The sequence below is a fragment of the Bufo bufo genome, chromosome 6 (genome assembly GCF_905171765.1).
Source record: "Bufo bufo chromosome 6, aBufBuf1.1, whole genome shotgun sequence".
Lineage (NCBI taxonomy): Eukaryota > Metazoa > Chordata > Amphibia > Anura > Bufonidae > Bufo > Bufo bufo.
Genome location: NC_053394.1, coordinates 79036122 through 79324479, shown reverse-complemented (window position 1 = coordinate 79324479; position 288358 = coordinate 79036122). Strand labels below are relative to the sequence as shown.

Below are 288358 nucleotides of genomic sequence, written 5' to 3'. Positions count from 1 at the left end.
GGGCAGCTGTAACCAACACCTCCAATCTCATCTCATTGATTTGACTCCAGTTGGCTGACACCTCACTCCAATTAGCACTTGAAGATGCCGTTAGTCTAGGGGTTCACATACTTTTTCCACCTGCACTGTGAATGTTTACATGGTGTTATCAATAAAAACAAGGTAACATTTAATTCTTTGTGTGTTATTAGTTTAAGCAGACTGTGATTGTCTATTGTTGTGACTTAGATGAAGATCATCACATTTATGACCAATTTTTGCAGAAATCCATATCATTCCAAAGGGTTCACATACTTTTTCTTGCAACTGTATGTTCAGCTGACATTAGCACATTACTAATGTCAGCCAGCTTAATACCCATTTTTCAGGTGACAGAAACCCCTTAACAGAATACGTGTATGCCAGTAAAATTTTTCATTAAATTGTGCTGGAATTGCTCATAATATCACACTTACTGTAAGGTGCAGCCTCCAAAAGATGACGTTTTTGTAATACAGCTGAATTCATCCAAATTCATTTGCCCTGGAATAATGGTCTATTCTCAGGATAGGTCATCAATTTCAGATCGGCAGAGATCCGATTCCAGGCACCCCAGCCGAAGAGGGCTGCGGCGTTCGTGTCAGAGCTGCTTCCTCTTCGCTGTTTAACTGCATACTATCTAGATCATAGCAGTGGCACAGTGTAACTACAATTGCTTGTTCCATTCACTTGATGGCGTGCAGTTAGACAATGAAGAGATAGCAGCACTTGCGCAAGCGCAGTGGCTTCTGCATGCAGCTGATCGATGAGGGTGCCTGGAGTTGGACTCCCCCGATCTGATATTGATCACCTATCCTGAGAATAGGTTATCAATACACTAGCACTGCACAAACCCTTTAATATAATAGCATGCAATAATTATACAGTCCTGATCAAAAGTTTAAGACCACTTGAAAAATGGCAAAAAATCATATTTAGCATGGCGGGATCTTAACAAGGTTCCAAGTAGAGCTTCAACATGCAACAAGAAGAAATGGGAGTGAGACAAAACATTTTTTGAGCATTCAATTTAATGAAAACAACGAATAAACTGAAACAGGATGTTTTTCAGCTGATCAAAAGTTTAGGACCACACCTCCAAAAAAAAACTAAACCCCCCCAAAACAGAAATCCAACTTCCAAACATGAACTCAGTAATGAGTAGCTCCACCGTTATTGTTTATCATTTCAAAAATTAGTTTCGGCATGCTTGATGCAAGCGTTTCCATGAGGTGAGTGGGAAAATTTCTCCAAGTGGTCAAGACGGCCGCACGAAGGCCATCTACTGTCTGGAACTGTTGCCCATTTTTGTAGACTTACCTTGCCATCTATCCCCAAAGGTTCTCAATTGGATTTAGATCAGGGGAACACACAGGATGGGCCAAAAGAGTGGTGTTATTCTCCTGGAAGAAGTCCCTTGTCCTGCAGGCATTGTGTACTGTAGCGTTGTCCTGTTGAAAAACCCAGTCGTTACCACACAGACGAGGGCCCTCAGTCATGAGGAATGCTCTCTGCAACATCTGGACATAGTCAGCGGCCGTTTGACGCCCCTGTACTTCCTGAAGCTCCATTGTTCCACTGAAGGAAAAAGCACCCCAGACCATTATGGCGCCCCCTCCACTGTGGCGCGTAGAAAACATCTCAGGTGGGATCTGCTTGTCATGCCAGTAACGTTGGAAACCTTAAGGACCATCAAGGGTAAATTTTTTTCTCATCAGAGAATAAAACTTTCTTCCACCTTTGAATGTCCCATGTTTGGTGCTCTCTTGCAAAGTCCAAACGAGCAGTTCTGTGGCATTCAAGGAGACGAGGTCTTTGAAGACGTTTTTTGTTTTTGAAGCCCTTCAGTCTCAGATGCCGTCTGATGGTTATGGGGCTGCAGTCAGCACCAGTAAGGGCCTTAATTTGGGTCGAGGATCGTCCACTGTCTTGACGGACAGCCAATTGTATCCTCCGGCTCAGTGCTGATGAAATTTTTTTGGGTCTTCCACTTGACTTTTTTGTTCCATAACCCTCAGGATCATTTAAGAAATTCCAAATGACTGTCTTACTGCGTCCCACCTTAGCAACGATGGCGCGCTGTGAGAGACCCTGCTTATGCAGTTCAACAACCCAACCACGTTTTTTTCGTTTGCCATCACAACGTTTGTTTACCTGACAGAGAATGACAATGAATCCACATCTTTGCACAGATTTGGCCTTTTAAAGGCATGTGGTCCTAAAATTTGGATCAGCTGAAAAACAGCCTGTTTCAGTTTAATCGTTATTTTCAATAAATTGAATGCTCAAAAAATGTTTTGTTTCACTCTCATTACTTCTTGTTGCATGTTGAAGCTCGACTTGGAACCTTGTTAAGATCCAACAATGTAAAATATGATTTTTTGCCATTTTTCAAGTGGTCTTAAACTAAAAATACCACCCCTGCAGAAACTAAATACTGCCACTTCTGCTGTGGTATTCAACTGTATCACCGTCCTGCAGATGGAGATACAGTTGAATTTAGGAGGGGACCTGTGGCCACAGACCACTTAACTGGTGCTCCTAGTATTAATTAATTATGAGAGCATCAGATCATTAAGTACCTGGCCAGAGGATATGAGGAGGGCTTGTGCAGCCCCCCGGGCATTGACACATCAGGAAATTTCCCTGTAGGGTCTATGGCTAGTCCACCCCAGGCCGCTGACTTCTATTAACTCACTGAGCACAGCACCCTACATAATAGAGCAGCCTAGGCCATGTGAACGATGAACATGTCGTCACTCGGCCTAGTGAAAGAAGCGAGAAGGCTGAAGCTCTACTGCAAGCGCCAGTGACTTATCAAACTGCTAATTAGCGGGGATCCCAAGTTTCAGACCTCCATGATCAGATACGGATGACCTAACTGATGAGGATAGGTCATCAGTATAGAAGTCTCAGAAAACATCTTTAACATGCTTCAAAGTCACTTAATGCCTAATTATCAAAATATGCTGAACCTTTTAGGGTGCACCAGATTTGTTGCAAATATTCCCGCACTGTTCCTGCTGCCTGTGAGCATGTCCTACTAGCTTCAATAATAAGGCCAGTATTTCTGATTTAGCATTTCTAGCTATGGACCACCATAATGTGTGATTACACAGTAGGCTTTATTCCATCATACAGACCTAGATGACAGAATTGTTTTTCCCTGGCAGTACCATTTAACTTTACTATATCTTTGTAACGGTCGCGTACATACACACACACACACACACAGGGGGAGGGAAGTGACCACTGCGCTCTACCCTCACCCCTGGCCCTGCCTACTTGCCTCGCAAGTCCTAATTACAGGGGACAACTGGACGGCAGTCCCTAACTTGGAATAAGTGCAGGGAGGACAGACCAGACATACAACAGAATGTGAATGGACAGAGACAAATACCAGGAGAGCAACGAAGTACAAATGGAGCAAGCAGAGGATCGTCGGGAGAAGCCGGGGTCAGAAATACTAGGAGAGTCGCGAAGTACCAAAGGAGTCAGCAGAGGATTGTCAGGAGGAAGCCGGGGTCAGAATACTAGGAGAGCAGCAAAGTACACAAGGAGCAGGCAGAGGATCGTCGGATATCAGCAGGAGATAAGTACACCAGGTCAGACACAATTGCAGGTGGAACCTAAATAACAGCCAACCTATGGCCAGCAGGCTGCCTGTTAAATACTGACCAGCAGGGGTCATGTGACGTGGCCAGCGTCACATGACTCACTCTGCTGCATACAGCTGAGCACCGAGTGCCTAGCTCGGTGCTCGGACTTACTCTGGTTGCTGGGGGAACCGAGGACGCTGGCCACGCTGAGGAGATGTGCGCAGCTGGGTCCGTACCGCCCCCTATCACCTAGGCGCTGTAAAGAGTGAGCGCATCGTCGGCGCCCCGTGACAGTACCCCTCCCCTTATGCGGGGCCACTGGACCCAAGACTTCAGGCGACAGCTTCTCAGGATGTTCTACATGAAATTTTCTAACCAGTCTAGGGGCATGAACCTCCCTAGCTGGTATCCAAAACCTTTCCTCGGGTCCTTAGCCCTTCCAGTGCACCAGGTACTGTAAAGAATTACGCACTCTCCTGACAGCCACAATCTTAGACACCACATACTCCTCAGAATCATTAACAAGAACCGGAGGAGGCGCGGCTTGCGATGGTACAACAGGTTCAATATATTTTTTAAATAGAGATTTGTGAAACATATCATGAATGTGGAACGACTTGGGCAGTTCCAACCTAAACGATACCGGGTTAATCACCTCCGTAATCTTATACAGCCCTATAAAACAAGGAGCAAATTTTCTAGAAGCTACTTTGAGCGACAGATTCTTGGAGGACAACCACACCTTATCCCCAACCTGAAAGTTCACCCCCTTAGAACGTCTCCTATTGGCCTTGATTTTCGGAGTATTCTGAGCCTTTTCTAGGTTCGATTGAACCCGAGCCCAAACTGTGCACAGTTCAGAGGAGACCTTATCTGCCTCAGGGTTAGACGAGGAGACGGATGACACAGAATGAAAACGAGGATGGAAACCATAGTTACAAAAGAAAGGGGAGACACCAGCAGAAGAATTAACATGGTTATTTAGAGCAAATTCAGCCAACGGAAGGTATTTAACCCATAATTGCTGGTCATCAGAAACATATGACCTGAGAAATTGTTCCAAAGACTGATTGAGGCGTTCAGTCTGCCCATTACTCTCAGGGTGATAGGCGAACGAAAAAGACAATGAAATCTGGCATTTCTGACAGAATTCCCTCCAAAACTTGGACACAAACTAAACACCCCTGTCAGATACAATATTCTCCGGAATATCATGTAAACGTACAATCTGCTTCACAAATATAGACGCCAGGGTCTTAGCATTCGGGAGTTTAGACAGGGGAATAAAATGAGCCATTTTGCTAAACCTTTCAACCACTACCCAAACCACAGTCTTACCCTCCGCAGGCGGCATGTCAGTGATAAAGTCCATCGAGATATGAGACTAGGGTCTTCTGGGAATGGGTAGGGGTCGCAAGTCACCAGCAGGGCGAGTCCTAGGGGTCTTAGACCTAGCACAAACCTCACAGGCCGACACATAGGACTTGACATCCCTAGTTAGAGTGGGCCACCAATATGATCTAGAAACCAGCTCCTTAGTGCCCTCAATACCAGGATGTCCACACAAAACAGAATCATGACACTCACCCAACAGTAGGAGACAAAACTGTACGGGGACAAACAACTTATCTGTTGGAGTGGGTTCCTGGGCCAGATGTTGTTCAGCCTTAATGAGAGTCGTGATATCCTGGGACAAGGCTGCTAAGAAGATATTAGCTGGTAGAATGGGTTCAGGTGGTGCATCCGTAGGCTGAAACGCACACAGAAGCTCCGAGACAATGCGTCAGCCTTCACGTTTATACTTCCTGGCCTGAAAGTGATGGAGAAATTAAAACATGTAAAAAGCAATGCCCATCTGGCTTGACGGGGATTTAACCTCTTAGCAGACTCGAGAAACATTAGGTTCTTACGATCAGTGACAACAGTGACACAATGTTTTGCCCCTTCAAGAAAATGCGTCCCCTCCTCAAACGCCCATTTAATGGCCAGCAATTCACGGGTCCCTATGTCATAGTTTCTCTCGGTGGGGGAAAATTTTCTGGAAAAGAAAGCGCAAGCCCTCAGGTTAGTAAGACTAGAGGGACCTTGTGAGAGGACCGCCCCTGCCCCGTCCTCGGACACATCCACCTCCACAATAAAAGGTCTCTACTGATCTGGCTGGATCAGAATGGGAGCGCTACTGAATGCCTTCTTTAGGGTTTCAAATGAAGTTAAGGCCTCAGTAGACCAATCTTCCAAATCCGGCCCTCTTTTAGTGAGGTCAGTCAATGGTCTAGCAATTACCGAAAAATTATTTATGAATTTACTGTAGTAATTAGCAAACCATAGGAAACGTTGTAAGGCCTTTAAGGATGATGGTCTTACCCATCCCTTAATCGCTAGTACCTTGCTAGGATCCATTTTGAAGGCGTGAGGAGTCATAACGTGACCGAGAAATAGTATATCCTGCACCCCAAAGACACATTTCTCTTGTTCAGCAGATAACTGATTCTTCCTCAAAACCTCCAACACTTGTCTAACATGAAACACATGAGATTCGAAATCAGGGGGAAAAATCTAAATGTCGTCAAGGTAGACAATGACAAATTTACCCAAGAACTCCCTGAGAATATCGTTCATGAAGTTTTGGAACACAGCTGGGGCATTGCTGAGTCCAAAATGGATAACCAGATATTCAAAGTGTCCAGCCGGAGTATTGAACGCTGTCTTCCATTCGTCTCCCTGCTTGATTCGGATTAAGTTATATGCCCCTTTCAGATCAATCTTAGAAAACCAGGCCGCCCCTAGTACCTGGTTAAACAAATCAGGAATCAATCGGAGGGAGTATCTTTTTCGGATAGTAATCTTATTTAATTTCCGGTAATCGATACAAGGTCTGAGACCACCGTCCTTCTTCTTAACAACGAAAAACCCCGCCCCCATCGGAGAGACAGAGGGTCTAATGTGCCCCTTAATGAGACTCTATCTAATATAATCCTCCATGGCCTTGCATTCGGGCTTAGAAAGATTATAAATGCGCCCTTTAGGAAACCTGGCACCCTCTACTAATACTGTGGCGCAATCATAAGGTCTATGGGGTGGTAGAGCCTCCGGGGTCGATGATGAGAACACATCTATATATTCCTTAATGACTGCAGGTAATATATCGGATTCTACTGAGACCCCAACCTGTACCACAGACAAGCATGAATCACACTTAGGTCCCCATCTCACCAACTCCCCTCTGGTCCAATCAATAGTGGAGTTCTGTAATTGGAGCCAAGACATCCCCAGTACCACCTCAACCGGTACATTCTACAAGGGAGCATTTCTCAGAGTGACACACCCCACAGTTAAAGAAATCTCAGAGGTACACAATCTCACCGTACCACCCACCAGGGGAGTGGAGTCGATAGCTATGATGTGGATAGGCGTAGGTAGAACAAAAATTGGAATACCCAGTCTTATTGCATACTCACGATCAATAAAGCTGGCCGCTGAGCCAGAGTCAATAAAGGCCTTACCCGACCACTTGTTTACACCCAGAGATATCGTTATGGGTACCAAAAGATTACTTTTCGGAATATCAGGGTGTACCTGGTCTTTAGGTTGCCTTGTCTTGGGAGATTTGACGGAGAGGATCTTCTTAGGGCACCGGTTAATCCAATGGTCAGGATCTCCGCAGCAAAAACAAACTTCACGTCTGCGGAGCTGATCCCCCCCGGGTCATGCCGACCTGCATGGGTTCTTCGGGAGAGACCTCAGCTCCGTTCCTGGGACAGACCTCAGGCTGGACCACCACCTGAGAAGAGAACCGTCGTTCCTGTTCTTTCTCTCTAACCCATCGGTCGAGTCGAACAGCTAGGGTCATTGTCTCCTCTAGAGTTTCCGGAAGCTGATAACTCACTAGAGGGTCTTTCAGGTTATCGGACAGACCTGACCTGAACTGACTCTTAAGGGCTGGTTCATTCCAACCTGAGGGAACACACCACCTTCTAAATTGGGTGCAATACTCCTCCGCGGGTTGATCGCCCTGAACCAGTGCCTTAAGAGCAGTCTCGGCTACCAGGGCCCTGTCCGGTTCATCATACAGGGTACCCAGGGCCTGAAAAAAAAACTTTATAGAAATTAAACAACTGGCGTCAGCCGGTAAAGAGAACGCCCACTCCTGGGGATCACCCTGTAATCGGGAAATGACAATGCCCACACGTTGACTCTCAGAGCCGGAGGACAAGGGGAGCAATCTGAAATAAAGTTTACAATTCTCCTTAAAAGAATGAAACTTCCTCCGGTCTCCAGAGAAGGGTTCAGGAAGCTTAATCTGTGGCTCCATATGCGGACTGGAGGCGTGAGGAGTGGAAGAGCCCTGTCCTAACTCAAGGGAATGGATTTTCTCCCCTAACTCCTGCACCATCTGCGTCAGGTTAGAAACGTGCTCTGTCAGGGTCACCAGAGGATTCATGATACAGTGGTTTGGTAGGGCCTGTTATTCTTTAACGGTCGCGTACACACACACACAGGGGGGAGGGAAGTGACCACTGCGCTCTACCCTCTCCCCCGGCACTCCCTACTTGCCTCACAAGTCCTAATGACAGGGGACAACTGGACGGCAGTGCCTAACTTGGAATAAGTGCAGGAAGGACCGACGCGCGAGGAGTGGAAGAGCCTTGTCCTAACTCAAGGGAATGGAGTTTCTCACCTAGCTCCTGCACCATCTGCGTCAGGTTAGAAACGTGCTCTGTCAGGGTCACCAGAGGATTCATGATACAGTGGTTTGGTAGGGCCTGTTATTCTTTAACGGTCGCGTACACACACACACACACACACAGGGGGGAGGGAAGTGACCACTGCGCTCTACCCTCACCCCCGGGACTCCCTACTTGCCTCACAAGTCCTAATGACAGGGGACAACTGGACGGCAGTCCCTAACTTGGAATAAGTGCAGGAAGGACAGACCAGACATACAACAGAACGTGAACGGACCGAGTCAAATACCAGGAGAGCAACAAAGTACAAATGGAGCAAGCAGAGGATCGTCAGGAGAAGCCGGGGTCAGAAATACCAGGAGAGTCGCGAAGTACCAAAGGAGTCAGCAGAGGATCATCAGGAGGAAGCCGGGGTCAGAATACTAGGAGAGCAGCAAAGTACACAAGGAGCAGGCAGAGGATCGTCGGATATCAGCAGGAAGTAAGTACGCCAGGTCAGACACAATTGCAGGTGGAACCTAAATAACAGGCAGCCTATGGCCAGCAGGCTGCCTGTTAAATACTGACTAGCCAGGGTCATGTGACGAGTGCCTAGCTCGGTGTTCAGACTTACTCTGGTTGCTGGGGGAACCCAGGACGCCGGCCGCGCTGAGGAGACGTGCGCGGCCGGGTCCGTCCCGCCCCCTATCACCTAGGAGACGAGGACGCTGCGCGCGTCCTCGCTCCTGCACAGAGGTAGGACGCTGTCGGCGCTGTGGAGAGTGAGCGCATCGTCCGCGACCCGTGCCAATCTTCATATACACTACCAATCATAATGCACAGCTTTGTACATTCTAAACTTAATATATACTTTACTGGCTGCTGCCATATCTGACAGGACAGATGGCACAGCATCTGTTAAATCATACCACTTCCTTACAGTTTACAAACTGTGAATTGTAGAAGCTTACTACAGTGTATTACTACAGCAGCTCATCCCATGTGACAATCAAGCACATGTGTCTCCCAAGAGTGCACTGTAGTCAGTTTTTGCCAATCCCTTCCTCCCCTACATACAGATTAGTTCCTCAGACACAGCCCAGCCCAGTGATTCTACTATGGTATGCAATGCCCCCCCCCCCCCCCCCTCCCCAATACACTGTCTACAGAGAGATATAGATATATATTTATTTGAACTAAAAAATAGGGAAGAATGAACAAAAGTTGTCTGGGCTGTTTCAAATGCTTCACAAAAGGATCAGGGGCAACTATTTAGCATGTTGATCCACCACTGAATGCAGAAGTTAAATACAATTTTGGCCAAAGGAGATACAACAGGGGGCGCTACTAGGGAAGAAAGTTGAAAGTACATAAAAAAAATTATTTTTATTGCAATAATACTATATTTGTAATGCCCTGTTCAATGCACAGTAATCTTTTTCATGGAATAATCCCTTTAAATGAGTTTTCTAGGGATATGTTGGTACACAGCAGATATTTAGCAACTATTTGTGGGACTGATCCATTCATATGAATGGAGTTTGTAAAGTTCATTTATCCCCTTTCAGATTTATGGAATAGATTTTCACTTGCAGAAAATTGTGCATCAAATCTGTGTGATCATACCCTAATACAGCACAATATCAAGGTGACCTACTTTATGCTATGCCATCTTGAGGGCATACTCTCTTTGGTAAAGAATGGAGCGAGGAATATTAAAGCGGACCTTAAAGGGATTCTCCAGGAATGCTATCGATATAACCTTCAGCAACCCATCCTAGAATAGGACTAGGATGAGTTACCTCCACTTCTACAGCTGCTAAGGCGGGTGAGGGGGGTACTGTGTGTCTCTTAACACTAACGAGATGTGCCATCAGGCTGCTCAACCTGACTGCATATCTCATGTACGATCGCTCCATGACTACTGTTCTACTATTGTAGAACAGGAAAGCAGCTCTACAATTGACAGTAATGATGTGATCCTGTGTCTGGGATGCCCAACCTGCGGCCCTCTACCTGTTGGACAGCCTACAGCTATTAGGGAATGCTGGGAGTGGTAGTTTTGCAACAGCTGGAGGGCCGCAGATTAAGCATCCCTCCTCTGTGTAATATGCTGTTATGGCTGAGCAGCCAAAATGAAACGGCAAGTGGTTTAACAGTGACTTTCCTGGTGACAGGCTCCCTTTATTGTAGTGAGGAGGACTAAGCTGCAATACCAGACACAGCCCATGGACCAAGATTAGTGCTGTTTGTGGAAAAAGAAGACACATTTTTCTAATCCTAGACAACCTATTTCATCAGGTTATAATGAAAAGTTTATGAATACTTCAAACAGATATTCTTTATATGCCCAGTATTTTATCTGTGCTGTGCTGTATGTCTGCATCTCAGGAAAGATTTATCTGTGTCAGCACTCTTAACTTTTCCCTTTAGGGATCTACAGCGAAACACAAACAAAGCTTAGCGAGAATCAGAGCATTAACTTGAGCAAATACAAATTAAGCAAACTCTAATTATCTTCTATGCTGACTTCACAGAATAAGTGTTTCTTAGAATGCGAGCAAGAACTGTACTAAGAAGCTGCTTGAGGAGATGAAAGGGATTATCATTATAACCCACTTACTGTACTTCCACAATTGCTAACTTGTGACTTCAATCATTTCCCAATAGCAGCGCCCACTCTGTTGTCTGCGAAAAGAACCTATAAAGTTTGCAGATAGGTTTCAAGATAGGGAAAGCTTGTCTCTGAGATAAATGAGTTAAAACATGTATAAAGTACTTTAATTTATGTGTTCCAGAAGTGAAGACAAGTTACTGTTCCCATCACAAAGGAGGAGATGATCGCAAGTGTAAAAGAAATGAAAGAAATCAAGTTCTAGCTGAAAGGTGAAATCTAATTGGTTATGGCTACTATGGACAACTGCTTTATGCATGTCCACACGATGGACGGATTGAAAAATCTGATGAACAATCCAAATTTGATTTCCTAGGCTGACAGTTCAAGTTCTGCAGTGGATTTGCAGTTTGTCTGCAGGGGATCCACACATTGATTAGTCCCATTCAATAAAGCTAATCCGCATATAAATTCCCATAGTTTCTGCAATGGAAGACAATCCAATAAGTGCAACGTCACTTACTTTTTCTTCAACGCAGATCTAAAACCTGTGCCATTTGAGCCATTTTCCAATTCAAAGCAACGGGACATGCCCTTACACTAGTTTTAATATTTCTCTGCAGAAGACTTTGTTGATCCTGAAACCAGGTCACCTAATTGCCAAAATAAAAAGGAGTCACAAAGATTAACTCTATTGTAAGCCCACTCTGAATAGAGAAGACACGCTGATCTTTTCCCTAATCCTCTGAGTCCAAAGGCCCTGCAAGAGTCAGGGACAATTGGCATCCTCTCACCCCTGCTGCCCAAACATTCCCTGAAGGTTTGGCTCCTCCAGAAGGCCACAAAGCCCTAGTCCACCAAGAGGGACACCCATATGATCCCACATCCCGAAAAATCTTGTACAAAATGCACACACAATGAAAACATTACAAATAAAAAAAGGAGCTCATCTAGTCTGACATAATGGCAGGCAGAATAAAAATATCTGGTAAGACTGGTGTCTTACTGGTGTGGTTATATCCTTCACTCCCATAGACTATAATAGAGAGACTGCTGCGTGGCTTCTACTGCACAATGGTGGTCACAGGAATAGTGTTCTCCAGAAAAATGGGGTTCCTAGAAGTAAGATTCACACCTTTCAGACAATTATTTTAACTGGAATAAAAAAAAACTCTTGAGCTAGTGAGCAGGTATCTAAAACCCACAAGCATTTTTGGTGGCATTGCACCAAAGCATTTTTGGTGGCAGCTTTTGGTGCAGGTTTTTGGGCCAAAGCCAGGAATGGATCTAATGAGAAGGAAAGGGTATAAAAGAAAAGACTATAGTCCTGATTTATCAAGACTGCCATGTGCACAGGCCTCGTCGTCATTAATTAAATGCCTCCTCCGGCAGTCCGTGCGCCAGAATAAAAATCTACTCCAGCTCGTGGCTGGTGTCGATTTTAGTCATCATTTACGCTGGTTTCTGACATAAATGATGATGAATGTGGGGGGGTCTATGGATAAATATATCAAATGAACCACCCTGTCCGATAGACACCATAAAAAAAAAAAACTGTGTAAAAAAAAAAAAGCTATTTTTCTCATCTTACATCACTAAAAGTGCAACACCAAGCGATCAAAAAGGCGTATGCCACCAAATATAGTACCAATCAAACCATCATCTCATCCTGCAAAAATGATACTCTACCTAAGAGAATCGCCCAAAAAATAAAAAAAACTATGGCTCTCAGACTATGGTGACACTAAAACATGATTTATATTTTTTGTTTCAAAAATGATATTAGTGTATAAAACTTAAATAAAAAAAGTATACATATTAGGTATCACCGCGTCCGTAACAACCTTTTCTATAAAAATATCACATAATTTAACCCCTCAGGTGAACACTGCAAAAAAAATTAAATAAAAACTTACATGACAAAATATTTAATAGCAAGCGATCAAAAAGTCATATGCACCCCAAAATTGTACCAATCAAACCGTCATCTCATACTGAAAAAAATGAGACCCTACATAAGACATTCTCACAAAAAAAAAATATATGGCGGTCAGAATATGGAGACACAAAAAATATTTTTTTTCAAAAATGCTTTATTATGTAAAACTGAAATAAACAACCAAAAAAAGTTGTCATATTTGGTATTGTCGCGTCCGTAACAACCTGCTATATAAAAATAGCTCATGATCTAACCTGTCAGATGAATGTTGGAAATAACAAAAAATAAAAACAGTGGCAAAAAAGCAATTTTTTTGTTACCGTGCCTCACAAAAAGTGTAATATAGAGCAACCAAAAATCATCTGTACCCTAAAATAGTACCAACAAAACTGCCACCTTATCCCGTAGTTTCCATGGGGTAACTTTTTTGTAGTTTCTACTCTAGGGGTGCATCAGGGGGTCTTCAAATGTGACATGGCAAGTTAAAATTATCCCAGTGAAATCTGCCTTCTAAAAATCATATGGTAATCCTTTCCTTCTGCGCCCTGCCGTGTGGCCATACAGCAGTTTTTGACCATATATAGGGTATTTGTGTAAACTACAGAATCAGGGCAATAAATATTGAGTTTTGTTTGGCTGTTAACCTTTGCTTTGTTAGCGGAAAAAAAATGATTAAAATGGAAAATCTGCCAAAAATTCTGAAATGTCATATCCATTTTCAATTAATTCTTGTGGAACACCTAAAGGGTTAACAAAGTTTGTAAAATCAGTTTTGAATACCTTGAGGGGTGTAGTTTCTAAAATGGGGTCATTTTTGGGTGCTTTCTATTATGTAAGCCTCACAAAGTGACTTCAGACCTGAACTGGTCCTTAAAAAGTGGGTTTTGGAAATTTTCTGAAAAATTTAAATATTTGCTTCTAAACTTCTAAGCCTTCTAACGTCCCCAAAAAATAAAATGGCATTCACAAAATGATGCAAACATGAAGTAGACATATCAGGAATGTAAAGTAATAACAATTTTAGGAGGTATCACAATCTGTTATAAAAGCAGAGAAATTGAAATTTGGAAAGTTGCGAATTTTTAAAATTTTTGGGTAAATTTGGTCTTTTTTTATTAATAAAAATAAAATATTTTGATTCAAATTTACCACTGTCATGAAGTACAATATCTGATGAGAAAACAATCTCAGAATGGCTTGGATAAGTAAAAGCATTTTAAGGTTATCACTAGGGTTGAGCGAACCCGAACTGTAAAGTTCGGGTTCGTACCGAACTTTAGGATTTTTGGACTCCGGACCCGAACATTTCAGTAAAAGTTCGGGTTCGAGTTCAGTGTTCGGCGCATTCTTGGCGCTTTTTGAAAGGCTGCAGAGCAGCCAATCAACAAGCGGTTAACTGTCTGACCTTAGAAGCCATCACAGCCATGCCTACTAATGGCATGGCTGTGATTGGCCAGTGTAGCATGTGACCCAGCCTCTATATAAGCTGGAGTCATGCAGCGCTTCACGTCACTCTGCTGTGCTTAGTGTAGGGAGAGGATGCTGCTGGTGATTTCAGGGAGAGAATAGGACTGAATCTTTGCTCAAAACTAAATCTAACTCAGCGATCTACATACATTGGGCCAGATTTATCATTACTCTGACAGCTCACTCCACTTTCACATATGGCTAAAGTCAATTTTAGCAAAGTCAGATTTATGATCGACCCTTTAAGACTGTAATAAATGTGGTTTGACGGTAGCAGTTTATCCGTCAGTAAGCAGCTTTACAAAAGTCGCACATCTTTACGAAAAAGTCGCACGTTTTTATGAAAAAGTCGCATGTTCTATTAAAAAGTCTCATAAGATAAGCATGGTCCCCACTGGAGTGAAATTGCGACTTTTTTGCGACTTTTTTGTGACTTTTTAAATAGTCCCAATAGTAAATCTGTCTAGAGATTCATTTACATAAGAAAACACGCCCACTTTCAGAAAACTGGCGAGCATAGTGCAGAGCAGAAAAAAGTCGCAAATTTGTGCGCAGTTTTAGCCTTTGGGACTTTTTTTGGGACTTTTTCACTCCATTATTCTGACCTGAGCTAATGATAAATCTGGCCCATTGTGTTTTGTGGATGCAGGGCACCATTTTTTTATCCTGCCCTGAGCCCAGTGACCGAAAAAAAATAACTAGCACTAGCGCTGCATCTGAGCTTTTGGGACATTGAAAATCCCAATTTTTTGGGCAATTTACAACATCTGGTGCATTTGCAGGCTTAGTCAGCGTGCAATTTAAGCTAGAAATACAGCCATCATTTTCTGGGCTTTGAAAAACACACTTTTTGTGCCAAAAACCACTATTTTCCAGATTTGCAAGTGTTAAATTCAAGTTTAATATATACAGCTTTTCATATTCTGTTACCAAAAAAACACATTTTTGGCAATATACAACATCTGGATTAGTCAGTGTGCAATTTAAGCTAGAAATACAGCCATCATTTTCTGGGTGTTTAAAAACACACTTTTTTGCCAAAAAACACTATTTTCCTGATCTGCAAGTGTTAAATTCAAGTTTAATATATACAGCTTTCATATCCTGTTAAAAACACTTTTTTGGCAATATACAACATCTGGATTAGTCAGTGTGCAATTTAAGCTAGAAAAACAGCCATCATTTTCTGGGTTTTTAAAAACACACTTTTTTGCCAAAAAACACTATTTTCCTGATCTGCAAGTGTTAAATTTAAGTTTAATATATACAGCTTTCATATTCTGTTACCAAAAAAACACTTTTTTGACAATCTACAACATCTGGATTAGTCAGTGTGCAATTTAAGCTAGAAATACAGCCATCATTTTCTGGGTTTTTAAAAACACACTTTTTTGCCAAAAAAACACTATATTCCTGATCTGCAAGTGTTAAATTCAAGTTTAACCTCTTTAGGACACAGAGCGTACAGGTGTCCTGGTACTTAAAGACACAGGGCGTACCTGTATGCCCTGTGTATTTCCGATCACCGCCGCGTGGTGGGCGGTGATCAGAACAAGGTGCCTGCTCAAATCATTGAGCAGGCACCTCGGCTAAATGTGCGGGGGGTCCCGTGACCCCCCATGTCGGCGATTCAGACCTGCAGTTTGCGGCTTTTCACGTTGCGGGCGGCGGCGGTTCCATTGGGTCCCCATGGGGCTGTAGGGGGGACCCGATGGCATGGAAGGCAGCACGATGCCACACAGTATTACTCATACAGCCAATGCATTCCAATACAGAAGTATTGGAATGCATTGTAAAGGATTAGACCCCCCAAAGTTGAAACCCCAAAGTAAGACAAAAAATAAAGTGAAAAAAATAAAGTTGAAAAAATAAAGTTTTAAGTAAAAATAAACAAAAACGTCATTTTCCCCAAATAAAGTTAAATAAAATTGGTAAAAAATAGGGGGGAAAAAAGGAGAAATATTAGGTATCTCCACGTCAGTATCGACCGGCTCTATAAACATATCACATGACCTAACAACCCCTCAGATGAACACCATAAAAAATAAAAACTGTGCTAAATAAACCATTTTTTTGTCACCTTACATCACAAAAAGTACAACAGCAAGCGATCAAAAAGGCGTTTGACCACCAAAATAGTACCAATCTAACCGACACCTCATCCCACAAAAAATGAGCCCCTACCTGAGACAATCGCCCAAAAAATAAAAAAACTATGGCTCAGAATATAGAGATCACAGAAAAAATGCACCAAACGGATATGCCACTGACTATACTGGCTAGTCATAAATGCAGATATTAAAAGCTGAGACTTTCGCCAATATATTCCTGTCAGGAAAATATCGGAGCCCATCATTGCACCGCGTCACGGTCACTCAGCATGGGAAAGGGTCCTACCACTACGCTACCTATGGTGTGAACACGGTCTGAAGGCGATGTAATCCAGCTCGCAGCCAGGCTTCCACACAAACGCCTAGCAGGACAACTAGTGCAATGTGAACAAAGCCAAGACTGCAAGCCACACCCATATCAGACCCTGTGATGGAGGTCACCAGGTGCAAAAGAGTGTTTGAATGGCAGGTAACGGCACATACACTACATATAGAACAAGACAAAAACACAGAAATATAGTGGCAATACTGGAGGAGCGGCTCAACCCCTAACACTGTAGCGTGTTTTACATTGGGGGAGCAGCCCCACCGCATGTGGACCGCAGCAAACGACTATCCCCAGCAAAAAATGCATACGGTGGAGGATGTCGGCGCGGTCCACATGCACCACAAGAGCATCCTACACAAAACGGAGCATTGTGCGGATGTAAATACAATCATATAAATCACAGAAAAAATGCACCAAACGGATATGCCACTGACTATACTGGCTAGTCATAAATGCAGATATTAAAAGCTGAGACTTTCGCCAATATATTCCTGTCAGGAAAATATCGGAGCCCATCCTCCAGTATTGCCACTATATTTCTGTGTTTTTGTCTTGTTCTATATGTAGTGTATGTGCCGTTACCTGGCATTCAAACACTCTTTTGCACCTGGTGACCTCCATCACAGGGTCTTATATGGGCGTGGCTTGCAGTCTTGGCTTTGTTCACATTGCACTAGTTGTCCTGCTAGGCGTTTGTGTGGAAGCCTGGCTGCGAGCTGGATTTCATCGCCTTCAGACCGTGTTCACACCATAGGTAGCGTAGTGGTAGGACCCTTTGCCATGCTGAGTGACCGTGACGTGGTGCAATGATGGGCTCCGATATTTTCCTGACAGGAATATATTGGCGAAAGTCTCAGCTTTTAATATCTGCATTTATGACTAGCCAGTATAGTCAGTGGCATATCCGTTTGGTGCATTTTTTCTGTGATTTATATGATTGTATTTACATCTGCACAATGCTCCGTTTTGTGTAGGATGCTCTTGTGGTGCATGTGGACCGCGCCGACATCCTCCACCGTATGCATTTTTTGCTGGGGATAGTCGTTTGCGGTGGGGCTGCTCCCCCAATGTAAAACACGCTACAGTGTTAGGGGTTGAGCCGCTCCTCCAGTATTGCCACTATATTTCTGTGTTTTTGTCAGAATATAGAGACACTAAAAGATCATTTTTTTTGTTTTAAAAAAGCTGTTATTGTGTAAAACTTACATAAATAAAAATAAAGTATACATATTAGGTATCGCCGCATCCGTATCGACCGGCTCTATAATAATAAAACATGATCTAACCCGTCAGATGAACACCGTAAAAAAGAAAAGCAAAACTGTGCTAAATAAACAATTTTTTGTAACCTTACATCACAAAAAGTGTAATAGCAAGCGATCAAAAAGTCATATGCACCCCAAAATAGTGCCAATCAAACCGAAATCTCATCCTGCAAAAAATGAGACCCTACCTAAGATAATCGCTCAAAAACGGAAAAAACTATGGCTCTCAGACTATGGAGATACTAAAACATGATTGTTTTTGTTTCAAAAATGAAATCATTGTGTAAAACTTACATAAATAAAAAAATTGTATACATATTAGGAATCGCCGCGTCCGTGACAACCTGCTCTATAAAAATACCACATGATCTAACCTGTCAGATGAATGTTGTAAATAACAAAAAAAAAAAAAAAACGGTGCCAAAACAGCTATTTCTTGTTACTTGCCTCACGAAAAGTGTAATATAGAGCAACCAAAAATCATATGTACCCTAAACTGGTACCAACAAAACTTCCACCCTATCCTGTAGTTTCTAAGATGGGGTCACTTCTTTGGAGTTTCTACTCTAGGGGTGCATCAGGGGGGCTTCAAATGGGACATGGTGTCAAAAAACCAGTCTAGCAAAATCTGCCTTCCAAAAACCGTATGGCATTCCTTTACTTCTGCGCCCTGCCGTGTGCCCGTACAGCAGTTTACGACCACATATGGGGTGTTTCTGTAAACTACAGAATCAGGGCCATAAATATTGACTTTTGTTTGGCTGTTAACCCTTGCTTTGTAACTGAAAAAAAAAATATTAAAATGAAAAATCTGCCAAAAAAGTGAAATTTTGAAAGTGGATCTCTATTTTCCATTAATTCTTGTGGAACACCTAAAGGGTTAACAACATTTGTAAAATCAGTTTTGAATACCTTGAGGGGTGTAGTTTCTTAGATGGGGTCACTTTATGGAGTTTCTACTCTAGGGGTGCATCAGGGGGGCTTCAAATGGGACATGGTGTCAAAAAAAACAGTCCAGCAAAATCTGCCTTCCAAAAACTGTATGGCATTCCTTTACTTCTGCGCCATGCCGTGTGCCCGTACAGCAGTTTACGACCACATATGGGATGTTTCTGTAAACTACAGAATCAGGGCCATAAATATTGAGTTTTGTTTGGCTGTTAACCCTTGCTTTGTAACTGGAAAAAAAATATTAAAATGAAAAATCTGCCAAAAAAGTGAAATTTTGAAATTGGATCTCTATTTTCCATTAATTCTTGTGGAACACCTAAAGGGTTAACATCGTTTGTAAAATCAGTTTTGAATACCTTGAGGGGTGTAGTTTCTTAGATGTGGTCACTTTATGGAGTTTCTACTCTAGGGGTGCATCAGGGGGGCTCCAAATGGGATATGGTGTAAAAAAAAACAGTCCAGCAAAATCTGCCTTCCAAAAACCGTATGGCATTCCTTTCCTTCTGCGCCCTGCCGTGTGCCCGTACAGCAGTTTACAACCACATATGGGGTGTTTCTGTAAACTACAGAATCAGGGCCATAAATATTGAGTTTTGTTTGGCTGTTAACCCTTGCTTTGTAACTGGAAAAAAATATTAAAATTAAAAATCTGCCAAAAAAGTAAATTTTGAAATTGTATCTCTATTTTCCATTTATTCTTGTGGAACACCTAAAGGGTTAACGACGTTTGTAAAATCAGTTTTGAATACAGGTGCATCAGGGGGGCTTCAAATGGGACATGGTGTCAAAAAAAACAGTCCAGCAAAATCTGCCTTCCAAAAACCATATGGCATTCCTTTACATACAGGGGTTTGATTCAGGTATTTGAAATACAGCTATTTTGTGCAAACAGATCTTTAATTGAGGCCTAGTCTGGTTCAGGCCATGTGAGATACACCCTTTACATACAGGGGTTTGATTCAGGTATTTGAAATACAGCCATTTTGGGCAAACAAATCTTTAATTGAGGTCTAGTCTGGTTCAGGCCGTGTGAGATACACCCTTTACATACTGTCGTTCTATTCTACAATTAATTAACCCCTTCACGACCGCAATCTGTATATATACGTGATAGCTGCACATGCCCCGTGCAGCTACCACGTGTATAGACGTCAAGCCAGCTCTTTAATCCAAGCGCTGCAAAGCGCTTTGATTAAAGCTTCTGCCCCTGCCCTGCTGCTGTCACGGACAGCATACAGTGCAGTAATGCCGACAAGGGACCAATCAGACAATCGATCCGATTGGTTAGTCTGTGCAGACTAACCAATCGGATCGCGGCAGTAAAAAAATGCTGGTTTTAGGCTCTGATCTGCGCTCTGCAGATCAGAGCCTGAAATCAGGTAGTGTTCCTCATGTGCCCCCCCGATCTGTGCCCCCCAGATCTGTGCCCTTCTCCTGCCTCCTGCGCTCATCTCCTGCCCTGATGCGATCCGCCCCCTCCCCGCCCCATACATTAGTCCTGCGACCTGCCCCAGTCTCCCTCAATAAATGTTGGCGGCCGAATTCTACCCCCCCCCCCTTTCCAGTGCTGCCCCCGGTCCCCCTGCTCTGTGTGATGGCTGCGGCTCCATTCCTGAGCCGCCGCCATCAGCAGAGAGTGTCAGCTCTATGCTGACACTCTGCTGTAACCTGCAACCCCATAGATGCCGTGGCATCCATGGGGTTAATAGAGGGAGGGGGCTCCCTCTCTCCACCATCGGGGCTGCCGCGCTGCGCCCGATGGTTGCCATGGCAACCAAACACTTTCCAAAAGCGTCTGCTGTTGCCACCTACAGGGCATCTGATTGTATTATACTTTGCAATGCAAGAGCATTGCAAAGTATAGTACAACCATCAGCCCCACTAGATCTTCAAGATCCAAGAGGGACTTGCTAAAAAAAATGTGAAAATAATAAAAGTAAAAAAAATAAATAAAATAAAAATGTAAAATTAAAAAAATAAATTGCCTTTTCCTATAAAAAATGAAAAGAAAAAAAAAACACATATTAGGTATCACCGCGTCCGTACCGACCGTCTCTATATCACATGATAGACCCCGTCTGATAAACACCATAAAAAAATTAAAATGTGTAAAAGCCATTTTTGTCACCTTACATCACAAAAAGTGCAACAGCAAGCGATCAAAAAGGCTTATGAAACCCCAAAATAGTACCAATCAAACCGTCACCTCATCTAGCAAAAAATAATACCCTATTTAAGACAATCTCCCAAAAAATAAAAAAGCTATGGCTCTTAGACTATGGAGACACTAAAACATCATTTTTTTGGTTTCAGAAACGCTATTTTTGTGTAAAACTTAAATAAATAAAAAAATATATACATATTAGGTATTGCCACGTCCGTAACGATCTGCTCTATAAAACTGTCACATGACCCAACCCCTCAGATAAACGCTGTAAAAATAAATAAATAAAAACTGTTCCAAAACAGCCAATTTTTTGGTCACCTTGCCCCATAAAGTGTAATAATGAATGATCAAAAAATCCTATGTACCCAAAAATTTTACCAATAAAAACCTCAACTCTTTCTTCAAAAAACGAGCCCCTGCACAAGACGATCGGCAGAAAAATAAAAAACATATGGCGTTCAGAAAATGGACACACAAAAACATAATTTATTTTTCAAAAATTTTTCATTATGTAAAACTGAAACAAACCAACACAGAAAGTAGACATATTTGATATCATTGCATCTGTTACAACCTGCTCTATAAAAATAGCACATGATCTACCGTCAGATGAATCTTGTAAAAAAAAAAAAAAAACAGTGCCAAAATTTTTCGTTTACCTTGCCTCACAAAAAACTCAATATAGAGCAATTAAAAATCATATGTACCACAAAATAGTACCAATAAAACTGCCACCTTATCCCCTAGTTTCCAAAATACGGTCACTTTTTGGGAGTTTCTACTGTATGGGTGCATCAGGGGGGCTTTAAATGGGACAAGGCATCTAAAACCAGTCCAGCAAAATCTGCCTTCCAAAAACCATACAGCGTTCCTTTCCTTCTGCGCCCTGCCGTGCACCCTTACATCAGTTTACGACCACATATGGGGTGTTTCTGTAAACCGCAGAATCAGGGTAATAAATATTGAGTAATGTTTGGCTGTTAACCCTCAATGTGTTAAAGAAAAATTTTTTATAAAATGGAAAATCTGCCAAAAAAGTGAAATTTAGAAATTTCATCTCCATTTTCCTTTAATTCTTGTGGAACACCTAAAGGGTAAACAAAGTTTGTAAAATCAGTTTTAAGTTACTTGAGGGGTATAGTTTCTACAATGGGGTCATTTATGGGGGGTTTCCACTTTGTAAGCCCCACAAAGTGACTTTAGACCTGAACTGGTCCATAAAAAGTGAGTTTTGGAAATTTTCTTAAAAATTTTAAGAACTGCTTCTAAACTTCTAAGCCTTCTAACGTCCTAAAAAAATAAAATGACATTTCCAAAATGATGCCAACATAAAGTAGACATATGGGAAATGTTAAGTAATAAATATTTTATTAGGTATGACTTTCTGTTTTAGAAGCAGAGAAATGTAAATTTAGAAAATTGTGAATTTTTCAAAATTTTTGGTAAATTTGGGATTTTTTCATAAATAAAGGTGAAATATATTGACTCAAATTTTTGACTATTATGAAGTACAATATGTCACGAGAAAACAGAATCTCAGAATGGCTTGGATAAATAAAAGTGTTCCAAAGCTATTACAACATAAAGTGACGCATGTCAGATTTGTAAATTTTGACCTGGACACTGGGGCATCAATGACCCTTGGTCATGAAAGGGTTAAACACCCATTTAGGGCAAGATCCTAAATTCGAGAAATATGAGCGTCAAATAAGGGACGTGGCCCAGGTCGTGGTACTGCTGGTGGAGCTCCTATTGCAGGGAGAGGACGTGGTCGATCTGTGCCAGCTACACGCACAAGGGTAAAACCCTTCCTCAGGTGCGAGTAGGTGACAGAACCTGCAGCGGTATTTGGTCCAGTGGATCCAGTTCCTTAACATTGTCTCCTGCTGAAAGACCACAGTTGGCACCTGCAGCCGATGTCCATCAGACTTTCACCTCACCCACTTGCAAATCAGCCAAGCAGTCTGAGCCCCAAGTCATGCAGCAGTCTCTTCTGCTTTTTGATGACTCTGTTAGCAGGGTTTCCCAGGGACATCCACCTAGCCCTGCCCCAGAAGTGGAAGAGATTGAGTGCACCGATGCCCAACCACTTATCTTTCAAGATGAGTACATGGGAGGACCATCGCAGCATGTCTCGGATGATGACGAAACACAGGTACCAACTGCTGGGGCTTTCGAGAGTGTGCAGACCGACAAGGAAGGCAGGGGTTAAGACTGGGTGGAAGATGATGTGGAGGACGATGCGGTCCTCGACCCCACATGGAATCAAGGTTATGCGAGTGACCTATGTAACTCGGAGGAAGAGGCAGTGGTCGCACAGAGCCACCAGCACAGCAGAACAGGGAGCAGGGTGCAAAAGCGGAGCGGCCGTCCTCTAGACAGTACACCTGCTACTATCCAGCGCAGCAAGGGACCGAGCACACCAAAGCCAGCTCCAAGGAGTTCCCTGGCGTGGCAGTTCTTCAGACAATGTGCTGACGACAAGACACGAGTGGTTTGCACGCTGTGCAATCAGAGCCTGAAGCGAGGCATAAACGTTCTCAACCTGAGCACAACCTGCATGACCAGGCATTTAAGTGCAAAGCACGAGCTGCAGTAGAGTAGACACCTCAAAAACCAAGAAAGGTATCTGGCTCCTCCTGCTTCCTCTTCTGCTGCAGTCTCGGCCTCTTCATCCACCTCTGGAGTGACAGTGCCACCTGCCACCCCGCAAACAGAGGATCTGCCAGCAACACCAACACCTGGGTCACCAAGCATCTCCACAATGTCCCACGGAAGCGTTCAGCTCTCCATCTCCCAAACGCTGGAGAGGAAGAGGAAGTACCCCCCTACCCACCCGCGATCCGTAGCCCTGAATGCCAGTATTTCAAAATTACTGGCCTTTGAAATGCTGTCATTCCGTCTGGTGGAGACGGGTAGTTTTAAAGGCCTTATGGCGGTGGCTGTCCCACAGTACTTCGTGCCCAGCCGCCACTACTTTTCCAGGAGAGCCATCCCTTCCCTGCACAACCAAGTAGGGGACAAAATCAGGTGTGCACTCCGCAACGTCTGTGGCAAGGTACACCTCACTACTGATACGTGGACTAGTAAGCACGGTCAGGGACGTTTTATCTCCATAACAGCACACTGGGTAAATGCAGTGGCGGCTGGGCCTGAGGCGGATAGCAGTTTGTCGCATGTCCTTCCACCACCGAGGATTGCAGAGTGCTTCAGTTTGCCTCATGTTGCTTTCTCCTCCTACTCTGCTTCCTCATCCTCTACCAGCTCCTCATCTGGTCAGCGTAACACCTTCACCACCAACTTCAGCACAGCCAGGGGTAAACGACAGCAGGCAGTTTTAAAACTTATCTGTTTGGGGGACAAACCCCACACCGCTCAGGAGCTGTGGACAGGTCTTGAACAACAGACCGATGAGTGGTTTGTGCCAGTAAGCCTCAAGCCCTGCCTGGTGGTGTGCGATAATGGGCAAAATCTTGTAGCAGCTCTGGGACTACACATGACGCACATCCCTTCCCTGGCGCATGTGCTGAATTTGGTGGTGCAGAGATTCCTTAAAAATTACCCCGATATGTCAGAGCTGCTGCATAAAGCTTTTCGGCGTTCTCACCCTGCTGCTGCTCGCCTGTCAGCGCTGCAGCATAAATTCGGCCTTCCCGCTCACCGCCTCATATGCGACGTGCCCACAAGGTGGCATTCCACCTTGCACATGCTGGCCAGACTGTGCGAGCAGCAGCAGGCGATAGTGGAGTTTCAGCTGCAGCACGCACGGGTGAGTCGCTCGGCGGAACAGCACCACTTCACCACCAATGACCTGTGCTCCTTGTTGCGCTGTTTCGAGTACTCCACCAACATGGCCAGTGCCGATAACACCGTTCTCAGCGTTACTCTCCCACTTCTATGCCTCCTTGAAAAAACGCTCCTGGCGATGATGGAAGAGGATGTGGCACAGGAGGAGGAGGGATCATTTCGTAGGGTTTCCGGCCAGTCATTCCCAAGTGGCTCCAAGGGTGGGTTCCTGCACCCACAAACGCCAGGTACACAATTGTCCAGCCAGTGCACAGTTCTGGAGGATGACGAGGTGGAAGATGAGGAGGAGGAGATGGAACCATGTTCACAGCAGGGTGGCACCCAGACCAGCTCATGGCCATCACTGGTGCGTGGCTGGGGGGATACAGAGGACACAGACGATACACCTTCCACAGAGGACAGCTTTTCGTTGCCTCTGGGCAGCCTGGCACACATGAGTGATTACATGCTGCAGTGTCTCCGCAACGACCGCCGAGTTGTCCACATTCTAACTTGTGCTAATTAGTGGGTGGCCACGCTGCTGGATTCCCGTTACAAGGACAACGTACTGTCCTTAATTCCCTCACTGGAGCGTGATCGTAAGATGCGCGAGTACAAGCGCTTGCTGGTAGACGCGCTGCTGGTGGCATTCCCACCTGACAGCGGGGGCACAGTGGAAGCACAAGGCGAAGGCAGAGGACGAGGAAGAGGTCGCCAACGCAGCTGGGGCACCGCCTGCACCTCAGAAGGCAGGGTTAGCATGGCCGAAATGTGGAAAAGCTTTGTCAGCACGCCAGTACAACCAGCACCACCAGCTGATATGGAACATCTTAGCAGGAGGCAGCATTTCACCTACATGGTGGAGCAGTATGTGTGCACACGCCTACACGTACTGAATGACGGGTCTGCCCCCTTCAACTTCTGGGTCTCCAAATTAGGCACATGGCCTGAGCTTGCCTTTACGCCTTGGAGGTGCTGGCCTGCCCTGCAGCCAGTGTATTATCTGAACGTGTGTTTAGCATGGCAGGGGGCGTCATCACAGACAAGCGCAGCCGCCTGTCCACAGCCAATGTTGACAAGCTCACGTTCATTAAAATGAACCAGGCATGGATCCCTCAGGACTTGTCCGTACCTTGTTCAGAATAGACATGTATACCGGCACTAACCAGCCATTGGTATACTGCAGCGCTATTGCTCATTCTTGTATTTTTGATATTTCCCACTCTTTTAGAGTGTACCCTAATTTTAAAAAATAAAATAAAACCAAAAACCTGTGTTGGCTACCTCGTCCTCCTCCACCGCCGCTTCCACCTACACCGCTATGTCTACCGCCTCCTCAAACTCTTACTCAATATGGAACTCCACCTCATAAATCAATTTTTTTTTTTATTATTTGTACGTATTTTATTTTATATCATTTCACTACTTTGTCATTTACATTTTCGGGTGAAATTCACCAATTTTTGGGTGTATAGTACCACTGCTATACCTAGTAGACGGGTTAAAAAAAATTATAAATTGTCATTTACATTTTCGGGTGAAATTCACCAATTTCTGGGTGTATAGTACCACTGCTATACCTAGTAGACAGGTAAAAAAATAAAAAATAATTGTCATTTACATTTTCTGTTGAAATTTACAAATTTTTGGGTGTGAAGTACCACTGCTATGCCTAGTAGACAGGTTAAACAATAAAAAAATTTGTCTGTTACATTTTCTGTTGTGATGTACCACTGCTATACCTATTAGGAAAAAAAATTCAATAATTTGTCTTACATTTTCGGGTGAAATTCACCAATTTTTGGGTGTGAAGTACCACTGCTATACCTAGTAGACAGGTTAAACAATAAAAAAATTTGTCTGTTACATTTTCGGGTGAAATTCAACAATTTTTGGGTGTGAAGTACCATTGCTATACCTAGTAGAGCGGTAAAAAAAAATTAAAGAAAATTGGCAGTTACATTTTCTGGTGAAATTCAGAAATTTTTTGGTGTGATGTACCACTGCTATACCTATTAGACAGGTAAAAAAAAAAAAAAAAACATTTGTCAGTTACATTTTAGGGTCAAATTCACTAATTTTTGGGTGTAATATACCCCTCCTCTACCTAGTTGACAGCTTAATAAATTTCAATAATTTTCATTTTACATTTTCGGGTGACAATAAACCATTTTTTTCTGTCATAGACCCCTGCTCTACCAAATAGACAGGTTAATAAATTTCTGTAATTTTTCTGTTACATTCTTAGGTTGACATTATACAATTTTAGACATGAATAAACCCCTGCTCTGCATAGGTGACAGGGAATAACATTTCTGAAATGCTTCTTTAATTGATGCGCGCCACCTCCTTTGATTTAATGCTTAAACTTAAACAAGTTGTACCACATTTGCACCTCAATAGCTTTTCCCACATTTCCGCTTGACTCTTTTGGCCCACATTTGGGCTTCTGTAATTTGTACAACATTTGCGCCTTAATAGCTTTTACCACATTTCCCCTTGACTCTTTTGGCCCACATTTGGGCTTCTGTAATTTGTCCCACATTTGCGCCTCAATAGCTTTTACCACATTTCTGCTCGATCCCAATTTATTTAAATAAATTTATCTCCCTTAAATTTGGTCTCTTTTTCTCACGCTCCCTCTCCGGCGTGGAACCTTGATTCGCCGATAACCGTGATCAACATGGTAGGCTCAGAAAAGAACATCGAAAGTTGATAGAGAAGATATCCAAATGGATGGTGGATGTCACTGGGGCACCTCTACATAGGTGACAGGAACATAAATTTTAAAAAATCGTCAATTACATTGTCAGGTGACATTTTTCAAATCCCCTGCTCTGCATAGTTGACAGGGAATAAAATTTAAGAAATTCTTCATTAATTGATGCGCGCCACATCCTTTCATTCAGTGCTTAAACTTTAAAAAGCTGTCCCACTTTTACGCTTTAATACTTTGTCCCATATTTCCGCTCTATAATTTTAAATCTGAAAAAATTAATCCTCCCTTGGATGTAGTCTCTCTTTCTCACGCTCCCTCTCCGGCCTGGAACCCTGATTCCCCGCCACCCGTGATCACCATGGTAAGTGCATAAAAGAACATCGAAAGTTGATAGAGCAGATATCAAATTGGATCGTGAACATCACAGGGACGTGGGGCAGTAAGTGTGCACACGCCTACACGAACTGACTGACAGGGGTCAGCCCCTGCAACTTCTGGGTCTCCAAATTGGGCACATGGCCTGAGCTTGCCCTTTACCCCTTGGAGGTGCTGGCCTGCCCTGCAGCCAGTGTATTGTCTGAACGTGTGTTTAGCATGACTGGAGGGTTATATTTCCCAATGTTTTGGGGTGGACCCTAATTTCAAAAAATAAAAAATAATTTTAAACCAAAAAGCAGTGTAGGCTACCTCCTCCTCCTCCTCCTCCACCGCCACTTCCACCTACACCGCCACATCCACCGCCTCCTCAACCTCCTACTCCATATGGACCTCGTCCTCCTAGATCAAGATTATTATTTTTTATTTTTACGTCTTTTATGTTATTTAAAGTCATTTCCCTATCCACATTTGTTTGCAGAGCACTTGCCATGCTCTTAACCACATTTTTATGACATTTGCAACCCTCTAGCCCTTTCCATGATATTTTTACAGCCATTTTAGTGCTAAAAAGTTCGGGTCCCCATTGACTTCAATGGGGTTCGGGGTCAAGTTCGGGTCCCGAACTCGAACTTTTTTCTGAAGTTCGGCCGAACCCGTCGAACCCGAACATCCAGGTGTTCACTCAACTCTAGTTATCACCACATAAAGTGACACATGTCAGATTTGCAAAAATCTGTCTGGTCCTTAGGCCTCTTTCACACGGGCATCGCGTGTTTAAGGCCCGGATAGGATGCGGGTGCGTTGCGGGAAAATGCACGATTTTGCAGAGCGAGTGCAAAACGTTTTAATGCGTTTTGCACGCTCGTGAGAAAAATCGGCATGTTTGGTACCCAGACCCGAACCCGGACTTCTTCACAGAAGTTCGGGTTTGGGATCGGTGTTGTGTAAATTTTATTATTTTCCCTTATAACATGGTTATAAGGGAAAATAATAGCATTCTTAATACAGAATGGAGGGATGGAGGGGTTAAAAAATAATAAAAAAATATTTAACTCACCTCATCCACTTGTTCGCTTTGCCTGGATCGTCTTCTGTCTTCTTCTTTGATGACCTGGGAGGAAAAGGACCTTTGGTGATGTCACTGCGCTCATCACATGGTTCATCACATGATCCATCACCATGGTGAGTTAAATTATATATATATATTTTTATATATATTTTTTTAACCCCTCCATCCCTATTTTACTAAGCATTCTGTATTAAGAATGCTATTATTATTATTATTATTATTACCCCTGTATTATGTCCCTGATAGGATAGAACTCCTTAGTTATGTTACCCCTGTATAATGCACCCTGATACCCCTTAGTTATTTTATATAACTAAGGGATATCAGGGTACATTACACAGGGGTAATATAACTGAGGGGTATCAGGGTACATTATACAAGGGTAATATAACTGAGGGGTATCAGGGTACATTATACAAGGGTAATATAACTGAGGAGGGCTATCATGGGACATTACCCCTGTATAATGTAAGCTATATTACCACCGTATAATGCCTGATAGGCCTCCTGAGTTTTATATTACCCCTGTATAATAATCTACACTGATACCCCTTAGTTATATGACCTCGCCGGGATCATATAACTAAGGGGTACATAATTATACAAGGGTAATATAAGTTACTCAGGAGGCCTATCAGGCATTATACGGTGGTAATATAAGTTATATTACCCCCTGTATAATGTACCCTGATACCCCTTGGTTATATTACCCCCTGTATAATGTACCCTGATTACCCTCAGTTATATAACTGAGGGGTATCAGGGGACATTATGGGTAATATTATAACTAAGGGGTATCAGGGTACATTATACAAGGGTAATATAACTGAGGAGGACTCAGTGCTATCAGGGGAGTGGGGACATTATACAGGGGTCCTTAGTTATATTACCCCTGTATAATGTACCAATTATACCCTAAGTTATAGGGGTAACCGTATCATCAGGGACAGGTTGAGGAGGGGCTGGGCGCAAACCAAGCAGGAGGGAGGGCAGGCCATGAGGCGAGGTACTAGGTAGTGGGGGTATAAGGGTACATACTTTTTTTTAAAACTTTTTAGCAGGAGCAGAGAGAACTCAGAACATGAAGGCAAGGCAAGGCACTCACTGGTAGGCGGCAGCAATTTGCAAAGTCCGTTCGCGCGGGCGGGCAGGCACGCAGCAGCGCAGCTTTACGTGTTGACGACCGTGACGTCAACTCGTCTCTGCGGCTGCCACACTCCCAGCCTGCACCCGCCCTGCACAAGTCCGCTGGGTCCGAACGCCGCCCCCACCACGGCACCACCCCATCTGTCATGTGACTCTCAGACGACGGACTGACTGTATGTATCTATCTGTGTGTTCTCTTCTCTGTCAGTGGTGTTTACTTTAACTTTAATCACTGACACTGAGTCAGTAGTGCGGGCGGGCGGGCGGCCGGCGCAGCAGCAGCGCAGCAGCAGCGATTAGCGAATCAGCGGGGGGGCACCCGGGGGGCAAGGAATGACCTGCAACTGCCCCCCCTTGCCCCCCTGTAGCGACGCCACTGCCGCACATGTGCACAGCCCCATAGAAATGAATGGGTCCGGATTCAGTGCGGGTGCAATGCGTTCACCTCACGCATTGCACCCGCGCGGAAAACTCGCCCGTGTGAAAGAGGCCTTAAGGTGGAAAATGGCCCGGTCCTTAAGGGGTTAATGCCAAATCCATGGCATAGGGTGTTTGGCTCAAAAAAATAAAAAATTGCATGTGTGATTGCAGTGAGCAAAGTAGAAAACACACCAGAGCTAGCAGTAAATAAGAATAAGGAAAGATCTAACTGCGAGGTGCTAGTGTTACAGAGCCAAATTTACTATACTGGAGTCTAATTTAATAGCTAGCATTCCACTATGGTGCCAGTCCTAGTGTCTGACCTGCCAGCCCTCTGGTAACTTTGGTCCAATCAGCAGTTTAAATCAATACCTGGAAGACATATTCCACCGGGATATCCAGTGTATTTATGAAGAATCTGTTAAATAGCGACACAATGTCAGGGAAAAAAAAGGTCAGTTCAGGAGGTGAAGGATGTCATCACTGCAGTGATTTACTTCTAACAGACATCAGCTCAGTGACTGGATCCAGTTTCATTGCAGAGGAAATTTTTACTCTGGCTCAGTCCGTGCAGATCTATTGCTGATAATTTAATGATGATGATTTTTACTTCTGTTCCTCTGATTCTTAGGCTACTTTCACACTAGCGTTTTTCTTTTCCGGCATAGAGTTCCGTCACAGGGGCTCTATACCGGAAAAGAACTGATCAGGCATATCCCCATGCATTCTGAATAGAGAGTAATCCGTTCAGGATGCATCAGGATGTCTTCAGTTCAGTCGTTTTGACTGATCAGGCAAAAGATAAAACCGTAGCATGCTACGGTTTTATCTCCGGCGAAAAAAACTGAAGACATGCCTGAATTTTTTCCCATAGGAATGTATTAGTGCCGGATCCGGCATTCAAAATACCGGAATGCCGGATCCGTCCTTCCGGCCTGCGCATGCGCAGACCGGTAAAAATTTGAAAAAAGATACAAGACGGATCCGTCTGTTCGCATGACAAGCTGAGAGACGGATCCGTCCTTGCAATGCATTTGTGAGACGGATCCACATCCGTCTCACAAATGGTTTCAGTCAGCAGCAGATCGGCGGATCCGGCGGGAAGTTCCGTCGATGGAACTGCCCGCCGGATCACACTGCCGCAAGTGTAAAAGTAGCCTTAGGAAAAAATCTATTATTAATAAAAACCAATTCTGCTTTTTAGAAAGAAGGTTGTGCAATCATTAGCTTTGATAGCATAAACACCAATCAGCCATAATATCAATAAAATGTAACAGCGGCACCTGCCATGGATAACAAATGAATAGTCAGTTCTTGTGATTTGTCGATGTGTTGGAAGCAAAGAGAATGGGCAAAGGTCTGACCAGCTTAAGGGGTTCTCCTATTCATTTTAAAGGATCTGAGATGCCATACTAGGTACAAATCCATGGACAGCAGTGAGGCTGTTTTTAGAATAAAGTAACCATGCTTTTATAATCCTGGACAACCCCTTTAACGAGGGCCAAATTGTGATGGTGAGATGACAGATCATCTTCAAACAGCAGGTTTAAGGGGTATTCCTGGTATGCAGTGGTTAGTAGCACCAAAAGGGATTTAAGAAAAGACAACCGGTGAATCAGTGACAGCATTTGAGATTTTTCCCTTTTCATGCATTTCTAAAACTTTCTAAAATTCAGTTTTCACTTTCTCATTACAAGGTATTGATGGGGGGGAAACTTAGCCGCTTCATTACAAGGACATTTTCCACAATTAGAATAAGGCAAGATGGCACTCACCATAAAAAGTCTTCTTTTATTTATTCTACAGTGTGCAAAAGCAGGACCACAGGAAAGAAACAGGAGAGCAGGCAGCCTACAGCTGTTTCCCATCGCTTTCTCAAGGCCTCATGGGAGCGGATACATGCTCCGTTTAATGTATGTATACAACACATATATAATATAAACAATAACATACATATAGTAATTTTATTCTAAAAACTGAGATACAGTAGATCATTCTGATCATTGAGATTACTAATGAGCAGTGGCGTGCCCAGGGGGGGAGCGGGGGAAGGGGATCCGCCCCGGGTACCAGCTGAGCCGGCTCTCAGGGGGGTGCCAGAACAGAAGCAATACATCAATACAAATAGAAGCGCTTATTGCTTTTCCCTTTATAAGATGCAGTGCATCTTATAAAGGGAACACTAGTCTGCAGGAGGAGAGGGAGAGAAGCGCTGTGAGCGCTGTCCAGTACTTACTCCTCCTCCTGCTCGCTCTTCTTAAGGCCGGCTCTGCTGTGTCCTGGCTGCCTGCAGCGTCAGGACGTACAGAGCTCACTCTGACCTGACCCTGCAGGAGGTCAGGTGACTGCAGCGCAAGCCCTGAGAAGAGAAGACAGCCAGGACAGGGAGAGTGGAGACAGGAGAGCTCAGAGGTAAGTGACTTTATTATTTTACAGTCTGATCTGAGGTCTGATATAGAGGTCTAATGGGGGGTCTGGAGAGGTCTAATGGGGGTCTGGAGTGGTCTATGGGGGGTTTGGAGTGGTCTGATGGGGGAGTCTGGAGGCCTGACTGGGGGGATCAGGAGGTCTGACTGGGGGGTCTGGAGGTCTGACCGGGGGTCTAGAGGTCAAATGGGGGTCTGATTGGGGGTCTCCAGACCCCCTTTTCACAGTAGTCATGCCCACATTGTGCCCTCTCACAGTAATAATACTACTGTGAGGGGGTACAATTTTTTTAAAGTATTGGTGGGGGGGGGGGGGGGGGGTGCCAGAGAAAGGACCCTCCACGGGTGCCAAACACCCTAAGCACACCAATGCTAATGAGTAAAGTTTTGAAAAATTGGATTCAGCAGCTTCGCCGAACTTCGTCCAGAAATTTGTCACAAATCGTTTTTCATTTTATGGAGCAGACTTAATGATAAGAAACGGCGATTGCGGCTCCCCCCTGTCATATGGCATCTGAGACCCACATTCAGGTGCTCAGGGGGTTAATCTGGGATTAAAAAAATAATAATTATACTCACCTTATCCACTTGCTCGTGGATAGGCTGTCCACTCTCATATTGATTGAAGAAAACCTGCCAAAGGATTGATGACATCACCAAGCATGTCGAGCGTGGATCACATGGTGACGTCTTCACGCTCGCTGCAGGTTCTATGGAGAGTTTCCTTCAATCAAGATAGAGCCGATGGCCTCTTCGCAATCAAGTGGATGAGGTGAGTATAATTTTTTTATTTTTAGTCACCATTTTAGGAAAAATCTTTTTATTACCACGAAGCGCGAAAAAATTTGATTTTGCAGCTAATCCAATTTTTTCTAAACTTCGTATGGAATTTCACTTCGTATGCTTCAATTCGCTCAACACCTAGAGGTCCCAGAGCATCTGCTTCAATAATCCAATTTGCCTCAAACCTCAAAGGCTATGTACAACTTTTTGGGGCTTTTTTTTATTGCATTGTACTCATTTTGAGCTAAAAACAATAAAAAAAATATGGTGCCTTTTTTCTGTAGAGAGCTGACATGCTTTAGTAGCACACTTTGGATTTTCTGTCTTTTCCGTCAGACCAGGAGCAGACAGACTCCTTATCTCTGCTCTCTGACCTTTTAAACACTCATTATAGCTATGAATGTGGCTTAAGTAAGTCTTTATGACTAGAGTTGAGCGAACCCGAACTGCAAAGTTCAGGTTCGTACCGAACTTTGCGAGTTCGGGTGCCCAGACCCGAACCCGGACTTTTTCACTGAAGTTCGGGTTCGGTGTTCGGGTGTCACTGCCAGTTCTGTGAGAAGATCTGACAGACGTTCTTCTCTACCTTTTGTATGACCTTCTTTGTTTTGGTTTCACTTTGTCAGCTCCTTTCCTTCTGCCAGGTGTCACTTATTTAGACTAATCGTCTTCCTTTATATTCCCTCCCATACTGCCTCACTTTGCGGTTTATACTACTTCCTGGGTGAAGTGTTCACTGCTGGAGGCTGCTGCTGCTGTTTGCTCAGATAAGTCTTTTCCTTTATTGTGTTTCCTTGCTGGCTTGATTCTAGGTGACCCTGACTCCGTCCGTAATCAGTGCAGGGAGCCGGTGGTCGTGTCCCCTCACTATTATAAGGTTTTCAGGTGTCACACAGTCTTAGGTACGTGGGCATGCAATCGTCTACCATTGAGAAGCTTGCATGTGCGTAGCAGTCAGGGAGAGCTCTTAGGGTTTTAAAGGGCTCACCTATATGCTCCTTAGTTTGGGATCAAGCCAGTCGGTCATTTATTTTTAAGTTCCAGCTATCTACAACTTCACCCGTGACATCGGGTGATTTTTATTATTTTCCGTTATAACATGGTTATAACGGAAAATAATAGAATTCTTAAAACAGAACGCTAAATAAAATGTCTACTAAAGGGTTAAAAAAAATCAAGGCAAGATGGATGGAGGGAGACTAGTACTTATTCTAGTTTCTTTTTTTTCTTCACATTCCTACTGGCCTATCAGGCTAAGTGCTTTGGTAATGTTTTTGTATCATGTATGTTACCATGATGGTAACACTTTGAGATGTAATATGCACATTTTGTGTTTCTTCTTTCCCTTGCATTTGCATATGTCATTGTCTTCCCTCTGAGAAAATAATAAAGAAATTTGAAAAAAAAAAAAGATTTAGGGACCCACTTCTGGCACGAAGTGGGACAGTTCACCGGCACAAAGTAAAAGTGAAAGTACCAGTCACACAGCTAGAAAAAAGTTAACCCTTTGTGGCTGAACAGTTCAATATTTTTAATAAAGGCCAACTGAAAAAATTATTTTTGGCCAAAAATTTGTAACATGCAATCATTAAACAAAATGCTGTACATCGCCTCTAAAAGGGCTCCATGTCTTTCCTTGCCATTTAACCCCCCTGGAACGATGTGTAAACATGGTGCCCGCTCGCACGTGCTGCGGGCGCCATGGCCAGCAGAACTCTGCTGTTTCAAACAGCAGAGATCTGCCGCTAATTACCGTGACCGGCAATAATGCCGATAGTGGTATTAAATGCTTTGGATGCCGTGACCAAGTGAGGTCACGGCATCTAAATGCACAAAAACCAGGAAGCTTGCGCTTCCGGGCTTCCTACCGTGCCCCGTCTGGCCAATTGAAGCATCGGTACTTGCACTGAGTTATGGCTCAAGGGAAATAGGGAAGAAAAATTAAAATGCAAAAACGAAAAAACATCCGGTATCCTAAGGGTTAAGAGTGAAAAGATAAGCTGAAAACCTGCAAAAGTCAAACAATTTATATCGCTGTTATGGAACTATTTTACAGGATTAATCAGACAAGTATTTCCTTTACCTGTTTTTATAGTATTTATGCTCCCTAAATCTACAAAATAATGGCTAAATAGTTTTTCATATGAAAAAAATGTTACATGGGCAAAAGATTACAAAATCTGACCAAAATATTTTTTTTACAAAATTGTAATTTATCCCGATCCTATCTACTGGCTTGTGTAAATGACTCAGATATAATATCTTCTGTATACCCTCTTTCCGTAAGGTGTCCAGCAAGATCTAATGATTGTTTTATAAAACACATCGTATTCACTATTACTGTATTATCCAGAAGCGGTCATTAGCATTCTGACTATTAGACGCACTGCCACTTTTCCTTCACTTTTGGCGGGATAAATGCGGGATAAAATATGGTATTTTGCCTTAACCTAAGAAACTGATCATATGGTAATGACCTTTTAATGTAATCAGAATGATAACTTTCACTATGAAGGAGCGAGCTAGTTGCGGTAGATTTGCCCATAAGAACAAAACCAAATTAGCAAAAGTTGGTGTCATTGATGTGCCCATCGCCGTACCAGTGCACTGGGCATACTAGTGGTCACCAAATCTAAATGTATTTGTTCTGTCTTCATACACGTTCACACAGTGTGCAGTCTAACTTGTTTATTGGTCAACAGGATTGTGAATTGGTAAAACTACAAGAATACAAATGGCTTTTGCAAGTAAAACATATAGAATAGCATGTACAGTAATACATTGACGGAGAAAGCAGATGTCCAAAATGGCTGACTATACATAGATTGCATGGCTAGCTAACAGAAATAACTCGCTGAGTGACACTTATACCTAGCTAAACAGCTCTGCATAACATAATGTCCCTGAAACAAAGGTGGATCTCATTTACCAGATATACTTGCACAAAGATGGTGGAGTTTAAGAAGGAGAACTGCATTGAACAGCTCTGCTGATGTCCTGTAGTCTGTATGTAGACTGAATACTGGGGCTTCTCCTTCCCAGAATTCCTTGCACTACCCACAATGCCTAGCACCTTCTACAAAGCAATAATCTTTATTAACAAGAAAACAATGTGCAATACATTTTTACCACCGCTAGATGGTGCTGTTACCTAACTAATAACTACAGGAATACAGAAATTGCAGCAGAATGAATTAGAAATGAAATAGACGTGAACTGAAATGAATCTCCCTCTGCCACTACTAGGTCTCTCGGGTGAAAACAACAAAACAAGCTCCGTTGCTGGTCTGAGGAATAGTTTGCACTCGCCAAGCTTCCAGATTTTGACCTCGGCTTTGCACACGTTCCCATCCTTGCTTGGAAATGTGTTGGTGATGAGGCCGTGGCCACTTATTCTGGTGTGATTGGCTGTCTTTCATGAACAAGACATCATCAGGTCTGATGTTTGGTTTGTTAGTTTGCCACTTCCTTCTAGACTGCAAGGTAGAGATATACTGCTTCCTCCCCTGTCCCAGAAGGCATTAGAAAGACTTTGTACCTGCCTCCATTGTCGTCTATAGAGGTCCTTGTCATTAAATTCTCCGAGAGGAGCATTCGGGGTGCTGGTCTTCTGTGTGAGTAACATGGCAGGAGTGAGGATAGTCAAATCTTCAGGGTCACTTGAAAGGGTAGTCAACAGTCTTACGTTCATGATGGCTCAGACTTCTGCCAAGAATGTGGTCAAGCTTTCGTGTGTGAGTCTAGTACTCCCTATTTGCAAGAAGATGAAATCCAAGATTTTCCTTGCTATCCCTATCATCCTTTCCCAGACGCCACCCATGTGAGAAAAATTAGGTGGATTAAAAGTCCAGGTGCATCCTTGCTCACTCAGGCATCTTTCCCGTTGGTTGTGTCCAAGTTGGTAGGAATTTAAAGTTCTTTAACTGCTCCAACAAAATTTGTGCCTCTGTCCGAACAAATATGCTTCACGGGCCCTCTAATGACAATAAACCGTCGAAGTGCGTTTATGAAACTTGAAGTGTCCATGGATTCAATCACTTCTATATGGACAGCTCTGCTGGACATACAAGTAAACATGACCGCCCAGCGTTTTGCATTAGCATGAATACCTCTAGTCTGCCGTGTAGCCACTGACCAAGAACCGAATACATCTAGACCAACGTTGGTGAATGGAGGATCTGTACTGTCTCTCAGTTGGGAGACTGGCCATTTTTTGGATTTTGGGACATGCCACGAAGTTTGCGACAGGTAACGCAGTTGAAGATGAGCTTGCTCACAAACCTCTTTGCTTCCACAATCTATAGTCTGGCAGCTCATAGATTCCCTTCCGTAAACAATCAGCCCTGGTGTTTCACTTAAACGCGGTGATGTCACACGAGTAGGGTTGTGACGTGGTGATGTCCAGGAATTATTACAGGATGTTTCTCCATGAATTCCACTTTGGCTTCTTGAAGACGGCCTCCTATTCTTATCAACTCATCTTGGTCAATGATGGGATCAAGCTTCTTCAAAGATCTGTCCTTAGAAACTGTTTGGCCTCTGCTGAGGGAGTCTATCTCTTTAGCATAACATTCATGTTGTATAGTGCGAATTATTTCGTTTTTGGACTTTTCCAGATTAGCAGTGGTAAAGGAGTGTGTTTGCAATGATGCCAACCTTTGCAGGGATTCTGTCTCACAGGTAATATAGATTTGTAAGATTGAGCTATATGAACTAGACAGGCTATGGCACGGACGAGCGACATCCAGGTGGAGAACCTGCCGAAGCGATGGGATTTGAGTTGGTGGTCGGTAGTCACTGTACGTAGAGTAGATACTTCAGTTCGGATTTCTTCATCTGTATCTGGGTCTACCAATTCGAATGTGTCGGATCCGATGTTGCAAGTCCTTGAACGGTACAGGAATGCAGGACCTGTAAACCATGTTGTGTCCTTAAGGTGGCTTGGCGCGACGGATCTAGTCGTGTGGTCTGCAGGATTCTGCTGTGTAGGCACATAGTGCAACTGTTGAGGACAAGTAGATTTCCTGATCCTTAGCACCCGATTGCAAACATAGACATAAAAGCATCTGCTGGGGGGCGTGGCTTGCTCATGGCGGAGTAGGACGCATGGAAGTGTAGCTCTCCCGCCATCTCCACATTTCTGGCTATTCTAACGTAGTCACCTGCTATTTGGAAGTTCCTGATGGGTCGTAAAACAAATAAAGGGCCACAGGAGCCCGCTCAGCAGCCCGAAGGTTGCGGTATCCAGAAGTTCTTCGGCTCGCAGTCGATCGTTACGGGGCCGGCAGAGACGCCCAAGATGGCGACCGGGAGAAGTCTCCCAGCAGCTGCTGGAGGCATGAGCCCGCCTTCTTCAGAAAGGGAACCCAGGAGTCCGGCATCAAGTACTGCGGATGGGGATTGGGATCTCCGTTCGTACTTACAAGCGCTGCCCACGAAGGAGGACCTGGCGCAGTCAGTGCAGAGGCTGGAGCGGACTTACCGATCTGAAATGGAGACCCTTAAGGGGGAAATATAACACCTGGGCACCAGAGTGGAGGCCTCGGAGAAGACGCAGGAGGCCTTCCACGACCAGCTGAAGGACCAGCATAAGGTACTGTTGGCCCATTCCCAGCAGATCACTCACCTGCTGTCCCATGTGGACGACCTTGAGAACCGCCATCGTAGGAATAACCTGCGGATCCGGGGGGTGGCAGAGTCGGTCCCCATGTCTGAGCTGGAAGCGACGGTATAAACCTTTTTTGGTTCTCTGCTAGGAGACTCTCTACCGATGCCGGTGGAATTGGATCGCCTGCACAGAGCCTTAGGCACTAAATCGAATGATGCATCCAGGCCGAGAGATATAGTGTGCAGGGTGCACTTCTTTAAGATAAAAGAAGATATTTTGAGAGCGGCCAGACAGGCGAATTCTCTTGAACTAGGGGGGTCTGCAGTTCAGATTCTGCCGGACCTTTCCAGCTGTACTCTCCAACTCCGGAGGGCGGTGAGGCCCTTACTCACCTTATTGAAGGATAAGGAGATCTTATATAGATGGGGATATCCGTTCCAGCTACACGCCAGGAAGGATGGCAGATCGGCGGTGTTCAGAGATCCGGAGGACCTCCCCAAGTTCTTAGAGACCTTCTTGCTCCCTCATGTTTTACTGCCGGAGTGGCCGATAGTCCCGGGGACGGCGCCATTGCCCCAGAGGGAAAGGTGGTCTGAAGTCTCTCCAAGAACCTCCAAACAGAGGAAGTCACCTTGAATGCGGACTCACTAGTTTAGGGGTCGCATAAGTGTTTTAAGGGCCGTTTAAACGGTCGCCGAGGGGAGTACCAGTGAGTGCCTCATATAAATGTGGTTACAGCCGCTAGGCTGTCATGTTATGTTCTCTCATGATTAGTTATTTAATGTTTGGGGTCTAGTGGGGAACAAATGTTTTATTTATATAGGGGTAAGCTGTGTCCCTATTATGTTCCCGGCAAGGGGGTCGTAGGGCCGAAAGGGTTAATTATTGTACGTTTGAAGCAGGATGTATTTTATATGTTTGCTATCTGAATAGCACATTCTAGAGTTCATTTTTCATATCTCATGTGGGGATGGTGGGGAGGAGCCTTCTTTGTCAGACAGGGCTCTTCTCCCTAAGTTCTGTGGGTAGTGGACAGGAGCTATGGTCCACCGCCTAGTGTTACTTATATGTAATTTTGCTGCCTTGTATTACAAGGTCTTATTTGTTTTATGTGTCTGGTGTGTGTCTTTCCTATTGTGTCCTGTTTTACCTTGGGTAGTGTTCTTACACTATAATTCTGGGTATCCGTATTTTTACTTGTTGATTTTTTACACAGCAGTATGTCATCCATTAAGGTCTGCTCTTATAATGTGAATGGCCTGAATGAACCGGTGAAGAGGAACCAGGTATTGTACAACCTCCACAAACAGAGAGTGGGAATAGCCTTCTTACAAGAGACCCACTTCAGAACAAGTCATGTCCCCACCTGTAGGAATAGATACTTCCCTATATGGGCTCACAGTACCTATGCTGATTCTAAGTCCAGAGGGGTGGCTATAGCCATTCACAAAGATGTCCCATGCATCATACTGGATTCTCACCAGGATGGCCAAGGCAGCTACCTATTCTTAAAAGTTAATATTGGTCCTAGATTGTTGGTTCTTGCTAATATTTATTGTCCCAACACAGGTCAGAAGGGTTTTGCGGATGCGGCCTTTGCGGCGTTGGAGGACTTTGCGGATGGTGTGTCGATTATCCTGGGAGGGGACATTAATCTCCCTCTGGATGTTAAATTGGACACGTCATCAGGTGGGTCCTCAATCTCCCCTGGGGTGGCCCATGGCTTCCAGAGACACCTACATTCGCTTCGTTTAGTAGATGTATGGCGGATTCTACATCCTATGGTGAAAGACTTCACGTTCTTTTCCATTGCTCATAACTCATACCACCGCCTAGATTATGTTTTCATTTCACACGATCTGTTCGACAGCGGGGATAGAACCTGTCCTCTTTTCTGATCATTCGCTGACGTGGGTTGCTCTGGGCTTGGGGGATTCTACCCGTACAAAGGGCTCTTGGAAGTTGAATGATAATGTGTTAAAGGATAGTGTATGTGTGGCTGACATTAAAGCGGCTATAGCGTAATTTATGGAAGTTCATAAGGAAGATCCCTCTAGTTCTACAATTAAGTGGGAGTCTCTTAAATGTGTGCTTAGGGGTAGCTTGATTTCTCATGCCTCCAGGTTAAAGAAGATGCGCTCAGCGCAGATTGTCGAGTTACTACAAAAACTGACCGAGTTAGAATGACGCCATAAGAACAGCCTTGATTTGAGGGGATGTCAGGAGCGCCTTGCGGAAACTCATTGAAATATTTAGTGGCTCGGGACAAACTTAAGCGTTTGTTTTACAGTATGGGGGACAAAAGCGGTAGGCTTCTGGCGAGGTTAATGCGTCCACGGAAGGCCTCTGGTTATATTCCATCTATAAACTGCAGAGTAGGAGGGAAGGTACATGCTACCGGAGACATATTGAAGGAGTTTGAGGCCTACTATGAGAAGCTGTATAACTTGAAAGGTAAATACACGGCTCCTGAACTTAAAGTTCAGAAGATCAGACAGTATCTGTCAGGGATGAAAGGGCCTAAATTGTCGATTGAGGTCAGAGATAACTTAGAAGGGGAAGTGTCTGAACAGGAGATAAGGGGGGTTGTGAAACAGCTAGTAGTGGGTAAGTGTCCAGGCCCAGATGGGTTCACACCACGTTTTTACAAAAGATTTATGGACGAGGCTTCAGGGCCTTTGAAGGATATGTGTAACTCTATTGTTCGTGGCGCTATGTTCCCAGCGCAGGCCTTGACGGCACACATCTGTGTTCTCCCTAAACCAGGGAAGGACCCTTCGGTTTGTAGCAACTATCGACCAATTTATTTAATTAACATTAATGTTAAGATTTACGCTAAAATCCTGGCGAACAGACTGAAGGTCCATATTCCTTCCCTGGTTTACGTGGATCAAGTGGGATTTGTACCTGGTAGGGAATCGAGAGATAACACTATTAGATCCCTAGCTCATATTGCGAGAGCTGTGGCCACTAAAATGCCTCTATGCCTCCTCTCAGTAGACGCGGAAAAGGCTTTTGACCGTGTCGATTGGGATTTCTTGAGAGAGACCTTACAGGCATTTGGTCTGGGTCCTAATATGTTGCATAGAATAATGTCTCTTTACAACAAGCCAGGAGCCCAGGTGAGAGTGAATGGCGTACTATCTTCCCCTTTTGAGATCCACAACGGGACCCGCCCGGGGTGTCCACTATCCCCTTTGCTTTATATTCTGGTCATGGAGTTTCTTGCAAGGGCGCTTAGAGCTAATGCGTCCATACGAGGTCTATATTTTGGATCCTCAGAGTCTAAAATCGCCATTTACGCAGATGATCTATTGATATATTGCTCAGACCCGATGGTTAGCTTACCGAATATTACTAAAGAGTTTTCTTTATTTGGGGATTTAAGTAACTTCAAAGTGAACTTCCATAAATCCGAGATTTTGAATGTCTCGGTCCCACGCACCACTGTGCAATCCTTGAAACAGGCTTTTCCATTCCAATGGAAGACGGATTACATATCATATCTAGGGGTGTATGTCCCAGCCCGTTTTGAGGACCTATATCAGTTGAATTTTGCCACACTATTGTCGGAAATTAGGAAGGATCTTTCCGCGTCGAAACATTTGCCCTTGTCGTGGTTTGGAAGGATACACGTGTTTAAAATGAATGTGCTACCTAGGATTTTGTACCTTCTTAGGTCCATTCCCATTCCACTGCATCGTGTGTTCTTCAAATACATGAGCTCTATGTTTCTTGATTTCATATGGGCAGGGGCTTCGCCTAGATTGGGGATCAAGTTTCTCATGAGATCTAAGGACAGGGGTGGGGCGGGAGTCCCTGATATTGCCTCCTACCATAGAGCGGCAATCCTCACGTATATATTAGATTGGTTCCATAGTGGGACTACTAAGAGATGGGTCGGTTTTGAGAGGAATGAGGTTGGGGCAATGCATCAGAATCTCCTGTGGGTTCCTAAATCTTCACGCAGTAGTAAGCTCCTGTATCTCACGTTAGGAGTCCTTCAGGTGTGGGACAGGTGCGCTGTTTCATCGGGGTGTACGTCCTCCCCGGGCCCTATGACGCCCATCTTTGATAACCCCAGTTTCCCATTGGGAATGGAGAGGGGGGAGATTTTGGGTTTACAAAGGGTGGAAAATATTAGAGTGCATCAGATGGTCACGAAGTCCTCAATACGTCCGTTAGACTCTTTCCCGGGACGAAGCGAGAGGGGTGCGTGGATAACGTATAATGGGGTTAGGAATTTCCTTTTATCCTTGGGCCCGATAGCTTCTCTATCTAGAGATCTAACACCCTTTGAGGCGGTGTGCATGCAATCCTCCCCGCCTACTCATTTGGTGTCTCTGGTGTATGGGCTGCTCCAGGAGAGTAGTGGCCCTCTTTCTTCCTTGCCTTATGTTCGGGCGTGGGAGAAAGAATTAGGCAAGGAATTTTCTGCGGATCAATGGGTTAAGGCATTCACGCTGTCTCATAAGTCCTCCATATGCTGCGGGGTGCAAGATTTTTTTTTTAAGATCCTTTCAAGATGGTTGTCTTGCATTCCTTTTACCCGGATTGTTCAAACATTTGTTAAAGATGTGGGGTGGGGGGGGGGGGGGGGGGGGGGGTTGGTACAATGTCCCATATCTGGTGGCAGTGCTCGAAAATAGTTCCTTTCGGGTCTGCAATAAATGAGTTTTATAAAAAAGTGACAGGGGCTGCGTCCAGATGGACTCTGGAAGAGGCTCTGTTGTCAATGATACCTGCTTCCATTCAGTCAGTTAAATGGGGATTTTTTTGTACAGGCGGCGCGTTTGGTGGTGCCGAGGCACTAGAAGTCTCAGGATGTCCCAAGAGTTGGGGAATGGTTAGAGTCGTTTAAAAAAATCCGCAAGATGGAAGAACTCATTGCTGAAGATGAAGGGGCTGATCAGAAATACTTGAAATTATGGACGCCATGGCTTCTTTTTAAGGGGTCTCAGGCGTTTCAGGATTGGTTGGAGCAGGCCAGTATATCTCCAGCTACTTTAGGTTGAATGTGTGTGGTAGCATGTGAGGATACCTCTTTTGTCTGTCCTCCCCCATATGTGTCTTATCTCTGTTTGTCTTCCCCCTGTCTGTCTAGTCCTGTTTTGTTTGCACAGGCTTTCTGAGATAATTTACCTGTATTGATGGTCACTATTATGAGCTGGTCTTAACAGTCATGTTAGGTAGCCATGCTGTTGATATTTCGATGTGCATTCTACATTGTATTTGTACGTGATGTTTCATATATTTATGTGTTCATTCTCAATAAAATGATTGAACAACATAAAAGCGTCTGGTTTCATTGCAAATATATCCTAGGAATACCTTGCTGTCCGTGTAAAGCTCGACTTCCTCGATTTTCAGGTTCATTCCAGAAGTTATACGTTCAGCCAACTCCACTGCAAGCACAGCAGCGCAGAGTTCCAGTCTGGGTATCATGTGTTCGCGGAGTGGCGAGAATTTAGTCCGGCTCATGACAAATCCTATATGGCATTGTTCTTTGACGTCAATGGTCTTTAGGTATGCTATAGCTGCAATTGCCTTGACTAAAGCATCGCAGAAGCTGTATAGTCTTTGCATCTTGACTTCCGTAGATGGCACAGAAGCATATGGTCGCGCCCCGCTACAGTGCCTATTTTGCCAGAGAGAAATAAAAAGCGGCCCTCAGGGTCTGCTACTATAGAAGGTTCAGAAAAAGGACCATTTTTGTGGATCCCAATGCTTACCCCTCTGGATGAACTGGTGTGGCATGAGTGGAACCATTTAGTATACCCAGAGCGAGATAAGTTGGGGGCATGACCCTCCCGAAAATGAGTTTCCTGAAGCATCACTATGTCAGCCTTCTCTCTCCTTAGTATTTGAAATACGCGGCTGCGCTTAATGGGATTGTGGCATCCATTAACATTAAACGAGGCCACATTAATCTTTAAAGCCGCCATATTAAGAAACAATAAGAAGAGCGCCTATACCAAAGCCGTATTACCTTGATTAAGAAACAACCAAAAGTAAGGAAAAAGGAAAGGAACATATTCGTGCCAGGGGTTGAGTAAAGAAGGAAGAGAAAGAAGGAAGCCAAAAGAGAGAGAGAGGGAGATGATCGGGGAACGGGGGGGGGAGGAAAAGGGGGAGAAGGGGAGAGAGAGAGAGGAAGGGGGAGATGGGGAGGGAGGGGGAAATAGGGAGGGAAGGGGGAGGGGGGGGAGTAAGGTGAATAAGAACATATAAGAATAAGAGAAATAATAAAAATAGTGACAGCCAGTCAATATAATAAAACTACTGAAATAAAGAACTAATATGCTGAGGAGATGACAACTCCTTTCCCATCAGAATAGATGGGATAATCACCAAGCCGGTGTATGAGCAATACCCAGTGGCCCCTTAAGATGGTCAGTCGTTTGAGTCCATCCGGGATGTTCTGAGCTTCTTGGGTCTGGGATTCCCCACGGTGGACCATGGTGATGGAAGAGGAGGAGGATCGCCAACAGGGGGAACAGGTAGCCACGACGGGATATTCAGAGGGGGTATCTGTAGAACCTCCCAGAGCTCCTGCAGGTCTTCAGGGTCACGAACCGAAAGGCGTTTGTTGCCAGCAGAGATTAGAATACCAAAGGGAAATAGCCATCGGTAGGGGATCTTGGCTGAGCGTAGGGCATCCGTGAGAGGCCTCAGTAGGCGCCTTTTCTGGAGGGTGGAGTGGGCCACATCTTGATAAAGGTGAACTATGGTGTCCGCAATTTTCACTACCTCCAGGCTTTTGGCTTTGCTCAAGATGGCTTCAGTGCCGCGGTAACTCAGGAGGCCACAAATGATATCCCGCAGATTCTCAGAAGGAGCAGGCTTAGGGCGGAGGGCTCTGTGTACCCTCTCCATCACCACAGACTTGGCGCGCTCAGTGCCCAACAGGTAGGTGAACAAGGTCTGCATGGCTGCAAACATATTCTCATTTTCCGAAGCTTCAGGCAGGCCCCGAATCCTAATGTTCTTACGGCGGCTTCGGTTTTCCTGATCTTCTAAGGATAACAGGGCGGAGTTGATGGTCGCCATGTGCGAATCCAAACTTTGAGCCGTGGAGGCCGCATATGAATGGAGCACATTCAAGGGCCTCAACCTTGTTGCCAATGTGGGGGATGTCGTTTTTGATGGAGGATAAATCCTCTGCAATCGGGGCCAGCGCTTTTTTCAGGGCCTTATCAAGATAGTCCCTGGATAGCGGAATAGGGTCGCTCTCCCTCTGGGAGAATTGAAAATCCTCCTCTGCAGGTGAGAGGCTCTCGCTGGAGCTGACGTCGGGCTTGCGAGGAGCGGATTTCCCGCTGGGCGCCATCTTATCCCGCCGGGTGTGTGGCTGCGCCTCCCATTTATGGACGAATTTCTCCATCCTGGGTCCTGCAGAGTGGGTCGGAGGATCCCTGGCAGTGTCACCAACCACAGGTTTCGGCTGGATCTTAACCATGGCACGGAGAAAGAGTGCTTTAGGCGCTTAGGCAGCTTGTTGGTGGGAGCGCTTTACTCAAGCAGCCGCCATGTAGCGCGGACAGGCTCCGCCCCCAGCAGACTCACTTCTAAGCCACTTTACCACGAGATCTAACTCTTCACTATAGGAAAGATCTAAGTCTCTTATGGCGTTTTGGAAGGAGGCTCACCATGCCCTGTAGTTCTCGGTGCGATCAGTGACCAGCTCCCGTTTAGCAAAGAACTTAGCAAAGTCCATAGTGGCCTGGTTAGCGCCAATACTACCCGGTGTGTTGTTGTTATGCTGCATGTGTGGTGTATCACCATACCTTTTAGGGGTTTCTGGCTTAGGGAAGTCTGTATAATACCGTTATGATACGAAGGGTATCCCTTTAAGTCAAAGCGAAAGTTGTATCTTCTGTTCCGTAGGGCGGTAGTTATGGTCAGCATTGCTCTGTCGCATACCTTCCTGCTTGAGGCACTGTGGTTCAAAGTAGGATTTTTGACACTCTGTATAAGCTGGCTGATATTCTGGTTCATAGTCATCTTCTGTCTTGAGATGCTGATGGACGTAATCTGAGACACGCAGAGTTGGATCTTGTTCATCTAGGTCTGGCCCAAGTACTTGGCTGTGTTTCTCAGATTCAGGGAATTCCAAGGCATCTAGGTACTCTACTTTGGCCACTGTGGCTGCTGCTTCTTTCTCTTCGGCGAGTTTTTCCAGTGACGCTTGCAAGCAGAAATAACTCGCTGAGTGACACTTATACCTAGCTAAACAGCTCTGCATAACATAATGTCCCGAAACAAAGGTGGATCTCACTCATCAGATATATTTGCACAAAGATGGTGTGGAGTTTAAGAAGGAGAACTGCATGGAACAGCTCTTTTGATGTCCTGTATTCTGTATGTAGACTGAATACTGGGGCTTCTCCTTCCCAGAATTCCTTGCACTACCCACAATGCCTAGCACCTCCCACAAAGCAATAATCTTTATTAACAAGAAAACAAGGTGCAATACATTTTTACCACAGCTAGATGATGCTTTTACCTACTAATAACTACATGAGTACAGAAATTGCAGCAGAATGAATTAGAAATGAAATAGACGTGAACTGAAATGAATCTCCCTCTGCTGGAGGCAGAATAGTATTGTTTGACAAAACAAACTCCAAAGACTCTAATAATAAAGATGGCATAACCTTCAATAGGGGTCTCAAGAACCAGTCCAAATATTGTGACAGGGTATGTACTCTTTTAATTATTCATGTAAAAGAGGTCCATAACGGTGATATAAATTTTTGACTTTTGCAGGTTTGCAGCGTATCTTTTCACCCTTAAATGACAAGGATCAGGGACAGAATGGGAATTTAAAGTGGCCCTGGAAAAAGACTAAAAGTGGCCCCATGTTGTAGGCGGATCCAGACTAACAGAAGTCGGGGCAACAAAAGTAGACAGGGACAACAGAAGTAGGCAGGGGCCAGCAGTACCTTAGTGCAGCACCATATATCACCCTAGCAAAACCATATACCACAGTGCAGCATAAGATACTGCCCCAGCAGAACCAAATACCACAGTGCAGCACAAAATACTGCCCTAGCAGAACCATATACCACAGTGCAGCATAAAATCTGCCCCAGCAGAACCAAATACCACAGTGCAGCACAAAATACTGCCCCAGCAGAACCAAATACCACAGTGCAGCACAAAATACTGCCCCAGCAGAAATACGACAGTGCACCATAAAATACTACCCCAGCAGAACCATATACCACAGTACAGCATAAAATACTGCCCCAGCAAAATCATATACCACAGTGCAGCACAAAATACTGCTTCAGCATAACCAAATACAACAGTGCAGCATAAAATACCACTTCAGAAGAATTAACCCCTTAAGGACTCAGCCCTATTTCTGTATGGATATGTAGAGAGAATCTCTAAATCGCACATCCTCATACCTATGCTTCTGATATACAACTGTTTTCAATTATCAGCATTTCTTATGATAAAACATGGCTATACAGCGATGCTATCAATCATTTGCTGTGCACTATATAGAGGCAATTAGTATACAGTTTGATCAAAGCGCATAGGCCCACTTACCGCGACAAGGATGCCTCTTGTTTAAGTGGGAACCTACTCTAACCATGGCGCAGAGCCGTGCGGCGACCGACACGCCTCCACACCGCTCCAGCAGGCAATGGGATCCAGCAGCCGCACAGCGACCCCACTGTACAGTGAGGCCACATGGGCCCCGGGTCCCATCACTCCACCAGCACGGCACAGAAGCAGAGACGGCCGCCGTCCAGCGCCGCATGTGAACTGGTGCAAATGGCTCACCTGTTCACAGCCTCTCAGGAACTCCAACTGAGATGTGGTAGGAATATATAAACCCTTTGCAGACTTCTGCTAATTAAAAAGCACCTGAGCCACATGGGGAGGAGTGCTGATTCAGGGGAGGGGGGAAAAAGAAGTTTATAGCATAGCAAACTCAGCCCTATTTCACCTAAGTTAACACCTGAGCGTTTTACAGCGCGTTCCTACGCGCTGTAAAACGCTCAACAGGCAAAAACCAATGTTTCCCTATGGGCATGGTTCTCACCTGAGCGTTTTACAGCACGTACGAGGAGCTTCTTTGGGGCGTATTGTAACACCTCTGTTTTCCATTGTACGCCTCTGTGGTCAATAGCAAGATACAAAATTCCAAAATACAAAACGCCCCAAAATACGCCTCAAAAACTCCCAATAAAAACGCCTATAAACAGCGCTTATCGAATACGCTCAGGTGTGAACCCATAAAGACCCAGCAATTTTTTGCAAATCTGTGTCACTTTAAGTGGTGATAACTTTAAAACGCTTTGACTTATCCAGGCCATTCTGAGATAGTTTTTTTTGTCACATATTGTACTTCATGACACTGGTAAAATTAAGTAAAAAAAAAAATTTAAAAAATTATTAAAAAAAAGCCAAATTTACCAAAAATTTTTTAAAAATTGCAAATTTCCAAGTTTCAATTTCTCTACTTCTCTAATACATAGTAATACCTCCAAAAATAGTTATTACTTTAGATTCCCCTCATTTTGGGAATGATATTTTATTTTTTGGGGATCTTACAAGGCTTAGAAGTTTAAATTTTTTGAGAAATTTTCAAAAACCCAATTTTTAGGGACCAGTTCAGGTCTGAAGTCACTTTGCGAGGCTTACATAATAGAAACCACCCAAAAATGACCCCATTCTAGAAACTACACCGCTCAAGGTATTCAAAACTGATTTTACAAACGTTGTTAACCCTTTAGGTGTTCCACAAGAATAAATGGAAAATAGAGATACAATTTCAAAATTTCACTTTTTTGGCAGATTTTCCATTTTAATAATTTTTTTCCAGTTACAACGCAAGGGTTAACAGCCAAACCAAACTCAATATTTATGGCCCAGATTCTGTAGTTTACAGAAACACCCCATATGTGGTCGTAAACCGCTGCACGGGCACACGGCAGGGTGCAGAAGGAAAGGAATGCCATACGGTTTTTGGAAGGCAGGTTTTGCTGGACTGGTTTTTTTGACACCATGTCCCATTTGAAGCCCCCTGATGGACCCCTAGAGTAGAAACTCCATAAAAGTGACCACATCTAAGAAACTACACCCCTAAAGGTATTTAAAACTGATTTTACAAACTTTGGTAACCCTTTAGGTGCTCCACAAGAATTAATGGAAAATAGAGATACAATTTCAAAATTTCACATTTTTGGCAGATTTTCCATTTTAATAATTTTTTTCCAGTTACAAATCAAGGGTTAACAGCCAAACCAAACTCAATATTTATGGCCCAGATTCTGTAGTTTACATAAAAAACACCCCATATGTGGTCGTAAACCGCTGTATGGGTACACGGCAGGGCGCAGAAGGAAAGGAATGCCATATGGTTTTTGGAAGGCAGATTTTGCTGGACTGGATTTTTTGACACCATGTCCCATTTGAAGCCCCCCTGATGCACTCCTAGAGTAAACACTCCAAAAAGTGGCCCCATTTTAGAAACTACGGGATAGGGTGGCAGTATTGTTGGTACTAGTTTAGGGTACATATGATTTTTGGTTGCTCTATATTACGCTTTTTGTGAGGCAAAATAACAAGAAATAGCTGTTTTGGCACCGTTTTTATTTTTTGTTAATTACAACATTCATCTGACAGGTTAGATCATGTGATATTTTTATAGACCAGGTTGTCGCGGATGCGGCGATACCTAATATGTATACTTTTTTTTATTTATGTAAGTTTTACACAATGATTTCATTTTTGAAGCAAAAAAAATCATGTTTTAGTGTTTCCATAGTCTGAGAGCCATAATTTTTTCAGTTTTTGGGCGATTACCTTGGGTAGGGTATGATTTTTGCAGGATGAGATGACGGTTTTATTGGAACTATTTTGGGGTGCGTGTGACTTTTTGATCGCTTGCTATTACACTTTTTGTGATGTAAGGTGACAAAAAATTGTTTATTTAGCACAGTTTTTATTTTTTACGGTGTTCATCTGAGGGGTTAGGTCATGTGATATTTTTATAGAGACGGCCGATATGAACGCGGCGATACCAAATATGTATACTTTTTTTATTTATGTAAGTTTTACACAATAACAGCTTTTTTAAAACAAAAAAAATTATGTTTTAGTGTCTCCATATTCTGAGCCATATTTTTTTTAATTTTTTGGGCGATTGTCTCAGGTAGGGTCAAATTTTTTGCGGGATAAGGTGACGGTAAGATTGGTACTATTTTGGTGGGCAAACGCCTTTTTGATCGCTTGCTGTTGTACTTTTTGTGATGTAAGGTGACAAAAAAATGGTTTATTTAGCACAGTTTTTATTTTTTATTTTTTATGGTGTTCATCTGAGGGGTTAGGTCATGTGTTATTTTTATAGAGCCGGTCGATACGGATGCGGCCATACCTAATATGTATACTTTTTTTTTACTTTATTTGGGGAAAATTACGTTTTTTTGTTTATTTTTACTTGAAACTTTTTGGGGGAAAACTTTATTTTTTAAACTATTTTTTCACTTTATTTTTTGTCCCACTTTGGGACTTGAACTTTTGGGGGTCTAATCCTTTACAATGCAATACTTCTGTATTGGAATGCATTGGCTGTATGAGTAATACTGTGTGTATTACTCATACAGCTTCCGGCCTGTGGGATCCAGGGGGCTGGATCTCACAGGCTCGTCACCAGAAGGCAGCGCGATGCCTTCCTTAGGCATCACGCTGCCTTCCATGCCATCGGGTCCCCCCTACAGCCGCATGGGGACCCGATGGCACGCCCAATCACCGCCGCAACCACAGGTAAAAGCCGCAAACCGCAGGTCTGAATTGACCTCCGGTTTGCGGTGATCGCCGACACGGGGGGGTCAGGGGACCCTCTCGAGCATTTAGCCAAGGTGCCTGCTCAATGATTTGAGCAGGCACCGGGTTCCGATCACCGCCCGCCGGGCGGCGGTGTTCGGAACAACACATGACGTACCGGTACGTCATGGGTCCTTAACCACCTCCGGACCGCTGTACGCACAGACGCGTCCTGGAGGTGGTTGTTTCATTCCGAGTGGACGCGCCGGCGCGTCCTCTCGCGAGACGCGAGATTTCGGTCACAGCCGGCCCGCGCATGCGCATCGCGGGCCGGCAAAAGTTCGAGGAGAATTGCATCAGCAACCTGCCAGCCAATGGTCGTCGCTGGCAGGTTGCTGATTTTTAAAAAATCGAATCACAAGCCAGATAACAAATCATATTAGTAAATATGATCTGTTATATGGCTTATCTGCTCCTGTGCTGGTCCTTTTCGTCGGTTGGATCCAGCATAGGAGCAGACTGAACTGTGAGTACACCAAACACTACACCTTAGCCCCAGATCACCCCCCTGCACCCCAATTAACCCTTTGATCACCCCTTTGATCGCCCCTGTCAATCACTAGTGAAAGGAAAAAAAGTGATCAGTGTAAACTGTCACTTTTTTTTTTTCACTGGTATTGACTGATAGGTTTTAGGGATAGTTTAGGCCCCTTAGTTAGGTAGTTAGCGTCAGTTAGCGCCCACCCCACCGCACCGCAGTCACTTTTATTCGCTGATTAGCGTATCGCTAATCAGCATTTGTACTTTTATAGTATCTGTAAGTGATCAAAACTGATCACGGTCAGATCTATAATAGTATTAGTGTCACTTTAGTTCGCCCTCCACCCAAAACGCAGTGTTTGCCCGATCAGGCCTGATCGGTCGCCCACACGTGCGTTCACCCACACCCGCCCCACCGCAGTGACAAAAAATAATTATTTTTTGATCACTGCACATTCACTTTACACGCACTGCGGCGATAAAAAAAATCAGTTTTGATATTTTTTATCAACCGCAGCGGCCTCCGGTACTTCGCTAGCCTCCCCTTTGTAAGACAGGTTTGCTTTTTTTCCTGGGTAGTCTCAGGGAATACCCCTAAATTTAGTAGTCCAAAATGTCAAACAGGGGGTATTCTTCTGAAGAGGCCTACAGGATTCTGACCCAGTCGGATGAGGAGTGGGAACCCTCATCTGACGAATCTAGCGGGTCAGAATATGAACCTGTGGAAAGCAGTGGCTCTCTGACCCAAAGTTCGGACGAGGAGGTGGAGGTCCCTGGCAGCACCAGGCGTACCCGGCCCCGTGTCGCTAGACCACAGGTTACGCAGGATCCGCTTCAAGAGCAGCAGAGTGGGGCTGTCGCTGCCGGATCACGTGGTGAGGCATACACCAGCAGCGCAGCCCTTCCTGGACCTAGTACCAGCACTGCCGTACAACATGGTGAAGTAGCGAGCACCAGAAGGGCAGTTGAAGCTGGTACGGTGGCACGTGCAGTAGTTACCCCGTTGCAGCCACCGCGCAGACAGGCCCGTAGACCCCCTAGAGTCCCTGAGGTGCTGGCAAACCCTGATTGGCAGTCACCAACTTCAGCCGCACCTGTAGTTCCCCCTTTCATCGCCCAGTCTGGAGTTCGGGTTGAGACGGCTCAAATCGGTTCGGCCCTGGGATTTTTTGAGCTGTTCTTGACTGCGGAGCTCTTGGACTTAGTCGTGGCAGAGACCAACCAGTATGCCACACAATTTATAACCGCAAACCCGGAAAGCTATTATGCCCAGCCTTTCCGGTGGAAACCAGTCCAAGTTTCCGAACTTAAAATTTTTCTGGGCCTTCTCCTCAACATGGGCCTGACAAAAAAACATGAATTGCGGTCATATTGGTCCACGAACCCAATTCATCACATGCCCATGTTCTCTGCTGCTATGTCCAGGACACGATTTGAGACCATCCTGCGTTTTCTGCATTTTAGCGACAACACCACCTCCCGTCCCAGAGGCCACCCAGCTTTTGACCGGCTCCACAAAATTCGGCCCCTCATAGACCATTTCAACCAGAAATTTGCAGATTTGTATACCCCTGAGCAAAACATCTGCGTAGACGAGTCCCTAATACATTTTACCGGGCGCCTTGGCTTCAAACAATACATCCCAAGCAAGCGTGCCCGGTATGGGGTCAAATTGTATAAGCTCTGTGAAAGGGCCACAGGCTATACCCACAAATTTCGGATCTATGAGGGAAAAGATCAGACCCTGGAGCCGGTCAGTTGCCCTGACTACCTGGGGAGCAGTGGGAAGACAGTCTGGGACTTGGTGTCACCCTTATTCGGCAAGGGGTACCATCTTTATGTGGACAATTTTTACACAAGTGTGGCCCTCTTTAGGCATTTGTTTCTAGAACGGATTTGCGCCTGTGGCACCGCGCGAACTAGTCGCGTGGGCTTCCCCCAACGGCTTGTAACCACCCGTCTTGCAAGGGGGAGAGGGCTGCCTTGTGTAACGAAGAACTTCTCGCGGTGAAATGGAGAGACAAGCGTGACGTTTACATGCTCTCCTCCATTCACGCAGACACGACAATCCAAATTGAAAGGGCAACCCGTGTCATTGAAAAGCCCCTCTCAGTCCACGACTATAATGCGCTCATGGGAGGGGTGGACTTCAATGACCAGATGTTGGCTCCCTATTTAGTTTCCCGCAGAACCAGACGCTGGTATAAGAAGGTGTCTGTATATTTAATTCAATTGGCGCTGTACAATAGTTTTGCTCTCTACAGTAAGGCTGGGAGAACAGGATCCTTCCTCAAATTCCAGGAAGAGATCATCGCGAACCTCCTTTACCCAGGAGGTTCCGTGGCCCCATCCACCAGTGTAGTTAGCCATCTACACGAGCGACATTTCCCCAGTGTCGTTGCTGGTACCTCAACCCAACCGCCACCCCGAAAAAAATGTCGTGTCTGTAGCAGGAGTGGAATAAGGCGTGACACCCGCTATTTCTGTCCTGACTGCCCTGACCACCCTGCCCTATGCTTAGGTGAGTGTTTCCGGAAGTACCACACACAGGTACACCTAGCATTGGGATTGCATCTCACAGGACAGGCACACAGGGCTATTAGGGCCCTTTCTCTCACAGCTGCTGCAAACGTCTCCTTTCACCTGGGATAAAGTGCATAACGTACTTCGCCACATCTTTGGGCGATTTGCGCTTTGCACATTGTCCCATGGGGAAGGAGAGGTTTGTTCTATAAAGGTAAAAAAAACTAAACAAAAAAAAAATTACCGGTAAGTAAAAAAGTTTAAAAAGTTTAAAAAAAAGTTAATATGTTCTGTTCTAAAGTTAATAAAGTTATTGCTTTGCGGCCTGGTTTTTTCTTTTTTGTTTTGTTTTTTTTACCTTCCAGGTGGACCAACCGATCGACTAGCTGCAGCACTGATGTGCATTCGGACAGAAGCATTGCGCTGCTGTCAGATTACACGCAAGTCGGTGTATGCGGCGCTGCAAGACGAGATTTCTCCTCTTCAGTAAAAGATATGTTTGCCGAGGCATATGAGCTGAGGAGGTGGCGGTGTTCATATACTTTGGCAAACACTTTGTATATATAAAAAAAAAAATCCCGGCAATGATTTATTCATCCACATCGATTGATGTGAATGGAGAAATCGGGTTTGCCAGGGCATACGAGCTGAAGTGGGTATGGATGTTGGGCGGAGCTCCTATGTCCTGGCAGACGCCTTTCCCCTCCTTTTTCTTTTTTTGGCAGAGATTTTTTCATCCACATTGATCGATGCGAATGAAGAAATCTGTGGCGTTCATTTTTTTCTTTCAGCCCAGAGGCTGAACGGAAAAAAAAAATCTCATTACCTGTATGCTCAATATAAGGAGAATAGCAGAAACTCCTAATGCTGGGCATACATGTAATGATTGCGGAGACCCTCAAATGCCAGGGCAGTACAAACACCCCACAAATGACCCCATTTTGGAAAGAAGACACCCCAAGGTATTCGCTGAGGGGCATATTGAGTCCATGAAAGATTGAAATTTTTGTCCCAAGTTAGCGGAAAGGGAGACTTTGTGAGAACAAAATCAAAAAAATCAATTTCCGCTAACTTGTGCCAAAATTTTTTTTTTTCTATGAACTCGCCATGCCCCTCATTGAATACCTTGGGGTGTCTTCTTTCCAAAATGGGGTCACATGTGGGGTATTTATACTGCCCTGGCATTTTAGGGGCCCCAAAGTGTGAGAAGAAGTCTGGTATCCAAATGTCTAAAAATGCCCTCCTAAAAGGAATTTGGGCACCTTTGCCCACCTAGGCTGCAAAAAAGTGTCACACATCTGGTATCTCTGTATTCAGGAGAAGTTGAGGAATGTGTTTTGGGGTGTCTTTTTACATATACCCATGCTGGGTGAGATAAATATCTTGGTCAAATGCCAACTTTGTATAAAAAAATGGGAAAAGTTGTCTTTTGCCAAGATATTTCTCTCACCCAGCATGGGTATATGTAAAATGACACCACAAAACACATTCCCAACCTTCTCCTGAGTACGGAGATACCAGATGTGTGACACTTTTTTGCAGCCTAGGTGGGCAAAGGGGCCCACATTCCAAAGAGCACCTTTCGGATTTCACAGGTCATTTACCTACTTACAACACATTAGGGCCCCTGGAAAATGCCAGGGCAGTATAACTACCCCACAAGTGACCCCATTTTGGAAAGAAGACACCCCAAGGTATTCCGTGAGGGGCATGGCAAGTTCCTAGAATTTTTTATTTTTTGTCACAAGTTAGTGGAAAATGATGATTTTTTTTTTTTTTTTTTTTCATACAAAGTCTCATATTCCACTAACTTGTGACAAAAAATAAAAACTTCCATGAACTCACTATGCCCATCAGCGAATACCTTGGGGTCTCTTCTTTCCAAAATGGGGTCACTTGTGGGGTAGTTATACTGCCCTGGCATTCTAGGGGCCCAAATGTGTGGTAAGGAGTTTGAAATCAAATTCTGTAAAAAATGACCTGTGAAATCCGAAAGGTGCTCTTTGGAATATGGGCCCCTTTGCCCACCTAGGCTGCAAAAAAGTGTCACACATCTGGTATCTCCGTACTCAGGAGAAGGTGGGGAATGTGTTTTGGGGTGTCATTTTACATATATCCATGCTGGGTGAGAGAAATATCTTGGCAAAAGACAACTTTTCCAATTTTTTTATACAAAGTTGGCATTTGACCAAGATATTTATCTCACCCAGCATGGGTATATGTAAAAAGACACCCCAAAACACATTCCTCAACTTCTCCTGAATACAGAGATACCAGATGTGTGACACTTTTTTGCAGCCTAGGTGGGCAAAGGGGCCCATATTCCAAAGAGCACCTTTAGGATTTCACAGGTCATTTTTTACTGAATTTGATTTCAAACTCCTTACCACACATTTGGGCCCCTAGAATGCCAGGGCAGTATAACTACCCCACAAGTGACCCCATTTTGGAAAGAAGAGACCCCAAGGTATTCGCTGATGGGCATAGTGAGTTCATGGAAGTTTTTATTTTTTGTCACAAGTTAGTGGAATATGAGACTTTGTATGAAAAAAAAAAAAAAATCATCATTTTCCACTAACTTGTGACAAAAAATAAAAAATTCTAGGAACTCGCCATGCCCCTCACGGAATACCTTGGGGTGTCTTCTTTCCAAAATGGGGTCACTTGTGGGGTAGTTATACTGCCCTGGCATTCTAGGGGCCCAAATGTGTGGTAAGGAGTTTGAAATCAAATTCAGTAAAAAATGACCTGTGAAATCCTAAAGGTGCTCTTTGGAATATGGGCCCCTTTGCCCACCTAGGCTGCAAAAAAGTGTCACACATCTGGTATCTCCGTACTCAGGAGAAGGTGGGGAATGTGTTTTGGGGTGTCATTTTACATATACCCATGCTGGGTGAGAGAAATATCTTGGCAAAAGACAACTTTTCCCATTTTTTTATACAAAGTTGGCATTTGACCAAGATATTTATCTCACCCAGCATGGGTATATGTAAAAAGACACCCCAAAACACATTCCTCAACTTCTCCTGAATACAGAGATACCAGATGTGTGACACTTTTTTGCAGCCTAGGTGGGCAAAGGGGCCCATATTCCAAAGAGCACCTTTCGGATTTCACAGGTCATTTTTTACAGAATTTGATTTCAAACTCCTTACCACACATTTGGGCCCCTAGAATGCCAGGGCAGTATAACTACCCCACAAGTGACCCCCATTTGGAAAGAAGACACCCCAAGGTATTCCGTGAGGGGCATGGCGAGTTCCTAGAATTTTTTATTTTTTGTCACAAGTTAGTGGAAAATGATGATTTTTATTTTTTTTTCATACAAAGTCTCATATTCCACTAACTTGTGACAAAAAATAAAAACTTCCATGAACTCACTATGCCCATCAGCGAATACCTTGGGGTCTCTTCTTTCCAAAATGGGGTCACTTGTGGGGTAGTTATACTGCCCTGGCATTCTAGGGGCCCAAATGTGTGGTAAGGAGTTTGAAATCAAATTCAGTAAAAAATGACCTGTGAAATCCAAAAGGTGCTCTTTGGAATATGGGCCCCTTTGCCCACCTAGGCTGCAAAAAAGTGTCACAGATCTGGTATCTCTGTATTCAGGAGAAGTTGAGGAATGTGTTTTGGGGTGTCTTTTTACATATACCCATGCTGGGTGAGATAAATATCTTGGTCAAATGCCAACTTTGTATAAAAAAATGGGAAAAGTTGTCTTTTGCCAAGATATTTCTCTCACCCAGCGTGGGTATATGTAAAATGACACCCCAAAACACATTCCCCACCTTCTCCTGAGTACGGAGATACCAGATGTGTGACACTTTTTTGCAGCCTAGGTGGGCAAAGGGGCCCATATTCCAAAGAGCACCTTTCGGATTTCACAGGTCATTTTTTACAGAATTTGATTTCAAACTCCTTACCACACATTTGGGCCCCTAGAATGCCAGGGCAGTATAACTACCCCACAAGTGACCCCATTTTGGAAAGAAGAGACCCCAAGGTATTTCGTGATGGGCATAGTGAGTTCATGGAAGTTTTTATTTTTTGTCACAAGTTAGTGGAATATGAGACTTTGTATGAAAAAAAAAAAAAAAAAAAAAAATCATCATTTTCCACTAACTTGTGACAAAAAATAAAAAATTCTATGAACTCACTATGCCCATCAGCGAATACCTTAGGGTGTGTACTTTCCGAAATGGGTCATTTGTGGGGTGTTTGTACTGTCTGGGCATTGTAGAACCTCAGGAAACATGACAGGTGCTCAGAAAGTCAGAGCTGCTTCAAAAAGCGGAAATTCACATTTTTGTACCATAGTTTGTAAACGCTATAACTTTTACCCAAACCATTTTTTTTTTACCCAAACATTTTTTTTTTATCAAAGACATGTAGAACAATAAATTTAGAGCAAAATTTATATATGGATGTCGTTTTTTTTGCAAAATTTTACAACTGAAAGTGAAAAATGTCATTTTTTTGCAAAAAAATCGTTAAATTTCGATTAATAACAAAAAAAGTTAAAATGTCAGCAGCAATGAAATACCACCAAATGAAAGCTCTATTAGTGAGAAGAAAAGGAGGTAAAATTCATTTGGGTGGTAAGTTGCATGACCGAGCAATAAACGGTGAAAGTAGTGTAGGTCAGAAGTGTAAAAAGTGGCCTGGTCTTTCAGGGTGTTTAAGCACTGGGGGCTGAGGTGGTTAAGGACTCGGTAACCATGCCGTACCGGTACGTCCTAAGTCCTTAAGGGGTTAAATACCACAGTGCAGCACAAAATACTGCCACCCACACCACAGTATTCATTAATTAATGCTGAGCACATCAGCTCATAATGTATCTTATCAGTGGCCATGAGGAGGGCTCGAGCGGCCTCCTGGGCATCGGCCCATCGGGACATTTCCCTGTAAAGTCTATGGCAGTCTGCCCCTGACAAGGATAGACATGGAGCCCTTTTAAGGTGTGAGGCAAATTGGATTATTAAAGCACATGCTCTGGGACCTCTAGGTCTCAATGATCGGAATGATCTATCTTCGTTTTTAAAATAAAATGACTATATGTATGTTATTGTTTATAAATATGTGTTGTATACATATATTTATTCACGCTGTTGTCATTATGGGAGACAAGCTGATAAAAGGGAGCATGCGTCAGCTCCCATGAGGCCTTGTGAAAGAGTCTACTGACATGAAACAGTTGTAGGCCGCCTGCTTTCCTGTTTCTTTCCTCTCGTTCCACTTTTGCACACTGTGGAATAAATAAAAGAAGACTTTTTATGGTGAGTGCAATGTTGCCTTGTTCTAATTGTGGATCTATTGATGGACTTATCTTTATACAACTGAGCACCATCATGTACCCTCTTCCTAACTGCCTCCGTGGTGGACAATGCCGACTTTGAATCTCGTTATATTTTGGATTGACCAGGAAATTTTCAGTTTTTGCATTTTCATTTTTTATTCTCTGGCTTTCTGGAGCCATAACTTTTTTATTTTTCCATTCACATAGCTACATGCAGGCTGTTTTTTTGAAGGATGAGTTATACTTTCTAATGGCACCATTTAACATTGTATAAAATGGGGTAGAATTGAAGAAAAGTGCAATTCTGCCACAGTTTTATGGGTTTCATTTTTACGGCGTTAACAGGTCAGTTTTAACACACAGTTATCTTCATTCTCCATATCAGTACGATTACAACGATACCACATTTAATACTTAAAAAAAATAAAAACTTTAATATCAAAATATTAAATTTGTTTATTTGCACCACCATATTCTGCAGGCCTCTATAAGAACTACAGCTGTAATATTCTCTGATTCTTCAGAGAGTCAAAGGCTTTTACAGAGAAGGAACGGCTTCCCCTGTCTCTGTCAGGGAAGTCGCTCCAGCCCTTGGAGCACAGCACTCCTTGGAAAAGCTTCCTCAGATGCCACAGTCACAACTGACACAAGCGACACATCACCACTGAAGCCAGTTATTGGCTGCAGCAGAGCAGATGCTCATGCCTATTCCGGGGACGAATTAAACAAGCCATGGACCATAAGATGGACACACAGGAGCAAATATGAATCTTTCCATAGCGGAGGCAGGCTGCGGGCCCCTGTGAAAAGTTACTTATTCCTGGACAACACCTTTAACCCCTTAGTGACCACCCATACGTGTTTTTACGGCGGTCACTAAGGGGCCTTGGGCTGGAGCGCCGCCTTTTTACGGCGGCACTTCAGCCCAAGTTAGCGATAAAATCAATTGCTGTAGCTCCGTGCCCGCAGCTACCGGAGGTATCTGAGGGCTCTAGGCAGTGATCAGAGACCGTGACAAGCGGTCTCTGATCACGTGATCGCCGTGATACACTTTATCACGGCGAACACAGAAAATGCCGGCAGCTGAGCTGCCCGCACTAAACTTTCTCCCTCCTCTCATGTAAGAGAGGAGGGAGAAAGTCTCCGGTGCAGCGATCGGGTCCCCCAGCGCTTCTGGCCCTAAGCTGGGTCCTGATCCTCACCCCCCACCCCCCCTTACCCCCAAGAAAGATGATGGCGGCGGCCCAGCGCATGAAAGCCGGCCGCTCACCGCCGCTCACAGTAAGGTCTCTCCTCAGGAGAGGAGAGAGAAGTTCAAATTATGCCCCGATCGGGTCCCCCAGCACCCCGATCGGGGCAATATGGCCCCCAGATATGTTTAAATAAAGTTATTAGGGCGCCCACCCCCCCCCCCCCACATCTAATTAAAATTTTTAAAAAATGGCGCAGACATGCGCACTGGTTACTGTGCTGAAGATCTGCCTTCAGCACAGTAACCATCAGGGACCAATAATAATGTGCCCTGTAGGAAAAATATGTCTTTAAATTACTGTATTTTTCATCCTATAAGACGCACCGGCCCATAAGACGCACCTAGGTTTTTAAGGAGGAAAATAAGAAAAAAAAAATTTTGAACCAAAAGGTGTGCTTTTGGTGGGTTTTGAACTAATGGTGGTCTGTGGATGACACTATTATGGGGGATCTGTGGATGATGCACTGTTATGGGGGTCTGTGGATGACGCACTGTTATGGGGGTCTGTGGATGGCGCACTGTTATGGGGGTCTGTGGATGGCGCACTGTTATGGGGGATCTGTGGGTGACACTGTTATGGGGGATCTGTGGGTGACACTTATTGGGGTCTCTGGATGGCACTGTTATGGGGATCTGTGAATGACACTGTTATGGGGGGGGAATCTGTGGATGACACATATATAGCATCTTATGCTATGTGTCATCAACAGATCCCCTCCATAACAGTGTCCCTCTAGTGTGAATGACCCCCAATACAGGGGGTGGGGGTCGCATCTGATTTTATAATGACAGCTGGGCCCATGCAGTGACTGTATTCTACTACACGGGCCCCGCTCACTGTATATAATCGTATCTGTAATTGTTAATTGTTATGTATATAAATCGGGTAATCAGCGCCTGTATACTTACAAGCGCTCGGTAGCAGAGAGAAGGGAGGAGGCAGGCCGGGAGGACGGGCGCTGGCAGCGTGAGTCACTACGTCATGCGCTTGTGCCGCCTGCTTCATTCATAAAGTATACAGGCGCTGATTACCCGATTATATACATAACAATTAACAATTACAGATACGATTATATACAGTGAGAGGGGCCCGTGTAGTAGAATACAGTCACTGCACGAGGCCCGCTGTCATTATAAAAGCAGATGCCGGCCCCCAGCCCCTCCTCCTGGCATCGCGGCGCGGAGTATCATTGAAAATTCGGCAAAATGCAGCATTCGCCCCATAAGACGCACTGCTATTTCCCCCCCACTTTTGGGGGGGGGGGAAAGTGCATCTTATAGTGCAAAAAATACGGTAATACTTCTTAGCATTAATTTCTTTAAAAAACTAGTGGGTCAAAAAACTCATTACACCCATAGATAAATACGTTAAGGGGCCTAGTTTTTAAAATGGATTCACTTTTGGGGGGTTCTATTATTCTGACACTTATAAGCCTCTGCAAACTTGGCTTGTTGCAGGAAGAAATATGTACTTCAAAAATTTTAAAATTTATGTTAAAATGTTAAGTCTCCTAAATAAAATAAAAAAAGTTAAAATGTTTGTGCAGCCAAAATAAAGTAAAGATGTGGAAATATATTTCTGATAAAAATATTGAATAGTATTTATGTATGTATGTGAAATATTGCAGTTGAAAATAGGAAAATGTGCCAATTTTTTACAAATTTTCACTTTTTTAATAAAGATACACATATTTTATCGGTAGAATTTTACCTCCTAAGTAAAATATATGACGAGAAAACAATGTCAGAATTACTTCGATGTGCAAAACCGTTACAAAGTTATTCTAAGCTAAATTTTGGCTTGGTCATTAAGGCCCAAACAGGCTTGGTCACTAAGGGGTTAATATTGTCTTCCAGTGCAGGCCGGAATTGGGGCTGCAAGCCTGGATGCATGCCTGGCATGACCGGGGCTTGGAGGGAGCTTATTCCTGGGATAGTAAGGGTTAAGGAAGGGGAATGGCGAAGGGAGGGGTTAGGGGTGCGGTTTAAGGCTTAAGAGGGTTAGCAAGGGCGGGAAAAGGGGCCATTTTGTAGGGACAGCAGTGTGGCAGCAGCCCAGGTCTGAGCTGCTGCAGTACCTATTTTTTGCGGTCGATCCTGTCCCACGATGTCTGAGGTGGAAGCGCTCCTGGTGCAGCTCTGTGTGGCAGCGGAGAGCAGGGGAGCGGGATGGCTGCAGGCTACTGTCCAGGGCCTGCTCCCGGGGTCCGGGGAGACTGCTGCTTTGGTTCTTCCCTCCAGCTGGCCACGGAGGACTAGGCCTCCGATGCGCCTTAGTCCAGATGTGACCCCGAGGGTCCGGCGCCGGTTAAGGAGCCCCTCTGAGGACCCTCCAGCACGTACCGCGGTGAGTAACAGGGCTTCCAGGCGGTCGTGTGCTGGGAGGAATCCTCTAGTGCGGCGGGGCCCTGGGAGGGGGGTGCGGGACCCCCCCTCCCCTGATGCAGGCAACGTTGGATCCGGAACTGGTGCGGCGGGGGGGCCAGGCCCTGGTTCCCTTGCCCGGCGTGGGAGTGCGGTGCAGGCAGCATCGGCAAGACGGCGGGGTCATGTGGGCGGCCCTGTGCTGGTTTCCTTACCTGAGCAGCGTGGCGCTGGCTCTGTGTCGGCTCTTGATGAAGGAAGACGGGCAACATCTAGTGACGGGGCTGTGGAATTGCAGGCCTCTGGAGATTCAAATGAGACGTGGGGGCCATCTGGTGGTGGGACTTCGGTACTGCGGGCCTTAGTGTCTGCAGGTGCTTCAAGAGCTTCATCAAGTGGCGCGTCTGCGGATTTGCAGGCTGCCGAATCGGTGGACGCGGGAAGAAGTGTGGGAGACGACGAGCATCGGTGGACGACCAGAAGGATGAACGTCGCCAGTCAAGTTTCGGTGCCTCACGTTCCGGCTGGTGGATTCACAGCGTCCACGCAGCTAGGTGAGATGTGCGGGGATTCCTCTTTAGTGATTGCTAATAGCGGGGGGGCCCCGGGGGTTGTAGGGGGCTCTGGGGTGTCCGTTGCAGGGGGGCTAGGGGAATTGTTGTCAGGGTTGCGGGATTTGGTGGCGGGATTGGCAGGTGTGGGGCTGGTAGGGAGGTCGCCGTTGGCAGCATGGGGGGTGCAACGCTCGGGTTGACGGGGACGAGTGCGGCTGGCGGTTTTGGTGGGGCAGGCGTTGGAGAGGTCGGTGCGGGGGCTGGGGGCATGCTTTGGGCGACACTGCAAGGGGGGGCAGATAAGGACGGGAGAAGGGAGGCGGATGGTGCCAAGGAGAAGGATGGGGAGGAGCCGCGTTTGGACGACGCGGCAAAAGGGGAGGTTTACGTGTGTTTTGAGGGCCCCCTGGGGGCGCAATTGAAGCACGAGGTTAGAAAAAATTTTTGGAAAAGGGAGTACGTGGATATATTTTCGCTGCTTCCCCTGGAACGTTTTAATTTAGACAGGGATAGGCGGGATGATAAGAAGAAGGAGGAGGAGTATAAGCGGCGTTCACGTTTGATTCCGCTGACCTTCTCGCATGGCCGCTCTTTCGGGTTCAGAAAGGTTATATAACCTAGATTTGGGCAACTTTGCTCCGGGAATAAGATTAATAGGAAAATCATATTCCCGGTGTGGGGGTAAACCCTGGCAACCAAGCTCAGAAAATACATCAGAAAAATCAGAAATGAACAGCTTTAGTGGTCAAGACAGAAAGAGATGTATTAAGACAGTTGTCCGTGCAATAATCACTCCAATCAAGAATCTGTCTCGCTTGCCAGTCAATGGTAGGATTATGTTTGTTCAACCATGGTAAACCCAGAACCAACGGAGCAGGCAGACTCTCCAGTACAAAACACGAAATGGGTTCCTGATGAAAATCACCCACTCTTAAACGGATGTCCTGCACCATCTGTGACAAGCTTCTCTGAGAAACTGGTGCGGAGTCTATTGCAAACACCAAAATATTTTTCTCTAATGCACTTGTCATCAATCCATGCAAACGGACGAACTGACCATGAACTAGGTTAACCCCTGCCCGACTGTAAATAAACACCTCAATTCCTGCTGTTTTGGACTCTAGCGCCACCTCGGCAGACAGGAGAAATCGGGTACTACCAGTACATGACAAAAGTAAGTTCTCTGACTCCCCACCCAAACCACCAAGAGTAAGATGGGAATTAAACGTCTTTTTTTGTTTTTGCCTTGACGTTGAACGTAAGGACAAACATTACCAAAATGCCCCCCTTTTCCACAGAAAAAACATACTCCCTTCTTATAACTAACACTCTAGCTCCCCCTAACTGCATTGGTTCTTCACCAGGCATAAACTCAGGCGTCTCTCCACCCAAGGTGTCAGAGGAAGCCGCCACGTTATATGATAGTTCGTCCTGAGAGTGAGGGTCCTTAGAGCTCTCTCTCAGGCATCTATCCATATGTACAGCAAGGGACATAGCTGCTTCCAATGACTCAGGATTTTCGTGAAAAGCCAACGTGTCCTTTAGCCTCTCAGATAATCCCTGACAGAATTGACTACGGAGAGCTAGATCATTCCACTCCATATCCATAGCCCATCTCCTAAATTCAGAACAGTAGATCTCTGCAGAACGTTCTCCCTGCCGTAAACTACGTAACTTGGTCTCGGCCAGGGAGATCCGATCCGGATCATTGTAGATAAGACCTGGCGCTCTGAAAAACTCATCTACCGACCGGTCGGTAGAGAAAAAGGCCAAGACTGAGCGTCCCCTTTAAGCAATGACATGATAATAGACACTCTTTGACTCTCATCCCCAGATGAGAGCGGACATAACTTAAAGTACAATTTACACGATTCTCTGAACTGAATGAAATTATCGCTTCCCCCCCAAAAATCTGTCCGGAGGTGCAACCTTAGGTTCAGGACAGGCCTGGTAACTACTACCGTGCCTGTGATCTCTGGATCTGCGTGCAGAGGTGAGCTACCTCTATAGACAGACCCTGCAATTGTCCAGCCAATGCAGCGATTGGATCCATAGCCTCTGTCACGACGGGGAGTCGGGGAAACCCCCCCCCCCCACCGTGCGGTATCAAAGGGTAAAGGGGATCAGCCTGGCCAAAAGGAGTAATAAGGGAGCAGGTCACCTCGTACCGCGTCCCTAATCCTCTTCCTGACTCCTCACTGTATGAGCGGACCCCGATGGTAGGACGACTCATACTCAGGATTCCTAGAAACCCTAAGTCGCCCTGGTAATCCCTCACTGAGGAGCAGGGGAGAGACAACCTGTTCATCCCAGTCATGGAGGAACAGATGTCTCTATCTGAGGCCAGGCTGCAAGGAGAGGGGAACACATACAGCTATAGAGATGGCAGGTAAGCGAGACTAGTAACACACTTACCTGCCACAGACACACTAACTGGAACCCGTGCACAAGTGCTGGTGTCCACACCAACATTAAAAGGACACAGCACACACCACAACCACTCAGGAACCCAGGACATCCATAGCTGCAATAAACGTGAGACACCATAAAAACATCTATGACCACAAGGGTGGCCCTCACTGGACAGATGGAATATAAAGACCAGGAGCATAGCTCCAACACACACCATGGCTGGAGTACCCCTCAGCTTCAGGCATCCAGCAGAGACTAAATAGCCCAAGCAGCCACACCCACACACACATAAACCCAGTGTTAGGCTGGGTTCACACGAGCGGATGCCGTGCGTGGCATCCGCTCCGTGAATGACAGCCAAGACCCGATGCAGACTGCAGAGGCACGGAGCATTAACATGACTGATAATGCTCCGTGCCTCTCTGTGACCTCTTTACTACGAAATCACAGGGAGATAAAGTTGTCACTGTGATTTCGTAGTAAAGAGGTCACAGAGAGGCACGGAGCATTATCAGTCATGTTAATGCTCCGTGCCTCTGCAGTCTGCATCGGGTCTTGGCTGTCATTCACGGAGCGGATGCCACGCACGGCATCCGCTCGTGTGAACCCAGCCTTAACAAAACACAATGAAAGGAGTTAACCCTTTCAAAACCAGACAAGGGAAGGAAGCCACTTAAAGGGGAAGTGCACACACAAGCATAGAAAGCTACACGTTGCCGCAGGCAACAACATGCGTGGCAACCATGTCACGGCAATCACCCAGAGGGCCGAGACACTGCCACCGCATGTACACACAGCAACACGTTGCCGCGGGCAACCGCAAGTGTAGCAACAGTGTGACAGCACACACCATAGGCTGACAGCCTCACTGACACAAACAAAATTGAGGGTTTTTGGCGGTTGATAATGTAACGGCACGGTGTGGGTAGATAAATCGACACCGACCACAAAAGGGAAGGGAAAAGTTACTAGGCCTGGAAACTAGGGAAAGGGTAAAGGTCACCACCTAGTGAATCCCTAAACCAAGCCCTGATTACTATAAATATGAAGAGACCTTGATGGTAGAAATGTTCATATGCTGGAACCTAGGGCCCCATCTGACCCTAAAGGGCCCTGGAAAAAGTGTCAGGACAAGAGATGACCTGTTCCTTCCCAGCTGAAGGAGCAGGAGACTCCCTCAGGCCTAATACCAAAAGGTAGGTGAAAACCACGAACAAGAAATAGGGAAAGACACTTAACTCCAAAGTATGCAGATGAGCAGGAACTCACAGGAGAACCAGACACCAGCTCTTCACAACCAGAAAGGAGCTTTCAACCGCATAGCATGATGGGTGAGGCCAGACTAAATAGAGGAGTAGGAATGACCACTTAAGCTACACCTGAGACCAGAGTTGTGGTCATACCCAGCAACACAGAAACAAGTGAAACCAGAGAGGCTGTCAGATCACATCACGTGCAGCCAGTCTCCTAGATCTTCTGACCCCTGTCACAGAAAAGACCGTGACAGTAGGTTTCTGAATGTGCAAAAGGTTGGAATGTGATCAGAATAAGACATCTTTATAGTAAAAGAAGACTGTGGTCAGAAAGAGGGGAGGGTGATATGTTAGATGAGACACTGAGAAGAGGCGGAAGACTAGATCAAGCTTATTTCGGTCTTTGTGTGTGGCAGAGGAAGTAAGTTGTAAAAGAGAGGATGTTATAGAAGGAAAGTGAGAGGCTGATGATGAGATTGAATCATCAAAATCATCCATAAGAGTTGGTAATTCACACAATAGAAAATGAGGAAGCCAAGCAACAAAGGGAGCCAAGAACTTGTGGCTTGAGTCAGCAGAACATTCAGTGGGAATGTGGGAGAGGGTATAGGGGGATTGACCTGAAATGTGCACTATGGGGAAAGTAATATGCCTACTACTCCACTGTGCCTATTTTCAGGGATAGGGTATGCAAAAAGTGTAGTACACCATAACATAAAGCAGCAGGGGACACTGTGTCAGAATGTTGTAACCAAGTTTCTTTGAGAGCTAGCAAGTTGAGAGAAGTCATGGATGATAGGAAGTTTGTTGCACCCCGACCGAGAGTTCCAGAGAGCACAGTTCACAGAGACAGGTGCAGACATACAGTGAATGTTCATCAGATTTCCAGAGTTTCTCATTGTGGAAAGTGAGAAGCTAAGATTAACAGAAGGTGGACCAGGGTTTGCTGAGATGTAATCTGTAGTTAGTAGCAGGAGAATAGAAAGATAAAGAGATGGTTAAGTGATTTGTGAGCATGTTTTTGTGATGTACCATGGAGAAAGATGGGTCAAGTAGATGTAAAAAAGTAAAAATTGTATGTGTGCTGTACATGGGTGAAGGAAGAAGAGATGGATTGATGTGGATAAAAGGAATAAAGGGTCAAAGTTGTGGATGAGTGTGACGGTAAACAGCAGCCACAATGAAGACAGAAGCAGTGAACAGGGTAAGACAATACTGCAACATACTTTGAGCTGTGAACAACTTTGTGTAGCTCACATGGCATCCCCGTCTTCTGCCCTGTCTAAAGGTCCAATTACACCTACAGATAATCGCTAAGATCATCACTAACAAGTGTTCGTATGAACGCTCGTTAGCGATGGGATAGGGTATGCAAAAAGTGTAGTACACCATAACATAGAGCAGCAGGGGACACTGTGTCAGAATGTTGTAACCAAGTTTCTTTGAGAGCTAGCAAGTTGAGAGAAGTCATGGATGATAGGAAGTTTGTTGCACCGCGACCGAGAGTTCCAGAGAGCACAGTTCACAGAGACAGGTGAAGACATACAGTGAATGTTCATCAGATTTCCAGAGTTTCTCATTGTGGAAAGTGAGAAGCTAAGATTAACAGAAGGTGGACCAGGGTTTGCTGAGATGTAATCTGTAGTTAGTAGCAGGAGAATAGAAAGATAAAGCAGATGGTTAAGTGATTTGTGAGCATATTTTTGTGATGTACCATGGAGAAAGATGGGTCAAGTAGATGTAAAAAAGTAAAAATTGTATGTGTGCTGTACATGGGTGAAGGAAGAAGAGATGGATTGATGTGGATAAAAGGAATAAAGGGTCAAAGTTGTGGATGAGTGTGACGGTAAACAGCAGCCACAATGAAGACAGAAGCAGTGAACAGGGTAAGACAATACTGCAACATACTTTGAGCTGTGAACAACTTTGTGTAGCTCACATGGCACCCCCGTCTTCTGCCCTGTCTAAAGGTCCAATTACACCTACAGATAATCGCTAAGATCATCACTAACAAGTGTTCGTATGAACGCTCGTTAGCGATGGTTTGGCAGTGTAATACTGCTGCCAATTACCCGATAAACGAGCTCGTTCATCGGGTAATCTGAGTCTTTTAAAAATTATTGTTTGCAGGCTACAGATCGTGCCATGTAATCACGATCTGCTGCCAGTAAATAGTGTTTCAGTATAGGAACGAGTGATGGCATTAGTGTTCGCTCGTCCCCATACGGAGGATGGGATGGCTGCATGTAATAGCAGCAGTCTCCTCCACTAGCGAGCAGGCAATTATCAGAAAGGAACACTTCCCTCCCAACAATTGCCTACAGAATCTGTAGGTGCAATAGGGTCCTTACTGCAGATGGCTCCTTGACAAAGATGGTAATTTGACTCGTACCTACTCCTGCATGAGTGCCTACCCTTTACACTATGTCTACATTTATAGTAAAGTGTGTGCTTAGATCTAGGGGTTTAGCTAATTAAACCATTAATCAATTATTAATATGAGGGAAAATGCAGAGGTAAACAAGTCTGCAGGCTTGGATGGAACCTAAAAATTCACTAAGGATCACAGGATTTGCAAATGTTATGGATATCCAAAGAGTTATATCCAATGGAAAGAGAACCATCTCACTAGTGTCACCTCTTGGAAGTGGCTCCCTATGAGTTACAATCTGACTTTTTAACAAGCTTTGGGCCATGACAAAGGAAAATAGCTAAGCAAGATGTCCATCTGTAAACTGTTTTGAGGTGCTTGCCCCTCATCAGTATGGAGTAGGATTCTGGCTGGCTAAGTGTGATGCCTTGGATGCCGCTTAGGTAATGTGCTAGGTATCCTTAAAAAGACCAGCTGTGTATGGAGACTTGCAGGCTATGCTTCATGGCAAAATAATATGCAAAGCGTTATCTCCCAAGGAAAAAGAACCATGATAAACATATAACTTATACATCTAATTCTCTGCTATTTCTGATCTCAGTTGTACACAAGGGAGGTGTTATCAGTCATTGATGACATTCCCTATGTAAGTGTGTACACATACTGTACATAGCTTTCACTCACTGATAACTGTAAATGGAGGTGGAAAATGTTAAATGTATACATGACAAGTTTTACAGAATATTTTCCCATCATTTTCAAATAAATTTTCTCAGCTCCACCTGCTTGTGGTGATAGGCCTTTCAGCTGGGTTCAGGTGGAAGGAAAATTCCATAAGTTGTGGTAAGTTAAATTTTTTCTTGGGAGTCGCAGCACATTTGAAAGGTCCCACAGTACTACAGTAATTTCCCTCTTACCTAATAGTAATACTCACCTCTCCACAGCCCTGATCCCCCCAATGACTCCTTTCTTTGTGTTTTGGCAATGCAATTTTGTGATCCTCAGAAAAATGTGGTTATTTGAAGTGGACACATCTAGTTGAAATCACACTTCAGCTATACAAAGTTTTTTTGTGCATTTTACCGCCAATTTGTACTTCTAATATGCTACGACCTAATTCCACTCTTGCCTTGTCCTTTGCCTTGGCATCAACTTCAGCTCATTCTTACTCGGGCTATCTTCCCAGTAATAATGCCTAGCTATCCCTTGCAGCACACTTAACTCTAATTAGTGACCAATCTGGGGGCAACACACTAAGGATTCTACCAGGAAAGTTCATAGCTCTGTGAAGGGAGTTAGGAGTGAGGTACATGAGGGTTGATTAGACTCTATTCCCTGGTTAATCAGTACAAAACCAGCATAAAGGTTCCACTATCTTGGTGAGCTTTATAACATTAACAGTGTCTTTAGGACTTATGTTCTCACCTCCGGCATGCTCCAAGAATGTGCCATATTGATCTGACAGCTCCTATGTGGAAAGCAGAAGTGGTATGTGACCGACTCTGCTGGCACCCTTCAAAAGAGTCAACAGAGTCATCCAGCAGCATATGTTTACCATTCCTTTGCGAGGTACAGTATATATTCTGTTGATATTGTGTCTTGTTGTCAGGTGTGAATTGTGGTACGTTTTTCCTAACCATCAACGGTCCTGCGCAGAAGACCAGTTACTGATATTGTAATGGGGTTGGCCGCCTTGTGCTGACAGCCAGCTCCTTTGTAAACACAACAAACCTGCCCCCAACATGGCTGATGATGTATGGACAGATGAATAGACCCGTCTATCAGTGGCCTCCATCAAGTATCACTGTGCACGGCATTGTGTACTTACCAACTACCCAGACACTGAAGAGTATTATGCAAGGGAGGCTGGTGATCAGTTACTTGCCCCTCCATCAGCGGTGATTTTGTGGACAGAATCATGATTACACAGGATCCTGCTATTAGCACAAGGGGTCCAGTGCTGCACAGATAGGGCTGTAGTAGTAAGTTAGAATGCTGCATTTTTAAACAATGGCATACAGTGGCCAACCTCTTTAATACATTTTAGATAGATAGATAGAGTAGATATATATTACTGTGCCTTTAAATGTGGTTGACACATATATTATCTTTATGTACGGGTGGGTTAAACGGATGCCTCAGACTGATGTCATAGAGGACCATTGTAAAAAAATATGTGTACGTTTTTTTTTACCAGACTCTCCAGGATACAAGAATGTGGTGTGCTGCGTTTTTGTACAATTTTTCTTCTAACTTGTACGTCAAACGGAGGCATAAAACATGATGTGAACCCAACCTAAGGTGTTTCCATGGTGTCTCAAAGTACTACTGTTATTTAGCCATTCCCTTTCCAATATGGTGCTGGGGAGATATGACCCCCAATTAAACAGTATGCATGGGCGTATTTCGCAGTTTGTATTATTACAATAATTTTTGATTTTTATTTCTGCCATGTGATCTGTGACTGATAGATAATGCACATGTTTATGGGTGCTTACGGATGTGGCATATGTTTTTATAGCTTTTTTTCCCCATAATAATAGATTGTATACGTGGGAAAAGTTAATTTTTAACTATTCTGTAAAACTATATAGGTGTCACGGTCAGCATTGACTGCAGCATCTAAGGGGTTAAACAGCTAATTAACTCTGAGTACAGCATTCTAGCCTGAAAAACAGTCCTCACTAAAACACACTATATCATTGATCCACCAGGTTGTCTGATAATTTCCTGCATTAATGTACTTACTTGCAACCTGTTGCAATACATACAGTAGGTATCCAACTTCAGAAATACTGTATGTTTTGGATCTTCCATCCTATCCACCAGTCTGTTATGTGCACTACAATCTATTCCCTGGTTGGACTTTATATTCTGACATTCCACATACCAAAGGTCTTGCATCTGTAGCTACTTATCTGTAACAGGATCCCTCCATACTGTCATGCCAGAAAATATTTATTTAGTTTTAGTAAATGGGTTCTCCAGGAATTAAGAAAATGAAAATACTTAAATATTACTTTATAATAAATATATTCTCAAATACCTTTCATTATTTATAATGGCTCGTTTTGTCTGGTGAGCAATCATTAGGAGAAATAAAATGGCCGCCGTCCCATTTGTTCAACACTGTCCTAATCACACAGGAGAACAAGTTACTTCACATCACTGAGATAAAGATCTGCCTCCTCCTCCTCTCTACTTGTCAGAGATTATGATCCTGAATACAGATGATAAGAACATTAGCTGAATCTCTGGGGAATTTAGTTCATGAGGACAAATGAAGTACAGAGAGGATGGACAGGACAGACTGTGGTAATGTGTTGCTGTGGTAATGGTGACTGTATACAAGTGCTGCTGCCCATTAGCCACAACTCACCCTCCTCTCATGTCTCCTCATCATCTCCATTCCCACAGAGATTCACCTATATTCAGGATCATGATTCCTGACAAGCAGAGCAGAGAGGATGAGGCAGCACTATAGCTCAGTGTTGTGAAGTAACTTATCCTCCTGTGTGATTAGGACAGGTTTTGTTTGTACTAATGGGATGGCGGCCATTTTATTTCCCCTGATGATTGCTCCCTAGACAAAAGGAGCCATTATAACTTATGAAAGGTATTTGTGAATATATTTATTATAAAATAATATTTAAGTATTTACATTTTCTTAATACCCGGAGAACCCTTTTAAGGTATGAATATATCCTTCAGCATAATGTCCCAAAAAGCTAAAGTGGCACAAATTTGGCACATCTAGGGTTTCTACCTTTTTTTTCTGACTAGCAAGACAAGAGGGTCGGGCTTCGCTGAAAGGGGGTGAAGCTTCACTGGAAGGGGCAGGGCTAAGATGTACCATTTTGCACCAAAATTGCACCACAATTCTGGAGTAAACATCTGTCACGAGGGTGTCAAGAACCACGCCTGACTCCGTTATACCCGGGGTCAGGAAGTCGCAGCGGTTGGCTGCGCGCTCTATGTAAGATAGGGCTGTTTCCTTATGGTAGCTTTCTGGGTTTGCTTTGCAACCCTTTTTGGCTCACTCAGGGATCCGTAGCTCCTTCTCCTCAGCTGTTCCTTGTCCAGCACTCCCAACCTCCTTATATTCCCCTCTCTCACTTCTCTGGTTGCCAGATATAGAGCTTCCTGCCTGGACTTCTATACTGACCCTCTGGAGCTGTGTTGCTGTGTTCTCTGGTTGTTGGTCCAGAACGTTACCCTCCGGATCCCTGTTGGACCTTTGGGGTCTGCTGTGGTCGCCCACCTGGGTGTATGTGTTTGTCTGTATTGTCTGTCCTCTCCCTGGTGTTTCCCTCTTAGTGTCAGTGGTGCGGACTAGCGATCCCACCGGCCCGTTCACTATCTAGGGCTCATTTTAGGGAAAGCCAGGGTTTAGGCAGGTGAGTCAGGGGTCACCACCTTTCCCTCTCCCTTGGGCAGGGCTTTCCCTTTTCCCTCCCTGTGCGTGACGCCGGTCATTACATTATATCTGGCCCTTTTTTTGTGTAGGTAAAAAAAAATAAAAAATAAAAATAATAATAATATTTTTACCTACTTAGAATCCAGTATGGATCCAATTGCTGCTCTGTCCAAACAATTTCATGGCCTGTCTTTGGAGGTCGCAGGATTGAAGGCGTCGGTCCTCCAGCAACAGCAGCAATTACAACTGACCGCAAGCCCAGCGGTTGCTACTGGTAACCAGGTTGTTGCAGAACCCAAGGTCCCTCTCCCTGACAGATTTTCTGGGGGAGGGGACAAGTTTTTGACATTCCGTGAGGCCTGTAAATTATATTTTAAACTGCGCCCTTACTCCTCTGGTAATGAAGAACAGCGGGTGGGGGTTGTTATTTCCCTGCTGCAGGGGGACCCGCAGTCCTGGGCGTTCTCTTTACCCGCTGATTCCCAGGCTCTTCGGTCAGTGGATGAGTTTTTCAGGGCCTTGGGTCTCATATATGATGACCCTGACCGAGTCGCACTGGCTGAATCAAGATTACGGAGACTCCTACAAGGAGAGCGGCCGGTAGAGGAGTACTGCTCTGACTTCCGTAGGTGGGCTACGGATACCCAATGGAACGACCCGGCTCTCAGGAGTCAGTTCTGCTCTGGGTTATCCGAAAGGGTTAAAGATGCGCTTGCATTATATGAGACCCCCTTTTCCCTTGATGCGGTTATGTCCCTTTTTATCCGAATAGATAGACGCCTTAGGGACAGGTTGAAAAAACCGGAGCAATTGGTAACCCCTCCCAAGCAGCAGTTAGTCTGTACGGACTTAGACGAGCCTATGCAGCTAGGAGGAACTACTCGTCAGGTCCGTCCTCCTGAGGCTCGCCGTAGGCGTGGGGTTTGTTTTTTTTGTGGGAGAGGGGCCATTAATGTCTGTCCTTCTTTCCTCAGAAACAAAAGACCGTCGGAAAACTACTAATCCCAGGCTGTGTGGAGGATGTCAGCCGGGGGATATATGTTTCCTCCATACGTACAACGCAATTTGTGTTGCCAGCGGTTATTGTTTTTGGTGTTAAGACGGAGACTACTTCTTTCTTTCTAGACAGTGGAGCAGGGGTAAATTTGATAGATGCCCATTTTGCCCGCACTATGGGTTTGTCTCTCTGTACGCTACAGAGACCTATTCCCATATTCGCTATTGATTCTGCTCCTCTGTCTCAGAGAAACCTCACCCACATTGTTCATAATTTACACCTTCGGGTAGGGGACCACCATAACGAGATGCTTTCATTTTATGTTCTGGAGGGGCTTCCCACTCCGGTAGTGCTGGGCCTTCCCTGGTTGGTAGCGCACAATCCAGTGGTGGATTGGCAGGCCAGGGAGATATCGGAGTGGAGTGAGCATTGCAGAGAAAATTGCTTAAATAGTAATTGCTTAGTCGCCTCCATAACTACCCTACCTACATTTATTTCGGATTTTGAGGACGTTTTTTCTGAAAAGGGTTGTCAGAAGTTACCACCTCACCGTCCTTATGATTGCCCGGTTAACCTCATTCCCGGCGCAAAATTACCCAAGACCAGGTTATATAATCTTTCGGGTCCAGAGAGACAAGCCATGAAAGATTATATCTCAGAGAGCTTGGCTAAGGGACACATCAGACCCTCTTCTTCACCCGTGGCTGCAGGGTTTTTCTTCGTTAAAAAGAAAGATGGGGGCCTGCGTCCTTGCCTAGATTTTCGTGAATTAAATCGGATAACCATCCGAGACCCATACCCTCTTCCTCTCATTCCTGACCTGTTTAACCAGATTGCGGGTGCTAGGTGGTTCTCCTCCAAACTTGATCTTAGGGGGGCCTACAATCTGATTCGTATCAAGGAGGGGGATGAGTGGAAGACAGCTTTTAACACCCCTGAGGGGCATTATGAAAATCTAGTTATGCCTTTCGGTCTGACCAATGCTCCTGCCGTCTTTCAACATTTCGTTAATGACATTTTTAGTCATCTAATCGGCAGGTTTGTGGTGATATACCTAGATGATATTTTAATTTATTCGTCTGATCTGAGAACACATGAGGTGCATGTCAGACAAGTACTGCAGGTCCTACGGACGAATAAATTATATGCTAAAATTGAAAAATGTGTCTTCGCCGTTCAGGAGATACAATTCCTAGGTTATTTTTTATCTGCTTCAGGTTGCCGTATGGATCCTAGGAAGGTCCAGGCAATTTTAGATTGGGATCTTCCTGAGAACCTCAAAGCACTGCAACGGTTCTTGGGCTTTGCAAATTTATATAGGAAATTCATTAAAAATTATTTAGTTATTGAAAAACCCCTTACTGACATGACTAGGAAGGGGACAGATTTTTCTAAATGGTCTGACGCCGCTAAAGTTGCTTTTTCCTCTCTAAAAGAGAGGTTTACCTCGGCACCTGTACTAGTCCAACCTGATGTCTCTCAGCCTTTAATTGTTGAAGTCGATGCGTCAGAGGTGGGAGTGGGGGCGGTGCTGTCTCAGGGTCCGTCTCCTGGCAAATGGCGTCCTTGTGCTTTCTTTTCTAAAAAACTATCTGCAGCAGAAAAGAACTACGATATTGGCAATAGGGAACTATTAGCTATTAAACTAGCGTTTGAAGAATGGCGTCACTTTTTAGAGGGGGCAGTCCACCTCATCACTGTGATTACGGACCACAAAAATCTTCTGTACCTCGAATAAGCTAAGCGTCTCACCCCTAGACAAGCTAGGTGGTCGCTATTTTTTACCAGGTTTAACTTTGTTATTACCTATCGTCCTGGGGCAAAGAATACCAAGGCTGATGCACTATCTCGTTGTTTCCCTGGAGGGGGTAATGTGAGTGATCCGGTACCCATTCTTCAAAGAGGAGTGGTTGTTTCTGCGGTACACTCTGCTCTGGAGGGGAAGGTGTTAGAGGCCCAGGGGGACGCCCCGGTCTCTTGCCCCTCAGAGAAATTGTTTGTACCGTTGAACCTGCGTTTCGAATTATTAAAAGAACATCATAATTCGGCACTTGCTGGGCACCCAGGTAGTAAAGCAACCTTGGAGCTATTGTCTCGTCGTTTTTGGTGGCCAAAGTTGCGTCAGGATGTATTGGATTTTGTGTCTTCTTGTTCTACCTGTGCGCGCGCAAAAGTTTCGCATACACGTCCTGCAGGGTCTCTATTACCCCTCGTCATTCCCAATAGACCATGGACACATCTGTCAATGGATTTTATCACTGACTTACCTTTGTCTGCGGGTAAAACAGTTATTTTGGTAGTAGTGGACAGGTTTAGCAAAATGGTACACTTCATTGCGTTACCCGCACTACCTAATGCTAAGACTCTTGCTCAGGTATTTATCAGTGAAATCGTGAAGCTTCACGGGGTCCCTTCCGATGTTGTTTCGGATGGGGGTACCCAGTTTATTTCTAAATTTTAGAAAGCTTTTTGTTCTCGTTTGGGGGTACACTTGTCCTTTTCCTCAGCTTTCCATCCTCAGTCGAATGGACAGACTGAGCGTACCAACCAAAACCTGGAGACATATCTAAGATGTTTTGCGTCTGAAAACCAAGAGTTGTGGTCATCATATTTACCGTTAGCTGAGTTTGCCATAAATAATCGTCGTCAGGAATCCACTGGCAAGTCACCATTTCTTGTTGCATATGGTTTTCATCCCCAATTCTGTACTTTCAAAGAGGGGGGCTCTTCTGGGGTTCCCGAAGAGGAACGGTTTTCGTCATCTCTTTCATCAGTATAGAAACATAGAAACATAGAATGTGTCGGCAGATAAGAACCATTTGGCCCATCTAGTCTGCCCAATATATCTGAATCGTATGAATAGTCCCTGGCCCTATCTTATATGAAGGATAGCCTTATGCCTATCCCATGCATGCTTAAACCCCTTCACTGTATTTGCAGCTACCACTTCTGCAGGAAGGCTATTCCATGCATCCACTACTCTCTCAGTAAAGTAATACTTCCTTATATTACTTTTAAACCTTTGCCCCTCTAATTTAAAACTGTGTCCTCTTGTGGTAGTTTTTCCTCTTTTAAATATTCTCTCCTCCTTTACCGAGTTGATTCCCTTTATGTATTTAAAAATTTCTATCATATCCCCTCTGTCTCTTCTTTCTTCCAAGCTATACATATTAAGGTCCTTTAACCTTTCCTGGTAAGTTTTATCCTGCAATCCATGTACTAGTTTAGTAGCTCTTTTCTGAACTCTCTCTAGAGTATCTATATCCTTCTGGAGATATGGCCTCCAGTACTGCGCACAATACTCCAAGTGAGGTCTCACCAGTGTTCTGTACAGCGGCATAAGCACTTCACTCTTTCTACTGCTTATACCTCTCCCTATACATCCAAGCATTCTGCTGGCATTTCGTGCTGCTCTATTACATTGTCTTCCCACCTTTAAGTCTTCTGAAATAATTACTCCTAAATCCCTTTCCTCAGATACTGAGGTCAGGACTGTGTCAAATATTCTATATTCTGCCCTTGGGTTTTTACGCCCCAGGTGCATTATCTTGCACTTATCCACATTAAATTTCAGTTGCCAGAGTTCTGACCATTCTTCTAGTTTTCCTAAATCCTTTTCCATTTGGCGTTTCCCTCCAGGAACATCAACCCTGTTACATATCTTTGTGTCATCAGCAAAAAGACAAACCTTACCATCGAGGCCTTTTGCAATATCACTTATGAAGATATTAAACAAAATTGGTCCCAGTACAGATCCCTGTGGAATCCCACTGGTAACATGACCTTGTTTTGAATGTTCTCCATTGACTACAACCCTCTGTTGTCTGTCACTCAGCCACTGCCTAATCCACTCAACAATATGGGAGTCCATGCTCAATGACTGCAGTTTATTGATAAGTCTTCTATGTGGGACAGTGTCAAAAGCCTTACTAAAATCTAGATATGCGATGTCTACTGCACCTCCACCGTCTATTATTTTAGTCACCCAGTCAAAAAAATCTATAAGATTTGTTTGACATGATCTCCCTGAAGTAAACCCATGTTGTTTTTCATCTTGCAATCCATGGGATTTTAGATGTTCCACAATCCTATCCTTTAATAGGGTTTCCATTAATTTGCCTACTATTGATGTCAGACTCACTGGTCTATAGTTGCTCGATTCCTCCCTACTACCTTTCTTGTGAATGGGCACGACATTTGCCAATTTCCAATCTTCCGGGACGACTCCTGTTACTAATGATTGGTTAAATAAATCTGTTAACGGTTTTGCCAGCTCACCACTAAGCTCTTTTAATAATTTTGGGTGTATCTCATCAGGCCCCTGTGACTTATTTGTCTTCACTTTAGACAGCAAACTTAGAACATCTTCCTCTGTAAAGATACATGCATCAAACGATTTATTAGTCATCCTTTCTAGTGGAGGTCCTTCTCCTTTTTCTTTTGTAAAAACTGAACAGAAGTATTCATTAAGGCAGTCGGCTAGCCCTTTATTCTCTTCTACATACCTTCCGTCCTTTGTTTTTAATTTAGTTATTCCTTGTTTTAATTTCCTTTTTTCATTTATATATCTGAAGAATGTCTTATGCCCTTTTTTTCATAGACTGAGCTAGTTTTTCTTCTGCCTGCGCTTTAGAAGTTCTTATAACTTGCTTGGCCTCTTTCTGCCTAATCTTGTAGATTTCCTTATCTTCATTGCTCTGGTTTTTTTTATAATTACAAAATGCTAGCTTTTTATTTTTAATGATTTGGGCCACTTCTGCTGAGTACCACAGTGGTCTCTTCCTTTTTTTGCTTTTACTGACAAGTCTAATGCAATTTTCTGTTGCCTTCAATAATGCACCTTTTAAGTAGTCCCATTTCTCCTGGACTCCATGTAATCCGTTCCAGTCTGATAAGGACTCATTTATGACTAATTTCATTTTTGAAAAGTCTGTTTTTCTAAAATCTAAAACTTTTGTTTTTGTGTGGTGGGACTCTTTCACAGTTCTTATATTAAACCACACTGACTGGTGATCACTATATCCCAAGGTTTCGCCTACAATGACATCATATACCGAATCCCCATTTGTGAATACCAAATCCAAAATGGCCTCCCTCCGGGTTGGCTCCTCAACCACTTGTTGTAGAGATAACCCCAGTAGGGAATTTAGAATATCTGTACTCCTGGTAGAACTTGCTATTTTGGTTTTCCAGTTTATATCTGGAAGATTGAAATCTCCCATAATGATAACTTCTCCTTTCATTGTCATTTTAGCTTTTTCTTCAACTAGTATATCATCTAGTTCTTTAACTTGACCAGGTGGTCTATATATCACACCTACACGAGTTACTGCATGGTTAGCAAACTGCAACGTAACCCAAACTGACTCTATGTTGGCCTCACCAACTTGTATTAGGTTAGATTTAATGCTATCTTTCACATACAGGGCCACTCCTCCTCCTTTCTTGCCTTCTCTGTCTCTTCTGTATAAAGAGTACCCTGGTATGGTTATGTCCCAGTCATTTCTTTCATTAAACCATGTCTCCGTAACAGCCACTAAATCTACATTCTCAGATGCCATTATTGACCCAAGTTCATTGATTTTTTTACCTAAACTGCGAGCATTTGTAGACAGGACTCTGAGCTTATCATTTCTTAACCTCTGTGCTTCTGACCTGTTCTGGCATTGTTTCGGGGGGCAATTGGACTCTTTTATTTTCACTCTTTTGCCCCCCCTTCCTAGTTTAAATACTCTTTCGCAAATTCTTGGAGTTGTTCACTAAGTACATTTGTTCCTTTGAGAGAAAGATGCAAACCATCTTTTTTGTACAGTTCCTTTCTATTCCAAGTAGAGCTATCATGAGAAACAAAGCCAAATCCTTGCTCTTGACACCATTTACCAAGCCATATGTTGAACTCCTTTATGCGCCTCTGCCTATCATTCTGAACATTATGCACAGGCAGAACTTCAGAAAATGAAATGGTGGATGCAAAATCATGGTATGGCAGAAGGTGCAAGCTAACTTGAAAAATATGGGAGGTAAATACAAATGCATGGCTGATAAGAGACGGTCGCCAGGTCCGGACCTAGGAGTGAATGACTATGTGTGGTTGTCTACTAGGAATATTAAATTAAAGGTTCCCTCTTGGAAACTGGGTCCTAGGTTCATTGGCCCTTAAAAAATGGTAGCCATCATCAACCCTGTGGCTTTTCGCCTGGAGCTACCTCAGACTTTTAAAATCCATAACGTCTTTCATAAGTCGTTACTCAAAAAATATGTTCCACCTCTAGAACCGTCACCGCTGCCACCCCCTCCTGTTGTTGTGGATGGTAATCTAGAGTTTCAGATATCCAAAATTGGTAATTCTCGTCGGGTCCGCCGCTCTCTTCAATATCTGGTGCATTGGAGAGGTTACGGTCCCGAGGAAAGAATGTGGGTTCCTGCGTCTGAGGTAAACGCCAACAGGCTAGTTCGGGATTTTCATGCCTCTCATCCTGAGAGACCTGGTCCTGAGTGTCCGGAGGCCCGTCGTAGAGAGGGGGGTACTGTCACGAGGGTGTCAAGAACCACGCCTGACTCCGTTATACCCAGGGTCAGGAAGTCGCAGCGGCTGTTTCCTTATGGTAGCTTTCTGGGTTTGCTTTGCAACCCTTTTTGGCTCACTCAGGGATCCGTAGCTCCTTCTCCTCAGCTGTTCCTTGTCCAGCACTCCCAACCTCCTTATATTCCCCTCTCACACTTCTCTGGTTGCCAGATATAGAGCTTCCTGCCTGTACTTCTATACTGACCCTCTGGAGCTGTGTTGCTGCGTTCTCTGGTTGTTGGTCCAGAACGTTACCCTCCGGATCCCTGTTGGACCTTTGGGGTCGCCCACCTGGGTGTATGTGTTTGTCTGTGTTGTCTGTCTTCTCCCTGGTGTTTCCCTCTTAGTGTCAGTGGTGCGGACTAGCGATCCCACCGGCCCGTTCACTATCTAGGGCTCATTTTAGGGAAAGCCAGGGTTTAGGCACGTGATCGCCGCACGGGTGAGGAACCCGTCTAGGGACGTCAGGGCAGTCAGGTGCCAGCCGCAAGGTGAGTCAGGGGTCACCACCTTTCCCTCTCCCTTGGGCAGGGCTTTCCCTTTTCCCTCCCTGTGCGTGACGCCGGTCATTACAACATCTGTCTGAAAGTAAGCCAACTAATAGTTGGTACAGAGTCAGAGAAAAACGTCTCCCTGCACCAGATTTATCATCCAGCCTGAGCCTCTGTCTGAATGTGAGCCATCTTTAGGGTTAGTATATCTGAGCCAATGTCTTCCAATTTCAATCAAAAGTGTATCTGCATAAATCGATGGGCACCCGGTTTGCCCGCAGTTTTGCTAATTTATTCATGGAAGAGTATGATGATAAATTTATCTACTCATCATGCAACGGGCCCACTAAGACAATGCCTGGTGTATCCCTTGCCCCTTAGGAGGTTTCTATGAAATATGTTCCTCTTATAGAGCAAGAAAACGTGACGCCAGCTGCGGTTAAGCAGCGGAAGCACAAGGCTCCCTTTGTAGATGGTAATGTTGGTACCCAGAGGTAGGATTGCTAGAGTGGTGCAGGGTGGCCTACAGTCTCTGTAGATGTCATGTACACGTGTCATGGTGTTCCTACCTGGATATCCGTGGATCCTAGACGTGATGTGGTCTGAAGCAGTGCAAAAGGGGTAGGTGAACTTGGATGGTGGATGAGTAGAATAAATGGAGTCCAGACTTTGTAGTAACGTTGAACAGTTGCTTTTAATTGGCATAAATTGGTAATCCAAACAGCTTCCAAACGATATCTTAGTCATCCGTAGGTATTGGCTTAACTTTGGCATACAAATACTTCTCTGCAACAATCTCAGCCCTGCTATGCTTGGCTGGATAATTAGGAAACTCTTCCTCTTCTGCTGGAACTTAAGTTAGCTGTAGTCTGTCTCTTACTTATAGTCCTAGGAACTTCTTGTCCTGGATTTAGAGTACCTCAAGCTTCGGCTCAGCTTGGGTGAAGGCAATGCAAGCCCAGGAGGGGTCAAGCAACCATGTAGATATCGCAGGCAGGGCCTGCAGGCCTAGCAGAGCAGGCGGTGCTCTGCTAGCCAGCACACAACCTCTCCCTAAGGAGGGTAGACTAAACCCGACATGTCCTCAAGGAGGGGAAGGCTGAACTGCAACTAACCTCTCCCTAACACAGAACCAGGGGCGGACTGGCCACAGGGCAGACCGGGCCACCTCAGGGCTCGAGTCGAGGGGGAACGGGTGGGAGCGGCGTTCCTGCACTTTTTTCATGGCAGGAACGCCGTTCCCAAAGTTTCAGGGCAAAAGGACCAGGAAGGAAGCGGTGAATGCTTTGTACTCACAGCTACCTGGTCCTCGGCTGTCGGCTCTGCAGGCTGCGCAGTGCGCACAGGAGTGAGTCGCTCTGTGATGTGACGACGTCATGCTGTGCGCAGCCTTCACAGCACAGCCGACAGCAGGAGAAGAGGAGCGTCTGCGTCTAGGAGCAGGAGAGGTAAGTGTTTTTTTTTTTCATATATTATGGGCAGTGGGCTGATGAGAGGCACAGAGGGGCTGATGAGAGGCGCAGGGGGGCTGATGAGAGGTGCTGTGGGGCTGATGAGAGGCGCAGGGGGGCTGATGAGAGGCACTGTGGGGCTGATGAGACGAGGCACTGGGGGGCTAATGAGAGGCACTGGGGGGCTGATGAGAGGCACAGAGGGGCTGATGAGAGGCGCAGGGGGGCTGATGAGAGGTGCTGTGGGGCTGATGAGAGGCGCAGGGGGGCTGATGAGAGGCGCTGTGGGGCTGATGAGATGAGGCACTGGGGGGCTGATGAGAGGCACTGGGGGGCTGATGAGAGGCACTGGGGGGCTGATGAGAGGCGCTGTGGGGCTGATGAGAGGCGCAGGGGGGCTGATGAGAGGCACTGGGGGGCTGATGAGAGGCACTGGGGGGCTGATGGAGAGGCACTGGTGGCTGCTATGAGGCTATTGGGGGCTGCTTTGAGGCATGGGGCTATTATCTGAGGTCTGATTGGTGGTAATTCATATTGGGGTCTGATCTGAGGTCTTATTGGGGTCTTATTAACATTGGGGATATTATTGGGGCTGTTAGCTGAGGTCTGATTAACATTGGGGGTCTGATTGGTGGTCTGACCTGAGGTTAATGAAAAATATTTTTTTCTTATTGTCCCCCTCTAAAACCTAGGTGCGTCTTATGGGCCGGTGCGTCTAATAGGGCAAAAAATACAGTATTTGCTTGCTCCAACGGACCTCCCCTGCCCTTTGCGAACGCCGCGTGCTGTGACATCACGCGGAGGCACTTGGGTGAGTTCCCACACTTTTTTTCCCAGGACTTGACCCCTGATTAGCCTGATTGTGTTCGGCCGGGCACGGCCGCTATTCCCGGGCACGGCCGCTATTCCATTTCCCGGGCACGGCCGTTATGCCCGATGCAGATGTTGAGGTAGATCCTCCCTCTCATTGCCCTGCTCAGAGGCCGAGCAGGCAGATGTAAACGAGCGTTAGTCATCTGAGCAGGCTGATGCATACTGCACTAGTACCTGACAGACCGGCGCTCGTTTACATCTGTCTGCTCTGCCTCTGATAACATTTTATTACCTGTATGCTAGCTCCACATTCTGCAAGCATCCACCTGAGTGTCAGCATTCTCTGCTACCAACAAAGCTTTCAATTTGGTGAGGTGGTGTTGTGGTTCGCCTGTGTACGGAATTGGTGGTATTTGCCAGAGTTGCTGGAGAACTGTGAGTGCTATTTCGGGGGCACTGACCTGTACAGGGTGTGGAGGATGGGGAGGTTGAGATCCACTGAGGATATTATAAGACTTTTCTGTAGCTTCCTATATTGTTGCAAGGTCTGTATGTTTGTTGTTGCAAAGCTTGTGTGTTGGCTGAAACCTTCCTATCTTACTGGTGGCTGGCCCTGCCCCTCAATTGTGCTTCCGGGTTTGGCTCCGCCCCTAGACTGCAAGGGGGTGGGGCCTGTTGGGGGTCATGTGATTGGGCTGCTCAGTCAAAAATGCCCAGGCCTATTTTTTGTCCCAGTCCGGCCCTGATTACAGGGGAAAAGTTACTTTTCTGAAATACTAATTACGAAGCCTCTGTCCAATGGCCCCGAGTAATCATTAAGTATCATCTAATGTATTATTCTATTCACTTCTTTGGGGCCCGACATAACTAGAGTTTAGAGCAGGCATGCTCAACCTGCGGCCCTCCAGCTGTTGTAATACTACAACTCCCACAATGCCCTGCTGTAGGCTGATAGCTGTAGGATGTTCGGGTATGCTGGGAGTTATAGTTTTGCAACAGCTGGAGGGCCACAGGTTGAGCATGCCTGGTTTAGAGGGTGTATATATATATACACTTGTGCAACCAATTATGCTATTTCTTCAGGGGATCTAAAATAAAAACTGAAGCAGTTTATATATTGAAACATTTCCTACCGTTTTGTGTCTACAGCTCCTGTGCAGACCTCCATTCAATGTTATTTTAATATAATTCAGCAAGAAAAATTTGTTACTTTGTAATTTACTTTCTGTTATGAAAATGCTCCAATTGTCAGATATTCTCTTTTCTTCATTATAATGGAGCCCCCTGGTGTTTAATCTGTAGAGTAACCTGCACGAGCTATATGAGCATGGTCACACATGCTCCATTCTATCCTTGTACTGCTACTGGCCATATCTGCTGTCAAACGCTGTGACGGTTACAGGGAGAGCGCTGCAGCACAAAGGACATGCCCCCTGAGTCGTGATAGGGAGAGAGCTGCAGCAGAAAATACACGCCCCCTGAGTCATGATAGAGAGAGAGCTGCAGCAGAAAGTACAAGCCCCCTGACTTGTGATAGGGAGAGAGCTGAAGCAGAAAGTACACGCCCCCTGAGTCGTGATAGGGAGAGAGCTGCAGCAGAGAGTACACGCCCCCTGAGTCATGATAGGGAGAGAGCTGCAGCAGAAAGTACACTCCCCCTGAGTCGTGATAGGGAGAGAGCTGCAGCAGAAAGTACACGCCCCCTGAGTCGTGATAGGGAGAGAGCTGCAGCAGAAAGTACACGCCCCCTGAGCTGCCAGTCTGAAGAGAATCTAGTAGAGCAATTGGAGCAATGAATGTGGAGATCTCTGGACCAGGGGCGGACTGGTCACAGGGCAGACCGGGCATTTGCCCGGTGGGCCGGGCCACCTCAGGGCTCGAGTCGAGGGGGAACGGGTGGGAAGAGGCAGTGGTGAGACCGAGCCAACAGCGTAGCAAAAGAGGGAGCAGTGGGCAAAAGCAGAACACCCGCCGCCAAGAGAGTCCGTCTGTTACTGGCCACCGCCATCTGGGACCGAGCACCCCAAAGGCAGCTTCAAGGAGTTCCCTGGCGTGGCAGTTCTTCAAACAATGTGCTGACGACAAGACCCGAGTGGTTTGCACGCTGTGCCATCAGAGCCTGAAGCGAGGCATTAACATTCTGAACCTTAGCACAACCTGCATGACCAGGCACCTGCATGCAAAGCATGAACTGCAGTGGAGTAAACACCTTAAAAACAAGGAACTCACTCAGGCTCCCCCTGCTACCTCTTCTGCTGCTGCCGCCTCTGCCTCTTCCTCCGCCTCTGGAGGAACGTTGGCACCTGCCGCCCAGCAAACAGAGGATGTACCACCAACACCACCACCTCCGTCACCAAGCATCTCAACTATGTCACACGGCAGCGTTCAGCTCTCCATCTCACAAACATTTGAGAGAAAGCGTAAATTCCCACCTAGCCACCCTCGATCCCTGGCCCTGAATGCCAGCATTTCTAAACTACTAGCCTATAAAATGCTGTCATTCAGGCTGGTGGACACAGACAGCTTCAAACAGCTCATGTCGCTTGCTGTCCCACAGTATATTGTTCCCAGCCGCCACTACTTCTCCAAGAGAGCCGTGCCTTCCCTGCACAACCAAGTATCCGGCGGAGAGCTGTTTGGCGCACGTCCTTCCGCCGCCAAGGATCGCAGGGCAACATTCTTTGCCTCCTGTTGCCTCCTCCTCCTACTCGGCTTCCTCCTCCTCTTCTTCCACCTGCTCATCCAGTCAGCCACACACCTTCACCACCAACTTCAGCACAGCCCGGGGTAAACGTCAGCAGGCCATTCTGAAACTCATATGTTTGGAGGACAGGCCCCACACCGCACAGGAGTTGTGGCGGGGTATAGAACAACAGACCGACGAGTGGTTGCTGCCGGTGAGCCTCAAGCCCGGCCTGGTGGTGTGCGATAATGGGCGAAATCTCGTTGCAGCTCTGGGACTAGCCGGTTTGACGCACATCCCTTGGCTGGCGCATGTGCTGAATTTGGTGGTGCAGAAGTTCATTCACAACTACCCCGACATGTCAGAGCTGCTGCATAAAGTGCGGGCCGTCTGTGCGCGCTTCCGGCGTTCACATCCTGCCGCTGCTCGCCTGTCTGCGCTACAGCGTAACTTCGGCCTTCCCGCTCACCGCCTCATATGCGACGTGCCCACCAGGTGGAACTCCACCTTGCACATGCTGGACAGACTGTGCGAGCAGCAGCAGGCCATAGTGGAGTTTCAGCTGCAGCACGCACGGGTCAGTCGCACTGCGGAACAGCACCACTTCACCACCAATGACTGGGCCTCCATGCGAGACCTGTGTGCCCTGTTGCGCTGTTTAGAGTACTCCACCAACATGGCCAGTGGCGATGACGCCGTTATCAGCGTTACAATACCACTTCTATGTCTCCTTGAGAAAACACTTAGGGCGATGATGGAAGACGAGGTGGCCCAGGAGGAGGAGGAGGAGGAGGAAGAGGGGTAATTTTTAGCACTTTCAGGCCAGTCTCTTCGAAGTGACTCAGAGGGAGTTTTTTTGCAACAGCAGAGGCCAGGTACAAATGTGGCCAGCCAGGGCCCACTACTGGAGGACGAGGAGGACGAGGATGAGGAGGAGGTGGAGGAGGATGAGGATGAAGCATGTTCACAGCGGGGTGGCACCCAACGCAGCTTGGGCCCATCACTGGTGCGTGGCTGGGGGGAAACGGAGGACGATGACGATACGCCTCCCACAGAGGACAGCTTGTCCTTACCTCTGGGCAGCCTGGCACACATGAGCGACTACATGCTGCAGTGCCTGCGCAACGACAGCAGAGTTGCCCACATTTTAGCGTGTGCGGACTACTGGGTTGCCACCCTGCTGGATCCCCGGTACAAAGACAATGTGCCCACCTTACTTCCTGCACTGGAGCGTGATAGGAAGATGCGCGAGTACAAGCGCACATTGGTAGACGCGCTACTGAGAGCATTCCCAAATGTCACAGGGGAACAAGTGGAAGCCCAAGGCGAAGGCAGAGGAGGAGCAAGAGGTCGCCAACGCAGCTGTGTCACGGCCAGCTCCTCTGAGGGCAGGGTTAGCATGGCAGAGATGTGGAAAAGTTTTGTCAACACGCCACAGCTAACTGCACCACCACCTGATACGGAACGTGTTAGCAGGAGGCAACATTTCACTAACATGGTGGAACAGTACGTGTGCACACCCCTCCACGTACTGACTGATGGTTCGGCCCCATTCAACTTCTGGGTCTCCAAATTGTCCACGTGGCCAGAGCTAGCCTTTTATGCCTTGGAGGTGCTGGCCTGCCCGTTTTGTCTGAACGTGTATTCAGCACGGCAGGGGGCGTCATTACAGACAAACGCAGCCGCCTGTCTACAGCCAATGTGGACAAGCTAATGTTCATAAAAATGAACCAAGCATGGATCCCACAGGACCTGTCCATCCCTTGTGCAGATTAGACATTTATAACTACCTCCCCTTAACCATATATTATTGTACTCCAGGGCACTTCCTCATTCAATCCTTTTTTTATTTTCATTTTACCATTATATTGCGGGGCAACCCAAAGTTGAATGAACCTCTCCTCTGTCTGGGTGCCGGGGCCTAAAAATATCTGACAGTGGCCTGTTCCAGTGTTGGGTGACAGGAAGCCTGATTCTCTGCTATGACATGAAGCCTGAATCTCTGCTATGGGACCTCTCTCCTCTGTCTGGGTGCCAGGGCCTAAAAATATCTGACAGTGGCCTGTTCCAGTGGTGGGTGACATGAAGCCTGATTCTCTGCTATGGGACCTCTCTCCTCTGTCTGGGTGCCGGGGCCTAAATATCTGACAATGGCCTGTTCCAGTGGTGGGTGACGTGAAGCCTGATTCTCTGCTATGCCATGAAACCGGATTCTCTGCTATGGGACCTCTCTCCTCTGTCTGGGTGTCGGGGCCTAAATATCTGACAATGGCCTGTTCCAGTGGTGGGTGACATGAAGCCTGATTCTCTGCTATGGGACCTCTCTCCTCTGTCTGGGTGCCGGGACCTAAATATCTGACAATGGCCTGTTCCAGTGGTGGGGGACATGAAGCCTGATTCTCTGCTATGGGACCTCTCTCCTCTGTCTGGGTGCCGGGGCCTAAATATCTGACAATGGCCTGTTCCAGTGTTGGGTGGCGTGAAGCCTGATTCTCTGCTATGACATGAAGCCTGATTCTCTGCTATGACTTGAAGCCTGATTCTCTGCTATGACATGAAGCCTGATTCTCTGCTATGGGACCTCTCTCCTCTGTCTGGGTGCCGGGGCCTAAATATCTGACAATGGCCTGTTCCAGTGGTGGGTGACGTGAAGCCTGATTCTCTGCTATGACATGAAGCCTGATTCTCTGCCATGAGACCTCTCTCCAATTGATATTGGTTATTTTTAATTTATTTTATTTTTATTTTTATTCATTTCCCTATCCACATTTGTTTGCAGGGGATTTACCTACATTTTGCTGCCTTTTGCAGCCCTCTAGCCCTTTCCTGGGCTATTTTACAGCCTTTTTAGTGCCGAAAAGTTCGGGTCCCCATTGACTTCAATGGGGTTCGGGTTCGGGGCAAAGTTCGGGTCGAGTTCGGATCCCGAACCCGAACATTTCCAGGAAGTTCGGCCGAACTTCTCGAACCCGAACACCTCCCGACTCGGCAGGTAGCAATTGCTGCCGGCTCACACCCCAGTTCACGGCTTCTGAGGTACCAGGGCACGGGTCATTAACATGCCCACCCTCCAGAGCTGAGCTCACTGTCACTTTGTCAGCTATACAAGTAATTGCTGGAACGATCTTACCCCTTGTAATCAACCATTCCGGTAAAGCAGTGACATTCTCTCCCGCGGACTCATCAAGGTTGTGGTTGCTCCTAGCAACAGCTTTACTGCACCTCCGCACTCCCTCTCTAGGACCCCGGACACAGTCGCAGGGAAGATATGCACTCCTGAGAACCGCATCACTCTCCACCTCTTTGTCTTCCCGATGGTTGCCCTTGGCAACGGCACATATCTGCTGTTCATCAGATTCTCCAGGTACACAATTTGTAGCATTTTCTCCGCTCCACAGCTGCCAAAATAATGGGAAGTCTTTGCCAAGCACAAACTCCACCTCCAGGGTCTCACATTTCAAGAGCTCCCATTGCACAGGGCCATAGTCTGTTATAAAGGTAAGTAACACCTTAGTTGTTGTCTCTGGCCCTCTTGTTACAAAGTCCAGAATTTCGGGCAGGACCTGAGACATTTGTTGGCGGGAGTCTAGTATAACCCCCAGCGGGATCCCCCCGATCATCATCATACAGGACTTTTCCCACGCGCTCCACCATTTGGCAGCCATTTTGACAGGTCAGTTTCTTTTACTGTGCCCTTTAAATCCCTGCACAGCTTTCACCTCAGAAAAAAAAAGGTCCAGATTAACCAGCAGTTTTCCAGCAGCACCTGCTCCAGCGAACAAGCAGGCTTCCGGCCCTTTAAATCACTGCACAGCAAACACAGCAATTCCTTGGCAACATTCAGCAGCACCTGCTCTTTTCCGTCAGGTCGTTGCCCCTAGCAACCTGCTGTTGTTATTGCCCGCATCATCCACCATATGTAAAGGATCGTCTCTTATTCGGGGGTTATTCTCACAATGATCTTCATCGACCACAGGGTTAGGGGCATTGTTTTTATTTGGCACCTCAGCAAAACCAAAACAAACAATACAAATAAAACACCTGCCCGGCTGGGCTCTAACTAAACATGAGGACTCCCTACTTCACTGAAAGCCCCGTTCACACACAGGAAGAACATGCGGCTTTTCCCAGCCTAACAATCCAGCACTTCCAGGCTGTAACAAAGTCCAGTACCTTTTGGGGGATTGTGGCCCAGAAGTCCTCCTGACTCTGGCCTAGCGACCGTCGATTCCAAGACCTCGCGGAGTCCCCCAAAGTTCAGGCTAACACCTAGCCCCGTGGCCCCTCAGCCAGCTCGGCTGAGCCCACTTGTACAGAGCCTTCCCAGGCCTCTGCTGCGCACAGACTCTTCCTCCTCCTAACAGTCTGGACTGGGCTCTTATCCCAGACTGATTGTTCCACCTAGTGCGGCCTCTGACCTGCTGATTGACAGCGAAGAAATGGAAACTCCTGCCATATCTCTCCCCTAGCATCCGTGACGCCTGTATATACGGTGGTGCTACCCCCATCTAGTGGTGAGATGCATGTGGTGCACCTGACAGCCTGGTAAAAAGGGATTTCACATGATAATACAATGAAGCATGAAATTACAGATGACAGAAACAAGCTTTTGCAGTTCCCACATAAGCTAGTGGGACGCTGCATATGTGACGGAGTGTTTAGCCCAGGGGAATTGAGTATTAGACGAGATTTCACTTTTGACTGTAGATAGAATGTTTAGGCTAAGCATTTGTGATTTAAGCTGCATTAATGCAATTCCTTTTAATTTGCATTACTGAAATAAATGGACTTTTGCACAATATTCTAATTTTTCAAGTTTCACCTGTACATCCGTATATGTAGCATGGAGGAGTGTAGTGATGATCAGTTTCTGGAGGAATTTTGCCAAGTTGTCTGCTGATACGGATTTTGGAATGCTGCAGAATTTTACATTGTTGCAGCAGTTGCGGTCGTTTAGGTCTGCCATTTTGGATTTCATGACCTCCATTTCCCCTGATAGGGTTTTGTGAGCATCAACTAGTTTGTTGTGTGCCGAGGAGAATTCCCCCAATTTTGTTTCTACAGTATATGGTCAATACGTTCTCCCAAGCCATCTACAGTGGCTGAGATGTTGGTGAGTGCTTGTGTAATGTCTTTTTGGATAGATTGCCTTAACTCTCTCATGGCGTTTATCGGGAAGGCCTCGGTGGCAGCCTGATTAGTAGTAGTGAAGGTGAGTTCATCCTCCTGCGTTTCAACAGAGGCCCCCTCCTGATTATCTGTCACAGCAGAGAAGGATAATGTAGTCTCCCATCGTGCTTTCTGTTTGATAGGGCTGGCGGTGGCCGAGGCAGGGGTAGGCGAGTCTTGCAATACAGCAAATCTGGACTCCTGTGACTCTAGCTGAGAATATGGCGGACTGTTGGCACGTCTGCTGCTCCTTTTATGCCCCGTAGCAGGGGCCCTCACGGATGAAGAGCAAGGAGAGGATCCCGGGCTTTGTTCCCCTTAACTATGATCTGACCTTATGGGAGAAGAGGTACCGCATTGTTCTGTGGGACTGAGCTGTGCTTTCTCCGTCCTCTCTTGTTGTGGCTCGTCTCCATCGGGAGCGGCCTGTCTCGCGGTGGCGGGATCGCGAGCACCATTGTTCGCCGTCGGAAAAACAGCTGTAAGAAGCTTAGAAATTTCTTTCTTACCCCTCTTAGGCATCTTTTGTGGAGTGGGGTCTTACAGGGGTTGATGGTTGCCAAGTTTTTGGTGAACCATTGCGCTCCCAGTCTAGGCCATGTCCCCCGTATATATATATGTATAAATATATACTGTATATTTATAGTTCATGTATATAAATATATACGTAGTAGAAAATAATAGACTGTAAACTTTGTATTGTTTTAATAAATGTATTTACCATATTTTTCGCCCCATAAGACGCACTTTTTCCCGGGGAAAATGCCCCTGCGTCTTATGGGGAGAATGCTGGAGGGGGAAAGAGGAGGGGCCGGTGTCACGCAAATGCGGTGGGACCGATGCGGTCACTGTACTCTGGCCCCGCCGCTTACTCACTGCTTTATTGCCTAAACTTTTTATAATAACTTTAATTGAAGTTCCGATCCCCAGCCCCATCTGTACTACTTACTAAATGTCCTCTAGCAGGCAGAGCAGGGCGGGTGGCCGTAACTCACTGATGTCACGTGCCTACACCGCCTACTTCATTCATAAAGTAGGCGGCGCAGGCACGTGACATCAGTGAGTTACGGCCGGCCATCCGCCCTGCTCTGCCTGCTACAGGACGTTTAGTAAGTAGTACAGATGGGGCTGGGAATCAGAACTTCAATTAAAGTTATTATTATAAAAGGTTTAGGCAATAAAGCAGTGAGTGAGCGGTGGGGCAGGAGTACAGTGACCGCACCGGTCCCGCCGCATTTGCATTCCACCGGCCCCTCCCACAGGTTTAGCTCTGGTATATTAGGGCATCTGTGGATGCCACTATTATGGGGTGGGGGATATGTGGATGGCACTGTTATGGGGTGGGGGATCTGTGGGTGACACATATATAGCAGTGCCATCCACAGATCCACCCCCCATAACAGTGCCATCCACAGATCCCTTCCATAACAGTGCCATCCACAGATCACCCCCACATAACAGTGCCATCCACAGATCACCCCCCTCATAACAGTGCCATCCACAGATCTCCCCCCATAACAGTGCCATCCACAGATCACCCCCCATAACAGTGCCATCCACAGATCACCCCCCCATAACAGTGCCATCCACAGATCCCCCCATAACAGTGCCCCCCTCAGATCCCCCATAACAGTGCCATCCACAGATCCCACCATAACAGTGCCACCCACAGATCCCCTCATAACAGTGCCATCCACAGATCCCCCATAGTAGTGTCATGCACAGACCACCATTAGTTCAAAACCCACCAAAAGCACACCTTTTGGTTAAAACATTTTTTTTCTTATTTTCCCCCTCAAAAACCTAGGTGCGTCTTATAGGGCGAAAAATACGGTAATCAAAATACCACTATAGTTTAGTACAGACACGCAGTTCAGAAAGGTAAAGGAACAGAGACATAGAGATAGGAAGTAGGCGGAGTCAGTAGTAATTGCCTATTTATTAATATTAATTATTAATATTAAATTCCAAATATTAATAATTGATGTGTCCTATAACAGGGGCACTGTAGGGGGCTCTATTACTAATGAAGGGAATTATTATTGGTGGGGCTTTGAGAAGCACAATTACTATGGGGGGAACTATCTCTTTGGCATATTATTTTTTCTGGATAGTATTTGGGGGTATTGGGGAGCACAGAGAGCAGCAGTATAATACTTGTGGGACTTGAGGATGGGGAGAATGATAGAAAAGTGAGGAACCTAAGATGTCTATGTGTTAATCTCTGCAGAGATGAGGCATGGCTGAAATAAGTTGTCTAGGAGAAGATGAAAGAAAACATCTACATCAGAGTAGACGTCACCTGGGAGGCTCTGGATATGAGAAGTATGTGCTGCTGTATAGTCCTGTATGTTTGATAGTGTCTATGCAGCAAGTAAGCAATTAAGGCTACTTTCACACTTGCGGTAGCAGGGTCCAGCAGGCTGTTCCAGCGGGGGAACAGGCTGCCGGATCCGTGCTAACGCTAGCCCACCATGCCACCGGAAGTCTGCTCCGGCCCCAATCACTATAATGCCTGCTGGACCCTGCTACCGCAAGTGTGAAAGTAGCCTAAAATGTCTTTAGTGCTAGTGCGAGTGGTAGGGTGTCGACTTGAGCCATATGAATTGGGGCTTGGGCCCTGGATCTTTTGGGACCCCTGCAATGGCCCTGATTGGTGGTGTTTTATAATTCTTATACATTTTTACATTTATTTTTTAACATTTATTTTAATTGCTGATTTCTCCTGTAACAGAGGCCAACCAATTAGCCCCAGCTAAGGGGGAATACTGCTTCTGCAGCTGCATGATGTCCTTGCAACTGCTAAGGCTACTTTCACATCAGCATTTTTGCTGGATCCGTCATGGATCAGGAAAAAACGCTTCCGTCATGATAATACAACCTTCTGCATCCATTACGAACGGATCCGATTGTATTATCTCTAAAATAGCCATGACAGAATATTTTTTTTTGTGTCAGAGAAAGCGAATCTGTCACAATTGTGAGTCATGACGGATCCATTTTGCTCTGCATCCCAGGACGCACTCAAAAGCTCTGCTTGCAGCGTTTTTGTGTGCGTCATTGGAACACAATGAAATGGAACGGAATGCATTTTGGTGCACTCTGTTCCTTTCAGTTCAGTTTTGTCCCCGTTGACAAAAAAAATGGGGACAAAACTGAAGCGTTTCCCCCACTTTTGAGATCCTTTGACGGATATCACTAGTTGAAAGTGAAAGCGCAGATGTGAAAGTATCCTAACTCTGCAAGGACACTCAGAAATGTCCTTGTGGAGTTAAATGCAACACCCCCCCAGATGTATATAAATGGGCAGTCAACAACTGGTTAACATTGCCCACTTTAATGAAGGCATTCTTCATAAGATAATTAACGCGATCATCTAGTTCAAGTAGAATTGCCTCTCCACTCATTTTAAGGGTCCCCGCAGGGGATTGCAATAAAGTTATGTGACAATATATCGTAAGATTACAATATAGTCACATACAGCATGCAAAGAGCATGTAGTATTGAACATGGTAAACAACTAATTAGAATGCGAGCAGTCATATTCCAGAGATATGTGTCCTTGTCTTCTGTCTTCTTGGAATGTGGGGGTGTTGATGGTAGGCTCGACGGGTCCTCAAGATATGAGGTCTTCTTGTTAAAAAAGGTTTTATGCGTATATATGTATAATTTTCTCAAGCACAACAGAATATATTATTAATATGAATAAAATTAGATTACAGGCAGGCAGGGTATCAGAAATAATTTATTTCTTTAACGTTTTTCACCATTTTGATCATTACATTATCACACATATGTATTTCTCATTGATTTATTAGCTAACTATCTATCCTACCTATCTAGAAAAGGCCCCTTAGACTGCCTGTACTGCATGAAGTATACAGATAAGCTGCATAGATCATGGGATGTTAGACATCCATTCCTGGCCGCCTCATAGTAGCCATTTCATCTGAGCATTCACACATCTTTATGGAGTTGTTGACAACACACACACACACACACACACACAATCATTATCTACCTAAAAGGATGACGACAGCCAGCCAGAGGTGCATCCCAACACAAGGACCACCCTGGAGTAATCCCCGGTGAAATCACGCTTTTAGGGCATTGACTCTTCTTGTAAGAGTGGTGCTCAAACTGCTAGGGTGCATCTGTGGGACCCTCTTTCAGAGATGATGTCCTCCACCCAACTCTCAAAAAGCTGAGGGGTCTTCAGGAGAGGTGAGTAGTCGAGCTGGGCTATCAGACGGTCAACTCTGTAGCTGTGATGTCATCCTTCCTACAAAATGGACATATCCACGTCCCTCAACTAGGAATATAACATATTAATCATTTCCAGGCAATAATTGAATGTTATATCAATAGAGGAGAAGCAGGAAAGTGGAAAGAAACCAGACATGAACCAAAACCCTGATAATGATTGATACAAGAAATCAGAGTTAATTCTTTCCTTTCACATTTTCTCTTTTGATCATTACATTATAACTCTTATATGCATTTCTCATTGATTTGTTAGCTAACTGTCTGTCCTAGCTGTCTAGAAAAGGCCCCTTAAGCTGGATGTACTGCATGAAGTATTTAGGTAAGCTGTATACATCATGGGATGTTAGATATCCCTTCCTGACCACCTCATAGTAGCCATTTCATCTGAACATTCACACATATTTATGGAGTTGTTGACAACACACACATCATTATCTACCTAAAAGGATGACGACAGCCAGCCAGAGGTGCATCCCAACACAAGGACCACCCCGGAGTAATCCCCGGTGAAATCACGCTTTTAGGGCATTGACTCTTCTTGTAAGAGTGGTGCTCAAACTGCTAGGGTGCATCTGTGGGACCCTCTTTCAGAGATGATGTCCTCCACCCAACTCTCAAAAATCTGAGGGGTCTTCAGGAGAGGTGGGCAGTCGAGCTGGGCTATCAGACGGTCAACTCTGTAGCTGTGATGTCATCCTTCCTACAAAATGGACATATCCACACCCTCAACTAGGAATATAACATATTAATCATTTCCAGGCAATAATTGAATGTTATATCAATAGACGAGAAGCAGGAAAGTGGAAAGAAACCAGACCGGAACCAAAACCCTGATAATGATTGATACAAGAAATCAGAGTTAATTCTTTCCTTTCACAATTTCTCTTCTTTTGATCATTACATTATCACTCATATATGCATTTCTCATTGATTTGTTAGCTAACTATCTGTCCTAGCTGTCTAGAAAAGGCCCCTTAAACTGCATGTACTGCATGAAGTATTTAGGTAAGCTGTATACATCATGGGATGTTAGATATCCCTTCCTGACCACCTCATAGTAGCCATGTCATCTGAACATTCCCGCTTCTTTAAGGGGTTATTTACAGCACTCGCTTCATTATCTACCTAAAAGGATGACGACAGCCAGCCAGAGGTGCATCCCAACACAAGGACCACCCCGGAGTAATCCCCGGTGAAATCACGCTTTTAGGGCATTGACTCTTCTTGTAAGAGTGGTGCTCAAACTGCTAGGGTGCATCTGTGGGACCCTCTTTCAGAGATGATGTCCTCCACCCAACTCTCAAAAAGCTGAGGGGTCTTCAGGAGAGGTGGGCAGTCGAGCTGGGCTATCAGACGGTCAACTCTGTAGCTGTGATGTCATCCTTCCTACAAAATGGACATATCCACACCATCAACTAGGAATATAACATATTAATCATTTCCAGGCAATAATTTAATGTTATATCAATAGAGGAGAAGCAGGAAAGTGGAAAGAAACCAGACATGAACCAAAACTCTGATAATGATTAATACAAGAAATCAGAGTTAATTATTTCCTGCCACATTTTCTCCTCTTTTGATCATTACATTATCACTCATATATGCATTTCTCATTTGTTAGCTAACTATCTTTCCTACCTGTCCATAAATGGCCACTTAGACTTCCCGTACTGCATGAAGTATACAGATAAGCTGCATAGATCATGGGATGTTATACATCCATTCCTGGTTGTCTGATAGTAGCCATTTCATCTAAACATTCACAAATCTTTATGGGGTTATTGACAGCACACACCTAAATCATTATCTTATAGAATGATGATAGTCAGCCAGAGGTGCATCCCAACACAAGTACCACCTGGAGTAATTCCCCAGTGAAATCACTCAGGGCATTGACTCTTCTTGTAGGAGTGGTGCTCAAACTGCTAGGATGCATCTGTGGGACCCTCTTTCAGAGATGATGTCCTCCACTCGACTGAGGGGTCTTCAGGAGAGGTGGGTAGTCGAGCTAGGCTATCAGACGGTCAACTCTGTAGCTGTGATGTCATCCTTCCTACAAAATGGACATGTGCACACCTGCAAGGAAGAATACAACATATAAATCATTTTCAGGCAATTGTGGAGGCAATAGAGGAGAACTATAAAACTTGATATAAACTAGAAATAAACCAAAACCAAAACGATTGATGCAAGAAATTATTTCAACTTCTAGAACAATGGTCTCCAACCTCTGGCTCAGCAAGTGCTGCTGTAGTAATACAACTCCCATCATCCCATAATAGCCTGCAACTGTCAGAACATGTTTGGAGTTGTTTTCCACTCACCAAACATCTCAGGGGAGATTTATCAAGAGCAGGAGGGATTTATCATGAAGGTCATGCCTGATTAAAAATTAAGTGCATCCTCTGATGCACTTCGATCATTTAGAGCAGAAAACTGGCATACATCAAGTAAATCTTCTGGGGCTGATGTCCAAGCCCACCCCTTTCAAAAAATGGAGAGGCTGGCAGTAAAAACGTCATTTTCACACTAGCGTTTTTCTTTTCCGGCGCTGAGTTCCGTCCTAGGGGCTCAAATCCGGAAAAGAACTGATCAGTTTTATCCTAATGCATTCTGAATGGAGAGCAATCTGTTCAGGATGCATCAGGATGTCTTCAGTTCAGTCTTTTTGACTGATCAGGCTTTTCAGAAAACCGTAGCACCTCCGGCCAAAAATCCTGAACACTTTGACTGAACGCCGGATCTGGTCTTTTTCCCATTGACTTGCATTAAGGGCGCCATGTGTTCAGTCAAACCAGATCCGGCTTTTGCATGTTAAACCCGAAAAATGTGAAAAAATGTGAAAAAAAAGTTAAAGTCCATAAACGGCGGATCCGTTTTTTCCAATGCATTTTTTCATTGTGATCAAAATCCTGATCAGGATTCAAATGTAATCAGTCTTCACACGTTTTTCCGGATCCAGTGGGCAGTTCCGGTGACGGAATTGAACGCCAGATTCAAACAATGCTAGTGTGAAAGTAGCCTTCAAACATTTTTAAACAGAATTTGCAACTTTTGTTTATCAGTTTTGTGGTGTACAGGAATGATAAATCTCTCCTTGTGCTGTGAACTACCAAAAGCAGTGGACATAATAATTAGGCTACTTTCACACTCGCGTTTGGTGCGGATCCGTCATGGATCTGCACAGATGGATCCGTTCAGATAATACAACCGTTTGCTCCAAAGAAGATACAGGCGGCACTCCGCTGTCAGCGATGCGGTGCGCGTGTCCAGGGAAGGTCCGCAGATACTTGTATAGAGAGGACCGGCACTCGCTTTAGTTATGATTTTTAAGTAATTTTAATGGTCACATACAAGTGGTAAGTGACGCGTTTCGGCTACTATGAGCCTTTGTCAAACATAATCATTACAAGCAAAAAACAAGTTTAAATAGCCCGCGATGGAGCCGAAAATGACGTAGGTAAGAATGGCAACGTCGTAAACAAAGGGCACAACAATACAGAAATAAGATTTTTGTAAAAGAATTTCATTAGTTGTCAGGGCACCATGCTTTATAGTGCTGTATTTTGCTGCACATTGTTATAGTGGTGTATAATGCTAGAAGCTGCAAAAAAATCCGCTGGAAAAAATGTCATAAATTCACAAGGCACCATGCTTTACACTGCTGTAACATGCTAAGCATTATGTTGTAGGTACAGAATGTTACATAATAATGAATATTAAATACTTCATGCTGAATGGTAAGCTTGCGTAATACTATATTATACTTTACAGTGCTAAACACCATACTTTACAGTGCTATATTTTGCTGCATATTGTTATAATGGTGTGAAATGCTAAAAGCTACATACTGCAATGAATTCGCAGGAACAGAGGTCATAAATATACAGGACACCATGCTTTACAGTGCTGCAGCATACAAAGCATTATTGTGATGGTACAAGATATTAGATATTAAACACTATAGATAATAGAACACGTATCACTACCCCGGAGAGGAGGAGACAGGCTTAAAATGCTTAAAAAACGAGTAGCCTACTGGATTCATCGCCTGCAAACCCTAGAACCTAAGGTGTTAAATCGTGACTATGATCTGAACAGTTTCCTTTAAGATATAGTCTGTAGTTACCCTTTCAACATGTTCCCTTATTCTTTCTTCCACAGAGAACTTGATGCATTCCAAAATCTGTGTCATTTAGTGTCTGATCAGGGCGTAAATTCACCGTTAAGCATATAGTGTTTAATATCTAATATCTTGTACCATCACAATAATGCTTTGTATGCTGCAGCACTGTAAAGCATGGTGTCCTGTATATTTATGACCTCTGTTCCTGCGAATTCATTGCAGTATGTAGCTTTTAGCATTTCACACCATTATAACAATATGCAGCAAAATATAGCACTGTAAAGTATGGTGTTTAGCACTGTAAAGTATAATATAGTATTACGCAAGCTTACCATTCAGCATGAAGTATTTAATATTCATTATTATGTAACATTCTGTACCTACAACATAATGCTTAGCATGTTACAGCAGTGTAAAGCATGGTGCCTTGTGAATTTATGACATTTTTTCCAGCGGATTTTTTTGCAGCTTCTAGCATTATACACCACTATAACAATGTGCAGCAAAATACAGCACTATAAAGCATGGTGCCCTGACAACTAATGACATTCTTTTACAAAAATCTTATTTCTGTAATGTTGTGCCCTTTGTTTACGACGTTGCCATGGTTACTTACGTCATTTCCGGCTCCATCGCGGGCTATTTAAACTTGTTTGTTGCTTGTAATGATTATGTTTGACAAAGGCTCATAGTAGCCGAAACGCGTCTCTTACCACTTGTATGCGACCATTAAAATTACTTGAAAATCATAACTAAAGCGAGTGCCGGTCCTCTCTATACAAATACAAAAGTTTGCATCCGTTCTGAACAGATCCGTTTGTATTATCTTTAACATAGCCAGGACGGATCCGTCTTGAACACCATTGAAAGTCATTGGAGGACGGATCCATTTTCTATTGTGCCAGATTGTGTCATAGAAAACGGATCCGTCCCCATTGACTTACATTGTGTGTCAGAACGGATCCGTTTGGCTCAGTTTCGTCAGACGGACACCAAAGCGGAATGGAGACGTAACGAAGGCAAGCTGAGGCATACTGATCGTATCCTTTTCAATTCAGAATGCATTAGGGCAAAACTGATCAGTTTTGGGCCGCTTGTGAGAGCCCTGAACGGATCTCACAAACGGAAAGCCAAAACGCCAGTGTGAAAGTAGCCTTAATCATCGCCTCTCCTTACCTTGGTGTTATCATGGTTGTTGTTGTTTGTGTGACCATTGACAGTGACCAGTGAAATAGGGGGAACATTAACCAGTAAGATAGAGAAGTATCCAGGAAGATAGGGGAGATGGTAAGCAGTAAGATAGGACAGAGACCAGTAAGATAGGATGAATAATAACCAGTATGATAGGGTAATGACCAGTAAGACAGGACAGTGGAAATGTCAGACTATTAGGACCACTGATACATACGATAATGGGCGATACAATAATTAATAATGGGTAAGTTGTGAGAGTCACCCACAATAAATATCATCCATAACCCCAATTGTAGTGTAAAAAAACGGATTTTACTGATTTGTGACCATACCCAAAAAGAGGAAATTGAGATAACCCATAATTCCCAACATATCTTCTTTGGTGTTCTATATCATCAATCTCAGTGAATTGAAGATAGGACAGTTAGCAGTAAAATCGGGCGGATAGAGACCAGTAAGGTAGGGTAATAACCAGTCAGTTAGGACAGTGACCAGTAATATATGGAAGTGAATTGTAAGATAAGGCAGTGATCTGTAAATTAGGGTGGGAAGTGACCAGTACGATAAAGGGGGCAGTGAATAGATGAACCAAAGGCACTTTCCAAATAGTCTGAAAGCTGGAACTTTATTGGCTGCTATGAACAACTCCACTCGTCTTATACAAAGGTTTAGATGAACCTCTTCATCCACATAAATCCTCCCATACAGTTCCCTGGTACAGTAATGATCCCACTCCTGGAATGTCTGACTGAGAACTTACCATGATCTAAAGAGGGGTCGCAGACTTCACTACAGACACGCGGATGCTTCTCTCCTGCAGACAGAGGGTGTGATGCAGCAGAGCTGGGAGACATCTTCCTCCTCCTGCAGCCGGCAACCAGGAATGACAGTTGGTAACAGCAATTATCAGTCATGTTTCTGAGGGGAAGTGCTGATTGGTTGATCAGATTCTAATCCACCAATCAGCAGCTCTCTGTTCTCTACAGTCTGGTACTGGAGGAGCACACAACGGCCCGAGCCCTGAGTGCAGCACAACTGATGTGTGACTGCAAGGTGGACCAATTATTACCCCCATAGCAAAGTGTTGGTAGGGCTGATGCAAATTACATTTCCCATTAGTGTCCATACTTTTGCTCTTTTTCCCCTGAAATACTTCAACTTTTTTGTTTATAGCAGGGTACATATGGTTAAAGAAAAACATTTTTTTTTATTTCACTATGCCGGAAATAAGCATTATTATTAATCCCACTAGATGGATTTTATCCCATTCCTGTTATTTTTCACCTTCCTGACAGAGCCTAGTTTTAAAAATCTGTAACTTTGGGATGCTTTAATTATACAAGCCATTAAGAGACTCTTTTTCTAAATTTTCAAAATTTTTATTTCTCTGCTTTTGTATTTAACTTTTTTTGCCATATGTTTAATTTAATTCTGTGTTTGAGATAAAAAGCAAAAAGAAAAGAAAAAAGAAGAATATCCAGGAGGCTCCTGAAAAATGGAGAGATCTATTGCATGAGTAGGCATTCTGGCACTTCCCGTACTACAGTCCTCCATGAACCTGTGTGTGGGATCAGATGCAGCTCTGGCACCCAAATGTACACCGAGGGGGTAGTGCCATGTCATGAAAAGGACGTGTGGCCTATTAGAATTGGGCATGGTCTGCAGAAAGGGGCTGTGCATTGTGCCTGTGTATACTATGAAGGGGACATGGCAGACTCCAAGAAATCAAACACTGATGGCCTAACCTAAGGAAAGGGCATCAGAATTAAAGTTGCAATGAAAACTTGCTCTGCTATATGGCTACCCAACTGCGGTGCACAGTATATTACACACCAATCAGCCATAACATTGGAACCACATACTGTAGGTGAACTGAATAACATTATATTGTGTCAATATCAATTGTGGATTATACATATAAGGTGACAAGTGAACATTCAGTTCCTGAAGTTGATGTACTGGAAGCAGGAAAAAGGAGTCAGAGTACACTGTGCATTACAGCTTGCTGTATATGTAATTGAGACCCCAGACCTGACCTCTGAATTAATTCAGACCCAAACCAGGCCAAAAAATGTATTCTAACCTCTGACCAGAACCCTAAATTAATTCAGACCTCGTAGCAAACCCCTAAGTTAAAGGAGCCGTCACTCCTTCACTCCTTGTTCACTGAAAATGTGGCCACTGGAGTCATCAGCTGATGTTCTCTCAACATCTCTAGAAAACAGCTGATTTTGCTGGGGGACGCCTCACCATCCACATCCAGCCAGGTATTTCATTTCAGATGAATGGCTGTCCCTGTAATAGAAGGGTGACCTAAGTCTGAATGAGTCAGGGATGCTCATACAAAGCAGCTCTCAGTTTTAGCTCTTAGAGGGGAGTCCCAAGCCCTAATACAATGTCCTGATGCCAGGTTTCCTTGCTACTCCAAAAGAACGGGAATTTCAGGCTCAAATACAACGTTCTGATGTCATTTTTTTTTTTTGCTAGTCAGGAAGAACGAACTACAGTGTGTAACCCCTATCAGTTGTGAGACACTGAGTAAGAGGATGGAATGCTGGCAGGGAGTGGGCCTGTGTTAGGTGCCAAGGTTGGGCCCCAGGTACGGGGCTATGCAGTGAACTGAATCTTGGTGAAGGAAAGACTAATTATGATTCTGGAGTCTTGGATGAGGGCGACAGGGCAGACACCCATCTCTAGGCATCAGGGGCGGACTGGCCACAGGGCAGACCGGGCATTTGCCCAGTGGGCCGGGCCACCTCAGGGCTCGAGTCGAGGGGGAACGGGTGAGAACGGCGTTCCTGCACTTTTTTCATGGCAGGAACGCCGTTCCCAAAGTTTCAGGGCAAAAGGACCAGGAAGGAAGCGGTGAATGCTTTGTACTCACCGCTACCTGGTCCTCGGCTGTCGGCTCTGCAGGCTGCGCAGTGCGCACAGGAGTGAGTCGCTCTGTGATGTGACAACGTCATGCTGTGCGCAGCCTTCACAGCACAGCCGACAGCAGGAGAAGAGGAGCGTCTGCGTCCAGGAGCAGGAGAGGTAAGTGTTTTTTTTTTCATATATTATGGGCAGTGGGCTGATGAGAGGCACAGAGGGGCTGATGAGAGGCGCAGGGGGGCTGATGAGAGGTGCTGTGGGGCTTATGAGAGGCGCATGGGGGCTGATGAGAGGCACAGAGGGGCTGATGAGAGGCACAGAGGGGCTGATGAGAGGCACAGAGGGGCTGATGAGAGGCGCAGGGGGGCTGATGAGAGGTGCTGTGGGGCTGATGAGAGGCGCAGGGGGGCTGATGAGACGAGGCACTGGGGGGCTGATGAAAGGCACTGGGGGGCTGATGGAGAGGCACTGGTAGCTGCTATGAGGCTATTGGGGGCTGCTATGAGGCATGGGGCTATTATCTGAGGTCTGATTGGGGGTCATTCATATTGGGGTCTGATCTGAGGTCTTATTAACATTGGGGATATTATTGGGGCTGTTAGCTGAGGTCTGATTAACATTGGGGGTCTGATTGGTGGTCTGACCTGAGGTGTAATGAAAAATATTTTTTTCTTATTGTCCCACTCTAAAACCTAGGTGCGTCTTATGGGCCGGTGCGTCTAATAGGGCAAAAAATACAGTATTTGCTTGCTCCAGCCGACCTCCCCTGCCCTTTGCGAACGCCGCGTGCTGCGACAACACGCGGAGGCACTTGGGTGAGTTCCCACACTTTTTTTCCCAGGACTTGACCCCTGGTTAGCCTGATTGTGTTCGGCCGGGCACGGCCGCTATTCCCGGGCACGGCCGCTATTCCATTTCCCGGGCACGGCCGTTATGCCCGATGCACATGTTGAGGTAGCTCCTCCCTCTCATTGCCCTGCTCAGAGGCCGAGCAGGCAGATGTAAACGAGCGTTAGTCATCTGAGCAGGCTGATGCATACTGCACTAGTACCTGACAGACCGGCGCTCGTTTACATCTGTCTGCTCTGCCTCTGATAACATGTGATCACCTGTATGCTAGCTCCACATTCTGCAAGCATCCACCTGAGTGTCAGCATTCTCTGCTACCAACAAAGCTTTCAATTTGGAGCAGAAATTGCATATCACAGCAGACTTCCCTTCCTTCCGACATAGTCTCTGATAGGGGCACGCAGTTTGTTTCCAGATTCTGGAAGGCTTTCTGTTCTCGCTTGGGGGTTCGGTTGTCATTCTCTTCTGCTTTCCACCCGCAGTCGAATGGCCAGACAGAGCGCGTCAATCAGAATCTGGAGACATATCTGCGCTGTTTTGTGGCGGAGAATCAGGAGGATTGGTGTTCTTTTTTGTCCCTTGCTGAGTTTGCTTTAAATAACCGTCGTCAGGAGTCCTCTGATAAGTCACCATTTTTTGGTGCATATGGGTTTCATCCGCAGTTTGGGACTTTCTCGGGAGAGGGGTCTTCTGGTTTACCTGATGAGGACAGATTCTCCTCGTCTTTGTCATCTATTTGGCAAAAGATTCAGGATAATCTAAAGAGCATGAGTGAGAGATATAAGCGTGTGGCAGATAAGAGACGTGTGCCTGGTCCGGACCTGAATGTTGGTGATCTGGTGTGGTTGTCTACCAAGAATATCAGATTGAAGGTTCCCTCCTGGAAGTTGGGTCCTAGGTTTATTGGGCCTTACAAGATCCTGTCTGTCATCAATCCTGTTGCCTACCGTCTTGATCTTCCTCAGACTTGGAAGATCCATAATGTTTTTCATAAGTCCTTATTGAAACCTTATGTTCAACCTATTGTGCCCTCGCCTTTGCCTCCTCCTCCGATTGTGGTTTATGGAAATCTTGAATTTCAGGTCTCTAGGATTGTGTATTCTCGTCTTGTCCGCGGTTCCCTCCAGTACCTCGTTCATTGGGAGGGTTATGGTCCTGAGGAGAGGATGTGGGTCCCAGTGACGGACATTAAGGCCTCTCGTCTCATCAGGGCTTTCCATAGGTCCCATCCTGAGAAGGTGGGCTCTGAGTGTCCGGAGTCCACTCGTAGAGGGAGGGGTACTGTCACAGCCAGACAGTTGAGAAGCTCTGACAGGAGCTTTCCAGATCCTCCTCCTTGAGTTTCTTTGTTTTGGTTAAGTTCCTCATCTCGTTAGTCTATCTCAGCTGTCATGCAGTTGGACTGATTGCTGCCCTTTAAGTTCCTCCCCAGAATGCAGTAGTGTGCGGCTTATACAACTTCCTGGAGTGTGTGTGCATGCTGTTCCTAGTTCTCAGTCCACAGTCCCCAGTCGTCTGCAAGATAAGTTCTGTTTATGTATTTATGATTTTCTGTTTTCTAGGTCCAGGTGACCCTGACTCCCTCCGTGTCTGTGTAGGGAGCCGGTGGTCGTGTCCCCTCACTATTGTAGGGTCATCAGGTGTAAGATAGTCGAGGTACGTGGATATGCGCCCATCCACCTTTGTGGTGGTCGCATAGGCTGAGCAATAAGGGAGAGCGGCAGGTCTCTTGCAGGGGTCTCCCTTTTGTTCCTTAGTTGTGGATCCAGTGAGTCATTGTTCATATTGTATTGTCTTGTTTCCTGTACACCATCCGTGATATTATAAGCCGCCAAAACCGTCTCAAGCATGGATCCGGTTTCACTTTTGGCTGAGCGCTTCCAGGGTCTTTCATTGGAGGTAGCTGATCTCCGTAAGACTTTTTCTCAGTTTCAAGTGACCGGTTCAGCTTGCGTTCATGGAGTTTGTTCTGAGCCTAAGATCTCGCTCCCGGATACGTTCTCCGGGGGTAGTGAGTATTTTGTGCGTTTTAGAGAGGCTTGCAAACTCCATTTTCGCCTTCTTCCCCATTCCTCTGGTGATGAAGAACGGAGGGTGGGGATCATTATATCGCTGCTCAGGGGTAACGCTCAATCCTGGGCCTTTTCGCTGCCCCTCCGTTCAGTGGATGAATTCTTTTTAGCCCTGGGTCAAATATATGATGATCCGGATCGTATTGCTCTGGCTGAGTCTAGACTACGTCTGTTATGCCAGGGTAAACAATCCGCAGAGATATACTGCTCAGAATTTCGGAGATGGGCAGCTGATACTGGTTGGAATGATGCTGCACTCCGAAGTCAATTTTGCCATGGTCTATCAGAGAGATTGAAAGATGCATTTGCCTTTCATGAGAGACCTACCTCCTTGGATTCTGCTATGTCTCAGGCCGTTCGTATTGACAGGCGTCTTAGAGAGAGAGGAGAGATCTCTCCTTCCTGTCATACTCAGTCCCGGGACAGTGCAGCGGTCTCTTTCTGTGCGCAGGGGTCTCAGTCGCTGTCAGTCCCTTCTGAGCAGGAGCCCATGCAGCTGGGGTTGATTGCCTCTGACAATAGAGGATTCGGCCCGCATGGGAGGGTTTGTTTTTGTTGTGGAGGTATAAATCATTTGGCAAATGTTTGTCCCTCTAAGAGATTCAGGCAGTTTTCTGGGAGTAATAAAGAAACAAAAAGGAAAAAATCTTTTAAAAATGTTCTGTCTGTTACTATTGGCAGGGTTGAGGCGGAAATTGAAGGTTTTCCGTTTGCTTGTAGTTCCCGTTTTGTCCTGCCTGCTAGGGTGGCGCTAGAGAGCAAAAGCATTTTTTGTGAGATTTTTGTGGATAGTGGAGCAGCTGTCAATCTCATTGATAATCAATTTGCAATAACTCATGGTTTCCAGGTATGCACTTTGGGAAAGGATATTCCTGTTTTTGCTATTGATTCCGCTCCACTTTCTCAGAAATTATTAAAGGGCATAGTTCACAATATCCGTTTAATTGTGAGTGATGCTCATGTTGAGGATGTGTCATGTTTCGTCCTTAGCGGTTTGCCTACTCCTCTAGTGTTGGGGCTACCCTGGCTCACTAAACATAACCCCACCATTGATTGGCAAGCGAGGCAAATAAATGGTTGGAGTGACTTTTGCAGAGAGAATTGCCTCATGACATCTGTTTCTGAGGTTTCTACTAAGACTGTACCACCTTTCCTCTCTGAATTTTCGGATGTCTTCTCTGAGAGTGGAGTTCAGGATTTGCCCCCGCACAGGGAGTACGATTGCCCTATTAATCTCATCCCAGGCGCCAAGCTGCCTAAATCTCGTTTATACAATCTTTCCCAACCTGAGAGGGTCGCTATGCGTGCTTATATCTCTGAGAGTCTGAGAAAAGGACACATACGACCCTCGAAGTCACCTGTTGCCGCTGTTTTTTTCTTTGTTAAGAAAAAAGATGGTTCTTTAAGACCTTGTCTGGATTTCAGGGAGCTGTACAGTATCACTATTCGTGACCCTTATCCGCTTCCTCTGATCCCGGACCTGTTTAACCAGGTTGTTGGGGCTAAAGTCTTTTCCAAATTAGACCTAAGAGGGGCATACAACCTGGTCAGGGTCAGAGAAGGAGACGAATGGAAGACGGCTTTCAATACCCCTGAGGGCCATTTTGAGAATTTGGTTATGCCTTTTGGTTTGATGAATGCCCCAGCCGTTTTTCAGCATTTCGTGAACAGCATTTTTTATCATTTAATGGGAAAATTTGTATTAGTGTATTTGGATGACATTTTGATTTTTTCTCCTGATTTCAAGACTCATAAGGAACATTTACGTCAGGTCTTGCTCATTCTGCGGGAGAATAAATTATACGCGAAACTGGAAAAATGTGTGTTTGCGGTTCCAGAAATTCAATTTCTGGGGTTTCTTCTCTCCGCTTCTAGTTTTAGCATGGACCCCGAGAAGGTCCGCGCTGTGCTTGAGTGGGAGCTTCCTGAGAATCAGAAGGCGCTGATGCGTTTTTTGGGCTTTGCCAATTATTACAGGAAATTTATTTTGAATTATTCCTCTGTTGTTAAACCACTCACTGATATGACCAGAAAGGGGGTAGATTTTTCTTCCTGGTCGGTAGAGGCGCGTAAGGCCTTTTCTAATATCAAGGAGAGTTTTGCTTCCGCTCCCATCCTGGTACAACCTGATATTTCGTTACCCTTCATAGTTGAGGTTGATGCTTCTGAGGTAGGGGTGGGTGCGGTCTTGTCTCAGGGTTCCTCTCCTGCCAAATGGCAACCGTGTGCCTTTTTCTCAAAGAAACTCTCCTCCGCAGAGAGAAATTATGATGTGGGAGATAGGGAATTGTTGGCCATCAAGTTGGCTTTTGAAGAATGGCGCCATTGGCTAGAGGGAGCCAGACACCCTATTACTGTGTTTACTGACCATAAAAATCTGGCCTACTTGGAGTCAGCCAAGCGTCTGAACCCGAGACAGGCCAGATGGTCTTTGTTCTTTTCAAGGTTTAATTTTGTTGTCACGTTCCGTCCTGGGGTTAAGAATGTGAAGGCAGATGCCCTGTCACGTTGTTTCCCGGGAGGTGGGAATTTTGAAGACCCGGGTCCCATTTTGGCTGAAGGTGTGGTGGTCTCTGCTCTTTTTCCTGAATTGGAGGCAGAGGTGCAGGCAGCCCAGTCAGAGGCTCCTGATCTTTGTCCTCCTGGGAGGTTGTTTGTGCCTCTCGCTTTGAGACACAAGATTTTTAAGGAACACCACGATACGGTCCCTGCTGGGCACCCGGGGGCAAGAGCCACACTGGATCTCATTGCTCGGAGATTCTGGTGGCCTGCGCTTCGTAAGTCAGTTGAGGGTTTTGTGGCAGCTTGCGAGACTTGCGCTCGTGCCAAAGTCCCTTATTCACGACCATCAGGTCCTCTCCTTCCCTTACCCATTCCTTCCCGTCCTTGGACACATCTGTCCATGGACTTCATAACGGACTTGCCTCGTTCCTCGGGGAAGACTGTGATTCTGGTGGTGGTGGACCGTTTTAGCAAAATGGTGCATTTCATCCCTTTTCCTGGTTTGCCCAATGCTAAGACGCTGGCGCAGGCATTTATTGACCACATTGTCAAATTGCATGGTATTCCATCAGACATAGTCTCTGATAGGGGCACGCAGTTTGTTTCCAGATTCTGGAAGGCTTTCTGTTCTCGCTTGGGGGTTCGGTTGTCATTCTCTTCTGCTTTCCACCCGCAGTCGAATGGCCAGACAGAGCGCGTCAATCAGAATCTGGAGACATATCTGCGCTGTTTTGTGGCGGAGAATCAGGAGGATTGGTGTTCTTTTTTGTCCCTTGCTGAGTTTGCTTTAAATAACCGTCGTCAGGAGTCCTCTGATAAGTCACCATTTTTTGGTGCATATGGGTTTCATCCGCAGTTTGGGACTTTCTCGGGAGAGGGGTCTTCTGGTTTACCTGATGAGGACAGATTCTCCTCGTCTTTGTCATCTATTTGGCAAAAGATTCAGGATAATCTAAAGAGCATGAGTGAGAGATATAAGCGTGTGGCAGATAAGAGACGTGTGCCTGGTCCGGACCTGAATGTTGGTGATCTGGTGTGGTTGTCTACCAAGAATATCAAATTGAAGGTTCCCTCCTGGAAGTTGGGTCCTAGGTTTATTGGGCCTTACAAGATCCTGTCTGTCATCAATCCTGTTGCCTACCGTCTTGATCTTCCTCAGACTTGGAAGATCCATAATGTTTTTCATAAGTCCTTATTGAAACCTTATGTTCAACCTATTGTACCCTCGCCTTTGCCTCCTCCTCCGATTATGGTTGATGGAAATCTTGAATTTCAGGTTTCTAGGATTGTGGATTCTCGTGTTGTCCGCGGTTCCCTCCAGTACCTCGTTCATTGGGAGGGTTATGGTCCTGAGGAGAGGATGTGGGTCCCAGTGACGGACATTAAGGCCACTCGTCTCATCAGGGCTTTCCATAGGTCCCATCCTGAGAAGGTGGTCCCTGAGTGTCCGGAGTCCACTCGTAGAGGGAGGGGTACTGTCACAACCAGACAGTTGAGAAGCTCTGACAGGAGCTTTCCAGATCCTCCTCCTTGAGTTTCTTTGTTTTGGTTAAGTTCCTCATCTCGTTAGTCTATCTCAGCTGTCATGTAGTTGGACTGATTGCTGCCCTTTAAGTTCCTCCCCAGAATGCAGTAGTGTGCGGCTTATACAACTTCCTGGAGTGTGTGTGCATGCTGTTCCTAGTTCTCAGTCCACAGTCCCCAGTCGTCTGCAAGATAAGTTCTGTTTATGTATTTATGATTTTCTGTTTTCTGGATCCAGGTGACCCTGACTCCCTCCGTGTCTGTGTAGGGAGCCGGTGGTCGTGTCCCCTCACTATTGTAGGGTCATCAGGTGTAAGATAGTCGAGGTACGTGGATATGCGCCCATCCACCTTTGGGGTGGTCGCATAGGCTGAGCAATAAGGGAGAGCGGCAGGTCTCTTGCAGGGGTCTCCCTTTTGTTCCTTAGTTGTGGATCCAGTGAGTCATTGTTCATATTGTATTGTCTTGTTTCCTGTACACCATCCGTGACAGGTAGCTCCTCCCTCTCATTGCCCTGCTCAGAGGCCGAGCAGGCAGATGTAAACGAGCGTTGGTCATCTGAGCAGGCTGATGCATACTGCACTAGTACCTGACAGACCGGCGCTCGTTTACATCTGTCTGCTCTGCCTTTGATAACATGTTATCACCTGTATGCTAGCTCCACATTCTGCAAGCATCCACCTGAGTGTCAGCATTTTCTGCTACCAACAAAGCTTTCAATTTGGAGCGGAAATTGCGTATCACAGCAGACTTCCCAGCCAATAGAGTATTGTCTTTGACAGACCAGGAAAAAGCTGTCAGTGAGGTGGTGTTGTGGTTCGCCTGTGTACGGAATTGGTGGCATTTGCCAGAGTTGCTGGAGAACTGTGAGTGCTATTTCGGGGGCACTGGCCTGTACAGGGTGTGGAGGATGGGGAGGTTGAGATCCACTGAGGATATTATAAGACTTTTCTGTAGCTTCCTATATTGTTGCAAGGTCTGTATGTTTGTTGTTGCAAAGCTTGTGTGTTGGCTGAAGCCTTTCTATCTTACTGGTGGCTGGCCCTGCCCCTCAATTGTGCTTCCGGTTTTGGCTCCGCCCCTAGACTGCAAGGGGGTGGGGCCTGTTGGGGGTCATGTGATTGGGCTGCTCAGTCAAAAATGCCCAGGCCTTTTTATTGTCCCAGTCCGGCCCTGCACAGAACTCCTCCCTCTAGCTACAGAGGGCTGGAAGGAAACAGAAGGTTCCTCTCCAGAGAAACTAATACTGCCAATGTTGCCGCCATCTGTGGGTAGACCAGGTTATTACACTTGAACATAACAGTTTTATGAATAAATATGCACATTATCAGGCGATGACATAAAATACAACAGATCAGGCATGTCCAAAGTCCGGCCCGCGGGCCAATTGCGGCCCGCGTTCCGGATTGATAAGGCCCCACAGCTAAGTTGGCCAAATGTAGACCTTATGGCCCCCGGAGTGAGTCCCCGAGCACCGCTCAGGACTCCTTTGATCTCTCACCGCGGGGCTTGACGTCATCAGCCGGCTCAGGGAGAAGGAAAGCCCAAATCTCGCGAAATCTCGGACATCGCGAGATTTGGGCTTTCCTTCTCCCTGCGCAGGCTAATGACGTCAAGTCCCGCGGTAAGAGATCAAAGGAGTCCTGAGCAGTGCTCGGGGACTCACTTGGGGCGGCTGTAAGATACATACTGTATGTGGGCTTTCCTTCTCCCTGCGCCGGCTGATAACATCAAGTCCCGCTGAGAGAGATCCAAGGTCCTAAGCAGCGCTCAGGGACTCACTGGGGGGCCATAAGATCTATATTTGGCCTTTCCTTCTCCCCTCACACAGCCACAAGGGCGACCATAAGGGCTATTGAGCCTATTGAAGAAAAAAAAAAGATACTGACAGGCAGGCAGGGCTATGAACTCAGGATAATTGTATAATAAAGCAGACAAGGGAGCATTATAGGAATCTGTGGTAGCAAGCTGTCATACCCTTCATTAACCCCTCACTGTCCGTCACTGTGCTATAATTTTATTATCTGCTTGTGCTCCTAGTACTCTCCCCATAACTTCTCCCCTTCCGGCCAATTTTTATAATGGCAACTACAAATAAGAAACGAAAAGTTGACAGTGAGGGATGCTGCTTCCAGGACAGGTGGAAAGTGGAATATTTTTTGACTGAAATATGGAATCACTATGTTTGTCTGATATGCCAAGAGACTGTGGCTGTTTATAAGGAATTCAATGTCAAGGGACACTACCAGTCGAGACATAGCACATACGACAAGCTTACAGGGCGCGACCGCAGTGAAAAGTTGAAGCAACTTGCAGCTGTTTTAATGTCACAACAGCAATTTTTTACAAGAGCCTGTGAGTCAAATGAAAATGTTAACTTGCATTTAATTTTAATGGTTCAAAGAATGTCAGGCAAAATGGTTGGCCCTCGCACATGTCCACTTCATCAAATCTGGCACTCTTTGAAAAAGGTTTGGACACCCCTGCATTAGATATTATACGTTAGCACATAGGAAATGGTAGCAAGGTGTCAAAAGGAGTGTATAAATTCCCCCTATTTTAAAATGTGCAATGTGTTTTCGTGTTTTTTTAATGGAGTTTTTGCATGGTATTTTTTTTACCAATCCTTTTTTCACATACACCTCTACCGAGGAAGGGACATTACACAAGGGCACACTTTGCTATGAAGAAAACTCCAGACATACAAAACATGCAATTAACCCCTTAAGGACCAGGCCATTTTTAGCAAATCTGACGTGTCACTTTATGTGGTAATAACTTTAAAACGCTTTTACTTATCCAGGCAATTCTGAGATTGTTTTCTTGTCACATATTGTACTTCAAGACTAAAATGGAGTCAAAAAATGTCATATTTATTTATAAAAAAAAACAAACCAAATTTACCCCAAAAATTTTTAAATTTCAATTTCCCTACTTTCATAATAGATAGTAATACCTTAAAAAATAGTAATTACTTTACATTCCCCATATGTCTACTTCATGTTTGAATCATTTTGAAAATAAAATTTTTTTTTTTTTGGAAGTTAGAAGGCTTAGAAGTTTAGAAGCAAATCTTAAAATGTTTAATAACATTTCAAAACCGCAATTTTTTCAGGACCAGTTCAGTTATGAAGTCACTTTCTGGGGCTTACATATTAGAAACCACACATAAAATCACCCCATTTTAGAAACTACACCCCTAAAGCTATTCAAAACTGATTTTACAAACGTTGTTAACCCTTTAGGTGCCCCATGAGAATTAAGTGAAAATGGGAATGAAATTTCAAAATTTCACTTTTTTTTAGCAGATTTTACATTTTAATCTTTTTCTTCAACACATTAAGGGTTAACAGGCAAACAAAACTCAAAATCTATTACCCTGAATCTGGAGTTTACAAAAACACCCCATGTGTGCTCAAAAACATAAGTATGGGCGCACAGCAGGCTTCAGAGTGGAAGGAACACCATATGGCTTTTGGAGAGCGGATTTAGCTGGAATGGTAATTGGGAGCTATGTCGCATATGAAGACACCCTGAGGTGGCCCTACAATGGAAACCCCCAAAAAGTTACCCCATTCTGGAAACTACACCCCTCAAGGAATATTTCAAGGTGTGTAGTGAGCACTTTGACCAAAAAGGTAAATCATGGAATTCGCTGTGGAAATGAAATTTTTTTATTTTTTCCTTAAAAATTGACTTTAGGCCCACATTTTTCACTTTTAAAAGGGGGAGCTGGAAAAAATGTACCCCCTAATTTATTGCCCATTTTCTCCTGATTACAGCAATACCCTATATGTGCTTGGATACTGCTATATGGGCGTACCACAGGGGTCAGAAGGAAAGGAGCACCAAATGGCTACGGGAAGGCAGATTTCACCGGAATAATTCAAAGGCGCCATCTTGCAATTGAACACACCCTGAGGTAACCCTAGAGTGGAAACCCCCCAAAAGTGACCCCATTCCGGAAACTACACCCCTCAAAGAATATTTCAAGGTGTGTAGTGAGCACTTTGACCCATCGGGCGTTTTACAGAATTAGGAAACGCTTAGCTGTGAAAATGAAAAATTACAATATTTTTCCTGAAAAAGTTGCTTTACACCCACATTTTTCACTTTCACAAGGGGTAACAGGACAAAATGCACCCCCACATTCTGTTACCCATTTTCCCCCGAATATGCCAACACCCAATATATGCTCAAAAAATGATGTATGGCCGAACAGCAGGCTTCAGAGTGGAAGGTGGACCATATGGCGGTTAGGAGAGAAGATTTAGCTGGAATGGTAATTGGGAGCTATGTCGCATATGAAGGCACTCTGAGGTGGCCCTAGAGTGGAAACCCCCAAAAAGTGACCCCATTCTGGAAACTACACCCCTCAAGGAATATTTCAAGGTGTGTAGTGAGCATTTTGACCCATCAGGCATTTCACAGAATTAGGAAATGCTTGGCTGTGAAAATAAAAAAATTGAAAAAAAAAATTCAAGAAAAAGTTGCTTTACAGGCGTGGCCTGAGCATGGACGTGTGAGCAGCCTGTGTACAGAGCTCCCGGACCCTGGGCCCTCTTAAATACTTTTTGCAAGTCTCTTAGTGGCCCTTCTCTCCTCTTTTGGGCATGGTGAGACGCTCTGGACGCCGAGGGACCCACTTCGTGCCGGCAAAACCGCAGATAGCGCGGTATTTCTCCCAGCAGCCACCGACCATGCCACACGCCGGCACCACCAAGATGGCGCCGATGGAAGCCACTGGGCCGGACGCGCGGGAACAGCCGCGATTCCACTTGACCCATGCCCCTGCTAACCTGCTCTCCGGCTCTCCAGTCATCACAGACCGGATCTCCGATTGGTCCCCGATGGTGCCTGCAAATGGGCCTCGCTGCAATCGGCCTCCCCGCCCTCTGCACCGGCTTCAGGGAGCACTGGAACTGAGGTGAGACCGCCGCCTGACTCCCCCTGTCATGCGATACGACGGGCACAGATGCTCGCATCGCCCTCTCATTATGCAGAGACTTTGGGGGGAAACACTCTTAAGACACTGGCGCCTGATATAGTAGGCCTTCAGTTGCCGCTCCGGAAGACCAACATTACAGGGTCACCCCCTATGGCCACAATAGAAACCTTGCCACTCAGTGCCCCTAAAGGTATCTCCAACTTAGCGGGGGACCCCATGATGGAACAGATGTTACCGCAGGATCTGCCAGATACCCCTGCCATCTTTCATTCTCAATCAGTCTCAGAGGCGTCCTCAGCCTCCTCTTCGCCTAACAAACGAGCTAAAAGGCCTAAACTACGTGATATTTGGTCATTGCTCAGTACTCTTCCCACTAAAACGGACTTAGAGGCGATGTTATTGAAGCTTGAATCTAAACGAGATAAGGTCATTGCCTCAGTCAAAGCTGATATTAGTGCCATTTCTACCAAACTGACCTCCCAGGAGCATCTTTCTAACTCTCTGGACTCACGTCTGACACAGGTGGAGGCGAGCGTGGCCTCTCAAAAAGCCCTAAACAGACACCTGCTGCTTCAACTTGATGACCAGGAGAATAGAGGGCGCCGTCACAATATTAAACTGCGAGGGTTCCCCGAAGAGATTCAATCTTCAGAATTGTGTAAAGCAGTGACGGCTATTTTTAACACCCTCCTCGACAGGCCGGAAGAGTCCGAGATTGAACTGGACAGAGTCCACCGAGTCACGGGTCCCTGACGTGTAAGTGCCTCCAACCCGCGAGACGTGCTGTGTCGTGTCCATTTCTTCAGAGAAAAAGAGGACTTGATACAGAGAGCCTGGAGACGAGGCCCGGTACCTTTTGCAAATTCTAAAATTCACATTTTACCGTATGTGTCTAGAAGAACCTTGATGATGAGGCGTATTCTGAAGCCGATCCTCCAAGTTATTGCTGAAGCTGGAGTCATGTATCCATGGGGACACCCCTTCCATCTGATTGTCTGCAGGAATGGAACCACGTTCCCGCTTTTTGGATGTACCTATAGTATCACTACCGAACTGGTGGGACGTCCCTATCCCTGCATCTTTTGTCCTGGACTCATCTAGTCTCCAGGGTGTTGGTGACATCCGGACATTGCCTCAAGATGTACCAATGGGGGGACGAGATTGTTCTCCCCACTCTGTTCCGGATTAATGAGCCTGTGCTGGGGCTTGAAGGCCTCTATTGTCATAGCCGGTAACTGGCTCTCTCAGAGCCACTGTGTAGGATGATCCGAGTCCTACTATCTCACCCATGTCATGTGGGCTTATTGTTATTGTTTTTCCACTAGCTGTTTTGTTCTTGTTTGCCACTCAGATTAATATGACCTGGGCCCAGGGACTGGGACGCATTTTCTGATTGCTCACCCTCTCTCCAACTAGGTCAAGCGAATCTTGGTCGACTCTCTCCGAGCCTTCCAAGAATCGCATAGTGGGGAGTTTTTCTCTGGAGGCTTTGTTTTACCCTCTCTGGACTAGCCGGTTAGGGTTATATTGTAAAGTCTTCTTTGTTTTGTCTTGTCTTTTCCCCTCCCTCTTGTTTCCTCTGTCTGTTAGTTCGTATTTTTCACTCTCCCCTTTCTTAGCAGATTGAAGCCATGACTACTGTCCAGTTTGCGTCTATCAATGCCAATGGGCTGAATACCCCTGAAAAGCGCTCCTCCATTCTCCGGCTCCTATGGAGCAAGAAGGTACAGGTAGCTTTTGTTCAAGAGACCCACTTCCGCAGGGATGCTATGCCATCGCTTAAATCCCCTAGGTATCTGGATACCTATCATAGCTGTTTTTCGGGGTCAAAGTCGAGGGGAGTAAGCATACTCATTGCCAGATCTGTTCCATGGGAATTCTTAGATGCTCGCACTGACGACAATGGTCGCTTTCTATTTCTCAAGGGACGTCTAGCTGGGAAGCTGTACACCCTAGCAAACGTATACCTGCCAAACACTAAACAACTCAAGGCCCTAACTGTGATCCTCACTCGCCTGGATGACTTGCGGAGGGCACCCTGTTGGTCGGGGAGTTCTCAATGTGGCACTAGACCCTGTCGTGGATGTCTCTAGAGGGACCTCTCACCTTGCCCATTCATATCTTCGGGATATCAAAAAGCTTCTCCATACCCATCAGCTAGTAGACGCGTGGCAGGTTCTTAACCCTGAGGTCAAAGACTTCACGTTTTATTCAGCAGCGAGGGAAACTTACTCCAGACTAGACTATTTTCTACTGAGACACTCGGCGGTGTTCCTCTTAGCTTCATCAGTTATAGACCCGCTGACCTTCTTGGACCACGCGATGCTCCATGTTTCCTTGAAGTCCCCCCCCCCTGCTCCGAAATCTTGGCAGTGGCGATTAAACAAATTCTTACTGCAAGATCTGGAGGTAGCTCAGGAGGTACATACGGAGATCTCTCTTTACTTTGAAACCAATCAAACTGATGATATGTCACCTATCTCGGTTTGGGCAGCTCACAAATGTGTAATCCATGGGGAATTCATCAAGCATGAGCGAGACGTAAGAAAGAAAGGGCAGCTGAAATCTCTCAGCTTTTAGCGTAAATAGTCACCCTTGAAAAGGCCCATAAAAAGTCTCACGCGATGGCTGCACGCACTTCCCTCCTCTTAGCCAGAAGTAAGCTCAAGGAGAAGTTGGATTTACGTACGAAAACCATTCTAGCTAATGGCCGCAGGTACTTCTTTGAGTTCGGAAACAAAAGTGGCAAATTGCTAGCCAGATTACTCAGAGAACAAAGAGCAAGAAATTATGTTCCCCGTATAGCCACTGCCCAAAGATCCCTCCTTAATGACCCAGCCGCTATTGTAGAAGCCTTTGCTCAGTATTACCAATCCTTATACAATCTCTCACAGCCCAACGACACTACTGGGTCTCTGCACTCGGTGATAAGTATCTTGCTGATTCGGGTATGCCAAAGATACCTACAGACTCCCTCCTAGACTTAGACAGGCCGATCTCTACCGAGGAAATAGCAGAGTCTTTAAAAACTATGCAACCCAGTAAGGCCCCGGGTCCTGACGGCCTCCCTGCCTCCTACTACAAGAGATTTTTACCTCTTCTCCAGGCCCCACTAGCTAAAGCACTCAATGTACTCAGCACATGGCATTCACTCCCTGCAGACATGTCTCATGCTCATATCACAGTAATACATAAGGAAGGAAAGGACCCCACCCTCTGCGGCAACTATCGTCCCATTTCACTTTTAAACGTGGACCTTAAATTGTTCGCTAAAATCCTGCCCACACGGCTGGTTCCGCTGCTATCTAATCTCATACACAATGACCAGGTGGGTTTCATTCCGTCGCGTGAGGCGAGAGATAACACCACTAAGTTCCTCAATCTGATTCACCATGCCAGGATCCGAGATGCCCCACTCTGTCTCTTGTCCACGGATGCTGAAAAAGCCTTTGACAGGGTGGGGTGGCCTTGGTTGTTTGTGGTATTGCGCTACGTTGGCATCACCGGTCCTCTGGCGACATGGATCCGAACTCTCTATGAGTCTCAGTCTGCGGCCACGAAGGTGAATGGTGTGCTCTCTCCGTCTTTTGCAATACGGAATGGGACCCGCCAGGGGTGTCCCCTCTCCCCACTGATTTTTGTTCTTACTCTGGAACTGCTCCTGAGGGCAATCCGACACAACCCGAATATACAGTCAGGTCCATAAATATTGGGACATTGGCACAATTCTAACATTTTTGGCTCTATACACAACCACAATGGATATAAAATGAAACAAACAAGATGTGCTTTAACTGCAGACTGTCAGCTTTAATTTGAGGGTATTTACATCCAAATCAGGTGAACGGTGCAGGAATTACAACAGTTTGCATATGTGTCTCCCACTTGTTAAGGGACCAAAAGTAATGGGACAGAATAATAATCATAAATCAAACTTTCACTTTTTAATACTTGGTTGCAAATCCTTTGCAGTCAATTATAGCCTGAAGTCTGGAACACATAGACATCACCAGACGCTGGGTTTCATCCCTGGTGATGCTCTGCCAGACGTCTACTGCAACTGTCTTCAGTTCCTGCTTGTTCTTGGGGCATTTTCCCTTCAGTTTTGTCTTCAGCAAGTGAAATGTATGCTCAATCGGATTCAGGTCCGGTGATTGACTTGGCCATTGCATAACATTCCACTTCTTTCTCTTAAAAAACTCTTTGGTTGCTTTTGCAGTATCCTTTGGGTCATTGTCCATCTGCACTGTGAAGCGCCGTCCAATGAGTTCTGAAGCATTTGGCTGAATATGAGCAGATAATATTGCCAGAAACACTTCAGAATTCATCCTGCTGCTTTTGTCAGCACTCACATCATCAATAAATACAAGAGAACCAGTTCCATTGGCAGCCATACATGCCCACGCCATGACACTACCACCACCATGTTTCACTGATGAGGTGGCATTCTTAGGATCATGAGCAGTTCCTTTCCTTCTCCATACTCTTCTCTTCCCATCACTCTGCTACAAGTTGATCTTGGTCTCATCTGTCCATAGGATGTTGTTCCAGAACTGTGAAGGCTTTTTTAGATGTCGTTTGACAAACTCTAATCTGGCCTTCCTGTTTTTGAGGCTCATCAATGGTTTACATCTTGTGGTGAACCCTCTGTATTCGCTCTGGTGAAGTCTTCTCTTGATTGTTGACTTTGACACACATACATCTACCTCCTGTAGAGTGTTCTTGATCTGGCCAACTGTTGTGAAGGGTGTTTTCTTCACCAGGGAAAGAATTCTTTGGTCATCCACCACAGTTGTTTTCTGTGGTCTTCTGTGTCTTTTGGTGTTGCTGAGCTCACCGGTGCATTCCTTCTTTTTAAGAATGTTCCAAACAGTTGTTTTGGCCACGCCTAATGTTTTTGCTATCTGTTGGGTTTGTTTTATTTTTTCAGCCTAATGATGGCTTGCTTCACTGATAGTGACAGCTCTTTGGATCTCATCTTGAGAGTTGACAGCAACAGATTCCAAATGCAAATAGCACACTTGAAATGAACTCTGGACTTTTTTTATCTGCTCATTGTAATTGGGATAATGAGGGAATAACACACACCTGGCAATGGAACAGCTGAGAAGCCAATTGTCCCATTACTTTTGGTCCCTTAACAAGTGGGAGGCACATATGCAAACTGTTGTAATTCCTACACCGTTCACCTGATTTGGATGTAAATACCCTCAAATTAAAACTGACAGTCTGCAGTTAAAGCACATCTTGTTCGTTTCATTTCAAATCCATTGTGGTGGTGTATAGAGCCAAAAATGTTAGAATTGTGTCGATGTCCCAATATTTATGGACCTGACTGTATATCGGGACTCTCAGTTGAGGGCAAAGAATTTAAGATAGCAGCTTATGCGGATGATCTGATATTCACGCTTACTAACCCCAAGATCTCTTTTCCGAACTGGATGGCGGAATTTCACACATTTCACGGCCTCTCTAATCTGAAGATTAACTTTCAGAAATCTGAGGCCTTGAATATTTCTCTACCAAACACGCTTGTGTCCGACTTAGTCGCTTCCTTCCCATTCAAATGGGCTACCGGAGCAGTGAAATATCTGGGCCCGTTCATCCCCTCGGATCTGAAGGAGGTGTACCACAGGAATTTTATCCCTCTAAGGGATCAGGGAAGATCTTAAGAGGTGGTCGAAAAGGACTACACACGTGGTTTGGAAGATGTTCTATTTTTTAAATGAACATCCTCCCACGGGTGTTATACCTCTTTCAGACCCTCCCCATTAAACTACTCTCTAGTTTCTTCAACAGGATCCATGGGGACTTATTCAGATTTATCTGGGCCAGGGGTAGCCCGAGACTCGCTAGATCTCTCTTACACATCCCGAGGGACAAAGGAGGGCTGGGTGTACCTGACTTACGTAAATATTACTCAGCCTCCTTGCTTCAAAGGATAGTGGACTGGTGTCGGCACACACTGCTTAAACAGTGGGTCTCGATCGAACAACTGTGTTCGAGCTACCCTCTGGCCTCCTTGCCCTGGGTAGATATTAAACTCCCTTCAGCTCTTTCTAACCATCCCACAATCGGTCCCACCATTACACAATTTCATAAAGTCAAAGAAAATCCTTTGATCTCCCCCTCACCATTGTTCCCCATCCTAGGAAATCCCAGTTTCCCAGCGAGTTGTCGAGGAGGACCGTTTTTGCAATGGTGGGTAAATTGTAGGTTCCGTGCTCCCTTTTTCAGAACCACGGGCAGATGGTTTACTTATGACGAGATATTGAAAGTGACAGATCCCTGCCCTTTGGGATTCTGGAGATCCAGACAACTGACACATTTTCTATCCTCTATTCCGGCCTCTGCCGGGTTTGACAGGTCTCTTACATCTTTTGAGAAAGCTTGTGTTGGGTCGGGCGCTTATAGACATTCCCTATCTGAATGTTACCAGTCCTTGGTGGCTTCTCGACAGGACTACCTGCCCCTATATGTGGCGAAGTGGTCTCAAGACCTGGGAGTAGACGTCCCTCCTGATCATTGGTCAAAACTATTCTGCCTGCTCTACAGGTCATCCATGGCGAGTAGGTTCCAGGAGGTGGGATATAAGATAATGTCCAGATGGTACTATGTTCCGGTCAGACTACAGAAAATGTTCCCATCTGCGTCCCCTGTTTGATGACGTTGTGACTCCCATCAGTCCTTTTTGGCAGTCGATCCATAAAACATTGTCCTTAATTTTCCGGTTTACGGTACCAAATACACCTGGTTTCTTTTTATTATTCCTATCGGATCTCCCAATGAGTGTGCTTCGTAAGTCTTGTCTGTGCTCCTTGGTGATAGCGGCTAGATCATGCATCCCTGCGAGGTGGAAGCTCTCCTTGCCTCCGACAATTAGCTGCCGGATCCAAAAGGTGGAGGAGATCCGGAGAATGGAGGAACTTACTTCGCAGCTACGAGCTAAGCATAAAGCTTTCCTTGATACTTGGGCCCCGTGGTTTTCCTTCCAGGAATCCCAGGAATTTCGGAACCTACTGTCCTCAGAAGCTGAACTTATCAACCTTGTACTCTTTTGTGCTCCCCCCCCCTTCCTCCTGTGTTCATTGTCCGTCAAAGTTTTGTTCTCCTTATATCACTATATGTTTGTTGGAAGCACCTTTCAATATGTTTACAAGTGTGTCATTTCATTCTTCCTGGGCATTTTTGTTTATGAGGCCAGGAATACGTTTTTTATCAATATCTCCCAGCAGGGTTCCTGCTTAGACAAATCAGATCCTTTTTCAACGGGGTTCTTCACCCCATACTACAGTTGCCAGCAGGCTCTATTAAGATGACTGTAAAATGATGACCTCTCATTGTAGTGCATTATCTTTGAAGTACTTAATGTATTCTATCTACTTTGCTGATGCACGGTTTGTTATCCGTATATATTTAAAGAATAAAAAAAAAAATACCCCCAAAAAAATGCACCCCCACATTTTGTTACCCATTTTCCCCCGAATACGCCAACACCCCATATGTGCTCAAAAAATTATGTATGGCCGCACGGCATGCTTCAGAGTGGAAGGAGCACCATATGGCGGTTAGGAGAGAAGATTTAGCTGAGCTATGTCGCATATGAAGACACCCTGAGGTAGCCCTAAAGTGGAAACCCCCAAAAAGTGACCCCATTCCGGAAACGACACGCCTGTACGAACATTTTAAGTGGTGGAAAGGGTACTTTTTACCAAAAAGGTGTCTCACAGAAGGCAGAAATACTAGACAGAGGATTTCAAAGCACACATTTGTAAAAATTACAAGCAGACCCCGATTTTTCACTTTCACAAGGGGTTAAAGGAGAAAATGCACCCCAGTATATGTTCCCCATTTTCTCCCCATTTTCCGAACACCCCATATGTGCTCGTAGCCTGCTGTTTTGGCGCACAGCAGGCCTCTACAGGCAAAATGCTAAATATGTTTTTTGCAGGCCTGAATTGGCAAACATGGATTTTTGCTGCCATGTCGCATTAAAAACATTTCCTGAGGTCCCCAGAAATGAAAAACCCCAAGAAGTTACCCCATTTCGGAAACAGCACCCCCGTACGGACATTTTAAGTGGTGGAAAGGGTACTTTTTACCAAACAGGTGTCTCAAAGAAGGCAGAAATACTAGACAGAGGATTTCAAAGCACACATTTGTAAAAATGAAAAATTACTAGCAGACCCCAATTATTCACTTTCACAAGGGGTTAAAAGAGAAAATGCACCCCAGTATATGTCCCCAATTTTCTTCTCATTTTGCGAACACCCCATATGTGCTCGTAGCCTGCTGTTTTGGTGCACAGCAGTCCTCTACAGGCAAAGTGCAAAATGTGTTTTTTGCAGGCCTGAACTGGCAGACATGGATTTTAGCTGCCATATCGCATAATTTTTTTTCCCTGAGGTCCCCAGATATAAAAATTAAAAAAAAAGTGACCCCATTTTGCAAACAGCACACCCGTACGAACATTTTAAGTAGTGGAAAGGGTACTTTTTACCAAACAGGTGTCTCACAAAAAAGAATATGTAGTGGTTGTTGAAAAGTGGATATTCAAGCGAGGTGAACTAAATCAGATATAAAGTGGAAATATTTCAGGCAGCATACAATTTTTAATTCCATGGAAGAATGGTAGATTCTGAAGCAGTCCTGCATGCACAGGCCAGGTTTTTCAGGGCAGGTTTCGCATTGGTAAATGGTGTCTTTCCTTATCCCTCTTTTGTGACACACCCTGCATCTTTTTTGGGTCCTTCCCTTCCTTGCTGTCTGGGGGACTTGACCTGGAAAATGTTGCCCTGGCACAACTCAGGCACCATGACTTCCTGAAGTACTGGAACCCTCCCCGGTCTGTGTTTGAAAAATTAGGGCCTTGATTACCACCTCTTGGAACTGAAGGAAAGTTCCTCTATAGCCTGAAGACTGAAATAAGCTGTACGCATTGCATATTGCCATCTGTACAATGTGTACGACCAGCTTTTTGTACCACACTTTTGTTTTTCGTGTGGCACTGTAGGGCTTCATAAGTTGATCTGCAAGATCCACCCCTCCCATGTGCCTGTTGCAATCAAGGATGCAGTCTGGTTTGGGGACAGTGGTAGTGGTGCCTCGTTCAGTGGCAGGGGAGCTGGCATTAGTGTGAATGGTGGTCAGTACAAGGACGTCCCTCTTGTCCTTGTACTTAACCACCAGCATGTTCTCATTGCGGAGAGCCCTACTTTCGCCCATTCTCAGTGGTTGCACTACCAGGCATCTAGGAAGGCCTCTTTGATTTTTGTGTACTGTGCCGCAAGCCACAGTACCCCTGGCAGTTAGGGACCTTTATCCAGCAGTGGGTGCAGTAAGTCCCACACAATGTTCCCACTAACTCCTTGGACGGAGGGGGCATTCTGGGGGTTCTATTCTGGAATCTTTCCCTTCGTAAACGCAGAATTTGTGGGTGTACCTGGATCTACTCACAGAGTTTGTATATGTTTATGCCATACCTTGCCCGTCTGTTAGGCAGGTATTGGCGGAATCTAATCCTCCCTTTAAACAATATTAGGGACTCATTTACACTGACATTTTTCTCTGGGTTGTACACCTCAGCAAACTTGCTGCTGAAGTGGTCAAAGACAGGCCTAACCTTGAACAGTCGGTCAAATGTTGGGTCGTTTTGGGGAGGACACTGTGTATTGTCATTGTAGTGTAGGAATTTTCAGATAGATTCAAATTGCTTCCGGGTCATGGACTGACTGTAAATTGGAATCTGGTAGAAAATGTCAGAACTCCAATATTGCCTAACTTTTGGCTTCTTTACTACGCCCATATGCAGCACGAGTCCCCAAAACCTCTTCATCTCTGCTGCCTCTACTAGGGGTCAAATCTAGGGGTCTAACGTATGGCGAACTAGGGTTCTGAGCAATGAATTGTTGGGCGTACAAATTGGTTTGGGCCACCATTAGATATACAAAATCTTCAGAGAAGAAGTCCGCACAATCTATCAGAATTCCTGAGTTGCCCACAGGAATTTGGGGCTGATAATCGTCAGGAGGTGGGCTCACTCTGGGGGGCTGCCTCCGCTGCTACCCTTGGGTGCCTTCTAGAGGGTCCCTCATCAGCGGATAATGATGATGATGAGGGGGTAGAGGAATAGAGGAAAGTGGCATCCTCTTCTCCCTCACTGGCCGACTCAGTATAGGAGGCAATATAGGCGTATGCCTCTTCAGCTGAGTACACTCGTTGGGATGGACGGGCCATTTTTATTTTATTGGGGTGTGATGTGTGAAACGTGTAAACCTTTATTTAGTGTGGGGTGTGTATGTAGTGCTTCTTACACGTGAAGGAGCTCTGTGCAGCTATTCCAGATGTTCTTCTTCTTTCCAGCAGCAAAGGGGTTAAATTAGTAGTGGTGGTGCACCACAAGTCCCAGCAAGCCACAGCAGCACAGAACCTCTGTGCAAGCAGTCACCAGCTAGAATGGCTGCTTGCAGGGAACTTCTGCCTCTTCCTGTGCAGCTAAAAGCGCTGCCATTGGCTGGAGCGTTGTTCCAGCCAATCGCAGCGCTGGCAGGGGACCCAAAACACTGGTGTCCCCTGCCTCACCTCGGATGTGACCGGTGCTGACCAGTTCAGCACCGGCCACTGACCTCCTCCCGACTCTCCCAGCAGCTGCTGACGGCTTTCTGCGCTGCGATGTGACCGACACATTGATCCGCCAATCGCAGCGCTTGGAGCTGCAGGGGGGTGGATCGGCACCATGCTGCTCTTTCCTGGCATGGCTGCCTGCCGGTAAGAGCAGCCGTGATGCAGTGATTCCACCCCGATTTTCCCCCAGAGCCCCGCAGACCCCATGAAGTACATGTACGTCATGGGTCCTTAAGGGGTTAAAAAAAAGCCAGGTGCTTAAACATACTACACTACTAACAAAATGTTAGGGATATTTGGCTTTCGGGTGAAATTATTGGAAAACGTAAAAAGTTCACGCTACAGTTATATTATATCATGTAAGTAGGGCATTTAAGTAGAAGCTTGCAATGGCGATTTCCTCACCTCAAACAATTTATTGAAACAAAAGCCAACACCAGTGGTGGGTATACCCCCACAAAAATGTCAGTGACTTGTCATGTGGCTTTGAGCATCAATTACAGCTTGACAACAACGTCTCATGCTGTTCACAAGTCAACTTATTGTCTGCTGAGGTATGGCACAAACTCTTCTTGACAGGTGGCCTTTAGGTAATTGAGGTTCTGGGGTACAGAGTTACGAGCCTCTGCATAGCGACTCAGCTGATCCCATAAGTTTTCAATGGGATTCAGGTCTGGAGAAAGTGCAGGCCACACAATCTGAGGTACCCCTGTTTCCTGCGGCAGTTCCCTAATGATGCAACCTTGATGATCTGGCGCATTGTCATCCATGAAGATGAAATTAGGCCTGTGTTGTTCATGCAGAGGCAAAATGACTGCATTAATGATGTTTTTCAAGTAGTATGGGCTTGTCACTGTATTATTCACAAAGTGTAGGACAGTTCTGTATTGACTAGACACCTGCCCGCACTGTAACACCACCACCTGGTGACAACAGTAGCTGATGCGAATCGCTCTCCTTCACATCTCCAACATCATCGGTGGCCATAATTTCTGCTTAGGCCTCTTTCACACTTGCGTTGTCCGGATCCGGCGTGTACTCCACTTGCCGGAATTACACGCCGGATCCGGAAAAACGCAAGTGTACTGAAAGCATTTGAAGACGGAACCGTCTTCCAAATGCGTTCAGTGTTACTATGGCACCCAGGAAGCTATTAAAGTCCTGGTTGCCATAGTAGTAGTGGGGAGCGGGGGAGCAGCATACTTACCGTCCGTGCGGCTCCCCGGGCGCTCCAGAGTGACGTCAGAGCGCCCCATGCGCATGGATGACGTGATCCATGTGATCACATGATCCATGCGCTTGGGGCGCCCTGACGTCACTCTGGAGCGCCCGGGGAGCCGCACGGACGGTAAGTATGCTGCTCCCCCGCTCCCCGCTACACTTTACCATGGCTGCCAGGACTTTAGCGTCCCGGCAGCCATGGTAACCACTCTGAAAAAGCTAAATGTCGGCTCCGGCAATGCGCCGAAACGACGTTTAGCTTAAGGCCGGATCCGGATCAATGCCTTTCAATGGGCATTAATTCCGGATCCGGCCTTGCGGCAAGTGTTCCGGATTTTTGGCCGGAGCAAAAAGCGCAGCATGCTGCGGTATTTTCTCCGGCCAAAAAACGTTCCGTTCCGGAACTGAAGACATCCTGATGCATCCTGAACGGATTTCTCTCCATTCAGAATGCATTAGGATAATCCTGATCAGGATTCTTCCGGCATAGAGCCCCGACGACGGAACTCTATGCCGGAAGACAAGAACGCAAGTGTGAAAGAGCCCTTAGCTTGAATCGACTTTCATCAGTGAACAGCACTGAGACCCACTGGTGCCTCATTCAGCGTAGATGCTCCCTGGCCCATGCAAGACGATGACGCCTATTCCTAATGGTGTAGTCAGGTACTCTTGCAGGTCATCTAGCATGCAGACTACGCTGATATAAATAGTTTTGAACGGTCTGATGTGACTCTTGGGTACCTCTCACTTCCCTTAAATGTGCCTGGAATGTGTGGCATTCATCATCCTGTTCCACAGGGCATTGTTGACAATGAAGCTGTCATCAGTATTGGATGTGGCCAAAGGACTTCCACTTCTATGCCTTTCTGTGACTCCTCCAGTCTCTCTGTTGAAACCTGCTGATGGCACTCTGTGACACTCTAAGCTCAGTGACCACTTCTGTCTGAGAACATCCTGCTTGAAGCCTCGCAATGGCGAGGTACTGTTGATCAATTGTTAGGTGTTGTCTTGGTCTCATGATGTCAAAATGTGAACAGCATGATGAGGAGGACTGTTTAAATAACAATTCTAATTAAACCAGGAAATTTTATTGGGCGATTCATGGATCCTGTTGTGAATTTTGGCATTAAGCTGCTTGTTAGAGAACAGCAAGTTTTGCAAAAGGTACTGAAACATTGAACATTTGGACATGTGCATTCAAAAGTTTAGAGAAGGTCACATTAAGTTCATCTGTTAAGGTTAGAGTGCATTTTAGGTTCATCTGGAAATCTCACCCACAAGCCAAATATCCCTACCTTTTTGTGAGTAGTGAATATGGGCAAAAATGCCTAAAAAAAGCTATAAAAAAACATTAGGCGTTTTTGACCCAAAACATGCCAGGACCAAAGCTCCAGCAATATTAGGACTCACTGAAATCTCCGTGATCACATTTGTGACAAGATGGTCAGCGGTTCATCCGTGAAGATGTCTGTGAAGTATCCATGTTTGGTCTGTTTTTTGTCCTCCATATGTCATCTGTATTCCACAGACACGGGTAGGCTGAAAATTAGCTTCCAGAGCATCTCCCACGACAGTCAGCTCCAACCTCTCATAATAGGGGACATCCATGCTCAGATCCCAGAGTAGACAAGATACTGTATAAACAAAAAATAAATAAATAAATTCCAGCACCCAATGTCTCCATAAAAATCCAAGATTTATTGAATATCCATTAAAAAGGTTATGTGAGCAGGTAACCCGTGCATGGTTTAAAAATCCTCAGATTTTTAATCCGAAACAAGCAGTTATTGCATGAACAGTCGACGTGTTTCGCATTAAGAATTCTCCGATTTTTTTTAAATCTGAAATGCCCCGACCATGCATTTTTAATAGATAATTAATACAGGTGAAACTCGAAAAATTTGAATATCATGCAAAGTTCATTTATTTCAGTAATGCAACTTACAATGTGAAACTAACATATGAGATAGACTCATTACATGCAAAGCGAGATATTTCAAGCCTTTATTTATTATAATTTAGATGATTATGGCTTATAGCTTATGAAACCCCAAAGTCCCAATTTTGAGGTACCCTTTGCTCAGGGGGTATGGATTAATTAGCTGACTAGAGTGTGACACTTTGAGCCTAGAATATTGAACCTTTTTATAAAATTCGAATTTTAAGCTGCATTAATGCAAATCTTTTTAATTTGCATTACTGAAATAAATGGACTTTTGCACGATATTCTAATTTTTCGAGTTCCACCTGTATATCTTGAATTTTTATTTGTTTTTTCATACCATCTCCTAATATGGTCCCTGAAAACCACGGACCAAAAACAGAGGACTACTTATTTTTTGTAGACATTTGGAAGAGGTTCAAGACGAGTACACCCAGGGCACATGAGTTTCTTATACACAGTACATTGAAATGACTCCTTCAGCTATTTATGTTCCTGGCAGAGGACACATCGTATAACCAGAATGCTCATGAGGAGGAATAGAAATGATTAACAACCCAACATTAAAGATTTGCTGCAGACTATATTCTGATGCTACATGCACACCACCGTATGTGTTTTGCGGTCCGCAAATTGACATTGCCATCCGTTTTTTTTTTGCGGATCCCTTGTAACAATGCCTAAAACAGACAAGAATAGACATATTCAATTTTTTTTTGCGGGGCTACGGAACGGACATATTGATGCGGACAGCGCACGTTGTGTGCTGTCCGCATTTTTTTAAGGACCCGTTGAAATGAATGGGTCCGCATCCTATCCGCAAACAAAACGGAACGGACACGGAAACAAACAACGTTCGTGTGCATGTAGCCTAAATTGGTGGATTGGATGCTGTGGCAAGAACTTCTGGATGGATTAGGGCTTGTCCTCGCTCAGGAGTCTGATAAACAGCCTCTGTATCTTTAAGCAGGGCACGCCCACAAAGAAGTCACACAGCTCCAGCCCAGCAGCGTGAATTCTGTGTGTGTGTGTGCTGCAGGGTCTAATGAGGAAACACCATGATTCACTCCACACTTTCTGGCTTTGCTAAAGATTCTGGTAAGTTTCCCGATTGGTTTCTACCCCCGTCCTCTTACCCCAAGTTCTTCTACGTTGGTTATTTGACATTCCAGTGCACAGGACAAGTTCACGCTATGTCTACGAGGATGAACATGACCCCCCCCCCCCCCCCATTCCATCCTATTTGCTCCCGCTCATGTTTCATAACAAACTGCTGGGCTGACATTAGCATTGGATGCTGGATGCTCAGTGATGCACATTGCACACGTTAGAATGGATGCAGAAAGTGCCACAGCGAGCGTGTAACTTCTCTATAGACACCGTATGATATTCAGCTGTATGAACGCCGCTTGCTATAGATTTCACGGCAATTGAATCTATTACTGAAGGAGGAGGAGTGAGCTGCTAAGTCTCCTTCTAGGATGCTGACGCAGGTCCTAATGTGTTGAGCTTGCTGAACCCACACTGACTTAGCAGGCGACACAAATCAGTATACGCCGTGGTCTTTCTGCTGCCAGAGGCATATCACAATGGGCCGGCCTATCATTCACTGAGCTTTTATTACAGAGCTGTTATGTAAGATGTCAGTAGCACCATAAAGGACCCAGGATTACGGTGGAATGGCGTGGAAGGATGGAGCGGAGGGAGGCTGATGATTTTCACCTGTGAAGGGAGCGTAGCTGATGTCACTACTCCACGTTTTCCGTGGGAGGTCTACACTACAGGAGAGCTGCATCTATCTGACTGTTTCCATTGACACTCAAAGGGGGTTTCCATACTGTAAATGTTAAGAATTTGTGAATCACATCCCAGCAGACAGTCAAAATGAGGACTGCGCTTTAACTGTTTGATTGCTGAATATCATTTTATCCCTTCCTGTGTAATGGAAGCTGTTAGTAGATATATTTAAAGGTCCGCCTACACAGCGACAAAAAAAAAAAGGGTACAGCTACGCGGCAACATTTGTCACTCAATTTTCCGAGAATACAGTATTGGTGACCTATCCAGAGGATAGGTCATCGATATCTGATCGGTGGGGTCTGACTCTTGGCACCCCCTGCTGATCAATTGTTCGAAGAGGCCACAGCGCTTGGTATTGCAGCCCAGGTCCATTCATTGAAGGCACTGTTCACATCTTCGTTTTGCCGTACGTCAAGCGGATACATTTGTAAACAGAAAAAAACGTATGGCTTGACATACCCATAAACCATAATTGAGCAAACATAGTTCAGAAGTGCATACTTTTGACTCAGTTTGTCGCTGTTTTCGTTTCTATATGGTTTTTGCAAAACCTGATAGAAACATATAAATTTTCTTTTTACATTGCAGTGAATTGGAGATGTGATGGAAGCATAAGGGTACTTTCACACTAGCGTTTTTCTTTTCCGGTATTGAGTTCCGTCCTAGGGGCTCAATACCGGAAAAAAATTGATCAGTTTTATCCTAATGCATTCTGAATGGAGAGCAATCCGTTCAGGATGCATCAGGATGTCTTCAGTTCAGTCATTGTACGGTTTTTGGACGGAGAAAATAAAATTCCGGAATACTTGCCGGAATGCCAGATCTGGCATTATTTTACATTGAAATGCATTAATGCCGGATCCAGCCCTAAGTGTTCCGGAAAAACTGAACCGGTGCATGCGCAGACCTTTAAAAATTTGATAAAGATAAATACCGGATCTGTTTTTCCGGATGACAACCGGAGAGACGGATCCGTTATTGCAATACATATGTGAGACGGATCCGCATCCGGATCAGTCTACAAATGGTAACCATTTGCATACAGTTTAGGCTACTTTCACACTAGCGTTCAGAGCGGATCCGTCTGGGGTCTGCCCAGACGGATCCGCTCATATAATGCAGACTTGGGATCCGTTCAGAACGGATCCGTCTGCATTATATTGTAGAAAAAATTCTAAGTGTTAAAGTAGCTTCAGACGGATCAGTCTAGACTTTACATTGAAAGTCAATGGGGGACGGATCCGTTTGAAAATTGAGCCATATTGTGTCAAATTCAAACGGATCCGTCCCCATTGACTTACATTGTAAGTCTGGACGGATCCGTTTGCCTCCGCACGGCCAGGCGGACACCCGAACGCTGCAAGCAGCGTTTGGGTGTCCGCTTGCTGAGCAGAGCGGAGGCTGAACGCTGCCAGACTAATGCATTCTGAGCAGAACCGCATCCACTCAGAATGCATTAGGGCAGTATGGATGCATTCGGGGCCGCTTGTGAGCCCCTTCAAACGGAGCTCACAAGCGGAGCCCCGAACGCTAGTGTGAAAGTAGCCTTACGTACTTTTTTTTTTTTTACTGTATTTCTAAATGTTTCTGCTTGACATACAGCAGTGAACAGGCCCTAAGCTAGACATAGGCCACGTGACCGATTGACACAACGTCACTGGCCTAGGAAGAGGCCGCAGCGCTCAGCAGAGCGCCACCGTCTCTTCCAAAAGTTTGTCAGTGGGGAGTGCCAGGTGTCAGACCACCACGATCAGATTTTGGTCACCTATCCTGAGAATAGGTCGTCAATATTTTACTCTCAGAAAACCCCTCTATTAGTTCCTATGACTCGTATATTACAGCAGGAGAGAGGGGAAGAATCCAAATTCCACACAGTTTTCCTGGAAGCTTGTTAGCAGCAGTTTGATGGCAGCCTGTAGCCTACAGTCCATTCACAGACTGCAGGTTCACATAAACAGATATGTACATAATCCAAAGGCAGGCAGGGCCGCCATCAGGGGGGTACAGCCAATACCCCAGTAAGGGGCCCGGACCCCGGGGGGGCCTGGCCGGTCCCGAGCCTTTTTCTTTTTTGTGAGTCAGTCAGTGAGTGATAGGCCGCGTCGCTACAGGTAATCCGTATCCTGCAGTAACTTTAACTTTAAAGGGTTTCTATCACTTGGTATGACATAATTAGCTGTCAGACACTAGCGATCCGCTAGTGTCTGCTCTGGCCAACCATCCTACTATAATCACTTGTGGGGCAGAGGTTTTGCTAAAAAACTAACTTTTATAAATATGCTAATGAGCCTCTAGGTGCTATGTGGGCATCATTAGCACCTAGAGGCTCCGTCTACCTTCATACACAGCCGCCGCCCAGCGTGTCCCTCCAGCCCGCCCATGTCCTCCTCCGTGTGACGCAGCGGCCGAATTCTCGCGCATGCGCCGTGTGCGGCTGTATTCGGCGCATTTGAGATGTGAGCTCGGAGCGGTCAGACATTCAATGCGCATGCGCCGAATACATCCGCGCATGCGCATTGAATGTCTGACCGCTCCGAGTTCAGACATCTCAAATGCGCCGAATACAGCCGCGCACGGCGCATGCGCGAGAATTCGGCCGCTGCGTCACACGGAGGAGGACATGGGCGGGCTGGAGGGACGCGCTGGGCGGCGGCTGTGTATGAAGGTAGACGGAGCCTCTAGGTGCTAATGACGCCCACATAGCACCTAGAGGCTCATTAGCATATTTATAAAAGTTAGTTTTTTAGCAAAACCGCTGCCCCACAAGTGATTATAGTAGGATGGTTGGCCAGAGCAGACACTAGCGGATCGCTAGTGTCTGACAGCTAATTATGTCATACCAAGTGATAGAAACCCTTTAAATCAGCGCTCATCTCTTTACTATCTTACACTGAGCTCCGGTAACAGGCAGTGAGGGCGGCGCTCACTCACTGACGTCACGCGCCTGCTCCTCCCACTAGGCGGCACAGGCACGTGATGTCAGTGAGTGAGCGCTGCCGCCCGCACTGCCTGTTACTGGAGCTGAGTGTAAGGTAGTAAAGAGATGGCCGCTGATTAAAAGTTAAAGTTACTGCAGGATACGGATTACAGTTTATGAATGTATACTCCTGTGAGCGGCGGGGAGAGGGATCTGTGGATGGCGGCACTGTTATAGGGAGGGGATCTGTGGATGACACAGTCATGGGGTGGATCTGTGGATGACACATACAGTATAGCATAAGATGCTATATACGGTATGTGTCAACCACAGATCCCCGATAACAGTGCCGCCATCCACAGAGCCCCCCCATAAGTGTCATCCACAGATCCCCTTTATAACAGTGTCATCCACAGATCCCCCTCCATAACAGTGTCATCCACAGATCCCCCTCCATAACAGTGTCATCCACAGATCCCCCTCCATAATAGTGTCATCCACAGATCCCCCTCCATAACAGTGTCATCCACAGATCCCCCTCCATAAGGCTGGGTTCACACGAGCGTGTCCGGATTAGTTCCGGATGCGTCCCGGTGTGTTGCGGCAAACCCGCGCGAGTAGGAATGCAATTGCAGTCAGTTTTGACTGCGATTGCGTTCCGATGTTCAGTTTTTATCGTGCGTGTGCAATGTGTTTTGCACGCGCGTGATAAAAAACCGACTGTGGTACCCAGACCCGAACTTCTTCACAGAAGTTCAGGTTTGGGTTCGGTGTTGTGTAGATGTTATTATTTTCCCTTATAACATGGTTATAAGGGAAAATAATAGCATTCTGAAAACAGAATGCATAGTAAGTGATCAGTTGAGGGTTAAAAAAAAAATAATAATAATTAACTCACCTTCTCCGTTTGTTCGCGTAAGTCCCGGTCTCTTCTTTACTTCTCAAAAGATGAACTATGGGCTAAAGGACCTTTGGTGACGTCAGATCACATGCTCCAATCACATGGTGATGGACCATGTGATTGGAGCATGTGATCTTACGTCACCAAAGGTCCTTTAGCCCATAGTTCATCTTTTGAGAAGTAAAGAAGAGACCGGGACTTACGCGAACAAACGGAGAAGGTGAGTTAATTTTATTTATTTTTTTTAACCCTCAACTGATCACTTACTATGCATTCTGTTTTCAGAATGCTATTATTTTCCCTTATAACCATGTTATAAGGGAAAATAATACAGTGAATAGACTGTCACCTAGCAACCATGCGTGAAAATCGCACAGCATCCGCACTTGCTTGCGGATGCTTGCGATTTTCACGCAACCCCATTCACTTCTATGGGGCCTGCGTTGCGTGAAAAACGCAGAATATAGAGCATGATGCGATTTTCACGCAACGCACAAGTGACGCGTGAAAATCACCGCTCATCTGAACAGCCCCATAGAAATGAATGGGTCAGGATTCAGTGCGGGTGCAATACGTTCACCAACCGCATTGCACCCGCGCGGAATACTCGCCCGTGTGAACGCAGCCTAACAGTGTCATCCACAGATCCCCCTCCATAACAGTGTCATCCACAGATCCCCCTCCATAACAGTGTCATCCACAGATCCCCCATAGCAATGTGTCATTCGCAGGTCATTAGACTCAAAATGGTGATGTCACCCAGACTCCTACTGCCCACTTCACTTATTAAATTACTCACCAGTATTTCCTACCTGCACGGCTGTCAGCTACTATAGTCCAATGCTTACCAGTACACGGGATCTTATTGCTGCTGTTGTTAGTGCTCTGGGGAATTGCCACATAATACAGCAAGACATAAATTCCAAGCCAGTGACACATCAGCACCTAAGACTGTTTTATTGCATGGTTGACAGCTCTCAAAAATAGCTCTTACTGGCAATTACAGTTTAATACAGTTTGAGGAAATAAAAAAAATAAAAAATAGCAAGTACATGCAGGGCCCTATTACTGCATGTAGTGTTAACTAACAGTTAACAATTATCTCAGCCTGAAAAGAACAGTAAAAATAAAACAAAAACTACTTTATTCAAAGATACTGCGATAAAATCCGGGCAACTAAACCCACATAAGATACACAAGCAGGCTGTATGGATGCCTCAAGTGGTAAGAGGTATATAAATACGCAGACCTCAGCCACCCTGCACCCAAAGGTTGCACTTTATTTTACTTTATGGTGGTGGCTAGACATTCATTCCAACACACCCACCATGCCTCCACTGGCCCTACAGTATACTGGGTAACTCAAACACTGATCGCTTGCAACTATGTGTTTGCGATCAGAGCAAGTGAGGGGATATACAAACACCAGCTGGCCGTGCAGCTGTTAATACTTAATATCTTGTATCTATACAGAGCCAATACCAGTAATCCTACTCTAATTACTTACACTACATCTATGCTCAACGTGTTTCTACATGGGGGAGTAAGCCCCACGTGTCATCAGGAGCAATCTCTTTAGCAGAGTAGTCTGTGTACAAAGTACAAAAGAACGCAGTCCACCACTGATGGCGTGTGGACCACATGTGCCCAGCACTTGGATGGCCATAGGCGGGCACTCTAGATGCGGGTCTAAATACAGAAAGCCCCACCCCCGTAGGCGTGCGCCTACGATCGTTCCCCCAATCAGGAGTGTGGGGGTCGGCGGCCGAGATACAGGATTATCGCACGAGGGCAGAGCAAAGAGCGCTACAGCTAGCAAGGGAATATACAGTACATCGGCGGATAAAAACATAATCTCCAGTATGAATACATTGGCTCAATAATTATTGGTACTTAGGACCACCGAGGGGTATCAGAGAGAGGGATCAAACCACCTCCATAAGAAAATCGGACCATGTATTAGAGGACGTCCTCAAATATAACATGAAAACGCAGGCAAATGGGTTATTAGAATATTTAAGATATTAAGTCACATCTCCAGATATATAATAAATCAAGTAGGTGAAAGGAAGGGCGAGTGGCCACCAAAGACCATCATATTCACCCACATAAACTCCCCAGGGCCATATATCAAATAAAGCAGGCAAAGGAAATGGCATCATTTAACCCTTTGGGACAATCAGTTTCTAGATTGAGGATCCACAGGGCTTCTTCACTTAAAAGTGTCACATCACTGTCTCCACCACGCTGGGACCTCTTGACACTCTCTATGCCCTGAAATTTGACCATTTTCACATTTCCATCATGATAATCGCCCACATGTCGTGCGATTGGGGTCTCCTTTTTATTCCTGATGTCTGACATGTGTTCCCCGATCCTTTTCTTAAACTCCCACTTAGTTTTGCCTACATACTGTATACCACAGTTACATGTAAGCAAATAGATGACCCCTATTGTTCGACAATTAGTAGAGGATCTGATGTAATATTCCTTGTCTGTAGTGGAATTTCTAAACCTTTTGCCAGACTCTCATGCTACGCAAGACCCACATGGGTAGGTTCCTACTGTGGTATTCCGAAGCCAAGTTTCTTGAAGGGGCTATCATAAAGGTTGTGTACCAACCGATCTCATAAGTTTCAACTCCGTCAGTACCTGAAATCTAATTCGGAGCAGTTTCTCAGCGCCCTCAAAAATTGCCATTTCGGGATCTCTCTTTTTAAAGTCACCGGGTGCCTACTCTCCCAACGGAGCAAATTATTCGTATTTTTCCGGAGAAGGATAAATCGAAAAAAATGTATGCTTATGGCATTAATGTCACAAGTAAAAAAGAGGCCAAGTGCATTGTTACTAAGCACTGACACAAATTCCATAAATTATTCTTTAGTGCCATTCCACAAGAGGAACACTAATGGTTAAGACACAGTCATGACTATTAACAGAGTTGTAGACACAGATAGAGCTATGGCACACAGTAGCGGAGAAGGCCCTAGTCCCAGGATAATTTTTTCTTTTAAAAAGGTAATACTTGTTATGTAAACCTATTCAGGTAGTGTCTCCCTTAGAACTTTCCACTAAAGAAGTAACTTGAAGTTTCCAATGTAAAATCTGTAACCGGGTCCTCCAACTTTATAATGATATTGTATATAGGGCAGAGTAATGGTGGGTTTACACGGGCTAAGGAGCAGCCGATTATCAAGAAGGAAGCGTTTCTTACCAACAGTCGGCAGCTCGTTCAGTGGGGGTGAAGCATTGTATTTACATACAGCAATCACCTCCACAGTATAAAAATGAGCAATCGCTATTGTGATCGCTCGTCTTCATACAGCTGAATAGTTTCTGGGCAGAGTACTGTTCACATTGCACAATCTGCTGCCCAGAAACAATAAATTACTTGTCTGCACGAATAACGGTTGGACCCGATGAATGAACATTTCGCTCGTTCATCGTGATTGGCTGCACACGGCCAGATGTGTTCGCAGGGATATTCGTCCCGGATAACCTTCCCGACTATTGGGCCATGTAAACCCACCATAACTGAGATAATAATCTGAGCACACTGATAATAAACAGATGTCACAAAAGAAGGATAATAAACAGTGATGTCACAGTCAGGGGCGGGTCTGACTATCACGGTCGGCGTGGCTATCACATACGTGACACAGAGGGAGGGAACGAGGAAGGCCCTGCCCAAGTGAGAGGGAAGATGGTGACCCCTGACTCACCTGGCGGCTGGCACCTGGCTGCCCTGACGTCCCTAGACGGGTTCCTCACCCGTACGCCGATCACGTGCCTAAAGCCCTGGCTTTCCCTGAGCTGAGCCCTAGGTAGTGAACAGGGCGATGGGAACACTAGTCCGCACCACTAACTCTAAGGGAAAACACCAAGGGGAGGACAGACAACACAGACTCAACATATATTCCCAGGTGGGCGACAACAGGAGACAACAATAAGCCAAACAGGGATCCGGAGGGTAGCACACAGGAACAACAACCAGGATTAACCACTCCAGTGGGTCAGTATAGATGTCCAGGCAGGAAGCTCTATAACTGGCAACTAGAGAAGTGTGAGGGGAGAATATAAGGAGGTAGGGAGTGGCAGACACGAAACAGCTGAGGAGGAGAAGCTACGGATCCCTGAGAGAGACAAAAAGGATAGCAAGGCAAACACAGAAAACAATAACTAAGAAACACCATGATCTTTAGATATAGAGCGCGCAGCCACCCGCTGCGACTTCCTGACCCCGGGTATAACGGAGTCAGACGTGGCTCTTGATACCCTCGTGACAGTACCCCCCCTTTCACGAGGGGCCTCCGGACACTCAGGACCAGGTCTTTCCGGATGAGAGGCATGGAAAGTCTGAATTAACCTGTTGGCGTTTACCTCTGACGCTGGAACCCACATTCTTTCCTCGGGACCGTAACCCCTCCAATGCACAAGATACTGAAGAGAGCGGCGGACCCGACGAGAATCAACAATTCTGGCTATTTGAAACTCCAGATTACCATCCACAAAAACAGGAGGAGGTGGCAGCGGTGATGGTTCTAGAGGTGGAACATACTTCTTGAGTAACGATTTATGGAAGACGTTATGGATCTTAAAAGTCTGAGGTAGCTCCAGGCGAAAAGCCACAGGGTTAATGACGGCTACTATTTTATAGGGACCAATGAACCTAGGACCCAGTTTCCAAGAAGGAACCTTCAACTTAATATTCCTAGTAGACAACCACACATAGTCATTCACTCCTAGGTCCGGACCTGGCGACCGTTTCTTATCGGCCATGCATTTATATTTACCACTCATCTTTTTCAAGTTAACTTGCACCTTCTGCCATACCGATGAAAGAGATGAAGAAAACCTTTCCTCTTCGGGAACCCCAGAAGACCCCCCCTCTTTGAAAGTACAAAATTGGGGATGAAAACCATATGCACCAAGGAATGGTGACTTGCCAGTGGACTCCTGATAATGATTATTTATGGCAAACTCAGCTAACGGTAAGTATGATGACCACAACTCTTGGTTTTCAGACACAAAACACCTTAAATATGTTTCTAGGTTTTGGTTGGTACGCTCAGTCTGTCCATTCGACTGAGGATGGAAAGCTGAGGAAAAGGACAAGTGAACCCCCAAACGGGAACAAAAAGCTTTCCAAAACTTAGAAATAAACTGGGTTCCCCGATCCGAAACCACATCGGAAGGGACCCCGTGAAGCTTCACGATTTCACTGATAAACACCTGAGCGAGAGTTTTAGCATTAGGAAGTGCGGGTAGCGCAATAAAGTGTACCATTTTGCTAAACCTGTCTACTACTACCAAGATAACTGTTTTACCCGCCGACAACGGTAAGTCAGTGATGAAATCCATAGACAGATGTGTCCATGGCCTATTGGGAATGAAAAGTGGCAATTAAGACCCTGCTGGACGTGTATGAGAGACTTTCGCGCGTGAAAACAAGTAGAACAAGTAGACACGAAATCAATTACATCCTGACGCAACCTTGGCCACCAAAAACGACGAGATAAAAGCTCCAAGGTTGCTTTACTACCCGGGTGTCCAGCAAGTGCCGAATTATGATGTTCTTTTAATAATTCAAGACGCAGGTTTAACGGTACAAACAATTTCTCTGAGGGGCAAGAGGCCGGGGCGTCCCCCTGAGCCTCTAACACCTTTCCCTCTAGAACAGAGTGTACAGCAGAGACAACCACTCCTCTTTGTAAAATAGGTACCGGATCACAAACATTACCCCCTCCAGGGAAACTACGAGATAATGCGTCTGCCTTGGTATTTTTTGCCCCAGGACGATAGGTGATTACAAAGTTAAATCTGGTAAAGAATAGCGACCACCTAGCTTGTCTAGGGGTGAGACGTTTAGCCGATTCTAGGTACAGAAGGTTCTTGTGATCCGTAATCACCGTGACGGGGTGGATTGCTCCCTCTAAGAAGTGACGCCACTCTTCAAGTGCCAGTTTAATCGCCAACAGTTCCCTATTTCCAATATCATAATTCTTCTCTGCAGAAGATAATTTTTTGGAAAAGAAAGCGCAAGGACGCCATTTGCCAGGAGACGGACCCTGAGACAATACAGCTCCCACTCCCACCTCTGACGCATCTACCTCGACAATAAAAGGCTGGGAGACATCAGGTTGAATTAGAACAGGTGCCGAGGTAAACCTCTCCTTTAGAGAGGAAAATGCATCTTTAGCGGCGTCAGACCATTTGGAAAAATCCGTCCCCTTCCTAGTCATGTCGGTAAGGGGTTTAACGATCACTGAATAATTTTTAATGAACTTTCTATAGAAATTAGCGAAACCCAAAAACCGTTGTAGGGCTTTAAGGTTCTCAGGAAGATCCCAATCTAAAATTGCCTGGACCTTCCCAGGATCCATGCGGAAACCTGAAGCAGATAATAGATATCCCAGGAACTGTAATTCCTGAACAGCGAAGACACATTTTTCAATTTTCGCATATAATTTATTCGTCCGTAGGACCTGCAGTACTTGCCTGACATGCACCTCATGTGTTTTCAGATCAGCCGAATAAATTAAGATATCATCTAGGTATATGACTACAAACCTGCCGATGAGATGACTAAAAATATCATTAACGAAATGTTGGAAGACAGCAGGGGCATTGGTCAGACCGAAAGGCATAACTAGATTTTCATAATGCCCCTCAGGGGTGTTAAAAGCTGTCTTCCACTCATCCCCTTCCCTGATACGAATCAGATTGTAGGCCCCCCTAAGATCAAGTTTGGAGAACCACTTAGCACCCGCAATCTGATTAAAAAGGTCAGGAATGAGAGGAAGAGGGTATGGGTCACGGATGGTTATCTGGTTTAACTCACGGAAATCTAAGCAAGGACGCAGGCCCCCATCTTTCTTTTTAACAAAGAAAAACCCTGCAGCCACGGGTGAAGAAGAGGGTCTGATGTGTCCCTTAGCCAGACTCTCGGAGATATAATCTTTCATGGCTTGTCTCTCGGGACCCGGAAGATTATACAACCTGGACTTGGGTAATTTTGCCCCGGGAATCAGGTTAACCGGGCAATCATAAGGACGATGAGGTGGTAGTTTCTGACAACCCTTTTCAGAAAAAACGTCCTCAAAGTCCGAAATAAATGTAGGTAGGGAAGCTATGGAGGCGATTAAGCAATTGTTATTTAAGCAATTCTCTCTGCAATGCTCACTCCACTCCAATATCTCCCTGGCCTGCCAATCCACCACTGGATTGTGCGCTACCAACCAGGGAAGACCCAATACCACCGGAGAGGGAAGGCCCTCCAGAACGTAACATGAAAGACACTCATTATGGTGGTCCCCTACCCGAAGGTGTAAATTACGAACAATGTGGGTGAGGTTTCTCGGAGACAGAGGAGCAGAATCTATAGCGAATACGGGAATAGGTCTCTGCAGCGTACAGAGAGACAAACCCATAGTGCGGGCAAAATGGGCATCAATCAAGTGTTCCCCTGCTCCACTGTCTAGAAAAACAGAAATAGACTCCGTCTTAACACCAAAAACAATGACCGCTGGTAACACAAATTGAGATGTTCGTATGGAGGAAACGTATACCCCCCGGCTGACATCCTCCGCACAGCCCGGGGTTAGTAGTTTTCCGACGGTCTTTTGTTTTTGAGAAAGGAGGGACAGACATTAATGAAATGACCCCTCCCCCCACAGAAAAAACAAGCCCCCCCCCCTACGGCGAATCTCGGGAGGACGGACCTGACGAGAAGTTCCGCCTAGCTGCATAGGCTCATCTAAGTCAGTACAGGCTGACTGTTGCTTGGGAGAGGTAACCAATTGCTCTGGAATTTTCGATCTCTCCCTAAGACGTCTATCTATTCTGATAGAGAGGGACATAACAGCATCAAGGGAAAGGGGGGTCTCATACAGCGCCAGTGCATCCTTAACCCTTTCAGATAACCCAGAGCAGAACTGACTCCTGAGAGCCGGGTCGTTCCACTGAGTATCCGTAGCCCACCTACGGAACTCTGAGCAATATTCCTCTGCTGACCGATCTCCCTGTAGGAGTCTCCGTAACTTCGACTCAGCCAGGGCGACTCGGTCAGGGTCATCATATATGAGACCCAAAGCCCCAAAAAATCCCTCCACTGACCGAAGAGCCTGAGAACCAGGGGGTAACGAGAACGCCCAGGATTGCGGATCCCCCTGAAGCAGGGAAATGACAATCCCAACCCGCTGTTCTTCATGACCTGGAGTAAGGGCGCAACTTAAAATATAATTTGCAGGCCTCACGGAACGTTGCAAATTTGTCCCTTCCCCCAGAAAATCTGTCGGGAAGAGCAACCTTGGGTTCAGTGACAACATGGTTACCCATAGCAACCGCTGGGGGTGCGGTCTGCTGCATTTGCTGCTGTTGTTGGAGAACAGACGCCTTCAATCCTGCCACCTCCAAAGACAGGCTTTGAAGCTGTTCTGCCAAGGCATCAATAGGATCCATATTGGATTCTAAGTAAAGAGAGAAAAAAAAACAACAAACAAAATTATTATTTTTTTCTCAAAAAGTAAGGGCCAGTTATAATATCACGGTCGGCGTGGCTATCACATACGTGACACAGAGGGAGGGAACGAGGAAGGCCCTGCCCAAGTGAGAGGGAAGATGGTGACCCCTGACTCACCTGGCGGCTGGCACCTGGCTGCCCTGACGTCCCTAGACGGGTTCCTCACCCGTACGCCGATCACGTGCCTAAAGCCCTGGCTTTCCCTGAGCTGAGCCCTAGGTAGTGAACAGGGCGATGGGAACACTAGTCCGCACCACTAACTCTAAGGGAAAACACCAAGGGGAGGACAGACAACACAGACTCAACATATATTCCCAGGTGGGCGACAACAGGAGACAACAATAAGCCAAACAGGGATCCGGAGGGTAGCACTCAGGAACGACAACCAGGATTACCCACTCCAGTGGGTCAGTATAGATGTCCAGGCAGGAAGCTCTATAACTGGCAACTAGAGAAGTGTGAGGGGAGAATATAAGGAGGTAGGGAGTGGCAGACACGATACAGCTGAGGAGGAGAAGCTACGGATCCCTGAGAGAGACAAAAAGGATAGCAAGGCAAACACAGAAAACAATAACTAAGAAACACCATGATCTTTAGATATAGAGCGCGCAGCCACCCGCTGCAACTTCCTGACCCCGGGTATAACGGAGTCAGACGTGGCTCTTGATACCCTCGTGACACTGACATTTTGGGACCCCAAGCAAAGTTATGTCTGGGGACCCTAATCAAGACAGCAAACCAGGAATCGCTATTCCTGGCAGCAGTTCCCTCTTTGTCCACAACTGTATCTGAGTTTTTAGAATGCAGATAACAGTTCGAAGCTGTGGCCAGAGCAGATTCTAGCTTTCTGCTGCCTGATGTGTACAATTGAAACGGCACCCCCACCCCCATGCCAAATTCTCAACCCAATTACCCACCCCAACCCTACTGTTAAAGACATATTTGAATAGAACACTACATACAGCGCTACATACCACCAGTAATGTTTCCTCTGATCTAGACGTTCTCTTTCCTCATCTTCTCCATTTTGGACCAGATTGCCATGATGAACAGATTGCCATGATGAATTATTTCAGCCACGTCTCATCTCAGAGTTTGGCACACAGACATCTTAGATTCCTCACTTTTCCATCATCCTTCCCTCCTGTTTCCCCAACAGTGTTATCCTGCTGCTCCCTCAATACTGTGCCCACTTTGCCCCCCTATCCCCATATACCATACTTACGAAATAACAGTGAAACAACAATATAAGTTATGCATAGTCTTGTATATGGTGATATGGATGATCTGGTAGATATTTATATATATCATAATATGTACAGTTGGCATATACATTAAGGCTTCTTTCACATTAACAGTATTAGTTCCAGCAGGCTGTTCTGGCAGAGAACAGCCTGCTGGAGCTCTCTGAATCCGGCATTGGCAGTTGATACCACAATGCCCACCAGCCCCAATGACTATAATGGGGTCTGGCTGAGACTGTTAGCCGGCAAATTCCCAAAGCGCTACGACAGGCTGTTTTCTACCAGAACAGCCTGCCAAAACAAATAACACTAGTATAAAACAAGCCTTAGACTAGGTTGGTATTGGCTGCAGCATACCACCATCAGCATTCATATTTTATTGGGATACAGGGGCAGGTAGCATTATACTACTATCAGCATTCATACTGAGGGCTCCCAGACATTTAGGTGGGAGCCTCATGGAATTATTGACATGGCTAGGTGTAGTTTTTGGAGGGGAAATTTTCCCACCTGTGGTGCTAATTAACTGGGCAGATTTGTTCTTATGCCCAGCGATGGACTCTTTTGGTCAGTTTTGCAACCTAATATGTCCCAAGGCTCAGGGCAGATTTGCCCTGGCCTTAGCGACAGTATTTGATTTGGCTGCCTTCACTGTGAGGTAGGAAGCTCCCACACTCCCTTCCCGGACTCTGCCTCAGCCTTCTATGAAGACTGCGACGTGATGTTGTGACTACATGCGCAGTATGCATTATCGCCCTGGTCATGTTTAAAGGGATCGCAAATCGCTACCTGGCGGTGGTTCCCTAGTTTCCTCAACCCTGTCTGCGTCCTATGGAGTACAGTTGACAGTTGTGGCACTGTCTAAACCGCCTGTCAGGGGGACAGATGGGGCTCTCTGACAGGCAGGGGCCCCACACAATTGCGTGGTTTGTTTGATGGTAAAGACTGCCGCTGGTCACAGTACATTGATAATAAACACTGTGATGTCACAGTACAGGGATACACACAGTGATGTCACAGTACATTGATAAACAATGATGTCACAGTACTGGGATAGTGTACACTATGATGTCACAGTACAGGGATAATAAGCACAGTGATGTCACAGTACAGGGATATTGCATACTATGATGTCACAGTACAGGAATAATAAACACAGTGATATCACAGTATAGGGTTAATAAACTCCATGATGTCACAGCACAGGGTTAATAAACACAGTGATGTCACGGTACAGGAATAATAAACACAGTGATGTCATAGCACAGACATAATAAACACAGTGATGTCACAGCACAGGGTTAATAAACACAGTGATGTCACAGCACAGGGTTAATAAACATAGTGATGCTCAGTTACGGCTAATAAGAGTATAACAACAGCACAGGAAAATAGTCACTGCAATGTTAAAGCGCCGGGATGATGAGTAAAGTGATCATGGTCACAGTGTATCACCATACATACAATGCACACAGTGATGACACATGACATCAATAACAAACACAGTGATGTCACAGTAAATGGATGCAGCTGCAGGACAGGGTTATTGATGTCACAGTATGGGATTAATGTGCATAGTGGTTTCACAGGACAGAGGTGCCACAAAACAGACATAATAAGAACAGAACTGCTACAGCACAATGATAATAAACAAATGTTAATGCAAACAGTCACACTACAGAGGTAATGAACACAATCGCGTTACAGTACAAGGATAATTGATGCAGTAATGCACAGTGGGAAAAAAACTGTGATAAAGCTAAAAGATTATGGAGAAAGTATAAAATAGTCATACACTTGAGATAACTCTTGATTGGCAGACAGCGACCTCTCTCGATCCTCCCATAAATATGCATGCTTGGCCAAGCATGCATGTAGTGTTACTGGGAAGCGGGAGAAAGCCAGAATTCTTTCTCGCTCCAATGTGCACGATCCTCGTCTCCCCCAACATCAGCCATCAGGGGAAGCCAGAAGGCCCCATACACATTAGATGGTTGGCCAAACCCACCAAAATTGGTAGATTGGGCCACCAAAAATTTATGGTGTATGACCAGCTTAAGTTTGCCGCGCCTATGAGATTAGCATTGGCCAGAATTCAGCCGATTATTCGTAGGTGGGATTGCCAAATACATGTAATTTGAAACGACCTCAGTGGAAATTTTACATCCTTAGGGCTTATGCACACGACCGTAGGTATTTTGCGGCCCACAAAAAAAGGATCCACCAAAAAAAACATCCGTGTGACGTCCGTGTTGCAGCCGTTTTTTTTTTGTGGACCCATTGTAACAATGCCTGCCCTTGTCCGCAAAACGGACGGGAATAGGACATGTTCTATTCTTTTTGCGGAATAGACATGCGGACATTGAATGCACACGGATTAATTTCTGTTTTTTCAAGCCCCATTAAAATGAACGGTTCCGCATACGGACCTGTAAAAAAACGGAAACGGAAGAAAAATACTTTTGTGTGCATGAGCCCTAAGAGATTACTTTTTCAGGACCAATTTGGCTGGCTTTTATCCCCAGGACTGTGACTGTGACGAGGGGACATCCTCTGCATCTGGAGGAAAGAAGGTTTGTACACAAACATAGAAAAGGATTCTTTACGGAAAGAGCAGTGAGACTATGGAACTCTCTGCCTGAGGAGGTGGTTCACTAAAAGTGTTCAAGAGGGGCCTGGATGTATTTCTGGAGAGTAATAATATTACAGGCTATAGTTACTAGAGATGGAAGTTATTCTGATTGTCTGATTGGAGTCGGGAAAGAATTTTTTCCCCTAAAGTGGGGAAAATTGGCTTCTACCTCACAGGGTTTTTTTTTTTTGCCTTCCTCGGATCAACTTGCAGGATAACAGGTCGAACTAGATGGACAGATGTCTTTTTTCAGCCTTATAAACTGTTACTATGTTACATATCTTTACAGAATGTCAGTGCGGGAATAAGAAATGCCATGATACCGAGAACAAACACTCCTATTCCTTTAATTTGCAGACTGGCCTTTAGGCCCCCTTCAGGCCCTAGAGCTCAGGTGAAACTTGGAACCGAACCCGAGTTCGGGAAATGTTTTTTTACAGTACAAATTAATTTATAAAGTTATTGAGCGAAGTCTCGCGAGACTTCGGCTCATCGGCGCCAATACATTCTAATAGTGTACGGAGCCGTACAGTGTTAGAACAAAGTTTTAGGCCTAGTTCACACAAACTTTTTTTTGCGAGTGTACGGGCCTTTTTTTGTGTTCCGTATACGGTCCGTATACGGAACCATTCATTTCAATGGTTCCGCAAAAAAAACGGAATGTGTTCCGTATGCATTCCGTTTCCGTATTTCCGTTTTTACGTTCCGTTGAAAGATAGAACATGTCCTATATTTGGCTGCAAATCATGTTCCGTGGCTCCATTAAAGTCAATGGGTCCGCAAGAAAAACAGAACACATACTATATACTGTATATGCCATACGGAAGAACGGAAAAACGGAACAGAAACACAACGGAAACAAAAAACGGAACAACGGATCCGTGAAAAACGGACCGCAAAACACAGAAAAAGACATACGGTCGTGTGAACTAGGCCTTATGCGAATCGACTTCGGATGTTTCAATGCCTTGGATGTTCGCTCATCCCTAGTCATGCATGACCCTCTTTTCAACCACCTATTGCAGTCCTCTCCTGAGCCTTCTAGGGATCCCAATCTTCGCCCATGGGTGACCTTTTGACCATGCACTGGGCACTGAAATGTGATTCGAATTGCCCTAACCTAATTAACCAATGAAGATCTGGCAATATGTATACATAATATTTAAAGTGTAGGTGTAAATGTGACAGGTGAATGGAACATTCCCTGTCCTGGATTTTACAGGTTAATGGGGTGACATTGTGTATATGAAACCTTCATCAATGCTTATCTAAAATGTCATAAACTGGAAAGTATGTGAGCTGTACAGTTTATATGGTGTGTAGAAGGAATGTAATTCTGTTAGATCATGCGACCCATCAAAGCAGATACTGCAACGACCAGGAGAATGTGTGTATAACCATTGCAGCAGTTCTGATTATTTCTTCATCCGGACATCACATTATCAGGCAGATATTTTTTAACAGGTTTATTTCAAGAATTTCAATATATTTAGAGCTTGCAAATGGGGTAATTGGACACGACAACTGGTTCTTAAGTGTCTGGTATGAAGGCATTTATGTACAGGCATGTTTTATTTATCAGTGTACTGACTTGTTTCTGGAGGTATCTGGATACACAGTGTGGCAGTGGAGCTGCCAGAGGGCCATTAACCACCTCCGGACCGCCTAACACAGATTCGCGTTCCGGAGGTGGCAGCGCTGCGCAGAGTCACGCATATACGCGTCATCTCGCGAGACGCGAGATTTCGCTCCAAGCCGGCCCGCGCATGCGCATCGCGGGCCGGCAAATGTTAAATCATGCGCATCGCGGGCCGGCAAATGTTAAAGAACAAGTTCGTCACCAGCCTGCCAGCAACGATCATTGGCTGGCAGGCTGGCGATTTTCAAAAAGTCCAATCACAAGTCATATAACAGATCATATTAGTAAATATGATCTGTTATATGGCTTCTCTGCTCCTGTGCTGGTCCTTTTCGTCGGTTGGATCCAGCACAGGAGCAGACTGAACTGTGAGTACACCAAACACTTCACTGTAGCCCCAGATCACCCCCCTGCACCCCAATTAACCCTTTGATCACCCCTTTGATCGCCCCTGTCAATCACTAGTGAAAGGAAAAAAAGTAATCAGTGTAAACTGTCACTTTTTTTTTTTCACTAGTATTGGCTGTTAGGTTTTAGGATTAGTTTAGGCCCCTTGGTTAGGTAGTTTAGCGTGAGTTAGCGCCCAGCCCACCGCACCGCAGTCACTTATTCGCTGTTTAGCGTATCGCTAATCAGCATTTGTACTTTTATAGTATCTGTAAGTGATCAAAACTGATCACGGTCAGATCTATAATAGTATTAGTGTCACCTTAGCTCGCCCTCCACCCAAAACGCAGTGTTTGCCCGATCAGGCCTGATCGGTCGCCCACACGTGCGTTCACCCACGCCCACCCCACCGCAGTGACAAAAAATATATATTTTTTTGATCACTGCACATTCATTTTACACGCTCTGCGGCGATAAAAAAATCAGTTTTGATATTTTTTATCAACCGCAGCGGCCTCCGGTACTTCGCTAGCCTCCCCTTTGTAAGACAGGCTTGCTTTTTTTCTTGGGTAGTCTCAGGGAATACCCCTAAATTTAGTAGTCCAAAATGTCAAACAGGGGGTATTCTTCTGAAGAGGCCTACAGGATTCTGACCCAGTCGGATGAGGAGTGGGAACCCTCATCTGACGAATCTAGCGGGTCAGAATATGAACCTGTGGAAAGCAGTGGCAGTCTGACCCAAAGTTCGGACGAGGAGGTTGAGGTCACTGGCAGCACCAGGCGTACCCGGCCCCGTGTCGCTAGACCACAGGTTACGCAGGATCCGCTTCAAGAGCAGCAGAGTGGGGCTGTCGCTGCCGGATCACGTGGTGAGGCATACACCAGCAGCGCAGCCCTCCCTGGACCTAGTACCAGCACTGCCGTACAACATGGTGACGTGGCGAGCACCAGAAGGGCAGTTGAAGCTGGTACGGTGGCACGTGCACTAGTTACCCCGTCGCAGCCACCGCACAGACAGGCCCGTAGAGCCCCTAGAGTCCCTGAGGTGCTGGCAAACCCTGATTGGCAGTCACTAACTTCAGCCGCACCATTAGTTCCCCCTTTCACCGCCCAGTCTGGAGTTCGGGTTGAGACGGCTCAAATCGGTTCGGCCCTGGGATTTTTTGAGCTGTTCTTGACTGCGGAGCTCTTGGACTTAGTCGTGGCAGAGACAAACCGGTATGCCACACAATTTATATCCGCCAACCCGGGAAGCTATTATGCCCAGCCTTTCCGGTGGAAACCAGTCCAAGTTTCCGAACTTAAAATTTTTTTGGGCCTTCTCCTCAACATGGGTCTAACTAAAAAGCATGAATTGCGGTCATATTGGTCCACGAACCCGATTCATCACATGCCCATGTTCTCTGCTGCTATGTCCAGGACACGTTTTGAGACCATCCTGCGTTTCCTGCATTTTAGCGACAACACCACCTCCCGTCCCAGAGGCCACCCAGCTTTTGACCGGCTCCACAAAATTCGGCCCCTCATAGACCATTTCAACCAGAAATTTGCAGATTTGTATACCCCCGAGCAAAACATCTGCGTAGACGAGTCCCTAATACATTTTACCGGGCGCCTTGGCTTCAAACAATACATCCCAAGCAAGCGTGCCCGGTATGGGGTCAAATTGTATAAGCTCTGTGAAAGGGCCACAGGCTATACCCACAAATTTCGGATCTATGAGGGAAAAGATCAGACCCTGGAGCCGGTCGGTTGCCCTGACTACCTGGGGAGCAGTGGGAAGACAGTCTGGGACTTAATGGCACCCTTATTCGGCAAGGGGTACCATCTTTATGTGGACAATTTCTACACAAGTGTGGCCCTCTTTAGGCATTTGTTTCTAGAACGGATTTGCGCCTGTGGCACCGCGTGAACTAGTCGCGTGGGCTTCCCCCAACGGCTTGTAACCACCCGTCTTGCAAGGGGGGAGAGGGCTGCCTTGTGTAACGAAGAACTGCTCGCGGTGAAATAGAGAGACAAGCGTGACGTTTACATGCTCTCCTCCATTCACGCAGACACGACAATACAAATTGAGCGAGCAACCCATGTCATTGAAAAGCCCCTCTGTGTCCACGACTATAATGCGCTCATGGGAGGGGTGGACTTCAATGACCAGATGTTGTCTCCGTATTTAGTTTCCCGCAGAACCAGATGCTGGTATAAGAAGGTGTCTGTATATTTAATTCAATTGGCTCTGTATAATAGTTTTGTTCTCTACAGTAAGGCTGGGAGAACACAATCCTTCCTCAAATTCCAGGAAGAGATCATCGAGAACCTCCTATATCCAGGAGGTTCCGTGGCCCCATCCACCAGTGTAGTTAGCCGTCTACACGAGCGACATTTCCCCAGTGTCGTTCCTGGTACCTCAACCCAACCGTCACCCCGAAAAAGATGTCGTGTCTGTAGCAGGAGTGTAATAAGGCGTGACACCCGCTATTTCTGTCCTGACTGCCCTTACCACCCTGCCCTATGCTATGGAGAGTGTTTCCGGAAGTACCACACATAGGTACACCTAGCATAGGGATTGCATCTCACAGGACAGGCACACAGGGCTATTAGGGCCCTTACACTCACAGCTGCTGCAAACCTCTCCTTTCACCTGGGATAAAGTGCATAACGTACTTCGCCACATCTTTGGGTGATTTGCGCTTTGCACATTGTCCCATGGGGAAGGAGAGGTTTGTTCTATAAAGGTAAAAAAAACTAAACAAAAAAAAAAATACCGGTAAGTAAAAAGGTTAATGTTCAGTTAAAAAAGTTAAAAAAAAGTTGAATATGTTCTGTTCAAAAGTTAATAAATTTATTGCGTTGCGGCCTGGTTTGTTTTGTTTTTTTTACCTTCCAGGTGGACCAACCGATCGACTAGCTGCAGCACTGATGTGCATTCGGACACAAGACGAGATTTCTCCTCTGCAGTAAAAGATACGTTTGCCGAGGCATATGAGCTGAGGAGGTGGCGGTGTTCATATACTTTGGCAAACACTTTGTATATATATATATAAAAAAAAAAATCCCGGCAATGATTTATTCATCCACATCGATTGATGTGAATGGAGAAATCTGGTTTGCCAGGGCATACGAGCTAAGTGGGTATGGATGTTGGGCGGAGCTCCTATGTCCTGGCAGACGCCTTTCCCCTCCTTTTTCTTTTTTTGGCAGAGATTTTTTCATCCACATTGATCGATGCGAATGAAGAAATCTGTGCCGTTCATTTTTTTCTTTCAGCCCAGAGGCTGAACGGAAAAAAAAATCTCATTACCCGTATGCTCAATATAAGGAGAATAGCAGAAACTCCTAATGCTGGGCATACATGTAATGATTGCGGAGACCCTCAAATGCCAGGGCAGTACAAACACCCCACAAATAACACCATTTTGGAAGGAAGACACCCCAAGGTATTCGCTGAGAGGCATATTGAGTCCATGAAAGATTTAAATTTTTGTCCCAAGTTAGCGGAAAGGGAGACTTTGTGAGAAAAAAAATCAAAAAAATCAATTTCCGCTAACTTGTGGCAAAAAATTTTTTTTTCTATGAACTCGCCATGCCTCTCATTGAATACCTTGGGGTGTCTTCTTTCCAAAATGGGGTCACATGTGGGGTATTTATACTGCCCTGGCATTTTAGGGGCCCCAAAGCGTGAGAAGAAGTCTGGTATCCAAATGTCTAAAAATGCCCTCCTAAAAGGAATTTGGGCCCCTTTGCCCACCTAGGCTGCAAAAAAGTGTCACACATGTGGTATCTCCGTATTCAGGAGAAGTTGGGGAATGTGTTTTGGGGTGTCATTTTACATATGCCCATGCTGGGTGAGAGAAATATCTTGGCAAAAGACAACTTTTCCCATTTTTTTATACAAAGTTGGCATTTGACCAAGATATTTATCTCACCCAGCATGGGTATATGTAAAAAGACACCCCAAAACACATTCCTCAACTTCTCCTGAATACAGAGATACCAGATGTGTGACACTTTTTTGCAGCCTAGGTGGGCAAAGGGGCCCATATTCCAAAGAGCACCTTTCGGATTTCACTGGTCATTTTTTACAGAATTTGATTTCAAACTCCTTACCACACATTTGGGCCCCTAGAATGCCAGGGCAGTATAACTACCCCACAAGTGACCCCATTTTGGAAAGAAGACACCCCAAGGTATTCCGTGAGGGGCATGGCGAGTTCCTAGAATTTTTTTATTTTTTGTCACAAGTTAGTGGAAAATGATGATTTTTTTTTCATACAAAGTCTCATATTCCACTAACTTGTGACAAAAAATAAAAACTTCCATGAACTCACTATGCCCATCAGCGAATACCTTGGTGTCTCTTCTTTCCAAAATGGGGTCACTTGTGGGGTAGTTATACTGCCCTGGCATTCTAGGGGCCCAAATGTGTGGTAAGGAGTTTGAAATCAAATTCTGTAAAAAATGACCAGTGAAATCCGAAAGGTGCGATTTTGGAATATGGGCCCCTTTGCCCACCTAGGCTGCAAAAAAGTGTCACACATCTGGTATCTCTGTATTCAGGAGAAGTTGAGGAATGTGTTTTGGGGTGTCTTTTTACATATACCCATGCTGGGTGAGATAAATATCTTGGTCAAATGCCAACTTTGTATAAAAAAAATGGGAAAAGTTGTCTTTTGCCAAGATATTTCTCTCACCCAGCATGGGTATATGTAAAAAGACACCCCAAAACACATTCCTCAACTTCTCCTAAATACAGAGATACCAGATGTGTGACACTTTTTTGCAGCCTAGGTGGGCAAAGGGGCCCATATTCCAAAGAGCACCTTTCGGATTTCACTGGTCATTTTTTACAGAATTTGATTTCAAACTCCTTACCACACATTTGGGCCCCTAGAATGCCAGGGCAGTATAACTACCCCACAAGTGACCCCATTTTGGAAAGAAGAGACCCCAAGGTATTCGCTGATGGGCATAGTGAGTTCATGGAAGTTTTTATTTTTTGTCACAAGTTAGTGGAATATGAGACTTTGTAATAAAAAAAAATAAAAAAAAAATCATCATTTTCCGCTAACTTGTGACAAAAAATAAAAAGTTCTATGAACTCACTATGCCCATCAGCGAATACCTTAGGGTGTGTACTTTCCGAAATGGGGTCATTTGTGGGGTGTTTGTACTGTCTGGGCATTGTAGAACCTCAGGAAACATGACAGGTGCTCAGAAAGTCAGAGCTGCTTCAAAAAGCGGAAATTCACATTTTTGTACCATAGTTTGTAAACACTATAACTTTTACCCAAATCATTTTTTTTTTACCCAAACATTTTTTTTGATCAAAGACATGTAGAACAATAAATTTAGAGCAAAATTTATATATGGATGTCGTTTTTTTTGCAAAATTTTACAACTGAAAGTGAAAAATTTCATTTTTTTGCAAAAAAATCGTTAAATTTCGATTAATAACAAAAAAAGTAAAAATGGCAGCAGCAATGAAATACCACCAAATGAAAGCTCTATTAGTGAGAAGAAAAGGAGGTAAAATTCATTTGGGTGGTAAGTTGCATGACCGAGCAATAAACGGTGAAAGTAGTGTAGGTCAGAAGTGTAAAAAGTGGCCTGGTCTTTCAGGGTGTTTAAGCACTGGGGGCTGAGGTGGTTAAAATGGTGTATCTCACCCAGAGGAAGCTGGGTGAGAAGAAGAACGGCTGGGAAAATAGGTTTTTCCCACTGTCTGCAAAAGCTAGGCTGGTAATTAAGATAATTAGCAGCCGACTGAGGAGCTCAGATAAATGTGGGCTGAGCTCCTCAATCAGGGCTCCCAGTCCGGGGAAGGAGCAGGCTGCACCAAGGCCTGTGGGAGCCGGGACCCTCTAACCCTGTGTAGGGTAAGCACCATGTTGTGTTTTGGGGAGCTGGGTGGTAGACCCAGATCCTGATAGAGAGGGAGAAATACTGTGTAGTCAGTGGCCAGACGGCCAAGGATTTATGTTTATGATTTGTTTGGACTGCTGTAAAAGTGACAATAAAGCTGGTCGTGGCCAGTTTGCACCCAAATCTGCAGTGTTGGAGTGGCTTCTTGAGGTGTGCCAACCGTCTAAGCGGAGAAGAGAGCTAAGTGACCCCGAGTTGTCACAACAGACACTGGTTTGCCCAACTAGGACAGTCGGAGCTCAGTAGGCAACCTCTGTCAGCCCTCTGGGCCACCATTAAAGTGTACTTATAAGTTAAAAAAACCTTTGATAGGTGAGAATGATGTAGCAAAAGTTTTGATTTTGGGGTTCCAATTGCTGAGACCTCCATCTTTCCCTAAAACGAGGAGATTTTGACAGTGCTGTCTCTCCTCGCTGCAGAAGGACAGACTCAATAGAAATTTTATAAGTCCGTCTCCAGCAGTGCTGAGTGCTGAAACCCCCACCGATCAAAACCTTCCATATGTCACTAAGACATCTCAAAGGATTTTTAAAAGTACAGGTAGACTGAAGGATTATATAAACAGGTCAGCTTTCTTTCAAAAACAGCGCCACAGATGTTCATAGGTTGTGTCTGGTCTTGCAGCTAAATACCACTGAGAAGAATGGGGCAGAGCTGCAGTACCATATACATCACTGTGGGCAGGTGTGGCACTGGAAGAAGCAGCCATGTTTAACTTCTTCTGGACAACACCCTTTAATATTTTATAATCTATAAAGGAGTCATCTCATCTCATCCCTAACTAAGGCAAAACGGGCAAGGAAACAGTCGAGCAGGCCATCACTCCACTGTCAGTAGCTGCCATGCACTGCAACGGGGGCTACTAAAACTCTGCTGTTTCCTGGCCACCTGGTGGCCTTAGTAATGGACAGATAAGACAACCCCTTTAATTCTTATGTCTTTGAGTTGCGCAATAAACTTTATTACAGGGTACATGTTTACACCATTAAAGGGGTTTTCCAAGATCTGATCGGATGGGTCCCGGGTGTCAGACTCCCACCAATCAGATCTTGGAAAACCTTTTTTAATGGTGTAGACATGTACCTAGTAACAAAGTTTATCAGCTGTCTGAGAAGACACCAGCACTTGCTCTAGCGATGTGGCCTTCTCACAGCTTTTCCTAGGCCATGTGATGTCACGTTTATCGGTCACGTGGCCTAGACACAGCACAGCCCTATTGAAGTTAATGGGGATGAGCTGTGATACCAAGCACAGCTGCTATATAATGAGAGAAGGCTGAGAGATCAGGGGCCTTCTGAAACAGCTGATCAGCGGGGGTCCCCGGTGTCAGACCCCACCAATCAGATACTGATGACCTATCCAGAGGATAGGTCATCACTTAAAAGGTCTAAGAAAACTCTTTTAATATTGACAACAATTTTTTTTTTTTACCCATTCATTTCTATGGGGCTGTTGTCACGGGTGAAGTTTGCAGATAGCTGGAACTTATGAATAAACGAGCGACTGGCTTGATCCCAAACTAAGGAGCTTATAGGTGAGCCCTATAAAACCCTAAGAGCTCTCCCTGACTGCTATGCACATGCAAGGGTCTCGATGGTAGACGATTGCATGCCCACGTACCTAAGTCTGTGTGACATCTGAAAACCCTATAATAGTGAGGGGACAGGACCACCGGCTCCCTGCACTTAATACGGACGGAGTCAGGGTCACCTAGAATCAAGCCAGCAAGGAAACGCAATAAAGTAAAGGACTTATCTGAGCAAACAGCAGAAGCAGCCTCCAGCAGTGAACACTTCATCCAGGAAGTAGTATAAACCCCAAAGTGAGGCAGTATGGGAGGGAATATAAAGGAAGACAATTAGTCTAAATAAGTGACACCTGGCAGAAGGACAGGAGATGAGAAAGTGAAACCAAAACAAAGAACATCATACAAGAGGTAGAGAAGAACGTCTGCCAGACCTTCTCACAGAACTGGCGGTGACATCTGTGCACATGAGCGGTGATTTTCACGCATCACTTGTGCATTGCGTGAAAATCGCAGCATGCTCTATATTGTGCGTTTTTCACGCAACGCAGGCCCCATAGAAGAGAATGGGGCTGCGTGGAAATCACAAGCATCCGCAAGCAAGTGTAAATATGGTTGCTAGGTGACGATCGGGATGGGGACCCGATCTTTATTATTTTCCCTTATAACATGGTTATAAGGGAAAATAATAGCATTCTTAATACAGAATGCAAAGTAAATTAGGGATGGAGGGGTTAAAAAATAAATAAAATTAAACTCACCTCATCCACTTGTTCGCTCTGCCCGACTCGTCTTCTTTCTTCTTCTTTGATGACCTGGGAGGAAAAGGACCTTTGGTGACGTCACTGCGCTCATCGCATGGTCCATCACCATGGTGATGGACCATGTGATGAGCGCAGAGCCATCACATGGCCCATCATCATGGTGATAGACCATGTGATGAGCGCAGTGACGTCACCAAAGGTCCTTTTCCTCCCAGTTCATCAAAGAAGAAGAAAGAAGACGCTCATTTTCCCGTAACGCACCCGCATTTTATCCGGCCCTCACACGCGACGCCCGTGTGAAAGAGGCCTTAGGGTATGTCTACACAGCAACATGTATAAGGTTAATCCACGGCACTCCAAATTTTTGTGCAAAATTATTTACACAGCAACATGTGTCACGTGACAGCAAGTTGCAGAAAAGTTGTGCAACCCAAAAATATGTGCGACTTGTCAGCAACTTGCTGTCACATGACTATTTTAGAACTGTGATTCCGACATGCCTGGATCCTTTGCGACTGTCACGTGGCAGCATATCGTGTCACAATGCGACATCATTAACATACATTACATGAAATGTTGTGCTACTTTCTTGTCGCCATGTAGCTTAAGTACACTTGTGAAAAGAATAGCGCTGATCCTTACTCTAAGACATGTTTGTTGATTGAGCATATTAACAGTACATCTCTACCCAAATAAACGCTGTGCACATAAATGCTGATCTCCTCTCAGATTTCTCTATGTTTCAGTTTAGAACAGCACTTTGTGCTCCACAGCTGCTCTTCCTGAAGTATGTAGGAACTTCAAATCATGGTCAAACACTAGACAAGATATTAAAGGGGGAATCCCATGAAACCACTTTTCACCTATCCAAAGAACAGGGGACACCGCATTGAACCCTATGGGACTGCAGGAGATAGCCGAGCCCTTGTATGTAGCTATCTCTGGCAGGTCCATAAAGTATAATGGCGTAGCGGACACACGTGTCTCTGACGTTCCATTTAAATAAAGAACATAGGCCCCTAGTGATCGTCGGGGTCCCAGCAGTCAGACCCCCGATGAACTGACTCTTGGGGATAAGTTCTTGTCATGGGACAACCTGTTTAACCTGATTTACTCTTGCAGTCTCAATCTACCTGTATACATAGATTCTATGGTGATTTTTCCTGATTATTTCAGGTCTCTGTCTGTCAGTAAGGTGTACATCACTTCTATAGTCATATCCATGCCTCATTTGTATTTAAAGCAAGAAATAGGCACCGAAGTAGAAGAATCTACATGCTATGAAGTGGTGTGGATTTCAGTTGTAATTTACTCCAGTTTTCTGGAGTAAATTATTATGATTGTGTCAGTCTGTGGTGGCCCCGCTTAGGCCCCTTGCAGACAAGCGAGTATTCTGCACGGGTGCAATGCGTGATGCGAACGCATTGCGCCCGCACTGAGTCCGGACCCATTTATTTCAATGGGTCTGTGTACATGAGCGTTGATTTTCGCGCATCACTTGTGCGTTGCGTGAAAATCGCAGTATGTTCTATATTCAGCCTTTTTCACGCAACGCTGGCCCCATAGAAGTGAATGGGGCTGTGTTAAAATCGCATTGCATCCGCAAGGAAGTGCGGATGCGACGCGTTTTTCACTGATGGTTGCTAAGAGATGTTGTTTGTAAACCTTCAGTTTTTTATCACGCGCGTGCAAAACGCATTAAATCGCATTGCACCCGCGGGAAAAAAACTGAACAACTGAATCGCATACAAAACTGAATGAACTTGCTTGCGAAATCGCACATTTTTTACTGAACGCATCCGGACCTATTCCACTCACGCTCGTCTGCAAGGGGCCTTATTCCACCAAGTTCCCCCCCATTTAATAAAAAAAATGTGGTGGATGGAATAAAGATGCTTGGGCAAAATGTGTGACTTGAATGCTAGAAAACTGGTGTACACATTTTGTAACTGATTCCCAAAGTGTTTTTCCTGAAAAAGCAAAAAAGTAAAATAGACTGATAGCATTGTGCTTTCACTGTTATCATAACTAGGGACAAGCAAAGCGAGCTTCAGATCCAAGATCCAAAGTGGATTCCCTCCAAACTTCATTTTAATGCTGTACAGAGACCCTCCAGACTTCGGTGATAACTCACTTCGCCTCGCCAGAGCGCATTCATTTTAATGCTGTACAAAGACAGATCTCTATACATCATTAAAAAGAAGTTTGGAGTGATGTGACTTTGGATTTTGGATCTGAAGCCTGCTTTGCTCATCCCTTATCATAACAGCAACAACAACAAAAAAAGTTTCAGTTCCTTTGGTTTTTTTCTACTAGAGTTCAAAGTTTTTTTTTAACTTAAGGCTTGTTCACAGCTGTATTGGCGGCTTCTGTTTGGGGCTTCCGAAACGGATTCCAGCAAAAAGACCAGACAAAAAAGTCCTTTTTGTTCGGTAAAAAAACAGGATCCCGTATGGAAACTGAATAGATCTCATTGTAGTCAATTGTGTCTGTTCAGCTCAGTTAATTTCAGCTACTGTATGTGCGACACTTCTGTTATTTTCGTTGTTCTGCTCCTATAATCTCCGATTTGTTATATGCCTCTCTTATGGACCTCCACTGTAACCAATTTTTGGAGATAACAACCTAAGGGCCCGTTCACACAGTGGATTTTGGTCGTTCACTTCAGAAGCCGCAGACCCGCTCTTTTCTTAGCTCCACTGAATGAAGCTAAACTGCACCGACAAGCCCCTTCTTGGTGCGGCTTTAAACTGCCAGGACACTAACTTCAGCACTGCCTCCTGTTGGAACCAGTGGGAGGCAGACGCCACACGGCCGCCTGCGGAATTTTGGGGCGGTGTCTGCATCAAAATTCCTATGGAAAAATCCATTGTGTGAATGGGTCCTAAGCGCTAGGCCACACATCCGAGAGGACCTGTGTATTGCCTCTTAATTTTGGCACATCTCAGCAGACTTCATACTAAGAATGTGTATAAAATGCTAATCTTGGTAAACTTCCACCAATGATTTTTAAGAGTTTCATTTAGCATACAGTTTACATTCTAGCAGATTTTTCTTGTATTTTCTTAAGATGTTTTTAGATAGAAGCGTCTTGTACATGGCATAGGTTATTACATGTGTTATATTTTGACTTGTCTGCGGGTAGATTGTTGCCTTGTTTTAGGATTATATTTTGTTTGATAGCTATCAACAGAATTGATAAATGAGGTCTTTGGTGGAAGAGGAGAAGAGAGTAGTAGTTGTTTAAGGCCTCATGCACACGACCGTTGTGTGCATCCGCGTCCGTTCCGTCATTTTTCATTGTTTAGCGGGGGTCCCATTCATTTCTATGGAGCTGTGAAAAAAAACTGATAGTCCTCAGTTTTTTCTCCGCGTCCGTGATCCGTGATTCCAGTCCGTCAAAAAAATATAACCTGTCCTATTCTTGTCAGTGGAAAACGGAGGACGGACCCATTCAAGTCAATGGGTCCGTCCAAAAAAACGGATGCACAACTGGTATGTCATCCGTGTCCGCGTCCGTTTTTTTCTACAAGACCTTGGTGCAATAAAATTACACTTTTCATTAACCTTCCTTTTTTTCCCCCTGTCAGACAAAAAAAAAAGCAAGACACAAGGAAACACGACTGAAGCAAAATCGGACACGGACCACTGAAGCCAAATCACTGACAGTGAAAAAACACTGTCGTGTGCATGAGGCCTTAACGTAATGCTTTCCAGGAGCTGAAGTGTTTAAAGCACTCTAACTAAAGTCACTTCTTGAATGAACTTTTTGTGTTCTTTTAAGATGCAGGTAGGCGGAGCACTACAAAAGTATAGTGTATTTCAAATTAAATAAATTCAGTGCAGAAAGGGCAAGTCACAAAGCACCTTTGTTCAGCAGTATGGATTTTCATGAGGTAATAGGAGCGGCCACCTGAAAGAACACTGTAAAGTCACATCTATCTCCTCCGTGAGAAGGACACACTTGCAGGCACAGAGTGGTTCACATGAAGATTGCTTTCACAGTTGACATTTTGAAGACACTTTGCCTTATATATATATAAGTAATTATATAATATCAAATAGTGTAGGGATTGTCTCTTATTCGGGGGTCAGTCTCACAGAATTGCCTTCATCATCACTTGGTTTCAGGTCCAAACAGTGCGATTTATTTGACACTCTTCATACACAGCATGGCATAAAACAAAAGCCTGCCCGTCTGGGCTCTACCTAAACATAATAAACATCGTATCCCTAACTCGGCTATACGATAGCGTTCACACATGGAACCAGGTGCGGCTTACCCCAGACATACAGTCCACCAGCCCTCAGGCTGTAACAAATGCAGTACCTTTGGAGGGGGTTGTGGTCTAGCAGTCCTCCCGACTCTGACCTTTCAATGCTTGTTCCCGGACGTCGCTGAGTCCCCCAAAGTCCAGGCTATTGCACAGCCTCGTGGCCCCTCAGCCTTGCCTAGCTGAGACCACACTGAGAGAGCCTCACCAGGCCTCTGTCTGCACACTCTCCAGAGTGAGACACACCCAATTCCAGCAACCAGATTAAATGGAATCCCTGGACGTGAGCACGCCCTAAGTCCCGGACTGGAGCATGGGGAACAGGCACCCACCCAGCACATTGCCTGTTCCCAGTAAAAGCCCGTCCCGGACTAGCTGGAACCAGCTATTCTAACTATATTGGTGTCCACCAGCTAACTTAGTGGCCACCTATCTAGGGGCCTTTACTCCACCAGGACCGGGCCCCTTGGTGACACGCTCCCGGTGCAAACAACACCCCTTTTATCATGCTTCCCCGGAACTTTACTGCACACCTCAATGTTCACATTGCCACAATAGTAATTAATAAACACTAAAAGCATGTATTTCATAAGATGCCACACATGAAAGGATGTGCACTCTGCTCCAGGTAGAGGTTGTAGGGATGTTTAAACTGTATTTTCTTCTTTTCTTCCACCTATCGCAGACATACACAGTTGAGTCACATTATTATGACCACTTTCGACGTCGGCAGTGCGTAGCTTATGGAGGAAGTTGTGTTGGGAGCTGGCTTGATGGGTGTATAAGTCTGCACACATATTCCTCGTTGCTGTCATGGGTAAAAGGTGCGATTTATCAGAGTTGCAAAAAGGGATGATTATTGGCTTTCGGGGACAAGGGTGTCAGTATTTCTGAAAAAGTGCAGCTTGCAAATTGTTCTCGTGCTGCTGTAGTGAAAGTATATCGTGAATAGACCAAAGGGACAGATGAGACTAGGCGACGTGAAAACCGCGGAGCACCAGGTGCCATTTATGTGAGAGGTGAACGTCTGCTATGAAGTTGCATAAGGGCAGACCAACGCAATACAGTGGAGCAGCTCAATGCCAAAATGAACCAAGGAGCTATCAGGCTTGTATCCGAAACAACGATTCGGCGAACCCTACAGCAGTATTGGGCTCCAAAGCAGATGGATGGTCACTGCACCTCTTGCATCAGCAGAAAAGGCTTCAATGTTAATGGCAGTATCGGAATTGGACTTCCGCTGACTGGCAAAGGCTTGTCTTCTCCGATAGGTCACATTTTCATCTTCATCGAACAGATGGTTATTGGTGTGTCAGGCCAGAAACGTCAGAGAACAAACACCCTGCAACGACTGGTGTAAAAACACAAGCTGGTGGTGGCTGCATTATGGTCTGGGGAATGTTTTCATGACATTCTATAGGCCCACTCATCCATGTAGAAGGCACTCTCATACAATTTGAGTATGAATGAATCGATACTTGCACATCAAGCACACACACCCATACATGCTTTGGATGGATGTTATCTTCCAGAAAGACATTGTGACATATCACACGGCTAGAAATGTTCAACATTGGTTGGAAGGGCATGACCAAGAATTCAATGTACTACACTGGCCCCCTAATTCCCCAGACCTGAACTCAATTGAGTATCTGTGGGACCACCTCTATCATCATTTTTGGCCTGTGGTTCTTCCCCCACGCAACCTCCAGCAGCTGTGGGATGCACTGCAGTCATCATGGCTCCAGATACCTGTGATAACTTACCAGGACCTTATAGAGACACTCCAAGCTTGTTTAGCTGCTGTCTCTGCGGTTACTCTGGATATTAGCTGGTGGTCATAATAATATGACTCTACTGTGTATATACAGTAGGTGAGGTGGCTGTACATTCATGTGTCTCTCTTCACTAAAGTCTATGAGAACGGTGAAGATGCCAGAGACAGAAAAACGTATAGACTTAAAAAGAAAGAGTTATACACATGTGTGGTTCTTTCTGTACATCTTCTCAGCAGGACAGGATGGCAATCAGGGGACCCCCATTTTCTTGAATGGGCCCCATAGCAAAATTTAGCATGGGCCCCCTTGCCCCACCCAGTGTGCCAGTATATGCGCTTCAAACACTCCTAGGCAATGCAGAATACAAAGCACAAATCGCCAGATTTCTGCTGAATTTAAAGAGGTTGTGTCACTTCAGCAAATGGCATTTATCATGTAGAGAAAGTTAATACAAGGCCCTTACTAATGTACTGTGATTGTCCATATTGCCTCCCTTGCTGGCTGGATTCATTTTTCCATCACATTATACGCTCCTCGTTTCCATGGTATTACCACCATGCAATCCAGCTCCGGTGGCTATGCTTGCACACTATAGGAAAAAGCACCAGCTTATGTGAGCTCCCGCATATTTCTCAATGTATTTACAGACACTGTCATACATACATTATTACATCTACATGCAGCTCTAAATCACTGCTTTCCTTTACATAATGTATTACAAAACTGGCTGCCACCACAAGGGGGAGCTCAGTGCATAGGAATTTATGTAGGTACTGTAATAATCTCTTTGCATTAAGCTCCCCCTAGTGGCAGCGCTTTCATGTCAGGAAGAGAGAAAGTTCAGTGCCGGGCCACATACTTCCTTGGGACCCATAGAATTCATATAGTTTGCCTCTATTGAAGGTATGCCACTGGTCCCAGGGGTGAGCAGTGTACAACCACCCCTGTAGAGTTTGCTGCCCAAACAGTATTGGCTCCTCACTTTTTCAGCATATCCACCTTCCCTAGCAAAACTTACTCCCCATCTTCGGGCTCCCAGTATTTTGTCATGTCGCTGCTCATTGTGCCCACATTACAATGGCTTGGCTTGTTATTTATATAGTACTTACTGTCCTAAAGTATAGTTCCACACAGATAATGCCATAAAAAGGAATAGTGCAAATCATATAGTGCCCATCAAAATATTTCCATATGCACAACACCCCCAAGCAGTGTCAATCTTTGTGGGTGGTGGCCCCTAGATCCCGAAGGTGGTGGAGGCCGTCAGGGTCTGTGCCCCATATGCTGTTCCAATAATCCAGCCCTGCCTGGCAAGGTTGTCATTTACCTTTCCAAGGCAAGATAAAATACTGGTAAGGTAGGCTCCAGACATATGGAATATTGTATATAGTGGGCCGATTTTTACTCCGCTGTCATTGGCATCTGCCCAGGTCTGCCTTCTGATGACAATATACAGATCTGTTATGTAGGATTACAACTCATGTGGGAGTTGTAAGGTAACCCTACTGAATGTCGTACAGGTTTTCCATGTAACTAGGAAATTATTAAATAGGATTTTAAGAACCTTACAAAAAAAAGACATTTTGTGCCAAAATTGCCAGCCTGAGATACACCAAAAAATCTGCAATACAGAAAGCAACTTTGTAGTAAATTAGATTTCAGTAACACTAAGGTCACGGACTACTACCTGAGGTGATGGAGTGATCTGGATGTTTGCAGAATTGATTGTGTACAAACAGCGCCCCCTATGCAAAAACCTATATTTATGGTTGATTTTTCATAATACTGTCAAGATATGTGTGGTGGGGAATTTGTCATAAGGGGAATATTTGAAGTCAGTTTTGCTTGAGTCTGTGTTGGGGTACTTTATACCACATTTATCAAATGTTGCATGTTTTTTGATAAATTTGTGTTATCCTGAAAGTGCTTGACGAGTTTCCCATACTGATGACCTATCCTAACCCCGCTGATCAGCTGTTTGAAGAGAATGCAGCGCTTGTACGAGTGGTGCCATCTCTTCACTCTTTAGGCTTCTTTCACACTGGCGTTAGCCTTGTCCGGGTCCATACTAACATTCTTCAAACAGCTGATTGCCTGGGTTCCCGGGAGTCGGACCCCCGCCGTTCTGATATTGATGACCTAACCTGAGGATAGGTCATCAATATAGGAAACCGGCAAACCCCCAAACCCTTTTAACCTAACACTTTTTTTCTAGAAAAACTACTGGAGTGAGATTGCGACTTTCCAAAAATTTGCAAATGCCCCATTTTGCGACTTTTCGAAGCCGGAATTCTGGAGTGAAGACATGATAAATCAGGGCCATAGGCTATTAGGTGCATAGAGTCAGCTGTATGAAGTAATGGTGCCAATATCTAAAGTGGTTGTAAATGCTGTGACATCATTGTACATGAAATATGTTACACAGCTGGAAAGCCCATAACAATCACAAAGCACAATTTTTGTTCTGCATTTCCTTTCACTGGATAACAGGAACTAGGCATGGACTAATTAATACATGAGATATACAGATAAGGTAGTTCCTAGAACTACTGCTATGAAGAACTTGAATTCCGGTACCACTTGCAGAAACAGTTTTTCATTGTTCCAATTTTCCGCATTAAAGTCAATGGTAGAAAAAGCATGGAGAGGTATTAAAGGGGTTCTGCAGTTTGTTTAAACTGATGATCTATCCTCTGGATAGATCATCAGCATCTGATCGGCGGGGGTCAGACACCCAGGACCCCCGCCAATCAGCTGTTTGAGAAGGCAGCGGCGCTCCAGGTGAACAGAGCTTAGCCGCGCCCAGGCCAGTTGACACAAGTCGTGACGTCACTGGGCCTGCGGTAAACAGTGAGAAGGACGCGCCGCTCCCTTCCCAAACAGCTAATCGGCAGGGGTCCCGGGTGTCGGACCCCCGCCTATCAGATGCTGATGATCTATCCAGAGGATAGATCACCAGTTTAAACAAACTGCAGAACCCCTTTAATGGAAACCCCTTTTCCTATGGTAGTGTAGGATTTAAAAAAAAAAAGAGACTCTCCTGTTACCAGCGCACTGGTTCCAACACAAGCTTCCTTCTCCTCCAATTCCTGCTGGACCAGAAGTGTGACGTGCCACCTACATATACGTTACCCTAGCCTCAGCGTTGATGTTTGCAGGCATGGCATGTGACCACTGCTAAGGCTACTAAATGGCTGGCAGGGGTAACATGCATGTAGATGACACGTCACATTCCAGGTCCAGTGGGGACTGGAAAAAGAGAAGGGAGCTCAGTACTAGAACTGGAGCGCCGTTTACTGGTGTGTTTTTTTTTTTTCTTTAACCTTGTGCAACCCACCCCAACCCCTCAGCCATATGAAAATAGGGTTCTGGTATTGTTTAATATCTTTATCAGCGAAATTGCAGAAGGCCTGGATGGTAAGGTGTGTCTTTTTGCTGATGACACAAAGATTTGTAACAGGGTTGATGTTCCTGGAGGGATACACCAAATGGAAAAGGATTTAGGAAAACTAGAGGAATGGTCAAAAATCTGGCAACTAAAATTTAATGTTGATAAGTGCAAGATAATGCACCTGGGGCGTAAAAACCCAAGAGCAGTATCTGAGGAAAGGGATTTAGGGGTCATTATTTCAGAAGACTTAAAGGTAGGCAGACAGTGTCATAGAGCAGCAGGAAATGCTAGCAGAATGCTTGGGTATATAGGGAGGCATTAGCAGTAGAAAGAGGGAGGTGCTCATGCCGCTGTACAGAGCACTAGTGAGACCTCATTTGGAGTATTGTGCTCAGTACTGGAGACCATATCTCCAGAAGGATATTGATACTTTGGCGAGAGTTCAGAGAAGAGCTACTAAACTAGTACATGGATTGCAGACTTAAGATTAAAGGACCTTAACATGTATAGCTTGGAAGAAAGACGAGACAGAGGGGATATGATAGAAACTTTTAAATACATAAAGGGAATTAACAAGGTAAAAGAGGAGAGAATATTTAAAAGAAGAAAAACTGCTACAAGAGGACATAGGGGCAAAGGTTTAAAAGTAATATCAGGAAGTATTACCGTATTTTTCGCCCCATAAGACGCACTTTTTCCCCCCAAAAAATGGGGGGGAAATGCCCCTGCATCTTATGGGGCGAATGCTGACATTTTTACATCGCAGGCTGCGATGTATGAGCGAGCGGGGGGGGGACTGGGAGGAGGAGCTGGGGGCCGGCAATTGCGGCGGGGCCAGTGCAGTCACTGTACTCCGGCCCCGCCGCTCCAGTGCTGCACTATACAAATATAAAATGTCTCATTCAATTAAAAGTGATTAAACATGCCCCCCCACTTTTAATATTACCGTACACCCTAACAGCTTCTGTAGAATGCAGGCAGGCCGGGCGGGCGGCAGCGTAATTCTCTGATGTCACGTACCTGCGCCGCCTACTTTATGAATCAGTTAGTGACGCGTCGGCCGCCCGGCCTCCCTGCCTGCGTTGTACAGAAGCTGTTAGGATGTACGGTAATATTAGGAGTGAGGGGGCATGTTTAATCACTTTTAGTTGAATAGGGACATTTTATATTTGTATACTGCAGCACTGGAGCGGTGGGGGGGGGGGGAATCTGTGGATGACAGTTTTATGGGGGACATCTGTGGATGGCACTGTTAAGGGGTGGGGGGGGGTCTGTGGATGGCACTGTTATGGGCTGGGGGGTCTGTGGATGGCACTGTTATGGGGTGGGGGGTCTGTGGATGGCACATATATAACAGTGCTATCCACAGATCCCCCATAACAGTGGCATCCACAGATCCCCCATAACAGTGGCATCCACAGATCCCCCATAACAGTGCTATCCACAGATCCCCATAACAGTGCCATCCACAGATCCCCCATAACAGTACCATCCACAGATCCCCCATAACAGTGCCATCCACAGATCCCCAATAACAGTGCCATCCACTGATCTCCCATAACAGTGCCATCCACAGATCCCCCATAACAGTGCCATCCACAGATCCCCATAACAGTGCCATCCACAGACCCCCCATAACAGTGCCATCCACAGATCCCCCATAACAGTGCCATCCACAGATCCCCCATAACAGTGCTATCCAAAGATCCCCCATAACAGTGCCATCCACAGATCCCCCATAACAGTGCCATCCACAGATCTCCCATAACAGTGCCATCCACAGATCTCCCATAACAGTGCCATCCACAGATCTCCCATAACCGTGCCATCCACAGATCCCCCATAACAGTGCCATCCACAGATCCCCCATAACAGTGCCATCCACAGATCCCCCATAACAGTGCTATCCAAAGATCCCCCATAACAGTGCCATCCACAGATCCCCCATAACAGTGTCAGCCACAGATCCGGCCTGTAACAGTATCCTTCACAGATCCCCCCCCCATAACAGTGTCCGTCACAGATCCCCCCCATAACAGTGTCCGTCACAGATCCCCCCCATAACAGTGCGTCATCCACAGATCCCCCATAACAGTGCGTCATCCACAGATCCCCCCCATAACAGTGCGTCATCCACAGATCCCCCATAACAGTGCCATCCCCAGATCCCCCATAAGTGTCCTTCACAGATCCCCCATAACAGTGCCATCCCCAGATCCCCCTATAACAGTGTCCTTCACAGATCCCCCATAACAGTGTCCTTCACAGATCCCCCATAATAGTGCCATCCACAGACCACCATTAGTTCCAAACCCACCAAAAGCACACCTTTTGGTTAAAAAAAAATTTTTTTTTTATTTGCCTCCCCAAAAACCTAGGTGCATCTTATAGGGTGAAAAATACGGTACTTTACTGAGAGAGTAGTGGATGCATGGAATAGCCTTCCTGCAGAAGTGGTAGCTGCAAATACAGTGAAGGAGTTTAAGCATGCATGGGATAGGCATAAGGCCATCCTTCATATAAGATAGGGCCAGGGGCTATTCATAGTATTCAGTATATTGGGCAGACTAGATGGGCCAAATGGTTCTTATCTGCCGACACATTCTATGTTTCTATGTTTCTATGAAATAAATAGAAGCAATTCCTGGAAAACATGAAGTTTTCAAAAGCAAAGGGTGAATGCATTTTTTTGGACACATGCTGTTTATACTGAACTCAGTTGGCGGCTCCATTCTGCATTTTCATGGTCTACTGCTTGGAGACTGAGCTGTGGTTGCTGCTACAATAAAAAGCACTTACAGTTAACCTGGGCAGATCGAAATTTCACAAACTAACTTGTGGCAAAGGTGGCATCCTATGACCATGCCACATTTAGTTACATAGTTAATACGGTTGAAAAACGACCTAAGTCAATCAAATCTTTTCGGCACAATCCATACTACTATGAATGAGATTATCTGGTTGCATGCTTGAGTTTATGTACCTGCTCATAATGGGTGTAACTGAAAACACCCAAACTCAATAATTAGGAGTGGTTTGACAGGCACAAAGCGGAGCACATTAATTAAAGGGAGTCTGTCACCAGGAAATTCACTGTTTAACCAAGCACAATGTCTTGTAGGACTAGCTTAGCTGAATGTTCTGATACATTTCACTTAGTGATGTTTGGTTCATTCTGGGAAAAAAGTATTTTTAATCTATACGCAGATTAGCAGTTAAGTGCACCAAGGGCGGGCCTAAGCCACCCTGTGCAACACTGCTCTTCCGCCGTCCTCTGCCAGCCCCTTCTTCTCCTTTTTGAGTGACTGGATAAGGTGAGATGACTCTGCAGGAACCTGACTCTGTCAGACCAGAAGGAGAGAGGGGGTCTGGCAGGGGAAGCAGTAAGAGCAAGGGTGCACAGGGGGTCTTGGGTCCATCCTCTGGGCACTTAACTGCTAATCTGCATATAGATTAAAAGTACTTTAGCAAAGTATTTGGGGTCATTTATCATGCCCCTACGCCAGAATACCGCTGTAAAAACAGTCGCAAACTGTGGGTTTGCAACTTTTTAAATGACATTTGGCAAATGGTGTTTTTACTACACCCTTGGTGCTTTCCAAAAAGGGGGCATGGTATGGTGGTTGTGGGGCCATTGAAGATGGCAGATTTATCATTTTCTCCAGTTTTCTCATATAAATAACTGAAATCTACACCAGCTACCAGCTGGAGTAGATATCATTCTAGGCACGCGGACCGGTATTGATAAGTGTCTGGTTTTAGGTTAGGTTTCCATGTTCATGTTTTCCGATGCAGTTTTTGAAGCCACAACCAGGTGTGCCTGCATCAGAAAACCTGCCTAAGGCCTCTTTCACACTTGCGTTGTTGGGATCCGGCATGCACTTCCGTTGCCGGAGGTGCCTGCCGGATCCGTAACAACGCAAGTGTACTGAAAGCATTTGAAGACGGAACCGTCTTCCAAATGCTTTCAGTGTTACTATGGCACCCAGGACGCTATTAAAGTCCTGGTTGCCATAGTAGGAGCGGGGAGCGGGGGAGCGGTATACTTACAGTCCGTGCGGCTCCCCGGGCGCTCCAGAATGACGTCAGAGCGCCCCATGCGCATGGATGACGTGATCCATGTGATCACGTGATCCATGCGCTTGGGGCGCCCTGACGTCACTCTGGAGCGCCCGGCGAGCCGCACGGACGGTAAGTATGCTGCTCCCCCGCTCCCCGCTACACTTACCATGGCTGTCAGGACTTTAGCGTCCCGGCAGCCATGGTAACCACTCTGAAAAAGCTAAATGTCGGGTCCGGCAATGCGCCGAAACGACGTTTAGCTTAAGGCCGGGTCCGGATCAATGCCTTTCAATGGGCATTGATCCCGGATCCGGCCTTGCGGCAAGTCTTCAGGATTTTTGGCCGGAGCAAAAAGCGCAGCATGCTGCGGTATTTTCTCCGGCCAAAAAACGTTCCGTACCGGAACTGAAGACATCCTGATGCATCCTGAACGGATTTCTCTCCATTCAGAATGCATTAGGATAATCCTGATCAGTATTCTTCCGGCATAGAGCCCCGACGACGGAACTCTATGCCGGAAGACAATAACGCAAGTGTGAAAGAGCCCTAAGTCTGCTTTCACATATAGAATTTTGCTGGCATTTTTCTGCATGTCAGGATCACGACTTAGACTCAGGATGGGGAAAAAGTACAGATGGGTGTTACCAGTTGGGGGTGTGTCTCTGCGCATTCTGATACCAGCAGCATTGATTGGACAGTCAGATAAGGCTACTTTCACACTTGCGGCAGAGTGATCCGGCAAGCAGTTCAGTCGCCAAAAATCCCTGATCAGTCTAAAAATGCATTGAAATGCCGGATCCGTCTTTCCGGTGTCATCCGGCAAAACAGAACCGGCTTATTTTTTTTTTTTCACCTTTTTCTCGGTTTGCGCATGCGCAGAACAGAAGGACGGATCCGGCATTCCGGTATTTTGAATGCTGGATCCGGCACTAATACATTCCGATGGGAAAAAAATGCTGAATCCGGCATTCAGGCAAGTCTTCTGTTTTTTTAGCCGGAGATAAAACAGCAGCATGCTGCTGTTTTATCTTTTGCCTGATCAGTCAAAATGACTGAACTGAAGACATCCTCATGCATCCTGAATGGATTACTCTCAATTCAGAATGCATGGGGATAAAACTGATCAGTTATTTTCCGGCATTGAGCCCTTTTGACAGAACTCAGTGCCGGAAAAGAAAAACACTAGTGTGAAATGTACCCTAAACCTGCTACTGGTTACACCCAGCAGTACCTTTACTGCAGACTGCTGGCTATTTATTTGTAAACTTTTAGCAGGAATAATAGACATAGAGTCATAAGAATATATGCTCCAGAATTGTTATTATATGGGGAACGCAAGTACTTACTAAAACAGACATGTCAGGACTGGGGACAGGTCCTCTTTAAAATGTTTTCTCAGTTAATATTGTTTTGTTAAAAAAATTGGCGTCTTATATAAACTTCAAAATAGAATTAATATTAGGTTGTGGTGACATTTTGTTGGCCCATTCTTCGTAGATGTTGCTGGAGATGAACTGAAAATCATTATGATTTGACATGTGAGCTAAATGACGATACTTATGTCCACTCGATACAAGAGATGTCACAAGATCAGTCACTCAGTAGTTGTCACTGCACACATAAAGGTCTGCTTTTAGTAGATGGATGATGTGTGTCTCACGTTTCCATCTATGACACAACCTCCATAAACTATCATAGTACAGGCTCCCAGCGACCGCACGGTATGAGCTTGCCCTTCACATTCTCATAAGGAATAATTAGTACTGTATATCCGAACAGATGTAAAATTTACAGACGTACATAAGGGAAAATAAATAATAAGGATTACCATAAAATCTATGGCTAGATATCCTACAGCTTCCTTGCTTCAAAGGGTTCTCTCATTAGAGACAACCTCTTTCAGAATCCATCCCAGTTACTGTCGATCCCTCAGCCAGAGTGTCCAGAAAAACAGCTGATTTTGCCGGGAAAAGCCTTGGGAAGCGAGGGATTTGTAATGTATATGGCGGCCATTCAGATGAATGGCCTTTCTGTAAAACAAGGATAGCTTGAGTCCATCAAGATTGGGAGCCACGTGTGCAGAGAAACACTCCATTTTGGTTTGTAGAAGGAGGTCCCAAAAAGGGTACCCTCTGTCCTTATGTTTTAACAAGGCATTAAGAAAGCATTTGTTTTAATGAGACAACCCCTTCAAGGCTGGTTTCAGACAGCAAAAAGGCAGATCCGGACCTTCTGTCATTCTGTGGTTCATCTGATCTGAGATGAAATTACAATCTTCATTATAACATTGTACTGGGACCATCAAAGAAGGCACTGGAATCTGAGACTTCAAATCTGCCTCTGTCTGTAGAACAGGAATAAGGGGACCCCATTCCCACTGCAGTTTGTGGGGCTGTTTGTTGAGCCAAAGTCACAAGTGGATGCACCAAAAATGAGAAGTATATGTCCTTTATTTATATTTTTCATTCCTTTTGAATCTTCCTGGCTTTAGCCAAAAAACTACACTAAAAGCTGTTGTTTTTTTTTTCCAAAAATGCTTTGTGAAACCACCCTGACGGAAGTTTTAAACCAAATACTTTTGTAGTAGTTTTTGTACTAGTAGTGTATTTTTGTAGAAGTTGAATCAAACTGCTACAGTACATGTAAATCCGCAAATACAGAAGTAGATGTTACAGCGGCGGCCCATGGCTGTCAGGGTAGTTTTGACTCTCGATGCAGGCTGCTAAGCCTCTATCTCTCTCTCTGCCCATAGGGCGCTCGCGCACACTCCCACTGGCCCTGATCCTCACCAGCCAGGCTGGCCATCTTGGGGTACTTAAGGCACTTTCCTCTGTGGGAAGGTGCCTAAGCTATAGGTTCTAGTTTGCTAATGTCCTGCAACGGTGTGCTGTTTTAAGTGTCTTACTGTGTACCGACTTCTGCATGTTTAATGAACTTGACCTTTCGCTGTCTAACCTGACCTATGCCTGATCTCTATACTGCCCACTCTGTGTTCAGACTGTTTATCGGATTGCACATACTCTATCAGTCCTGACCTTGTGCTGCCTGAGACAAAACTTTAAACAGCATGCCAAATTCTCGACCTAACCCCTTCCCTCCAGCCAGAGGTGTAACTTGACCAGTATGCACTTTCTATAATACCAGTGTCTTCTTATACACCACAAGGATCTTTGGGCCCCCTCAGGCTCCTGGGCTCGGTAGCAACTCCTACCTCTGCACCCCCTATAGCTATGCCCCTGGATTTGCCTAATCCCACGGTGCTAAACACTGGAGTCTCTTGACCATCGTGGGTCTGCAATCACTTGAACAGAGACTACTCCGAGAGGTAGTAGCCTGGTGTTTCCCCTGTAGCAAAGTCCAGATCCCTGTATAGAGGTTAAGGAGTGAAAACCAGGTGGGGGCCACTTTGATAATGCCCTTGGTAGTAGACCTAAGCCAAATAGTGACACAGTGGATCCACACTTGTTGTGTAACACTGGCTAAGAAGTATCAGCCTTTGGCCTCATGCACACGGCCGTTGTTTTGGTCCGCATCCGAGCACCGTTTTGGCGGCTTGGATGCGGACCCATTCACTTCAATGGGGCCGCAAAAGATGCGGACAGCACTCCGTGTGCTGTCCGCATCCGTTGCTCCGTTCCGTGGCCCCGCTAAAAAAATAGAACATGTCCTATTCTGGTCTGCGCTTCGCGGACAAGAATAGGCATTTATATTAAAGGCTGTCCGTGCAGTTCCGTCAATTGCGGAACGTGCACACACGGAAGCCGTTCGTGTTTTGCGGATCCGGGATTTGCGGACCGCAAAACACAACACGGTCGTGTGCATGAGGCCTTTCTCTAATGTTTCCATTTCATTATGGATCCACTGCTGGCTTTGGCTCAAACAATGATGACTTACTCCATGTGTGATTCCACCTTTTGTCTATTTCGTAAAAGGTGAAACTAAAAAATTATATCATACTGAATGTCCATTTCCAGCGTCAGTCTATTATTCAGCATTTTGAACTTGCTCCAAGGGGCAGTTTTCATCTAAAGAACACAATCTGTATTGGGTTCAGATTTTGGGAAGACAAGAAGTGAGCTGGAAGGAATTAATTGCATTTGAGGGAGCAGAAAAGTTACTGAAGCAAAATGATTTAATGAGCCTACAGAAAAGGAACGGCAAAGGTGTCACTTTCTAAAATCTTGTACAAATGTCTATTTTTTTTTCTTTTATAGATAAGTCTATTTATATATTCTTATATCTTATGTATATTAGCCTTGTTTTTGAAAGGACTTCCCATTTATAAGAACATTTTTCAATGCAATATTTTAGGGTGGGTTATGTCTAATAGATTTTACTGCATTATCGTTCAAAATACTGTGCACTGTAGTAGTTGCAGTGATCATTAAAGAGTAAATGACCCTATAGACTAGAGGGACCAATTTATCAGTTGGCCTGTGTTAAAGGGTTGTCTCACTTCAGCAAATAACATTTATAATGTAGAGAACGTTAATACTATATTGTGATTGTCCATATTGCTTCCTTTGCTGGCTTTGCTTTGATTCGTTATACCATAACATTATACACTGCTTGTGTCCATGGTTACGACCACTCTGCAACCCAGCAGCAGTGGTTGTGCTTGTACACTGTAGGAAAAAGCAGTATATATTGATTAACTGAGGATAGGTCATCATTATATACTGCCTGCACAACCCATTTAAACACAGATCCCTGAGCAATCTGGCACACAATCCTGACTGCTCAACACTGAGGATAGGCAATGATAGCACTTATGTTTATTTTTTTGGGGTTTGATTTTGTTGACATTGAAAAAAGTTTTGTTTTTTTTCCTAGCTTTTCTTCTTTTCACATTTTAATGTGTTTTTTTTTCTGGCATTGTTGAGAGGGCTTTTGTAGTTTGTGGTGCTTTTTTTATTGGCTTTTCTAGGCAAAATTTGGCAATTCCAGATGGTGGAAGGAAAGTTATGGGAAATAATAAAGAGGACCTGTCATTGATTTTTTTAAATTTTTATTTAATTAAATACCTTTTCTTGCCCCCGCTAATGCTGCCACCCTGCCTGTTTATTTTCAAATATCACTCGTACGCCCCGCTGTGCCCCCCGGTAGTTTTCCCGCTCAGTATGTTAATACTCTTTGGAACTTGTTTGGGGCTGCTTATCCACCATCCGGACTATCCTGCGTTGACACCTTTCATCAATGTAATATGTAATATGTTAATACTGTAATATGTTAATACTGAGCATCGGTACAGGGAGGAGGAGACGCCAGGGTTTCTTAATGGGCGTCTCCATCTCCCTGGCTGTGCCGCTGTCCAATCACAGCAGAGAGCGTCACAGCCAGGAAGAAGGAGACGCCCATTAAGAAACCCTGGCGTCTCCTCGTCCCTGTACCGATATTTAACCTCTTAACAGTCATGTTAAAATTGGGAAAACCCTCCCAAAAATGTCACTTTTTTAATTGTAGCTTTTGAATGTGTGTCTGCAGTAAATCTTGTTGGCGCACAACTCAGGGGACACTATTGCATTTTTATCCCCTTAGTGACATCATAAATTTTAGCCTTAAGGACTAATAATATTTTCTAGCAGTTCTAGCAGTCATAACCTTTTTTAATATTTTTTAATGTTTTTTTTTATTTTGCGGGATTAGGTGTAGGTTTTTTAACCACCTCCGGACCGCCTAACGCAGGATCGCGTTCCGGAGGTGGCAGCCCTGCGCAGAGTCACGCATATATGCGTCATCTCGCGATGGCCGAGATTTCCTGTGAACGCGCGCACACAGGCGCGCGCGCTCACAGGAACGGAAGGTAAGAGAGTTGATCTCCAGCCTGCCAGCGGCGATCGTTCGCTGGCAGGCTGGAGATGTGTTTTTTTTAACCCCTAACAGGTATATTAGACGCTGTTTTGATAACAGCGTCTAATATACCTGCTACCTGATCCTCTGGTGGTCCCCTTTGTTTGGATCGACCACCAGAGGACACAGGTAGCTCAGTAAAGTAGCACCAAGCACCACTACACTACACTACACCCCCCCCCCCCCCCCCGTCACTTATTAACCCCTTATTAGCCCCTGATCACCCCTGATCACCCCATATAGACTCCCTGATCACCCCCCTGTCATTGATTACCCCCCTGTCATTGATCAACCCCCTGTAAAGCTCCATTCAGACGTCCGCATGATTTTTACGGATCCACTGATAGATGGATCGGATCCGCAAAACGCATCCGGACGTCTGAATGAAGCCTTACAGGGGCGTGATCAATGACTGTGGTGATCACCCCATATAGACTCCCTGATCACCCCCCTGTCATTGATTACCCCCTGTCATTGATTACCCCCCTGTAAAGCTCCATTCAGATGTCCGCATGATTTTTACGGATGCACTGATAGATGGATCGGATCCGCAAAACGCATCCGGACGTCTGAATGAAGCCTTACAGGGGCATGATCAATGACTGTGGTGATCACCCCATATAGACTCCCTGATCACCCCCCTGTAAAGCTCCATTCAGATGTCCGCATGATTTTTACGGATGCACTGATAGATGGATCCGATCCGCAAAACGCATCCGGACGTCTGAATAAAGCCTTACAGGGGCATGATCAATGACTGTGGTGATCACCCCATATAGACTCCCTGATCACCCCCCTGTAAAGCTCCATTCAGATGTCCGCATGATTTTTACGGATGCACTGATAGATGGATCCGATCCGCAAAACGCATCCGGACGTCTGAATGAAGCCTTACAGGGGCATGATCAATGACTGTGGTGATCACCCCATATAGACTCCCTGATCACCCCCCTGTAAAGCTCCATTCAGATGTCCGCATGATTTTTACGGATGCACTGATAGATGGATCCGATCCGCAAAACGCATCCGGACGTCTGAATGAAGCCTTACAGGGGCATGATCAATGACTGTGGTGATCACCCCATATAGACTCCCTGATCACCCCCCTGTAAAGCTCCATTCAGATGTCCGCATGATTTTTACGGATGCACTGATAGATGGATCCGATCCGCAAAACGCATCCAGACGTCTGAATGAAGCCTTACAGGGGCATGATCAATGACTCTGGTGATCACCCCCCTGTCATTGATTACCCCCCTGTAAAGCTCCATTCAGATGTCCGCATGATTTTTACGGATGCACTGATAGATGGATCGGATCCGCAAAACGCATCCGGACGTCTGAATGAAGCCTTACAGGGGCGTGATCAATGACTGTGGTGATCACCCCATATAGACTCCCTGATCACCCCCCTGTAAAGCTCCATTCAGATGTCCGCATGATTTTTACGGATGCACTGATAGATGGATCCGATCCGCAAAACGCATCCGGACGTCTGAATGAAGCCTTACAGGGGCATGATCAATGACTGTGGTGATCACCCCATATAGACTCCCTGATCACCCCCCTGTAAAGCTCCATTCAGATGTCCGCATGATTTTTACGGATGCACTGATAGATGGATCCGATCCACAAAACGCATCTGGACGTCTGAATGAAGCCTTACAGGGGCATGATCAATGATTGTGGTGATCACCCCATATAGACTCCCTGATCACCCCCCCTGTCATTGATCACCCCCCCTGTCATTGATCACCCCCCCTGTCATTGATCACCCCCCCTGTCATTGATCACCCCCCCTGTCATTGATCACCACCCCTGTCATTGATCACCCCCCTGTCATTGATCACCCCCCTGTAAGGCTCCATTCAGACATTTTTTTGGCCCAAGTTAGCGGAATTTTTTTTTTTTTTTCTTACAAAGTCTCATATTCCACTAACTTGTGTCAAAAAATAAAATCTCACATGAACTCACCATACCCCTCACGGAATCCAAATGCGTAAAATTTTTTAGACATTTATATTCCAGACTAGAATGCCAGGGCAGTATAAATACCCCACATGTGACCCCATTTCGGAAAGAAGACACCCCCAGGTATTCCGTGAGGGGCATATTGAGTCCATGAAAGATTGAAATTTTTGTCCCAAGTTAGCGGAACGGGAGACTTTGTGAGAAAAAAATTAAAAATATCAATTTCCGCTAACTTGTGCCAAAAAAAAAAAATTTCTATGAACTCGCCATGCCCCTCATTGAATACCTTGGGGTGTCTTATTTCCAAAATGGGGTCACATGTGGGGTATTTATACTGCCCTGGCATTCTAGGGGCCCCAAAGCGTGAGAAGAAGTCTGGTATCCAAATGTCTAAAAATGCCCTCCTAAAAGGAATTTGGGCACCTTTGCGCATCTAGGCTGCAAAAAAGTGTCACACATCTGGTATCGCCGTACTCAGGAGAAGTTGGGGAATGTGTTTTGGGGTGTCATTTTACATATACCCATGCTGGGTGAGAGAAATATCTTGGCAAAAGACAACTTTTCCCATTTTTTTATACAAAGTTGGCATTTGACCAAGATATTTATCTCACCCAGCATGGGTATATGTAAAATGACACCCCAAAACACATTCCCCACCTTCTCCTGAGTACGGCAATACCAGATGTGTGACACTTTTTTGCAGCCTAGGTGGGCAAAGGGGCCCATATTCCAAAGAGCACCTTTCGGATTTCACAGGTCATTTTTTACAGAATTTGATTTCAAACTCCTTACCACACATTTGGGCCCCTAGAATGCCAGGGCAGTATAACTACCCCACAAGTGACCCCATTTTGGAAAGAAGAGACCCCAAGGTATTTCGTGATGGGCATAGTGAGTTCATAGAAGTTTTTATTTTTTGTCACAAGTTAGTGGAATATGAGACTTTGTAAGAAAAAAAAAACAAAAAAAAAAAACACATCATTTTCCGCTAACTTGTGACAAAAAATAAAAAGTTCTATGAACTCACTATGCCCATCAGCGAATACCTTAGGGTGTGTACTTTCCGAAATGGGGTAATTTGTGGGGTGTTTGTACTGTCTGGCCATTGTAGAACCTCAGGAAACATGACAGGTGCTCAGAAAGTCAGAGCTGCTTCAAAAAGCGGAAATTCACATTTTTGTACCATAGTTTGTAAACGCTATAACTTTTACCCAAACCATTTTTTTTTTACCCAAACATTTTTTTTTTATCAAAGACATGTAGAACTATAAATTTAGAGCAAAATTTCTATATGGATCTCGTTTTTTTTGCAAAATTTTACAACTGAAAGTGAAAAATGTCATTTTTTTGCAAAAAAAATCGTTAAATTTCGATTAATAACAAAAAATGTCAGCAGCAATGAAATACCACCAAATGAAAGCTCTATTAGTGAGAAGAAAAGGAGGTAAAATTCATTTGGGTGGTAAGTTGCATGACCGAGCAATAAACGGTGAAAGTAGTGTAGGTCAGAAGTGTAAAAAGTGGCCTGGTCTTTCAGGGTGTTTAAGCACTGGGGGCTGAAGTGGTTAAGAACCATTGTGGGATATATATATATATATATATATAGTGTATTAAATAACTTTTTATTATTTTATTTTTAGAGGAAAAGATAAAAAAACTGCAATTTTTACATTTATTTTGTGGAATTTTTTTTACACCGTGTGGTAAAAATAATATAATTTTATTATGTGGGTCTGTACACTGATGATAATACCACATTTTTATAAATATACAGTAATGGGCGTAAATTTTGGCACCCCTGAAATTTATCAAGAAAATGAAGTATTTTTCACAGAAAAGTATTGCAGTAACTTCCCTTTGTGTGTATTGGAACAAAACCAAAAAAGGGAGGAAAAAAAGCAAATTGGACATAATGTCACACCAAACTCCAAAAATGGGCTGGACAAAATTATTGCCACCCTTTCAAAATTATGGATAAATAAGATTGTTTCAAGCATGTGATGCTCCTTTAAACTCACCTGGGGCAAGTAACAGGTGTGGGCAATATAAAAATCACACATGAAAGCAGATAAAAAGGAGAGAAGTTCATTTAGTCTTTGCATTGTGTGTCTGTGTGCGCCAAACTAAGCATGGGCAACAAAAAGAGGAGAAGAAAACTGTGAGGAAGTGAGAACCAAAATTGTGGAAAAATATCAACAATCTCAAGGTTACAAGCCCATCTCCAGAGATCTAGATTTGCCTTTGTCCACAGTGCGCAACATTATCAAGAAGTTTGCAACCCATGGCACTGTAGCTAATCTCCCTGGGCGTGGACGGAAGAGAAAAATTTATGAAAGTTGTCAACGCAGGATAGTCCGGATGGTGGATAAGCAGCCCCAAACAAGTTCCAAAGATATTCAAGCTCTCCTGCAGGCTCAGGGAGCATCAGTGTCAGCGCAAACTATCTGTCGACATTTAAAGGAAATGAAACGCTATGGCAGGAGACCCAGGAGGACCCCTCTGCTGACACAGAGACATAAAAAAAGCAAGACTACATTTTACAAAAATGAACTTGACTAAGCCAAAATTCTTCTGGGAAAACGTCTTGTGGACAGATGAGACCAAGATAGAGCTTTTTGGTAAAGCACATCATTCTACTGTTTACCGAAAACGGAATGAGGCCTACAAAGAAAAAATCACAGTACCTTGATGTTTTAGGGTTGTTTTGCTGCCTCTGGCCCTGGGTGCCTTGAATGTGTGCAAGGCATCATGAAATCTGAGGATTACCAACGGATTTTGGGTCGCACTGTAGAGCCCAGTGTCAGAAAGCTGGGTTTGCCTCCGAGATCTTGGGTCTTTTTACGGATCCACGGATACATGGATCGGATCCGCAAAACACATACGGACATCTGAATGGAGCCTTATAGGGGGGTGATCAATGACAGGGGGGTGATCACCCCATATAGACTCCCTGATCACCCCCCTGTCATTGATCACCCCCCTGTAAGGCTGCATTCAGATGTCCGTATGTTTTTTACGGATCCATGGATACATGGAATGTGGGCCCCTTTGCCCACCTAGGCTGCAAAAAAGTGTCACACATCTGGTATCGCCGTACTCAGGAGAAGTTGGGCAATGTGTTTTGGGGTGTCATTTTACATATACCCATGCTGGGTGAGATAAATATCTTGGTCAAATGCCAACTTTGTATAAAAAAATGGGAAAAGTTGTCTTTTGCCAAGATATTTATCTCACCCAGCATGGGTATATGTAAAAAGACACCCCAAAACACATTGCCCAACTTCTCCTGAGTACGGCAATACCACATGTGTGACACTTTTTTGCAGCCTAGGTGGGCAAAGGGGCCCACATTCCAAAGAGCACCTTTCGGATTTCACCGGCCATTTTTTACAGATTTTGATTTCAAACTACTTCGCACGCATTTGGGCCCCTAAAATGCCAGGGCAGTATAACTACCCCACAAGTGACCCCATTTTGGAAAGAAGACACCCCAAGGTATTTCGTGATGGGCATAGTGAGTTCATGGAAGTTTTTATTTTTTGTCACAAGTTAGTGGAATATGAGACTTTGTAAGAAAAAAAGAAAAAAAATCATCATTTTCCGCTAACTTGTGACAAAAAATAAAAAATTCTAGGAACTCGCCATGCCCCTCACGGAATACCTTGGGGTGTCTTCTTTTCAAAATGGGGTCATTTGTGGGGTGTTTGTACTGTCTGGCCATTGTAGAACCTCAGGAAACATGACAGGTGCTCAGAAAGTCAGAGCTGCTTCAAAAAGCGGAAATTCACATTTTTGTACCATAGTTTGTAAACGCTATAACTTTTATCCAAACCATTTTTTTTTTACCCAAACATTTTTTTTTTATCAAAGACATGTAGAACAATAAATTTAGAGAAAAATTTATATATGGATTTCGTTTTTTTTGCAAAATTTTACAACTGAAAGTGAAAAATGTCATTTTTTTGCAAAAAAAATCGTTAAATTTCGATTAATAACAAAAAAAAGTAAAAATGTCAGCAGCAATGAAATACCACCAAATGAAAGCTCTATTAGTGAGAAGAAAAGGAGGTAAAATTCATTTGGGTGGTAAGTTGCTTGACCGAGCAATAAACGGTCAAAGTAGTGTAGGTCAGAAGTGTAAAAAGTGGCCTGGTCATTAAGGGTGTTTAAGCTAGGGTGGCTGAGGTGGTTAAATAACCGTCGCCAGGAGTCCTCTGATAAGTCACCATTTTTTGGTGCATATGGGTTTCATTCGCAGTTTGGGACATTCTCTGGAGAGGGGTCTTCTGGTTTACCTGATGAGAAGAGATTTTCCTTGTCTTTGTCATTTATTTGGCAAAAGATTCAGGGTAATCTGAAGAGGATCAGTGAGAGATAAGCGTTTGGCGGATAAGAGACGTGTGTCTGGTCCGGACCTGAATGTGGGTGATCTGGTGTGGTTGTCTACAAAGAATATCAAACTGAAGGTTCCCTCCTGGAAGTTGGGTCCTAAGTTTATTGGACCTTACAAGATCTTATCCGTCATCAATCCCGTTGCCTTCCGTCTTGATCTTCCTCAGACTTGGAAGATCCATAATGTTTTTCACAGGTCCCTATTAAAACCTTATGTCCAACCCACTGTACCCTCCTCTTTGCCTCCTCCTCCGATTGTTGTTGATGGTAATCTTGAATTTCCATTACGCCCCATGACAGCACCTGTGAGAGATCCTCCTCCTTCCTGACAGGAAACAGGAACTTCCCAGATCTTTAAATTGGTCCCATGCCTTCCACCTTCAGTTCTTTCCTGTTTCCTGTCCAGGGACAGGAGGATTTCTTTCCAGGTCTATTTTGTGGCTGCAGGACCTCTAGGGTTAAGACGAAACCTAGTGGAGGTACCTGTCGGCGTAAGTCTCCACTAGGAGCCGCTGAGAAGCCCGGCGTCTGCATTTTCTTTTCCCTTCTTCGGAGCCATGGGGGGATGCCTGGGCTGCCTCGTGTCCCTGCCTGCCAGCGAAGTCGCGGCATGAGGGGGGAGCTGCGTCTTCCCTCTCATTGAGGCTGGCTGTGCTGGACGCGCGCGTCGCACCGGAAGTGACGCGTGCGTTCCACCGGCCGGAAGGGGAGGAGCTAAACATGGCGGGCGCTGCGCGGCCCATTTGAAAAAGGGAACGCCGGCCAGCCAGCGTGGAGGGAGTAGCAGCAGGATCGATTGGCGCAAGCGGCACCTACAGCCCTCGATTGGCCCCCTTTACACAGCATGATGATGCAGGAAGAAGGGGATGTACAACAGCGCACCGACAGACAGGAGCAGCTTTTGGAATCCAGCATGGTACTCCTGGGGGTAAGAGGGGTTAACCCCCGCCATCTCCCTTTGGGGAGTTATTTTTATGGTCAGGTTAAACTGATGGGATGTTTTATTAAATGCAGGCTAAAGAGGCCCCAAGGAAAGCTTCCCACAAAAGAGCTAAGGAGTGTGGAATCTGCAAGAGGAAGTTGGATTCATCTTACTCCAAGACTTGTTGTCAGCCATGTCTGGATAAGTTAGTGGCAGAGGAGTCGCCATCTTTATTACAGAGTATCCAGGATTTAGTAAAAAATGAAGTCCATTCGTCCGTAGAGGAGCTTAGAAAATCCCTGCCTAGCTCATCCAGGCATAGGAGGGCCCAGGCGGTAGCGGAGGATACTATCGACTCCGAGTCTGAGGAGGGCGCTATTGTAGACTCAGATTCCTCTTCCGAGGATTTGACAGGGAAGGCGTTGTTTAGAGCTGAAGATACGGACCTATTATTGAAGGCGGTTAGATCCACGATGGAGCTGGGGGAGGAGAAGGAGTCCAGGTCTAGACCAGAGCTGATGTTTGAGAGCCTTAAGCCCAAAAAGTCTAGAGTTTTCCCCATTCAGGACTGTATCAAGGACCTGATTAAACGTGAATGGGAGAAGCCTGATAAAAAATTCTTTATCCCTAGAGCGGTCAAGAGAAAGTACCCCTTTGATGATCAGGAGGTCTCAGCTTGGCAGGAGGTACCAAGGGTAGACGCTCCTGTAGCTAAGATAAATAAGAAGTCAGCCCTCCCGTTTGAGGATCTAGGGTCCCTTAAAGATCCCATGGACAAAAGGGCTGACGCATACTTAAGGAAGAATTGGGAAGCTTCCACCTCTGCCTTTAAGCCAAATATAGCAACTACCTCGGTGGCTAGGTCATTAAAGCTCTGGTTGGAGGAATTAGAGTCTCATATAGAGAATAAGACTCCTAGGGATCAGCTGCTTGAGGCAATACCAACTATGTCCAGGGCAGTGGACTTTATTTCTGATGCCTCCGCTGACGCATTGAGGCTTTCCGCTAGGGCAGCTGCTCTATCCAATTCAGCCAGAAGGTCGTTATGGTTGAAAGGGTGGAAGGGCGACGTAGCTTCAAAATCTAAGCTTTGCGCCTTACCTTGCCAAGGAGATTTTTTATTTGGATCAGCCTTAGATGACATTTTAGATAAGGCATCCGATAAGAAGAAAGGATTTCCAGCACCGTCCTTTCCTAAACAGGGGAAGCCGTTTCGGAATAATGAAAGAAGGAAGGCTTTTGGGGATCCAAAGAAAAGGAGGGAGTGGAGATCTGATAAATCAAAAAGTGTCCTGTTTAAACCCAGACCTCAAACATCAAGTTCCACTCAACAATGACGCCAGACCCCAGGTGGGCGGTCGTCTTTCTTTATTTTTTCCAGCCTGGCAAAATATTACCGCAAGCGCCTGGGTAAAGGATATTATAAAGGAAGGCTATCGCCTAGACTTCAAGAGACTACCACCCAGGACATTCAAAGTTACTTCTTTAAATCAAAATTCTCCAAGACAGGTGGCACTTTCGGAGGAAATAAACAACCTCCTGGAAAAGGCAGTCCTTGTCCCAGTCCCCAAGGACGAACAAGGAGAGGGTTTCTATTCAACCCTATTTCTGGTCCCCAAGCCCAAGTTCAGACTGATTATAAATTTAAAAGGTCTCAACCAGTATCTGTCCTACCAGAAATTCAGGATGGAGTCCATCTCCTCCACGGTCCTCCATCTGTTTCCCAACTGCGTGATGGCCTCAATAGACATAAAGGACGCCTACTACCACATGCCCATCCATCCCTTGTCCCAAAAATACCTGAGGGTGGCAGTGAAGATGGGGGAATCAATCGTCCATTTACAGTTCAGAGCACTTCCTTTTGGGGTATCACAGGCGCCGAGGCTCTTCACAAAGCTTCACAAATACTGCAACGGCTCATTCTATCCAAATGGGATGGGAGGTCGCTATCCCTGGATCACAAGATTGTGGTCCCGGGTTCAGTAACCCGGTCCCTAGCTTGGTGGCTAAAGGCTTCGAACCTCGGTCGGGGGGTAGAGTGGGTGAGACACGATCCCTTGATAATAACCACCGACGCAAGCCCTTGGGGATGGGGGGCCCATTCAGTTTTGGGGTTTTTCCAAGGTCCTTGGTCAAGAGACCAGAGTGCTCAGTCCCAAAATGCCAGGGAGTTAAGAGCAGTCCTGTGCGCACTAGAGAAAAGTCTCCCTTTTTTGTCCCAAAAGCATGTCAGGATCCTATCAGACAACGCCTCGGTGGTGGCTTATATAAACAAACAAGGGGGGACAAGATCCTATCAACTAATGGAGCTGGCATCCAGGATTTTCTTGTTAATACAGAGGAAAGTTCTGTCTCTCTCAGCGGTGCACCTGAAAGGCTCAGAGAATCACCAGGCGGACTTTCTCAGCAGACACAGATTCATTAAGGCGAATTGGTGTCTAAATCAGGAAGTGTTTCACCAAATACAGGCCCTATGGGGATCCCCTACGATAGATCTATTCGCCTCAGTGGAAAACAAAAAGTGCAAAAAGTTATTTTCTCTCAGCAGGGAGGATCAGTCGATAGGCACAGATGCGCTCTCACAGTCGTGGGGGAAGGGCCTAGTCTATGCGTTTCCTCCCATCAGCCTATTGCCCAGAGTGATCCAGAAGATCAGGGGGGAGCAGGCGACGGTGATACTAATAGCACCATTCTGGCCAAGAAGAGTCTGGTTTGCTTGGTTGAGGAGACTATCAATAGCCGATCCTTAGGTGCTTCCAGAAAGACAGGACCTATTATATCAGGGTCCTCTACATCATCCGGAAGTCAAGAACCTCCACCTGACGGCTTGGATTTTGAGAGGACATTCTTCAGGACTAGAGGCCTATCAGAACAGGTCATCGGGACTCTCCTAGCTAGTAGGAAAAAAGTCACCTCCGAAATCTATCTGAGAGTATGGAAAACCTTCCTTCGGTTTGCAGGTCCAGGCTTAGACTTGAGCTCACCCAACATCCCGTTAATTTTGAACTTTTTGCAGGAAGGCCTTAACAAAAAGCTTAAACCCAGCACTCTCAAGGTGCAGGTCTCAGCACGGAGTGTCCTGTTTGACTTTCGATTGGCTACTCATCCTTGGGTCAAAAGGTTCATTAGGGGGTCCTCTAGACTATGTCCTATAGTTAAATCTAAGTCAGCCCCCTGGGACCTTAACCTGGTTCTTTCTGCTCTTACCAAGGCTCCGTTTGAGCCTCTGGGGGACATCCCCTTAAAGATGTTATCCTATAAGACCGTATTTTTAGTGGCCATTACATCTGCCAGACGAGTAGGAGAGCTGTCCGCCTTGTACTCTTCCCCACCATATACTCAGATTCTGGTGGATAGGATTGTTTTCAAACCAGACCCTGCATTCCTGCCCAAAGTAGTGTCTGTATTCCATAAGTCTCAGGAGATAGTTCTACCTTCCTTTTGTCAGGACCCAAAGAATGAGGGAGAAAGATCCTTTCATACTTTAGACGTTAGAAGGTGTGTCTGTGCGTATTTAGAGTCTACGAAGGACTTTAGAAAAACCCTGCAACTCTTTGTTCAATTTCAGGGTCAGAACAGGGGCTCAAAGGTTACAAGCCGTACCTTAGCCAGATGGATCAAGAGAGCGATAGGTTTGGCATATTCACTATCAGAGTGTCAGGTCCCTTCAGATTTTTCAGCCCATTCCACCAGGGCAGTAGCCTCTTCCTGGGCAGAAAAAGGGTGTGCTACCATAGAACAGATCTGTAGGGCTGCAACGTGGAGTTCCCCCTCTACGTTTTACAAGCACTACAGGTTGGACCTTTCATCTGTGCAGGATATGTCTTTTGGGAGAAAGGTGCTGCAGGCTGTAGTCCCTCCCTAATAGTTATCTAGTCTAGTCTCTCACAGGTGCTGTCATGGGGCGTAATGGAAATACTTCAATTACTCTTACCGGTAATATGTTTTCCATGAGCCCATGACAGCACCTACATAATTCCCTCCCTTATTTAAAAAAAAAAATAAAATAAATAATAATAAGATTTTTATTTATAAAGAATGATGAAAAAAAAAAAAAAAAAAAGAGAGAGAGAGAGAGAGAAATTTACTCTTTAGTATGGTGCCAAAGAAGAGATATGCCTGGCATATATTTGGTGCAGAGTTTTTTTCTATTATGTTTTCTCGCCTATGTTGTTAGTTTTCACTATATATAGGTGCGTTGCTGGTCCCAGGAATCTTGTCAAATACTGAAGGTGGAAGGCATGGGACCAATTTAAAGATCTGGGAAGTTCCTGTTTCCTGTCCGGAAGGAGGAGGATCTCTCACAGGTGCTGTCATGGGCTCATGGAAAACATATTACCGGTAAGAGTAATTGAAGTATTTCAGGTCTCTAGGATTGTGGATTCTCGCATTATCCGCGGTTCTCTCCAGTACCTCGTTCATTGGGAGGGTTATGTTCCTGAGGAGAGGATGTGGGTCCCAGTGGCGGACATTAAGGCCACTCGTCTCATCTGGGCTTTCCATAAGTCTCATCCTGAGAAGGTGGGCTCTGAGTGTCCGGAGTCCACCCGTAGAGGGAGGGGTACTGTCCCCGCCAGTTCTGTGAGAAGGTCTGGCAGACGTCCTTCTCTACCTCTTGCATGATGTTCTTTGTTTTGGTTTCACTTTGTTCTATTAGCTAAGGTCTGAATAACATTGGGGGTCTGATCGGGGGTCTGATCGGGGGTCTGACCTGAGGTCTAATGAAAAATATTTTTTTCTTATTGTCCCCCTCTGAAACCTAGTTTCGTCTTATGGGCCAGTGCGTCTTATATGGGGCGAAAAATATGGTGTGTGTATATATATATATATATATATATATATATATATATATATATACATACATACCCTCACCTAAAGAATTATTAGGAACACCATACTAATACAGTGTTGGACCCCCTTTTGCCTTCAGAACTGCCTTAATTCTACGTGGCATTGATTCAACAAGGTGCTGATAGCATTCTTTAGAAATGTTGGCCCATATTGATAGAATAGCATCTTGCAGTTGATGGGGATTTGAGGGATGCACATCCAGGGCACGAAGCTCCCGTTCCACCACATCCCAAATATGCTCTATTGGGTTGAGATCTGGTGACTGTGGGGGCCATTTTAGTACAGTGAACTCATTGTCATGTTCAAGAAAAAATGTGAAAAAAGGGGTAGTGACGTTTTAAAACCTAACTTTTAATAGGATAGTTATAAATCCCACCTGGGAAAAGGACCCCTACCTGACAAACAAAACATAGACACAAAAGAACAGGGGACCTGGTGTGACAGGTACACCCAATGGTCAAATGAACAGGCACGTCCCGGGGTGGGGCGGGACGTGGGTGTTTGACCAATAAGCGTAAGTAAGCAAGATAGTGCTGGTACTGAAGACCGTGGCTTGTGCCGTGGTCTATAAGCATGCCAGGGAGGCAAAAAAGAAAGGGTAGGTCTTACCGGTGGATGGGCAAGAGGACCAGCCGGTCCAGTGCCCTTAGGGGAGATGTTCGCACGTATGGATGCGTCCCTTTGTGCAGGATGATGGTCACTTAGTGCAGGAGGGCCACAGGGAAGAAACTGTCCCTGGTGTTGCCCTACTTGGCCTAAAGCTGCCCTAAGGTGCCTGCTAATACGGGGTCCGATCCCCGCAAGGGGTGGCCCCGTCCGGAACCTAGCCCTAAAAACAGTGACCCTAGATAGCCCTGTAAGGGGCTCAAATGGCCTGGGTCAGCCAATGAGAGAGAGGGAAGGGGATATGGGTGCTAATGTGGATAGATGTATAAAGAAATCCTACACTAGTGTAGATAAATACTCTGTGTCCCTACGCGTTTCGTTGGAGAGTAAAAGGATGCTATATATGTCCTGAAATGAAGGAACTATAGGTAGTTGCCTATGGCAAACCCCACAACTCGTCGGGGGACAGGGGTAAAGGGTACGGTATACCTCCCCTATTCGCAACCTATCTGTATGATCAGGACAGATATGGGGGAGGGGAGGGAGAAAATGCAAGTGGCGCAGACTTGACGGGACTAGACAGTCCTAGATAACCCAGAATCTGTTAGGCATGGGGGTCATGTGACTTCTCCTCATAGGATGCGGCACAGCAGATACAGGTGCCGACCATCTGCCTGGCGTCTGACAGACGCCAGGCAGATGGTCGGCACCTGTATCTGCTGTGCCGCATCCTATGAGGAGAAGTCACATGACCCCCATGCCTAACAGATTCTGGGTTATCTAGGACTGTCTAGTCCCGTCAAGTCTGCGCCACTTGCATTTTCTCCCTCCCCTCCCCCATATCTGTCCTGATCATACAGATAGGTTGCGAATAGGGGAGGTATACCGTACCCTTTACCCCTGTCCCCCGACGAGTTGTGGGGTTTGCCATAGGCAACTACCTATAGTTCCTTCATTTCAGGACATATATAGCATCCTTTTACTCTCCAACGAAACGCGTAGGGACACAGAGTATTTATCTACACTAGTGTAGGATTTCTTTATACATCTATCCACATTAGCACCCATATCCCCTTCCCTCTCTCTCATTGGCTGACCCAGGCCATTTGAGCCCCTTACAGGGCTATCTAGGGTCACTGTTTTTAGGGCTAGGTTCCGGACGGGGCCACCCCTTGCGGGGATCGGACCCCGTATTAGCAGGCACCTTAGGGCAGCTTTAGGCCAAGTAGGGCAACACCAGGGACAGTTTCTTCCCTGTGGCCCTCCTGCACTAAGTGACCATCATCCTGCACAAAGGGACGCATCCATACGTGCGAACATCTCCCCTAAGGGCACTGGACCGGCTGGTCCTCTTGCCCATCCACCGGTAAGACCTACCCTTTCTTTTTTGCCTCCCTGGCATGCTTATAGACCATGGCACAAGCCACGGTCTTCAGTACCAGCACTATCTTGCTTACTTACGCTTATTGGTCAAACACCCACGTCCCGCCCCACCCCGGGACGTGCCTGTTCATTTGACCATTGGGTGTACCTGTCACACCAGGTCCCCTGTTCTTTTGTGTCTATGTTTTGTTTGTCAGGTAGGGGTCCTTTTCCCAGGTGGGATTTATAACTATCCTATTAAAAGTTAGGTTTTAAAACGTCACTACCCCTTTTTTCACATTTTTTCTGTCTATTTACGAGTAGTCTATTTTGGGGTAAACCCCAAGGGACCACCCTTCATTATTTTTCATGTTCAAGAAACCAATTTGAAATGATTCGAGCTTTGTGACATGGTGCATTATCCTGCTGGAAGTAGCCATCAGAGGATGGGTACATGGTGGTCATGAAGGGATGGACATGGTCAGAAACAATACTCAGGTAGCCCGTGGCATTTAAACGATGCCCAATTGGCACTAAAGGGCCTAAAGTGTGCCCAGAAAACATCCCCCACACCATTACACCACCACCACCAGCCTGCACAGTGGTAACAAGGCATGATTGATACATGTTCTCATTCTGTTTACGCGAAATTCGGACTCTATCATTTGAATGTCTCAACAGAAATCGAGACTCAACAGACCAGGCAACAATTTTCCAGTCTTCAACAGTCCAATTTTGGTGAGCTTGTGCAAATTGTAGCCTCTTTCTCCTATTTGTAGTGGAGATGAGTGGTACTCGGTGGGGTCTTCTGCTGTTGTAGCCCATCCGCCTCAAGGTTGTGTGTGTTGTAGCTTCACAAATGCTTTGCTGCATACCTCGGTTGTAACGAGTGGTTATTTCAGTCAACGTTGCTCTTCTATCAGCTTGAATCAGTCGGCCCATTCTCCTCTGACCTCTAGCATCCACAAGGCATTTTTGCCCACAGGACTGCCGCATACTGGATGTTTTTCCCTTTTCACACCATTCTTTGTAAACCCTAGAAATGGTTGTGCGTAAAAATCCCAGTAACTGAGCAGATTGTGAAATACTCAGACCGGCCCATCTGGCACCAACAACCATGCCACGCTCAAAATTGCTTAAATCACCTTTCTTTCCCATTCTGACATTCAGTTTGGAGTTCAGGAGCTTGTCTTGACCAGGACCACCCCCTAAATGCATTGAAGCAACTGCCATGTGATTGGTTGACTAGATAATTGCATTAATGAGAAATAGAACAGGTGTTCCTAATAATTCTTTAGGTGAGTGTATATGTATGTATATATATATATATATATATATATATATATATATATATAAATTTATATATTTTTTTTACAGGTTTTTTTTCTCTCCTCCTGCAGCCTGTCAGCTCTGCAGATGCTCCCTCATTATCCTCCAGTCTGAAGAGAAGGATGGGGGAGGGGGGGGGAGGGGGGGGGCTGCTTTAGCTGCTTATATCTCTGGTTTGGTACCAGCTAGAGATATTTGTATTGTTTGAATTCCCAGAATGACATAAATATGTTCAGTACAGGGGAATATCTCACTGATAGAAATGGGATGGTGTGAATGAGGCTGAAAGTGAAAGTAAAAGCAGGTTTTACCCGCGATTATTCCTGACTCGATTTCTAACAGTGATATCTCCTCTGTTGCTTGGACTTTAACTGTCATTAAGGTCTTGTATGAAAGCCTGAATTTCAGGCTAGCTGCTACCATTCAGGAGAAAGCAACATCTAAAGCAGCCCTCCACTTTCTGCCTGAGCCCAGCTCCAGCAGAACAGTTAGCTACTTTTCCCACTGCCAATTGTAAATATAGTCGAGCATGGCTCTTAAAGGCAATGAACATCCATCTTGACTAGAATGAATTGGATATCAATGCATTTACCTATGAAAAGGCACAACATGCCCCAGCTGGACTCGGGCAAATCAGTTAAGTGGTTAAAAAAACACACGTGTAAGGTTTATTAGTGGCATTTTTTCCCCATGTTTTTTCCCCATACAGTTCTATAGAGAAAGTGACATTACAGGGGGCATATACTTTCTTCTAATAATCACTATGCATGAAAACATTTATTTATTTATTTTTTGGGGGGGGAAGGGGGGGTTGGCCCCAAAAAATCTCCAGAACCAAATCTGTTGTAGCGTGTCAATTGTTGAGGGTTTTTTTATGTGCGGATTTCACCCTATTTAATGAAAGGATGAGATCTGCAGCAAATCTGCATCAAGTCCGCATTAAAAAACGCACAAAGTAAATGGTGCAGATTTATGTGTGGTTTTGGTGCAGATTTTCTGCACATAAATCTGCACCCTGTGAAGACACCCTTAGGGTGCCTGGACATGTTGTGGATTACATCTGGATTTTCTGCATTGATTTTCGGACGGACAAACCGCAGTGTAATACAGTGCCAGCAAAGGGTATAAAATTAGACAAATCTCATGTAGAAACATAGAATGTAACGGCAGATAAGAACCATTTGGCCCATCTAGTCTGCCCAATATACTGAATACTATGAATAACCCTTGGCCCTATCTTATATGAAGGATGGCCTTATGCCTATCCCATGCATGCTTAAACTCCTTCACTGTATTTGCAGCTACCACTTCTGCAGGAAGGCTATTCCATGCATCCACTACTCTCTCAGTAAAGTAATACTTCCTGATATTACTTTTAAATCTTTGCCCCTCTAATTTAAAACTATGTCCTCTTGTGGTAGTTTTTCTTCTTTTAAATATTCTCTCCTCTTTTACCTTGTTGATTCCCTTTCTGCATTTAAAAGTTTCTATCATATCCCCCCTGTCTCGTCTTTCTTCCAAGCTATACATGTTAAGGTCCTTTAATCTTTCCTGGTAAGTTTTATCCTGCAATCCATGTACTAGTTTAGTAGCTCTTCTCTGAACTCTCTCCAAAGTATTAATATCTTTCTGGAGATATGGTCTTCAGTACTGCGCACAATACTCCAAATGAGGTCTCACTAGTGCTCTGTAGAGCGGCATGAGCACCTCCCTCTTTCTACTGGTAATGCCTCTCCCTATACACCCAAGCATTCTGCTAGCATTTCCTGCTGCTCTATGACATTGTCTGCCTACCTTTAAGTCTTCTGAAATAATGACCCCTAAATCCCTTTCCTCAGATACTAAGGTTAGGACTGTATCACTGATTTTATATTCTGCTCTTGGGTTTTTACGCCCCAGGTGTATTATCTTGCACTTATCAACATTCAATTTTAGTTTCCAAATTTTTGACCATTCCTCTAGTCTTCCTAAATCCTTTTCCATTTGGTGTATCCCTCCAGGAACATTAACCCTGTTACAAATCTTTGTGTCATCAGCAAAAAGACACACCTTACCATCGAGGCCTTCTGCAATTTCGCTGATAAAGGTATTAAACAATATGGGTCCCAGAACAGATCCCTGAGGTACCCCACTGGTAACAAGACCATAGTCTGAATATACTCCATTGACTATAACCCTCTGTCTGTCCCTCAGCCACTGCCTAATCCATTCAACAACATGGGAGTCCAAGCACAAAGACTGCAATTTATTGATAAGCCTTCTATGTGGGACAGTATCAAAAGCCTTACTAAAGTCTAGATAAGCGATGTCTACTGCACCTCCGCCATCTATTATTTTAGTCACCCAATCAAAAAAATCTATAAGATTAGTTTGACATGATCTCCCTGAAATAAACCCATGCTGTTTTTCATCTTTCAATCCATGGGATTTTAGATGTTCCACAATCCTCTCCTTGAGTATGGTTTCCATTAATTTCCCCACTATTGATGTCAGGCTTACATTTGCTAATTTCCAATCTTCTGGGACGACTCCTGTTACCAGTGATTGGTTAAATAAATCTGTTAATGGTTTTGCTAGTTCACTGCTAAGCTCTTTTAATAGTTTTGGCTGTATCCCATCAGGCCCCTGTGACTTATTTGTATTAATTTTAGACAGCTGACTTAGAACCTCTTCCTCTGTAAAGACACATGCATCAAAAGATTCATTAGTCTTCCTTCCTAACTTAGGTCCTTTTCCTTCATTTTCCTTTTTAAAAACTGAACAGAAGTATTCATTGAGGCAGTCAGCTAGTTCTTTATCTTCTTCCATATACCTTCCTTCTTTTGTTTTTAATTTGTTAATTCTTTGTTTTAGTTTTCTTTTTTTATTTATGTATCTGAAGAATGCCTTATCGCCTGTTTTCACTGACTGAGCTAATTTCTCTTCTGCCTGTGCTTTAGAAGCTCTTATAGCTTGTTTGGCCTCTCTCTGCCTAATCTTATAAATTTGCCTTTCATCCTCGTTTTTTTTTTTTAAATAATTTCTAAATGCTATCTTTTTGTTTTTAATTATTTTGGCCACTTTTGCTGAGTACCACAGTGGTATCTTCCTTTTTTTGCTTTTACTGACAAGCCTAATGCAATTATGTGTTGCCTTCAATAGTGCCACTTTTAAGTAGTCCCATTTCTCCTGGACTCCATTGAAACTGTTCCAATCTGATAGGGACTCGTATACCACTAATCTAATTTTAGAAAAGTCAGTTTTTCTAAAATCTAAAACTTTTGCTTTTGTGTGGTGTGACTCAGTCACTGTACTTATAGTAAACCACACTGACTGGTGATCACTAGATCCTAAGCTTTCCCCTACAGTAATATCAGATGCCAAATTCCCATTTGTGAATACTAAATGTAAAATGGCCTCCTTCCGGGTTGGCTCCTCAACTACTTGCTGTAGAGATAATCCCAGTAGGGAATTTAGAATATCTGTACTCCTGGCAGAACTAGCTATTTCCTTTTTTGTTTGATAAGGAAATTAACCTGCTGTGCAAATTTTGAAATCTGCAGTATGTCTAATCAGTGTTTGTCCGTCATGTGATAGAGAAGCCAGAGGGGAGATGTCCAAAAAACTCTTTATAAAACTTATAAGGGGTTATTTATTAAGACCGGTAATTTAGACGTCGTCCTTATGTCTGTCTGTGCTGCTGGAGGAAGCGCCAAAGTTATGTGGAGGCGCTTCCTCCAGGAGGCCGTGTGACAGACTTAAATCTACGCCAGCTCCCTTTCTGGTGTAGATTTAGGGTCCATTCACACGTCCGCAAAATGGATCTGGATCCGTTCCGCAACTTTGCGGAACGGATCCAGACCCATTTATTTTCAATGGGACTGGAAAAGATGCGGACAGCACACAGTGTGCTGTCTGCATGCGCACTTCCGTTCCGGATCCGCACTTTCATTCCGCAAAAAATAGAACATGTCCTATTCTTGTCCGCAGACGCGGACAAGAAAGGCATTTCTATTAAAGTGCCGCAAAATGCGGAACGCACATGGCCGGGTGTCCGTGTTTTGCAGATCCGCAATTTGCGGACGTGTGAATGGACCCTTAAGCAATTTTCCACGCCAAAAACTGGTGTAGGAAATGATAAATGAGATGGCCCTGCCAACCCTCCCTCTTCCCCGCTCCCTTTTCTCGCTCTGACGGAAAAGTCACAGATTCTGCTGCAAAAAACACATGTCACAAAATCTGCAACTGATATAGGCCACAAACGTGGCCTATATCGGTTCATAAACGAGCCCTATAGTCTCTTGTTATGGGGGAGCCCTGGCTGGGGCTGCATGAAGAGGCTTTCTTTAAAAGTAGGGGTACTTGCACACGCTGCAGATTATGTGTGGTTTTTCTGCGTTTATTCTCATGGGGAAAAAATACTGCATAATACAGTACCAGCAAAGGGTATGAGAGAAGACAAATCTCATTTACACTTTGCTTTTTTGTTCCATGCAGAAATTGCCCTGCGGTGTGGATTTTGAAATCCGCAGCTTGTCAGTTCTTTTTGTGCGAATTTCACCCTTTTTAGGTTCACACTGACTTTTTTTTTTATAGTTTGAAGCAGATTTCCCTTTAGGTTTTCCAGGTAAAGCCAGAATTGGATCCAGCAGGAAGGAGAAGTAGAATTCCTTCCTTTATATTTCATATTCCTTTTGTATCCACTTCCGGCTTCAGCTGAAAACCTGCAGAAAAATCTGCCTCAAAAGCTCAAATATGTATTTTGCGATCCCCAAAACGGATACCGTCCGTGTTGCATGCGCATTTTTTCCGGACCTACTGACGTCAATAGGTCCGTGATCCGCATTTTGTAGCCATGCTCTATCTCTTTGCAGAATGGACATACGGATGTGAAAAGCATGTCCACAAAACGCGGACAGTCCGCATTCGTATTTTGGAGATCCGCAGTTTGTGGACCGCAAAACAGAGTGTGCAAGAGGCTGAAACCAATGCAAGGGTAGGAAAACTGCAGTAAATCTGCATCAAAAACCCCCGGTGGACACGTGTGGATTTTGGTGTTACTGCACGAAAAAAAATGGTGGATTTTCTGTAGGTAGCTTGATTACATGCAATCTATTTACATAAATTCAAAGCCCATCTGTCAGCAGATTTGTATCTATGACACTGTCTGACCTGTTACATGTGCGCTTGGCAGCTGAAGACATCTGTGTTGGCCCCATGTTCACATGGCCTCGCATTGCAGAGAATTTTTTTTTAACCACTTCCCATCTGGGCCCTTTGCCCCCTTCCTGACCAGGCCAAATTTTGCAAAACTGACATATCTCACTTTATGTGGTAATAACTTTGGAACGCCTTTATTTATCCAAGTCATTCAGATATTGTTTTCTCGTGACACATTGTACTTCATGATAGTCATAAATTGGAGTCAAAATATTTCACCTTTATTTATGAAAAAATCCCAAATTTACCCAAAAATTTTAAAAATTCGCAATTTTCTAAATTTCATCTTCTCTGCTTTTAAAACAGAAAGTGATACCTCATAAAATATTTATTATTTAACATTCCCCATATGTCTACTTTATGTTGGCATCATTTTGGAAATGTCATTTTATTTTTTTAGGACGTTAGAAGGCTTAGAAGTTTAGAAGGAATTCTTCAAATTTTTAAGAAAATTGCCAAAATCCACTTTATAAGGACCAGTTCAGGTCTGAAGTCACTTTGTGGGGCCTACATAGTGGATACCCCCATAAATGACCCCATTGTAGAAACTACACCCCTCAAGGTATTCAAAACCGATTTTACAAACTTTGTTAACTCTTTAGGCGTTCCACAAGAATTAAAGGAAAATGGAGATCAAATTTTTAAATTTCACTTTTTTGGCAGATTTTCCATTTGAATCAATTTTTTTCTTTAACACATCGATGGTTAACAGCCAAACAAAACTCAATATTTATTACCCAGATTCTGCGGTTTACAGAAACACCCCACATGTGGTCATAAACTGCTGTATGGGCACACGGCAGGGCGCAGAAGAAAAGGAACTCCACATGGTTTTTAGATGCCATGTCCCATTTGAAGCCCCCTGATGCACCCTTACAGTAGAAACTCCCAAGAAGTGACCCCATTTTGGAAACTAGGGGATAAGGTGCCAGTTTTATTAGTACTATTTTTGGGTACATATGATTTTTTGATCATTCATTATAACACTTTATGGGGCAAGGTGACCAAAAAATTGGTTGTTTTAGCACAGTTTCTATTTATTTATTTTTACAGCGTTCACCTGAGGGGTTCAGTCAAGTGACATTTTTATAGAGCAGATTGTTACGGACGTGGCGATACCTAATATGTATACTTTTTCTCATTTATTAAAGTTTTACACAATAATAGCATTTTTGTAACCAAAAAAATGATGTTTTAGTGTCTCCATGTTCTAAGAGCTATAGTTTTTTTATTTTTTGAGAGATTTTCTTATGTAGGGGCTCATTTTTTGCGGGATGAGGTGACTGTTTTATTGGTACTATTTTGTGGGACATACGCGTTTTTGATCACTTGGTGTTGCACCTTTTGTGATGCAAGGTGACAAAAATTGCTTGTTTTGACACAGTTTTTTTTTTTTTTTTTTTTACGGTGTTCACCCGAGGGGTTAGGTCATGTGATATTTTTATAGAGCTGGTTTATACGGACGCGGCGATACCTAATATGTATACTTTTTTTTATTTTTTCTATTTTTAACTTTTTTTTTTCATTCCTTACTTGGGGACTTTTTTTTTTTTTTACATGTGAAACTTTTTTTTATTTTCAACCTTTTATTTTTATTTTTTTTATTTTACACTTTTCGTCCCCCATAAGGTCATACAAGACCTCTGGGGGACATTTACTTCACTTTTTCTTTTTTTTTTCACTGTTGATTTCTCCTGTAACTGGGGCTGACATAGTAGCCCCAGTTACAGGACAAATGCACCCCTATAGAGGCTGTACAGCAGCAATCCAGCGCTGTACAGCCTCAGAGCAGGGCTGATCGAGGTCTCTGAGAGACCTCACACAGCCCCTGCACTCTCCGGTCACGGCGGTCACATGACCGCCGGGCCGGAACAGGAAGCGCATAGCGCTTCCTTCTCTGCAGACACAGCGCTCGGTGAGCGCTGTGTCTGCAGCGATCCGGAAGGCAGGGACACCACGATTAGCGTGCAGCTGCTATTTCTGACAGGACGTTTTAAAACGTGCTTTCAGAAATAGAGGTCCACCCATAGGACGTTTATAGTCTATGGGCGGACGTGAGGCGGTTAAAGAGGACCTTTCACCAGAAGAAAGTATCTAAACTGACTATACAGACGTGTAGAGCGGCGCCCAGGGATCCCCCTGCACTTACTGTTATCCCCGGGCGCCGCTCCGTTCTCCGGTTATAGGCTCCGGTATCTTCATAGTTAGGCTCCACCCAGGGGAACCTGCCGGCGTCTCATTCTCCCATGCTGTAGCGCTGGCCAATCGCAGCGCTCAGCTCATAGCCTGTTACTTTCTTCTGGTGAAAGGTCCTCTTTAATATATGAAGATGAGCTTCTTGGAGCAACAGGGGCGTTGTCATTACACCTAGAGTCTCAGCTCTCTCTGCAACTGCTGCGCCCTCTGCACTTTGATTGACAGGGTCAAGAGGGGTAAAAATCATCATGTCCCTGTCACTCAAAGTGCAGAGAGAGCTGAGCCTCTAGGTGTAATGACAACGCCCCCGTTGCTCCTAGAGGCTCATTTGCATATATTAAAACATGATTTTCCTCAGCAATGCGAGCACATATGAGCATGAGACCAACACAGATGCCTTCAGCTGCCAAGTGCACATGTAACCGGTCAGACAGTAGAACGCAGGGCTGCTGACTGTCCAGAAATTCCTGGAAAAGCGATAAAAATAGTCAATTTTGGCAATCTGGCTGTGATTTTAGTTATTTTTTTCAGCGGTGGTAGTGGAGCAGGTTATTTTTGTGGTAATTATTGTTTATACACGTTTATTGTTGGATGTTTTTTGTAATCTGTTCATAAAACCCTAACTAAACATAAAATATTTAAGAGAAGTGGCACCAGCCCAGCAGCAATGTTTATCCTCTCACCAAGCAGTCTATGCAAAAACCACTGTCACCAAATGTGTATACAATGTGTCACTCTCCACCGCCATCATGTCGTCTCTATTTACTACGCAAAGGGAGGTACCAACCTCAACTTCCATTCATGTGTTCACCTCCAGCATTGCAGTGCGCCTGCGCAGACCCCTGCCCGCCGCTCGCTAGTAGCGCGCATGCGTCAGGCGAAGTCTTCGTCATCAAGAATTACTGGAGAGAGGCGATATTTGTCGGCGCATGCGCGGTCCTCTCTGGTGAGTTTCGCCCCCCTAGAAGTCCCCCGTACCGGCAGCGAAAGAGCGCGGAATACTTGTATCGCCGCGCTGTGTGTATATGGCGCTAGAGTTCTAGACGTAGAAGGCCTCAGCTGGAGCTGAGGGCACCGTATAGCTGTGGTGGAACTAAAAGTCGCAGCCGTCCCTGTTTGTAACAGGGGGAGCTCTGTTGGGTCTCTGGCTTCGGGGGAGTGTCAGGACATGGTGAGGAATCAGGGAGGCTGCTTGGAGCCTTGACAGTTCTTCCCGCCTTATTATATCTCTGACAGAAAAGGATACAGAGAAACCTGAGGGGATTATAGGAAAGAGAAAGCAAGTCATTGGGGGAGATTTATCAAACTGGTGTAAAGTGGACCTGGCTTAGTGGCCCAGAGCAGCCAATCAGACTCCTCCTTTCATTAATCACAGCTCCTTTGGTAAATAAAGGTGGAATCTGGTTGCTATGGGCAACTAAGCCACTTCTGCCTTGCACCAGTTTGATAAATCTCCCCCATTGCCTTCAGTTGAGTGACATGGGGGGGCACCCAGCTTTCCCAGGATCCTGAGCTGCTAATAAAGTGATACGTTCCTGCTTGACCAGTCAGATTTGCTGACACGTGAGTTTTTTTTCCCAAGACTTTTAATTGGCTGGCATAGCGCCGCAGTGTGCTGATTTACATACAGTCCACGCATCTGCCCTTTGGACTGTGTTCACATACAGCAGGTTTTCAGATCCAGCACGTGTCCTGTGTGTTGCACTGGGAACTTTCACACTAGCGGCAGGACGGATCCGACAGGCTGTTCACCCTGTCGGATCCGTCCTGACGCTGTTTTGCCGTGCCGCCAGACCGCCGCTCCGTCCCCATTGACTATAATGGGGACGGGGCGGAGCTCGTGCACGGTGAGAGGCCGCCGGACTAAAAAGTCGGGACATGCAGTACTTTTAGTCCGGCGGCCTTCCGCTGTGCTGAGCCGGAGCTCCACCCCCATCCCCATTATAGTCAATGGTAACGGAGCGGCGGAAGGACGGATCCGACAGGGTGAACAGCCTGTTTTATCCGTCCTCCTGCTAGTGTGAAAGTAGCCTTAAAGTGGCCCTGCAAAAAAAAACTGAAAGTGTCCCCATGTTGTAGATGGGTCCAAATTGACAGAAGGCGGGAAACACAAGTAGGTGAGGCCAGCGATACTGTAGTGCAGCACAATATACTGCCCCCCAATGTCTGATAAGTGTAGGGTCCACCTCTGGGACCCACACCTATCCTTAGAACGGAGCCCGCCAGAGGGTGCACCGCGTATGTGGGGTCACCCTCCATTTATTTCTTTGGGAATGTCGAAAATAGCCAAGCGGCACGCTGGTCTATTTGTGAAAGTTCTGTTGAAATGAATGGGAAGTGCACGGCCGCCGCTCCATTCGCTTCTGTGGGGCTTACGGAAGTAGCCGAGCCAGCCATAGAAATGAATGGAGGGGGATGAATCCTGGCGATATGACCCCAGTGTCCCTGATGGGATGAAACCTTTAATGGTTAGAGCATCCGATCGTTCTGTACCCGGCCGGTGGCGGTGAGGAGGGTTCGGGCGCCCCCTGGGCATTGGCCCGCCGAGAACGTTCCCTGTAGGGTCTATGGCCATTCCGCCCCTGGTTGCACATCTGTTTAGAATTTTGCTGCGTAATTCACCCCATGGGTCAAATCTGTGTCAGATTTATGCACGTGGTACATACAAATTTTAGGCCACGTTACAAAGGATGAATCAGTGGGGGAGATTTATCAAAACTGGTGTAAAGGAAAACTGGCTTACTTGTCAGTAGCGACCAATCAGATTCCAGCTTTCATTTTTCACAGCTCCTTTGGAAAATGAAAGCTGGAATCTGATTGGTTGCTATGGACAACTAAGGCAGTTTTCCTTTACACCAGTTTTGATAAATCTCCCCCCAGTCTGTATATATAGCAGTAGCCGGGGAAATGCGCGGAGGTGAATTGCAGCAGGGCGGGTTGAGGGTTTGAAAGGACGCTGTGTGTCCTCAAATGTGTGCAGACGTCTCTGCTGCGTGTGCACTGGGCTCTATAAATCTCTGTTCACATGCTTTGTACTCTATGGCTCACTTTCAGATGAGATTTGCAGAAAATGATTGATCAGTGTGGTTGGTGACAGATTTGGGGTCCATTCACACGTCCGCAAATGGGTCCGCATCTGTTCCTCAATATTGGGAACGGGTATTGACCCATTCATTCTCTATGGGGCCGGAAGAGATGCGGAGAGCACACTATGTGCTCTCCGCATCCGCATTTCCGGAGCGCGGCCGCGCACAAAATTGCGGACACGAATAGGCAGTTCTATGGGGGGTGCCGGCCGGGTGTATTGTGGATCCGCAATACACTACGGACGTGTGAATAGACCCTTAGAATAAACCCTCAGTTAAACTCCTGCAAATATTTTTATTCTCTGACCTGTTGGAAAGGCACATAATGTAAACTCTAGTGAAGGTAATCTTATTACCAGCGATTGTATTTGTGAGTTATAACCTCCCTTCTGATCCTCAGCTGTGTCATGTGACCAGCACTCTGCACTTCCCAATAACACAGCATCTTATGTGCAGACAGGAAGTCTGTTTCTCTGTGTTCTCCTATGGAAGCCTCACAGTCAGTCTCATAGGAATGAATAGAGAAGTAACTGACTTCCTGTCCTGTGTCAGTTGGGGATCAGAGAGTTGGTCACATGACACAGCTGAGGATCAGAAGGGAGGTTATAACTCAGAAATACAGTCAGTGGTAAGAAGATTACCTGCACTACAGATTACATCATGTACCTTTCTTACAGGCCAGAGAATAATAATTTTTGTGGGAGTGCTACTCTCATAAGGTTTGTGATCAGTGGAGGCCCCGGGTAATTTCAGCACGTACACATTTTAAGGCTCCATTCAGATGTCCGTATGTGTGGTCCGGATCCGTTCCGCAATTATGCAGAACAGGTGTGGACCTATTCATTTTCAATGGGGTGGGAAAAGATGCGGCTCCGCACTTCTGGTCCGCGGCCCCGAACTTCCACAAAGAAATAGAACATGTCCTATTCTTGTCCGCAATAACAGACAAGAATAGGCATTTTCTATTATAGTGCCGGCCATGTACACATGGCCGGTGTCCGTGTTTTGCGCATCTGCAAAACACTTACAGACGTGTGAATGGACCCCAAAAGCCGCTCACATGGATACGTTTCTCTTTTCTACATCTCTAGCAACAAATGTGAAACAAAGTTTGAGTTTGAGACGCAATAATAAAAAGTGAGATGCGCTTGTTTCATGCGTCTCCCTCTCCCGACACTTTATATAAGAGCTCATGCACACAACCGTATTTTATTTCCGTTTTTTTTTTACAGGTCCGTATGAGGAACTTTTCACTTCAATAGGGCCGCAAAAAAACTGAAATGACTCCGTGCGCATTCCGTTTCTGTATGTCCGCATGTACGTTCCGCAGAAAAATAGAACATGTCCTATTCTCCGTTTTGCGGACAAGGAAAGGCATTGTTACAATGGATTTGCAAAAAAAATGGATGCAATACTGGTGTCACATGAATGTCATCCATTTTTTTTTTTGCAGACCACAAAATACATACAGTCTTGTACGTGAGCCCTAAGGCTGGGGCTACGCGTCAAAGCCAAGATGCAAAGCACGAAACGGGTGCCGGTCTTTCCCCTTTTCTTCCATGTCCGTTCCTCATCTGGTTTTGGCTTGGAAAAAATATAGTAGGTTCAGATGAAGTGTTTTCTAGAGGGTTTTGGCACCGTAAATCGGGCTGAATCTGCGCTGAAACTGCCTCCCATTTGTTCAGTGAGAGGTACTGCCCCTGTTCATGCGTCTGAGGGTTCTTGCTGCACAGTTCTCAAGACCACAGCAAGAATGTACAGGTTCATTCTTGGCGCAGTTACCGTGTGGACCCCTCACCAGCCTGCTCGCGATGTATTGGAGCTCCGTTCCTAGAGTGGGTCCGCATGGACACCCACAGCAGACCTCGCAGCTCAGCGGCTTCTGCTGTGGAGTACGCTGGGTGAAAGGGACTTTATGGCAGGCCATCAGTATGAGATCGCGGGCGTCCGACCCTGGGGATCCCAAATATCACTAAATAATGGGGTCAAGGCGCTGCAATGCGTGATGAAGCCACCTCAATGTTTTCCAGCTGCTTTCAGAGCGTGCTGTTTAGGGCGGGTTCACACTTGCGATAGGGTATTTGTTCCGTTATAACAGAGTTTTCCATTCTGTCTTACGAATTCCGTTATAAATGTAACCTATAATGGAATTCCCTAACACAAGTGCGAACCCGCCCTTACATCACACTAGGACAGGAGTGGATTCTAATAGAATTATTAGAATCCATCAGTGATGGATATTTTTTTTTTCGGTTCGCTTATCCCTGTCACAGCCAAAATCGCCGTGTAGCCAAACCCGTATACATTCATTTCAATGGGGATACCTGCAGCAAAACTGATTGTAGTGTATACCTGTTAGGCCTTATGCACACGACCGTTGTGTGCACCCGCGGCCGTTGTTCCGTTTTCATTTTTTTTTCGCGGACCCGTTGACTTTCAATGGGTCCATGGAAAAATTGGAAAATGCACCTTTTGGCTTCCGCGTCTGTGATCCGTTTTTCCAGTCCGTGAAAAAAATATGACCTGTCCTATTTTTTTCACGGACAATGGGTCCGTGAGAAATCACAGATGCACACAAGATAGTCATCCGTGTCCGTTTTTCCTATCATTTTCAATGCAAACTTGACTTAGTTTTTTTTTTCACTTTTCATGTCCGTGGATCCTCCAAAAATCAAGGAAGACCCACCGAAGAAAAAACGGTCACGGAACAACGGAAATCCGTTTTGCGGACCGCAAAAAAAAAACGGTCGTGTGCATGAGGCCTTAGGCCTCATGCACACGACCGTTGTGTGCATCCACGGCCGTTGTTCCATTTTCCGTTTTTTCCTGCGGACCCATTGACTTTCAATGGGTCCGTGGAAAAATCGGAAAATGCACCTTTTCGCGTCCGTGATCCGTGTTTCCAGTCCGTGAAAAAAATATGACCTGTCCTATTTTTTTTCACGGACAACGGTTCACGGACCCATTCAAGGCAATGGGTCCGTGAGAAATCACTGATGCACACAAGATTGTCATCCGCATCCGTCATCCGTGTCCGTTTTTTATTATCATTTCAAAGGCAAACTTGACTTAGATTTTTTTTTTTACTTTTCATGTCCGTGGATCCTCCAAAAATCAAGGAAGAAAAAACGGACACGGAACAACGGAAACCGTTTTTGCGGACCGCAAAAAAAAACGTCCGTGTGCATGAGGCCTTACCATGATTTACCAGCATTTAAAGGGGACCTGACCCCTCCCCTGACATGTCTGTTTTAGTAACTACTTGCATTCCCCATGTAATAACAGTTCTGGAGCATCTAAAGATACAGATGGTTGTTAACAGTTGGGGGGGGGGGGGGTCCCTGCACAGTCAGACACCTGCAGCAATGATTGGACAGAGTCAGACACACCCGCTACTGATAACACCCGGCAGTACCTTTACTGCAGACTGCTGGCAATTTACTGTATTTTTTGCACTACAAGACAGATTTTTTCCTCCCAAAAATGAGGGAAAAATGGCAGGGCATCTTATAGTCTGAAACTCTGAATGCTAATTAACCCCTTCCATTATAGAAGAGGTCATTAGTATGCAGGAGGCACAAGGAACAGTGAGGGAAGTGCTGTGCTGGCTCTACTCACCCTCCCTGGTGCTCAAGTGAATGGGTCCACATACGTGATGTGGAATGCACACGGCCGGTGCCCCGTGTATTGCGGACCTGCCGTATGCGGGCCGCAATACGGCAACGGAGGGGCAGCGGCCGTGTGAACAAGCCCTTACAGACGATCTACTGAACTGTTATCACATAATACAGTGACTACAGTTCAGTAAATAAGTAGTGAGACTGGAGGCGAATCATTATAAGGTTGGGAGTTCACTTCACAGGAGTAGCGTTCAGGCGATGCGCGGTCTATACAGACAATATGAGAAACATGTGCCTACAATATGGCCGCCTCCAGGACTGTATTTAAATATATAAAATAACTATAGCATTTTACAAGAAATACATATTATTTCTCTTATATGGAAAAAATATTAACATAATTGATGTTTACTCCTATATATTATACAGTTGGTTCACTTTGTGACTTTTCGTTTTATTTTATTGGAAAGGGGGGCATTTTTCATGTATTTGTGTATTATCTTATATATATATGTTATACAGTTGACACCTCCTTCTTTCCAAACTCCTAGAGCAGGGGTAAGCAACCTTCTGCGCTTCGGCTGCTGAGAAACTACAACTCCCAGCATTCCCACTTGTTCAGCTTTTCTTGTAACGCCTATAGAAGTGAATGAAGTATTCTGGGAACTTTAGTTTCAGAACAGCTGGAGTGCCGGAGGTTGCTGATCCCTGTCCTAGAAGGATACATCTGGCTGGTTATGTATTAAAGAGGTATTACGCTTTTAATAATTATATTTTTTTGGTTTAGAGAACAGGCAGTTATACAGTTTTCTAATATACCTGAAGTGAAGGTTTTGCTCACAAAGCATTATTATATCTGCACAATGGTACTGTACATATGTATACATATATACAGCATTACTGCCTGCAGCAGCATCTGACATCACCTAGAGACAGGTAGCCATTTTACAAATAACCTGTAAACTTTCAGTGAATTAGTTGTTGTAATAGCCACAATGGTTTCCACCATTAGGGTATATTCAGATGACTGTATGTGTTTTGCGGTCTGCAAATTTTGGGTCCACAAAACATGGATACCCGCCACGCGCGTTCCACATTTTGCAGTACGCATACTGTCCGCCCTATTATAGAAATGCCTATTATTGTCCGCAATTGCGGACAAGAGTAGGACATGCTCTATATTTTTTGCGGGACAGGAGTACGCATGCGGACAGCACACGGTGTGTCGTCTGCATCTTTTTTTCCGTATACGGTCTGTATATAGAACCATTAATTTCAATGGTTCCGCAAAAAAAATGAAATGTACTCCGTATGCATTCTGTTTCCGTATCTCAGTTTTTCCGTTCCGTTGAAAGATAGAACATGTCCTACTATTGCCCGCAAATCACGTTCCGTGGCTCCATTCAAGTCAATGGGTCCCCCAAAAAAACGGAACACATACGGAAATGCATCCGTATGTCTTCCGTATCCGTTCCGTTTTTGCAGAACCATCTATTGAAAATTTTATGCCCAGCCAAATTTTTTCTGTATAATTACTGTATGTGCCATACAGAAAAACGGAAACGGAACAACGTATCCGTGAAAAACGGACCGCAAAACACTGAAAAATCAATGCGGTCGTGTGAAAGAGGCCTTAGGCTACATGCACATGACCATATGTGTTTTGTGGTCCGCAAATTGCGGATCCGCAAAAAAAAAATTGATGACATCCGTATGCCATACGTTTTTTTTTTTTGTGGATCTATTGTAACAATGCCTTAAACGGACAAGAATAGGACATGTTCTATTTTTTTTGCGGCGCTATGGAATGGACAAACTGATGCGGAGAGCACACGGTGTGATGTCCGCAGTTTTTGCGGACCCATTGAAATAAATGGGTCCGCATCCTATCCGCAAAAAAAAGGTACAGACACGGAAACAAAACAACGTTCCTGTGCATGTAGCCTTAGGCAGATTTGTCATATCCGTACTAGTGACAAGTAGATAAGTACTTGATCTGTCTATTACATTACGGTACTAATTTGCTTGTCCGTCGTCTTGCACATTGTCTCCTCTGTGTAGTGGAATGAATCTTTTTTTTTTTCTTTTCCTTTGTCTCACTTTGCAGGAGCCTCGAGGTTTAACAGATTGTAAACAGCCAAAGGCAAATTGAAGCGATGAACGTTACTTCAGTGCGGTTCATCTCGAACACAACCTTCACATGGAGAAAAATGTGAGAAATTTAAGTGCGAAGTCCAATGCTCGTTAAATCCTGGTCCCTTCAGTGTCTGCCTGTGTCTAGGGATCGTCTGTCTCTAGGCATCTTGTCAATGGCAACCCAAAGAAGGCGCTTTGTAAAAGAATTCAACCCACATATCACTTGTTATATCTGTAAAGGCTATCTGATCAAGCCAACCACAGTCACCGAGTGCCTGCACACATGTAAGTATTGCACCTTGTTCACTGACCAAAGGCGTAATATGTGTCTGAAACTGTACATCTTGTATTTCGGGGTACGGTTTCACATCTTTTCACATTTTGCATCCCTCCTATTTGGTTACTGGGGCTTTTCCTCCATGTGTATGTACCTGGAAATTTCTCATCCAGTATAATAATTATTATTAGTTTATTTAGCACCATCAGAATCTGTGGCGCGGTGTCTAGGGCAGACAAGTTACACAATGTTTAGACACATTAGTTAAAGCCCTGTCCATACATTGTAGACCAGGGGTGCTCAGCTAGCTTCATTCAAGGTCTACTTAACCTGGATTTGCAATCAGGTGAAGGTCTGAGCTGAACAGCAACAGAAAAGCAATTTTTTTGGAATTATTTACATCAAGATTTCTTATCTTGAACCAGACCCAAATTAACAAATTAATTCAGTACAGACTCCAAAAATAGCTAAGAAACCATTCAGACCCCAGACCGGACCCCAAGTCTACCTGCACACGTTGCGGAATACGTGTGGTTTTTCGATGCGTATTCCTGTGCAGAAAAAATGCAGCGTAGTAAAGTACTGCCATGCAAATTTCAAATTAAGTAGCATGTCAATTATATTTGCGGTTTTAGCTGCTGATTTCACTCTTTTTAGTGGAAGGGTGAAATCTGTGGCAAAACCGCATCAAATGTGCACCAAAAAACACAATTAGAAATTGCAGATTTTGGTTCGGATATTCGGTAGAAACGCACATAAATCCGCACAGACATTTGTGAGTTCACCCGCACCCTTGTGCAGGTGACCTTAAACCCATTAGATCCCCCTACCAATCCCGATAACGGGGTTCTGTTCCCACATTCTGATGCAGCAGATCGAACATGAACCCTGCTGCTCCATTCGTTCTCTGCAGGACTGCCAAATAGAGAATGAATGGAGCAGCAGGGTGCATGTTCGATCTGCCACTCCATCTGGATGGGATAACAGCTCTTGGGATTGGTGGGAATCCCAGCAGTCAGACCCCCATGATCAATTAGTTATTCCCTCTCCTGTGGATAGGGGATAACTTTAAAACTTGGCACAGCACCTTTAAATCATAAACCAGAACCCTAAAATTTGCACAGACCCCTGACAAGACACCTGAAATGATTTCACACCCCAGACAGCTAAAATTTATTCAGACCCCTAAGCCCCTAAAATTGAGGCCTCATGCACACGACCGTTGTTGTGTTCCGTTCCGCAAAATGGGGTTCCGTTGTTCCGTGATCCGTTTCCTTTATTTTTGGAGGATCACCAGACATGAAGGAAAGTAAAAAAAAAAATCTAAGACAGGTTTGCAATGCAAATGATAGGAAAAAAACGGCCGCGGACGCGGATGACAATCTTGTGTGCCTCCTTGTTTTTTTGCGGTCCCATTGACTTGAATGGGTCCGTGAACCGTTTTCCGTGTAAAAATAGGACAGGTTATATTTTTTTGACGGACTGGAATCACGGATCACGGACGCGGATGACAAACGGTGCATTAGCTGAGTTTTCAACGGACCCATTGAAAGTCGATGGGTCCGCAGAAAACACGAAAAACAGAACAACGGACACGGAATAAAACAACGGTCGTGTGCATGAGGCCTAAATCTGATCACAGACCAGACCCCTTAAAAATAATTTAGACACCAGACCAAACGAAAAAAAACAAAAAGACCCGGGTCCTTTTCACCTACACCTCCTCCAGTGCACCTGTAATGGCATTGTCCAGACTGTGGGCATCCCCAGTACAGATTCAGACATAAGCATTGCTGAAATATAGAATACGGACAAGAGGTGGAGATATGGAATAAGCCTCTCTGGACATGTCGGCGGGAGGTAGTGTTGGAATGTCAGTTAGGGTGATCTTTAAGCTTATTTAGTGGAATCTACGTTTTTTAGGAGACGAAAACAACGATTGCAGATTTTAGGAACCAAGTAGACAAGTCCAGGAATCAGCTTTTTTTGAGTAGACTTCCACAAAAGTCAAAAGAAAATTACCCAGAACGTTAGATGCAGCATATTTGTAGGCACTTTGGGGCAGGTTTGTCACTGCATTTACATCAATTTTATGGAGTAAAAAAAGTTGCAGATTACGTTGCATGCTCTAGCCGTGCTATAATTTGTGTTGTTTTACACCGATTGACACTTCTCAAAAGTGTTGAGAATGGGGTGAGACTTGGAGGAAGGGTTGAGGACAACAGAGGATCACAAATTTTTTATAATCTACACCAGAAACTAGTGTAAAATACAGCTCGAATCTATGGCAGCTCATAGCTGGTGTAGATATATTTTTCTGGCACTGTCAGAAGATGTCAGAAGCTTTCCTGCTCAGCCTTGCCTCATCTTCTGTGGTTGTGTATAAACTGTGCTGCCCTATACTGCTTTAGTGGGCACATTGTGTGACTCTGGCACTGTCTGCTTGGACCTGATCAGCTCCTGGTAACAATTTCAGCATCTCGTAATGTCAGATGTGAGGGCTGAGATGCATTGGGGGGAGCATAAATCGATTCCTAATATATTATCGTATGGCGGTATAAATACAGGCTCTGCAGGGATCACTGTCAGGGGCTGCCTTTACTGACAACTTAACTGAACGTGTGATAACTTTTTTTATTTGATGTATTATTTGATTTAATATTATCATTTTTTCTCAAGTTTGTAAGAGTTGCATTGTCCAGCATTTTGAAGAAAGCAATGATTGCCCCAAATGTGGGATTCAAGTTCATGAAACAAACCCTTGGGAAATGCTAAGGTATGGCACTAATACATTTACATATTATAAATCTCGAATACTGTACAGTACATGCTGCTGTGCTCAAAACTCTAACCAGCCCCATTCATTTGAATAGGACGGTGGCTGTACTGTAGTCTGATGGCCGGGTGCTGCTGAGCAGTGAAAAACGGCTAAGCGGGTGCTACGATAAATTAGCGCTACCTCACCTTCTTTCTCAGGAACAGTGGGGGTCGAACGCCCACAGATCATAAAGTAACTACGTATATTGGTGATCTGTCATCACTTTACAAAACGGGAATTCATTTTATCTGGCCCGTAAACCGATTCTAGTTATGGCCTTGAGCATAAAAAAATAGCCACTCGCCTCTTCACAAGCATTCTGCTCCAGCGCAGAGGGTCCTGTACCCGCACTTCCTGTCCCCTGCGGACTAGAAGTGTGACTTCCTGTTTGTGATCACATGCACCACTGCAGCCATTCAAGGGGTTTTCCGGGATTTTAATAATGATGACCTATCTTCAGGACAGGTTATCAATATTAGATCAGATGAATGGGACGGCTTGTCATTACAGCTGCTCACTGCTGCAATGTCGATCGTGAGCAGGTAAACAATGAAGGGAGAGCAGCCTTCAACCAGCTGATCGGCGGGGGTCCGACACCCGGCACCCCCACGATCAGCTGGTTTGAGGCTGCCCTCCCTTCATTGTTTACCTGCTCGACATCGCAGCAGTGAGCAGGTGTAAAGACAAGCCGTCCCATTCATCTGATCTAATATTGATAACCTGTCCTGAGGATAGGTCATCATTATTAAAATCCCGGAAAACCCATTTCACTGGCCTCAGCAGTCGTGGGTATGTCCGCTCTGGAACGGAGCACCGCTGGAGAGGTGAGTGGCTGTTTTTTCTTTATGTTAAACACTATCAGGGCCATAAATAAAACTGATTTATGGGTCAGACAACCCCTTTAAGTTTACCTTTAGGTTATTGCTAATTGTTAACAGACTTGATTAATTTGTAATTTTTTCCCCTTTTCTATTGTAATAAAGGAAACCCATATATACAACCCCAATTCCAAAAAAGTTGGGACAATGTGTAAAATGTAAATAGATAAAAACAAAATCCAATGAAATGCAAATCTCATAGATTCATATTTTATTCACAGTAGATTATAGAACAAAGATCGGATGTTAAAAATGAGACATTTTACTAGTTCATGAAAAAAATTAACTCATTCAGAACTTGACGGCAGCAACGCATCTAAAAAATAAGTTTGTACAGGGCCATGTCTACCATTGTCTGTAAACACCAGGGAAATGAAGAGACCAATTGCTGGAGTTTTGGGAGCGGAATGTTGTCCCATTCTTGTCTGATATTGGATTCCAGCTGCTCAACAGTCTTGGGTCTTTTTGGCCTGATTTTTTAGTTCATCATGCGCCAAATGTTGGTGAGAGGTCTGGACTATAGGCAGGCCAGTTCTGCAGCTGGACTCTTTTTCTACAAAGCCATGCTGTTGTGAAGGATGCAGTATGTGATTTAGCATTTTCTTTCTGAAATATGCAAGGCTTTCCCTGAAAGTGAGGTTGTCTGGATGGTACCATATTTTGTTTTAAAACCTCTATATACTGTTCCGCATTGAAAGCGCCTTTCCAGAAAGCATTGAAAGCTGCCCTTGCCTAATGCAGCCCTATACCATCAGAGATGCAGGCTTTTTAACTGTTCGATGATAACAAGCTGGCTGCTCCCTTTCCTCTTGAGTCCGCAGGACACTGCGTCTGTCACTTCCAAAAAGAATTTCTAATTTGTATTCTGACCACAGAACAATTTTCCATTTTGCCTCAGTCCATTTTAAAAGAGCCTTTGCCCACAAAATGCGTAATGTCCTTGTTTTTCGGGTCCACAATTTGCTGACAGGAAAACACTTATGGACGTGTAAATGGACCCTTAGTTGCAAATTGCTTCTCCAGCTCTTTTTCATTAACACCACTTACTTTTCAAGCCTTTTTTTTGCCCCTGTCCCAAATTTTATTGTTGTATTGCCATTGTTCATATCACAGTTATTTTTCCATTCTTCTGATTTGTCAGAAGAACAGAAAAATAAAGAAAATTTTGGATCTGTTGTTGTGGTGAAAAAAAAGTAATTAACTGGTTTTCCTATTTTAATTTCTAGATTAGACAATACTCTTGAAGAAATCATATTTAAACTGGTACCAGGTCTACGGGAAGGTATGTTACCTTTCTTGTGTATAGGTAAAATTGAAAGATTGGGGTGCTAGATATATGTGTACAGTAATATATACTGTATATACATCTTAAAGGGCATCTGTCAGCAGATTTGTACCTATGAAACTGGCTGACGTGTGTTTGGCAGCTGAAGGCATCTGTGTTGGGCCCATGTTCATATGTGCCCGCATTGCTTAGAAAAATGAAGTTTTAATGTATGCAATGATCCTCTAAGAACAATGGGAGCGTTACCATTACACCTAGAGGCTCAGCTCTCTCTGGCACTACTGTGTCCTCTGCACTTTGACAGGGGCAGGTCTGGTGACATTTTACTGCCTAGCTCTGTCATTCAAAATGCAGAGGGCATGGCAGTTGCAGAGAGAGCTGAGCCTCTAGGTGTAATGACAACGCCCCCATTGTTCCTAGAGGCTCATTTGCATATATTAAAACATCATTTTTCTCCTCAGCAATGCAGGCACATATGAAGATGGGATCAGCACAGATGCCTTCAGCTGCCAGGTGCACATGTAACAGGTCAGCCAGTGTCATAGGTACAAATCTGCACTTCAGATGCCCTTCAAGATGTACAGTACAGACCAAAAGTTTGGACACACCTTCTCATTCAAAGAGTTTTCTTTATTTTCATGAATATGAAAATTGTAGATTCCCACTGAAGGCATCAAAACTATGAATTAACACATGTGGAATTATATACATAACAAACAAGTGTGAAACAACTGAAAATATGTCATATTCTAGGTTCTTCAAAGTAGCCACCTTTTGCTTTGATTACTGCTTTGCACACTCTTGGCATTCTCTTGATGAGCTTCAAGAGGTAGTCCCCTGAAATGGTTTTCACTTCACAGGTGTGCCCTGTCAGGTTTAATAAGTGGGATTTCTTGCCTTATAAATGGGGTTGGGACCATCAGTGGTGTTGAGGAGAAGTCAGGTGGATACACAGCTGATAGTCCTACTGAATAGACTGTTAGAATTTGTATTATGGCAAGAAAAAAGCAGCTAAGTAAAGAAAAACGAGTGGCCATCATTACTTTAAGAAATGAAGGTCAGTCAGTCAGCCGAAAAATTGGGAAAACTTTGAAAGTAAGGGCTATTTGACCATGAAGGAGAGTGATGGGGTGCTGCGCCAGATGACCTGGCCTCCACAGTCACCGGACCTGAACCCAATCGAGATGGTTTGGGGTGAGCTGGACCGCAGAGTGAAGGCAAAAGGGCCAACAAGTGCTAAGCATCTCTGGGAACTCCTTCAAGACTGTTGGAAGACCATTTCAGGGGACTACCTCTTGAAGCTCATCAAGAGAATGCCAAGAGTGTGCAAAGCAGTAATCAAAGCAAAAGGTGGCTACTTTGAAGAACCTAGAATATGACATATTTTCAGTTGTTTCACACTTGTTTGTTATGTATATAATTCCACATGTGTTAATTCATAGTTTTGATGCCTTCATAGTCATGAAAATAAAGAAAACTCTTTGAATGAGAAGGTGTGTCCAAACTTTTGGTCTGTACTGTATATATTACTGTACACGTACAGCCTGGGCAAGTTCACACTTATGATGTGATGCTCTGTTGGGATCTCTGTCAAGCTTTTTGGTGTTTTTAATAGCAAAGATAGAACAGTCTACAGTGCCGTTCTTGCTGTAGAAACCACAGGCACTTTATTCCATTGGACAACAAAACTATCACAACATTGTGGCTTCTGCCATAAGTGGGAACCATGATGCTAGTACTGTATTCCTTAATCATACAATACGTCCTGTTAACTTTAATTTTTTTTTTATGTTGCTGTAACTAGAAGAGGAAGACCGGGAATCAGAATTCTGGAAGAGGAAAAGACCACAAGAGAATGGAGAAGGTATTTCTATATGTGTAATATTTGTATATTTAAAAAAAAATCATGAAATGTATAGTTTATTATAAATGTCCTGTTTACTGATATCTGAGGGGATTGTCCAAGAGCCCGCCATTTTTCAAAAACTTCTTCTGTTATAAATTTTGTTATATCCTTGCAGAATTTAGATTTGGAGTCCTTATTTTCTAAAAATCCAATCTACCTGTGCACATATTTCTCTGAAAAATGATATAATGCAGTGATGTTCATCCATTTCCTGAACTCTCTATCATGAACACATCTGTTAAAGGGAGTCTGTCACCACATTTGAGCATATTAGACTGATCAAATAGCGTTATATGTGCCACCCAGAACTTAAAAACGGTACCTTTGTTGTATCTAATGGAGTTTTCTTTCAGCCAAAAATTAACTTTTAAGATTCTGTAAATGCGCCCTCTCAAGTGCCCAGGGCGGCGTCTCAATCGTCCGAGCCCCAGGCAGCACCTCCTCAACTACTCATAACCCCGCCCTCCGTGTGCCTCTGCCCGCCCGTTTACTCTCCTCCTCTCTCCTTTTCCACTGCGGCTGCGCGGTCAAATTCGTAGCGCAGTGGAAAAGGAGAGAGGAGGAGAGTAAACAGGCGGGCAGAGGCACACGGAGGGCGGGGTTATGAGTCGTTGAGGAGGTGCTGCCTGGGGCTCGGACGATTGAGACGCCGCCCTGGGCACTTGAGAGGGCGCATTTACAGAATCTTAAAAGTTAATTTTTGGCTGAAAGAAAACTCCATTAGATACAACAAAGGTACCGTTTTTAAGTTCTGGGTGGCACATATAACGCTATTTGATCAGTCTAATATGCTCAAATGTGGTGACAGACTCCCTTTAAGAGAGAACACTTTAGGGTCCATTAACACGTCCGCAAGTGTTTTGCAGTCCGCAAAACACGGACACTGGCCGGCACTATAATAGAAAATGACTATTCTTGTCCGCTATTCTATTTTTTTTGCAGAGCCACGGACCGGAAGTGCGGATGCGGACAGCACACTGTGTGCTGTCCGCATCTTTTGCGGCCCCATTGAAATCGAATAGGTCCGCACCCGTTCCGCATGGATGCGGACCCATTCTGCAGACATGTGAATGGACCCTTGTGAATGGACCCGTTTTTTGCGTTCCGTATACGGAACCATTCATTTCAATGGATCCGCTAAAAAAAATGGAAGGTACTCTGTATGCCTTCCATTTTTGTATTTCCGTTCCGTTCAAACATAGAACATGTCCTGTTATTGCCCGCAAATCACGTTCCGTGGCTCCATTCAAGTCAATGGGCCCGCAAATAAAACGGAATGCATACGGATTGCATCTGTATGTCTCCCGTATCCGTTCAGTTTTTGCAGAACCATCTGTTGAAAATGTTATGCCCAGCCCAATTTTTTTATGTACGTACTTACTGTTTAAACATTATTGTATGCTTCTGTTTCCATTTGCGATCCGCAAAAAACAGATCACAAATGGAAAAACGGAACGGAAAAATAGAACGGAAACACTACTGAAACAAAAAAAAACTGATAAACGGATCAGTTTAAAACGGACCCCAAAACCATACGGTCGTGTGCAGGAGGCCTTACTTTAATATTGCTTTTAACATGTAAAATGCTAACAAGGTGGGAAAATGTAATTCTTCGGTATAACTAATGGTAGGAGATAATGACTTGTATTCACTAGGTCAGGAAACGTCTACTTCCTGAAGCAAATGCTGAACGAGTCCTTTTTTCACCCTGCAGTGTAATAATATATGTGCACCAGGAAGCCAGTGTTTCCTGGTGAAATGCTTTCATTTTCTTGATTCACTTTTAGCCATTTTCTGTTCATAATGTATGACAAATAAGATGTACCTCAGGAAGAATGCTTATCTAATACATGACATATTGCTTCCTCCAATATGTTAGTTGTCAGCAGGAACGTATTTGTAGAAACAAGTCAAGCAGACGAACTGATGGCAAATCGGACAAAAGGGACAAGTGATGTTCAGGAACTTACATATTGATGTATGGATGACCAATCTTCAAAATAAGCCATTAGTATCTGATCATCTCCGCCAATCAGCTGTTGGAAGGGGCCACAGTGCTGAGAAGAGTACACTAAGCACAGCACTGTGCCTTGCATAGCAGCTTTGCTTGGTTCGGCAGCTCAGTCCTATTCACTTGAATGGGACTGATCTGCACAGAGGGCATGTGACTAATAGATGTGACATCGCAAGCCGAAAAAGAGGCCATAGTGCTCGCCCAAGTATTACAACCACTTACAACAGGCGATTGGGGGTGTTGATGGTAGGGGGATGGTCAGACCCTCACCAGTCAGATATTGATGAGCTATCCCGAGGATAGGTCATCAGTATCGAAGTCCCAAAAAAAACCTCTTGAAAAGGTTTTCCCACAGCAATCCACATGGTAAGGAATAATTATCTAAACCACCGGCGGATTATAGTAGGGGCGTTTGGGTCGGCAGCCCCGGGCCCGACGTCAGTGAGGGACCCATTGCCGCCCCAAACGCCCAGATGCCATTACATATTCATATTTTTGCTTGTCAGCACAGCGATAGTGGAACAAGCCAGGCAGTGAGGGGGAGGGGCTCGCTTCACTGCATCTCCTCCAATCACATTGCAGAGTCCCTGCCATACCCAATCCTCTCTGAAGTCCTCAGTGGAAGTTTTCATCCCAGCCAGGGTTGCCACCACCAGCTTAGCCGGTATTTTCTCTCAAGGTCCGTGATGATCATCCCCCGCTAAGGCCTATTGCACACGACCGTATGGCTTTTTCAGTGTTTTGCGGTCCGTTTTAAACGGATCCGTTGTTCCGTTTTTTGTTTCCGTTGTGTTTCCGTTTCCGTTCCGTTTTTCCGTTCCGTTTTTCCGTATGGCAAATACAGTATACAGTAATTTCATAGCAAAAATTGGGCTGGGCATAACATTTTCAATAGATGGATCCGCAAAAAACGGAACGGATACGGAAGACATACGGATGCACTTCCGTATGCATTCCGTTTTTTTGCGGACCCATAGACTTTAATGGAGCCACGGAACGTGATTTGCGGCCAAATATAGGACATGTTCTATGTTAAAACGGAACGGAAAAACGGAAACGGAATGCATACGGAACACATTCCGTTTTTTTTGCGGACCCATTGAAATCAATGGTTCCGTATACGGACCGTATACGGACCGCAAAAAACGGCCAGTAAACGGGGAAAAAAAACGGCCGTGTGAAAGAGGCCTAAGGGTCCGTTTCACTTTGATATTTGTGGTCGCTAAAATGTAACTTTTATTAAATTATGTAAAAAAAGAATGTGTGAAGGTTCTCAAATACACATATAAACTAGACATGTACACTATCCTGGGTGGCACCCACTACATTAGCACATATAATACTGCCCAAACCCAAGACTATATATACCGCCAGGGGGGCAGACTTATGACCAAATCAGAAGGGGGGATGGACTTATTGTGGTATGTATACCTCCATCAACCCCTATTAGTCAGTAGTCCGGTCACTAACGTTAGTCTGCACTCCCATTTGGGGCTATATAAATCGGCTACCTAATAGTGTCCCCTATAAACTAAAGGCTCTCCCCTCCATAGTTCAGGGAAGCCTATCTCGCTCGACGCGTGTCTCTGGTGACTTTTACTGCCACCAATTCATCAGGAGCGCTTGTAGACACCAACAGAAACAACTGTGCTGACACGCTCTGGTGCATAGCGTGCAGCACGTAGCCTGCGGCACTGGGACGGCCATAGCGCGGCCTCCCTCCACTGCCGCTGAAACAGAGAACACCACTACCCCTAAGCCGGACATCCTCTCACGGGAACCAATAGCTCCGGGGTACCGCTAAACACAAGCGTGCCCCTGTCCCGCCTCTGTACAGTATTCTCGGAGGCATAGGAGGTAGGAGACATTAATGAAGTGACTAATAGGCGGTTTACTTAATACCAGGTATAGTATTGCTCACTAAAGATACTAGCCAGGAACCCTGTTCAGAAACATGTACACCAGCAATAACGCTACAGCTGGCATGTGTGAATGGTTGCCAAGTGAATGAACGCTTGGAAACACATGAAAGCAAAATAATGCCCATATGGCATCCATCACAGCTACATGGGCAAAATGCATAAAAGCAATTTTATATAAGAATAGGCCAGTGTCACGAGAGACCCTGCTAAGGGTCCATTAATACGTCCGCAAAATGGGTCCGCATCCGTTCCGCAATTTTGCGTAACAGGTGCGGACCCATTCATTTTCAATGGGGCCCTAATATGTTGCACTTCCGTTCCGCCAAAAAATAGTCCTATTCTTGCCCGCAATTGCGAACAAGAAAAAAATGCATTTTCTATGAGAGTGCCGGCGTTGTGCGGTCCGCAAAATGCGGAACACACATTGCCGGTGTCCGTATTTTGCGGATCCGTGGCTCCGTTAACCACATACGGACGTGTGAATGGACCCTAACTGCTCAGCCACTCTTGGACACGCTGCCTGGCTCACACACAGCCAGTGACTGTAGATGACCTGGCTCCACCAATCCAGAGTGGGTGGATGTCTGAGAGCCTCCCGATCTGCTTTCAGTGGCGGCATCCTCCTGTCCATGGCAGCATCTGGCTGGTGCACACCTTGTGATGGTGTGCTGAGTACCAGCTTGCTGACCTTTTTATTTATTTTTTAACAAGCAGGTACAGTTTGCAAAAGTTTTTTTTTTTTTAAACTGCATGATTTCTCCGCTGTCCTGGTGTCAGGAAGATATATGGTGCAAGGAATGCACAAGAAGTGCTTCTCATGATTTATACTTACTCCACAGTTTCTTCTAAGCAGAGTTCAGGCTCATCAGGTTGTTACTGAAAGGGGTCAGTGAGCCTGAACTCTTTAGCTGATGAGGAGCCGCTCAGTGACATGTCAGTGTCCTGGCGTCTCTTCATAGGAGACATGAGAGTGCATCAGGTGTAAATCCTAATGCACACTGCTCTCTGTGGCCTGCAGCGCTCCTTCCTTATCTGCTGCAGATATTGAAGTTGTAGTTCTATGTCGGGGGAGGGGGGGTCATAGATCGATCTGTGTTGTGACAATGATGTCCCCCGTATCTGTGCGGTAAAGCACTTTATATTGCATACTGTTGTATACTATATATGGTATACTGAGGGGTGTTATGGTATATAATGTATCCTGTGGAGTTTTATACTATATACTGCATACTATGGGGTGTTGTATACTATGCACTATGAGAGGCTGGCGGTGTTATACTATACACGGTATACTTGGGGGTTATACTATATACTGTGGGGTGTTATTCTGTATAACGTGTACTGTGGAGTGTTGTATACCATACATTCTTAGGGGCTGGGGGTGTTATACTCTAAATGTGGCATAGTTATATAAAAAAAATAATAATATGGGGCAGAACGTGAACGGGGGATCATGGCGAGGGGTGGGGGTTGGGATGTCTTAATGGAGGGAGGGGGCCCAGGATGGATAAACAGCCTCGGGCCTATGATGCACTTAATCCGCCCCTGATCTAAACAGTCAGGGTCTAACTGCTGAACCCCTACCACTCATGAGAATGGGATCCTATGTTGAATGGAGCAGAGGTTGTGCATGTCAATGCCACTCCTATCAACTCCATAGGATTGCCAGTGATAGCGGGTAGAGTGCTCTGCTATCTAGGCAGTTCCATAGAGCTGAAGACTACTGTGCCATTCAGACAGGGGGACACAGGTTCCACGTTCTGGTGAATGGTGAGGGATGTCTGCCAGTCAGATACTTATCCCTGTCCCGTGGATAGGGGTTATGTGTTTTGTAAAAAACGCCTTTATAGGCGCAAAAAAATTTAATATATTCCTAAAATGCGGTCCACGGACCCATTAAAGTCAGTCACTCTCCCTACTTCCTTCATTTCTGTTTTTGGGGTAGAGATCTGCTGTCCATTAAACAGCAGCGTATAAAAATGTCTTCTACCCTGCTTGCTAGAGAAGTACCAGAGTCTGTGCATTAGCACAGAAATATGCAGCCAAGTCGGGATAAATATCTTCTGCCGATTGATTTGTGAGTGACCAAGTACTATTTCTTTTCACTGCTTTAGACCCCATGTTACAATTCTTAATAAGTCCCCCAATCACACCTCTGATCAGACCTTCATGTGAATGGCCCTTAATCAGACTTCCATAAGACCCCCAATCAGACCTAAGATTAGACCTCCATGTGAATGACCCCCAATCAAACCTCCATAAGTTCCCCAATCAGACCTCAGATCAGACTTACCTCTCCTGCTCCGGACGCTTTCTCTCACATCCAGCGCTCTTGTTCTTTATGGCGTATGCGCTGTGCTGTGACCCGACAAGCACAGAGTGAGGTCACAGTGCCCCGACGTCCTCACGCCGTGCACAATCACAGCACAGTGAGCGACCAAGGACCAGGAAGTGGTGAGTACAGAGCCCGGGGAGCACTTCATTCACTGCTTCCCAATCCTCCTGTACTAATGAGTGCTTCTATAATGTAATGTAAAGACGCACTGACATTCTCCCCCCCCCACACACACACACTTTATGGGGAACAAAGTGTGTCTTATAGGGCGAACAATAGTGATTATCTTCATAGGAACTTACTGGGGACTATTTTTATACTTGCTAGGATTATTGACAAGGATCATACTGTGGGCTATATAAACAGCTGCCAGAAGGGGAAGGAAATTGACTGGGAACTTACTGGGACTATATATTAAGCTGCCTGAGAGGGTAGGAGACTGACTGGGGACAATAGTTACAGCTACCAGAAGGGGAAGGAGACTGACTAGTAGCGGGGGGAACGATTGACCTATAGAGTGCATGCAAGGGGGTTTTGGGACTTGTAGGCAGAAAACAGACAAATGGGTCAAGCCATACTGCCCAGAAGCCTCTCACAGTAGCACAGATTAGAATTTCTGAGAGGGACACAGGGACGACAGTGCAAAGTAGATTAAGATAGAGGTTAATACCATTTCGAGACTCTTTTTATGTACTTGATTTATGGGATTACACAGTGACCTTATTTTGTGCAAAATTTCTTCAGGACTGCTTGTTTAAAGGGAACCTGTTGTCAACTTTATGCTGACCTCACTGAGGGCAGTATAAAGTAGTGACAGAAATGCTGATGTCAGCGGTGTGTCACTCATTGGCTAAAAGTGGTTGCTGAGAACCAGCATCATAATCATTACAGCCGAGGCCTTAAAGAGAGTCAAATCTACCTGAGAAGAGTCCTGGTTATTCATAATCTCCTGCTCTCTCACCCATCTGCTGATGATTGGCAGTTCTCTCCTAGAGAGAAAGGGAGAAAACTAGGTAGAAGACTGTCAGTCATCAGCAGGTGGGCAGGAGAGCAGGAATTCATGAATGACCAGGACACTTCTCAGGTGGCCGTGACTCTTTTCCAGGCCCAGTCTGCAATGATTGTGATGTTGGTTCTCGGCAACCACTTACTTTTTAACTCACCTGTCTCTACTTTATTCTGCCATTAGTATGGGCTGCATAAAGTTGATGACAGGTTCCCTTTAAGGAGTCTTCAGAAATGAATTGATTCAATAGAATTGCAAGATTATAGGCAAATATACTGGACATTGTTCCGATAACTTCCTATGAGAAGTTTAAGAATGTAGAGGAAAATATGTAGAGAACAGCTGATTCGACCTGATCTTGAGACAGCCCCTTGTCCATATGGCCTATTAGGACATATGGTTGGATCCCTCCACTCAAGACCTCCTTCTGTGAGCTAGGACAAAGCCTTTCTGTTAGAGAAGCTCCTATTCTGGTGACTGTGTAAAGGGTACTTTCACACTAGCGTTGTTTAAATCCGGCGGGCAGTTCCGTCGCCGCAACTGCCCGCCTGATCCGGAAAAACGTGTGAAAACGGATTACATTTAAATCCTGATCAGGATTCTGATCACAATGAAAAAATGCATTGGAAAAAACAGATCCGCCATTTATGGACTTTTTTTTTTCACACTTTTCTTTAACATGCAAAAGCCGGATCCGGTTTGACGGATCACACGGCGACGGATCCGGCATAATGCAAGTCAATGGGAAAAATGCCGGATCCGGCGTTCAGTCAAAGTGTTCCCGATTTTTGGCCGGAGGTAAAAATACAACATGCTACGGTTTTTTGAAAAGCCTGATCAGTAAAAAAGACTGAACTGGATGCACCCTGATGCATCCTGAACGGATTACTCTCCATTCAGAATGCATGGGGATAAAACTGATCAGTTCTTTTCCGGTATAGAGCCCCTAGGACGGAACTCTATACCGGAAAAGAAAAACGCTAGTGTGAAAGTACTCTAACCCACTGGGCCATGACTTCCCCAGACAAAAATAAACTGTTTACTGTTCTCAGTCTCATGAGACAACCCTTGGACACCTTCTTGTGGTAGACAGGTCTCCTGTTGATGCTATGACCCCCAATATTAGCTGTAATCTGTGGGGAGACTTGGCGGCCAGTATTCAGCAGTTCCAATTGCTGATAGATGCTGGTTTTATTTTTTATAATGAAGGGTTCTTTTTTAGGCCTCATGCACACGACTGTATCCGTTTTGCAAACCACAGATCCCAAAACACGGATACCGGCCATGTGCTGGCCGCACCTTTCTGTTCCGCAGGTCCCTCACTATTGCAGTAATGCCTATTCGCCGCAATACGGACAAGAATAGGACATGTTCTATCCTTTTTGTGGAACCGCAGAACAGACATACATGGTGTGCTGTCCTCATCTTTTGCGGCCCAATTGAAATGTGTAGGTCTGCATTTTTTGCGGATCGGATGCAGGCCAAAAATACGGTCATGTGCACGGGGCCTAATATTGTGCTTTTTGACCATTTTAAGAATTGTGGAGACAAGAAATAAAACACTAGGACCTGAAGTTTTATTTTGCTTCCCTTTTTAAGACCTTTTTATTCCTGATTATGAATCCGTTCAGATATGACAGTTTTGCACAGTATAGGAGGGTATTTATACCACTTTGGAAATATTTTCTGATGTCTAAGTAAAACATTGACAGCGGCACCAGAAGCCGCCTTCTCTTTGATGAAAAAACACCAGTCGTTTAGTAGGTGGACATAGCGCTGCGATATTAGGGAAATAACTAAAACATTCTGTTTCCGAAGTGGTTGTAGTAATTAAACTGTGTGGCGGCTTTTTTAGTGTTTCATTTCATAGCTATATAAAGACATCAGTGCTTAACCAGCAACGTTTTTTTACACATAAGAAATAATAAAAAAGTAAATTTGCTGACTAGGTTATTTACTTTACTATCATTTAGTGGAGGCAACATCAGGGCTTTTGTATTTCAGGGTTTACATTAATTTTGATGGCAAGAATAGTGCAGTGTGCAATAGTGGAAATGCAGCCCCCTCGGACTCAAATGAAGAGGTGGAATTGGATACTCCTGATATTTTCAGTATTGCAATAAAAATTCAGTTTTAAAGGGAACCTGTCACCACAATGTTGGACTATTAACTGTATTAATAAATGAGTAATACTGCAGGTACATTTTTCCTTCTCCCCCCCCCCCCCCCTGCTTTCAGCGCTCAGAGCTGAGTTGAAATATATTGTCAGGACTGCTGTACATGCGCGAAGAAGTCCTCTTCATTATGCTAGCACAGCAGTCCTGACAATGTATTTCAGCTTAAGCTACTTTCACACTGGCGTTTTGGTTTCCGTTTGTGAGATCCGTTCAGGGCTCTCACAAGCGGTCCAAAACGGATCAGTTTTGCCCTAATGCATTCTGAATGGAAAAGCATCCGCTCAGAATGCATCAGTTTGCCTCCGCTCCGTCTCCATTCCGCTCTGGAGGCCGACACCAAAACGCTGTCGAAACTGAGCCAATCGGGTCTGTCCTGACACACAATGTAAGTCAGTGGGGACGGATCCGTTTTCACTGACACAATATGGCACAATAGAAAACGGATCCGTCCCCCATTGACTTTCAATGGTGTTCAAGACGGATCCGTTTTGGCTATGTTACAGATAATACAAACAGATCCGTTCTAAACGGATGCATGCGGTCGTATTATCTGAACGGATCCGTCTGTGCAGATCCATGACGCATCCGCAACAAACGCGAGTGTGAAAGTAGCCTTAGCTCTGAGCGCTGGGGACTGTAGAAAAATAAAAAATAGTGATCTGGACTCTAGTTTTTAGCACCAATTACATTTTGATGGCTACAGTTTCCTTTACACTATGTGTATTCTTAATACAGATGGGCTTCCAAGCAATAAAAGACTTAAAGATGATGAAGAAGAAAATGATGAAAACAAAGACTACCACAGAAGCGACCCACAGATTGCCATCTGTCTGGACTGTCTACGTAATAATGGCCAGTCTGGTGACAACATAGTGAAGGTACATCAGTCTGATTGTCTAATTTTTATTTTATTTTTTTACACTGGCTTCTATACCAGGTAGTTCTAATGTTTGAGTGTTGTCTCATAATGACAACCCTTTTCTATATACCTTAATAAGCACAGGTCCCCCCCTCTGGGCCCTTCCTCTGTGAGCTAGAACAGAGAGTTGCTGTGTATGAATGACTCCTGTTCTGGCAGACTGGAGCTGTACTTGTATTTCATGTGCAGCCATTCATTGGTATAATTGTTTTTAACTCAATGCCTCTGTATGAAATAGCACAGTCTGCTGCACTATTCCTTGCAGAAGAAAACGGAATCTTCGGTGAATCCTGCCAAGAACATTCTTTTGGCCTCCACCAGTACAATGGGTGCCTATAGGTTTATTTTAATGTACGCTCCGGGAGCTTTCCCTTCCACATACAGTAAGCGTACACTGCAGGCACCTTGTGAAAAGAGCCTAAGCAGGCTTCTAAATTTACTGTATAACGCAATCACTTATTTAAAAACTAGATGCATGCTCATATTTTTGAATATATCTATATTGACAGTGCATGCACAGCCACCATAGCTTTATAGGGAGTCTGTTAGCAGTGCCATCATTGCAAAACTGCTGGCAGACATACCGTAGGTCAAGGCAGGGGGTAGAAGGTAATACATAACTCTGATCCTGTTTTTAATCAATGGAGTGCTGTAAAAATGAACGTTAAATGCCACGAACCCCGCTCCCACAAGTGCATTAGGGTGGGCTTACAAGTTGCAGTGCTTCAGGATCAGTATATGAGCAACTCCGCAGAAACCCCCCTCTGCTGTGAGTGACAGCTGTAGTGGTCTCCTTATTGGATGTTTCACCCATCATACACACACCATAAGTGAGGGGCTGTGGAGCTGCTCATACAACATTGCATCTGTGGGCCCACCCCTGGTGTACTTATAGGAGCGGTGCTCACAGCATTCTTAGTTCATTTTCATAGCACTCCACTGATTAAAAGCAGGGGCAGAGGTATGTATCGCCTTATCTCCTAGGTCCTTAAAAAGGACCTGTCGCCACAAAATGCAATGCAATCTGAAATTACAAGATTTACTGAATATTTTCCCAATAAAACTATATCAATCTGCTCTGTTTCTCCTGCTCTCTAACATGGTGCTTTCCGATTGCAATTTGTCATGAAAGGTCCTCTTTAAATATGTCTATAGGCAGTTTTTCATTAACAAAACTGCTGACAGATGCTCTTTAATGAAATTGTTGTGATTGCAGCTTTAAAGGGAATCTGTCACCAGCGACCACCATATTCAGCTGTTTGCATAGACACTTAGCTGTGCTTTACTTGATTAAAATGCAGTTGTTGTTTTTTTACCTGAGGCTCCTATCGTAAGTTTTTAAACTTTTAAATATGCAATTTAGACCAATGGTGCAGTGAGGGCATTACCATTGCTCTTGTTCCACCCAAGCTCCTCTCATTTCTGTGGTCAGTTCCTCTCTGGCTGCTTTGATTGGCAGGGCTAGGTAGTGGCAAAGAAGGAAGAGAGGTGACCACAGAAAGGAGCTTGGGTGCAACAAGACCAATGGTGACACCCTCATTGCACCAAAGGCCTAATTTGCATATTAAGAAAAAGTATCATAACTTGGGTACGGAGCCTTGGATTAATAAAAGCCTCCGATTAATAAAAGAAAACTTTGCAAACAGTTGGATAGGGAGGTCATTGGTGACAAATTTGCCTTAATATTTAATGATTTGGTTTGTTTGTACTTGTAGGGACTGATGAAGAAATTCATTCGCTGTTCAAGACGCATAACAGTTGGGACTATTAAAAAGTTTTTAAGCTTAAAATTAAAACTACCAAGTACATACGAGGTAAGAAGGTTGATATCCTTACAGATCCTTTAGTCTAAAGTCACAAAGGACTAGTGGTGCAGCACAAAATTAAAAAAAGTGTACAGTGACTATACTTTTAATGTACAATACCTGATCACAGTTATCCAAAGAAGTAATAGTGAATAAAGGCATGCATCACAATTATCGGTGTGATCCTGACATTAAAATTCTTGATAAACCATCCCTAATTTATTGCATATGTATTCCTTATCTTATTGTTCAAATCAGTACCTTAACAAGCAGAAGTAATTTGTGTTAAAGGGCATCTGTCAGCAGATTTGTACCTATGTGCGCTTGGCAGCTGAAGGCATCTGTGTTGGTCCCATGTTCATATGTGTCCACATTGCTGAGAAAAATGAAGTTTTAATATATGCAGATGAGCCTCTAGGAGCAACGGGGGCGTTGTCGTTACACCTAGAGTTTCAGGTCTCTCTGCACTTTGATAGAACCAGGCAACGAAAACGTGATCATGCCTGGCCCTGTCAATCAAAGTGGAGAGGACGCTCCTAGAGGCTCATTTACATATATTAAAACTTCATTTTTCTCAGCAATGCGGGCACATATGAACATGGGACCGACACAAATGCCCTCAGCTGCCAAGTGCACATGTAACAGGTCGGGCCAGTTTCATAGGTACAAATCTGCTGACAGATGCACTTTGAAGGGTAGAGCAGCAGCAGGAATATCAATATCCCTTAAGTCAGTGTTTCCCAACTAGTGTGCCTCCAGCTGTTGCAAAACTACAACTCCCAGCATGCCCGCACAGCCAAAGGCTGTCCGGGCATGCTGGGAGTTGTAGTTTTGCAACAGCTAGAGGCACACTGGTTGGGAAACACTGCCTTAAGTATCATCGGAATACAGGAGAGGTGTACAGTTGTTACATTTGTCCGGTGAGAGAGCAGTGGGATGTCACGATGACTGTCTCTACATTGTGCTGCTGTAGGCTGTGTGTAAGTCCTTGACCTAGCTGGCCGTGCTGCATTATCTGACATAAATCCATCAGAGCCTTGCTCCTGGCTGTGTCGGCTTTCTCTACTCTCCCCATTCCTTCTCTCAGTGTTAAAGAGGACCTGTCCCCGCTCCTGACATGTCTGTTTTAATAGTGTCAAGCATTCCCCATGTAATAACAATTCTGCAACATCTATTCTTATGACTCTATGTTGTGCCATTCCTTTATTTCTACTAGAAGTTATGAATGAATTGCTAACAGTCTGCAGTAAGGGTACAGAGGGGAGGTAACCAGTTTGGGGGTGTATCTGCAGAGTCTGAAAATGTCAGCACTGATTGGATAGAGTGAGTCAGTGCAGGTACACCCCCCCCCCCCCCCCAACTGGTTACCGCCCCCTCTGTCCCCTTACTGCAGACTGCTAGCAATTCATACATAACTTCTAGTAGAAATAATAAAGGAATGGCACAACATAGAGCCATAAGAATAGATGCTCCAGAATTGTTATTACATGGGGAATGCATGAAGCTATTAAAACAGACATGTCAGGAGTGGTGACAGGTCCTCCTTAAATATAGCAGCTGGGTGGGGGAGGAGATTGTACACAGCAGATCAGTGTGCAGGGAGGGGGGAAGCATCTAAAGAGGCCAGGTCACACAAGCCTTTAGATAGGGAGGAAAGCAGAAATAAGTCAGCCTGCAGAGTTAGAATTAAATTGGCTGCCTACAAACGTAGAGAGACAGCAAATACCCTATGGCAAACTCTTCAGGAGAAGGGGAATCGCACACATTTCAGTAAAAAGGGGAAATCATTCCAGAAATGAAGCTGTGCTCATTCATGAGAGCTAGTGAAAGCAGCAGCATCCTGGACACCCAGAATTCACCTGCAGTATTTATTACTGGGAGGGACATGCCCACATGAGAATTATTTGAAACTAGGAGCACCCTAAGGTCCCTTCCGTGCGGGTACAATACGTGACCTGAACGCATAGCACCCTCACTGAATTCTGACCCATTTCAATGGGTCTGTGTACATGAGCATTTTTTTTCACGCATCAGTTCTGCGTTTAGCGTTTTGCATGTTCTATATTCTACGTTTTTCAGGCAGCTCTGGCCCCATAGAAATAAATGGGGCTTCAGGGAAAAACGCATTGCATCCACAAGCAAGTGCGGATGCAGTGTGTTTTTCACTGATGGTTGCTAAGAGATGTTTGTAAACCTTCAGTTTTTTATCACGCACATCAAAACGCATTGCATCTGCACGGAAAAAACTGAACAACTAAACGCAATCGCAGACAAAACTGACTGAACTTGCTTGCAAAATGGTGCGAGTTTCCCTGAACGCATCCGGACCTAATCCGTCATGCTCGTGTGAAAGAGGTCCAAAACTTAGAGCAGCTTTTTAATTCAAAGTAACCACTAACATATGTAAAAATAATTAAGGTGTTGATAGTCTTTTAAGTATGCTTGGGGTTAAAGCCCAAACTTGTTTGTAGGGTCCCTAGTATCTTGAGTTACTAATGCACAGCACTGATGGCACAGTAGGCCAATTCTCTATCCTTTTGCCTTATATAAAATTGTTTTGACGTGGACCTTGCTTGAAGTATCAAAATATACTTTACGGAACAAGCAGTCGTGTGCAGAACGTTTCTGTTGTGTGCAGAGATGAGCAGATTTAGCAACCAGGTTATATATTTAACATTGTGTTCAATATCTTTGAAGGCATTATTAAAGGAAAAAGTGACATTAGTGTGGAATATAACAATTTCCACCCACCATCCAAAACTTACTTACCTAGAGTTGGCATTTATAACATTTGGCAGGTCTGCCTACCCACTGTCTGTTTTTAGGTGATGTCTCAGGGGCATCAAGTTTCAGTACACAACACGGTACTTGTCTCAGAAACAAAGACGGTTGGCAGACATTATGATCTCTTAGCTTCTGCCTACTCCTATTTTTACAGACAAGCTTTGTGTTGTGTATCAGTAATAGTTCTTCTTTACAATTTCTTATGTTTGCTTCTTGGAAAGCTGGGTGGGATCGGCATTATGTGATCCTGTAGCTCCCACAGGTGTTGTCATCTGTCTAGTATAGCCTCTGCTCACATTTTCTTTGGAGACTTTGTCAGATCTCATAAGATGCAGCACTATTTGTCCCGTCAAAATGATGGAACCTGGTAGAATCCGTTGTAAGTCATTGGGATCCATCAATGGCTGGTGGTATCCAGATCCAGCAGATAGTAGTGGCTTCTGTTATGAAAGGCATATATATTTGTCTATATTTCTATTTACCGTAAGTTACTATTGAACAATTTGGGGTAACAGCTACGCAGAAACATTAGTTTTTGCCTTCCTTTTTCTAGCATAACATACAGTAATTTTTAAAACTTTAACATGAGAAGACTTACACTCCTCAACATTAAAATTGCAATGCCAAGAAGAAAAGATTGTGGAATTATGGAAATCACAGGACATGTTAATGATATGCAAAATATTCAAAACGTCTTGATTTAATTAGTATGAGTGTGAGCGCCACATGCAGCAATACCTGTGCTTAGATGCCTTGGCATGCTACCAGTGAGATTACTGATGGTTGTCTGAGGATTGTTCTGCCACTCTGAAAGCACTTGGGCACACAGATCATCAAGATTTGCCGCTGGCAGCTCCGTTTGCGATTGCCAACCAATGACGTCCCAGATGTGCTCGATGGGAAACAAGACGGGATATGCTGCAGGCCATGGTAGCACATTTAGGTCATGCAGGCAGCTCACAGTAGCACAGGCTCCTGGGAAATTGGCCGTACCACTGGTTCCGTGATCAAATCAATAGAATGTCGAGCTGTTAGTATACCTGAAATTAAAACGAGAGGGGTACAGCTACCGTACATTATGCCTCCACACAACGTAATCCATGGAGTAGGACCGATGTAACAATCCTATGTGAAGGCCTCTTCATGACGTTACCTCTGTGATCTCCAGACCAATCTTCATCGATGAAGAGGAAAGACCTCCATTGCTGTCTTGCGGTGCACCTTGATATTCTTTGAGAGCAGAAGCATGCGGTCAGTTGAACATCTGTAGCTGGACATCTGGCTTGTAGCCCAGTGTCGTGCAAATGCCTTTAAATGGTTTGTGTGGGCACTGTTTGCATAACCTCATGGCTTGCTCTTTTTGGCGTTGGTTTCATTGTTGAGGAGTGTATATTGTAGTTACATTTGATTATTATTATTTTTTAACTTAGGAGGAAGTCGTATCGTAGGTAAATTGGGGACATATTTAGAGATAAGCAATGTAATGAGCATCCATGATCACTGAAAAATGCTCCATATCTACACTACTTACAATAGCTTGTATTTTTCAGCTGGATGTACTATGCAATGGTGAAATCATGGGAAAGGACCACACAATGGAGTTCATATATATGACGAGGTGGCGACTAAGGGGTGAAAATGTAAATATGTTCTCCTATTAGCATTATTTGTGCACCTGTAGTGAAGTAAGATAAAATATGTGTGTGTATTGTATGTCTTTGTCTGTATGTAAAGTCCCATAGACACTGAATGTACCAGCAAGCAACATGCTGCATTCAAACTCCTCTGTAAGGCTACTTTAACACTCGTGTTTGGTGCGGATCCGTCATGGATCTGCACAGAAGGATCCGTTCAGATAATACAACCACATGCATCCGTTCAGAACGGATCCGTTTGTATTATCTTTAACATAGCCAAAACAGATCCGTCTTGAACACCATTGAAAGTCAATGGGGGACGGATCCGTTTTCTATTGTGCCATATTGTGTCAGTGAAAACGGATCCGTCCCCATTGACTTACATTGTGTGTCAGGGCGGATCCGTTTGGCTCAGTTTCGTCAGATGGACACCAAAGCGGAATGGAGGTGGAACGGAGGCAAACTGATGCATTCTGAGCGGATCCTTATCCATTCAGAATGCATTAAGGGCAAAAATGATCCGTTTTGGACCGCGTGTGGGAGCCCTGAACGGATCTCACAAACGGAAAGCCAAAACGCCAGTGTGAAAGTAGCCTAATAGGGGCTTGGGAATGCAGTACACACTACACTGCTTTCCAATAGATGGTAATGATGTGATTCTGCCTATGATGATATGTCATCATGGCTGAACAACGTGACAGGAAAACTCACTGATATGTAGTATATACATGCGCCAGAGTGCGCAGTTGGGCTCTGCTCCTTCACCCCCATAGGAGACTCTGCAATTAAAAGCAACCAGTCCTGCTCACATTCTAGGACAGGTTGCTGACGGACATTTTGAATCATTCCCGGACAACCCCTTTAATTATTAAAATTACATTGTATGGAATCATCCAAAGCAATGGATATATACCACACAAGACCATCATAAAATGTACCTAAAAGACCCAATTCTGTAAATATCTTATAGAATCAAATAATATCACTGTTCAAAAAAATATTCAGTGAAAGCTGCCCATATAACGATTCAGGCACAAACTTGGGGCCTTCACTCCGGGTGAATATAAGCAAAACGTCCATTATTAGCCTCAAACCATTTAGGAATAATAGATGTCTTATGCAGTACACAACAGTGCTATTCTTATCCATATGGCTGTGTGTGGTACTGCAGCTCAACATCACTAACTTGGGTGGGACTGGGCAGCAGTATGAGTGCAGCTGCATGGATATAGACGGCGGTCTATATGTTCAGTTAGGGTTTGGGTAGTTTACTGATGCAAACCATGGCAAGAAACTTTTCATTTACTTTTTCTATGGCTTTTTTGGCGTCATATCACACTCGAGTTTAGAACGGCTTCACAAGTACATATCACATAGCATTAAGGTTATTTCCTGGAAAATTCCTTTATATTAAGACGCCAAAGTCATTTGTAGGAAAACCAGTTTGAATGAACAATGTGCCAGAAGAGAAAGTGGATGGGTTTAAAAGGTAGAGCTGAATGAATGATACTATAAACTAGCACTCCCACAGAAATTTTTATTCTCTGACCTCTTAGAAAGGTACATGATGTAAACTGTAGTGAAGGGAATTTTATTACCAGTGACTGTATTTCTGAGTTATAACCTCCCTTCTGATCCTCAGCTATGTCATGTGACCAACACTCTGACTTTCCAAATAACACAGCATCTTAGGTGTGGACAGGAGGTCAGTTTCTCTATATATATATATATATATATATATATATATATATATATATATATATATATATATATATATATATATTCTATATAGAGAAATAACTGACTTCCTGTCTTGTGTCAGTTGGAAATCAGAATGTTAGTCACATGGCACAGCTGAGGATCAGAAGGGAGGTTATAACTAGTGATGAGTGAACCGAATTTCAGGATAAATTCAATTTGCCGCAAAGCCGAATTTCCTTGTGCTTCGCGGCAGCGAATCGATTTAACCTGAAATAGTGTACAAAAACAAAAAAAAAAATACTTTCCTCATTCATTTGCTCGTGACAGGCTGGCAGCCACCATCTAGCTTGAAAATCTCGGCCGAAATCCCGTGTGCGGTGACATATGATTTCACCACGCCAGCCAGCGTGATGACGTCATCTCGGTCCGCACAAGATTTCGCGCCAGACCTTAAAGCAAGTTGGCGGCTGGTCCGTCGTGAGCAAATGGATCAGGATCAGTATTATTTTTTTATTTTATTTTACACTCTGTTCTTAATATCATATGCCACAATCATGTATGAACGCGGCATCTGAGGGGCACAATGACGGGGAGTGGCGCAATCGCCATTCCGTGTCATTGCACCCGCTACTTACAAAGAAATGCGCTTCGTGACAAAGTCATTCATCACTAAGCGTATTTTTTTTGTAAAATTCGGTGAAGCAGCTGAATCGAATTTTTAAATATTTTGCTCATCACTAGTTATAACTCAAAAATAGTCACTGGTTAGAAAATTCCCTTCAATGCAGTTTACATCATGTACCTTTCTAATAGGTCAGAGAATACAAATCTTAGTGGGAGTGCTTCCTGAATGTAGATGGGAAACGCTGTATTAAAAGATTTTCTATTAGCTCTTTTATGCAGATCTGGGTATTCATTAGACTGGTAAATGCAATCTCATGAATCATACATTGAGACATATTCTGTAGAGTAATTAACTCTCTCAGTTGTCTTCTGTATTCTGTGAAATATACACAATGCTATTCTCATCTCCAGCTGTTTTGAGGCATTTTTTATGCCAAATATTTCACAGCTCGCTCATTTCTACATGCGGTTGTGGATGTCTTTTTCTAATAAGCACATAATCTCCTTCACAGTTTCAGTGTCAGAACAATTCGACTGCACTACGTAAGTCGCTCAGTGATATTGCTCCTGATTCAGAGACATCCTCAATCGTATGTATAAATTTGATATATTTTTTTTTAATACTGCACAGAACAAATGTCCTTTATGTGATAAAAGTGGGGCTAAGCACAAAAAACTTACCTCTTATACTGTAGCTATTTTGATAATATTTCCTAAGGGGGCAGTCGTGTGGTACCACTGCCAGGACAGGGAGCTGTGCTGGTGGACCCCTGTCCAAACATTACACGCTCGGCCATTCATTTAAATGGCCAGCGTGTACTGTTATGTGATACACAGGGGAACTGTATAGCCAGGCTTGACTGTTCCTGGTGATAGCTGATTGCTGTTGATTTTTTAAAGTTTGCTAATTTGTCGCTTGTTTTACAGCATATAACGTTAACTGCTCTATAATGTGGAAAGTTACAAAAGGTGGAATTTTATAAAACCAGAAGAACACTAGGCATGTAGGAAATTGGTTAAGGGTACATTCACAATGCATTTTCAGTGCATATTTGGCATATGGGCTGGGAAAGCTCCTGGTGTAAATGTCAACCATATCCATAGACCTCAATTCAACTGACAGAGGCCAAAAGGGTGTTCTTATTACATTTACGTACAGCTTTATCCTGCTCATGTGAATGAGACTGAGCCGTAATACCGGGCACAGCCACTACAGAATTACATGAATTACAGAACAAGCCCCCTCAAATAGCTGTTTGCCATGCACGCTGATCCAATATCTGATCCTATCTTAAAGGGGTTTTCCAGTTAATAGATACTGATGACCTGATGGGTCATCAGTATCCGATTGTGGGGTCAAACTCCCATTTGCTGTATGCTGGCATATATCACATTGTGCCATATCTGGGCATTTACAAGACAGTGAGCTGTGTTAGCCTACCTTCACACTGCCGTTTGGTGCGGATCCGTCATGGATCTGCACAGACAGATCCGCACCGATGATACAACCGCATGCATCCATTCAGAACGGATCCGTTTGTATTATCTTTAACATAGCCAAGACGGATCCGTCTTGAACACCATTGAAAGTCAATGGAGGACGGATCTGTTTTCTATTGTGCCAGATTGTGTCATAGAAAACAGATCCGTCCCCATTGACTTACATTGTGTGCCAGGACTGATCCATTTGGCTCAGTTTCGTCAGACGGACACCAAAACGCTGCAAGCAGCGTTTTGGTGTCCGCCTCCAGAGCGGAATGGAGACGGGAACGGAGGCAAACTGATGCATTCAGAACGGATCCTTATCCATTCAGAATGCATTAGGGCAAAACTGATCCGTTTTTGACCGCTTGTGAGAGCCCTGAACGGATCTCGCAAACAAAAACTAAAACGCCAGTGTGAAAGTAGCCTTACCAGATGTATTTTTCAGAAAATAAAAGCAGACCTTTTTTTACTAATCTATGAACTTGTGGGCTGCCCTTGCACTGAAGCGCTTATAATGCAGTTCCATACACTAACATCCCTCGTAGTACTCCCTTGTACATCTAGTAAGAATTAGTAAGACGTGTACTTCAGAATTAATGTTTGCTCAAAACCCGATTCTTTTGTTTCCTTTCTTCTGATTAGTCTTATCCCATGGTATTGCAATATCGGCCAAGGATTGACTTTGGTTAATCGGTCGGGAACACTGAGAAGAATCCTGCACTATACGTTTACTCATCGACAGATTGCACAATGAATGGATGTGCCTAATTACATGGACTAAAAGGACACCGTCTATTTTTCAGCATGCAGAACATGGCTGTGGTCTCTTTCCAACCTGCCAGTAGTGTCATTTGTAGCTACCATTATGAAACCAAGTGCCATTCTGCTGTGAAGCATCGGGCTGACGTCTAGGTGTGCTGTCCGCAGCCTTGGTGGATGTAATAGTGTACCCACACATCTTGTTGATGTCTGGTCGGAGCCAACATTTTCACATTGCTACTACTTCAGCCCCTTGTGGTCTTATTGTTACCAAGTCTTTGGTATATTGCTCATGGTTAGTAATATAGTGAAATCTATAACTATTTCCTATGGATATTTGTGACTGACAATAACTAGACATAACATGACTTAAAATGGTCATCATCAAAAGCATTTAAATGATATTGCAGCCAGGAATATTTATCACCTACCCACTAAGTAGGTGATAAATGTTAGGTCAGTGGGGGTCTGACTGCAGAGACGCTTATAATGGCTGGAATGGGAGACTGCGGTTGTGGTGAGGGGGATTTTTTATGGAGTAGTGACTGACCAGTTGATCTGCTCTTACATACTGTACTGTATAGTAGCTCAACGCAGTTGCAGGAGACCTGTTTTCAGCATTCTTTCAATTGGTGGGGGTCTTTGTAGTGAAATTCCAACAGATTTACATTCATCACCTGTCTGCTAGATAGATGATAAATGTCTCTGACTGAGATATCTCATTAACTAACAGGGATGAGCAAACCCGAACTTCACCGGGTTCAGGTTCAGTATTCGGGTGGGTTGGAAAGACGGAATATAATGGAATTCGTAGATGCAATGCAAAATGGAAGCCTTAAAAAGGCTTCTGTTTTTCCAACCCACCCGAACACCTAACCCGGTGAAGTTCGGTTTCGCTCATCCCTAAACATGTTCCTTTTTTTTTCTTTTAAATAAGCAATTGCTATGATCAGAATACTTCCATTTACAGATATGGTAACAGTTTCAGCAATTTATATAGGATAAGAGTGATTGCTTTATTTTTATTGATAAATGATCAGTTTACAAAAGAATAAGCAACAGTTTTATTTTATTTATACAGGCCAGTCAACATTACAAACACAGACCACTAACAATCACTTCATATTAAAGTGGTTTTCCAGAGATTTTGATACTGATGACCTATCCTCAGGATAGGTCATCAGTATCTGATCATTGGGGGTCTGACACTCAGGACCCCCGCCAATTAGCTGTTTGAGAAGGCATCCACGCTTGCAGTAGCACCACGGCGTTCTCGCAGCTTTCCCTAGGCCAGTGACCACACATTCATCAGTCACGTGGACTAGGCGCAGCTCAGCCCAGCCCCATAGAAGTGACTGAAGCTGAGCTGCGATACCAAGCACAGCCGCTATACAATGTACAGTGCTGTGCTTGGTAATCTGCGAGAAGGTCGCGGCTTTCACAGAAGCACTGGTGCTTTCTCAAACAGCTGATTTGGCGGGGGTCCCGGTTGTTGGATCCTCACCAATCAAATACTGATGACCTATCCAGAGGATAGGTCATGAGTATTAAAATCTCGGAAGACCCTTTTAATGGTCTTTAAAGGGGGTGACCCACGAGAAGCCATTACTTAGTAAAAGCTGGACAATCACTTTAAGGAGAACCTGTCACCAGGAAATTCATTGCAATTTGCAGCCAGCATTTTATAAAGCAGGATGAGCTGAGCAGATTGATAAATAGTTTTGTGGTTAAAGAATCAGCAGAATTTGTAATTTATACTTTTATATCTCTACTTTATTTTTATCTTTAGCCTTACATGGGGGGGATCTATCAGTGACTCATGGCACTCCCTGCACATGTGTGTATACAGAAATAGCGGTCACAGTTCAGAAAGAGGACAGGTTAAAATGTATAAATTACAAGTTTTACTGACTTCTTTCCACTTAAAACTATGGGGGTCATTTGCGATCAGAAATATGCCTATATTAGGAGTATTTCTGGCGCACAACCTTTGCGCCGCAATCTTTTCCCAGCTCACGCCAAGTCTAAAAAAGTTGGCGTGGATGGGCCAGCAGGCCCGTCTCATTCATCATTTTCTACGCCTGTTTTAGCAAGGAAGCAGGCTTATATTTAGACTGGCGCTAAATACGATAAAGTTATGTAGAAGCCGACACGTCTACGTAACTTTGGCGGATCCACCGTCAGCACAGGGGCTTATTAACATTGGCGTCTAAAAACGCCGGTCTTAATAAATGACCGCCTATATGTGTCTATCTGCTCAACTCCTCCTGATCTATAATATGCTGCCTGCAGATTGCATTGCATTTTCTGGTGACATGTCCTCTTAAAGTAAGCTTGTTCAAGACAGGACGCTTTTTGCATTTTCACAAGTGCTTATCATTAAAGTAACCAGCAGCTGGGAGCCCACCAATTTCAAAATCTAATGGGTCACAGCATATGTTATCCCATACATGTGGGGTAACCTCTTGCTAGGTATAACACCCATTTACTCTCTGCAAGTTCGGTAGAGAAGAACCATGTATGCACCTGGTGACCTCCACATTGAAAACGGGGACAAGGATCCCTTCCAACTTGTGGAGCCTGGCTATTTGACCTTTGCTGATTGGCAAGTTTTAAAAGTGAAGTGTGGGAAATCTTTTATTTGTCCATTGTTATTGAGACTGATAGTAGCTGACCATACACAGGAGATATATGTTGGCCTAAAGGCCCCCATACACATTAGTGTATTGTCAGCTGGAACGGCGGGTTCGGCCAACAGTCTAATGTAGATAGGGAACTCCTGGCTCTCCCCCAACATCATCTGTTGGGGAAGAGAATATCAGGGAAGGTGAATATTTTCACGGGCTTCTTTTGTCCAGTAGTAACATTCTCCTCTCTCCCCTTTGCATACACATACGTGTTCAGTCGAACTGAACATGTATGTGTATGGGAGAGTCAGGAGGGAGTCGGGAGAGAAAGCGGTTTGCTACAGCTTTCGAATATGTCTGACACTTGTTCGTCCGATAGCTATCTCTCTCAAGAGGAAGCGGGCACAAAGCCGCTGCAGGAATACTGACAGAGGCTTACCTTCCCAAGAGCAAAAGGATTGAGTATTTGAAATCCAACTTTCTTATCTTTATCTCCAGCATTTGCCAGTGGGTAGAATCGGGAGCCTTCCATACAGACTTGATGGTTGGCTGGTTCGGCCAAAATTGGCAGGTTCAACTGACATTTATTTTATGTGTATGATCTTTCAGATGTTGAGTAAGATAAAAATCTATATTTTCCATTATTCAACCATTTGTGGTAGCACAGTATGTGGTAACCTCTGATATTTCTTTCGTGTCTGAGTTCTGTTTCCCAGCTGTATTGACCACCCATCAGCCATGTGTCCAGAGCTCTGCTTGTGCTCTTCTTCCTTGCCAAATGTTATTTGCATTAGTCTTCCATATTTCTTTTTTACATAATTTATTATATGCAGATATAATGCAAGAAATCCATGAAAATTCCATGTAAAAATGTCCTGGCCATAAGTGACAGTAATATGTGCGGTTTATAATTCCTTCATATATTAATGATAATGTATTGTGTACTTTTATTTATACACATGTTCTCTAACTGTGCGTCTCATACAATCTGTAGGTAAGTATTTTAAAAAATAGGTTGGTAGCACTTACTAGTATTATAGAAAACTGTGTGCCTCATTGTAGAATGATATACGGTAATACAATATAGGGTCTGGTTTATATATGAACAATACATAGAAACTGTGTATATGCACTGTGAGCGTATAGGAAAGATACTGTTATGAATCCCTGTGTGGTGAGATGGGTATATTTTCTTACAGATATTTCTTTGAAGAGGAATAGTAACTATACCTTGCTGACAAATATGCTATAATATGTGTAAAGATGCCTTTAAAAATGTAACCAAAATAACTGTTAAGACTACAGAGGAGAAAATCTATTATATAGGATAGTTTCATGACCAAATTCCTTGCACTACCACGTCTGAAGAAGGGACTTGATGTCAGGAAGTATATTTTTCTAAGTTATTTTCAGTTAAAATTGTATTTTGTACCTGATAAAGAAGTGAGGTTGTCGCATATTCTCTAATTTCCTTTCAGATTGAAATTTTGTAACGATGCTCAAATTGAAGTGGATTTTATAAGAAATGGCACATTTTGTAAATAGTCTTTAAGAGCTGAACATCTATCTGAACAGTTTACTGTAATATAAAACTGGATTGTTGGTATTATACCCGCGCATATTTGTGTCTTACTTGCTTTCTGTCATTCGTCCTTGTCTCCTGGTGCCCCTAGTTCAACAACAGAGCTCTTTTATTTAAAAAATTTTTATTTAACAATGTGCGTATTTTACAGTGTGACTTCATGCAGACTTACGATATGCAGGGTCTGTACGGTTGTTGCCCGTCTCATTTGCCATTTTCTACGCCTGTTTCAGCTGTCTTCCATTTAGAACTGGTGAAGGATCCGCCGAAGTTATGAAGAGGCCAGCGCCTCTTCATAACTTCGACAGAACCACTGCCAGCTTAAGCTACTTTCACACTAGCGTTTTTGCTGGATCTGGCAGGGTCCAACAAAAACGCTTCCGTTACTGATAATACAACGGTTGTATTATTTTTAACATATCTTGAACATTGCCAAGACGGATCCGTCATTAACTCCATTGAAAGTCAATGGGGGACGGATCAGTTTTCTATTGTGGCAGGAAAAAAGATACGTCCCCATTGTCTTGCATTGGGGGTAGTGCCGGATCCGCCTTGCTCCGCATCCCAGGACGGAAAGCAAAATACAACATGTTGCGGTTTGCTCTCCGGTCTGGGAATGCAACTAAACGGAAAATAATGCATTTTGGAGCATTCTCTTCTGTTTAGTTTGGTTTTGTCCCTATTGAAAATGAATGGGGACAAAACTGAAGCGTTTTTTTTTTTCCGGTATTGATCCCCTATGATGGAACTCAATACCAGAAAACTTAAACGCTTGTGTGACAATAGCCTTAGGGGTTTATGAAGACCAGTGTCTAAAACGCCGGTCTTAATAAATGTGACCCTAAGTCAGGAGTTCAGAGTAAAGCTCCATTCGCACGTCTGCAAGTGTCCGCACCCGTTCCGCAATTCTGCAGAACAGGTACGGACCCATTCATTCTCTATGGGGCACAAATGGATGCGAGCACACGCATTTCCTGAGCGCTCCCCGAACTTCCGGTCTGCAGCTCCGGAAAAAAATAGAACATGTCCTATTCTTGTCCGCAGCTGCGGACAAGAATAGGCAGTTCTTTGGGGGTGCCGGCCGGGTGTATTGCGGATCCGCAATACACTACGGACATGTGAATGGACCCTAAGGCTACATTCACACAATGGCAAAACTGTCTGTTTTTGGTTTTTTATTACTGATGCCTGTCTGAGAAATAGCCGTTAAACACTGTCCCCTTCAATTGTATGGTGTCTGTCTGTGAAAATGGACAAAGTAGGATATGTCCTGTTTTTTGATGGCTTTTATTCATTGGCTGTCCAAAAAAAGTTGTGTGTAACTGTCATTGTTCTTAAAATGGTCATGTGAGTATAGCCTACAGGGCTTCACATGAGCCATCCGATTAGTTCCCTAAACAAACAAAGCTACACTGCACAAGAAAATGATTTTAACCCAAAATGAGTAGAATGCAATAATAAAAAAATGTCCCCAAAGGTGTCCAGAGACTGTAATGTATTGCTGAATCTTTCTGAACTTTTAATGCTATGGAGCCTGAATTCACCTACACCATACTGAAGCACATGTTTACCAGTGTTACAAACTCTTCCTACAGGTTATGTATCACAGATGTTATAATGGAGACAATTTGTTAGTATGTACAGTAAAGTGCGGTACAAATAGAACTCACATAATGCACCCACTGATTGTTTTTGTAGTCTCTAAATGTATTTGCTCTCAGAGTTTATACCTTAGACTTTATAATAGACAATCTTTGAAATTGTTGCCTGAGTGGGAGCAAAAACTCTGGTCCTGGACTTCAATGTGAGAGCCCTAAAAACAAAATCATATATTTTTAAAGGAATGCTGTGTTCAAGGGTTTTTTCTATCTTAAGGTGCCCCTACCTCTTCACTAGCTGTCAGTCAACAGCAGGGGTCACCCAATCCTGGTCATAGACAGTGCTGCATCCAGAGAACTTTTCTGGTACTATAACATACTGCAGATTTTCCAATTGCATTTCCAGCTAATCAGTCATATTTAAAAGGGCTGTCCAACATAACTGAAACATTAAAGCCCAGTAGTAAAGTATGTACAAAAAGAAAACTTTTATATGTTATGCCTTTCCAGCGACATGGCTCCCATCCCTACCAGACCGGAAGTGATTATGTCTTATTCTTGGTTACGTGACTGCTGCAGCCTTTCATTAGCCCCAGCGGTCATGTGTGCAAGAATGGCAACATGCAGTTACATGTGATTCATTTATCCATGATCGCCAAGGTCAGTGATCGGCTGACTTGCTGTTTTTGCACACGCAAATGGTGAGGCCAGTGATTGCCTGCAGCAGATATATGACCAGATATGTTTTCAGCCATGGCAGTGTGCACCTGCGCATTGGGATGTGGTGACTAACCTCATTTTCTTTGCATATTTACAGCGCTGGAGATGTGGTACTCTGGCGAGTCGTGCACTCCTGATTAGCCTGTCTGCCCCATAGGCTGATTTTAATTCGTCTCAGTATAAAGCTGTGGCCTGCTCTCACTACATTCATTGGAAGCTGTCTGGCACAAGAAAAGGTATGGAGTGTGCTCGGCATGCATGTTGGTACCTGCATCCCTTGGAAGTAATTGAGACCATTATGGCACCAAAAATGGTAAAAGGCAGAGTCGACCCAGCATGCATGTGGAACCAACACTTCCTGAACATTATGGCGCATAACCGGTAGTATTTAGTGTTAGGTTCCCGTTTTACAGAGATCGCCTTGACGTTTGACAGACGGGCTCAAATGGTTTTGTACAAAATGCATTTGCCAAGCATCTCACTTTATAAATAAGCGTAGCATTAGCACTATAATATTTTCTCGCCCATTCCATTGGGGGACACACCATGGGTATAGCCTAGGCCACTTCCAGCAGGAGACACTATGCAAATAAAGAAGAAAGCTCCTCCTCCACGGGCTATACCCCCAGGCTCCCAAAGGAGGACCTCAGTTCTTGCTTAGTGTCGGATAGGGAGGTTGACACTTCTGCTTTTTCTACTCCTGTTTGCCCTGGTCTCTCAGTGGAGCGAGTGCCGGGGTCGAAATGGCATCCCCGGCTACCTTCAGACCCACCCAGAAGATAAGTGGAACCGGGCTCAACCTGCAGCTCAGGCGGCCTACCAGTTCCAGGGTCACCTACGCCTGCCCTCTATCCAGATCACTGCCACTCCTTGTGCCAGCTGACTGAAGAGGTGTACCCAGCTGGTGTGGAGCAGAGGGTGAAGACTGCAGGACGCAGATAAGTATATGCGGCTCTCCTGCAGACCCCGCCCTCCCTCGGTCTCCCTGTGTGACATTTAGGGCCTGCCTGATAGGCGTTGGTGATGGGGGGGAGAGAGAGAGATTCCTGTTTTGGGGCAGTGGCAACTTCGCACCATGATTCCTCTGCAGCGGTATGCTGCCTGCGCCGCTCAGTGCTTGCTGGGCTGTTCTTTCTCCCGCCGCCATTTTCGGGGGTTTGTACTTTCCGCGCGCGCGGGGGTTTTGAGCGATTTGTGACGCGACTAGGGGGCAGAGCCTATGGCTTCTGCTCCGGTGCTTCCGCTCACCTCACCGCTTCTCCTCGCGTGGCTGCTCCTCCAGCTCCTCTCAGGTCGCGGTAGGGCGTTTTTTACTTACCATCTGCTGCTGCAAACGGTAGGAGACCCTGATCCTTCTGTTTTTTCTGGGTGTCGCCATCATGCCAAAACCAGGGGCCCCCAAAAGTCCTCTAAGGCGGCTCCTCAGGCCCCACTGGGATCCTGCAAGGTTTGCTGCTTGCCTCTATCTGTATCAGGTGCCTGTAGTGCTTGCCTTGCCTCGGGACAGGATTCTGCTCCTCCTCCGCCTCCTCTCCCTCAGCCCAGTCCCTCTTCCGCCCCTTCGGAGTCCGAGGAACCCTCCTGGGCCTCTGCCCTATCTAGGGCGGCCGCGGACTTAGCCCAAGTCTCGCGTGCCACCATGGCCTTTATGGAACGCATGGCAGTCACGGATCCTGTGGCTAGCACCGCTCCACCTCACAGCGCTTCCCACAGGGGACGCTCTACTGTTAAGAGGCAGCGTGCGCAGCAGCATCCCTCCTCGGATGACTCTGCTTCACCCCCTCGCCCGGAGGCGAACTCTCCCTCTCCTCGCAGGGACCATAGGTCTGAAGGGGAACGATCCAGCTCGGATGAAGACACTGAGCTGGAGCCGTTGCCTAAACTGTCCACCATGGTGGCGGACTTGGTCACGGCGGTTCGTGACACCTTTGATATCCAGGGGGACCCTCCTTCCACCAGTAGCCAGGAATTCCCCCTTTTACATTCCAGGAAACCAGAGGCAGTCGCATTCCCCATCCATGGCGAATTTGCCAAGGTCCTGTCTAAGGCCTGGGACCGCCCTAATCAAAAGAAAAAACGTTTTTCTGCCACAAGACGCATGGATACTCTTTATCCATTTCCGGCAGAGAACGTGCAGCAGTGGTCTTCCCCACCCAAGGTCGACCCGCCGGTGGCCAGATTGGCTAAGAATACGGCCATACCGGTCTTGGACGGTTCCTCCCTACAGGACTCCGTTGACAGGCGTTTGGATTCTCTTTCCAAAGCCATTTTCACTCTGGCAGGCACAGGTCTGCGGCCTGCATTCGCCTCAGCCTGGGTGGCCAGGGTGCTTTCGGTATGGTTGCAGCGCCACTATCAGGACCTCACGGAGCAGGATGCCTCTGCGGACACTTTGAACTTTGTCCTCCAGATATCTCAGGCGACAAAATTCCTCTGTGAAGCTTCCTTGGATGTCAGCACCCTCTTTGCGCGTGTTTCGGCCCTCTCGGTCACGCAGCGCAGGGAAGTCTGGCTGATGGTTTGGGACGCTGACGCTTCCTCAAAGCGTTCTCTCACTAACCTCCCTTTCGCGGGTTCCAGGGTTTGGTGCTAAGCTGGACGAGATTATCTCGGACGTTACGGGGGGGCAAGAGCACCCACCTGCCCCAATCTAGATCCAAGCGCACCTTCAGAGTTCGGTCCTCTGGTCCTAGGAACCAGTCCTTTCGTCGCTTCTCCTCTTCCAGGTCTGCGACGGCCCCCTCCTCCGGTGGCACTCAGGACTCCTGCAAGAAGCCTTCCTTTAAGCCCCATCCCTCCTGGCGCCTGCGGGCACAGTTCCAGGGGAGTTCTGCCCGCCCCTCGGCTCCCAAGCAGTCCTCCTCCTGAAGGGGCGCCCCCACCTCTTGCGGTGGGGGGCCGACTGCTTTCCTTTCAGCAGGTTTGGAGAGCTCACGTCCAGGACGCCTGGGCCCTGGATGTTGTAACCTCTGGTTACAAAATAGAGTTTGTTTCCAGGCCTCCGGGGGACCTGACTCGGGCCTCAGACCTCTTACAAGCGGCCTCTTCCCTTCTGGACAGGGGAGTAATTGCCCCAGTCCCTCTACAGGAACAAGGCGCAGGGTTCTACTCCAACCTATTCGTAGTGCCAAAGAAGAAGGGTTCAGTGCGCCCGGTCCTGGACCTGAAGCTGCTAAACAAGTCCCTGAGGGTGCGGAGGTTCTGGATGGAATCCCTCCGCTCCGTTATTGCTTCTCTTCTTCTAGGGGAGTTCCTCGCATCGGTGGACATCCGGGATGCCTATCTGCATGTCCCTATCGCAGAATCTCACTTCAGGTTCCTGCGCTTCGCCATTGGGGGGCATCATTATCAGTTCGTCGCGCTTCCCTTTGGGCTGGCGACAGCCCCGCGGGTATTTACCAAGATCTTGGCGCCGCACATGGCGCTTCTCCGTACCAGAGGCATATCCGTACCAGTTGCCCTACCTGGACGACATACTGATAAAGGCTCCCTCCCTTCCCCAGGCAGAAGACAGTGTCCTAATCACTGTCCAGACTCTGGAACAATTTCGGCTGGCTGATCAACTTCCCGAAGTCCTCTCTTCGTCCTTCACAGAGGGTGATTTTCCTGGGGATGATTATGAACACCATGGCAGCCCGGGTATTCCTTCCGGATGCCAAGTCCTCTCGGGTTCAGGAGTCGGTGTTTCGTCTTCTGCACTCCCGGTATCTCTCCATCCGGGAGTGCATGCAGGCTCTGGGGCTGATGGTGGCCTCCTTCGAAGCCATCCCCTTTGCCCAGTTTTACACTCAGCCTCTGCAGCAGGCGATCCTGTCCTCCTGGGACAAGACATCGCGAGGTCTGGACTCTCGAATCCGCCTGCCTCCTCGGGTTCGCGCGGAACTCCCGTGGTGGCTCTCTTCTCGCAACCTGACTTCAGGGAGGTCCTTCCTTCCAATCTCCTGGACGGTCGACACCACCGACGCCAGTCTCCTGGGTTGGGGTGGCGTTCTCCGGATGCGGACGGTTCAGGGGGTTTGGTCAGCGGTGGAGGCCTGCCTTCCGATCAACATTCTGGAGCTCAGACCAATTTTCCTCTCCCTTTCTCATTGGACTTCTCTCCTGGTGGGTCACCCGGTAAGGGTCCAGTCGGACAATGCCACAGCCGTGGCTTACATCAACCATCAGGGCGGGACCCGAAGTCAGATGGTGATGCAGGAGGTGAGAGGGATCCTTCAGTGGATGAGACTCACGTTCCAGTTCTGTCGGCGGTGTATATCCCGGGGGTCGACAACTGGGCGGCGGACTTCCTCAGTCGCAACAAGGTGGATCCGGGAGAGTGGTCTCTGCACCCGGACGTATTCGAAGACGTCTGTCGTCGTTGGGGCAAACCGGACGTGGACTTGATGGCGTCCAGACTCAACAACAAAGTTCCCACGTTCCTGGCCCGAGCTCGGGATGGACGCTCTGGTGTCTGTGGCGAGATTTCGCCCTCCTCTATGTCTTTCCACCGATGCCGTTACTCCCAAAGGTTCTTCACAGGATCGCGGTAGAAGGGATTCCGGCCATCCTCATCGCCCCCCCATTGGCCTCGCAGCTCCTGGTTCTCGGAGGTCACTCGGATGCTGGCAGACGTTCCGTGGCCTCTTCCTCTCAGAGAGGACCTGCTGTCTCAAGGACCGCTCTTCCACCAGAATTTACGGTCGCTTCGTTTAACGGCGTGGCTGTTGAGACCGCCATCCTGAAGAAGAGGGGCTTCTCGGACTCTGTCGTGAAGACCATGATCAAGGCCAGGAAGCCAGCTTCATCCCGGATATACTATCGTACCTGGAAGGCCTTTCTTGCCTTTTGCGAGAAACTAGACGTTTGTCCCCTTCGTTTCTCTGTTCCTGTGGTCCTCTCCTTTCTCCAGTCGAGCCTAGAACTGGGAATGTCCCTGAACTCCCTAAAAGGTCAAGTTTCGGCTCTTGCCATTTTCTTTCAGCGGTCCCTGGCTCTGCTCGGGCCTGTGAGGACCTTCATGCAGGGGGTGGCGCATTTGGTTCCTCCGTATGTTCCTCCTCTAACCCCCTGGGATCTCAATCTGGTTCTGTCTTCCCTCCAGGCGGCTCCCTTTGAACCCCTGAGGGAGATTTCCCTGACTCTGCTCACCTGGAAAGTGTTTTTTCTGGTGGCCATCACCTCTATCAGGAGGGTGTCTGAGCTGGCGGCTCTTTCCTCTAGAGAGCCCTTTTTGGTCTTCCACAGGGATAAGGTGGTGCTGCGCCCGGTCCCTTCTTTTTTGCCCAAGGTGGTCTCCGCCTTCCACCTTAATGAGGACATAGTCCTGCCCTCTTTTTGCCCTTCTCCAGCGAACCCCAAGGAGCGCACTCTACATTCCCTGGACGTTGTCCGTGCTTTGAGGGTGTACCTTTCGGTGACTGCCCCCTTCCGCCGTTCTGACTCCCTTTTTGTGGTTCCCGAAGGGCCTCGTAAGGGTCTGGCGGCCGCCAAGGTCACTGTGGCTCGGTGGATTCGGTCGGCTATTGCCATGGCGTATCGTTCCCGTGGCAGAGTTCCCCCGGTGGGGGTTACTGGGCCTCCTGGGCTAGGCGTAATCAAGCATCTGCATCGCAACTTTGTAAGGCGGCAACCTGGTCGTCCTTACATACCTTTGCAAGGTTTTACCAACTGCACTCTTTGGCATCGGCTGATGCTGCCCTTGGGCGCAAGGTATTGCAGGCAGTGGTTCCTGTTTGACTGTTGGACGTGCCCCTCTGGTGGTGTTGATCTTTTTCCCACCCCATGGACTGCTCTGGGACGTCCCATGGTCTGTGTCCCCCAGTGGAATGGGCGAGAAAAGGAGATTTTTTGTGAAACTCACCTGTAAAATCTTTTTCTCGTCTTTTCCATTGGGGGACACAGGTCCCACCCATTCTTGTCTGTTGGAGTGGTTGGTTCACTTATGTTGGGACCTTATGGCTTCGGTCCGATGGCGGTATTCCGTTGTTAGTTTTTTTCTTTTGCAAAGTTTTTGGTCTCCTTCTCCTACTGCTTTTGCACGCACTGAGGTCCTCCTGTGGGAGCCTGGGGGTATAGCCCGTGGAGGAGGAGCTTTCTTCTTTATTTGCATAGTGTCTCCTCCTGGTAATGGCCTAGGCTATACCCATGGTCTGTGTCCCCCAATGGAAAAGACGAGAAAAAGATTTTACAGGTGAGTTTCACAAAAAATCTCCTTTTTTGTGACTATGGCATTATCGTACTTTATCTGGTTTGCAGAGTGCTGTTGCATTGTCTTTTTTCTCTTTGTTTTCAGCCATGGCAGTGTGCACCTGCGCATTGGGATGTGCTGACTAACCCCCTTTTCTTTGCAGACCAAAAATGGGATATCATCACTTCTGGTCCAGCAAGTGTGAAAGCTGCTGTGCTGTAACAGTGATACATTTAAAGGTTGAGAGTTATTTTTTTTTGTACACACTTCTTTGTCTGCCTGTATGCTTTCAGTTATGTCAAACCCCTTTAAAGCAGTTGTTGTCCCATTACAAAAAGTGTCTGGCAGGGGTCTGACTTCTGGAACTCGCCAAGCACTACCTACAGTAGAAGCGCTTGGCTATCTCCGGCAGCCCCAGAGAGTTAAATGGAGTAGCAGCATGCATGCATTTCTGCTGCTCCATTCAAATGGAGGAACACAGGCCCCCTTTCTAGTAATCTAGATTCCTGGGGCCCCTGCCGCCCAGACATTTATCCCCTATCCTCTGGATAGGGGATAAGTTGTTGTAATAGGACAACCACTTTAACTTTGCGGGAGTCCAAAAAGTTGACTGCGCTGCATTCTTTCATTTGGGCTGCACCTCATTAGGGAAGGGGCAGCTGTGTTGGGGGAGAAGATGGCTAGAAGGTTGGAGTAGTGTTTAGACTAGGGTAATTACGTTATAGGATGGTAAGATAGTGCAGATAGAGACCGGAGGCAAGATAATGGGACTGGGGGAGGAATGGAAGGAGGGACTAGAACAGTTCATAAGGAAAGGTGTAGGGTAAAAAATATACATAAACCCTTTTAATTGTATGATTGTATGTATACTAATACCAGAAGCCTGACTAATAAAACTGGTGAACTGCTATTAGTGATGTGTGAGGAGGACTATGACATAGTGGGAATAACTGAGACATGGCTGGATGATAACTATGACTAGGCGGTTAATGTACAGGGTTATAGTCTGTTTAGAAAGGATCGCAAAAACCGAGAGGGGGAGGGGTCTGCCTTTATGTAAAGTCCTGTCTAAAGCCCACAGTCCGAGAAGATGTGAAGTGAGACATGAACATGTGGAGTCACTGTGGGTAGAAATACATGGAGGAAAAAAGCAATAATAAAATACTATTATACTTATTATAAACCACCTAATATACCAGAGTCCACAGAAAATCTGCTACTAAACAAGATAGACGAGGCGGCAAATCATAATGAGGTGGTTATTATGGGGGACTTCAACTACCCAGATATAGACTGGGAAACTGAAACCTGTACATCTCATAAAGGAAACAGGTTCTTGGCAATAACCAATGACAATTAAAGGGGTTCTAAACTCTGGATAGATCATCAGCTTCTGATCGGCGGGGGTCCGACACCCGGGACCCCTGCCGATCAGATGTTTGAGAAGGCAGCTGTGCTATTGAAATAACTGAGGCACATAGGCTCTTCACGAGAGTATGGTGGAACATCCGTAGTTTGGAGGAATATTTCAAATGCTCCATTGCCCTTTAGGGGACTTAGAGTACAGAAGTTTCCAGCTTGGGAGGTCATTCCTGAATTCAAGATCAATTGGGAGTTGGGCCTGTTGCAGTGTTCCAAGATTCTGATGGGTATGCTTATTGATCATGATAAGGCTTTGTTGAGTGATGTCAAAACTAAAATTAAGGATCTGGAAGATAGACTGTCCAAAATGGACGAGGATAAGGTTACAGCTTTTAAGGCCAGATTGCAGGCCAATTTAGAGAGTTATGAGAAAGAAGTCATGACTGGCAAGAAAAGTAAATTTCAGAGGGATAAATCAGATTTTGAATGCAAACAGGCATACAAATGGAAACATGCTGGTAATTCACGTAATATGGGTCGGGGACGTACAAACACTCATACCCCCAGTAACCGCAGTGATAATATGGCGTCAAGTACCAATGGTTTCAACAGCAATGCCAGTGACGTTTTTTTTATCCGAGACAAGCGACGAAGGCGTACTAGGCGAGGATTACGTAAATCCAAGAAAGAGGACATTTGCACAACAGAGGGGCAACAATCACTACCCTGCCACTCGCAAAAGACGACCCCAACACTGATTAGTGCTTCAGTTGAGAGCCCCCCACTGATGAGGATCCATCAACCTTTCAACGCATACACTTACACAAATGGAAAGATCTGTGCTGGTAAGAGGTTTATCTTTTTCTCCCATGAATACACTGAACAAATTTGAATTTATAAAGGATGTTTATTTATTCTGCAGACAGTTGTGTTTTAGAGCATTATATGCTCAACCCTCATTGGTACAACAATTACCTGAGGACGAAAGGGGTGTTTTCATGGATCTTATGGATTTGCTTAAAGGGTTTCTATCACTTCGTTTCACATAATTAGCTTTCAGACACTAGCGATCCGCTAGTGTCTGCTCTGCCAAACCATCCTAATATAATTGCTTTTGGGGCAGCCGTTTTGCTAAAAAAATAACTTTTATTAATATGCTAATGAGCCTCTAGGTGCTATGTGGGCGTCATTAGCACCTAGAGGCTCCGTCTACCTTCACAAACTGCCGCCGCCCAGCGCGTCCCTCCAGCCCGCCCATCTCCTCCGGAATGCGATCCTCCTTGTGAGCGTATGTATTCGGCGCATGCGCAGTGAATGTCTGACCGCTTCCCTGCTCAGACATCTCCACTGCGCCTGCGCGATGACGTCATAGTGCTCCGAGGAACAGGCGCAGTGGAGATGTCTGAGCAGGGAAGCGTCAGACATTCACTGCGCATGCGCCGAATACAGGCGCTCACAGGGAGGATCGCATTCAGGAGGAGATGGGCGGGCTGGAGGGACGCGCTGGGCGGCGGCAGTTTGTGAAGGTAGACGGAGCCTCTAGGTGCTAATGACGCCCCCATAGCACCTAGAGGCTCATTAGCATATTAATAAAAGTTCTTTTTTTAGCAAAACGGCTGCCCCAAAAGCAATTATATTAGGATGGTTTGGCAGAGCAGACACTAGCGGATCGCTAGTGTCTGACAGCTAATTATGTGAAATGAAGTGATAGAAACCCTTTAAGGAAAATGAATGTGAGACAGGTAGGCGTCAATTTACGCCGCCTAAACCGTCCATCATCACCCCCACACTTAGTCTTTTTCATAACATTCATTTGTTTTTTCAGGTCATGATAGCGGAAATTAGGAAACTACAACCTAACAAAATTTACAACAAAAATTTGTCTAAGGCAGAAGCAGTGGCAATCAGGAACCTACAGTGTAATCCGGCCTTTGTCATCAAGGAGGCGGATAAAGAAGGTAATGTTGTACTGTGGGAGACTGGACTCTATATTACGGAGGCTAGAAGGCAATTGAGTAATCGTCACTTCTATACTCCATTGCCTACAGATCCAACTCTAACTTTCATGAAGAAAATGGAGAGACTCCTTACCTCTGCATGGCAATTTAATATCATTACTAAAAAAGAAAAATATTTCAGGAAGTAAAACATCCTACAGTCCCTACTTTTTACATGCTCCCCAAGGTACACAAGGATTTGGTTGACCCCCCGGGGCGCCCAATTGTGGTGGGAATAGGAGGGCTATGCGAACAGGCTTGTATTTATCTTGATTTCTTTTTACAGCCCTTCGTATTAGGTCTCCAGTCATACCTCAGAGATTCCATGCATTTGGTGCAACACCTGCAAGAGACCCAACTTCCCCCTGGCACATTGATATTGACGTGTGACGTTGAGTCCCTTTATTCAAATATCTCAAACATTGATGGTGTTCAAGCTATTCAATATTTTTTTCAAATATCCCTTTCCGGAGATCCGGCACATCATACATTTCTGGTGAGCCTTCTTGAATTTATTTTACACCATAATTACTTTGTGTTCGATCGGGTATTTTACAGACAGGTTTCGGGGACCACGATGGGGGCACGTTGTGCGCCCTCCTACGCCAACCTTTTTTTAGGTTGGTGGGAGGAGACACACCGTGTACCCCACCGATTTATTTGGTGAACATGCCATCGCATGGTATCGTTACATTGACGATCTTCTTATCTTTTGGCGGGGCACAGTTGAGCAGTGTACAGATTTTGTCACCATGTTGAATACCAATCCACTTAACATTTCACTCACTCATAGGATTTCGGACACCACTGCTGACTTTCTGGATTTACGATTACAATTGGATGACCAGGGCATACGAACGTCGCTTTTTCGTAAAGAAACGGCAACCAATAGCTTGTTACATTTTAAAAGCTTCCATCCGGCTCATCTGCGAAAGGGGATCCCTAAGGGACAGTTTCTGAGATTACGCCTCAATTGCACGACTATGCCTGACTTCAGTAAAGAACCTGACACAAGAACCCCAGATCAGTGAATACATGACCCTCCGCAAATGATTCTAAAAAGCCCAAAATCAAGCGCTATAAAAGCCAGTGAACGCAAGTTCTTCATTTAGTCCATGAGGGGCCACCGTGTCTAAAGAGAAACTCCATTTGGGCTCTAAACGTAGTAGCTGGGAAGTGGCCAAACCTCCCCTCAAATTTGTGTGTACCAAATCAAGGCCCTGCGTTCACTGGCTTTTATAGCGCTTGATTTTGGGCTTTTTAGAATCATTTGCGGAGGGTCATGTATTCACTGATCTGGGGTTCTTGTGTCAGGTACTAATCTTGGTGTAACAGGTTGTTCACCATGTAAGGTTCGTGCATATTGCATTATCAGGGTTCTAATGTCAGGGGCCAATTAGGATTTGCAAGGTTTATAATTATGCAAGTGTATTTCAGGGATAGTGTAAACACATACATTTTATATGTGTTGCTCATTGGGGTTTCTTCAATAATAAGCACATCTCACTTTTGTATCTTCTGGGTGTCATTGTTGTTCAATGACTTTATTATATAGTGGGTAGTTCATACACACTATGTTTTGTTCTTATAATACACTAATTCAGTCCTAGCACATTATTTACATGTAATATTTATGTCATTACTTATATGCAATAATTATGTATTTAATAATTATTTTTTACAGGTCCACACTCACAGTATTTGCACTTTCTCTTCTTCTCTTCACCACTCTCTTTTTGCATCCACACATCACTTCACTATGATCACCATGTTTAGTTTTCACTATTATATTATTTTTTTATTATTATTATTATTATTATTCCCCATTCTAAATATTATTGCATTAATTCATCATTATTCATGAAGTATTTTTTATGAATTTATATTGGTGCATTTACTAATTCATGCTTTTGACACTTAGTGGTATATTCATTTATATATAGCCATTGTTATTTAATTATTTATTTTTGGCCCTTGCCATATACCCTTACATACTAGATGTATACATATGTCACATATTGGTCCCGGGTATGCACAATGACCCTCATGATCCAACAAATCCCTCCCCATCATCTATAATGCAGCCTGCGGTCCATGGTGATCTGTTCCGCCTGTGGAACGCATCATGCATTCCATTTTCGCTTGTGGAACGCATCATGTGTTCCACTGCGGCTCTCCATTTCCGGTCATGCGCTTCCTGCATATCCGGTTTGCGATAGCTATGGAGGCGTTCTCGTCTCTCAGCTAGTCTGCCCTGGAGGCTGGTTTTAAAGTCAGTATAATGAGTCTACTTCTACAGGGCCTACCAGTAGCCATTTGGCTCCAGGAGAAGTATATAGTGGGCTCAGCATGCATATTGGTACTTGCATCCCTGGATCCGATGAAAGCTGTAACGGCACCGGACGGGGTTAAAAGCAGAGTGTGCCTGGCGTTCATGCTGTACCTGCGCTCTCTGGAATTTGTGTGGCTGTCATGGCCCATAAACAGGTAGGAACTAGTGTTAGGGACCACTCATAGAGGCGACCTTGACGTGGTGAGTGGCTTATTACGCTTTGGCCAAAATGTACACCAATGCCTCATTCAACATCCAGCATGGAGGGAGGGCGGAGTGCTGGTTTCTGAGTGCTATTGCATTTGTGTTCTTTTCTTTGTATATGTATTTCACCATAGCGATGTGCACCTGTAGGGTTGTGCTGACTGAATCCCCCACATTTTTTCTTTGTAGTATATATTAGAGGCGTGGCGATCTCCATGCAGTCATGCACACCTGACCAGCTAGTCTGCCCTGGAGGCTGGTTTTAAAGTCAGTATAAAACTGAGTCTACTTCTACAGGGCCTACCAGTAGCCATTTGGCTCCAGGAGAAGTATATAGTGGGCTCAGCATGCATGTTGGTACTTGCATCCCTGGATCCGATGAAAGCTGTAACGGCACCGGACGGGGTTAAAAGCAGAGTGTGCCTGGCGTTCATCTTGTATCTGCGCTCTCTGGAATTTGTGTGGCTGTCATGGCCCATAAACAGGTAGGAACTAGTGTTAGGGACCACTCATAGAGGCGACCTTGACGTGGTGAGTGACTTATTACGCTTTGGCCAAAATGTACACCAATGCCTCATTCAACATCCAGCATGGAGGCAGGGCGGAGTGCTGGTTGCAGAGTGCTATTGCATTTGTGTTCTTTCCTTTTATGAATTTATATTGGTGTATTTACTAATTCATGCTTTTGTCACTTAGTGGTATATTCATTTATATATAGCCATTGTTATTTAATTATTTATTTTTGGCCCTTGCCATATACCCTTACATACTAGATGTATACATATGTCACATATTGGTCCCCGGTATGCACAATGACCCTCATGATCCAACAAATCCCTCCCCATCATCTATAGTGCAGCCTGCGGTCCATGGTGATCTGTTCCGGCTGTGGAACGCATCATGCGTTCCATTTTCGCTTGTGGAACGCATCATGCGTTCCACTGCGGCTCTCCATTTCCGGTCATGCGCTTCCTGCATATCCGGTTTGCGATAGCTATGGAGGCGTTCTCGTCTCTCTTTATGCTTCAGATTTTGAAGTCTGATTTTTATAACTGGCGCATGCTATCTATAACTACGGGTGTCCTCCGGATTCATTTACTCATTCATTCATCTTATTTGGCTGCATGTAATAGTAGTGATTGGGCCGGTGGAACGCATCTTGCGTTCCATCTGTCTTTCACTGCCGGTCATGTGACCTTCCTGCTTCCGGCTCTCGGCAGATTTTGTTTTGTGACATGCTGCCGCACCCCTCTACTCCCACTACACAGGTGAATATTATTACTTTTTACTGATTGCTCTTTATACTCTGTATATATATGACACCCTAACATGTAGCTCATTACCCTTGAGGAAGCCGGACTGCGCCGGCGATACGCGTTTGGCGTTTCTCATGTCTTCAGGTCCACTGCACCAGCTGTTTATGCAGGTTTTGGCTCTTGTTATTTGACTCCATTTTGGTCTGTTTTTATTCATCAGTGGCCTTACCTTATTCGATATTTTCTCTATGCTGTTTATAGGTACATATTGTATATAGCTGGTTTATATTGCATGTCCCCATTTAGTGGACGTTCAGTGGACTCTGTATGTGTCGGTTACATATATTTATTTGTATACAAATGTATACATGTTCATTTTGTATACAATTTTAAATGTGTGTTTGTTGGTGTGTCTAATAAACTTTATACATTTTATCATTTGCTTATTGTTGGATGTGCATTGATAGGGTGGTTCTTGTGACTCTCTCTTGGGTCAGGTGTATCTCGCGGCCTTCTCACTGTTTACCGCTGGCCCAGTGACGTCACGACTAGTATCACTGGCCTGGGTGTGGCTAAGCTCCGTTCACTTGAATGGAGCTTAGCCGCGTCCAGGCCAGTGATACTAGTCGTGACGTAACTGGGCCAGCGGTAAACGGTGAACGGCTTCTCAAACAGCTGATCGGCGGGGTCCGACACCCGGAACCCCTGCCGATCAGAAGCTGATGATCTATCCAGAGGATAGATCATCAGTTTAAACAAAATGCAGAACCCCTTTAACTTTACCAACTGGTTCAGGACCCAACTAGAGGGACAGCCATACTGGACTTAGTATTAACCAATAGACCTGACAGAACAACAGATGTGCAGGTTGGGGGGACACCTGGGAAATAGTGACCATAAAGTAATAACCTTCCAATTGTCATTCAAAAGAGTGTTTCTTAAGGGAGGAACAAAAATACCAAACTTCAAAAAAGCAAAATTTAGCCAACTTAGGGCTCTTTCACACCTGCGTTCTTGTCTTCCGGCATAGAGTTCCGTCGTCGGGACTCTATGCCGGAAGAATACTGATCAGGATTATCCTAATGCATTCTGAATGGAGAGTAATCCGTTCAGGATGCATCAGGATGTCTTCAGTTCCGGTACGGAACGTTTTTTGGCCGGAGAAAATACCGCAGCATGCTGCGCTTTTTGCTCCGGCCAAAAATCCTGAAGACTTGCCGCAAGGCCGGATCCGGGATCAATGCCCATTGAAAGGCATTGATCCGGATCCGGCCTTAAGCTAAACGTCGTTTCGGCGCATTGCCGGACCCGACGTTTAGCTTTTTCTGAATAGTTACCATGGCTGCCGGGACGCTAAAGTCCTGACAGCCATAGTAAGTGTAGCGGGGAGCAGGGGAGCAGCATACTTACCGTCCGTGCGGCTCCCCGGGCGCTCCAGAGTGACGTCAGGGCGCCCCAAGCGCATGGATCACGTGATCACATGGATCACGTCATCCATGCGCATGGGGCGCTCTGACGTCATTCTGGAGCGCCCGGGGAGCCGCACGGACTGTAAGTATACTGCTCCCCCGCTCCCCGCTCCCCGCTCCTACTATGGCAACCAGGACTTTAATAGCGTCCTGGGTGCCATAGTAACACTGAAAGCATTTGGAAGACGGTTCCGTCTTCAAATGCTTTCAGTACACTTGCGTTGTTACGGATCCGGCAGGCACCTCCGGCAACGGAAGTGCATGCCGGATCCCAACAACGCAAGTGTGAAAGAGGCCTAAGAGAGGCCATAGGCCTAACTAACTGGGACAAAGTCCTCAAAAATAAAAATACAGCCACACAATGGGATATTTTTAAAAGCATCCTTAAATCTAATTGTGAGAGGTACATACCTTATGGGAATAAAAGGTTAAAGGGACACTGACAGGCCGTTAGAGCATATAAAGTGACATATATTCTTCTATTGGTCTTAATATGCTTAATTAAACTATACCATTATCACCCCTCGCTGCCTTTCCGTTACTTATAAAAAGTGTTTTTATCAATATGCAAATTACCTTACTTTGTGCCCAAGGGGCTGTCCCTCATTCAGTTCTGTGCCCAGCCGCGCCCCAACTGCCGTCTCCTAGTGCCGCCCAGCTCATTAGTATTCACTGCACTGGACGGCCTTTTTTTTCTCCCGATGCGGTGAAATCCCGCGCATGCCCAGTACTATCTTTTTATAAGTAACGGAAAGGCAGCGAGGGGTGATAATAGTATAGTTTAATTAAGCATATTAAGACCAATAGTAGAATATATGTCACTTTATATGCTCTAACGGCCTGTCAGTGTCCCTTTAAAGAACAAGAGAAAAAAAAAACTATGTGGATAAATAGAACTGTAAAGAAAGCATTTATATCACTAAAACAGGAGGGTAGTGAGGAAGCACTGAAAAACTATGAGGAAAAAAATTGAATATGTAAAAAACGAATAAAAGCAGCCAAGCAAGAGACCGAGAGATGAATTGCCAAACAGAGCAAAACTAAGTAATGGGGAGGGGATAACCCCAAATGACACACAGAAGGGATAGACCGGAGTCAAGGCCTCAAAGCTAAGGGAGAGGGATGGTGACCTCCTAGGAATCCATAGACCTCTCCCTGACTCCTGCCAGTATGAGTAGACTCTGAAGGTGGAAATACTCATACACCGGATCCTAGACCCTGGAAGGCCCTAGGAATGGTGGCAGGGAATGAGACTACTGGTTCCTTCCCAGATAAAGGAACCAGCGTCTCCCTGAGGCCTAGACAACAACATACACAAGCGAACAATAAAATGCAAGAGAAAATGCACTTAGCTTAAAGTAGAATGGAGGAGCAGGAGATCCAAAGGAACAACACACCAGCTGAACCAACTCCAGCACTAAATATCAACTGCATGGTAAGCAGTGTGAGTCAGAACTAAATAGGGCCTCAGTAATGACTACAAGCTGCACCTGACAAGAGGTGTGGTCATTACCAAACACAACACTGAAAGGAGAAAACAGAGAGACTGTCAGATATCCTCACGTGCTGCCAGTCTCTCTGATCTTTTCAACTCTGTCATGGGAGGGACCATGACAGTACCCCCCCCCCCATCCCTCTATGGGTGACCTCCGGACACCCAGGGCCGACTTTATCAGGATGCGCCCTGTGAAAAGCCTTCACAAGGCGACTGGCATTAACATCGGTCGCAGGAACCCACATTCTTTCCTCTGGACCGTAACCTTTCCAGTGCAGGAGATACTGAAGAGATCGACTGAGAAATTCAAATTCACTATCCTGGCAATCTAAAGATTACTGTTCACAAAGACCAGAGCCGGAGGTAAGGAGGACGGTTCAGCAGGTTCAACATATCTTTGCAGTAATGATTTGTGAAAAACATTTATGAATTTTTAAAGCCTGCGGAAGTTCAAGACAAAAAAAAATAAGTGGTCCCTGGGGGGAGAAGGTGCCGAGGCACTCTCCGTAATGTACTGCTCTGAGACAGAGAATATGAAGGAGAATAAGGGGCAGTAACGTAGTATAAAAAACTAAGGTTTATTAAGAATTAATTAAGATCCCTGATGGGGAAGACACGCCCCTACCAAACAAACAAGACAGACAACATTATGGGGCCCAGAAATGAGTCCCCAAGGGATGGGTCACTCGTGCAGAGCTAGCCCACAATAAACACAAAAATATATATATATAGATCTTTGGCGAGTGCCGTAGATCTTGATTATGCCATACGGCAGGATGCAGGGTAGATCTTACCGGTATGCCAATCAGGACAGTTATAGTCCAAACGACAGGAGGTGGAGGAGCTTCTTGCGTTCTGAAGAGCGTCCTCTTGTTGGTGACAACTGGGTTCCAAGGGGCTGCAGGGAAAGTCTATCCCTGTTTCTGCCCTACTTGGCCTGTAAATCCCTATGGTGTCAACCTAACACGAGGTCCTGTCCCCGCAAGGGGTGGCCACGTCCGGAACCTAACCCTATTACGTCACCCTAGATAGCCCTAAAGGAGCAAAGAGCTGGTCCTGATGGTAATGGGGGTAACCAGGGTGAGAGGGAAGAATGGGTGTGGAAGATATATATATAACGGAGTCCCTACGCGTTTCATTATCTCGGGAATATATCAAAAATATGGAAGGTACCTCCACTTTATTAAAGAAGGGAGACCCCTTAACTCTTTAGGGGACAGGGGTCATAAGTGGAGGATGTTGTCTCTACTCCTATCACCGTATAGTGATATGTCTAGATCAAGGGGAGGGGACGGGCCTGTGGGTTATGCAGGCCTAGCTAGGCCGATGTGGTCAAGGTCAGCCCAGGTATCTGTGAATTGCAAAGTGACAGAAAGGGATCTGTTCAAGTACTAAGCATGACAAACATAGTGAATGTATCATACATTTGGTTAGTTTTACTCACAGTTATACTCATGGAGCGTGTGTGACTTGTACCAAGACAAGCAGCGCTCACAGCCCGATTTGATGATCTAGGTGGGAAGGAGGAATGACAAAGGAAAACCCTGTGGGTTGCGCAGACCTGATAGGACTATGAAGTCCAAATCAGCCCAAATACCTATGGTACAAACAATAAATCAATGATTCAATCTGTGCTTAGCAGCAACCCTCGTAGAGATGGCATAAAAAAGATTCATTTACTTACAGATTATGAATATGGGGTGCGTGTAGCGAATCCCATACAAAGCGGCAGTCCAGGTTAACTTGCCGCCTGTGTGTCGGCGTCTGGCGGCGTTACTATGGACGCCAAACAGTTTAAATGGGAGAGGCGGGCTGGCTGTGCGCCTGCGTGTGGAGTGCGGCCGGCGTCATGTGACTATGCATATGTCAGATGACGCGGCGGTCCGCCTGCACCCCCGCGCATGCGCAATCGTCAAAGAAGGCAGCCCAACCGCCGTGCGGTTATAGTGACGCGAGACCAGGCATAATAGCCTGGAAGCGTCATGCAAGCCTGGCGCGGCATAGGCTGTGAGGTAAGGTTTAGCGGCGGTGGGGGGAGTGGCTTAATAGATACGGCCGGCTCATACCCCTGCGCCTAAGCTCATATGGGTGACAGTGAATCACCGAGAGCATGGGACCTCAAGGAGGGGCATTAAATGGCAGGTGGCCCCCTTGGACAAAGATAAGGTGTGGTTACCGCCTGAAAGCAATAACACGATAATACAATAAATAACAATAACTCATACAGAACTGTGGAATATGTTGACAACTAGGTCGCCAGAATGGCATATGAGTATGGTAATAAACATATGCATGGCTAAAGCAACACATGAAAGAGCCCAGATGTGATGCTGTAGCCATTGAGACATCAAGATCATGTAAGTCTCCAAATAATTAAAGTCATAGGACGACTTATATGTCCCATGGTAGAGTCGTGCTATTAACAGTGTATAGCATGATCACAGGGCGAGGTGGCCCATATTATATGAAGTAGGGTCCTAAGATATATATGAATGGCCAAGGTCACACCTGGAGCAATAAAAAAGAAGTACAGATGGTAGAAGTCAGAAAGCGGTCCAACATACGCATTACTTACAAATGTCGAGTGAACCATTATGTATGGACTGGGGAATTTCTCACAAAAAACAACCAAATTGTAACTGGTCATTAAGACCAAGGGGGTTGGTGGTCTTCAATCGGAAGATCCACCAACACTCCCTCTGGAGAATCCTCTTGTCCCAGTCCCCTCCGCGTGGTGGCTTCCTAACCACCTCCAGTCCCATAAAGCTGATCCTTGATTGACGTCCATCATGGGCAGCATGGATGTGTCTGGCTACTGGGGTGTCTCTTTTATTGCGTATGTCGCCCAGATGCTCGCCCATGCGTACCCGTAGCTCCCTACGGGTCTTGCCAACATACCTAATGCCGCACTCGCAGGTGAGGAGGTAAACCACGCCTGCGGTGCGGCAATTGATGAAATCTCGTATGTGATGGTCGGGATCCGCAGGGCCAACTGTGACAACTTTGCCCAGGGTAACATATTTACAAAAACCGCATCTGCCGCATTTGAAACAGCCATTCACTGGTTGATCCAGCCAAGTCCTCTTTTTCGGAGGATTGTAGTGGCTGTGTACGAATTGATCCCTCAAATTGGTCCCTCTCCTGTAAGTCACTGATGGATAAGGACTTATAACAGTAGTCAGATCCGGATCCATCAGGAGAGTGTCCCAATTACGTGCTAGGATCTCCTTAATCTGTCTAGCCGCCGAATCAAACGTGCCAATAATGCGTAATTTATTTGGTTGTGGGCCAATTTTGGGACCACCCTTGGGATGTAGGAGTGTGGTTCAAGTTCAAGACAAAAAGCAACTGAATTAATAATAGAAGAGATCTTATATGGCCCAATAAACCTTGGCCCCAACTTCCAAGAAGGTACCTTCAACTTAATGTTCCTTGTGGACAGCCACACAGAATCACCCACTCTTAGGTCTGGACCACTCATACGTCTCTTGTCAGCCATACGTTTATACTTTTTGTCCATTTTCTTTAAATTGTTTCGAATTTTCCGCCAAATAGATGACAACGAAGAGGAAAATCTTTCCTCCTCAGGAATACCGGAAGTTTGGGAACCAGAAAATGTGCCAAACTGCGAATGGAACCCATATGCCCCAAAAAACGGCGACTTATCAGTGGACTCCTGTCTACGGTTATTAATGGTGAACTCAGCTGCTAACGACAAGAATGAAGACCACTCCTCCTGATTCTCCGAGACAAAACATCTCAAATAAGTCTCCAAATTCTGATTAGTGTGCTCAGTCCAGGGGCGGACATACCGCAGCGGCTGCACAGGGACCCAGAGCAGGAGGGGGCCCCTTCTTACCGGCAGCAGGGGGAGATGAGCGCTTTCATTGTGGAAGCACTCATCTCTATTCATCTGTATTGCTGTCCTTAGGACGGCGATACAGATGAATGCTGCAGCGGGTCAGGGGAGAGGCGTCTCCCTTCCCCAGTCCTATCATAGGTTGCAATGCCTGTAGCCTATCAGAGGGCGGCGCGGGAGCCGTACAGCGCGGGACACAGGCCGTAAGAGGCCTGCATCGCATCTCTGAAAGCTGCAAGGAGATACCTTATTTTTCGCCCCATAAGATGCACTTTTTACCCCCCAAAAATGGGGGGGAAATGCCCCTGCGTCTTATGGGGCGAATGCTGACATTTTTACATCGTAGGCTGCGATGTATGAGCGAGCGGGGAGGGACTGGGAGGAGGAGCTGGGGGCCGGCAATTGCAGCGGGGCCGGTGCGGTCACTCCAGTGCTGCACTATACAAATATAAAATGTCTCATTCAATTAAAAGTGATTAAACATGCCCCCCCCACTTTTAATATTACCGTACACCCTAACAGATTCTGTAGAATGCAGGCAGGCCGGGCGGCAGCGTAACTCCCTGATGTCACGTGCCGGCGCCGCCTACTTTATGAATGAAGCAGGCGGCGCAGGCACGTGACGTCAGTGAGTGACGCGCCGGCCGCCCAGCCTGCCTGCGTTGTACAGAAGCTGTTAGGGTGTACGGTAATATTAGGAGTGAGGGGGCATGTTTAATCAGTTTTAATTGAATGAGACATTTTATATTTGTATACTGCAGCACTGGTGGGGGGGAGAATCTGTGGATGACAGTTTTATGGGGGACATCTGTGGATGGCACTGTTAAGGGGTGCGGGGTCTGTGGATGGCACTGTTATGGGATGGGGGATCTGTGGATGGCACTGTTATGGGGTGGGGGGTCTGTGGATGACACATATATAACAGTGCCATCCACAGATCCCCTATAACAGTGCCATCCACAGATCCCCCATAACAGTGCCATCCACAGATCCCCCATAACAGTGCCATCCACAGATCCCCCATAACAGTGCCATCCACAGATCCCCCATAACAGTGCCATCCACAGATCCCCCCATAACAGTGCCATCCACAGATCCCCCATAACAGTGCCATCCACAGATCCTCCCCCTGTAACAGTATCCTTCACAGATCCCCCCCATAACAGTGTCCATCATAGATCCCCCCATAACAGTGCGTCATCCACAGATCCCCCCATAACAATGCGTCATCCACAGATCCCCCATAACAGTGCCATCCCCAGATCCTCCATAACCGTGCCATCCACAGATCCCCCCATAACAGAGTCCTTCACAGATCCCCCATTATGGTGCCATCCACAGACCACCATTAGTTCCAAACCCACCAAAAGCACACCTTTTGGTTAAAAATATTTTTTTTCTTATTTTCCTCCCCAAAAAACCTAGGTGCGTCTTATGGGCCAGTGCGTATTATAGGGCGAAAAATACGGTAAGTAAGTATGTGTTTATTTTTTTTTATTTACACTTTACTAGGGGCCCTATCTGGCACTCATGTTGGCATCTACTGGGGGCCCTATCTTATGTACTGGCACACATGGGGGGCACTATGGAGGAGGAGCACTATGGGGGCCCTATTTTAAATACTGACACACATGGAGGGCACTATGGAGGGGGGAGTACTATTGGGGCCCTATTTTATATACTGGCACACATGGGGGCCCTATCTTAGTTACTGGCACACATGGGGGGTACTATAGAGGGGGAGGAGCACTATTGGGACCTTATCTTATATACTGGCACACATGGGGGCACTATGGAGAAGGGGGGAGAGAAGCAATATGGGGGCATCTTCTGGGGCTCGGTCATATATTTGCAGACATAGGGGGCACTATGGAGGGGGAGTAGCACTATGGGGGCCTTATCTTATATGCTAGCACACATGGGGGCACCATGGAGAAGGGGGGAGCACTATGGGGGCATCTACTGGTGACCCTATCTTATATACTGGCACACATTATGAGGGCATTTTATATTGGCACATTGTCAGGCACCATGGGGACAAGGGGAGGCGCACGATACAGGAGTGTTTTATACTGGCGCAAATTATAGAGCACTATGGGGACCTTGGCTCAACTGGGGGCACTAAGAGGATTTTGGGAGCACATAGTAGGGGGCATTGGCACATATTATGAGGGTACTATGGGGACATTGGCTCTACAGGGTGCACTAAGAGGAGGTATTTTTTCTACTGCCACACAACAGGGCACTTTTATCTACTGGCGCACATTATAAGGGGGCATTTTTCTACTGTTACACATTATAAAGAGAATTATTACATTATGGTAGGCTTTATTACAGTTGAGGGACTATGAGGAACTCGAATACTAGTATGAGCACTATGGGAGCATTATTACTTCAGGGACACAGTGGGGTCATTATTACTACTAGGTGTTGTCTGGTAGATAATTATTTCTTTTGGTAGGATTTTGGGGAGCACTGTTACTGTGGGGGCCACCCTGCCACATTATCAACTTAGCACAATTACTTTTGGGGAACATTATGTTTACACTATTAGTGTCAGGGACACTGTTTCCTGGGTGCAGTTATTTTTTAGGACACTGTGTGCCAATAATTATTGAAGGGGAACTATCTTTGTGTAACTTGTATAGGGAGCACAGCAGGCACAGTATTAGAGGGGTGTTGATTAGGTGGAAGGATGATGGAAAACTAGGAAACTAAGATGTTTGTCTGTCAGAAGAGATGACTGAAAGAAATCATCATGGCGGTGTGGTCTGAAAGGAGAAGATGAGGACAGAGAACCCTATGATTCTGGCAGGCTCTTCCAGCAGAGAACAGCCTGCTGAAATGCTCCATGTGCTGGATGCAGACAGAATGCCCGCCGGCCCCATTAACTATAATGGGGTCTGGCAGAGATCGGCCACAATCTGGCAAAAATGATGAGAATCAGTGGGACACAAACCGCTGCATGCCTGAGTTTGTGTCCAGCCAATTCCATGCATTCTCTGCCGGATCAGGTGGCCGGAGAGTAGTGCTTCAGGTGTGAAAGTAGCCTTAACCTGTATGTTTTGTATTGCTATAAGCAATGTTAGGACGGAATAGGTTATGTTGAGAATTTGGCTTGGAGGAAGGTGGGGGGGGGGGGGGGGGGTGGCAGGCACATTCTTTGCACAGGGGCCCTCTGCTGTCTGTGTCCGCCCCTGGCTCAGTCTGTCCATTCGACTGAGGATGAAAGGCCAAAGAGAAGGACAATTGTACCCCCAGGCAAGTACAGAACGCCTACCAGAATCTGGAAAACTGAGGCCCAGTTATCAGACGGCACATCAGAGGGGATACCGTGTAGTTTCACAATGTTATCGACAAACACTTGTGCGAGAGTTTTAGCATTAGGTAGACCTGATAATGCTATAAAGTGTGACATCTTGCTGAAGTGATCAACAACCACCAGAATCACAGTTTTCCCTGAGGAATTTGGCAAATCTGTGATAAAGTCCATGGACAAATGAGTCCACGGTCGGGGCGGGATAGACAAGGGAAGTAGAGATCCTGAAGGCCAAGTATGTGTCACCTTGGCATGCTCACAAGTTTCACAAGCTGACACATAGGGCCAGATTTATCATTACTCTGACAGCTCACTCCACTTTCACATATGGCTAAAGTAAGTTTTAGCCAAGTCAGATTTATGATCGGCCCTTTAAGACTGTAATAAATGTGGTTTGACGGTAGTAGTTTATCCGTCAGTAAGCAGCTTTACAAAAGTCGCACATCTTTATGAAAAAGTTGCACGTCTTTACAAAAAAGTCGCATGTTCTATTAAAAAGTCTCATGAAATAAGCATGGTCCTCACTGGAGTGAAATTGCTAATTTTTTTGCAACTTTTTTGCGACTTTTTAAATAGTCGCAATAGTAAATCTGTCTAGAGATTCATTTACATAAGAAAACACGCCCACTTTCAGAAAACTGGCGAGCATAGTGCAGATCAGAAAAAAGTCGCAAATTTTTGCGCAGTTTAAGTGATTGCGCAAAAATTTGCAACTTTTTCACTCCATTATTCTGACTTGAGCTAATGATAAATATGGCCCATAGCCCTCAACACATTTACGCAATCCTGGCCACCAAAATCTCCACCAAAATCTCCGGGAAATAAGATCAACCATGGATCTGCTCCCAGGGTGTCCCGTAAGAACAGTACTGTGATATAGAGATGGCCTTGCGGTTCGCCGAACATGCGAACATATGGCGATCTCCACTAGCGCCATATTCTTTTGCATCGCGCCGAACTTTGACCCATGACACACAGGTGGGACAGGACAGCCAATTGAGACGTTTCAGCACATGGACACACCCCCACCCTATAACAGAACCCGATCTGGCAGCCATATTACATTCTGTGTTTTGCCAGTGTAGGGAGAGGTTGCTTTGTGGAGCAGGGACAGACTGTTAGCGACACCAAATGCTAGCTAATATGGCCACAAAAGTCCTTTTAAGGATTGGTATAGTGTGTGCTATCGATAGGTGTGATACTGAGGGGTGTGATACTGTGATATACTTGTACTATACTTTCTAACATAGAAAGTATATTATAGTGCATTTGTATTGTGCAGCAGTTGTGTGCGGTTCTGCTGCGATACCGCAGCTATATAGAGTGACAAGCGCTATTGAAACAACTATTTGCAACGGTTGTGAGATACCTGTTGCCCCCAAAAAAACTGATTGAGTGGTGTGATATACCTGCTTCCACAAAATACTGATTGACGGCTGCGATATACCTGTAACCTGTTGCCCAAAATAAACAGGTTGGTGTGATATAACTGTTGTAGCAAAAAATAATAATTGAGGGGTGTGATATACCTGCTTCCACCAAATATTGATTGAGGCCTGCGATACACCTGCTTCCACCAAATACTGATTAAGGGGTTTGATATAACTGCTTCCACCAAATACTGATTAAGGGGTTTGATATACCTATTCACCAAATATTGATTATGTGGTTTGAAATACCCGCTTCCACCAAATACTGATTAATGGGTTTGATATACCTGCTTCCACCAAATATTGATTGAGGCCTGCGATACACCTGCTTCCACAAAATACTGAGTAAAGGGTTTAATATACCTGCTTCCACCAAATACTGATTAAGGGATTTGATATACCTGCTTCCACCAAATATTGATTGAGGCATGTGATACACCGGCTTCCACAAAATACTGATTAAGGGGATTGATATACCTGCTTCCACCAAATATTGATTGACGCCTGTGATACACCTGCTTCAATAAAATACTGAGTAAAGGGTTTGATATACCTGCTTCCACAAAATACTGATTAAGGGGATAGATATACCTGCTTCCACCAAATATTGATTGAGGCCTGCGATACACCTGCTTCCACCAAATACTGATTAAGGGAATTGATATACCTGCTTCGACCAAATATTGATTGACGCCTGCGATACACCTGCTTCCACAAAATACTGATTAAGGAGTTTGATATACCTGCTTTTGCCAAATACTGATTGAGGCCTGTGATATACCTGCTTCCTCAAAATACTGATTAAGGGGTTTGATATACCTGTTTCCACCAAATATTGAGCGTAAAAAGTTGATGACGCCGGATATCCCTCTTGCCGACCGCTCGCTTGTCGGAACTGCTAGCCCGCCAACTACTGCCATATAAACTGGTGGACTCGGAGGCCTTTAAAAAATTTGTGGCCATTGGCACACCGCAATGGAAGGTCCCCCAGAGCTATATGGCCACGTTCAGTGGCAAGTGAATATATCTCTGGCACACAGTGTCGGTGCCAAGATACATCTGACCACAGACATGTGGTCTAGTAAACACGGGCAGGAAAGGTACATGACTTTTACTGCCCACTGGGTGAACCATCTGACGGCCGTCAAGCATGTAACCCCCTGGCTGTCGTGTGGATTTGGTGTTACCGCCACGGATTGCATGCAGGCCTGCCTCTTCTTTTCCTCCTCCTACACCATCCTCCATCTCCTCCTTGGCTGACTCCTCCTTTTCCACTACTACCACCTCTTCCGCTGCACCCCCCAAGCTCCACAGAACCTATTCGACGTCCCAGGTGAGATGTTGCCATGCTGTGCTGCGGCTGTTGTGCCTGGACTCCAAGAGCCACACTGGTCCTGCACTGCATTCAGCTCTGTGGTCACAGGCCGATCAGTGGTTAACCTCGCTCAATTTGAAAGTTGGTAAAGTGGTGTGCGACAACGGTGCCAATCTGCTGAGCGTGCTGAAACAGGGCAAAATTACACACGTGCCGTGCATGGCACACGTACTGAACTTAGTCGTGCAGCGATTCGTTGCCCAATACGCCGGGTCCAGGACGTCTTGCGGCAGGCCAGGAAAATCTTTGTCCATTTTAGAAGATCTTACACGGCCATGGCTCGCCTTGCTGACGTTCAGCGGTGACACCACCTGCCCGTCAGACGTCTGATTTGTGACAGCCCGACGCGTATGTATATGCTTGAAAGGCTGCTCCAGCAGCAACGTGCCGTTAACGACTACCTGTACGAACTCTGCAGCAGGAGAGGTTCTGGGGAGCTTGGTTTCTTTTCACCGTGCCAGTGGCTGCTCATGCGTGACACATGCAGATTTCTGTGGCCATTTCATGAGATCACCAAACTGGTCAGTCAAGCCAGGGCACCATCAGTGACATCGTACCTTACACCTTTTTTCTTGAGCGTGCATTGCGTTGTGTCATTGATCAAGCCGTCGAGGAGCAGGAGCTGGAAGATGAGGAAGTCGCAATGCTGAATGAATTCCCAGGGGGGGCTACTCCATCTGAGACAAGTCAGGAGGAGTCAGAGGAGGATGGTGGCTGGGGGAAGAAGGAGGAGCAAGAAGAGCAGGCTTTGAGGTGACTTTAAACTTTTCTGGGATCCCTGGTGTTGTCCATGGCTGGAGGGAGGAGACCGAGCACGACATTCTCCTGGGTGATGAGCAGGAGCAAGGGCGCTCCACTGCTTCCAATTTAGTGCAAATGGGGGCCTTCATGCTCCAGTGTTTGAAGAGAGATCCCCATATAAAAAGCATAAAGGGCAAGGACCAGTACTGGGTGACAACGTACTTAGATCCCCGGTAAAAACATAAAAACACAGAGGGCTGTCAGAATGCAGCATTTCCAGGCCTTGCTGGGAGAGATGCTGCATTCTGCTGTTGCGGGCGCCGGCAGAGGAATCTCCACCCACAGCGAAACAGGTGCGGGTACCAATCCTACCACCCCTGCAAGAAGAGGGCGGTTTGAAGATGTGTTGGTCATTTTGGATATGAGATCATTCTTGCAGCCAACCCATCGACAGCCACCCTCCGATCCAGCCTCAGGAAACGCCTAGACAGACAGGTCTCCGACTACATCGGGTTAATGGCCTATGTGGACGCTCTAAGAAGCAAGGAACCCCTGAACTGCTGGGTGTGCAGGCTTGACCTGTGGCTAGAGCTGGCACAATTTGCCAAGGAACTCTTGGCTTGCCCCACGTCGAGTATCCTGTCCGAAAGGACGCTCAGCGCTGCATGGGGAATCGTGACCGATAAGCGCACTCGCCTAGCTCACGACAGTGTGGACTACCTCACATTTCTAAAAATGAATGAGGCATTGATCTCAGAGAAATTCAACACCTGTGACGACCACGTTTAATTGAATTTTCTCATGCCAGCCCATACATATCCGCCGCCACCCAGACCAAAGAAAGTATGTCTTATGTATATACAGTGGCATAAAAGGCCTGTACTGGCCTTCAGTAAAATTGTAATCCAGTGACCACCTAATGTACCTTCAACCACATAATCACTTGCTCTTTTCTGTCAGGTGAATGCCAAATTTTTGGGGCCTGTACTCCATTGGCCTACAATAAAACTGTTATTCAGTGACAGCCTAATGAACCTCCAGCCACAAAATCACTTGTTCTTTTCTGTCAGGTAAATACCAAATTTTGGGGGCCTGAACTGGCCTACAGTAAAATTGTTATCCAGTGACTGTCGAATATACCTCCAGCCACATAATCGCTTGTTCTTTTCTGTCAGGTGAATGCCTAATTTTTGGGGCCTGTACTGGCCTACAGTAAAATTGTTATCCAGTGACAGGAGGAGGTACATGAGGATCAGGCAGAGACGAGGTCAGGATACAGGCTAAGGTCGGAAGCAGGATAACAACACAGGAACAACAAGCTGGAACCTTTGCTGTAGAAAATGACAATATTGCTCAGGCATCACAGGAAGGGGAAAGCACCTGTCACGACTGCTATCCCAGCAGCAGTCGTGTCGCACCAGACGGAGGGGAAGGGGGACCCTTATCTACGGATGGGAATAGTATGGCCATCCCTGACTAACCCTAAGCTGGCACTTGTCTGCCCTGATACCCTAGACGGGGTGTGAACCCGTGCGGCGAGCAGGATGCCTAAACCCTCAGTCACCCTAACAAGCCTAGAGTGGGGAAAGGCCGATGGGAGCACTAGTCACCATCACTCATGTCTAGGAGAACAGCAGGGGAAGACAGCAACAAACAAACTATAGCAGAGATAGACTTATCCAGTCACGAGCAGAGAAGGCGATCCCAATCACGACAGTCCACGCCGGACAAGAGCTCCACAGCAACACCATCAAACGATCTCCTTCAAAGGTCAGAATAGAACTGGAAGTAAGGACTCACCTGAGAAGGATGCCTACAAACTCCCAGTCAGGACAAAAAGGTTCACAAGGCAAAACCCGGATGACATACCCTGAACCATGGAGATAACTCACAAGCTATCGCGAGTAGCAAGTCGCTGCGACCTTCTCCTCCCAGACCTGTCTGGATCAGTCACAGTCGTGACAGTACCCCCCTTTCTACGAGGGGCCCCCGGATCCTCAAGACTAGGCCTCTCCGGATGGGAGCTATGAAAAGCCCGAATGAGTCTGTCCGCTTTTATCTCTGAAGCTGGAACCCACATTCTCTCTTCGGAACCATAACCTCTCCAGTGCACCAGGTACTGAAGAGAGCGGCGAACATATCGTGAGTCAACAATCTTTTCTACCTGAAACTCAAGACTGCCATCAACAACCACCGGTGGAGGCGGTAGTGGCAATGGTTCAGGAGGTTCTACATATCTCTTAAGCAGAGATCTGTGGAAGACATTATGGATCCTTAGAGTCTGAGGTAGCTCCAGACGAAAAGCCACCGGGTTAATGATCTTAATTACCCTATAAGGACCAATAAATCTCGGACCTAATTTCCACGAGGGAACCTTCAACTTGATATTTCTGGTAGACAACCACACCAAGTCATTCACCCCAAGGTCCGGACCTTCAGAGCGCCTCCTATCAGCCACACGTTTGTATCTACCACCAATTCTCTTCAAACTTTCTTGCACACTCTGCCACACTGAAGAAAGTGAAGACGCAAATCGTTCCTCCTCGGGAATCCCAGACGGCCCCCCCTCACTAAACGTACAAAACTGAGGATGGAAACCATACGCACCAAAAAATGGTGACTTATCGGTGGACTCTTGACGACGATTATTAATGGCAAACTCGGCTAACGGTAAATAAGATGACCATTCCTCCTGATTTTCGGAAACAAAGCATCTCAAATATGTCTCTAGGTTTTGATTGGTACGTTCAGTCTGACCGTTGGACTGTGGATGGAAAGATGAAGAAAACGACAGATGAACCCCTAAACGAGAACAAAAAGCTTTCCAAAATTTAGAAACGAATTGGGTACCACGATCCAAAACAATATCAGAAGGGACCCCGTGAAGCTTCACGATGTGGTCAATAAAAACCTGAGCCAGTGTGTTAGCATTAGGCAATGCGGCAAGAGCAATAAAGTGCACCATTTTACTGAATCTGTCAACCACTACAAGAATAACAGTTTTCCCCGCTGATACTGGTAGATCCGTAGTGAAATCCATTGATAGGTGCGTCCAAGGCCTGTTGGGGATGGCTAGAGGTAAAAGACGCCCTGCCGGACGAGTATGATCTACCTTAGAACGAGCACAGGTAGCACATGCAGACACAAAATTCAACACCTCCTGGCGCCACTTAGGCCACCAGAACCGACGAGACACTAATTCAGAGGTTGCCCTACTACCTGGGTGTCCTGCCAGTGTGGAGTTATGGTGTTCTTTTAGTATCTCCAGGCGTAAATTTTCTGGCACAAACAGTTTACCCGAGGGGCAGGAGGCCGGGGCGTCCCCCTGAGCCTCCAACACCCTCCCCTCTAAACCTGAGTGTAATGCAGAGACCACCACCCCCTTTTGCAAAATGGGCTCTGGTACCTCAACATCACCCCCTCCAGGAAAACTTAGAGACAATGCATCCGCCTTAGTATTTTTTGCCCCCGGGCGATAGGTTATTACAAAATTAAACCTAGTAAAAAATAACGACCACCGAGCCTGTCTAGGGGTGAGACGTTTAGCAGACTCCAGATATAATAAGTTTTTGTGATCAGTAATCACCGTGACGGGATGAACCGCCCCCTCCAAAAAATGACGCCACTCCTCAAAAGCCAACTTAATAGCCAAAAGTTCCCTGTTGCCAATATCATAGTTCCTTTCTGCAGTAGACAATTTCTTCGAAAAGAAAGCACACGGACGCCATTCACCAGGGGACGGGCCCTGAGATAGTACCGCTCCCACCCCCACCTCTGATGCGTCAACCTCTACAATAAAAGGAAGCGAGACATCTGGCTGTACGAGAATAGGGGCCGAGGTGAATCTCTCCTTCAGAGATGCAAAGGCAGTTTTGGCTGCATGTGACCATTTGGAAAAATCGGATCCCTTTCGGGTCATGTCCGTCAGTGGTTTGACCACCAAGGAATAGTTCTTTATAAACTTTCTATAAAAATTGGCAAACCCCAGGAAGCGTTGCAATTCCTTCAGGTTCTCAGGCAGATCCCAGTCGCCCGGACTTTCTCTGGATCCATGCGGAAACCTGAATCTGACAACACATACCCCAGAAATGGCAGTTCTTTTACAGCGAACACACATTTTTCTAACTTAGCAAACAATTTGTTGGCCCTTTAATATCTGCAGCACTTGTCTCACATGGATCTTATGTGTATCCAGATCCGGGGAATAGACCAGGATGTCATCAAGATATATCACAACAAATCTCCCGATAAGGTGACTAAAAATATCGTTGACAAAATGTTGGAATACCGCAGGCGCATTAGTAAGACCAAATGGCATGACCAGATTTTCATAATGCCCTTCCGGAGTATTAAAAGCCGTCTTCCACTCATCCCCCTCTTTGATGCGAACCAGGTTATAGGCTCCTCTGAGATCCATTTTGGAGAACCATTTAGCACCAGCAACCTGATTAAAGAGGTTGGGAATGAGAGGAAGAGGATAGGGATCTCGGATAGTTATCCGGTTTAATTCCCGGAAATCCAGGCAAGGACGTAGGCCCCCATCTTTCTTTTTAACGAAAAAGAACCCTGCAGCCACAGGTGAAGAAGAGGGTCTGATGTGTCCCTTAGCCAAACTCTCCGAAATATAATCTTTCATAGCCTTCCTCTCCGGGCCGGAAAGATTGTATAACCGGGTTTTAGGTAGTTTTGCCCCAGGTAATAGATTAATCGGGCAATCATATGGACGATGAGGTGGTAACCCCTGACAACCCTTCTCAGAGAACACATCCATAAAATCTGACAGAAAGGCAGGTAAAGATGTTACAGAGAGTGTAGAGCACCTACTACTCAAGCAGTTATCCTTACAATGTTCACTCCACTCCACAATCTCCCCGGCCTGCCAATCCACCACTGGATTGTGAGTCACCAGCCAGGGAAGCCCCAATACCATAGGAGCCGGAAGACCGTCCAGGACATAACAAGAGATATGCTCTTTATGGAGGTCCCCTACCTGCAGATGGATATTATGGATGATCTGAGTTAACTCTCTCTGAGTAAGAGGGGAGGAGTCGATGGCAAAAACAGGAATGGTTCTGCGTATCGGTTCCGGAGTAAAACCTAGAGCCTGAGCAAACCGTGCATCCACCAAGTTGACCCCCGCCCCACTGTCCAAAAAGACGGAACAGATCTAAGTCTTATTGCCCGCCTCAACGGTAGCGGACAACAAAAACTGAGACATGCGTATGGAGGAAACGAATACGCCCAGACTGTTATCCTCCGCACAATCTGGGGACTCTAGTTTTCCGGCGGCTCCTTTGTTTGTGGTCTCTTGGGTTCTGAGGGGCAAACCTTTACAAAATGACCCCTCCCCCCACAACGAAAACAAACCTCTGACCTACGGCGGAACTTAGGAGGATTCACCCGTCTAGTGGCGCCCCCTATTTGCATTGGTTCGACTGGATCATAACAAACCGATCCCTGCCCTATAGAGGCCTCCGTAAAATTTAATAGTCTCTCCCTGAGTCGTCTGTCGATTCTTATGGACAGAGACATAGCAGCCTCCAGAGACCCAGGGACCTCGTATACCGCCAGCGCGTCTTTTAATTTTTCAGACAACCCCTGGCAGAACTGACTCCTAAGGGCCGAGTCGTTCCATAACGTATCAGTAGCCCACCTACGGAATTCGGAACAATATAGTTCAGCAGACCGGTTCTCTTGCTGAAGTCTACGTAGCTTAGACTCAGCCAGTGAGACCCTGTCCGGGTCATCATATACGAGACCCAGGGCTTCAAAAAACTCCTCCACTGATCGTAAGGCCAGAGAGTCTGATGGTAGGGAGAAAGCCCAAGCCTGCGGATCTCCTTGCAGGAGAGAAATTGCAATGCCCACCCGTTGTTCCTCACCGCCGGAGGATCTAGGGCGTAACCTGAAGAACAATTTGCAAGCTTCTCTGAAGGTTACAAATTGGTCTCTCCCTCCTGAGAACCTATCAGGTAAAGCCACTTTTGGCTCAGGAGTACCTTGGTTTCCCGTAGCAACGGTGGAACCCAAGGATTGCTGCTGCTGCTGCAGCACTGTTGCTTTTAATCCTGCCACTTCAAGGGATAATCCCTGTAATTGTTTCGCCAAAACCGTAACCGGATCCATAGTGGAACAGAAAAATACAAAGCAAAACAGCAAGCAAAAAAAAAAAGAAATGTCACTTTTTTTTTTTTTAAAGGCCAGATATACTGTCACGACTGCTATCCCAGCAGCAGTCGTGTTGCACCAGACGGAGGGGAAGGGGGACCCTTATCTACGGATGGGAATAGTATGGCCACCCCTGACTAACCCTAAGCTGGCACCTGTCTGCCCTGATACCCTAGACGGGGTGTGAACCCGTGCGGCGAGCAGGATGCCTAAACCCTCAGTCACCCTAACAAGCCTAGAGTGGGGAAAGGCCGATGGGAGCACTAGTCACCATCACTCATGTCTAGGAGAACAGCAGGGGAAGAATGCAAAAAACAAACTATAGCAGAGATAGACTTATCCAGTCACGAGCAGAGAAGGCGATCCCAATCACGACAGTCCACGCCGGACAAGAGCTCCACAGCAACACCATCAAACGATCTCCTTCAAAGGTCAGAATAGAACTGGAAGTAAGGACTCACCTGAGAAGGATGCCTACAAACTCCCAGTCAGGACAAAAAGGTTCACAAGGCAAAACCCGGATGACATACCCTGAACCATGGAGATAACTCACAAGCTATCGCGAGTAGCAAGTCGCTGCGACCTTCTCCTCCCAGACCTGTCTGGATCAGTCACAGTCGTGACAGCACCCTTATAAAGGTGGTGCCTGGCCGGGATTGGAGAGAAGGCAGAATCAGGGGTGTGCATGAACCCTAAAGGAAACAGGACGCGTGCGGCTCCTACAAGGTGCAACTGAAGCTGTCGCCACCCGCGACAGAGCAAGAAAGCGGGCCCGGAGCCTGCAGAAGAGGAGCCGTGTGTGCAGTTTGACTGAGGTACATAGCAGGATGCGCAGCTAGCCGGCTGTCTTCTAGCTGCCATTGTTACACTGGGTTTTAAAAAACACCCTTTTGGGGCAAAATACTAAATTTTACAGCCCTTGTCTCATCTGTCAGTGTGAAATATAGATATTGCTGTCATATTCTGTTATTTAAAAAACACCCATTTAGGGCAAAATCCTAATTTTGCAGCGTTTTCCAAATCTGTCATTGTTACATACAAGCTTGAAATACTGCAATAATTTTCTGGGTTTAAAAAAGCACCGCTTTTTGGCAATACCCTCCATCTGGGGCCTATGCAGCATTAGTCAGTGTGGAATTTAAGCTTGAAATACAGCAATCATTTTCTGGGTTTTAGAAAACACCCTTTTTGGGCAAAATACTAAATTTTACAGCCAGTATTAAATACAAGCGTTATATACTGCTGTCAAATTCTGTTATTAAAAAAACACCCATATAGGGCAAAATCCTAATTTTGCGGCGTTTGCTGAATCTGTCATTGTTACATACAAGCTTGAAATACTGCAATCATTTTCTGGGTTTAAAAAGCACCCCTTTTTGGCAATACCCTCCATCTGGGACCTATGCAGCATTAGTCAGTGTGAAATTTAAGCTTGAAATACTGTAATAATTTTCTTGGTTTTAAAAAACACCCTTTTTGGGCAAAAGACAAGATTTTACAGCCCTTTCTGCATCTGTCAGTGTTAAATACAAGCGTTAGATACTACTGTCATATTCTGTTATTAAAAAAAACACCCATTTTGGGCAATACCCTACATCTGGGGCCTATGCTGCATTTGTTAGTGTGACATACAAGCTACCCAAAAACACCCATTTAGGGCAAAATCCTAATTTTGTGATGTTTGCTGAATCTGTCATTGTTACAGACAAGCTAGAAATACTGCAATAATATTCTGGGTTTAAAAAAACACCCATTTTAGGCCAAATACAAAATTTGCGGCCTTGGCAGCATCTGTCAGTGTGAGATACAAGCTTGAAATACTTCAATAATTTTCTGGGTTTTAAAAAACACCCTTTTTGGGCAAAATACTACATTTTACAGCCTTTGCTGCATCTGTCAGTGTGAAATACAAGCGTTATATACTGCCGTCATATTCTGTTATAAAAAAAAAACACCCAATTTGGGCAAAATCCTAATTTTGCGGCGTTTGATGCATCTGTCATTGTTGAATAATAGCTTGAAATACAGGAATCATTTTCTGGGTTTAAAAAAGCACCCCTTTTTGGCAATACCCTCCATCTGGGGCCTATGCAGGTTTTGTCAGTGTGCAATTTAAGCTTGAAATTCTGCAATAATTTTCTGGGTTTTAAAAAACACCCTTTTTGGGCAAAATACTCAATTTTACAGCCCTTGCTGCATCTGTCAGTGTGGAATACAAGCTGTAGATACTACTGTCATATTCTGTTATTTAAAAAAAATATATCATTTTTGGCAATACCCTACATCTGGGGCCTATGCTGCATTTGTTAGTGTGACATAGAAGCTAGAAATACTGCAATAATAATCTGGGTTTAAAAAAAAACACCCATTTTGGGCCAAATACAAAATTTTCTGCCTTTGCTGCATCTGTCTCTGTGAGATACAAGCTTTAAATACTGCAATAATATTCTGGGTTTAAAAAAAACACCCATTTTTGGCAATATCCTACATCTGGGGCCTATGCTGTATTTGTTAGTGTGACATACAAGTTAGAAATACTGCAATAATAATTTGGGTTTAAAAAAACACCCATTTTGGGCCAAATACTAAATTTGCAGCCTTTGCTGCATCTGTCTCTGTGAGATACAAGCTTGAAATACTGCAATAATATTCTGGGTTTAAAAAAACACCAATTTTTGGCAATATCCTACATCTGGGGCCTATGCTTTATTTGTTAGTGTGACATACAAGTTAGAAATACTGCAATAATATTCTGGGTTTAAAAAAAACACCCATTTTGGGCCAAATACTAAATTTGCGGCCTTAGCTGTATCTGTCTGTGTGAGATACAAGCTTGAAATACTGCAATAATATTCTGGGTTTAAAAAAAACACTTGTTTTTGGCAATATCCTACATCTGGGGCCTATGCTGTATTTGTTAGTGTGACATACAAGTTAGAAATACTGCAATAATATTCTGGGTTTAAAAAAAACACCCATTTTGGGCCAAATACAAATTTTCCGGCCTTGGCTGTATATGTCTGTGTGAAATACACGCGTTAGATACTGGTGTTCTATTCTGTTATTAAAAAAGCACCTATTTTGGGCAAAATACTAAATGTGCAGCCTTGGCTGCATCTGTCAGTGTGAAATACACGCGTTAGATACTGGTGTTCTATTCGGTTATTTAAAAAAACACCCATTTTGGGCAAGATCCAAAATTTGCGGAGAATGAGGAGAGTGTCGAATAAAAGACGTGGCCCCAGTTGTGGTGCTGCTGGTAGAGCTCCTGTTGCAGGGAGAGGACGTGGTCGATCTGTGCCAGCTACACGCACAAGTCAAACACCTTCCTCAGGTGCGAGTAGGCGACAGAACCTTCAGCGTTATTTGGTCGGGCCTAATGCGGCTCTACGAATGGTGAGGCCAGAACAAGTACAGGCGATAGTAGATTGGGTTGCTGACAGTGCCTCCAGTTCCTTCACATTGTCTCCCACCCAGTCTCCTGCTGAAAGATCAGTTAGCACCTGCAGCCGAAGTCCATCAGTCTTTTACCTCGCCACCTTGCAAATCAGCCAAGCAGTCTGAGCCCCAAGTCATGCAGCAGTCTCTTCTGCTTTTTGATGACTCTGCTAGCAGGGTTTCCCAGGGTCATCCACATAGCCCTGCCCCAGAAGTGGAAGAGATTGAGTGCACCGATGCACAACCATTTATGTTTCAAGATGAGTACATGGGAGGACCACCGCAGCACGTCTCGGATGATGACGAAACACAGGTGCCAACTGCTGTGGCTTTCGAAAGTGTGCAGACCGACAAGGAGGGAAGGGGTGAAGACTGGGTGGAAGATGATGTGGAGGACGATGAGGTCCTCAACCCCACATGGAATCAAGGTCTTGCGAGTGACCTGTGTAGTTTGGAGAAAGAGGCGGTGGTCGCACAGAGCCACCAACACAGCACAAGAGGGAACAGGGTAGTACGCATGCTACTGCCCAACGCAGCAAGGGACCGAGCACACCAAAGCCAGCTCCAAGGAGTTCTGGGTTCTAGGTGAAATGGGGAACTGGGGCGGAAAACAATAAGCCCCCCCCCCCCCCCCCCCATGACACTTGCTGACTTTAACGTCCCCCCATCACTACAGAAATACAGCGCCCCATACCTCTTACATCCAGTGACGTCTCCTTTGATGTAGATGTTCTCTGTCCTCTTCTTCTCCTTTCAGACCTTCAGACCAGACCACCATTTTGTCACCATTTTCCATCTCTGCAGTTTGACAACAACAAAGAAATCTTAGTTTACTACTTTTCCATCATCCTCCCATCTACTGGACAAATCATCGTACTACCCTCAATACTGTGCCGCTGTGCTCCCCAATACTATACTGCAGAAACAGATAATACCCCTGATAATACTAGTACCACACAGAGCCCGCCATATAAAATACCAATTCTTTGTGGCCTCAGTAGAAGCCCCCATAGTCCCCCATAATAATGTGCCAGTATCAAGTGCCTTCCATGCCCCCTCCCTCATGTGCCAGTAACAAGCGCCTCTCCAGCCTCCCCATGTGCCAGTATCAGGTGCCAAACCCCCCATGTGCCAGTAAGGCCTCATGCACACGACCGTGTTCCGCGGCCGAGAGCGGTCCGTGGTAACCCGGCCGGGATTCCTTCTGACAGCAGGAGCGCACGGCGTCATTGGTTGCTATAACGCCGTGCGCTTCATGCCGCCACTGCTGTACAGTGATACACTGGTATGATCTATACCAGTGTATCACTGTACAGCAGCGGTGACATGAAGCGCACGGCGTCATTGCAACCAATGACGCCGTGCGCTCCTGCTGTGAGAAGGAATCCCGGCCGGGATACCACGGACCGTTCTCGGCCTCGCTACCCCCCATGTGCCAGTATCAAGTGCCAACCCCCCCATTTGCCAGGATCAAGTGCCAAACCCCCCACCCCCATATGCCAGTATCAAGTGCCAAACCCCACCCCATGTGCCAGGATCAAGTGCCAAACCCCCCACCTCCATGTGCCAGTATCAAGTGCCAGCCCCCCCATGTGCCAGGATCAAGTGCCAAACCCCCCTCCCATGTCCCAGTATCAAGTGCCAACCCCCCATGTGCCAGTATCAAGTGCCAAACCCCCCCCCCCCCCATGTGCCAGGATCAAGTGCCAACCCCCCCCATGTGCCAGAATCAAGTGACATCCCTCCATGTGCCAGTATCAAGTGCCAAACCCCCCCATGTGCCAATATCAAGTGACAACCCCCCATGTGCCAGTATCAAGTGCCAACCCCCCCCATGTGCCAGGATCAAGTGCCAAACCCCCACCCCCATGTGCCAGTATCAAGTGCCAACCCCCCATATGCCACTATCAAGTGCCAACCCCCCATGTGCCAGTATCAAATGCCAACACCCCCCATGTGCCAGTATCAAGTGCCAACCCTCCATGTGCCAGTATCAAGTGCCAGTATCAAGTGCCAGTATCAAGTGCCAAACCCCCAAGTGCCAGTAACAAGTGCCTATCTTCTCCCCCATGTGTCAGTATCAAGTGCCAACCCCACCATGTGCCAGTATCAAGTGCCAAATCCCCCCATGTGCCAGGATCAACTGCCAAACCCCCACCCCCATGTGCCAGTATCAAGTGCCAAACCCCCATGTGCCAAGATCAAGTGCCAACCCCCCCCCCCCATGTGCCAGTATCAAGTGCCAACCCACCCATGTGCCAGTATCAAGTGCCAAACCCCCCCATGTGCCAGTATCAAGTGCCAACCCCCCCATGTGCCAGTATCAAGTGCCAAACCCCCCATGTGCCAGGATCAAGTGCCAAACCCCCCAAGTGCCAGTAACAAGTGCCTCTCTTCTCCACCATGTGCCAGTATGACGTGCCAACCCCCCATGTGCCAGGATCAAGTGCCAAACCCCCCCATGTGCCAGGATCAAGTGCCAAACCCCCCTATGTGCCAGGATCAAGTGCCAAACCCCCATCCTATGTACCAGTATCAAGTGCCAACCCCCCATGTGCCAGTATCAAGTCCCAAACTCTCTCATGTGCCAGTATCAAGTGCCAAACTCCCCCATGTGCCAGTATCAAGTGCCAACCCCCGATGTGCCAGTATCCAGTGCCAAACCCCCCCATGTGCCAGGATCAAGTGCCAAACCCCCCATGTGCCAGTATCAAGTGCCAACCCCCGATGTGCCAGTATCCAGTGCCAAACCCCCCCATGTGCCAGGATCCAAGTGCCAAATCCCCCAAGTGCCAGTAACAAGTGCCTCTCTTCTCCCCCATGTGCCAGTATCAAGTGCCAACCCCCCCCATGTGCCAGGATCAAGTGCCAACCCCCCCCATGTGCCAGGATCAAGTGCCAAAACCCCCCATGTGCCAGGATCAAGGGCCAAACCCCCCACCCCCATGTGCCAGTATCAAGTGCCAACCCCCCCCCCCCCATGTGCCAGGATCAAGTGCTAAACCCCCCATGTGCCAGGATCAAGTGTCAACCCCCCCATGTGCCAGGATCAAGTGCCAAATCCCCCAAGTGCCAGTAACAAGTGCCTCTCTTCTCCCCCATGTGCCAGTATCAAGTGCCAACCCCCCCCCCCATGTGCCAGTATCAAGTGCCAAAACCCCCCATGTGCCAGGATCAAGTGCCAAACCCCCACGTGCCAGTATCAAGTGCCAACCCCCCTCATGTGCCAGGATCAAGTGCCTAACCCCCCCATGTGCCAGTATCAAGTGCCTCTCTTCCCCCCATGTGCCAGTATCAAGTGCCAACCCCCCATGTGCCAGTATCAAGTGCCAAACCCTCCCATTTGCCAGGATCAAGTGCCAAACCCCCCACCACCATGTGCCAGTATCAAGTGCCAACTCCCCCATGTGCCAGGATCAAGTGTCAAACCCCCCTCCCATGTGCCAGTTTTAAGTGCCAACCCCCCATGTGCCAGGATCAAGTGACAAACCCCCCATGTGCCAGGATCAAGTGTCAAACCCCATGTGCCAGTATCAAGTGCCAAACCCCCCACCCCCATGTGCCAGTATCAAGTGCCAACCCCCCCATTTGCCAGGATCAAGTGCCAAAGCCCCCAGGTGCCAGGATCAAGTGCCAAACCCCCCCATGTGCCAGGATCAAGTGCCAACCCCCCCATGTGCCAGGATCAAGTGCCAAACCCCCCACCTTCATGTGGCAGTATCAAGTGCCAACCCCCATGTGCCAATATCAAGTGCCAACCCCCCATGTGCCAGTATCAAGTGCCAACCCCCCATGTGCCAGGATCAAGTGCCAAACACCCCACCCCCTGTGCCAGTATCAAGTGCCACCCCCCATGTGCCAGTATCAAGTGCCAACCCCCCATGTGCCAGTATCAAGTGCCAAACCCACCCATGTGCCAGTATCAAGTGCCAACCTCACATGTGCCAGTATCAAGCGTCAACCCCCCCATGTGCCAGGATCAAGTGTCAAACCCCCTGTACCAGGATCAAGTGCCAAACCCCCCCACCCGCATGTGCCAGTATCAGGTGCCAAACCCCCCCCATGTGCCAGTATCAAGTGCCAACCCCCCCTGTGCCAGGATCAAGTGCCAAACCCCCCACCCCCATGTGCCAGTATCAAGTGCCAACCCCCCCATGTGCCAGGATCAAGTGCTAAACCCCCCATGTGCCAGGATCAAGTGTCAACCCCCCCCCATGTGCCAGGATCAAGTGCCAAACCCCCGCCCCCATGTGCCAGTATCAAGTGCGAACCTGTCATGTGCCAGTATCAAGTGCCAAACCCCCCGATGTGCCAGGATCAAGTGCCAAACGCCCCAAATGCCTCTCTTCTCCCCCATTTGCCAGTATCATGTGCCAGTATCAAGTGCCAACCCCCCATGTGCCAGGATCAAGTGCCAAACCCCCCACCCCCATGTGCCAGTATCAAGTGCCAACCCCCATGTGCCAGTATCAAGTTCCAACCCCCCATGTGCCAGTATCAAGTGCCAACCCCCCCATGTGCCAGTATCAAGTGCCAACCCCCCCATGTGCCAGGATCAAGTGCCAACCCCCCATGTGCCAGGATCAAGTGCCAACCCCCCATGTGCCAGGATCAAGTGCCAAACACCCCACCCCCATGTGCCAGTATCAAGTGCCACCCCCCATGTGCCAGTATCAAGTGCCAAACCCGCCCATGTGCCAATATCAAGTGCCAACCTCCCATGTGCCAGGATCAAGTGTCAAACCCCATGTGCCAGTATCAAGTGCCAAACCCCCCACCCCCATGTGCCAATATCAAGTGCCAACCCCCTCATTTGCCAGGCTCAAGTGCCAAAGCCCCCAGGTGCCAGGATCAAGTGCCAAACCCCCCCATGTGCCAGGATCAAGTGCCACCCCCCCACACCCCCATGTGCCAGTATCAAGTGCCAACCCCTCATGTGCCAGTATCAAGTGCCAAACTCTCCCATGTGCGAGTATCAAGTGCCAAACCCCCTGATGTGCCAGGATCAAGTGCTAGTAAAAGTGCCTCTCTTCTCCCCCATGTGCCAGTATCAAGTGCCAAACCCCCCTATGTGCCAGTATAAAGCGTCAACCCCCCCATGTGCCAGTATCAAGTGCCAACCCCCCCATGTGCCAGGTTCAAGTGCCAAACCCCATGTGCCCGGATCAAGTGTCAAACCCCCTGTGCCAGGATCAAGTGCCAAACCCCCCCCACCCACATGTGCCAGTATCAAGTGCCAACCCCCCCCCCCCTGTGCCAGGATCAAGTGCCAAACCCCCCACCCCCATGTGCCAGTATCAAGTGCCAACCCCCCATGTGCCAGTATCAAGTGCCAACCCCCCCATGTGCCAGTATCAAGTGCCAACCCCCCCATGTGCCAGGATCAAGTGCTAAACCCCCCATGTGCCAGGATCAAGTGTCAACCCCCCCCATGTGCCAGGATCAAGTGCCAAACCCCCCACCCCATGTGCCAGTATCAAGTGCGAACCCCTCATGTGCCAGTATCAAGTGCCAAAATCTCCCATGTGCCAGGATCAAGTGCCAAATGCCCCAAGTGCCTCTCTTCTCCGCCATGTGCCAGTATCAAGTGCCAAACCCCCCCATGTGCCAGTATCAAGTGCCAACCCTCCCATGTGCCAGGATCAAGTGCCAACCCCCCCCCATGTGACAATATCAAGTGCCTCCCGCTCCCTCCATGTGGCAGTAAAAGTCCGGTATTAAAAAAACAAACACTTATACTTACTTCCATGGCAGAGATGCGATGCAGGCCTCTTCCAGCCTGTGTCCCGCGCTGTACGGCTCAGGCGGCGCTATGGCGTCATCACAACGCCTGCACCAGCCTCCGATAGGCTGCAGGCCTTGTACCGGCAGCCTATCAGAGGAACAAGGAAGGGAGACGCCTCTCCCTCCCATGCCCCACAGCACAGGCATCTGTATCGCTGTCCTGAGGACAGCGATACAGATGACTATGGAAATGAACGCTTGCACAATGGAAGCGTTCATCTCCCTATGACCTGCCGGTGTCGGGTGGTGGGCTTGGGGGCCCCTAAGGACTCGGGGGCCCGGGGGCAATTA

The 288358-nt window shown here is 45.4% G+C and overlaps 1 protein-coding gene across 4 annotated transcripts; it reads left to right on the top strand.

Moving 5' to 3' along the window:
* The first annotated feature begins 132527 nt into the window (after nucleotides 1-132527).
* Nucleotides 132528-239917, top strand: PCGF5 (polycomb group ring finger 5). 4 transcript variants are annotated; one of them, XM_040437286.1, is made up of 10 exons: nucleotides 132528-132634; nucleotides 210782-211095; nucleotides 213767-213863; nucleotides 216010-216065; nucleotides 217873-217932; nucleotides 228164-228306; nucleotides 230063-230161; nucleotides 234487-234576; nucleotides 237411-237488; nucleotides 239026-239917. In XM_040437286.1, exons 2-10 carry the CDS (start codon nucleotides 210912-210914, stop codon nucleotides 239071-239073), a joined length of 855 nt encoding a protein of 284 aa, XP_040293220.1. In that variant the 5' UTR covers nucleotides 132528-132634; nucleotides 210782-210911; the 3' UTR covers nucleotides 239074-239917. The 4 variants fall into 4 exon arrangements, with proteins under 4 accessions (XP_040293220.1, XP_040293224.1, XP_040293221.1 ...); XM_040437287.1 differs by lacking the exon at nucleotides 132528-132634 and adding an exon at nucleotides 202831-202914; XM_040437288.1 differs by lacking the exon at nucleotides 132528-132634 and adding an exon at nucleotides 206570-206588.
* The last annotated feature ends 48441 nt before the right edge of the window (nucleotides 239918-288358 follow it).

Coding starts and splice junctions, on each gene's coding strand:
- PCGF5 (XM_040437286.1), top strand. CDS start 210,912: ATGCTCGTTAAATCCTGGTCCCTTCAGTGTCTGCCTGTGTCTAGGGAT. Junction 213,864..216,009: donor AACCCTTGGGAAATGCTAAG/GTATGGCACTAA, acceptor TTTAATTTCTAG/ATTAGACAATACTCTTGAAG. Junction 237,489..239,025: donor ATTCAGAGACATCCTCAATC/GTATGTATAAAT, acceptor TCTTCTGATTAG/TCTTATCCCATGGTATTGCA.